This window comes from Melospiza georgiana, chromosome 10 (genome assembly GCF_028018845.1).
Source record: "Melospiza georgiana isolate bMelGeo1 chromosome 10, bMelGeo1.pri, whole genome shotgun sequence".
NCBI classification, from domain to species: domain Eukaryota; kingdom Metazoa; phylum Chordata; class Aves; order Passeriformes; family Passerellidae; genus Melospiza; species Melospiza georgiana.
The window spans coordinates 14061131-14304923 of record NC_080439.1 but is presented as its reverse complement, the minus strand read 5'-3'; the positions used below and the strand labels follow the sequence as shown (position 1 = coordinate 14304923).

General features: G+C 39.4%; 2 protein-coding genes across 2 annotated transcripts; one reads left to right on the top strand and one right to left on the bottom strand.

Annotated features, from left to right (window-relative positions):
• Positions 1-5564: 5564 nt before the first annotated feature.
• SLC9A9 (solute carrier family 9 member A9) lies at positions 5565-177547 on the bottom strand. Its single transcript, XM_058031120.1, has 16 exons — positions 177275-177547; positions 171445-171647; positions 168538-168615; positions 167862-167938; positions 138742-138857; positions 129988-130093; positions 107502-107640; positions 106570-106675; positions 97764-97852; positions 79143-79256; positions 77532-77643; positions 72033-72186; positions 48124-48172; positions 42951-43030; positions 6349-6454; positions 5565-5843 (listed from the first exon to the last, which is right to left on the bottom strand). The coding sequence occupies exons 1-16, from the start codon at positions 177444-177446 to the stop codon at positions 5625-5627; spliced, it is 1920 nt and encodes a 639-aa protein (XP_057887103.1). The 5' UTR covers positions 177447-177547; the 3' UTR covers positions 5565-5624.
• Positions 177548-201788: 24241 nt separating this feature from the next.
• DIPK2A (divergent protein kinase domain 2A) lies at positions 201789-220168 on the top strand. Its single transcript, XM_058030981.1, has 3 exons — positions 201789-202453; positions 214037-214340; positions 216815-220168. Exons 1-3 carry the CDS (start codon positions 201800-201802, stop codon positions 217144-217146), a joined length of 1290 nt encoding a protein of 429 aa, XP_057886964.1. The 5' UTR covers positions 201789-201799; the 3' UTR covers positions 217147-220168.
• The last annotated feature ends 23625 nt before the right edge of the window (positions 220169-243793 follow it).

Here is a 243793-nt window from a genome sequence, read left to right as displayed (position 1 = left end):
GTGCTGTTGGAGGATTGGCCTTTCAGCTTTGGTCCCTTTTCTTAATTTTCTTTAAGTTTGGTCAATTTTCAGCTGGTGGCTGTTCCTGCCTTTAAGTCTGTGGAATACCTAAGGTTTGCAATATAGTAGTGTCAGGGCTATCTATGGCTCAGTTTTAGGAGTGTTCTTTGAGATAATCCTTAGTTTCTGCTTAATTTGGGTTTTAGCCTGCAGTTGCTATGAATATCTTTCTGATCTTTTTCAATTTCAGTCTTCTTGGCACTGATTCTTTCCACCCTTACTCCCCTTTTCCTTCCTTCATAATTCATTTTTTTGGTGCAGTTTTCTCTTTATATTTTCATTTCCAGTCAGGCATACATTCTAAAGTTACTTTACCTCTGGTACAAGAAATCTCATTATGCTTATGGGATATTATCCTATTTCAATTCACTTATATACAACTTGTCCTAGACTTACATGATATCTAATATCATGGCAGAAGATTTTCTTTCAGTGTTCAGCTTGTTTGGGTGCAGGCTCCATCTAGTCTCATGTCCTTATTCAGTAAAGTACCCATACTTTTTTAATGTCCATCTGCTTTTGCTGTAGCACACCAGAAGCAGACAGCTTTGTGGTAAATAATGGTGTAGAACAGTAGCTGGAAAATGCTCCTGGATATTGTCTACTGCTTCCTGCACCAGAGTTTCAAGCTCTGCTGGGTTCTCAGAAGGATGGTGTTAATTTGATGTGCTCAGATTTGGGAGCCTCTGAGGCCTGAAACAATATTTGTTCTTCCATACCTCAGATATGATATTTGTAGGGTAATAATGTTGACCAGTAACACCGAATTAGTTGGGGGAAAATGCAGCTTCTGCTCTGACACTGGTGGGGGGAAAAAGAGGTTTATTTGTAAGCAGAATCATTCCTGTTGCACATTGTGCAGCAGAGTTCCTGCAGCCCTTGCAGCCTCCCCTGGGCTGTGGAGGGAGCAGTGCCCAGAGCCAGGGGGCTGCTGTGGGAAGGAGCCAGTGTGATTGTGTACAGTGGGAAAGCTGGAAGGATTGCAATCCCAGTTTTCTACTTGGAAACATGAAGCCTGGGGGTTTTTCCTGTGTAATTCCATGGAAGTGTGAGGTGGTCTTGGCTAGTGGCTGCTCTAGCACTGCTGGGCCCATGCAGAGCCAAAGCTGGAGATGGACACCTGACACAGCATGGGGTAACTACAGGAAAGTCCCTGTTTCACAGAGGAAAGGCAAACCTGGGCCATAGATTGGCACCATGGGGCTGACTGAAATAGTTTTGCATTTTTAAAGATGTGCCAGGTCGTTTAGCAGGCAATTTTAAGACTGGAAGTGTGACTTGCACCACGAGGACTTTGATCCCCTGGCTGATGCCCATCATTGCACTAGGCTCTCCTACTAGTTTAATCACTTAAAAGGCATGAATAAAGGGAGGGGTAATTACTATAGTGGCAAAGTTTTCTTTTGTGTTGTTCATAAACTTGCACTCTGCTATGTATGATCATGATGTAAAATTGTATAGGTTACCAAGAGCAAAAACCCCAAAACACCAAAAAACCAGTATTCAAGGAAGCATGTGTTGTCTAACTCTCCTGAACAGTAATATCTACCACAAAAACTAAGTGCTGAGCCCAAGGAAGGGTGAGGTTTCATCATCTGAAAATGGATAGGTTATGGGACCAAGGCTGTGAGATAAATTAATATTTGCTTAGAAAATTTGGGTCAACTGGAGACTTTTCAAGTTCTGAAATATAGTTTCTAAAATAAAATTTTGACAAGTCCTTTACAGTTCACTAAGCAGAACTCATGTCTGCTGGGATTATATTGCCCGAGATGAGCTTCCTTGTATTAAGTTATTTAAAATGCTCAGAAGTGCTTTGCTTTAAGATGCCAATAAAGGCTATTTTCTACTTTGCTAGAAGGAAGTAGGGGAAAACCAATTTTGTCTTTACAAGTATAGAATCACAAAACATACTGAGTTGGAAGTAGTATTTTCCAATCTCTGCAGTGGTTTTCAGGATGTTGTCTTGGTTCTCTTTAGTTTATAGTCAATATTTGTATCCTAGGAATTCCCAATCTCTGTGAAAACAAAGAATTTCAAAAGCACACTTGCAGTGCTCATGTGCCTCTAAAATACAGATCTGAATATTGCTGCATTTGTGTTGTATCCAAACAGACACAGCACTCAGGGTGTTACGTGGCTCACATTTCTGGATGGCTGATAGCAAAATACAGAGGAAGAAAAGAAAGAGACCAGTTCAGCAAGGCACTTGAATAAGTTGCCAGGTGAAAAAGTTGTGAGCTGCTCTCGGGGCTGCAATTAGTTTTCTGGCTGAGGTTATATGCAGGATTCATCAGTTTGGAGATAGCCTTTATGTCCTTACTATTGGGAAGTTTAAGTTTTTAACACAGTAACATGAGTGTTGACTTCCAGTGGTCCCTGTTTCCAGTGAGGTTACCAAATATTGCACTTCTCTGTGAAAGTTATCATAGTGATCTGATATTTTCAGTAGAGTGTCTTTTTGGACTGGCTTTGCTGTGTAGCCAGGATTTTTTCCACTGCTTTCAAACTTAGCAAAATGCTCCTCACAGTTCTGTATAAAATGCTAGTTATTACTTTTGAAGCTTGAAAGGTTTAGTAGTATTCCAGATTTCCACCTTGCCTCACATTTTGGCGTTCATTCTGAATATGTAGTCACTACATTTTTGACAATATATATTATGTTTCATTTTCCAGGCAGTGTTTTATTAGATTAAGTCAGATAGAAGGAATAGCTTCACATTTATGAGTGACTTGCACATTCAGTCAAACACTGTGTGATATTGAGTAGTTTAAATCTCCAGTGTATAAACTGTAAATTACATTAAAGACCTCTCTTAACATTCTGTTTAAACAGTCATGCAGAATTACTAGTTGTCAGTAATTTTTTCTTGAATACAAATATGTCATTTATTCTAATGTTGTAACTCTCTTGAGCTGTGTGTCACGAAAAGAGTATCTTAAAATAGGGAAATGGTGAGTGTAATGGACAATTGAGATTCTTATTGCCATTCAGCAGAAGCTTCAGGTTTGCTTGCAGCTCATATTGCTAATTTTCCTAAAAGCCAATGATACTTTGGTTGCTGAGCATGATCCCAGATGATAAATGCCCTTCCTGCTGGGACCACTGATTCAGCCTCTTTGGTAGTCTTAGCATAAAAATCTGACCTGTGACATGTGAAGTATGGCTTGTCTGTCATAAGGGATGACTTTCTCTACCAAGTAAAGTAGCCCTTGAAGGCATAGGGCTGGAACAGTGTGAAAAGTATTTGTTGCAGACTTTTTTTATAAACAGAGAATTTCAGACCCCAGAGCTCTCCATTTATCATTGTACAAATGTGAGAAACCTGGACATAGGCACAATAAATAAATCCATCAGTAAGCCCTTGTACAGTATGCTGCAGGATGCATTTCAGAGTAGAATCTAAGAGCAGAACTATTGAAGAACTTGTCATTTCCAGTTCATTTCAGATGCAGTTGTGAAAAACAGCTTTGCATCTTCATTATGCTACAGCACTTTATTGATTTCCAGTATAATCTAAGGACTGGAATCCAAGAAGCTTGGTAAGCCTGGTGGCACACCTCAGTACTTCCAGAGGCTGAAACCAGAAACTGGCTGCTGAAGTCAGGGTGGTGTTAGCACCTACCCCAAGAGCTTCTTGCTGGGTTGCCACATTTTCACCTCACTCCAGTGTGTGCCTGCTTCTCCTTCCTCTGTTCTCTGCTGTCTCCCAGTACCTGGTGACAGAACCTTCCCTCCTTACCCACTCTCCATCCCTTCTTGCAAGCTGCTGCATGTCTTTTCCCAGCCCGGGCAGCTAAACAAAGGAAAGCATGGAGTTGGAAATTCAATAGTTCTTCTAAGAACTTATCTTGAATAAGTTAAGTGAATAAGTTAATGCTTGAATATTATTTGTTTTAAACCGCATGAGGATTAAGGCCCTTTGAAGATCCTTGATTAGAATTTAGGAAAAATGAAATGCCAGTTTAAGCTTCTGATTTTTGTAACAGTACACACAACTCCATTGTGTTCCTATTTATGATTTAACTGGTTGTTCTAGAGTCACATATAGCCAGAAACTAACTACACTGGAAAAGAATGACTAAAAATTGATTATATTTGTATTTTAGATTTTATTTGTGGCAAAATTAAGACCTATTCATCTTTAGGATTTACCAATAGAGACAGTTTGATTTTTATTTTTCTAGATAAATTTCTTCTTGCCTGGTATGTTTGTATACTAAGGATGATCTTCCTTAAAAACTCTTGATGATTTGACTTTCTTAGTAGGAACATCATCATGCATAGTTGAAACTTGTGCTGTGACAAAAGGCACATGCTCTGACAACAGAAGCCTGGCTCTGTCCCTGGTTTTGCACTGCTTAGCTCTGCTGTGTGCCAAAGCTCTCTGTACTAATGCCTTACAGTGTTTGACAGCCAGCTGTATGTATGGCTGAGAATTGGTTATCCATTACTGTCTTTATGCAGAACAATGAACACTTTGATACATGTCTCTTGTGTGGTGTGTGGCTTTTTCCCTCCCCTCTTTTGTTTCTAACCGCCACAGTCCTCATTTCTAGCATAACATTGAGTGCCCAGCATAAGAAGAGAGACAGACAAATTTATCCTTGGAGCAGACAGTCTGAAGATATAATTGTTTTGCAGAAATATTTGATTAGAAACAACTCTCCTTAAACAGTAAAAACCAGAAACATTTTGGTTCTTAAATCAAAGTGTATGTTTAGAATTATCTTTCAAAACAAAAAACCCTTTTCCCCCATTTAAGCTTTGCATGTTGCCAAGCTGTAAGGACAAATACCTTTTGGAATTACTGCTGGCTTTAAACAGTGGTTGTGCCGATTCAGTGCTGCCATGAAGGGTGTTGGTTGCTGATTTCATACACCTCCATGTCTCCTACTATCAGTGTTCAGTTTGTGGCAGCGTAGAGAAACCCTCTGTGGACCAGGCTATAAAGTGCATTTAGAAAGAAAATATTTGGCTGGATGTCAGGACAAGTCTATACCATGGGCATGAGGCTTTATCTATGAAGACTGAGGTGCTGCAAAGCATGTTTTAAGCATTTTCACATCATGCACTCCTTGGACAAGGAATCTTCTGCTTTTTCCTTATAAATGTAATAGCTACTGAGTAGTTATGTGTGGATCTTGTCAGGACCAGCTGTAGAAAAGAGCTGTCATCATGTGAGCATGAATGTTAGGAAGCTGCTTCTCTCCATTCCAGCTTACTGAAGACTCCAAGCAATATTCCAAGGCCTGTGCACATGTAAGTGGCAGATACAGCCAAGTGCTGAGACAAAACATTACTGCAGTGGATTTACAGTGGGCTGGTACTGCCCAATGCCTTTATCCTAAAACCTGATACAGTCATAAAACCTGCATATGGTTGTAAATATATGGATATGATAGCAAACTCCTTTCCTGGGAGGAGCAGGCAGTTAGTTGCTGAAATCTAATTTTTTTTGATTTTTGTGCTTAGTATACTTTTTTTCTGACTTCTTGTTTACATAACAGGATCTCTTGTTTCATTGTTTTCATCTTCTTTCTTGTGATTAACATTACACTGCTCATGCCAATGAATTCTGGGGTTGACCTGCAGTGTGTTGAAGCTGGAGTTTGTATCCTCCTAATCCTAGGTCTCCTTCCTGAATATCTTCCTTGCCTGTAGCCTGGGTGGAGGGTGTGCTGTCCTGTGCTGGCACTGCTATGTGAGCAGATGATTCATAGTTTTCAGTCAATTCATCATTATTGATGATATAAACTGTGTCTCCATCCTTCAGGTGGTCCTGTATTGAAACAAAGAAAAAGATCTGTGGAAGAGAGGCTCTTGAGAGAGAGTTTTGTTAAAGCTTAAATGAACAAGAACTCTGATGCAATTTCACTTTCATTTTGTTTCATTACATGCTTATTTTCTCAGGTGTTCATTTACCATCTTATTGATTAAAGCCAATAGTTGCTTACCATGTTCTGCTCTCAAGCAGTGTTGAGAAACATAACCTACCCTTCAGATGTGTTAGATAATTTCAGTGCTTAAACATTGCTGATGGGTAGCCAATACTTTCAGCATCTGGATGAATTATTTAGAATATATCACTCACATTTGAAGCTCACAGTATTTAGTGGCCATCCATGAAAATGTACCTTGTTGTCTTCTTCACAGCTGAAGAAATGGTGTAGTGCTTAGCATTAAAAGTGAAAAGTTTTAGAGAGGGGACTGTACTGAAGTGATCAATGCAAAGTGGCAGGTTTTGGCCAACACCTTGAAGACAATGAACCAAGCTGGGTACTTACCCCATATGCCCTGGGGCTGGTCAGAATCCTGGCCACAGGGTTGCACCATTCAGGCAAGGTCGATGTGAGAGGCGGCCCGGCGTGGGTTAGGAGAGGCTTTAGATATCTGTGAGGTTTGTTAAAGGATATTTGCAATAGGCACACTGGTGGCAACATGCTGCTCTATTACACTAAGAAATTTAATTGTAAAGCACAAAAAAATCATCTAACTAAACAGTAGTATATAAAATACTATCTCTTTATGTCCCCCCACCTCCCCTATTACTGCATACGTTCACCTGTCATCAGTCTTGTTGAATGTTTTTCAGTAACAGGAAAAAAACAACCTGAAAACTCCCCCCAAACCCAAACCATCTGATGCTCAAAACCTGTCTTGAAAGGGTATCAGAATGTCTGAAGGGAACATCATGGCATACATAATGCAGCAGGAGCTGAAACACAGGAAGTGTACACTAGATTGTCTCCTGATCAAATTGCATAAAAAAAAATCACACTTGGAGCAAGACACAGAAGAGTAAACAGGATAATTTAAGATGCCATTTTATCAGCTAATTTATGTCAGAACAGTAGCAAATGTTTTCTTAAACACGTATCTTTAGACTTTTGTAAAATAAATATATTTCTTCAACAGACAAAATGTATTTCATCAAATATTAAATTCCTTTATCACTGGGAGTGTAAGTAAGTTGTTCTCTGTAATACCTGATCTTCAGCATTCAATGCATTTCTTTTCCACTTCATACATCAACTCTTCTCTACATAAAATTATGTAAGTTAGGAAGAGGCTTTATGCTGTTGTCTCATACCTGCCTTTCCAATCTTTTTTCCAGAAGTGCTTTATTGAGATAAAAGAAAAACCTGCTCATCTTGAGCAATTACATCATCTGCATGTCTGTCAATAGCAGCTCTCCCATGAGTCCTTCAAGTTGCCTTATCTTCTCTGCCACTTTTACTCACAAAGTAATTTTCAGTGTTCTTTGGGAAGCAGATCTGTCAGCTATTTTTGCTGCTAGGGAAAATTTACTTTATTGATTTGTCGTCCCACTTTCTCTCCCCTGCTCCTTCTCTTGTTTTCTGGCTTGTGCCATCTTCCCCAATCTTTCTCCCTGCCTCCTTAAACAGGAAAGGAACAAATGTAATAATAGTGATTCAGGTTCTACAGCAATATTGTAGAAATACTGAGGAAGGAACACTGAGTCTTGTGCCTATCCACACCAGTGCCTCTTTTTCTTTCATTGTTGGCTGTTTATGGTATCACTGCTTTACACACAAAGCACAAATTCTTTATCCTGAAGAGATGTAAAATATGCTTTTGATCTCAGTTAAAAATTGCAAGGCTAAATAATTTTATATGTCCTACATGTTGCAGATATGGAAATTGTTTTATAGTGGTGCTTTTACGTGCACATTTGTATTTATTTTTAAAAGTTAAGCTGCTTTCCATTTATTTTTTAAATTTAAGTCAGAAGATTGGGTGGTTTTTTCACCCAAGGTCATATACCGAGTTTGTGTGAAAAATTAATTAAGTCTACTTCAGAAAAGATGGTGAGATCTTAATATAAATTCTTATCAGAACCATGATCAAGGTGAGAATCTCATGAGATCTAATTGTGTAGGGAAAGTTTAGATTTGTCTCACTTCTGTTAGAGTAAAATCAAGCCAAACAGTCTTTTCTGATCCATTCCCAATTTGATCTGAAACCTCCAAACTGCCAGGCTGTTAAGAGCTATTATTAAAAAGCAAAGTATGAAAGCCATTAATTAGAGTTGCTCTGTTTTCAGCACTTCAGAAAAACCTAATTAAAAGGCCAAAAATGGAAATACAAGCCTCATTCTAGGTTTTTAATCTTTGGAAATATTTGCTTTGTTATTACAAACAACCTGAATTGTTTGAACTGAGTTGTCAGACTGAGTGTAAGAAGTGCAGGCTTGTATAGGAAGTTATTTGATTGTACTGAGTTCTGTCTGCTCTGTCCTTTCATTCTTTTCCAGAATAAGTAATTGAAGATGAGTATTACTCTACATTTCTTAATCCAGTGATGTCTGAGCTAGGCCTTACTTGTAAGCAGCCTTATAATTTCCTAATGAGCATTTGTCCCACTCTGTAAAAATGAGTCCTGTTCTGCCCATGGTAGCACAGAGCCTTGACCCCACGGAGCAGGAGGGGCTGTGTGCTGAGGCAGACCTGCCCAGCCACCACAGCAATCTGCAGTCCCTTCAGCCACTACTACTTTTAGCATAAACTTTTGTCTGGTGTGTTTCACTGGCTGGCGTTTCTGTATGTGGATATTCTGAAGTTGAGTGATTACTCCATTTTACAACAGGTTCTCTAAATCCCCTTCATTTTGCATTTGCTCTGACACATTCATTGTGTGCTGTCCGTGCTTCTGCTCTGAAGCCTCTTGAGATGCAGTTTAAAGTGAATGCAATTTTCTTGTGCTTGTGTTGATTCTGTAATAAATTATTTATCTTTGTTCCTTATTTAACTAGTTATTATTCAGCCCACTCAAGGAACTTAAATTGCACTGGCCTATTTTTCATTGTTTTAATAACCTATGCCATAAATGTTTCCTCTTTATAGTTGACACAGTTGCTTTATAGTATTACAGACATAATCACATCGTTTAGGGCAGCATAAAAGAGGAAGAAAAATCTGTGTGTGCAGTGCTGGCATTTCAAAAGCATATCAGATGTGGGTCCTACAGCATTTTAAGGCTGGCAAGAAGCCTTATCACACTCCAGCTGCTCTGGTTGCATCTCCAGGGAGATGTAATTTAAATAGTGTAATAGGAAAAGGTAGATGTTGCACTAAGGCTGCTTTAAAAATTTGGAAAAATGAAGTGCAAACCTCCTGGCATAACTGGGAAATTACAGTCAGACCAAATTTGTGCCTGCTCCATTCAGGGGTGGGAGAAGAGAGCAGGGCAGAGCTGCTTTGCACTCCATGGGCACACAGTCCACCCCAGGGCTGTGCCACAGCGCTGCCTGAATTAAAGAATGACATCAATATTGGAAAGGTGGCAACTGCTGAGCTCTGAAACTGGATTGAGGGTGCCAGTGTAGGCATGTGCAGAGGATTTTAATCCATGTGTAATGCAGGAATGTTACCATGCCCTGCTTTTATCATCAAATACCCATTTTCCCATTGATCTTTGGCTTCCACTCTCAGTTCACATACCCAGAAATGTTTACCCTGGTTTGCCTCATTGCTGTTTGAAACTGCCCAGGCAGTTTCAGTCTTGCCAGGCGCAGTTCTCCCTTTCTGTCTCACAGAAACCAGGCTCAATATCTAAATCTGTTTCCGCAGTCCTGGTTCAGCTTCTGTCTATTCTGAATTTGACTGATCTGATGTCCTCTTTACTCGAAGTGCAATGTATTTAAAAATAATCTCATGAAGATTTATCAGGAATCAGACCATGGAATTGTGCTTTTTTTTTTTTTTTTTAGCATTGTCTGAAACAAATATCTATTATTGAAATCTTCCTCCTGTGTAGCTCCTGCTTCACAAAGACACAGGTAACCTGAAAGAACATTTTAAAGTGAGAAGTCCCAGGTAAATTTGAGTAGAAATGCTACTGCCATCGGCCATATTGCGGAATGTTTAGCTTTTCCATCATACAGAAAAACTGAAGGTGTAAAGAGAAGTTGTGACTTCTTATTAGGATGCACAATCAGAACTTAAAAATTTCTGTGGCCACACTTTGTTTAATTGACATGTTCTGTCAGATTTTGAGGATGCTATTTTTGATAAAAAAGGATTACCGTGTTCAAATAGAGAAAGATATTCTGCCAGAAATGTTGTGGCTGTTCAGACTTGGACTTCAGAGTTCACTTTTCTTTTGTTGGAGGAGCAGAATCCTGGCCCAGTCCTAATCCTAGCTCTGCTGTGAAAAATATCCTAGTAAGAGAGAAATAACTTGCTAGGGGGGACACCTGCCCCCCAATAAACCAAACACAACCACACAGAATATCAAACCCAAGCACCCCACCCATCCCCTCAGCAAAGCAGCAGCTGTGGTCCGGGTGGAAATACATGTGGCAGCTCTGGAAAATCCTGCATTTGGCCCCAAAGGTGGTTTGCCTTTTGCCTCATCACATAATGGGGGCTCTGTAACTGAAGGCAGACCCATCTTCCTCAAAGGAAAATATGCTCACACTTTATTTACTATTAAAAAGCACCAAAGTATAGGAATTCTGGTGCTACTAATCAAAACTACATAGAATATTTTTTCAGAGGATGTTTTCCTATATCAGACTGCTATAAGTGCACAATTGTTGCATATGTTGTTTGGTATTCTTCTGCTAGGTGCTATATTTCTGCTGCAGGCATGAATCTCTAGAAGTCAATGTCACCACACCCCAAATTCATCCTTTGTGCGATGTTTTTAAGATTTCTTGAGCTTTTTGTTTTAGTGTCCTTTTGGTGAATATTTTGGAGTCTCAATTTGTAGATTACTTATGAGTTTTTAATACTACTTTTTGTTGTGTTTATGAAGAAATATAATTAAGAAAAGTATGAAAGTAAAGATGTCACTTCCAGTTTTTCAATCTATTTTCTGTAATAAAGAGAAATCACATTTTGCTCTTTGTTAGAGTTCAGTTTGTGCGTGGGGTTTTTTTAAAGGATGATTTGGTATAAATTACATGTTAGCCTAAAGAGCAAACGTTTCCATTTTGGTGGTGTTTGACAGGGAGCAGGCAAACCATGGAACTTTTCTCTGGCTGAGCTGTGCACGTGGCTGGCTCCTGCCAGCAGCTGACTGAGATTGTTGGGGTGCTGCAGAGCACAGCCTGTGTGCAGGACTGAGCTGGGGAGGCACAGAGACATCACCAGCTCTGCAGGGCATGTGCAGCAGATGAAAAATCTGCCCCAGAGAAGGAGAGGGGTTTTAGGGGAGCTCTCCTCCTGGCTCTTGCCAGACAGGATGCTCTACATGCTCTTGTGTACCATGGCAGTTGTAGAGGATGGGGATGGTTGGACAATTGAGTAACGGTGGATGTAATTGTTAGAATAACAGATGTGTGTTTGAAAAACCCGTGAGATCTGTGGTGATTTAACATGTAAAGATAAATTAATCTGCACTGTGGAGAAAGCTGAGGAGGAATCACTGAATCTGGTATAAATTACATTTTAATTTTAACTTATAGCTGTTACTAGCAAATTCTGTTTTAGTTCTTTGTAACTTTTTAAAATCTGTTCAAGGAGTGGTTAAAAAAATTTAAAAGTCTGCTACTGTTGTAACCTAAAATACTAAACAATTGAGAATAAAAGGAATAATACTGTAACTCTTCAAAGTCAAATCATCAGGTCTCTCTTTTTTTTTTTTAAAGATTCATTCTTTCTGTCTTTGTCTTTCTCATGTCTGAAAACAGGGAGAGGAATGAAAATCAGTATTAATCGGATCTGGTTCAGTCTGTATTTATGGGAAAGTCTGTCTGACTTAAATTCCAGATCCAGATATAATGTCAGACCTTAAGAATTAACTCTGGCTTTTTTGCAGAAGAGGGCTAAAAATTTGCTGCTTTCAACTTTGAAACTGGAAGCATTGCAGAGATGTGGGCAACATGGAGGAAGTCAGTGGAACTGATCTTAGTCACATCTTTTTATCTATAAGTAGCTGCAGACTGAGAAGTGGCTTGTTCTCTTATTTGTGCTGAGTAAAGTGTTTGGGGTATTTGCAGACCACAGTCTCAGCTGACAGCTCCCTGAGGCAGAGCAGAAAATCAAGACATCTTACTCAAGTTATTTGAAGTCTATTATATCCTGAATATAACGCCTCCACGTAAGTAAAAATCAGAGACCTAAATGGAAACCTGCTTATATAACTGATGAGTGGTAATGCAGCTACTCTTGAAAGTGGAAGGATAGAGCATACAAAGGGTGGAAGAATACTCATATAAGATTAAAAAAAGAATATATGAAGAGACAAATTAACATTAGAAGGAAGTTTGGAAAATGCAGGCTATGCAAGGCAGATAAAGAATAGAAGAAAGACTTTCCCTGGCACCAGTTGTATAGTAACAAGAAAATGTTATTTGTCTTTTTTTGTCTTCTTCTGACCAAAAACTAGCAACTGCCCCTCAAAATAGCCTTCCATCCCTCCCCAAACAAAACAAGGACTACCACCCCCACCACAAAAAATCAAAACCCCAAACAAATTAAAAATACCAAAAAACTTACAACCATCTAAACAGCACCACCAGAGATGCATAAGAGTCAGCTCCACACAGCGAATAGGCGAGGCTGCTGTGCAAATCACACTGGTGTTCAGGATATGCACAGGACTTTTCTGAAAAATGTGTGTGATGTTAAGTTGGCATCATTGGTATCCCCCTATTTTCAGACATCTTTTAGCAGGTTATCAGGCAGACATCTAACCTGCCAGTCTTACTTTTTCATCAGCAAAGAGAAACGGCCAAATCCAAGATTTAACTCCAGCACTGAAAGGAGTCATTCATAATTGGAATGAATTGAGATTAGGATGAGTTTCTTTCCCTTTCTGGACTGTAAACAGTTTAAACAATTCAATTAGATGTAGATGCCCAATAATTAAGTAAGTAAAACTTGGTGAAATGAATCTCACTTCAGAACATGAGGATATAGAATTCCTAAGGCAAAATATAAGAAATCAAACACAATGTTCTCCATACCAAGGAAACTAGGAGTGTATAAAAGGCATTCATTTTCATAATAAGAAAGCACTACATTAAATACATCTAGAAGAAAAAGATAAAAACCATATAAATTCTGTGTAATAAGTATGGCACCAAACCCAGCAAAACTGTAAATGTTTAGCTAGTGAGAACCTGAGCGAACATGGGATTCATAAAAAGAAATTTGACCTCGGAAAATTTAAAAGGATTTCCTGGCATGTTTTAAGGCATAGAAATTTCTCAAGACATTCCAAAACTCCTCTGCCTGTAGCTTGGAAATAGGGTTTATTTTCCTACAGAAGAGGAACTTCTGCATTTGGTACATTTAACATGATTACAGAATGGGAGATACCATTGGTATGAGTAAGAATAATTACTGCATTAGAAAGGATGAACTCTGTTGTGACCTGGCTGTGCACAGGCCCTTAAAGCCTTAGGAAGTCTCTGGTGCCAGCTGCCTCAGGTGAGATCACTTTGAAGCTCTTCACTTGAAGTGCTGCTTTTGTATAAAGCACTTGAACCCTGGTGCTGGCAGAGGGAACTAATTTAGGAGCACAGGCAAGTTAGCAGGGCTTTCTGCACTCTGTGTGGAAGATTGCTTCATGAGATTGTCCTTGGCATCACCATCTGGCAGAGAAGTATTCCAGAAAGCAGATGTGTGAAGAATGTGAACTGGCAGTGGTTACACCCCTTGCTAATGACAGTTTAATACCAGTGGCACCACAAATCCAATCATTTGCAGACTGCAGAGAGAATAAACCTTAAAAATTAAATGCAGTGAAGTATAAGTACAAATTGTTTTTGATCAAGTAAATTGCTTCAATATCACAGAGGAGAAGAGAGAAAGTCTGATTTAAATAAAGTGAAAGCTTTCAGAAACCTTTCATCAATAAATTATGTCAGGTAAAATGAATCTGCACCAAGACAGCTCCTGAGGAGATAGCAGTGGTTGTAGTGTCTCTACCCTGTAAAAGGAGAACCTTGGGAGCAGGAGGATGATGGAAGTAGAGGGTAACAAGAGAATAATCTGAGCAAGAGTTTCCAAACCAATGGGCAGCATTCTGCTCAAAATAAAACACTGCAGTGAAAGCAAAGCAAGGAAATGGCTGCTAGAAGTCTGTGAGTACAGCTGGACTAATAGCCTTGCTATGGGCCTCTGGTGATGGAGAGCTAAAGCCAATGCACCAAAATTATGTGTAAAGTAGAAAAAGAAATTATTTGGCATTTTTCAGGAAGTCAGATGAGATATTTAATCAAATACATGAGATATAGCAGCATTATAACAGTTAAAATAGTTCACAGATCTGTGGAGAGGGTTTTTGAGAAATCTCCAGCTTCTGCATTGCCACAAGTCAAAGAATGCTCTCAGAGTTTAAAAGGTACAACTTGAAAGGAAAATACAATCCCTTGTGAGAAAAATCCTGTAAAGAACTTCTTTTCTTGCAGAATTTAATAGAAGGACAAGCAACAAATGTGAAAGAAGGCTTGGAGGAACAATATCTCCTTTATTCTGATGCTTGCTTGTTTTTGTAAAGATAAAAAAAAAATAGAAACAAAAGTGACCGTTCACTATATATTTTAGAAAAGAAAATCTGTATAAAGATAATAGAATCTCTCTTTCTTTGTCAGAAGACTGGTATAAAGAATAAAAAGTGAGATTGGTGTCATGTCTGAGGGGAACAGTAGATCCAAGGAAAATGAAAATTCTGAGAAAGTCTCCAAAAAGCTGTTTGGTACAGTGGTGAGGAGTGAGGATAGACTGGAGTGCTACTCTCTTAGTCCAGTGTGAGTGTACAAACAGAACTTGTAGTCAGGGCTGTGTGTGCCCCTGTGGAGTGCAAAAGCAGCATCCCAACATGAGCTGTGCTGGATGAAGCCCTTGAGAGAGCTGACAGCACCCGCACAACTTACAGTGTGCTCATGGAAATGTAGCATTGCTTGTTGTGGGACTGTGAGAAACCAGGCTCGTTCCAGACATGGAAGTAGATTCAAAAGCTGTGTGGCAAGATCAGGACATGGTTAGCATTTTGCAAAGTGTATTTTACTCAGTAGCTTGCTATACCTCTGGGCAGATTGGTAATGACTAAGAAGTGCTGGGACTGGCTTAAAATAAGCAGTCCTTACATCTCCCTGTGCTGAGAGCAGAAAAACTTTTGTAAAGTCCTGCTAATACAAGACTTTATTTTAATACATCCTCTGAAAATCTCTACTCCTGTGAGCAGATTGGTCCAAGGGCTGCATTCAGATTCTCCAGCAGATTTTTCCAATGTGTAACCCCTGTTATAGGCACAAGTAGCTGGTTGGGTGAAGCTGGAACTCTCCAATAGGCTTCTGAAGAAAGCACATTAAGAAGGGGAGGGCTCTGTGTTGAAGATGTGAAGACACATTGCCCAGGAATAGGTTTTGCTGTGATCCAAAGAAAGCAGCCTTCTGGCAAGCCAGAACTTTGCTGTTGTAAGGATATTTTAATACAGAGAAAGACCCACTAGAAAGCCCTCACAAAATAATGTTCTCTAAGAGATATGGAAATTCTAGTGCAAAGAACAAATGAGGATAATTAATTATGGCTCATATCTAAGAATAAAATAGGTTAGTGACCATGGAAAGAAATATGAGGTATTTATTCTAATATTAGTTTAAAATTCTGAATACATAAACCAGAATACTTTATGAACAGTGCCAGATTAAAATAACAGAACAGAGGATACATATTAAGAGATCAAATTACCTTTTGATCAGCAGTGATCAATATAAATCAGAAATAGGAAAAGCCAGATCTTCAGCCAGGGTGGTTCATCTCCCTGCTCCTGTCCCTCATCAGTCTTGGAGCAGGACAATTGTCTTGAGAGGGCCTGAGGTTTCCTGTGAGCCTGTGAATGCTGGCACACTGTGAGTGGGGACAGTGGCATGTGATGGGCAAAGCTGGACAAACGTGGGGCAGGATGTGGCTGGGGACAAGACAGATTTCTGCAAGTGTGAAAAGTGACTTCTGTGGTTGGCATCAGTCCCTTGTGTTGATTGCCAGTACACTGCACACACACACACTGGTGCTGCCCCGACAAATACAGACTGTGACAGAGGTGGGGAAAAGTACAGTACAGCGTGAATGAGCATGAGGTTTTCTCATTCTGTGTTTGATCACAGGGAGGAAGTCACTTGTCAGGGTTTCAGTCATGAGCTGCTCCTAATACAAAAGCCACCAATATCATGCATGAGCAGGTGTAGCTATTCTATGAACATGATTTGGTTAAGAAAGACATTTATTGAGATCACTGTTTTTCTTTCCCATCTTTGACAAGTCCTGTGCTAACTCCTAATCTAGAGTGGATACCAAAACTTTGAGTTTGCCACTCAGATTTCACTCTTGTAACTTGTTTTGGTTCCAGACTCCTTCATAGTAGTTCTTGGTCCACTCTCAGGTAAGCTGATTAGTGAGGGATTTGAACTAAATTTCTGCAAGACGTTAGATTATGATTTATAATAGAAATATCTTTGATTTCTCAGTAGGAAATAATTCAGGGTTTAGATGCCAGACACTTCAATGAAAAGTCAAAATTTTTCCAAGGGCTTTTTCATTCAGTTGAAAGCTGAGTTTTCAATTGAAAAAAAATTTGACCATCACATTTAATACAGCTTTGTCTGACTTATGGTAGTAGTCAAGGACAGAGATTTGTAAATATTTTGGATTGAGGATGGCTGTGTATGTCTGACCTCAGTACCAAACAAAGTCTTTGAACCACTTTTGAAGGAAAAGGGTAGTTCAAGGACATGGAGTTACATGGAAAATTGGATAAAATGCAATGTGTTTTTAACAAAAGCCAATTGTGTCAGATTAGACCAGTATCTGTCTTCGATAAGAACTGTTTGGCTGGACAAGGTTGAAGTAGCAAATCAAGTCTATATGTGTAGTTCTGAGTAAGGCACATAAGGTACCCTGCCTCACGGGATATTACTGTTTGAGAGAGACAAAAGGGAATAGTGTGCATTTGAAGACAGATAAGAAATTAATTTCCTGTTTAGCCAGCTTGGGTCATCTTAGAAAGGACCTGTAGAAAGGTAAGGGAGAGCATAAGGGGTGTGCCTCAGGCCCCAGTCTTGGCAACAGAGGACTTTGAATCTGGTGGTGTTGCATGGCTGTCCTTTGCTGTGTTTGTGAATATCAGTTACTATAAAATATGTTATGCCCTCTCTGTATCATTCCCTCCTTGATTTTCTTATTTCTAGTTGTTTTTCTCAGTATCACGCTGATTGTCACTTACAGTAAAGCACTCTGACACATGAGAAGTGCCTGAGACGTGCAGGTTTCCTCTCCTGTCACTCTGGGGCACCGAGGCATTGTCCTGTAAACCTTCTCAGGTGAGCAAACTGAAAGGAGCTTGTGACACATGAAGTGGAAGGAATTTAAGATGCAGAAAGGTTTATTAGCAGAGCACTCTTTTGACCTCACAGTTTTGACAAAGAAACACTTAAAACATCATATTGAGAGGCAAGCAGAAGACTTTTTAACCTGAAAGAAAAGATGACAGCAGATTATCTTTTATGGCTCCAGTAACATTGTCTGAATGGTTAAATCAGCCTTCTGTGCTTGTGTAAAGATGAGATGGAACTTAGAACAGACCTATCATCATTTTGAGATTGTGTGTGTCAGGTTGTTTTATTGGCCTGCATCTCAGCTCTGTCACCGAGGAGCCTGAGAGAATTCATTCAGTCTTTGGCCATGACCTGCTGAGCTACATCCACGTCATGTTCTGTGCCTCACTTCAGCAATGCACAGAAAATACTCTGCAGTTTCCTTCAGGAATTGAGACTGGCAGGTCCCAGCTCCCAGGTAGCCTCTGTGCCTCTGCTGTATCAACTCATTCTGGTTTACTCAATATTGCATGGTCTGTACCTGCAGGGTTTGACTTTCAGTTAAGGCATGGTTGATCCCTGTGTGTGTGTGAGATAACATTATGGGGCAGCCTAGCAAAGGGCAGAAAATTCAAATACACAATACCAGTACTAATAGAAGCCTGATTTTTCTTATTGGCAGTGTAATGCTTTATATGAGTTCAAATAGCTAAAAGCTATTTGAACTCATATAAACATTTCCATTTTGAATGTTTTTTGGTAACCAAGTGATGATTATTTTGGAATACACTTGTGATTCACTTTCTTCCCTCCTCCAGTTCTAAACCTGCCCTACTGATCCTTGTCTTTTAGATGCCAAGATAAACTATTGTACATGTGCATTTGTGCTTATACCATGAAAATTAATGTGAACTTGGAGGAGTTGGGAGGTGATAACAAGGGACAAGGAACAGCATAATTGGATGAATTTTGCAACTGGAAGATTCTGGCCCTCTGTTAAGCAAGCTCTAGATGAAGGGGTTAGGAGAGGAGGCTCATCAGCTTGTCATATTGTACTGACTCCTGACGTTTGGCTGGAGAGTTGGCAGCTGAACAAAACCCTCAGTGGGCAGGTGGATAGAAAAAGTAGTATCATGTGCACTGATCACTCAAACCTGAGCAAAATTGTTTTAAAGGAAAAAATAGCCTTTGTGGATAAACATTGGTTTGTACCATTGTGTACACTGCATGCCGAATGAAAATAGTAGAGATATTTTCTGACTTTTGGAGCTGAAATGCTGCAGCTTTAGAAGAGCAAAGCCTTTAGGTGTGCTGGTGTTACTAAGAGTGGGTCCTGCTAAGGGGTTGTTTCCTTATGCCCTAGATTTGAGACTTGGTGATGATTTGTCATTCTTAATCCCTGGGGGTTCATGTACACAGTTTGTCCTCCCTTTTTGTTTCTTCTTTCTTTTCACTCTTTGTCTTTTTCCCTGGCTTTTCTGCTTGACATAACTTTCACAGTAACTCCCACCCCATCATTCCTCTCTTACTCAGGATTAAGAATTGTCCCTCTACCTCTGCATCATCTTAGCACATGTTATCTACATATTACATTTTCCAGATAGCATGTTCTTTGTGTTGTCCCTCTCACTTCCACTGAGTTTTCTTAGACAAATGCTTCAGAAAAGCTTTAACTAGTTTGAGTTCCTTAAAGTGTTATAATATTATATTAAAAATATACTATGTAATAGAGAGAAGTATAGAAAGAAATTATCTGTATCTCTGTATGGTGTTATGTCTTGCAGGTTGCTGTCCTGTAGGGTGTGGGAAAACTTTGGTTTTTGTGCAGTGTTGAGCGCAGCAGAGCCTATAGTTTGTTACTGATTGTTCTGAGAACAAAGAGTATAGTAGTAATAATAAAACAATAAGCTGATGATTTTTCATTAATATCGTGCAGGAGTTTTCTGTCCTGTTTATACACACATTCACTGTCATACCTCACCCCAAATGTTAAGCATAAAAAGAGATTTACAATTAAAATGGTGCCTACTCACCATTAAAGATCAAAATTAAAGCTAGAAAAAGTAAAAACTCAAACCCTAAGAAATAACTAACAATTTGGGGTTTTTTTCGTTTGTTTGTTTTCATTCTGTTTTCTCAGTACCCTTTTACCCAGTGCAGGAGTGATTTCCTCAAAATTAGTTTCTCTTTGACTTTTGGGCATTAATGTGCCAATTTTCTTTCTGCTGCTGAATATTATCTGATCTTGAAGCTGGCTACAGTTGAATTAATGTTGCTGTCAATCACAGCTGCTTATCTGAGTCTTATTGGGGCTGAAATTGAAAATTCCTTAATAGTGTGGTGTCAGAGCTTAGGTGTTTTCTCACCATGGCCAAATGGTGTTGTTCCCTCCCTCCTTGCCCTCTGCCTGCCCCATTCTGTGCCAGCTGCAGTGGGTGCAGCCTCTGCCAGGCCTGGGGTCAAACCTGTGCGTTTCCCCTGCGAGGAGTGAGGGATGCAGGAAGGAGGAGTCAGCTGAGGGCAGGAGCCAGCCAAGCTCTTCAGCTCTCGTCCTGCACTGCAGCAACGCTGTTGGAGCAGCAGCTGCTGGGAGGTGAGGCTGCCCTGGCACACATGAAGGACGATCCTGACCCAGCCTCTTTCCCTAGGTTTTGCAGGATGCAGCTTCCTTCTCCTCTACTGCACAGCTCCTAGGAGGTGTTAGAATCACATAATGTCCAGATATCTGTCCCCAAACGAACAACTCATATTAATAATTAATTTGCTAGTAGGGGTTGTGTTTATAAGACACTATAGTTTACATTGTGAGCAAAATTTGATGAAAATCATGCTGGGGAAAAAATGAAAAGAAAGCATTAAAGGGTGTTTATAAAAAGTTGTAGTGGGAAGTAGTTCTAGAAAAGAAATTAAACCAACATGCAATTTTGAAGTATTGAGAAAGAATTCAACACTCTAAACCCACCATCTTCCTTATCTTTAAAATGGAGCTGTGTAAAGGCAAGATTAATTTTAATAGTTTTAAGATTTAAACAGTGTTTATGCATAGCATAATATTGAGTCTAATATCTACCCAGCTAAAGCATTGATTTCTGCTCCTTCAGAGAAATCATAAAACAAAGATAAAAGATCCTTTTTGCAGCTTGTTTCATGCCTCTTTTCTTTTATATTTGATATAACTAGGTTGTGTCACATAGTCTATGGAAAGTTTGGTTTAAATTGGTGAAGCATAGCATAAGCCAAAGCAGACACATGACTTCTGGCACAGGACAGTTTTGGTGTTTATGAAGTCTTGGGAATCTATCAAATGCCCAAGATTCAAAAATTGGAACCAAGGGGAAACAGTTTCTCTCAGACGGTTTTTCAGACTCCTTTATCTCTTTACAGTTCTGAGTAAATATCCTCAGGTTTTGATTTGATGGGATTAATGTAACGATTCATATGAAAAAGTTTGCAAAGTAGGTATAAGTTATTTGGCTTGTTTCTTGGAATCCCATCCACGTTAGAGTTTTTGATGAAGACAAAGCATGCTGGTGGGTACTGGAGCACACTGAATCCCATTAGCCCACTTGTATGCGTGCACAGATGAATCTATTCACACCAGGAGCTGGTGCAGAACAGATGTTACCTTTGAAAAATTGATTTGTTCATAGAGTTTATTTATTCTGTTTGTGCTATTAAACTTTGGCATCTCTCCAAAGAACTGCTAGACTGCTCAGACTTTTTGCTGTGTTTTGCTATTTAATTTGTTAGCTTTGGGCACATTTATATTCAGGGCTGTACCGCTGAAACTTTAAATCAGGTAATTCAATCATAAATTAGGTACATTGAGTGTCTAGTGCACTAAAGGTGTCCACTCAAGGTTTTGCCTGACTTTAAGTCAGTTTTAAAATATCTCTATGGAACCAGCGTGACTTTGAATAAAGATTGGGTGGAAATTCTCCCCCTGCTTAATGGGGTAATGCTGAGAACAGGGGAAGAGAGACATTTCACAAGAAACATTACAGAGCAGCAGTCTCATAAACCAAACTGCCAGATGAAAATAGCAAGCCCATGCAACACAGTCCTGCAAAGATGGTTTGTTCCCTTTCCCCTTATCCTGTCTAGCCAGTGTGACTGGGCAGGACTTTGTTCTGAAACAGGGATGCCCTGTGCCACTGCCCAGGCTGCAGACACCTCTTTTAAAAACAGAAAAGGAAGTAACTAATTTTTGCAATCAGCGATGAACCAAGTGTGGTGGTAGTTACATAATAATGTAGAAAAGGTAATGGACACCCTCATGTAGTTATGATATTATTTTGTTACAATTGGTCAAGGGGTGCAGTTCTATGGTCCTTGTTGATAAACCATTTTCTCAGCAAGCTCCTGAGCTTCTAATTTTTTGTGTAGGTGCTATGTAGTGTGCACAGCAGTTATGGAACTCCATCTGCTGAGGTTCTATAAAGTCTTTATGAAATATGTTTGTGAAACTGATTCTTTGGGATATTTGGGTGTTGTCACAGTCAGCACTGCATCACCTACATGCCAGACCCCAAAGTGCCTGTGGGACAGCTTTGAGTTCTGTAGTAACAAGGCTTAGTCATAGAGAGACTTTAGAATCCTGATGAGTGAAAATTCCCTGAAGCTACATAAAAATGAGTTGCTTAGAGAGGGTGCGAAGCAAAAGTTCCTCTCCCTGTTTAGCTCTCTGCTCTGGGGGGCACTCATCAGTGGATCTGCCTTGGGTTTTGGACTAGAGTCTGGTGTTAGATATTCTCTGTGGAAAGCACTGCTGCCTCCCAGAACTCCAGACGCCTCTGGCCCAGGGGAACAGAGCACATTCCAAAGCCTTGTTTCAGATTTCCTTTGCCTCATCCAGAGTTGCAAGGTTAACCACAGTGAGGGCTCCATGGCATTTGGTGATATCCTCTGAGGGTCCCATCTGTGATAGTAGTGGTGATACTATTTACCTATTTAGATGTGAGCCTCAATTTTCCTCATGAAGCAAAGACAGGCTTCCGTGCATTCATCTCTCTGCCTCAGGGACTGTTTAATCATTTAGACAAGGTAAAGTTCTATTGTGAGAAACCAAGAGAACTCTGTACCTGAAGGGGTTTTCTAAAAATTTGGATTCATTCTCTGATGCAAACATGTGGCTCTTTATGCCTTAAATAGCCAGTGGGCTCTGCTGGGGTGGGGAAAAGCTGCCCTCAAAGGGTCCTGTCCTCTTGTGAGCACATCTGTGGAACAGCAGCAGTGGCAGCTGGCAGGGCATGCCAGCCTGCAGGCATGCTCCAGGATGGCAGCTGGGTTAAAGGCTTTGCCTGCTGGTGGCAATACAGACATCTGGGCCAGGAATTTACCATCACAGAATGTAGGTGCTTCTGGAAACAGTTCACAAATAAAGACTAGCATGTCTGCCATTTAGATTGATAACCATCACCATTTGTAAAGGCTGGGAAGCTTTTAAATTATTTTGGACATTTTCCTGGAAATTATATAACTCTGGTATACTGCTGCTCATGCCCTTGTATAATTTTACTTGGGTACACTGAAAGTGTGTTCTTGAATCCAAGTTTTGTTCCTTTGAGTTTATCCTAAGAATCATGCTATAGCTCTATGAAACAAGCTTACAGCCCTAAATATATCAGGAGCATAATGTATATAAATATTATTTTAGCTCAGCACTGCAACCATTTTAGAGAATTATTTACACAGAGAAGCACAATAATATAAGAAATACATCATGTGAGATGTCTATGCAAATCAAGTCAGTATATACTAAAAACCAAGAAGTAATTGATGCCCTTGGGTGACAGACTAAAGAGGAAATAGAAAAGTGAGAAATAGCATAGTAAATCTAAGTATTATCAGAATTAGGAAATCTGTTTAGGATATCTGCCTGCAAAATGGAAGAGTATTCTATGGAATTTTATTTACATTCGTTAGCCAAGAAGGCTATTTACTGTGCAAAAATGGCAGTTATTCTTTAACTTTGATTTGGTCTTCTCTGTTTTCAAATGCAGCATGGTCCAGTGCTGAGTGCACTGATTTCTGCAGGCTTAGATGCTTATCCAGAAGATTATTGTCAAGTCACGCTAAGGATTTCCTGTACTGAAAAAGCCAGGTGTGTGGGGCATGGTATTTTGTAATAAAGTGGGCCCTTTCCCAAGGTGTTATCTGCTTTTTTCTTCTTAGTATCCAGATACACCTATCCTTTTTGTGTTTGAAACTGGATACTAAGAAAAGAGGCTGTTAGAGTCAGTAAGAAAGCAAATACATACAGAAAAAAACCCTCTGTAGCTAAATGAGTATTTTGGGGAAAAAAAAGTAGCCTAACAACTCACTTTTGCCCACGTGAGATTGTTCTGCTGTAGGAATATTTTTTAGTCATCTCAGTGTCGCTTTAAAACATTTGGCAGGAGGAGTAGTGCTCTGCTAATTAATCAGAAGTAGATGGACCTGTCCTCTCAACATGTTGTGTCTTTAGGAGCCTTCTCAGAGCCTTCCTTCACCGGCCAAAGGTCTGCCTGCTCTGTTCAGAGCCTGCTCCCCAGCAGCCAGACTGTGGAAAGGAAATATCCTACATGGGTCAAGCTGCTGAGGAAAGCAGAGGCAGCTGCTAGCACTGGAGACTTTCAGTGGGAACACACAGAGAAGGGGGAGGGCTGATTTCCTTCCCTGCCCCCTGTGGTCAGGTCAGCATTCTGGTCAGTCACAGATAAAACAAACATCCTGTCTGTAGCTTTTCCCTGCTAGTTTTTGGCCTTTTTCTGGCTTCTGTTCCAGGCACTTTTCTCTTTCCCCATAACTCACTTTTTAAATGCACAGGTAATAGCTTTTTTTTTTTTGACATTCAGAATTACATTCAAAATTTCTGCATTTGATATACTACATTGTAACTGAGGACTAGTAATGTGTTTTACTCTTTTTTTTTCTTTGTATCTAAATGCACAAATACTTTAAAAATATGTTGACCTTTGTGATTACTAAACCTGAAATTTGTTTTGGATGTTTTTGCATCTTGCTTTTCTCTGTCAGCTGAATATTGTTATGATTGAATTAGGTTTGTGTGTTGCATTTCAAATGTCTTGTATTGTTTTGAATACTCTTTGGCTTTGTGGATTAGTTATAACTTACTCTAGCTTTTAGAAACACAAGAACTGATGCCCCTGCTTGATATCTGTCCAAGGAACACCAGAAAACATGCAAGTTTCTACTCTTGAATCAAAACATCTTTTTTAATTGTAACCAGAAATATGTTTACAAATCTCCTTCTTTGCTGAAAGCATATTCTTCATTGAGAAAAAAATCCTTAGTGTTGTTTGACAGTTACTACAGTATGAGTAAACACAAAGATCTATTTTATTTTTCATTATAGCTTGGATTTACTACCAGGCATCAGATTTAATAGTAGGGACTTAACAGCTTGTGCATTAGGCAGCATAAAATTTTTATCTAGCATTGCGGATTTATCAAATAATTCAATTATATTTGAGACAAATTTTGTCTCTCCTATGAGAAACCCTCAGATGCCTCTACTCAGGACAGAAATTAAATTAGTACTGTGGTTTTATATCTTAATTTTAAAAAAGTGCTTAAAATTGAAAATAATTGCTTGATCTCTCATATGTGAAGATAGTACTTATCTGTCCTCTATTCTGAAGTTCATGAGATGTCTTTCACACCTGCCAAAGCAACAGGACCTAATTCTTCATATGGCAGATATCACTGCAGGTACAGACAGGCCATTGTGCTGTGGTGAGAGGGAACAGTGTCCTTGAGAAACTTAAAAGAAAAGAAAGTCTGTCTTCCAGAAGGTCTTGATCTGGTAGATAAATGTTACTGGATCAACATTGATGATGGCAGCATAAAAGAAATTACAGAATATTCTGTGTTAGAAGGGACCCATCAGGATCACTGAGTGCAGCTCCTGGCCCTGTACAGGACAGCCCAGCATCCCACCCTGTGCCTGAGAACCTTGTCCAAAACCAGTTCTGAGCTCTGCCAGGTGCTGTGAGCGCTCCCACGGAGAGCCTGTTCCAGTGCCCAACCACCCTCTGGAGGAAGAACCTTTTTTCTAATGCCCAACCTAAAGCGCCCCTGACACAACTTGAGGCCATTCCCTCAGTCCTGTCACTGGTCAGCACAGGGCAGAGATCAGAGTCTGCCTTTCCTCTTTTCCTCATGAGGAAGCTGTAACTGCAGTGAGGCGTCCCCTCAATCTCCTCTTCTCCTGGCTGAACGTAAAAAAGTGACCTCAGCTGCTCCTCACATGGCTACGTATGTCTGGTTTGTTTTAGATTGGCAGACAGTACTGGCTTCTTCACAGAAAAATGACAAATGAAAGGGCAGATGGGGAAGACATTGCTCTGGGATTCTTATCATGATATTAGATAAAATTCAGAGCTCCACCATGAAGTTCAAGATAAGGGAAATAAATCTAGAATAGAGTAAAGATACCTGAAGGTCACATAAGTATGTCAGCCTACTGTAAACATAGAGCTTTTGAGATGAGACTCAAAGATAGCAAAACAGAGAAAGTGTCATAAAATGCAGATTAATAGGAGCAGAATATAAGGCTGTGCCAAACTTTTTAGAATTTCTTCTAGATCTAGGGATGCTAGTTAAGAACCAAGGCTTGGATCTATTTAGTTAATCTATGAACACTCTATCTGGCTAGATAAATCAGGTTCTCAAAGACCAGAATTTTACATAAGCTTCGCTTTGTTCAAAAAGTTGCCAGTTAATACTTAATATTTTATTTATCTGAGTAGTGAAAGCAGGTGCATTTTACTCCCTTTCTTACTACCTGTGGTACTTTAAAGGGTTTTCCCCAAATTAGATTACTGCAAAGAAAATAAAAACCTGGTGAGAGCTGAAGTGAAAGAAATGCACAGCACCTCTCGAGTATCAACAAGTGCTTACCTGGCTTTTCCAGGACTGACCAAGGCTGACATTCCAGCTGCAGAAACCAGTTAATCATTCTCTTAGAAAACATATACATAATTTTCCCTCCCTTACTTGGAAAGAAGAGTGAGAAGAAAAATGTACGGTAATCCATGGAAAGGGGAAAAGTCTAACATGAATTTTCAAACAGCTAATGAAATCATATTAACTTTTGGGAACTGATATATTTTTAGTTATTGTAAGGTGTTTGTAGAATATTAAAATATACTTTGTGTTTGTCATGAGCAGGAAAATAACTCAAATCTTCTAATGCTGGCAAGTGTGTGCAGTTTGGGAAGGACAGCTGCTATTAATTTTTTTTTCCCAGTAGGAAATACTCTGAAGTCATCAGGCTTCCACACATAAGTAGGTCAAGAAAGACTTCTTCCAAAATTTTTACTTTTTAGCTGCAAACAGGAAACTATTCCTCATTTTTATGTCCAAAAGGCCATACTAAACCTGACCTGGAGCTTGTGTACAGTTTTACTTGACCTTTATTTAGAATCCCTTCTGCTAGAAAATTGCCTTTTGTTGTCACTAAAAATACACTTCACTGTCACACTGAGTCAGTACTCAAAGAGAAAAGCTTTCTATCCAGTATAGAGATGCAGTAGAATCCTGATTTCAGTGATGTCAGTGGAAATGTTTTCAACTGTTCTGATACCACTAATATTTTCTTCCACCTACTTTATTATGTCAATTGCTTTCCTTACACTTTTTTCCCTTTCTTTTCCTCTGGATCACAAAAAACTCCCATTTTTTTAATGGAGTAGCATATGTGTTTGTAGATATAGAAGCATTCAGTTCTGCATTTATGGAGTGGCAGATTGTGTAACTGGCATTCTTCATCACTCCCATCTTTATGAAAGCAATGGTATTACTTTTGCCTCTCCTCAATTGTTTAACATGTGCACAAAAGCAGAAATCACAAACTTGCTTCTCATTCTGTTATTTCTTCTAAATATCACCCTATTTATTTTTGCTGCCTGCAGGCAGCACACTTGATAGCATAAGAAATGCTCACTGGCCAGTTTTGTGTCTTGCTTCTCTCATGACAGCGAATCTGATGAGAAAGTTTTGATAAGAGCTGGAACAGTAGCAAAATAGAGACCTATGAAGTCAATGTTTTCTTTCTTTCTAACAGTTTAAAACAGTCTAGGTAATTTTTTTCCTCCAGACTGTCTTCCATACCATGAACACTTTTCCTTTCTATTGGCAAGTACTTTTATAACTACTACTTGTGGAGAGAAAATAATCCTTATAAAAAGTGTGAATCATCTTTGAAAGCGAAGTTGCAGGTGCTATTTACTGTTACTGCATCTGCAGAAATGAATATCTGGTACTTAAAGGCTCTGTACTGTGGGTTATTCAGCTACAAAAATGGAACAGGAATATTTATATCATACACACTTTTGAAAGAATAAATATTGTAGGGTCATTTGAGACTTGTGCTGACAGACTTTTCTTACACATGCATTAAAGGCCTTTGGTTTGAAAATTTCACCCAAAGAGGCCCAAATCTGTGTGTATTGAGAGATAAAAAGCTTCCCTTGACTTCACTAGTGCTGATCATGTTCCCTGCATCTTTGGCAAGTTACACAGTGAAACTGCTGAGATTCTGGGCACAGAAGACCAAGGTCCTTTACCGTGCAAATCTCTGTCATATGCTAAAATTTGTGGTAAGTAGAAATTTCCTGAAGATTCTTCTCAAAAGTTCAAGGTATTTCTAATTCAGCAGTTCTCAAATATTTAGTGTATTTTGTGAAATTTGACTCTTAAAATTAGAGCCATTTTTAAAGGGGAGAAAAAAAAATCATACAAGTTGGGCAATATTCTTGCTTTTTATGTCCAAGCAGTATTAACAAATTAAGACATATAGCAGCAGCATGAAAACAAACTTGCATAGTGTTTTGACATGTGCATCTCATGGAAGGATTGCTAATTGGTGAAAATGCCAATCATTACAGAAAGTGATTCATGCTCAGGGGTGGATGATATCTACTGGTGCCACATGGCATAGAATCAATGCTGTGGGAACCAGTCATGACCAATATTTGAAATATTTGGGAGAGATTTCAGCATTCAAAATTTTCCATAGAAATAAAAAGCACAGAAAAGGGGGAGTTGGTTTTTAGGGGAACATTGGTGTAAAGAAGAACAAGAAATTGCTGAAAGAAAAAAAAAATTGATGTATCCATATTTTAATTTTCTTAAAAAGGAAAAATGATGCCAATTGCCCACTGTAGGCAGTGGTGTTGAAGAATCACTACAGAGAGTCACCATGGGAGTGGTGTGGTGTGAGTGCCCAGCTGTTTGATGGCAGCTGGGGTTCCCTAAAGCCCTGCCTGGGGAGAGGGTGATGCTGCCTCTGGGACACCCAGGCTGGGCAAGGCTGCTGGGGTTCAGTGGCTGTGCTGTGCTGGGAGAGTGTGGAAAAGGCACTGGGTGAGCCAGAGCTCTGCTCTTCCCCAGATATTCCCCTGTGCCCTCAGCACTCAGAAATATTGCTGTGCATCTTATTAAAAAAATAATAAAATAGCACATAATCTTTGCCCATCCTTGCTTCCCAAGACTGGAGACAAAGCTTACCTCAGCGTCTGAGGAGCTGTCAGCCCGGTGAGGCAGGACAGTGTTTGGTTGTTATGCCAAAGTTCATCCTGACTTGTCCCTTACCCTGTAGCTGCAGTGCTGTCCTGGGTGCAGCATCCCCAGGGCTCACAGGGGAGCATCCCTGGGAGCTGCCCCGGCTGCCAGAACAGCCCTGCACTGCTGGGAGCACACAGGCCAGCCTTGGCACAGCCATTACATCCAGGAAAATACAGAACTTGCTCTCCTCTGTCAGGGATAAAGAGCAACCGAAGTTTCATTAACGGGGCATTATCAAGTGCTTGTGAACATCGTGAAATAGGCTTCCATTCACTCGAGGTTAACAATTTGCCTTCTCCACTGGCTCTTAGTCACAGCCTGTTGGTGTTAGAGCTTACAATTTGCTAAGCAGGGGCTGTGCTGGGGTATATTTAACTGAAGAATGAGAAACCTTGAGAGATGTGCACTTGAATTGTAAGGATCAACATTTTAAAGTCTCTAAATGAAATATAAGTTAAAATATGTCATAGGAACAAAGTGCTGATTTTCAATTGGAGGACAACAGTGCTCTTGGGGGTTGGGATAGGGAAGAAATTCAGCTACTTTCAGTGTTTCACAGATTACCAAGACAATTTTGATAATGGGGTAGTGGGCAGAACCTTTTCTTCCTGCATCCTTTGCAGAGAATTCTTTGCCTTGGAGATTTCTCCAGGTACTAGAGAAAATACCTCAGTGAGCTTTTCTGAATTGCAAGTTTGCTAGCTTGTAATTTTCAGGCTGGAGGAGGAGAGCTGTGTTTAAATATGTGATCCTGTATTTCTCCCCTTATAGATCAGTTCAAAGTACTGTGATTTGTCCTAGTGAGGAAGAGAGGAGATAATTACGCTGGTGGGAGGCTTTGTGTGTAATTATGGAAGTTGCCTTCCACATAAATAGAGAGGTTTTGAATGCCTCATTTTGGAATTGTACTGTATTATATGTGACTTAACAAATATTTGTGAAAAGGGTTGTTCTAAGTTTTCACATATATCTAATTCATGCCATTTAACATCTATGAAACTTAAAAAAAAAATGTACTGCATGCATATGTATAGTAAAATCTGCTTGTAGCACTTCAAACCAGTCATGAGGCAACATTAAAATCTGAAAATGCTGTAATAATACTGAGAAAATGGATGATTCCAACAAAGATAATTAATCTATGAAAAGAATACCTGTTGATTTATGGAGATCTTTTAACTTACAGATTAGGGCTGATCAAAGTCTTGTTTCTTCTATGCAGATGGTGTTAGTAATTAATGGATGACATGCCATAGTTTAGATCAGTCCAGTAAAGCCATGTAGGATGATCAAAAGGATGAGATCTCACTGATTATTTTCTTTTTGGGGAAGATTTTACATCACTCTTACCACCCAAACGAAACAACTGGAAGGAGTCACCAAGGAAAATTCTGCCCTCAGAGCAATTCTAAGGCAGAGTAACAAACTCCATCTGTGCTGGGTTCAGCACTTGGAGCAAGAGCTAAGTTATGTCAGGAGTCATTCAATTCCATTCATTCCAAAGAGCTTATTTTGGATTTACTTTTTTGTTGGGCCATTTGTTATTTTATTGATGCTAATACAAGATGACAGTGAATTGTGTGCTATTTTTGCATGAAATGAATCTATATACTTTTCCTGTATGCTGTTTTCACAACAATTTTTGTAACTGTAGGGTTTTTTTTTAAACAGATCAGAACAGTTACCTGTGTGGTCTAATGCCAAGCCTTTTACAAGTGTGGTTGATGCACAGTCTAAGGGGACTAGCTGAAACTCTTTGTGGAATCACTATACCTCCTGACCTTCCAAGCTCTTTATCATTTACTGTGATTTTTTTTTTTTTCTGGAAGACTTAACTCACCTCTTTTGTTTCCCTTCCCTGAAATTTGTGCACTCTAGCAGCAGTCATCAAAACTGCAGGTATTAAGGCACAGGGTACAGAATCACAGGAATCCAATAATCTCCTGACTGTGATAGATCGTGGCTCATGAGAATTAGTCTTGAGCATTGTTTGATAGTTACAGTTTTGCACACAGGAGCTCTCAAAAATGCTCATTGCTGAGGAACTTACACCCACCCCTGCAAGCAAGAAGAATTCAAATGAATGGTAATGAGAATTGTTCATGCATCAGAAGGGGGAAAGAATGCAAGAAAAGTCATTTCTCTCCTGGAGCAGCCTGTCTCCTTGACTGTCAGGAGAAGGAATGCATACCTTAGGAAATCAGTCTTCTCTTGTTAATTCCAGCTGAAATGGCTCAAAAAGGTTTCTTCCAAGTGTTTTGACAGAAAGTACAGAGAAGGATAAGAGATCTATTCCTCTGGTACTTCAGCTGGAACTAACACAGGAAGGCTTTTAAAAAAGAATATAGTGAGGGGGCTCCATAGTCAAAATGGGAGCTTATGCATTATTATCCAAGTTAAAATAAAACTTCTACATCTGAAAAATTCAAAACAAAATAAAAAGAAGGAAAATTTTGCTGAAAAATAGAGGCCTCTTAAGAAGTGGAAGTAAGAACTTCATCCTCTTGTCCAGTGCCTGGAACAACCAGGGCTCACAAAGGTTGGTGCTGACGGCATGTCTTAGGAGAGGAAGTCAGGAAGATCCTCATGCATCAAATGCAAAGCAAATAAGCATTTTAATTCAATCTGTCAAAATTAATTAGAAACAAGATTAAAAAAGCTCCTCACAATCAGATGAAGCATTAGCTTGTTAACGTTAATTCCCATTCTGTTGTTGTGATAAACTGAGTCATAGCTATTTGCTTTGCAGCTGATCAGCTGCTCTGCAGAAATTTTGAGTAGAAAATATCTATCTGTAGTGACAAGCATGGAGAGGGAGGCAAGGTCTGGCTGCAGCTTCTGCTGCAGGAACTCCCTCCCCACACTGGAGAGCAGCACACCTTTCAGGGAAGGGGATGGGAGAGGGTCCCCAGTGCATCTTCTGAGGAACTCCTGAGAAAGCCCTTGTGGTGCATTTGCCCTGAGCTCCCCAGGCTGATCAGTTCCCCAGCTTTTTGCTTGCAGCTGTGTTTCACAGCTGGACTCCCTGACCTGTTCCTGGCTGTGCATGCAGGAGGCAGCAGCTCCAGCCTGGCACAGCTCTCAGGGTGGTTCAGGTACCAATTCCCTGGCACAGGGAGACAGAACTGGCTTGGGAGTGTTTGGCTCATTTGTGTGGAGTGGGGCTGCCCCTGTGTGCATGAAATCATACTCCAGACTTACTTCAGGCCTTGTGTCAGGTTTATCTGAGCAGCTCTGCAGGCATGTCCCTGGACACCCTCTGTGTGCACTCTCAGATCTGCTGTGTGCCCAAGCTCAGTGCAGTGAGCTTTGGTCCAGGAGATGTCCATTGTCATCAGACCTGTCTAATACTAGGAAAATATTTTAAGTGTATCATTACTGAAATAGGTAGCAGATTACAATTCTGTGCTGCACAGATGATAGATATGTTAATAGAGGAAGTCTGAGAAAAAGCAATCCAGGGCATAATGTTCATTTTGCAGTTGTACCATAATGGAAGCATCCATGTACTTATGCTTAAAAAATAGATCTAGCTTTTCTATGTGCAAAAGTAAAGCTATCACCATAAATTCATGGCTGTTTTGTTAAAACTGTAGCAACAGAGCCTAAAGCAAAAACATAGAGAAGGAGGTGTATTTATTGCTATGTAATAGGTTAAAGTAGCAATGTAATTTTCAGCTGTACTTTGTGTGCTTGGAAAAATTGGTGAACGTGCATAAAAGGAGCACAGTTGGCATTTTACCCTGTTAAGAATAAACCACAAGTCACCTGCATTATTAGCCACTAATCTCCTTAGGCTCCTAATCATATCCCTGGGCTGGGAAGAGACGTATCAAAGTGGAGGATGCCTTAGTGTCCCTGTAACTTGGAAAGGGTTCTGAAGATATTTCATTTCTGCCTTATTTCCTAAAGTGACATGCTAAGTTAGTTGTCCTTGTACAATCCCTAACTCATTGAGACAGCAGTGAGTTCAACCAAAAAACCCCTCATGCTGCCAGGTGAGTTACTGGCCACTTTTTTTACATAATAGCCTAGGTGTTAAAGCACTGATCTGTGAAGGGAAAGATCAGGATTTTTGATTCCTCTTAGCCCAAGAGGGTTTAAAACTGCTGTTTCTGTTTCCTAAAAATATCCTAGCAGGCATGATAGAGATCAGCCTGTGTGGAGGCTCTGCTTTCTCTCTTCAGTCCTGCTGCTGAGGTTGTACTGTTGTGTGAGTGAGAATGCAAGTTGGGGAAATGACAGAAGAAAAATATTATATTCATTGTGGACTGCATATGTGTTATATTTTAATACTATTCTTTCCTTATATTTTAAAATCTAAGATATTATTGAATTGACAATCAAAGATTACTAAGCATAATACTGTTTTTATATTGCCTCTTTAAATTTGTGTGGCAACTTATGGAACAATCTGGTGTAGAGTTGTTTTATCTACATTTTCATGGATCATTAGCAAACAGAATTTTCTGCATCACACAAATTGTAAGTCTCCAGTTTAGCTGGGAGGACCAAGCCCTAGTGACCAATCACAATCTTAATTCACTCCTTTTCCATCTGATACTTGCCATGATACAAAACATCAATAGCAATTTAACTGTGTCATAGCAGCCTGTATGGATGTATTTTTTACCACTGAATTTTAACTAAGTGGGAATAAGCCTCATATGCAGTCATTTGTGCAGCAAGTGTAACCATATTTTATGCATTTGAAACTTTTGGATGCCTGCATTACATGAAAAGCACTCTATGGGTTCTTGCATTATTGCATATTTCATTATAATGTAACTCTGTATTAGATATTCTATTTATGCAGAATCCAAAAATAGTTCATGCTGTGTAGCAATGCAAATTTTGGTGAATAATCCACAAAGAATTTCAAAGCCTTAACCATTTGTGACATGCACTGTTCTGTATCTTTAATGAGGACTCAACCTTTGAACAAATTATACTGGCCTTTTTATGAGTAAAAACCATTTCTGTGCTTCCCTGTTAAAGAACAATCTATCACTTCTTAGCTTAATGATATCAGAAATGTTAGGGGTTATCGTTACTGCTGAAAATTCTTAGAACTGGTTTTAGATGTTCTATCAACAGTAGAACAGTAAATCAGGTCTCTGCACCTGAGGGCTGTCCCCCTTCCCACCTGAGAGCTGATCCCCAGAGAAGGGAACAACACCAGCAAGGCCAAGGCTGTGCAGGACAGTGCAATGGCTGAGGAAAAATCCACTTTCCTCACACTTCACCTCAAGGAACCCAGCTTAAACCAAGGCAGAATGAAGGGAATTTCCCACAGTGTGGGGAAATGATGGATGTGAGTAGGGATGGTTTTTTTCACGTGGAGAATCTAAGGCTGAGGACACTGTAGCCCCAGATGTGCAGCGAAGGGCCTGCAGTGTGCACTGCCAGCTCCCCTGCACTGCAGGGCTGTGCCACCGGCGCTCTGCTGCTGGCGGGATAGCAGCTGAGATGAGACCACGCATCCTTAGTGGAACAAGCATCAAAATGAAACGAGGGAGACTTCCTCTTGAACTATTTAAGACATGTTGGAAAGCTGGGGCTTTCTACTGTTTAAAATAGATAGCACTGATCAGAAATTTGTCTATTGAGGATATAATAAATAACAATTTACAGAATCAGTTCAGAAAAGCATCAGCTTGCTTTCAGCAAATTGAGTAAAACATTTCTTATAAGCTCCTAATGAACAAATAGCAAAGCACTCCAAGTCCATCAGCACTTGGAATTTTTTAAAATTTCAATGAGATTTTACTATTCAAAGCACAACTGTGTTCAGTACATAATTACATGGAAGAGCAAAATAAAAAAATCTGTAGAGCTGCCTGCCTAAATAAGACATCCTTTGCAATATTTTAAAATAAGTATTTAAGAGATTAAACCTGTTTTCTCTGGGAATATTAGCAAAAATTAAAAATTTGAAGAAAATAATCAGATCAAAATACTTATTCCATTCCTTCATGCATTTAAGCATGCATTTCAAGAAGCTCGTATTATAGTGTAAGCTGTAAGACAGCCTTTGTCTTGGGACTTGCACATCCTCTGACAAAAGTTAAAGTGAGCTAGTCAGATGTGAAGGTCTGCTGCAATACCTCATCCAGACTTGTAGTCAGCCCTGTATCAGTTTATTCATTCCTCTGATCTGTCCTTTCCACCTTTCCTTGGCATCCCCTTGAGAAGAGCTGAATTAAGAGCTGGTACTAAGATTGGTTGATTCACAGTCTGTCTGAATGCAGGATGATGTTCATGTTCCAGTGAATCATGTGCCTATTTCAATATCAGAAATAGAAAATGGCTCTTGAGTTTTTCTGCTGCCAGAAATTGCTTCATTTTGAATTGCTGATTGCCTGAGTGTTCTTAAAAATAGAGGCAAAAAAAGTTTTTTCCTCTCACATTTGCACATTTGCCTCAGCCTTATTGGTGCTGCTGTGTTAGGGTGTTAAAGTAGTTTAACTAAACTTGAAACTATCATAGCCAACACAAACCAAGGGGACCAGTGGTGCTTTTTCTAGAGCAACCACTTAAAATGGGGAGGATGTGCCAATAATACAGAGCAATCTTCCAAATAAGAATTGTGTGGAAGGTCTTGTTCACACCTACTCAAAGGAACTGGAACATATCATTGACTTAATAAGGAGTTTGCATCCAGATATTAACTTTCTGTAAAAGAGTTCAATTCAACACTATTTTCTGATGGAAGATCATTAATGTGCTCTTTGCCATTCCTGCTTGATAAAATTAATCATCCTGATCCCTTTAGTCTCCCAGCTTTTACCGGAATCCCACTGTAATTTAACATTAATAACAGCCCCTTACTAGGAAGTATTACCAATTTCTTGCCTAGGTGAGGTTATAATTAGCAGTATCTTGCTGTGACAATTGCTGCTGTGAAAGAAGTGCCATTTATAGATGGTATTACAGATGCAGATGTGCTGTGTGCACATCCAGGCATTCCAATACACATGAAATGTCTGGAAACACAACAGTGGAAGACATACATGCCGAAGAACACTTTAAAACACTTTAGATGTACTGCAAAGTAACTTTTTGCATATATAGAGGTGTAAATGAAATAATAGGAGACTTGAAAGAGAATTTTAAGTTATGCTTGATTAAATCTGTGCTATAAGCTTCTGGTACTCTGATATCATACTTGGGTCTCTTGGGTGCTATTAAGTATTGTCAGTCAACAAACTATAATTTCATGCTTGAGTGGACTGATACAAGCCTAGGCTTCTACTTCTTTGTGCAGTCAGCCTTCAGTTTGCTGTGATAATAAAGTGAGAAGGGGAGGGAAAGAATGAATTGTCAGACAGAATGATAATACTTATCAGAAAAATCAGATACTATGATGGTTTAAGCTATAATTTGTTCAGGTCAATAGACTGTGAGTCCATTTACTTCACTAAGCTTTAGATCAACTCCTTCAAGTTCTGTATTTTCATTTGACAGGTACTGTAACAGGCAGCTGTGCAGGTAGAAGTAAACTGCAGAACTGGAAGGTGTTTTCTGTTTGGTTTGGGGTTGTTTTTGTTTTTTTGCTTGGTTTTTTTGGAGTGGTTTTGTACTGGAAAGACTAAAGTGTATTTCCTCTATGAACAATTTTATTTTTAAATTATAAAACTCTATATGAGATTAGTGTTTGTGATTTCTATCTATTGCAGGTTCTAATAGTTTTAATATATTACATGAAAGAAAGTCATATAATTGCATAAAGAGCCAAGTGCTTATATTGGGCCACCTAGAATCTGTGAGAAGTCTCTGTATTCAGCTGAGGTCCTTGTTATCAGAAATTCAGAGAACAGCACACACAAAAGGTATAATATGTCATGTGAGCCAGGATGTTCAATAGAAAAGCTGGTAATTCTAAGCAACTGTCCACAATAAGCTCCAGGTCAGGTTCTGCCTTTGATGCTGTGCAAAACTTTTATAAAACTCAATGAGCATTTGATGCAAAGAAATGAAAACCTGGCCCAGCACCTCTGATAGATGACAACAAGGATTTAGTAACAGTTCCAGGAAAGCATTCCCTGCTCCTCAGACTGCAACAATAATGACATGTTCTCTTGCACTTGTCCCATCCCTGCATTGTTTAACCATTACTTTGAACATTGATTTATTTTTTTAATCCCATAAAGCTTTCCCCATGTGACTATTTCTTCCTTTAAAGGCAAAAGCAATGCATAGTGTTTTGAAGGCTTTAAAGAAATCAAGAAGTTTGATTATAATGGCTTTGTTACCAATAAAGTAACACCTTTGGCAAGAAAAAGTCCTACTCCAGAATGACTTAGTGTTTGTATTGTTTTATGTAACTTTAAGAGTTAAGATTAGACTATGAAAAAGCATCTGATTTTTCTATAGTTTCCCCTTGTCTGTTCCTTTACCCCCTAATTTAATTTTTTGCTTTTGTTTTAAACATGTAAACAGGCCTTTCTGCAATGTACTGAATCTTAGTGTCAGGATGAAAGATCTAAATAGTAAAAATTCAAGCTTTATTTCCTTTTGATAATATTTTGTGGAAACAAAATACCTGAATACCTTATTCCAGGATTGTGATGAGGAGAGGGTGGGCTGAAAGATTTGCATTTTTTGATAAAAACATCAAGAAATGATAACGAATAATTATGTGTCTCCATGTAATGTAACTGTGAAAAGGATCATATGTCAAATATTGTAAAAAACCCAAAGATTTTTCATTTAATACTTTGTACTTAATTTTGCATTCATACTTGTTATTTAAGTCATGCTTAGTCATTTTTCACTGTAAAAAAATATCTGGACATGAATGAGACTTTCAAAGAATTCACATAAGTGAAACATTTTAAATGAAAAGGATTTTACTGGCTTATTCAATGTGGAATTGTTTCAGAATTATTTATCTAGGTTTCTTTCTGTGAATGGAGGACAAATTGAGGTCACTTATTATTCTGGTTAATTATTAGCCATGTTTATTTATTAGGTTAATTTGCAGAGTTTCAACAATTCTGTGTCCTTGAAAGGGTCAGGAAACAGCACCAAATCAGCTATACTGATTATCTGTGCTGCAGAAAGAACAATGAGCTTTTCTAGATCATGTTCTTGAAAATATATTTTGGGAATGAGCTTTGAACCAAGTCCAGGCAATTGTTTCTAATGATAAAATCCCTTCTGGGACCCTCCCAGTGCTGTTTAAGTTTGCACTGTTTGAGGAAGCCTTATGATACAGGCAGCTGCTTTTGCTGAGCTCATGTTCTGAGATCCACTCTAACTCATTTACTGGTTTGTGCTTTCCTCTCAGCTTTTAGGATCTGCTTTTAACAGCTGCAAAGCTGATTCTTGGGCTCTCTTGGCATTTCTATGCTATGCTGGCCACCTTTCCTGCCAGCCCTTCCTGCAGCAGTGCTTCTGTGGTACTGGCTTGGCTTGGGCTGTGTTATCTAATGCTGCTTTGGTTCATGATTGGACTGAATTGTCTCTCAGATAAGATTCTTTTCTGTTTGAAAACTGCGTATCAATGAGTTTCTGGGCCAAAACCAGGGCCCTATGTGCAATTTTGTTGTTTTCACTGAAGTGCTAAAAGAAGAATAAATCAAAATATCGATTTATATTGATAAACTTTTAGTTCTCCAGCAGGTAAAAGAAAACAGCATGCATGTGCATGCTTTCAGGCTCTTCCTTGCTTTTTTCTTCCAAAGATGTCTGTCTCTGATAGGAGAGTGACAAGCCAGCCCAGAAGGAAAATTCAGCTGAAAGGACCACAAAATGCTGAGTTTGTCTTTGATTGTCAGTTCACCCCAGAATGCACTTTTGCTTTTAGTAGGTTTTCCATTTTCTCCCAGGCACAGAATAGTACTTATCTTGCTCAATAGTCAGCCATTATGTCTGTTTTATCCACGTACAAAGCACAGGAGAAATAAAATGATAGGTGCCCTGATAAGGAGGATAAACTTTTGAAGTCTACGAAGAATGCAATTCTTTTTGGCTGATGGATTTCAGGCAAGTGCAAAGGACATAAACAGTTTTTTTTTTTTTTTCTTTTTTCTTTTAACCAAACTTAAAGGCATGAATTTCAATGGTGGACAACTGCAGTTTAAGCAGAAACACTTTAAGGAGTTACTTTATGGAGAATTGTCTCACTCTGCCCCAGACACCTGCTTCTATTCAGTGTAACTTAGTGTTAGTTCCTCACATTGAAAATAAATCTGTATAGAAGGAGAAAGCTCTCCTCCCTCTGCTTTCCAGGGATCAGTGTGTGAACCACTCAAAAAGCAGAGTTTTGTGCAAAGTTAGACAGCTGCATTGTTCTTTGGGGGCTTGGAGCAGTACCAGGGGTGCAGTAGTCTGTCATTGCAAAGCTCCTGTCCAGCCAGCTGACAGCAACCACAATCCCTGTCCTGCCTCCCCCTCACTCATGCCAAGGACAGGCAGCCCTGGTGCTCTGCTCGGGTTACTCTTGGAGGGCCACACCTTGTGCGGTGCCATCCTCATCCCTTTGCCACAAAAACAGGATTACACTTTTCTGCCAGTGGGACTAAAACTTCTCTTGTAATTTAACACAAAGTATTTAAAGAAACTTACTGTGCATTTGATGCCCTTGTCTCCCTTCCCTTCTTGCTTTTTGTCTGTTTCATCTTGCTCTGCCCATACACACACACAGGCTCTTGCCCTTGCAGGATGAAATTCCCACCTACTCATTCATTTGTTAGCTAAACTTGCCTACATCTGCTTTGAAAAAAACACAACATTTTAAAGATGTATATAAAATGCTGGATTGTAAATCTGTGGTGTCACTTTCTCCCGATAAATTCTTGAAACCTTTTTGATGCCCTTGCTTTCCCACTAGCCTTCAGTAGGATATTATGGCTTCAAATGGTGTAATGCACTGTAGGCTGTAAAAACAAAACTTGACTCACTGGAAGTGACCCCCTGCCAGATGCAACTATTTTATTTTGCATTTTTCTTGTTTAAATTATTGAGATGGAAATCCAAGAGGATAACTCTACCTACTAAAATTGATCTATTCTTCATTTTTGTTATTTCAATGTTATGATTTCTTAGCCTAGATTTTAGAGAAAAATTATTTTTCCAAGGTGTCAATACCTGATTCAAAGAAACTTTTGCTGAAAGAATACAATCTTCATTGAACCCATTTGGCTCTAGATCAGGCTCCTGATGTTTCTTTCAGAATAAAAATAAAATGTGCTTCTCAAACAGAATTGCAGGGATTTTTTGCATAGTTCTACCCCAGCATGGCATTTTGCTATTGCCTAAGATCACTGAACTAATTGGGAATCATTCATAAAGACAGCAAAGAACAGCAAAACTTTTTGATTTCCTTAGTGATATTTCCTCCTTCTTGCTTTCCTCCTGTGAAATAAATATAGGCATGAGAGATGTCATTGCCAGAAGAGTGGGTAGATTTGTGTTAATGCCTAAGAGCAAATGTCAAGCTATAGAAATGTCACAGTCTTGTGTGCTTTTGAAGTATATGAACAGATATGTAGGCACACAGTTTGTGGTGATTGGGGTGGGCTGAGCCCCATCCCCAGTTGGTTTCAGCTGTGAGCAGCAGGTGAGCAGCATTGAAGGTAACGAGCCATGGAGTGCCCAGGGGCACTGACCAACCACCCAAGGGAGCAGAGGGCACACAGGTGCAGGGCATCAACAGGAGGGGATAAAAGGCTGGGCTACAGCACAAGAAGGGCAGATGCTTGCAGCCTTCTGAGGTGATGTTACTCTGTGTGGGCAGACACCTGAAGCCTTCTGATGAGGTAAGGTGTTACTGTGTATGGAGAATGCTTAAAGCCTTCTGGAATTGTATGATAATACTTTGTATATCCTGGCTGTCTCAGCTGTGACACAGTTTATTAGTTTGCTGTATAATTTCTTTGAAAACTTTGTCATAATCCTCTCTGCAGTCTTGTACTGGGCACAAATACTATGCTACGTGGCAATTTCTTCTAAATCTAGCAACATGGCTTTGTAATATTAGGCAAGGCAAAAGAAAGTTTGGGTGAATAATTTTTCTTTCCTTGAAAAGAATGTTTTTCAGAAGTATTCTTACCAAAGAAAAGCTTAGAGCTGTGAGTCACAGCATTAGTGGGTTGAACTATGATTCCATGCAGGAATATGGGCACACACTTTCAGGATTAGTGAAATGTAGATGTATTATTTGTAATAAATATATATTTTAGGGTAATGGCACAGCTATAATCTCTGAACATCTGAATTCTAAAGAAAGATTACGGCTTGACTGGTAGCGAGACTGACATGAATAAATGTGTTCTTTAAAAAATTCTATTTTTTAAAATCACTTAAAATATTTTCTTGAAACGCAAAGGACATAGAAACTAGAATTTATAGAATAAAGCATCAGGCACCCATATTCAAGATCTCTAGCACACAGATCATCTCTGAGAAGTGATGCTTCTGGTGCCTTCTACAGACTTTTCATTTTGCATGTACTGCTGTCTGACTTTTTCACATTGATTTCTCGTTCCCTCTTCTGCCTCTGTCCCTTGTTTTCTATCTCTGCCCTTGTTCTCTTTCATGTCTTTAATTCATGCTTCTGTCCTGCTCCTGCCTTCCACATTTTTTGCTTGCTCTTTTTTGTTTTTTATCTTCAGAGGAAAAATTCCCCCTTCCCCTCACCCTGTTGATCTGTTCCTTCTGACTTACAGTTTCTAGGATATACCACCACCACAGGCTATTTCTTCTGAAAAAGGGGTGGTTAAAGCCAGTTGTGTTGGTACTCAACATTAACATTTAAACATATTTTCTCACTTCATATAACATTTACCTACTATTTCTATGTATTCTTGGAGAATTATCCAAGGGAAAAATTTTAATGCTAAGTGCTTTTTGGCCTTTAAAACTGCTCGAGTAGATGAATTAAGGAAAAAACATCCATTTCTAACCAAAAAGTTGTTTTTCTATCAAAAGTCTCTTTGAAGGATAACTTCAGTTGAACTCTCCAAGGAAGCTGTATTCCCAAAGAATTACATTTTATCAGCTGAAATGTTTCATTCTGGTTTGCTGCAGCTGGTATCAGGAAGAACACACATGCAGCCTGAGCATTAATTTCTGCTCAGTGGTGCAGGGTGACTGACCAATAGATATGCTGCTGGATAATGGGGACAGCATTGGCAGGGCTTTGCCTGCTCAGCTCCTGAGCCAGGATGCACAGAAATCACCAGGTGGGCTTCTCCTGCATTCACTGTGTGCCTGCTAAAGGCTTGGGGGGATTGTTGCTGTGGGATCTCACTGGCAGCTCTGCAAAGCCTGTGCAGAGTCAGTTTCAAATGACAACAAATCAGAATGGTTGTGTTTACAGGTTTTGCACAGGCATTAGTGTCAGACTGTATGTTCTGCCTTGGCTTAGGGAGGATGTTCTTTTATCACTTAAACTATTTTCCTGAAATGCAAAGACATGGAAACCAGACTTCCTGGAGTAAAGCAGCAGACACCCATACTCAGGGTCTGTACTGCACATGCCTCAGAAGGAATGTGAATAAAAGCACAAAGGCTTAGGAATCCAGGGATTAGGAAGCATGAGCTTCAGAATTTCCTGAGAGCTTTTCACAGTGGATGCCTCTTTGTCTGTTTTCTTAGAAGTGTGGGTAAACCAGTGTTGTCTTATTTTCTCCTTAGGTAGCTACCTTTCTCAGTATATGGTCAGGCAGCAGGCATTTGGCTGCTTCTGGCTCCAACCTCCTGGCTCCCCAAACACAGGATCTACAGCCTATCTAAATAACGATAGGATTGGTTTTATACAGCAATTTAAGAAGATTCATTAATTTAAATGTATTGTCTATATGCTGCTGTAGCTCAGACCTCCTTACCTCCTTGTAGCCTCAGCCATGGCTGGACCTTCTGCTACCTTGGATTTACAAGATTTCTTCTCCTTAGTAACACATTAAAATAGATTACACTTTTGTTTTGGTTTATAAAAGTATAATAATTTTTGGTTCTTAAACATTTTGAAGGTGAATTGTAGTGCAGCTCTCATTCATAGTTTATAACAGAAAAGGATACTTGTGGTCAAAGCCATACCATATTCTGAACAGCCATGCACTCTCAGCTTTGGTTGTATTTTTATCCAAGTTAGGTGCACTCTGCAAAATAAACAAATGAATGAAGTGAGAAGCATTTTTATAAAATAAGTAAAACATGGAGTTCTGATATTAAGAATACATGTCAGACCAAATGACAATTAAATGTACTTTAATTTAAAAAAAGCTTTTTTTTTGTTGCACAAATGTCATCCCTGTGAATCAGTTCAGGAGAAAATTGGCTCATACAGCACATTTCTCATTGCTGCACTCATTGCAAGAATGTAGCATTTATTCTTATGAATGATTCCAATTTTTTAAGCAGCTGAGAAGTGCTATACTCTGAGATCAATAAAATGATATTTTGATTTAATTGCCGTTGTGGGATTACTTCAGTTTACTCCTACAAGATCAGAGGCTGTTTGTGTATGTCTAACAAAATGCCTTTCCCAAAGGGACTGAGATGTTGTAATAACTAGAAGAGTTCTTTCTACTTCCTTCCAAGGGGAGGGGGACATGAGTTGAGTTGAAAAGGCTCAAAATACCCTTTCCATACTGCAAGGGTATTAATTCTGTAACATGCTGCACAGCTAGAGAGGTGGACTATCCTTTTACTCAGGGTCCTAATTCGGAATAATAAATTAGGAACAGTTATCTGTACAAAGACAGGTAGTTTGGTCATACTCTAGGTATCACATCAGTACTAGTGGAAGAATTGCTATCAGGATGAAATTAGGAATAGGGTGGCCAGTTCTCTAACAATATTAAACTGTCTTGGTTTTGTTTTGTGGCAAGTTAGGTTAGTTTAAATGAGAATATTTTTCTTTATGCACTTTTAAACCAATTAATCTGTTAATTTTCATGTTTTATTTTTATGTTTTTTTTTATTTTCATGTTAATTTTCATCTAATAACATATTAAAATAGAATACTTTATAATAGATTAATATACATGTAAATTGGTGATGATAATGTCAATGGTCTGACCCTCAAAAGTGTAAGGTCTAGTTCCCAGGCAACCTGTTCATGGGAACTTTGGAACAATGGGAGCATTGATGTAATTGAGTTTTGAATAAGGTTAGACAGAATCCATGCTGTAACTGTTATGATTTTGGTAATGTGGTCACACTGAACATGCAAATGCACCAAATAGAACACTTGGGATCTGTTTCCTGGTTAACTGATTGGAGTATTTTAGCAACCCCTCCCAGTAACTGGGGGAAGCTGTGGGGGGGAGAGGGAAGAAGATGATACTAATCCCTAACCAAGCAGCAGAACACTCTTCCAAGCTCTAAACATCTTAAAGTGCATTTTGGCAAGGTAAAGATTGGGTTGAAACATTTAAGCAGGAATTGATTGTAAGCAAAATCTGTGTTGGGTCAGAAGAACAAGAACACTGAATAAAGGAGAGGGAAGGACTTGAGCTCACAGGGGTAGAGATGAGGAAGAGAAGGACAGGCATGGAAATAAACATATTGTCCTCATGTGTGGGGCAGAGGACAGCTTGTTAAAAGCACAGTGAGCTCTGTAAATGGCTTGTGTCCTTTGTTTGCATTGTCTTGTTGTTGTTGGTTAATTCCTCTTTCCAAACTCATTGTACCTCTAGCTTCCTCTTAAGGAAGAAGGTTTCCTCATTGAGGAAAATGAATTGTTGAAAGCAGTGGACAAAGAGATCTACACAAGAGTATAACCCCCCAGGGGCTTTCTGGTCCTGACCTGGGCCTTCTTTTATTTCTAGTTTGACATGTGGCACCTTCCTCCTTTTGTCTATGAAACCTGTGTTGTGTTATCAGCTCTTGCAGCAGTGGGGATCTGGGTGGTTATCTGGAGTGCAGCTCCTGCAGAAACAGCGCAAGGGAGGACAGGAGATGTTGGTGTGAATGTTTCAGGGCTCTTGCAGATCCTTGGATCCTATTTTGGATCTTAAGATTTTAAAGAGTAACTTTTCACTTTCCCTACAGTTCAGAGAGGTAAAAGTAGTTCTCTCTGGGAGGGGAAAATGCCAAAGTTTTTCACATCTCTTCTTCCATATGGGAATTGCCCATATGGAGATTACTCTCATTAGTCCTTGCAATAAATTCACCAACCAGCTGGCAGATGAAACTGATGAGAACAGTGTAACTAAATTCCTTATTATACTTAAAAAGATGTAGGGACAGTTAAATAAACTATGGAGATTAGTTTGACAGAGATGATATTGATAAGCATTTTGCATGCTATTTAGTTTTTTCCTGAGATCAATAGCCTATCTATGACTTTTTTTCTGAAGTGCTTGTAGAAAATAATTTCTTACCCTCTCTCAACTGAAGTTAACATAGCAGAATTTGAGATACATAAGCCATCTGAATGAACTATCCTATTGACTATGTTTTTTAATGGGAATTTAGTTAAATAGCTCACTTCCACAAAGCTTTTGCCTTTTTAAAATAGACCCACTTTATAACTATGCTTTAGTGATTGTGTCCCTGCATTGTGCTTTTCAGAGTTAGCTTTTTGGTATTTGTACACTGAATGTACATGATATGCAGCAAAGTGGTTTGTTTTACATACTGTTTTCTATACAATAATATATATTATTTTAGTATGTATTCTGTAGTTTCTTCAGAACTAAGTTATGACAGTCCATCAATAAGCAAATGTCTATGAATATGTGGCTACTTCCTTTTGTTAATGCTCATGCTGTAATAATGATTTAATGATAAATTTAAGGGTGGCAAGACAGAATTGAAACTGAGATATGCTTCTGATGGATGATGATATGGTGTAGTACAGATGTTAATTATACATGAAAAGGGTCTGCACCTTTTCTAGGGAAGGAACTCTGGGTTCCAGGTCTTACAGTTTGAACTGGAATTTGCTGCCAGCTGACTGCCAAAATTATTGGTTCAGGTATCCCAAAATAGAACATAATCAGAAGTGTAGAAATAACTGTGTACATAGATTTATTCAAGAAATCAGATCTCTTCACAGAAAATTGAATTTTTGGGAGGCAAAGGAAGGAAAGAAGGGAGAAAAAGATGATGAGGTAAGGAAGGAAAAGGGTTTTGCACTCATATAGCTGGTGTTGCATCTGACATAGTACCCATGAGGTGGAAGGTCTTTAAGGCTTCTTCTGCCCCTAAAAAAAAAAAATCTAGGTATGGTTACAGACATGGATTGAGAGGCTCCCACAAGGTACCCATGTCCTGGTAGTTAGAGTGGTCACAGAGGAGCTAAATTCAAATCTTGGTAACAGACCTTGCAGCTTTCCCATTCTGGCTGAGTACTCTGACTGAGCAGAGAGAGGCCTAGAGGTTTCTTTTCCATTAATTTTTGCTCTCCTTTAAACATCTTGTTCTTGAAGATATTTTGTTCTTATTTCTGATACAATCTCCCCTGAGGCTTCAATTAACAGCACTGAGAGTGGGCATGTGGTTTAAAGTTCATCTGGGCAACAACTTTAACTGGCAGTGGGAGGTACTGGCACCTGACCCAATATTTGTGCAGGGATGGATGTGCAGGAAAATCAACTGCTTCCACTGTGAAAACTCAGTAACATAGGAAGAAAATAAGTTATGAAAGGTAAACTAAGTAAAAACATCATTTTAGAAATAAAGTGAAAGCAAAGAGAAACACAGGGGAAGAAGAGAAAATTACAAGAAACAACCTGACTTGAATAACTATGATAGGTACTGAGCTAAAACAGTGAGGACTACAGAGAATGCAGCAAAAGTCTGAATTACTCAAATGTTGAGATGTCAAATATAAAAAAAATTCAGACAAAAGAAAATAAAATACTATGGGAGGAGGGAAGAATAATCAGAACAGCAAAACTTTTTTCTGAGGTATAATATACTACTATAAGGAATGCTGAACTGGACATGATAGGGCATGAAAAGTGTTATATTTATTTACACCTTCTGTGTTGTATTGCTCAGTTTTGTCAGAAGGGATAGGTGTTAATTCACAGAGCACAGTTGGGACACTGGATGTGTTACTGTTGTAAATAAAAATTATTATTTTCATTTTCAGTAAAAAAAATGAGAAAATTAGATGCCTAGCAGCTTCTGAAGAAATCAGGTTTTTGCAAAACATGCATTCACTCAATTTTATGCTGCATTCCCTGATCTTTGATAATTCATGAGTGCTGAAAAGGTGAAAATTGCTGCAATTCTGTGTCTCTGTACTCCAGTCAAGAATAGACTATGGTTCTGTGTCCTGCTCTTGTTCAGAATTTGGGCAGAGGCATTGCTGGAATTCCTACCAAGATGCTTAGGAAAGTGAATTCAGCATGAGGCCCCTCAGACTCAGAAGAAAACGGTGCCTTGCTATGGTGCAGTGAAGGGTTATGCTAAACCTTATCATTAGTGACTGGGTTGTAGAATGAAAGATGTGGTCAGTGTAAACAATGTTGTTTTCCTTCTTTTAAAAGAAACATTAGGGTAATTAGGCACCTGAGTTCTACTTGTTACAATGAAAATTGACATTCACCTTATGTGCCTTCAGAAATGTGCAAATGTTAGGAATACTCAGCACATAGGAGATATTAAAGTTTTGCCTAATGGTATTGCTAATGTATTTTGAAATGAAAAAAAGTATCTTACATCTTCCTCAGCTTATTTTCTACATTTTTGTTCTTGTTGGACGATTTCAATTTCAGTTCCAGTTGTGTTGTCTGAAAGGGTGCATGGGATGGTATGACCAGCATCAGGCACTTGTTGGCCTTTTGCTTTGTCACCTTGTCAGCTGTAGTGAGGCTTCTCCTCAGTCCCGCTGCTGTTGCACTCACTGTGCTGAGCCACGGGTCCTGTCTCTGTGCATCGACTGTACAGATTCCTCCTGCTGCTGCAGGCAGTGCTGCACTTGAAACTGCACCGCATATATAATATTGATATATATATGACAAAAAAGGGAAGGGCACAGATGAACAGCTGCAGCCTGTTCAGGAGCCCCCTTCAGAGGCTTCAAGTTCACAATGTACTCAGGCTTCCATGTGAAAAATAACTGAAAATATTTTCATACACCTGACCTACTGGAGTTGAGAATTAAAAATTCTGCTTTTTAATTCTGAGGGATTAAAGGTTGGTCTGAGATGTCTCATTTCCACAGATGCAGGCATGATCTGCCAAACACTGAACATTTTAAAATGCAGCATGTATGTCCAAAAGCCTGACATACCTGGCTCGCAGCTCTAGCTTTCAGATCTTCATCTGGATCTACGCCAACTCTGTAAAAAAACCCAAAAAACCAAACCTGAGGACATATGGTAATGATCTGGTGTATATTAGACAGCTTTGAGTGTAAAAATGCTTCTTGTGTCACTCATTTCCTACTAGGTGAGAAATGAGGAGAAGAGCTGGGAAAACATCAGGATCACTTTTTAAATTAAGCAAGTTCTGAAGTTTTTAGAGAACTTAGGTTTCCATGTAGCTGCCACTCCTAACACCTGAGACTAGATCTTTCTCCTGGCTCTGATCCATCTCTGGGGAGAGACCATCAAGCTGTTACCCTGTGCTAGGAAATGCTTAATTGCTGTCAGAGGAGCAGGGCTGAGCAACTGCAGTTGGAAGTGGGGGCTGGGATTGCAGAACTCCAGTCTGTCTTGCCTGGGCTGCATTATGGATCTCTTGAGGCACTTGGAAAAGGCTTTACTTGGCACACCAGGTACAGGGAAGCAACTCAGAAGGGAGGGGAGACTGCAGGGAATGATGCACAACATGGTGATAACCTGGGTGGCACTTTCCCATCCCATATGGGAAAAAAATAAAATTGGCTCTTTAAAGGGATGTGGTTTAAAGGAAAAATTGACATTTTGATTATGGCTGATACTCAGAGCTGAGGAGAAATGCAATTGAAAAATGTTTTAAGTTGAACAACAGAGGCTTGTGCTGATGAAAGACACAAGAAAGCATGGAAAGCAATGAGTGATGATAAATAATGCACCTTATCACCCAAATCTGAAGTCTACAGCTAAGGTGACCAACAACCCCCTTATGTGGGAGCATGCACCTTGCAAGCTCCCACATAAGTAGTAGGTGCAACCAGAATTTTCTGATGCAAAGAAAATGTAGTCTTTCACTGGATATTAATTTAAGGCCACTATACTGGTTTTCTGATAGTCCTAATTTTGAGTATAGATTTGCTTTTGGTAATAACACATCACATTATATTTTAAAATAATATTTATTATTAACAATTGCATACCTCAACATTCTTTCCTGTGAATGTTATGCATACACTCTTATTGGACTGGAGACAATGACAGGAACTATATGCAAAGTAGATGCTTTTTATATGTAAATACTGAATGGACAAAAAAAAAGACATTTCTTTCTATCATAGCTCTAGAGCTTCAACAAACCTGAGTCCTTCAGGCATAAATATTTCCATCTTTTTATTAAAAATAACCATCCTGGAGGTGATGCAACAAAGACACAGAATGAATAGCAGATTCTCATTCTTTTATTTTCTTTTGTTTTTGTCCTCTTGGCCCTTAAATTGCAAGGAAAAGCTTCTGATGACACTAACCCTATTCATTAGTTTGGAATAAAGCAAGTAAGGTATTTCCATTTCATTAAAATGGAAACATTTACATATGAAAAGGAAAAGAATCATTACCCAGAGGTTTAAGCATCTATCTGGCAGTGGGTTTGCCATTGCCATGTGCAGAACAGAAGTGTCCAGGGCCTTATCTGTGCTCAGCCCTGTAAAGCAGAGCAGTGTGAGAGCCCTGCCCTGCCCAGGCTGCAGGGTAAGGACAGTGCCTGCAGTGAAAGATGCAGCAGTGGTGCAAATGTGGGTGCTGTGGTCCCAAACTCATAACCCAGGTCAGAATCACAAAGCCAATCTGTTTCCTGAGCACAGGCACTGTTTATTAGACTGTGCTGATTCATTAGATGTGTGCACCAGCACCAGGCCAAGATAAACGCACCAGCAGCACATCAGCTGGAGACTGCAGAGCTCTGGAAGTAAAAAAATCCAACATATTTACATGTGATTGTGCTGCAGCCCTGCCTTTCAGCTGCACCTGACTTCCCAACACTCCTCTTAATGAGCTTAACTTGATCTCAAAAAAGGTCACTTCTGGGACAGAGGTAATTTAGCCTTCATGCAGCTCTCACCTCACTGGAGCTGAGAAACCTCCACTCCTGGCTGTGTGTGAGTGTTGGAGTTGTGATGTGTTATTAGAGACTGAGCTAAGACAACAGAAAACATTTCACCCAGGACTCAAAGGACTGTAATAGCAAATGGAAAAAGGGAGAAGCTGTGGGGATGGTAGGAGCAGAGTTTCTGGCTGTGATATTGATTCAGTAGCAGGCTATAACTAATAGCTAATTCCGCTGACAGCAGGAATTAACTGGTATTGTAAATGCTAATTTTTTTTCCTGAGTTCTGCAGAATCTGTGGTGTGCTGAAGCTTCTCTGCATCTATAATTTCTCATCCTTATAGCTACAGTGACAGCTAGACATTTTGCTTTATTTATTTTGCAGACAACAGATTATTATAATACAGCACAAATGAAGATTATCACATATCATCCTAACAGGAGTATTACATTTAAGGCTGGAAAAAAACCAACCATAAATATGGAGTTCAACCTTAGGTTGTTAATGTATGAAAATGAAAAGAAGGCTTCTATGCCACATGAATTCACAGAGCCTGAGCTGACACTTTATTTGGTCTGTTCTTTGCCCTCATTTAAAATACATGGTCAGATTTAATTGCTGTTTTTCTCATGGAATCGTATCTCACTACTGGGAGTTAGTCTGGATACCAGAATATTACCAGGTGATTTAAAGTCCTGTGGGAGAAGAACCAAATTATTCTTTGCATTATATGGGAGAGTTCTTTAATGCATTAAAACAGCAATGTGTTTCTGTAATTTAATGAAGTATGAACTACGTTAACTCAGTCTAATCAGTTCTGAAATTGTGGCTAATTATTTCATATCCAGCCATAGGCTTGGGGGCCTAATACCATGCCCCTAGGATTAAAAGTCATGGTCTTCTAGAATTAGCTCTGATACACTTGACATGAAGTAGAATTTAATATTTCTAAATATTAAATATTGAAAAAACAAACTATACCAAATTATATGCAACTGAAATTAATCATAGCTATGCACTTGGAGTTTACAACCTTGAATTCTTCAAAAGGCCTGCTAGATCAAATGCTATTGCCAGTAGAATTTGCAAGCTTAAAATACGTGTGAATTACTGTAACTGCCTCTAAGAGATATCCTGAAAATATTTGTACAAACATCTTTCCTCCTTTAACAGTCTCAGATTTCTATTCCTGTGAGAAAATCTAATGCATGCTCAGAAAAAATATTTTCTTAGTATTTTTCTCTTTTCTTTCTATCAACTTTTGTCTCTATTCTCCTGTTGTTTTTACTTCCTGCAGCCTCTCTTCTGCCTTTCTGTCCCACTTTCCCTGGCTGCTCTCTGTTCCTTGTTTGTCTTCTAAATATTGTATGCTTTTATTTCTGCATCTTATTCTATACATTAAACATTAGGATGATTTCTCTTCCATGAAGACAAATTCAAAGACTTCTTAATCAGTTCTACCCTGCAGTGAAGTTTACTTTATGTATTTAGATAGGCTTTGGTAATACCTCAGGTCCAAATGCCCTAGATAGGGAGGAAATCAAACCCCTGGCAGCTTCTCTGTATTGTCCTTTTCAGGATTTTGGGGTGTGGTAGGGCATGTGCCATTTTTTTTTGTCTTTAAATAAGGACTGGATCAAAACCTGGGTTCAGAGAATGCTTCCAGTTGCTCTGCTCAAAATGTGGAAGGGAAGTTTTGACTTCAGGCAGCCTCTAGCAATTAGGCCTAAGAATTGCTGGGAACTGTGCATTAATCTGCACAAGTACCCCTTGCAGTGGATGGATTTAAATCCCTGTGTGCTATCAAGTGCATCATTTTTTTAGCAAAAGTCAGAATGTGCTTGGTAATAAGAGAAGGAATTTGTCACTGAATACAAAGCAGTTGATAACATCTTTCCTTATGTGGTTTGAAAAGAAAATGGATCAAAAGATAAATCCCAAATTGCCAGGGGAATAAGTAGTAAAAAATGCACCACCAATCCCTAGGAATACTGAGTAGTAAATCACTATTCAGGCATTGTAAACTTTTAATTCCCTTAAATCACCACAAAAACAACAGTGTAGGATAAAATCTCTGCTTTCTACAGTGGAGTCACACAAAACCTTATATAGACTCACATCTTCATGAGGATCTAGGCACACAGAGAAGAACTGTTGGTGTCTGTACTTACAAGTGTGATCTCAGCCCTCCCTCACTTTAAGTGCTGGGAAACCTGCAAATAGAGACATTTCTCTGAAATCTGAATTCTAATTACTGAAATTGTCCTTCTGGGCCTGCACAGGCTTTTTGTACTGGCACAGCAGGGCCTGGTTCATGCAAGTTAAATCTTGCTTGCAGTTCTACCTAGTCTGGTTTGCAATTGCCATGGGCTCACAGGGGTTAGGCATGCCCCAGCTGAGGCAGCCAGGACTGCTTTCATTTGAAACCTTGTCCTGAGAGCATGTAATTAATTCTGTCTAGTCGAAGCCCCTAGAAAAGTTGTTTATATCTATTATTTAATGCAGCTAATGATTTAATGAACAAAAGATCAAGCCTGGGAAAGAGAACTCTCTCCTAATGCAAGTAGCAATCTTTCCCTGCTCAATGTGTATGGTGGTAAATGTGTACCTGGTGGAACAGGACATCACTGAGCTGTCACATGAGGGTCAGGATCAGCCAAGTGTCCTCTGTGTCCTTTTCTACACCAGTGGGGAAACAAAGGCAGTGCAAGAGGTGTGACGAGTCTGGCATCTCAATCCTTTTCTGGCCTGCTACTATGAAATGGGGTTAACAACACTTCCTTCACCCTATCACTCATCTGTTTTGTGTATTTAGCTTGTAAGTACACATCCTTTATTATGTTTGTAGAAAATCTAGCACAGCTGTGTTTTTGTTTAGAGCTCCAAGAATGCTGCTGCAAGTTAATTAATAACTATATTGGCTTCTTTGCTTGTCAAAGGTTTCACTGGAAGAAGTCACTTTGTCAGTGCAATGGCCTCAGCCTTCCACTGGCTGTCTCACTGTAACTAAACCAGTCCTTAAGCCTCAGCTTGCATCTCAAAAGCTACACATCCCAGAAAGGTTTTTTGAGTAAGTGATTTAGAACTCAATTTTCCAAGATGGCCATTAAACAGCATTTGCAACAGGAGTCTTGAATATTTTTGCATGAATAAATCTCAAGCTTGTAGCTATCCATCATCAGCATATTGCATTCAGTACAGAATTATTAACTGTAAAGAATAGAAACATGAGTAAAATCCAAAAAAAGGTTGTTTCATGATCTCTAATAAATCATTGTAATTGAAATTAAAAAACCTTCAGGATAAATAATGATTTCTCAGGACATTATTCTTGTCCATGTGGCAGTAAGTGTGATGGGTATTCCTGGCAAACTGATACCTAAAATTTGCTTCTAGATTGCTCTATTGCTGCTACATGCTGCTTTTTCTGTGGACTGATGCTGTCAAAAACATCTGCTTTTTTATAGCACAGTATTTCATTGACAAACCCATGAGGAATTATGGCATGAGTATAGATCTTCAGAGTTCTGCTGATTTTCTTAATAAATGAAAACACTTCAGTTTAAGGCAAGAGTAATCACTAGCATCTCACATCAGAAAGAACAAATCAGTTTAATTTCATGCTGAGGAAGGTTAAAAGAAATTAGCAGGTAAATGATGCTTCCTAAATGGTTATGATAGCTGTTTGTCATGCAGCTAATGCTTTCTATATGCAACATGTTGCAATGGAATGAAAAGTGTAATTTTAAACTTGTTGAATCATGTAAGAGGTAAAAGTGATATAGTTTGACTTTTGAACTTAGAATTTCATAAAACTGGTAAGATAATTTTTAAAAAATGCTAAACATTTGTTCTGTGGTCCAAAGTCCATGCCCCATTTTAGGTGGACATATGGAGACCTACTTTGTTGCAGAATTGACAGTTAAATTAAGACACCTGTATAAATGTGTCCAAATAAAAGGGGGGTGAAATGCATGAAGATAATGGGTAAATGCAAATAGAAGATAAGACTGAAGAAAGAACTGTAGTGCTCTACAAGAGATCCACAAGTTATAGTTTCTAGATGTGACCTTAATCAAAAAGATTGTGAAATTAAGAGTAATGTCACTGCATAAAATGTTACCACTTTCTTATAGCTGTGTGAAGAAAATGCTAAAGTTTAAAAACAGATGATGGTTTGCATTTACATGATGAACTTATTTGCAGAGCAGCCAGAATTATGAACTGGATCTGTAGATAGCTGGTATCCTCCATTCTGATAATCCTATTTTATCCTAATGCTGGGACAGGGGCACTAAAATGGTAAGGCCACTCTGGAGTCACAGGGTGCATCTGCACAGCAGAATGCAAGCTCAGATGTCTTGCAGTCAGGGGAGCAGTGCAGCATCCTGAGCAGCAGGGATTTACATCCCTGCAGTGCTTCTGGCACACACGGTAGATTATCAATGTTATTGTGCTGTGTGAATATCCCTGTAGATAAATCAGTCCTCTTGCTTAAAAATATGAACCTAAGTTGAGTCAAATTAACATGATTTAACTTCTGTAGAATTTTTAGAAATCGTTTGTAGTAGTATTAATGCATGTGAATAGAATTGGAAAAGATCAGCATGAAAGTTGGCAGTGACCAAAATAACATAAACTTCTGGTGAAACTGTCAGAACTGGGATGAGTTTTCAGGTTTAAGGAAAGATTATTGTTACAGATTCTATGATAGAATAAAAGGTGTTATTATTTATTATGATTCTCAAGCTTGTTATATCAAAGATCATCAAATCTAGGTGGATGTGAAGTACAAGTTGTACATTTATGTCCACAGACACAATAATTATACAGATTACACCAAATTTCATGTCAAATTGGAAACATAGCAGCTACTGACTATGCCAAACCACTCTGCCCCAGCATCATGCTATTCACAGTGAGCCATATGTACATGTGTCTTTAGGGACCCAAACCCACAGTTGTTTCCTGCCTCTGATACAAAGGGAATGTGTGGGAAATTTGATTTCTGTGCTTTCTCTAGAACTGTTGGATTTCAGAAGAATTGTACAATTAGATATATTCAGTATGTGATTCACAGCCAACTGGTGAAACCATAGACCCTTGGCAGCAATGCTAAATATCCCCTTGGGACATAGCTGATCAGCACTATTTTTCTTGTTTTGCTTCCCCCTGCCTTCCTCCTGCCCCCCTTTTGATTTTGGTGTTCCTATTTATGTATACTTATATCCTATGTTGTTCCTGAACATTTCATTGCACTGCGGTGGGTGATCCAGCTCTCACCTTCTACTTTGTGTATACAGCTCCCTTTGCTCAGTAACAACTCACTTGCATGTTGTATTTTTTAAATTCAGCATTAGGGAGAAGAAAAATCTGTTGTAAAATGATATTTTTAGTAATCCACATTAAGATTAATAAACTTTCTATACTGAAGTATGTGGAAAACACCACCCTTTCCCCCTCTTTTTTATATTCTTATTTGGAAAATGTTTCTCAGATGCAATTGTTTTTCTGGGAACTTTGCAATGTTCAGATCCCTCTGACAGTTTGGCAAATCCTTGTTCTGTTCCCCCCTCCTCACTAAGGACTGGCATGTGCTTGTATGTGAGCCATTCCACTCTCCCTGCACCAGAAGAGCAGGTTTTTTACAATCTGTTCTTATCCTAAAATGCCCCTCCTGGTTTTTGAGCAGGCTCTGGTTGCAGTGGTGCGGGGAGGTTTCCCAGGGCTGGGCACAGCTCTCAGCTCCCAGTCAAGCATTGTCCCTGGTGTCATTGACTGCACAGGGAGCACACTGACACCAGTGCTGTGTCTTTCCTGAGAATGTTTCCCTGAGACTTTTGCCAGCTTCTCAGCATTTCTGAGTTATACTGGGGTGTGGTGGTCACTTTAACTTTCCACTTATGATTGTGCTGGCATCACTCATCAGCCTGGGTTTCATTAACATCACCTGCAGGCTGGCACTCACTGCCATTGCTGTCATTTACTCACTGAAAGAAAGAGATGGTTTTATGCAGCTCATTTGTGTAAAACCTGAGCTCTGCAGAACAAGGTAAGCACTTTGCTGCCTGCTTTTCAAGCATTTAGATTCTGTCTATAATCTCCCTCTTGTTTTGAAGTGCAGGAAGGGCAGGAATTCCAGAGCAGGGTTATGAGGAGGCTCAGCCACAGTGAGTTAATGGGCACTGCCCCTCACAGCAACACTGCACTCACTGAGCAGGGAGGTGATTACTTGTAGGCAATCAGACATAGATTTATGGGCACAGGATGGGAAAGCTTGAAAGGACTGTAATCCTCCTGAATTTTTATTTTTAATCATAGCTACTGAAAAAAGCCAAACCCTCAGTAAATCTAAAATTTAGGATAACTGCTATCAGAAGTCTTCTAAAACGAAACTCTCACACTAACAGTAGATTATTTGATATCAAAATGTTATAAAATTAATAAAAATTTGCTTTGATTTTGATTGGAAAAAAGATCTGTTCAGTCTTAGTTGAGATGGAGAAACCTCTGGAGAAAAATGTGGTTACAAGGGTCACATCACTCAGGAATACTGTGCTCCAATCAAAGAAACTGAAAAATAATAACACATGAAAAATAATGTGACTTGAATAATTTTATAAAACTGCAGGAGAAGTTCAGATACGAGGAGTGTGCATGGTGGTAGCTGAGATATACAGGGCAATTATCACTTTCTCAGCAAGGTGTAATTTTGCAATTCAGTTTTCACCTGAGTTTTATATCTCAGATGAGAACTGGGACTCAGAGAATAAGAGATTCCCTAGATATCATATTATAGTGTTGATGCAGTATTGACTTTGAAGGAAGGATGGAATTGGGTCCCTTTTTTGGCAGTAGTGATGTTACTTCTTTTGAGTGCCAACCCAGTTAATCCTGACAAAGGTGAGCTTTTGAGATACTGAATCACAGCACAGTGTGGGAAGGTTGTCATGAGGTGACTGTGATGCCTCCCATCCAAAATCTTTATTGTTTTGAGGGAATAAAAAAAAGGGGGGCATATATATTTTGATTTCCTTTACTTTAAGTCAAAGATATTGTATTTTCAATAACACCAAGCTACATGTCTTAAGGAGCTACTGGTGATGGCAGGTGCTTTTTTTGCTTTAATTTGAGATGTTGCAAAAGAAGAGATTTAGACATACACATGCATGTATCATATTTTCAATAAGAGGCAGTAAAAAACCACAATATTGATTAGACTCCATGTGCTTTAAGAATTTCATTATTACTACCATGCCTCTCCCCATGCTGTGAGGAAGTCTACAGATGAAATGCTCTGTACACAATATTGGAAATGTATTAATAAAAAATCCCTGGCATATTATTAAAAATAAATTTTCAGTTAATGCAGAAAGACAGAAACACCATTGCATTACCAAAAGTATCATTTTTGCTCATAGTAAAGATCTTAACTGCTACTTTTATGAACTCTGTGGAGATGATTAGAGCTTTCAAAAAAAATTAATGAATTAGGCTGTTTTGTTGGTGTCTTACTCAGGTTACTAATAAGCTTTGTCAGCTAGGAAAAATGAGAACTGGTTTTACAGAAGATCTGTATGGGGAAAGGAAACTGTGTGCAGATGTATTTTGACAAAATCCTATAGATGAGATTAGTCAATTTCTGCCTCGGAAATAACAGTTTCCTCCAGTGAATTATGTCAGTGAATTTTAGAGCAGTAAAATGTTTGTTCTCTGAATTACTTTAGGTGTCTGTTCCTTTATTTTCCTTGCACATAAACAGCACAGTGTTGGAAAGAAGCCCAGGCCATGGTAGATGCATTATATTATTGCTAATGTGATTAACCCAAAGTAAAACATTAAATCCTCCTGAGGCATTAGTCTAAATAATGAGATGACCAACACTAAGTTCCCTGGGCTCATGGCATGGGGAAAAATACATCATGCACTTCATCTCTTGCAATGACGTTTGAAATTTATCATTTGAAGCTGGTGCAGGGAGCAACTGTGCACAGAGCCATTGGAAGGGCAGAGTAATGCTGGTCAAGCCTGATGCATGTTACAACCAAAGCATGCTGAGGAAAATGCCTCTGCTGCTAGAGTCTGCTGCCATGAAAGCCATCACCCCTCTGCCCATTCAGGCTACTCCTTTCACAGGAAGCTTGTAAATCAGCTGCATTGTTTAAGATCATATTTAATTCCTGCTTTGAAATTTGTTCACCTAAGTTCTGTCTGAAGTGCTCAGAACAGCCAGGAATTACAGTACAGACTTGTATGGACTGATTGACCCAAGGCTGTACAAAGCAGGTTGAAGGTATATTTTCTCCCATATACCATATAAGATATGCTGTACTGTTTTTTTAATCAAAGATTAAATCAAAATGTGATTTCTGAATTCTCAACACCACGCAGCACAAGGTTGTGTAGAGCTGAGGTCACTGCTCATAGGCAGAGATGCTGCAGTGATAATCTGAGCAAGCACTGATAGGATCTTTCCATCTTTCCTTATGTATGAAAAAGACTCAGACTCAGGAAAATGTTAGGCACTTATACAGAAAAGTTTTGCCTAAATTTTCATTGTCTGATGTACACAGTGCCAATAATTATTATTCTTTTGTTTAAATGGCAGAATGACACCTGTGCACATTTGTGTCAAAACACACTTTAAAGTCACTTTAAATGCAGCAGGATGAACAGTAGTGTCTTTTCTGAAGGCAAGGTTCTAATACACTTCTTAATGGAAAAGTGAAGTTTTCATTTCTTTTCCACCACTTTGCTTCTCAGCAACATGGAATAAAATAATGACTCAAAGACACCCATTTTATTTAATTTTCTACTATACCATTTAAAACCCCAAACCTACATAGATTATATCCTCCCGATATAGCAAATATCAATTAATGCATAATGGTCTTTTTGACAGAGTGACTACAGAATTGCTGGAAAAGTGTGCTTCCCTTTATCTGGTATTTATGCTGTTCAATGTTGTTTTTATTTAATGAGTTTTTTGATAATTGCACTGTTTAGTTTAGGCAGTGCAGATTTCTGTTGACATTAAAGTTGTTTTTGCAATATAATCCTTCCTTAAGAAACTTGGCCATCCTTACCAGTTTCAAGCAATACATTTAGATCTTCTGTGATTGTTCAAAATAATATTTAGGCCATTCATACAAAAATTTACTGTATCTAAAATAGATATGGATCTATTTATGATCTATGTGTTTGCACTGTTTGTAATGTGAGGGAATGCAAAGCTGTTACTGACATAATTGTGCGTGTGCATGCTCACAGACACCCTCCAACCCCTTGAGCTGAAGAGGTTTCAGAGAGGAGAGGTATTTTCTGGTGCAGTTGGCAAATTTGGACCAGATGTCATCCAAAACTGTGAGACCTGCCAGTGGCACAGGGCTCATGGAGCAGCAGATGTGGCTTTGGGCAGAGCTGTTCAGGGAGGGTTTGTTTCCTTCTCACTTTGCAGATGACTTTACTTGTACAGCAACACCAATGAAGGCGGACACTTGTAAGTTATTGTAGTTATCAAGAACTATAGGAAATGCCCTTATTTCACCGTGTGCAAAGGCCCTTTGTAGAGTTCAGAAAGGGCACTAAATACAAATGTTAGACTTGGGGTTGTTCTGAGTTGTTTTTACTCACATTTTTCTTGAATTGTTTTTACTCACATTTCTAAATATGCATGACTTGGGAAAATTTTGTTTATTTGGAGAGAATAAGAGCTTAAATGGAATGTAAATGATCCAGAAGCTTGGGTCTGGTGCCCTAACAGAGATGAAATGAAACCTGTGTATGTGCATTTGTGTTGTGTTACATTGTACTCAGGAGAATGGAGGAACTATCAGGCATTTGTTCTTTGCATTTGAGCTTTCTTATTCTGGCAAAGCAAAGGTTTCAGATGTCAATGTTGGCTTTTTCCTTTTGTGTCAACAACTCAGCTATGGCTGCAAACCTCTCTATTCTGCTCATTCTATTGATCTCAAGTCAAAAATTTCCTAATTTTCTTTTGGTAATGAACAAAATGGGCATTTTTGCCTTATTTTCTGGGTGCTAGCTTGAAAACATGTGTTTTGAGATTTTATTTATACTGCCTGCACCAGTCCTTGCAAACTTTTCATGAGCAGCCAGGAGGAGGGTTAATTACCTTTGTTGAACAGTTCTTATTAATTGGGAAACACTGGTAAAACAATTTTGTTTTAATTAAATAAAGTCTCTTTTCTCACAAGTGCATTTGAAGACAGTCCTCAAAGTTTCTAGTGTTTGGGTTTTTTTTAATTTAAATTTTATTTTGTCTTCTCTCTATGGCCGTACACAGCTTGAGCAATAAACCTGAAGCACCCAGCTGAAGTTTGAAATGAGTGCAGGGGAAAAGAAGTTCTGGAAGGAAGAGATAGGGATTGTGCTATAAAGTTTCATAGTTTTATTTAAGCTTCTTGTGTTTCTCTGTAGTGTGTTTGGAGGTGTTTGCTGCATCATTGTTAAGAAAAGGACTCCATTCCCATTGCCTTCTTGTAAAAATAAACTGAAGGATAAAGTGCTGTATGTAGCAAGTATGAGTTATCTGAATTCTAACTGTGATGACAAGGAAGGCAATAGCTTGCATGAGATTAAGAAGAGACAAAGTGAGAAAGTGGGGTGAGAAATTGCCTTGATCAGGGATTCTGAAAGCATAGTCTACTTCTGCCTACAGGCCAAGAAAATAAATGAATGTCATTATGACATCCTGCACCAGCTAAGGATCTGTCCCCATTTCTCCACTGCCACTCAACTTCCCTGGGGCTCCAATACTTCTTTGTGGCCAGTGACTTCAGGCAATGTGATATTTCTGTCTGTGTATTCATAAATATGTGATGGTTTGGTATTGGCTTCAGGTTCCTGCCTTAGTGAGCGGAGCAGTAAACTTCAGAGCTGAAGGGCAAGTCTAATGCCTAAAACAAGTCTAATGCCTAAAACTCCCCATAGATTCACAGAATCATTTAGGCTGGAAAAGACCTTTAAGGCTGTAGAGTTGAACCATCAGCCCAGTACTGCCAAGTCCACAACTAAAGCCTGGGCCACATCTACATCTGCAAAGGCAAGAGCCTTCTTCCCTTCTTTTGTGAAACAAAGAGAAGATTAATTAATTTTACTTTTAAAAAAGTGCATCATTACTCCTTTCTGGGACATGTAAGTTGAGATGCTTGTAATAAATTGTATCAACATGTGCTTGATCTAACTTGGAGAGCTTGTCACTTTATAATTCTGTTTTTCAATGTAAGTGATAGGAAAGTGGCACACATCCATTATGACTTAGATTTCAAAGTCACAAGGTGATACAAAGAAATGCTCTGATGGAGAATTCAATGTCTCTTTTCCCAGAATTGCATTGAGCATAAATAAGAAAATACATTGACTGCAGACTGGAATTAAGCTGAGAAAATAGCATTCAAATTCAAGTATATGCATATGTAAGGGCTACTAGATCAGAAAGCATGTGAGCAGTCATTTCTTCTGTAGACTAATGAACTGGAAGACCTGGATTCTGAACTTTACTCTGCCAAAGATGAATATATTTTAGCTGATAACTCATTTAAAATGGAACAGAAATACTTGCTTGGACCGAAGCTGACACCTCCTTAGTGAACACATTAGCCACCAGTCTACATAATAATTTTGTCTCATTTTCTGGAGAATTAAAATTATGTTCTAACTTCTCTATTTTCCTCATCTCATGATGCATATGCAGCCAGATGAAGAACTGATGAGGTCTGGGCTAGAATTCTTCCAGGAGGGTAGAAGACATTGAATGAGGCAGAGGAAGCAAACCATCAAAGCCAGGGAGGGAGAGTGGGGCTGTGGCTGCTGTGTCCAGGTGGGAAACAGGCCGCCATGGCATTTACAGGGATTCTTTGGGGTGGGGATAAGAAAAGCTCAGGGATTGATTAAGACTCAGATCAAGATGCAGGCAGTCTCCCTGAACCCACTCTGTAATTCCTGACCAGGCTTAGTGCTCATGAATAAATGAATAGCAAAAGCAACTGGGTAGTTCCAAGATCGCCCTATACCCCTTGTCTACTTGTACAATAAGAGCAGCAAAGAGTCACTTTTTAGGATTCCTGTTTGGATATTTTACATACATTTCTACATAAACTTTTGTACAAACATCTTTTCTGTATATTTATTTGCATAGAAAACATTTCGGATTTATAAACCCATAATTTTATGTCTATTTTGAATATCCCTTTATATATTATTAGTCACTATAACAAAATGGTGTATATTTGAAGAACTGAAAAAATGCAGAAGCAGAATATAATTTTAAGGGCATTGAAACCAAGTACTTCTTGCTGAGATAGGAGGAGATTTTCTCATTTAAAGCTCATCAGTGTACTGACCAGCCAGTCACTGTTGGGCTGTTTCTGATAACTCCCTATACAAAAGTCTCTATTACATTGTAATTATCTGTTTATTAAAAGCTAAAAGCCCAGACTGCCATACAGAGCCTCGATTACTTAATATCTGCTTTAATTAACTTTTCACATTCAACTAATTCTGGAACAATTAGATAGGCTTGTTATCAAGCATGCCAGACCTCTCTTTCCACTCTACATTTTCAAAAAGAACACAAAGTTCAGGATTTCCAGAGGAATGTTTCATGAAAGTTGAAGTCACAGTTCTCTCCTGCCACAAAGTTCCTCTGCAAACCCAGATGTACCCAGTAATGTTTTTATTTTTTAGGTTCACTATTGTTTCGTTAGAATATTTGTCATGGTCCATATGTTGCATAAGACCCTTAGAGACTGTAAGACCCCAAATCTTCCCAGTTATTCTATAGCTTTATTCTTGTTGGAAGACACAAGGTCTGTTTGGGTTTGTTTTTTTTTTTTTTTTTAATGTAGAGTTAAAAATTGGAACGAAATGTTTTTTGTACTTTGTGGAATATTTGATAACAGAAAACCACAGGAAAACTTAAAAAAGCTGAGAAAGTTTGAAAACTTTTGGGTTTTTTCATATTGAAGTGATATTTTAGGTCATGCTGAAAACTTTTATCCCTTCTAAATGAAGCATTCATTTCATTTTTATTGCTGAAAAAATTCTAGTATTCTTAATTGAGCAAAATAGGAGAAGGATGGACGTACGCACTTTGGAAATTATGCAGACTAACAAATGGTGAAAACCATTACTTCCATGCTCTATTTTTAGTCCCTCTGACAGCATCACACAGTTCTTAAAATATCAAAGTTCAGTGAGTTTTGAGACCACTTATTTTGCAGAAAGCATAATTTTCTGAGCAATAATAGAAAGAATGAAGCAGTATCTTGTTCAATGCTTACAGACCAGGAATATAAGATTTATCTTAGTAAATATGATCCTTATTTTTTCTAGACTCCAGTTTGATACCACATATTTATCTCAAACTTTTAAAGGCTCAAACTATTTTTCTGTACCTTTTGCTTACCTTCAAATGACACAGTTTTGACAAATGCTTGAAATAAGCTGGGTTTATGCTTGCTCCAATTTAATTCTGGCAGAGTCTTTAGAGTTTCAGATTAATTTGGGATATTTTGGTAGAGAGCAATAAATCATCAGTCTCATTCCCATGTTCCAAATAATTAATTTGCTTCCTAGCACTATTTCAAGATAGGTTTATTTGGTTCTTTGTAATTTGAAGAACTTCATTATGTTGACTGCTGCATAGCAGTTATCTTTTGTATGACATGGAGAAAAGTTTTAATGGGAGAATAAAGTTACTGCATTGGATGGAAGAAAACTTTTTTAGCATACTCAGACATATCAAAGCACCAGTATTTTAAAATAGGATAAACTAAATAGTTTAATTGACACAAATCCAGCTGGATAGTTTCTATTTGAAATTATAGATTTATTTATAGCTTTCTGGAACTATTCAGGGTTTTTGGCCTGTGGAAAGTTAATCTTACCATTTGGTGCTAGTAAACTGAAAGGCATGAATCTTTTATTGTTGTGTAATATTCCTTCCCTCTTGTACCAAATAGTCTAGCAATAAAAGTGTATCTTTCATATCTTTTTCTGTTTTCAATAGCCATGTGGAGCTAGAAATACAAGCTGTGTGAGGTGGGATTTAAATGTCTGCCCTGTTAGGAGACTGTGCTCAAAATTAGACCACTCTGGCCAATAAAGACCAACAGAGTTGATGGCTGGAGTCGTGTACAAGTCATGCACCAGTCACAATTGCCATCCAAAATCTCCCATTTAACATCTTCCCTGGACTGCCTCCACAGTTGCAGTCAGAAAGCCAAGTCCTCTGTATTTTAGTCTTTTTTTTTTTTTGTTATCAAGCACAAATGTTTATAAATCTTGTTTAGTGCCATTCAGGCAAAATGCTGTGGTGAATAACTGTGAGAGATCAAATGCACACCTTATCTTTGCAGAGAAGTACCTTGCAAATAAATGACAGGCATTTCAGGAGATCACTGAGATTCATTACCTGGATGATTTCTCATTTTCAGATAGAAATGAAAGGAAATTATCCAATTTCTTTTTCTTATAATAACATCCAATACATTTAATGTCCAATTTTATAGTGCTTCTTGATTTATAGCATTTCCCAGGCTCATCGTGCTCTAGCTACCACTGCAAAAGCAGTTCCCATCTTAACCCTTTCAGTGTGGCTGTCCCCCAAGAAATGTTTCCTTTGCTCAAAGGTAATTTCATGTGTGATGTTGAGCTCCTCTGGGTCTGAAGCAGAATGCCCTTCTAATATGGCTTCAGTCAGGAACTCCAGACCATTTGCTCTTTTTTGTAATTACTGCATACACATGAAATGCTTACATACCTGCAAATCCAGAACTGGTGGAAAAAAACAAAGAAAAAGTAACAAATCTAGCAATATTTTTGTATTAAAAAAAGGTCCTTGACTCAGTTCTAACCCAGTATTTTAGCCTGTGCTAATACAGGGGATCAAGGGGAACAAAGTGATAAACCAGCATCTGATCATCTGCTCTCTGTGACCCATGTGACAACTAATCAATACATTGCCATGCAAATTATACAAATGCTGAATGACAATGATCTCTTGGCTAAACCTTTCTGCCTTTTCCACTGTCTTCCTGGTCCAGTTGTTCCCCAGCCTGCTGGGGAGGTGAGTTACTGGGTGCACAGAGGGACTGGCAGCCATGCAGTTTCCTAAGTGAATCACAAATTGCTATTTTTCTGTTGCACCCAGAATATTGTGTGCAAACAATGATGGAGCCCATCAGCAAAACAGTGTGTCTTGAAGATAATACTCCTGCAATAACTCTGGGACAGCATTTCCTCTGAGCCTTTATTGGGCTGTCCATGAACACATGAAAGCTTCCTTGTTAGTTTAATTTTACTTGAATAATTTTCAAGGTGTTCTTCAAAATTGTGAAAATCCCTTTTTAAACAGCAATGTAGATCTTGTGACCTGAGAATCTGCACATTGATCAGTAACATCCTAAGGCTGAGGAGAGCCTGGGGTCAGCAATGTGTTTTCTCATGTATATGCCTTTAGTGATAATGCAGGAATATTCAAACTATCATCAGTACAAAAGGTGCCAGGCAAAGGTTGTCCTGTAGATGTTCACAGGAACAGACAGTTGGCCAGCTAGGGACAGTATACTAAAAATAGTTGCAGCATTTATGGTTAGACTTGTTACATTTAAATTACAGCTGTTTCTGGATTTCAGAGGGTTTTTTTTTAGGATTAAATGCTTCCCCAAGCAAAGATAGTGTGATCTTTTTTGAAGGTCTGTCTGGGTGAAAAAATTCTCAGTGAGCTGAAGAGACCTGGCTGAAATTGGCCTCCCAAGAAGAGTGTTTATTGCAGTGGGATTTAAATACATACTGTACCATGGCTAAAGAGCAATATGACCCTGCAAACCAGATCAAACTTTGTTTATTGGAGCTATATTTGTTACTGAGAGGGAACACCAGTTAGGCTGATTATGACTGTTCTAAACACAAAACAAAATAATAACCAGTACAAAGGGCACAGAAATACAACCATGCTTGAAAATAGCTTGCCTTTAATTGTACTGTTCATCTCTGTGTTGTGGTCACTAAAAATTACAGTTGAACATTCTGTTTCCAACTGTAAATAACAGCTTCACTTCACCTAAACTGTTTTCTAGAACTCTAGAGGAAATATGACCCAAAGGAATATGGGTCAGAACCTGCCAAGGCCAGGAAAAAACATTTAGCTAAACCTTCTTTCTAAACTGACTTTCCTTCTTATTGACAAATGAGGACAGGAAAATGTGTTACAAGGAATACAAGCAAAATAATTAACAAGGTTCATAATAGTTTCTAAGTATTGCATTATGGATCATCTGAAGATATGTACACACAATCTTGGCTGGTAGAGTTAGTGTCTCATGGACCAGCCATGTTTCAGGAAGGATAATCCTTGTGTGCCCATGTGAGGGAGACAGGAAAGCCAAGATATGTGTCCTTAGTTTAGGAATAAATGAGAGGCACTAGAGATCAAACTCCAGTTTGGCTCCAGTTGATAAGGAATGGCTGTGAGGAGATGTACTGTCTCATGCTCCCCATGAGCAGAGCAGCACTCAGTGATGCAGCACAATATTCTGATCAGGCAAAAGGATCAGTCCTCCTTGCCTCAGCTGACTGCAGCCCAGATCACCTGTCAGGAGGCCATTCTGTCCAGTACCTTTCTTGAACACAGCTGGACACAGGGAATGCTACTGCAGAGTTTGGGAATAATGAAAAGAATAATTTTGTTACTGAAGCAGTAATGCTATAATCCTGGCCAAGATCATGTTACTGTGGTTGCTCTGTCATGAAGTTCTGTCTTGCAGCAGTCTATAAGTAGCTGCTAAAGGGCTGAGATAAACACAAAATCAGGTTTTTGGGTTGTTTTGTGGTAGATAAAAACAGCCATACACAGTCATGGCACAGCATTTCACCCCACTGCCCATCTACATCCCTAATGAGCCATCCTGCTAAACATAGGCACTGCCTTAGCCTTTGGTGTTGAAACAAGCTATTGGATACTGAAGGACCCTAAATGTTGGCTCCTTCTGTTGAGTGAGATGCTTTTGCTGAGAATGTGACTTTAGTCAGCCTTGGTCATTTCCCAAAATGGGGTATGCCAGGCCTCAGTGCTTAGAGAAAGTTGGATGTTTGGAACTGAAGGTGAATTAGAAATGGTGTGATCTTAAGGGCAGCCAGGCACACAGACGGCTCTTTTCTAAAGTACATTTATCAACAGCAATGGCCAGATAGGCACAGTAGTAAAAGCTACTGTTCAAAGATGCTCAGTATTTATTTAGATTATGGAATAAAGTTCTTTCTATTAACTGGAGAACAGCTGCAAAGAGATGCACAAGGAATCTGGAAATCTCTTGACAAACATTTACACAGAAGGCGATGATAAACAAACAAGACCTAATACCTAGCACAATGCTTTTATAGGACATGTTTTATTAACAGCTTTGAATTTTTGCTCTGCCTGTCAGGAGAATCCTTTATCCTCAAACCTCTCAGTGCAGATTTACTGTAAAATGTAGCTCTCTATTTTTAATCAGAGTATGGGGAATGAAGGAAATCATATATCCAAAAGCATTAGCAAGTAATGCTCAGCATCTCTGAAGGCACATTTATTGAATAGTTCAATTTGACTGGGAACTTAAATGGCTCTCTCTGTTTTGGTGTTGATGTATTATGGAATTATTCTCACATGCTGATCCAGGTTTATTCATTGTCTGCCAAGGACTGAATATTTTTGTCCTTTCACATGGGGAGTAAAAGCAATTCTTTTTCCTGTTACAACTGTAAGACATTGTCAAAGGACAATGTATTACTTAGGGAGGTGGTGCAGCCAGTTCTGCTCTCAGTGTGGCTGCTGATAGTGCTGTAAACACCTGCACCACCTCTGTGCTGGGAAGTGCTGGGTTACTGCACCAGGCAACTGGGAACTTGTAAATACAAGCTCATCTTCAGAAAGGGAACACCCAACCCTCCCTGAAACTCAGAGTTTCAGGTGTTTACAAAGGAGACAGCTAAAATAAATAAGACATTTCCAAAAGTGTAGGTTTCATTCTTTTAGAATAAAGTGAGGAAATACTCAGTCTTTGCCAAGAATTTTAAGACTCATTTTGAAAGGTGTTGTGTATGAGTAAATGCAGTAGTAAAATGAGAATTATTGGTATGGATTTCTGTTAAAACTGTGTTTGGACATATAGACATATTTAGCCATAAATTCTGTTATTAGCAGGTCATATTTCCAAGGCTTTAAGAACTTAGATTCAAGATAGAGTTTAAGTAGGAATATATGTTTTAATATAATTTATTTGTTAAATAAAGGGAGCGAGAATTATTATTAATAAATTTAGTGGATTCCTGGGATACATTTAAGATTTTTTTTTTTTACAAAAGCCCTTAGCTGGTTTCTTGTGACACAGCTGATTGATGTTGCTGCATTACATGGGAGGTGGAAGTTGAGCCTTTTTAGGTAGCACACGGTTATTTTTGATAGTGTATCCTACTATATGTTTTAGCAACAATTTGCAAATGTTGTATAAGCCACACATATTCCTGGAATAAATCAACTGGTAGTTATCTCTGAGGACAAATATTTTCTCTAAAAATAGAGTGACAGATTATATTTACATTATGTTAAATTTTATCTGAAAAAGAAAAGCACAGATCTGATGGTATTGCTGCGAGGAGAGGGGGAAAATTATGGGAATCCAGTTATTATGGAGACAAAGACTGATTTTTTCAGAAGAAGTTTCATTCCTACTTTCATTTCAAAGTTGTCATTGTAAGGGAATTAAGTTGTAAGGGAATTGTTATTCCCTTATACACCAAGTGTCTTGATCACTGTTAAGAGAACTTCCCAATGTAAATTATGGAGAGAGCAATAAATAATTGAAACGTGGTATAATATGTGGCAATGATATACAGCAAGAAGGCTGTAGAGATCTGAGTAATGTCTTCTGCCCTAGCACTAATGCATTATGGCACACAAATGTAAATATATGGTGTGAGCTCTTTCCGATTTATGTCATTTTTATGTATCTTGAACTGAATGGATGATAGATTTATTTATCTTTTGAATCCAAACTGTGGGTAAGTTGGTCTGTACCATATAAACCCAAGAATTTATCTCTAGGATAAGACAGTGCTGATTGACCTTGAGGAGTTTAGAGTTGCCTCTCCTGAACTAATGATAGGAGCTGGACCCTATTTCACAGAGGGAGAGGGGACACAAAGCAGTGCTGTGAATGAGATTCAGTCCATCCAAACAGATTGAGAAATCTCATTCTCTTTTCTATTAGTCTCTGAATGCCTCCAGATGAATTAAATGCATTATTTGCTGGATAATCATTTTATGATGAAAAATTGGCAAAAGAAGCACACTTGGCTTGTCGCTGTTACTTACTTGCTTGTGCTGTTTTTGACATTCTCTCCTGAGAAGGTTTACCTATACAGCAACTTGTAGTTTCTGTAGGGAAACCAGTGTAGTCACTGTGACCATTCATGTATTTTTAATTTCCCATAAGCACTATTTTGATAAGGTGAATACCTTTAGTTGTTTGGATTAACTGAGCTGGCACTGTGCCTTGCATTTGAGTGTCAGTGGTAGATGTGGTTCCCTGGAGCTCTGGGGAATCTCACAGAGGAGTTTCAAGCTGCCCTGGGAAGGTGCCTGAGCAATGTTTGTCACAAAGGGCTGCTGTGAGACCAGAGCCCCTCTTCTGTGCTCATAGCCATGCTTGCTCATTTCCCTGGCTCCAGCCCTTTCTCTCTGTAATTGATGGCACACAAACCCTTTCCAATAAATCTCTTCAGACACAATCATGCCATTTTTCTACTTGTACTGCAGTTTCCTTGGTTTTGTGAGCTGAACCCTCCAAACTAGCTTGAAAAATACCATCTTTTTCTTCTAAAGAACCATGGGGATAGCTGCAGCTCAGAGTTGCTGTTCAGGCACAGATGCCAGCATGCTGGAGGATTGCACCAAGCAAGCTGGGGTCATTTGCCACAGCTCCATAACTTTCCTCAGCAAACTCCTCTGCCAGAATCCATACAAGTGTCAATTGTCATGAATTACCACCACCTTTGAATACAATTACTTAGCAAAATTAATTAAGACTAAAAAGATATATGCTGGAAGCTAAGGACAAAAGTCCACACTGAGATGTAATAAATTATAAATACAATTAAATATCTTCACTAGAAGGAGAAATCAGAGCCTCAATATAAATTTGTAATTAAAGATGTCTATTTAAAATTTTATCTCTGACCTCCTCATAATTTATGAAGATTTATGTTCCAATGTCAAGAAATTAAGTGAAAATTATGAACCTAATAGCTTTATAGTAAGAAAATCGATATCCTGATTACAAACTCAATTTATATTATTGATAAAAATGTCTGGCAGATCTGATGGGATTCGGAGGAAATCCTTAGAGATAAGCATTTCAAATCAGTAATGATTGTCTACTTTCAGTGTCTTTGGTGAAATCTATTGTATAAGAGTCTAGAGAAAGAAGCATGTGCATTGAACAGTATAAACAGTCAATATGAGAGTCAGCCCCTCACTTGTGCTCTTGGGGGGCTTTGCACCTCTGGGTAGCACTAAGGAGCAGAAGAAATGCCCTTGCATCCAATTCATTTTCTTGTTAGTGAAAGCACTTCACAATCTTAATTTAAAAATTCCCTTGAGAGCTAAACCACGAGGGGCATCTAGTGACCCAAGCTCTCAGGCTGCACATTGACTACTCAGACTGCACATTGCTCCCAGCCTTTTCCCCTTACTGTGTTCTCAGCATTGTCTCTTATCTCCTGTTATAGAAACCCAGACTGACTTGCTCCCCAAGATCTACTGAGAAAGCCCTTCCTCACCCACGTTTCCATTGCCACACAGAAAAACACTTGCTGACTGACAGTGAAGAAGTGGCAAATCTCAGAAAGATGACTGATAGTGCCAGAGTGTATCCAAACTGTAATGGCCTTGATTGACATTATGGGACATGAGACATGTCATAAAGAAGAATCAAGCTGTCACAGAAATAGAAAACCTCCCCACTGTACATGGATGCCTGCATCTGTGTTTATCCAGTGCACTTGTACGCTAGTCCTTATTTTGTCTGCAGTTTTATGTGTGCTCTTTGTAAAAGCCCCAATTTGGTTATCTTCAGCTGCTATTTCATAGCAAGAGTCTGACATGAAGGCTTGTAATCAGACATCATTTTGTAAACAAGGAAAACATGCTATATATAGAATAAATGATAAGGAATTGTGAATTGCAGGCCTATCTCGATACTGAGGATTTCTGTGGTGATCTTGCAAATCACAGCAGGGAGTTCTGAATGGATTGTGAAGTAACCAGAATCAATGACCAGCATGAGTACACTCATTATTAAAAGTTGGGTTTCAAAAAAGCTTGGAAGGACACTGCATTTAAATTAGATCCTTTTTACTCCAGTTTTCTATGTCCCTCTCTTGTAATTTAACCTCCCTTGTCATTCGTTGCTCTCTGTGAATACAAGTGACTAAGAAGTAATTAAAAAAATAATATAGTGAAGAAAAAGATATAAAACAATGCATAATAAATTAATGCCTGAATGAGGCAGCAGTGGAGGAAGATTTTTGCAGCATATTCTCATTAGAATCAGAAATACACCATTTATTAGATGTTTGTGTAATAACTACAGATTTTAGGATGAGGGCAAAGTCTGCCTGTGTAGCTCTTTCCTCAGCAGCAAGGAGGATGCCATTAGGATGTATTCATGATGTTTGAAAGGAGCAGTAGTGAAACAAACTTTCAGGAAACAAGGATGTGTCTGACCTACATCTAAGCCCATAACAAACTTAGGAAGGACCCGTTCCTTGTGGTCTGGAGCCTCTCACAGGTGCATAACCCCTCCCTTTGTGCTAAAGCTCATACAAAGCACACCTATAAGATTAGGAAGTTGTAAGGATGTAGTGGTGGATCCATAGGGATCCTGTTCTGCTGGTGCTGCACAGACAGTACTGACCTGATCTGCAGCCAGGTGAGCATTGGTGTGGTGCCTCCCCCACACACCCAGACTGTGAAGAACACCACCAGCAGGGCTGTGGTGAACATCATCTGCTTGGGCTGCGAGTCCGTGTCGCGAATGGCCAACGCAAACGCGATCGCACCCCGCAAACCTGAAACCAGACAAGGAGGAGGAACTTAATGAGACAGAGAAACAGAATTTTAATCGTTTCAGTCCAAACCCAGTTCCAAGGGCAGAGGAAATGTTCTGATCATAATCCTGCTTATAAAGTGCTGAATCATGCTAACTGAAATGGTGGGATTTAATGCAGCCAATTGCAAAAGTGAACAATGAAAATGCTCTCATATTCACATAATAATCACACTTTTGCTTTATGTCCACTGAATTCTTTGTCTTGAATAATTGCAAATTAAGTAGTGATCCGAACTTAATGCAGGTTGAAAAAGAAATCTATATTCTGTTTAAGTGGGACTACTCATGAAGTCAGGAGCAAGTGAAAAAGAGGGTTGGCTTTAAAATCTGTACCTAAATATGCTACTCATTGCTTCCCTGAAAATATGGACTATATTCCTTTAAAATAATTTAATGTTCTAAGACTAGTCATAAAAACATGACTTAAAAACAATGGATAGTTTTTCAAAGATGATTTTAAATACCTAAAAGGGGATGCAGAATAAATTAATGTACTTGAAATGTTATAATAGTTGTAGAATTATGCACCCACAGAGACTGAATAAACAAGAAATTACAAAGGTGGTGAAAACAGCTAAATGAGTTTTAAAAAAAAAGCTCCATAGGTAGTAATAAAGGGACTAAATAGGTCTTGACAAAATGCCATGTTTAAAAATTGAGGGGGAAAAAACCTAGTGCCTGCAGCCCTCAGGATGCATAATACAAATAATACTCCATATTTTCTAATGCCTTTCATTTATCTATTTAAATGTACTTTATTGTTTTCCAAAAAACTTTCACAAAATAATTCTAGAGAGCAAAATCATTACATGTACACAATACATGCTGAGTCCAAAAAGTACCTTGCAAAGTATTGAGAGATTAAATCTAGTAATCAAACGTCTTGTAAGGCGCTGATGACATATGCAGAATCATTTAATTAACTGCTAAATGCAGCTATTTTTGGCCTAGAACTCAAAAGCTCTTTAAGATTACATAGCTAGAATGTGAATTATTTGGTATAGAAGCTGGGCTTCCAATTATTTGGAATAGAAGTTTATGCAGGGAACAGCACAAAGCCATTTCTGCTAGGAAGGAGCAGACTGGGGTTGCACTATCTGAAAATACTCAGTGGCAGCAGGTTCAAAACCCGGCAGGCAGACACTGGGCTTGTCCTTGGCTTTGCTTTTGTGTAAGAGACATCTCTGAGGATGCAGTGCTTTACTATTTTCTAACAGGGAAAGACTATAATCTCATTTTAAGCTGGGGAGGGAATGAATAACTATTGAAATGGTCTTTATTTCAGTGGTTATAGTGGTAATGTGGATGATTGGAACAGCTACATTTCACTGGAAAACAATATTGCTTCCCACAGTTGCAGCACACCTTTAATTTTAGATCTAGAACACCTCTTTTTGTAAGAGGGGAAATATATATATATATACAAACACACATATATATACATACATATAAAAGTTAATTAGTATGTCTTCTTGAGCAGTGGACTGGCTGATTCCTCAGTTCAGAAAAATAGTGAGTGACTTCTCTGTATTTTTCATTTATAAAGGACTAACATGGTCTATAAGAGATAATTCAGTTTCAACTAAAGAAAAATAAATAATCAAAGTAAACAACTCAAGTGGTGAGAAGCAGATGAATACACTTAAAATGTAAAGACAATGAGAAGCAAGGAACACTGCTATATGTGTGTGTATATATATATATATATGTACGTATATATCTCTCAAAATACTTTCCAGGTAATAATACAAGTGAAGGAAGGGAATTTTAAGAACCTCAGATAATGTTGAGCTACTGAAATGGTCTGAAGTTAAGGAAGATTAAATTTTCTGTAGAACTTCAGGTAGAACTGCCACCAAAGCCCAGTGGGATGATCGGATGCAGTGGATGTTGGTAGCTCAGCTACCCCTGGACAGAGTGGGGCAGCAGAAGGACCAGCTCTGATGAACCATTAGCAGAGATTCTCTCCCCTCATCCTTCAGAGGTGAATTGTTGGCAGCTCCACATCTGTGTTAATCCATTCATCCTTGGGCTGAAACACAGATTTCCTAACAGATATTTTTTTGTGCCAGCCACTAGGGATTCATCTTTAAGCAATACCCTTTAATGTGTCAGAGCCCTTCAAAGCAGAGCCGCCCAGGGTTAAGCCCCAGAGTCCCCAGAACAGAACCTGTGTGCCCTGTAGGGCTGTTAGCCATCCTCTGCCCACACCCCACACAAACACCTCTCCAAACCCAGCCCTCTGAAGAGCCCAGGAGGGCTGCAGTGTTGGCTGTTGGTGGGAAAAGGATCTGCCAGGAAAGACTTCCTGTGGGCAGCCCTGGTGTTTTGGTTTCAGCCATAGTTGTCTGTTCTTTCCTTCCTTGCTTTCTTTTCTATTTAGCGGATTTCTTCACGTTGCCACTTGCCACCTCTGTGTCTGCATGAGTGTGTAGATGTAAATGCCTGCACAACAGCTGTCTGTACATGGGCCTCTTTTGGCTTCATTCTGCAGTTGTGTTCATCCTTTCAGGCTCCACTGATGCTGTAATGCTTATATTAACACAACCGCCCCTGTAGCACTGTGTCCCACAAGCCTCTCTGTTGCCTATTTATGTGTTGTAGAGAAGAGGAAAACAGAGTAAAAAGTAAATAAAGATGCTGGGAGAAGAGTGGAAGATGTTATAAAGTCTAAGACTTTAAAATGTTTCTTTTTCACATGAGGAGAGACTGCTGGACTGCTCACTTTAGCTGATGTTCAACTTAATTTGAGAAGCCTGGGCTTAATTAGTCCTTGTATAAAGGACTAATCAATTTTTCATTTCCAATGGAATGTTATCAGGAATCATGATTAAAAACAGTTGTGAGAAGTGAATCCACCCTCTGTAATGTATTTTTAGAGGAGTGGTAAAAGCAGACAAAGAATATGATAAATCAAAATACTCCAGCATAATCCACCTCCAAACCAAACTTTTCCACCTTTTCTCAACTGTATTGATATGCATCAAAAAGCAGAACTTAGTGACTTCAGGAGAGTTCTTTGCAGAGTAAGGTTTAATCAAAGGCTAATCAACAGTGTACTTGCCTGACCTTAATTGCTTTTCTCAGCAATTTTTCTCAGCAATCACTTTGGTGATTGTGGCAGTAAAACAAGCAGTAAATGTTTGGTGGATTTGGTAATAAGACAGAAAACAAAACTAACCCCAAATTCATTGTTTTCCACACCTGGATGTGTGATGCTGTGGTGAATGAAGGCCATTTTCCCCTGTGATCAACAAGAACCTGATGCTATGCCAGAACAATGAAGATGGTAAAACCCACACTGAAGTGGTGCATGCCCCATCCTTGGAGACACTTGAGGTCAGGCTGGATGGGGCTCTGAGCAACCTGATCTGGTTGAAGATACCCCTGCTCATTGCAGAGGGTTGGACCAGATAACATTTAAAAGTCCCCTCCAGCCCAAATTGTTCTATGACTGCTGCTAAAGATCTTTGTAGATAATTTCCTTCAAACTCAAATTCCATGTCTTGTTTGCTCATCAGAAATGTGTCTCTCTCCTGGCAGCCATTGTCCCCTCTGTTTATCACTATATGCAATTTTATCAGTTTATAGCACTATGAATGTTACTGATAACTAAGCACAAATCTTGGTGCATCTTAAAAAAAATAGAATTACACAGAAAATCTGTGTATCCTGTGAAGTGTGCAGCTGCTGGCAGCATGAGAGACAGTCTTTATTATTATAGCTGCAGATTACGCCATTACTTTATTCTAATGTAAACACATTTTTCTCTCCAAAATAGAGGGGGTTTTATCTTTGGAAATAGATAAAAATTACTTTTCTGAGAATTTTAGAAGCCTGCAATACTACTGTTTCAGTTCTCAGCTGCCAGATTGTCCTGGAAAGCTAATGTGTGTGTGAGTTCTCACGTTCAGCTGCAGGCTGCTTTCTGCTCCTGTTCCGTGGAGAATGAAATTTGACTGCAGAAAACGAGGACAGAAAAGTTAAAGAATAAGAGAGATTTCAGAAGGTTTTCTATCCTGTACTTTAGCTGATGCCAACCAAAATCCAAAATGGAGCCCAGGAAGTAGATACCAAATGACATGAAGCTATTTTTCATGCTGCTGTCTAGCTGGCCACCTGCTAGGCTTACCAGAGACCTCCAGCTCCAGGTTCCCCATGGAACAATGGCAGGGGAGCAGTTGGGCTGAAAGGCAGCTCCTGCTGGATGTGTCATCATCCCTCACCCCGCTCTCGCTGGAATTAGTGACATTTTCAGTGGCAGCTTTTAGCAGAAGGATTGAATGGGTATAGAAATGAACTGCTGTGTTGCTCTCCGGAGGGTTGGAATTACATAGGCACAAATGAGGCCCCCTGATGTGGAGTGCTCCTGATGAGGGAGCTTGAAATGCAGCACATTGTATTTCTCTAGTTATCTGGCTAAATGGATCTCTGTACATCAAGGCTGTCAATCAAGAACTTTTATCCACACAAATGTGGAATAAATTTTTGCATAAAAACCAGGAAAATGAAGCAAAAAAATGTGCTGATTTTCTAATTTTAGAAAATTATATCATCAATAGCGTAGGGGTATCTGTATTTCTGTCTTTTACTGAACAGATATTCTTGGCTTATAAGTGAGTTTTTCCTAACTAGCATTAGAAAGTCAAGTGGAATTATTTCTAGCTTGTACAAGTAAAAAAATACGTAATCCAGATGAGCCTTAACAGTTCTGGGGTTGATGTGCAAATCAGACTAGAACATGGCTCCCTCTTCTGGATTTTATTTTTTTTTTTATTATTCTACAAGGTTAACAAAATCAACAAAATTAAATATCAAGCTGGAATACATATGAAAAGGTCTGTGGAATTGAAATTATCTCCTCTCAGGTTTAAAAGTAAAATTGTTCCAGAAGTTTAATGAATTGCCAAAGACCATGTTTGATCTGAGTGTCAGCACTAACACTGTCCAGGTTGGGTATTTATTTGCTGATATGTAAAATACTCTGAGGTATAATACAGGTGCCTCTAAAACAGCACAGCTTAAAAACATGGTATTCCCAAATTGTCATGGAAGTGTAGACAGATGGGGGACAATGGATTGAAAGATAATGGTTTCCAAAACGTTAATTAAAATAGGGCAAGAGCACAGTGAGGTTGATCAGAAGGCATCCACTTGCTTCTGTAGCTTTGGAGAGATGACCTTGAGTTTTAAGATAACACATTCTTTGTGATAGATGTGGCCTTTTCTAGTGATAGATGACTATTTTTGTCATTCATTAAATGTGGACAGGAGAAATATCAAAAAAGCCAAAATAGCTCTTACCTGAAAACATCATCATGTGCTGAAAGGTCCTGGGAATCTTTTGTTTTCGTCCCAAATTCAAAAGGAAAGAAAGTGGGTATATGTTGGAAGCTCTTGCTACAAAAACTGCCACCTAAAATGTAAGATGTTGAGGAAAATAGTGGACAAGCTACTGACAAAACAAGAATTAACCCAAATATTTCTCTAAAATTATTTTTAAGGTGTAACTAAACAAATACGACATTATCTTTTTAAGTTTTACATGCCATGTTCTAATGCTCCCTGTGCAGTGGCAGAGATCTGCCTTCCCCAGACATCCTGGTTTTATATTCATCATTATATATCTCACTTCAATCACTCTACTTCTACTCATCACATTTGTGTCACATGTGACTTCAGCTCTTCAGGAAAATGCCCATCATCAATTGCAGAGAGAGCATTATGTCCTTGAGCAGCAATTTTCAGGGAATAAATGTACTTTTGGACCTGATTATTACTTCCTTATTTCCTGGTGATTCATATTGTCTATACCCAGCACTTTTTGCTTTTTCTTCCCCTTCTCTGCTGAGATTCTTCTGATGAAGGTCCTTAATACTCCTCTGTGGAACTATCCCAAAAGTTGCCTTAATTGGAGCCATGAGGCCATTATCAGGTTTAGAGAAGCCAGTCTGAGCTCCCTGTATATGCTTTTTGCACGTTTTGCACGTTTTTTGCCCTCCCCTTGTCTTGCAGCTCAGTTATGGCACTCCCAGTCTGAGCAGCCTGGACTGGAGAGCAGGTGAAGAGTTTGGGAGTTGATGTCTGAGTCCCAGCAGCTGCCTGCAGCTCTGGTGCAGTCCTGATTATTCACTTAGAAATTACATATAACAATTACTGCACATCAACACTGTGCTCCCAACTTTCAAAGCTATTACAGTTCATTTAAAAGTGATAAGAAGAGGGCTGCTGCTCTGAGCCAAAAAAAAAAAATCATTGAATAAATTGTCAGTGTGAAAAGAATCTATACTGCTCTATGAGTAAGATTTATTGAGAAACCATGGCAGAATTAAAGACACAGAGCTTTTCTTACCTCTTAGGCACATGATGGTGAAAATAATTCCATGTATGCTAGAGATACCAAGAATAAAGAAGGAAAGATTTGAGCAAAGCAGCACTGTGTGATTTTTAAGGGCTTCATATAATTTAAGGAATTTTGGGGAATTCCTGCTTATGGCACACATCTGTCTGGAGGCAGCTCTCCAGTTTGTGGATCTGCACTGGATCCAGACAGGAAGAAAGGTTCTGTGTTGCACCTGTCCCCACAGATGTGTCCCAATACTTATCCTGATTTCCCACCCCACTTGTAAACCACTGGCAAACGTTCCCCAGCTGGCTTAAAGCTATTTGCCTGTAGCAGAGCAGCAAAACAGCAACTGTCCAAAGAACATGTGCTTACATGCACTGGGGCAGTTATTAGCACATAGGTAATAGATGATTGTGTTTGGAATTGACAATTTACTGGTCTTTAGTATTCAAGGAACTGATTGGTTTCCTTATTGACTTCTTTTTTCACATGGAACATGCATTCTTTTTATATAAAAATATATATACACACACACACACAGATATGTACTTCTTTAAAGCAAAGGATACAAGAGCACCAAATATGAAAAGAGGATTGAAGATGTGATTTTGAAATGTAAATAGTGCGAGTCCCATGTAACAGAAGATGACATTCTCAGCCAAAAAATTCATGAACTCGAACAACTTAAATGAGAGAGAAAGAACATAATTATGACTCATGTCTACAGCAAACTACTGATTATCCCAGGTTCCCTTGGAATACAGAACTGTTTAGATGAAAGGAACAGAAATTGCTGCTGCTTCAAGGGTGGATTTTAAACCCACCTAATTTGCTGACAAATTAGACACAAGGTGTCTTTTAGCTTTAAAAATCATAGTTGCTTGCAGGTTTTTCTCTGATTTGTATATGAAAGCTTGACATAGACAACTGGTAAAATACATAAACAGCAAGTAAGTTATATGAGCTTCAATGCAAACTGCAGGGAAGCTGAGGGAAATGAGCTTCACTCATGTTTACAGGGGGAGCCTGGGAAGTGGCTCCTGGTAACACCAGTGGCTGTGCATAATGCAGTCCTGGGTATGGGTACACCAAGGCCTAGAGAGAAAAATAATCCTAAATGGACTTTTAAGAACTTATTCCTTTTAAAATATAGCGCAGCCTTTCTTATTGCTATGAATATTGTCTTGCAGGTGGAAATTCTTATTGCACTGTATGGACATCAATATCAATACTAATTTCAAACCAAACTATTTAAAATGTCATTTAAAGGTATTATAAAATAAGCTTAAAATGCTTGAGTAGGGTAGAATTTCTTGTGGGAAAAATCAAGCAAAGCCAAAATATTCGTTTGCCTAGAGGGGATGTTTTTGATTATATTTGCAACTGATTATATTAAAACTAATAAAATAAATTTTCCTATTTAACCACATCTGGAAAAAATCAATCATTGCTGCCAAATAACCACAGAGAGGAAAAAGGGGCATTTCATTTCTGAAGTCACTTTTGAGCTCAGGATTCTATGCTAACAAATCCTGATGCAGAGCTAGGACTGAAGTTTGTCAGTCTGTCTGCAACCAGCCATGCATCACTATCCACAATGTTACTGTGGAGATGTTTTATTTGTCCTCAGTGGGCTTATGTATTTTTTGTAATATGTTTGTGCTTCTAAAAATAAATTTCCAGTAACAGTCACTAAGATTTAACAAAGGAAAAATGAGAGCTGTCAAAATCATTAAAACAGATTTCAGAGGCAAAATGGCATAAAACCCATTAGTATATGGGAGGATATTTTGGACCCTATGGCAGCATCATCAATTATCCCAAGAACACATTCCATAGCCCTCATTTTGTGCTGCAATATTGAACAACATTAAAACACACACAAAAATTATTTGCAGTTTAGCAGTCTTAAATTATTTGAATTAAATTTAGATGAGAGGAACCAGTCATCAAAAACTTCTAAGTCTGAGATCTTGTGACTCATAGAAATTATGATAAGTTCTTTCATTTCCACTTGGGAGCAAACATGATCCCATGTCTTTGTGGGAATATCATCTGATGCATTGTTTGAAACAACAGAAAAATGTATCAGGAGTGCCATGACAGGATCTACATCTCTATAAAATAGATATCTGTGAATATATGAAAATATTTTGAGGGAAGGATACTGCTATGAGGAGCCACAACTGCATACTTTAGTTATTGGGATGAGATAAAGTACTCCATAGGTTTTAAAGCTGAATGATATTTTCATTTAGAAAATCTTATTCAAGACTCAAAAAAGATTGAAGTAGATGTTCTATTGGCACATTTTAGAAACACAAATTCTTAAACTAAATTCCCTTTCTTGTATTTTCAAAACTTCTGTTAATATACTTTTTTTGAGGAAAAGAGATTTTTTTTCTATATCATTGCCTTTGCTCTATACTTTTTCTCAGCAATCTTACTAAATTCAAGCTTTTACTCTTGCCTCGAGTGCTTTCTTGGTGTAGCTGATTTTAAACTTCTCACCCCTTGTCTCCCAACAATCCCATCAAGATAGAATCTTTATGGACTTCTTGCAAATCCAGTTTAGTGCATCTTTTTCATTTCCCCACAACCTTACCTCCTTTTACTCATTACATGCCTCCTGCTTCTTCCTACTTCAAACTTCCAGGCTGATTTCAGTAAATTATTGTTTAAAGAGAAAAAAAAATTCCCTCATCCTTGTCTGGGTGTTTGCACTCAACATGAGCAGCACATTTTTCCTTTGCTCTCTGGATGAACGTGTCGTGTCCCACAGCACAGCCCTGCTGCTTTCCTTGGCCTCTGTTCACAGTGGGTGTAACATTTGCAGCCACAGCATCTCTGTCAGATGCCTCCAACAGTGGAATTGAATTGCTGGACATAAATCTTTTTTCTACCCCCTGAGCAAATATAACCTAAATTTTTTTTTTGTTTCTGTGAGCTTTTTTTTTTATTTATATGTGAGCTTTTTATATTAATATGTATCTTTGCTGAACTGTGCTGTTTTGTTTTTCCTCTTTAGTTTCTCTGTATTTTGATCTTTCGCTATCACTGCTTGCTTGCTAGAAATCCAGACTACTTTTCTTCCTTTGTGTTGCAAAAATCCAGGTGTTATTTCAATAGCTAAATTAGAGCAGGCTCCACTCCTTCCTATTCCAGGCACAACCATGATATGGTCTATTATCAAAGCTTCAGCTCCTTAAAATGGTAAAAGGAGCTTGTTAGCTTAATTCAGAATCTTCTGCGTTCCCTACATAGTTTGCTCTCTTTTTTAAAAATCTATCACTCACTCATATGACATATTTATTCACTGACTGCAACTTAGTCAAATTTCTCATAAGTTAGAAAGAATTAAATAAAACAACTCCTTCAGAACTAGTTATTGTCATAAAAGGAGTGATATCTGAATGCAGTTTCCTGGAACATGACATTTGCTGATATAGCATAAAAATGACCCACTGTTCTCTTGGCTTTACTTTTATTAGTGTATTTAAGAGTAGTGTTTTATTTAGTGCTCAGCTTCTGTGTTTTGTTCAACAGTGATACAGAGCCCATGGAGAGATTCCATTTAGCACTTTACTGTCAGTGCTGTGCAGCACGAACCCCTTCAGAGCAAAACAATTTGTTGTAAAGAGATCTTCTGAAAACCGCGTTAAGAAACAGCTTCCATTTTTTTCCCCCAAATTTCAGTCAGATGCCTCACAGTCAGATGTTTCTGGAGTTATTTTAAAGAGGAGATGTCAAGACCTTTGGATGAGAAGTAGAAAAATAGGAGCAATAGATTTCAGCTGGAATTTAAAAACCCCTGGGTGCCCCAAGGAGTGGCACCATACACAGTAGGATGTGGGTGACATCCTCTCCTGTCTGAGGGGCCACGAGCCAGGGCCATGCTGTGGCCCAGGGGCTGCTTAAATGCCACTCAAAAATTCTCAATATTTTGAATATATGTACTTGCAAGTGGGATTACTTTTGTGGGAAGGAAAATTTAGGATTAAAGTCCTGGATTCCGAGTGTTTGGAAGTATTTTCTCCATAACCATAAATTTCCTTCCCTTGTCACCCACAGACTACCAACCTCTTTCTACTCAAAATTAAATTGCCATAAAGTGCTTATACACCACTATTAGTTTTCCCAGGGCTACCAGAAAACCATTTTAACATAGCAATAAGACATTTTTTTGTTATAAAACTAAACCCCCTCATTTGTAATGTGGCATTTCTAACTCTCCACAAAGTCTATAAATCTGGTTATACTTTTAATGTAATAAATCACCTGTAATAAATCACCAATGCCAGCACATTGCAGAGTAGAGCATTAATTACAAGAACACAGTTCAGAACTAATCCAGGCACTTGGTTTAGGTGTTTAGCTCAGTGAATTACTGAGAATAGCATTTGCTTTGCATTGGTAATTTCCTCTGTAAGTAGTGGTTATTACTAAAGATTTATAGTAAAATTGACATAATATTTATGTATTTAAAAACACATCATTCATGAAATATGCTTTGCTTTTCTATTACTCTCAGCTGTTGAAAGTTCTAAGGGAGATTAAAAATTAGAAAATTCTTTTTCAACCTGGGACATCATTCTAGAAAATGCCCCTTGCAGTTCAGTTCTCATTGGCAGAGGAAGGAAGCAACCTGTATGTTAAGCCTTGCTGTAGCCACTGAGTTTATCTTAGATCAATGTTTTACTTTAACTCAAGTGAAAAAAATTGATATGATATAAAGACTGCATTAGTTTTAACTTTTCAGTGAAATAAGGAGAGCATGATCTTTTTTCCTCTCCATCCTTTCCTCCTCCTCCACAGTTAAGTTCCAGCCAATTAGAGGTATAATCTATGCCAGAGTGGCTTTTGGTACTCAATTTATTTTCTAGAACCACTTATATTTTCACTGAGTGTTAGAGAGATTTTCTAGGTAAGTAACTAATGCACCTGGAAGATGGAACACACAAAGTACCAATCTTACCTGCAATGAAAATAGAATTCCTTAAAGGAGCATCAAAAGGAGAAAATGAACATAATCATTGCCACAGTCCTCTTGTGGCTGGGGAGATGGAAAATGTAAGATTTTTCAAATACTGATATTTTAAGGAACACTTCTCATCTCAAGAGAATAAAGTTAGTATGACAGGACTGGGTAAAAGCAGAATGGCAAACAGTATTCCTTCCTCATGAGGGAACAACATTAGTACAGAGGTATTGGGTAGAGGCTGAATTACATCCTCAAATTCCTTCCAGCAAAATTGACTGAATTTTAATCAGTGATGGCAATATTGCATTCGTTCACTTGATTTAATATCTGCTGAAGGAATGTCATCCACCTCTTGCAGGTACCTGCAGGCCTTCTGCAGCTGCACTGATTTAGCCAAAAACATGGGAAATGCCACCTCTCTGGGGGATGCACCCTACAGGGATATATTCCTGCATCAAAACAGGGAGTTTCCATACTCCAACACCAGCTAGGAAGCTAGGATGTAAAATTGAATATAGCTTTAAGAGAGATCTAAGGGTGGCAGAGCTGCTAAAACCCCAAGAATTCAGTGTTAAGTGATGGTTGTAAAATTTATTATCTTTGAATAATTTAAAATTTATTATCTATTTAAATATATCACAGATTTCAAAATACTCCATGAAGTCAAGGATATTGATAAATTAATAATTGATGAAAATTACTTTTCCTTAACTCTTTTGAATTAAAATGCAGTGAGAATTCAAGCTACTATAATTTTCCTGAGATCATAGAAACCTTTATTATAGCATAATTGCTTTATTTTATTTCTCTTCAGATTAGAAGTTTCAAAATTGGGAAAAGATCTGAAAAAAACCAGTAGCACCAAGGCCAGCAATATTTTGCATTTCCGTGGTATGGCTTACTCTTTCTGGCATAATCTACTCACCATCACCAAAGTTCAGCTTGGGAGAAGCTGGACAAACTACTGGCACAGAATACACTTCTGACCACCAACAGCAAAGCAAAACTGTTGGCCTCAGATATAAAGGCAAATCCTACTGTTCAAATTATCATAGGTCTTGAATGGCTTTGCTTAAAAAAAGAAGTTTAAAGCAAAAATGTTGAAAATTAGGCAGCCAATAAGAATTTGGTATTTAAATTAAATGCTGTCTTCAATCAAATTTGGATCTAGCTCTGGATCATTAGTCTTGTTAAGTTGCTTAGAAAAGGGGATTTCTGCAAAGTTGTTGTTTTTTTTTTTTTTTCCCCAAACGTGTTCCAGTATCTCCTTTTCAGGCAGCACAACCAACTTTTGCTACTGTACAGCACCTTAAATGGTACCTAAAATAACCCCAGAATGACCCCTGAATGGAAGCTGCCACCAAAAGAGAGAGGTGATGGGCCTGTTCCTACAGCTTCTCAGCCAAGTTCTTCTTTGGTTCACAAACTAGAAACAACCATTTCCAAAGTGCTTATTTATCTTAAATTCCTGGACTGAGATGTTGCAGGCACAAAGGAAGGAGTGGCCCAGTGCTCTGTTGTCTCAAGATTATGTGCTCAGGGATTCCTGCAGTTCAAACTCGCTGAGTTTATTTTAGCAGGACTGGTTTCTGCAGGGATTAAGGAAGGGTTCTGCTCCAGATGGGGCATAATAGAGTGCAGCTGGAAAATTGTTTGATGGGATATAAAGAACTTTTCACTGGCCAGAAAATAGTGGTAGTACTGGAATCACTGTGTTCAGGATGAATTTGGACATTTTTGTGAACCTTGATGCCTCTTCCATTCCCTGGTAGAGGTAATGATGGTAATGGAAAATGAAGAGACTGTTAACAGCTTGTGCTGTCCAGGATTAAATAAGTACTCTTATGAAGCTGAAATCAGACTCTGTGTAGAAGAAAAAGAATAAAAAAACGCCAGATAATAATAACATCACTGAAAATGAAGCTCAAGGATATATTCTGAACAGTTCAAATGATACTTTCTTGGAATGTTCTTCCTGGGATGGCAAATCCATGATCGTGTGGAAGTGGGGACATAAACAGAGCATTAAGAGCTATGTGGAATAATGGTTAAAAAAATAAGCAAAAGAAAGAAACAAGTGGTGGCTTTGAGAAAGAAAACTTCCAGTAGCAAAGGAGACTTAGCTGCTTTAAGACATGACTCTTCTTCTTCTGATCAAAGAAAAATAGGAAGGTTGTCAATTTAATATAGTTGTCTTTAAAATGGCAATGACCTAATAGATCATTTGCATCTCTGCTTTTTTATTAGAATTAGAGGAACTGCTGCTGCTATTTCAAAATTAAAGCACAAAATCAATCTTATCTTCCCCTTTCATTCCTCTCAAGTGTGCTTTTATTTTTTCTGTGATCTGCCACCAGAGTCCTAACCTCTTGCAAGCAATTCAATTTCTAACAAGGGAAAATGCAATTTATTCTATTTCAATTTACTGAGAGGAAATATACTCTAATACTAATTATTGAAGTGTGTCCTTAAAACAGTTTCCTTTCTTTCCAAGTTTTGGATGTTGGAAAGAAATTCAGTTAGTCTTTGACATATTAGGAATTAGTGACTTATATGGGGGCCTTTAACCTGTCAGGACTAAAAGCAAAAGGTTCTTATAAAGTCTTTGGGGTCTTTTCTTCATGACTATGAGATTTCACTGCCAATCTGACACTACAGAACAAATACTTGCTCTCTTTGCATCTGTTCTATTGACATGATATTGCAGTTCCTACCTACCAACAGTAATGTTTCCCTTCCAAGTTTGTAAACCTAATAATGTGGAACAATAAAGCTGTAGAACTATAAAATAGGAATTACTCTATTTTACCTAAACCAGACAGCAATATCAGTGTTCACATGTAATTTTCTGATGCTGTGTTGTTGTTTTCTTTATTCGGGGCCTAATCTAAGAGAAAAGAGTTTTTACTAAATAACTTGTCGAGTTTCTGTGCAACATTTACTTGTTCAGGGTTTCCCATATTTACACTGCTTTGTTTATAGAAGCTGAGAATGGACACAAGGCATTACCAGTTTCTAACCCAGGCAGAGCATCCTCATGCTGAGAATTGCTCTTGATCTGAACAGTGTTGAATAGTATGATTTCCTCATGATATTAAGCTCCTTTTACTTTTCTTTAAGACCTATTATTGATGAGTCACCTTTTAACTACATTACCTTGGCAGAATGCCACTCTGGAGTTACATTGGGCAGAATTATTTGCAATTAGTCTGCAATTCTAATATCAGTATCTGAAGCAGGATACTGAATTAGTATGTTCACTGATCTGCTCTTATATGTCTGTATGTGGGAATTTGGGGAATTCTTTTGTTTCATTTCTAGAGTCGTCTTTAAACAGCTTGCCTGCCTTCTGTTGTAGGCTGCTATTCAGGAATTGAGATGCATTTGAACAAGAAGTCTGAGAAATGTGAATAGCAGCTATGCTCTGTGTGTCACACTTTTCCCCTAAGTATTAGAGTACGTGGCTTTTCTCATCTAACACTCCTTTACACTTAAAGCTGTAATCTAGAGTGCTCCATGGAGATGTGATAAATGAGACATAATTTGACTTCAGCTGAAACAGAATAGAAGATGCTGAACTGTTGGAAAAAGTATTGCAAAGATTTCCAGTGTTTTCAGGTCTACTAAATTACTTATGGTCTCACTGGTGATGTTTTACTGACATGAACAAAGGGGAAAAGAAAAATAGTAAAACAAGCAGAAATTAAAATTGCTACACTATGATACATCTTCAACTATACTTAAATCTGAGAGCTCAGGTGACTATTTTACATAAAATTAAGAATGTGCAGTGAAATGATTAAAATACCTTCTGTAAGATTCTGTGGGAAAGGTGGTGAGTGTACTAGGGACATATCATTGGGCAGCTCAGAAAAATGCTTTTACAAGAAAAATTGTAATTACTACATGAGTGTGTGCTTCTGAGGGTGCTGATTGTCTGTTTGGAATTTTCAAACACTCCTTACTCTTCTCAGGTTCTCTGGAGCCATAAAATGGTCAATCGCTCCTTTAATTTGTGTGACTGAAGCTGAATTAAAAGTCAAAAGCTTGAAAAAGATCCTCCAACTTGTACCCCAGTTCATTATTGTAGGTTAATGAAAGTATATAGGTACCAAAATATGTGCAAAGATAGGGACTTATTTGAATCCTAGTCATGATTTAGACATTTAGTCTGAAAACTTTTGACAAAGGGCATTTTAGCCCTTAATTATGTGCACAGCCAGTGCCATGAGGAAGAGATGAGCTATTGTCAGCTGTTGGGTATGTCTTGCACTGTGCTACCATTTGGTGCAAACGTCTCTTTGGAAGGTAGGAACGCCATTAATTGTGCAATGGAAACACAGCTGTGCAGTCACTAAAAAGACAGGATGCTGGCAAGGCCTTTAGACTATTATAATGCCTTATTTACATGTATTTATTTTCTTCTTGCAGCTTATTGTGTGAGAATTCTATTGTTACCAACATACTTGTAAAAGTTTTGACCAAAGCCTTTGTGAAGTTCTTACAGCTGATAGGGAACTTTGCAGATAACAATCCTTGAAAGAAAACTGTGAGGAATCAGCATTCATGTAAAAATCATGTAAGTTAAAAAGGAGAAACAGACTGCAAGAATGGATCTTTGCCAGCAGCAGTTTGGTGCTGTTAGGAATCACACAACAGCTCAGATTCCTTAAGGGCTCCATTGCCCCAGGGCTTCTGGGCAGGAAAAGCATTGCTGTTTAAAAAAATATCAAGCAAAAAGTAGCAAAGCTCCCAAAGCCCTCAGACTAATTTGGGTGAAGTCAGCTCCATCTGCAGCAGAACTCTGGATGCTCTGCAGAGATCCCAGGGCTGGATGCTCTGCAGAGATCCCAGTGTAGCCTCCCCAGCCAGGCCAGAAATAGCATCTTAATTGTGTTTCCAAACACAGCCCTCTCAGGAAGAGCAATTATGAACCTGGTGACACATACTCATGCAAGTGTAAGGCAACACAGGGTTCTAATTCAAGTACCTATTATGAATACCCTCAACATTAAAACCTATTTTGACCTATGTGCTGAACAATTTTACTATATTCCAATTTAGCAGTATAATGTACTATGCACAGAAATACATACCAGACAGATTTTTTCCTAGAGATTTGTTCCATAACTGAAGAATTTAGTTATAAATCTTGTATTAAAATCATCTAACACAAAACATGAAGTGTCAGTGTCTCCAAACTAGAGAAAATCAATCCCATTGGGACATAAGTATATTTTAAGTAAGAGGCTGAGTGTTTCTAACTCTGTTGTCATTAGATATATTTAGAACTTGCTCATTTATAGCATAAGCCAAATGTCATTGAAATCAAAGGAATTTGGTTCATTATATAAAATTCTACTAAATTAGTTTTCCTGTATGAAAAATTAAGGAAGACTTAAAAGAAGAATCCTACCTCTATTTTTTATCCTCATCACAAATTCTCAGACGAGGGAGTTCTGACTGATTATGTTTGAGGGAATTGTTGTAAATATTATCTTTTACAAAACATGAGATTGCAGAAGTTATTCTTCAAACTAAAGTTAACCATATTTGTTCTAAGTATGAGATGTAAAAGTGCTCCCTGCTCTGTTTCAGCAGTACATATTGATGATGTGAGAATGTGCTCCTAACCCAGGACTAGATTCATTCTGGTTTGCTTTTTCTCTTTCTGCATTCCACAGTTGCTGTTATCAGTGGCAATAATTAGGATGGGCTTGATTTCACAGGCTACATACATAGAGAGGATTCTCTTCACAAAACTAGATGTGCTTCACACAAGTGGGGCACAAGGCTGGGATTTTTTCATAGCTGAAGACTTAAAAACTTGGGATAAGTGTTAACTGCCCAAAGTAGGGAGAAGTGTCTCAGAGGTTGCTCTTCAAAGCTCTGGTGAGTTCTGTAAAGCTGTGTTGGTTCTGCAGGAGCTCTCACAGCCCCAAGCAGTCTGACTCCACTGCACAGAGCAGGACACATGAGAGCCTCATTTGTGACCCAGGGCAGTTCCAGAGCAGCCAGGACACAGGTCTCACTTTGCAAGTTCCTTACACCTTTCTCCACATGCCAGTGTGATTTTGGCCTATCTGTTATAATTCCAATTGGTATATGTTAGCTAACTGCTGGCATCTGATACTGTGCTGGAAGAGTAAACTACAACCTTAACAATCTAAGATCTTTATTAATATTTAAAGAAAATGTTTAATGTTTAAACAGATTGTAAAAACTTTAATGAAACCATTTGGAAACTAGTTTGCATATGGTATTATGTTCCTTAGCCTACCAGCATCAAAAATGACATAATTTTTCAACAAGATGAGTTTTTCTGTAGAAATACTGCTTCATTACAGTTCTGGGTTACTTCAGGGTATGAATTACATTTCAGTGTGTTATTTTCCAGTTTCTGTGCTTAAGCAAAATTAAGGAAAATATTTATTTCTTTGTTTATCAAGAGAATTTCTCTTCCTCATAGGTTCAAAGTACTTTTCTTTATTCTCTGTGTGTGTATGTGTTTAAGACACTAGAATATGATATTCTTCATAAAATGCTGATGACAAAGGGGCACATGTCTTATGGGAGCTAATGAGGCCAGAGCACATCTGCACATTCTCACTTAAGGAATCTCTAATGTAGGTGTACAAAAAGAGGGATAATGGAAACTACAGAATGAAGTATAGAAGTGAATATTCTAACAAGATTTGTGTATATGGACACCCAGGGTTTTCAGCATTATGGGTAGGAAAGCAGCTAATTTATTATATAAACCATAAATGATGCAGGTAATTACTGATGCACCAGAGTTATGAAGTCTGCTGTTATTGGTTACTCATAGCAATGATTTCTAGCTGTTTACCATCCATCATGTAGCTCACAGCTGAAAGAGAGGAAACAATTACAGCATTTTCACATAAATTTAAGGGGAGTCACATGTAAAGAGACTGCAGATTAACATTCTTTTAGCATGGTGAAGTAATCAGGAACATCAGTCAGATAATGAGGGATTTTGTTAAGAAATTCAGATTGAAAGACATGGTAGTATAATTTCTTCTGCAGAAATCAAGATTTTCTTGTGTTGTTATGATTCTTCTTGTTAAACCCATACAGTAAGCAGCTTCAGATTTCTTTATAGCATTACACTGTTCTACAGGGTTCCATAAGATCTTATGGTACATCTGGTCAAACAATGCACCTGGCATGTCTCCAGCATTCATCTTTTTCTGCTAAACACAGAAAATAGCTGTGCAGAGGACTGGAATTCATTGTACACTTCCTGTCAATTGCAATCCATTTAAAGGTAACAATTATTCCAAGCACTCTGCATGTGGTGCATATTCAATTAGAGAGGAGAAGGCAATTGCTGAACGAGGGCAGGCTGTTTGTGCCAGAGCCAGGGGCTCTGCAGAGATGCTCTGGCTCTGCAGTCAGGAGCACAGGGCTCAGCCAGCACATCTGACACTGCTGGAGCTCAGGAGGGAGAGCACAGGGCAAGAATGAGGGGCTGCTGCTCCATGGGTACAAAGGCTTAAGCTGTAATGCTAGCCAGTGTCTAGAGACCTCAGCTTTGGACTTTTAGAAGGGTAGAAGACTCTGGCCTGTGTTGTTTCCAATATAGGTTAGCTACAGGAAAATTAGAAATAGATTTTACCTACAGTTTCAGGTATCTGATCCTAATAGCCATAAGATAAATGCTGCATAAACCATTATTTTTTAAACCACGCTTACAACCCTTTTATGTATGTGTCATTTCCTTCTCTCAAAAAGAAAAAAAATACAAAGGCATTTCTATGTTCTCCCTGATTGTTTTCAACAGCTGCAAAATTAAGATTTTTGCTATAGGCCTTGTCTCAAAAAAAAAAGAAAAAAAAATCTGGGTGAAATATCAGAAAACAAGATCAAGGTTTTTCCTTAATATTACTAATTTCTGAAATATTTCAGCAAAACTGTCTAAAACATGGGCAAAACTATACTAATGCTATTCCAGCACAACAAAATCTTTCCAAATGCTATTTTCAGACTCTTGTTATCAAAAGGAGTATCTTCTCCAGACCTTTCTGTTGAGCCCTGTTAGTTGGTCACCTGTGCTGTTTCCTGGGCAGCACTGCCTGAAGCCTCAGTCTTTATCACTTTTGAGTCTGAACTTGCAGGAGTTCAAGGAGGTTGGAAATCAGAGAACTTTCTTTTGTTCAGCTGCAGAAAGGGAACCATGAGACAGTGGCCATCAGAGCTAACTTTTATGCTCAGTCTCCACTTAAACGGAAAAATGTGTTTCATGCATGCAACCTATTTAATGCTCACCAAGAATTTGGACTTTACTGGATTCCTTAGGCAAAGACCTCTCGTGCATTATTGAAGAGTGCCAGACCTGAATGCCATGCATTAGCCAAAAAGGATTTCCAGTTTGCTCTCAGGGGACTGTCAGACAGCCAGCTCTATACCTTGGAAGATAATAAATCCCCATTCTGGTATGAAATTTTCCTGTAGGCACTGTGGTTGAGGCGTGCTGGGAAAACAGATTCCCCCAGCACAGCACAGACACAAAGGCAGATTAGAATCTGGTACTGGTGGTAACCTTTCTGAGAGATAACTTTTCTTTCAGTCTTTCTCTTTGCCAATCATTTGTGTTGGAAATACTGACCTCTTGCAGTGCCTTAAAGGTCATTTGTCTCTAAGAAGAGGGAACAAATCACAACAGCTGTCAATTAGGCTGCTCATTTCAAAAGGATGAGAATTATCCTTGTGGTAGTTCTGCCTTGCTAATAATCTAGGGCATTTAGGGTTTTCCTCTGCCTGGAAATACTCTCTTTTTTTTATAAATTGAATTTGAATCATAAGAGCCATTATAACCTGACATTTGCGCATGTACTTTTCTTCCTAGAAGTATAAACTCATTATCTATAAACAGTCCAATTTTTGATAACAGAAAATAGTAGGCATTAACCAGAGATAAATTAATACAGGCTGTGTAATATAGCAGCAAGCCCAGCTCTCTTGGTTTGATCTCTTAAATGTTCACACAAATAGCAGAGCCAAAGCCCCAGGGCACACACATGTCCAGTGTGACTGTGGAGGGTTTAAGATAAAAGTACCAAACCATTTCATTTTGTGCTGCAGCTCCCTGTGAAATGAAAGGGCTGCTTCTGCCAGGGATGGGTGCTGGATATCTGGAGTGGGACCCTCACAAAGCAGATGCGGTTTGGGTGTTGGTAGTGCAGCCACCTCTCCCCAGCTGCTCTCCTCCTCTCACAGAAAGGTAACAGCAGTAGCTGCAGCTCCTGGCATGCACTTTTAACAACAAACTCAGAGACATCATTCTGCTACTAAAGCAGAATTTTCAGTGCATTATTTATTTTCTTCTCTAAAGACAGCTGATGGGAAACTCCTATAAGACAGAATTATGTATCTGAAGAAAGGAGGTTTGTTGTTGCACTGCTGGCTGTAGGTCTGCTTATGACTGGTTTACAAGATCCATTGGCCAGCAGGAAAGCAGGAGAATTTTGAGATCCCAGTGATGGTGCTTGATTGGGATACAGTGACTTCAGTCACCTCTCTGCCTTTAGTCCTGCAATGCTCTTTTTAGTAAACATTGTCTGTTGGCATTCAGGTAACATTCCTTTGATTAATTGATTTTTTCCCCTTTCAGTTGATTTGAATACCTCTATTGTCATACTTTACTTTTGCTCTACTGTTTTACTTTGCTTCTGAAGTGAGTCCATAATCATGGATGGAACAGCTCCCCAGGGAAGTGGTGGAAATGCCATCCTTGGAAGTGTTCAAAAAATTAGTAGATGTGGCATGGTAGTATTTGGTTGATGATTGAACTTCATAGTCTTGGAGATCTTTTCCTACCTCAATGATTCTGTTATTCTAAGTCTAAAGTCTGTATTGAGACTAGACTATAACATATTAGGGTCAAGGGACTATAAAGATTTGATTTGCAGTTTTTGAGAAACTACAAAAAGTTTTATGATTGTTTTTTCCACGTTTGGATTAATGTGATTAATTAGAATTAAATTAATATGCTTAAAACCACAGTCCTTTTACAATAAAGTGTCTTTGGCATGCAGCTTAATTTCTGATCCAGAAATCAGCTGATTGATCCCTAGCCAGTGTCCTTGTTGGAAGACATATACTAGGAACCTTTTGAAAGCTTCATGTATTTTTCAGGGATTTCCAGGAAATATAAGCTTCTCCCCTGCAAAGTGATGGCTTTTATTAATCAGAGATAATCATGTCTGTTTTATAGTGCAGAGATTAAAATTTGAAGCAATCAGTACTATGTCCATCAGTGAGCAAAGCCCCAGAGTAGGGGCTGAACTTTGAGCCCTGCAGTGCAAACTGATCTGCTCAAGCCTCTGAGTGAGACTGCATCTTGGTAGAGTTACTCCCAAGTTAAGCAGCAGTGATGTTTATCTCATTCTCCTGCCTGTGTTAAACCTTGGAGGTGAAGGGCCACTGAAATCTTAACTTGGAATCTTGTGCACACAGCACGCCCAGTGCAGCTGAACAATCAGGGCAGGAGCTCCTGTCTCTGAGGCAGCTTGTTCCCTTAATGGGCTTGCTATCAGGAACAGCAGCACAGGTGAGTAACTGTTTAACTCCTCATGTGATTAGAAAGGCTACTGCACCTCATTGGAGAAAGCAACCTTCACCAGAAGTTAGACACACCTGTTTCAGAGGTGACCATGAGAACAAGGCTTAGCTTGGGGAATGAATGGAGACAGGCAGGGCAGTGTGTGACATGCTCCCTTGTTGGCTGGACATGTTTTCCTCTGTCTTCTTGTAATTCCCTGGCTCTTCTTCCTTAGGTGATACATTTCAGAATTCCCTTTCCAGAATTTGTAACTTGCTGACACTATTTTGTCTACAAAGAGAATTCTTGATACTCTTGCACGCTTAACCAAAGAGAGGTATTGCCCTGCCCCACTCTCATTGTTGGAAGTTGTTCCCCAGAGTTAAAGGAGCATGACCAGAAAAGGTACAACTCAGAAGTATATTTATGGCCATTAGTCAGTACTCCACCACCAGGAAAATGTGCTGGTCTTAGCTTGGCGTTTGAGTGAAAGTGATAAAGGGTAGAGAGAAAAACAGAGCCAGGAATCTTATCTTCCTGTAGAAAACACAATCTTATCCATGAATCCTTTTCTAGAGGTGACCTGTAGGGATTTACACTCTGCCCACTTTAAACAAACCAGGGATTTCTGTTTATCTCACTACACCCTGCCCAGCCTCTGACTTTCTTGTAGCAGAGCAAATCAGCCCAGCCCAGCTGTACATCCAAAGCCTAAAGTAAAATTGGAGCTGTGATGTCCCGAGATTTAGAAGCAGCTCTCTGGCTGCAGCATAACGTGAGGGGAGATAGCAGCTGTAAATAATTCTGGAGAAAGCTGCTCAGAATCAAATACCTTTCAATCACATCCCAGCAGTTTCATCTTCTCCTTCACTAAAGATACATTGGATAAATTAAACTTTAAGTGCCTGAAATTCAGGAGCACTCGTGTTAGAGCTAACCTTGCTGCCATGGAGGGCAGGGTCAATCTCACTGTGAAAATCATGATGGCTGTTGTCAGGTCAGTGATGATGACTTAAAATGACTTCCATAAAACATCACCCATCTTAAAAAATGACAGTAAAACCACACAGAATGTTTATAAATACATAATGAAAATTGGGATAATTGAATTGAATGAAAACTAGCTAAAGCCTCCATTTTCACTAATTTTTTTAAATCTACTTTTCTTATGAGAGTGTTAAAATAATTCATTTATTTGTGAAAAGATTAGTGTTGCTTTATAGTTTCAGATTCTGTAAGTTTCAGATGCTTGAAATCTAATATTTCTCTTTCATGAAATCTTAAACAGTGATTGACAGAATAATAAAGGATACATGGGGACTAATAATTACATGGCATCTTTTAACAGATCTTTTTAATAGACATTCTTAAATTCTCATTTAAGAAATGTAGATAAGTTCTCATTTTACATCAGTGACTGAAGAGAAACTTTTTACTTCTTAGAGCAAAGGATGATGTATTATGGGAAATGCAGAACTTGGCATCAGGGTCAAAAATACCTCTATAACTCTATACCAGATTTTACCATCAAGCTATAAAAATTTAAAAGCAAGTAAAAAATGTAAAGAAAATTATGCAAAGCAGTAAAGAAAAAGTGTTTGTTTAAAAACAGCTAACACAATTTTGCAATCTGATTTACAGTTTTAAATCTAATTTCCATAGTTTTTATAAGCTTCAGCTTCAGCCTTAACTCACTGTTTTGTCAGTGTGTATTGCAGTTCAGCACTCCTTTCTGAAAGATCTGTCATATTGTAACAAAAGAGAGAGACTGCTTTGGAATAATTCTATAAAAGAACTGAAAAGCCCTTGATTTTGGCCAGTAATGAGTAATAAAAATGACTTAGATTGGGAGCAAAGCCAAGTGTCTGAGCAACAATATTCATTGAAGATGCACTGAAGTTATATATGATTAGGAGAATGCCAAGTGTGTGGCTCGTTAAATTTGCTTGAAGAGAATTCTTGGGAAGAGAGAAGGAAAAAGGCAGTGCAGGTCTCACTGAATCAGCTGCATATAAAAGGGTAATATTTGGATTAGAAAATAAATTAGAAGAATTCAAAGGCATTCAACAACAATGTTTGACCATATCATAAAGGAGGCTGAGGATTAAGGGCTTATGGGCAAGAGAAAAACAGAATAGGAGAGTGTGCATAAAACTCATAGCTCCATAGAGAAACACATAATCCCTTTTCTGTGTCTTCAAGGGTAAATTTGGTTTATTTTCACTATTTTGTTTTGCACTTGTTGAATAGAAGGGAATAATAGAGTAAACCTGAACAAAACTAGGATGCATTTAAACAAGATATTAGTTGATTCTGCTGCTGAAAAGCTTCATTGATAATTAAAAATACCACCAACCTTGGCTTTTTCTATCTCTCTCTGAAGCTGTGCATCATTAAAACATGCAGATGAATCCCTGAAAAAACTTCTATTCAAATTATAAGTTATATGCAAGGGGAGTAATGGCATATGTAATGCAGTCTTTCTGCAGAACAGAAACAATTCTGTTGTAGATTTCCATGTCATTCCCTTTCAATGCAGGTATCAGAGAAAGGTTGGTTCTCTGCTGGAATACTTTCTGAAAGCATCAGACTCTCCTGCTATGAAGAAATGCAATTGAAAAGACTTATACTGTTCAATAGCTAACACTTTATTATGGGAATAGTGACCAGAAACTTTTTTGTGATCTAAAATCTGTGATACTCTAGCAGTTGAGCTGATACTGTGGTCAGTACTTTTTTCTATCAAGCTGTTTTTGATAGAAAATTGGATTTTTGATTAAATTGAGATGTGCAAGAAGCGATGAATTTTTCTATGTAAAATTTCAAATGCTTAAAAGAAAGGAATTGCTGAAAAAGGTATGAGATTGCATCATGAAAATTATAGTATTGGGCCATAAGTTTCCATTTTATTCTAGGAGATAGATTTCCTACAGCCTGGGGGTTTTGGGACATATGAGTCAGTGTTAAAAGGGAAGAAAACTGCATTTAAATTACTTCTACCAGGCTCTAGGTAGTGGCAGGGTTGTCTAAAATTACTCATGCTGAAAAGTATTTTGAACACTGCAATGCCATAGACCTGAGAACAGCCTCATGTTTTAAAAAGAATTACAATTGTACTAGTCACTTCTTCAAAAAAACCCCAGATGATCGAATTTCACATTTCTAAACTCTAAACAACACAATGGAAAGAAAAAAAATCTTTATCTTTCTAATTATGACAATTTTCAATGAAACAGAAATTAAACAATGTCATTGCTTAAATGTGTGGGCCAGACTGCAGTTTATACAATCCCTTTGCAAAAAACTACAGGGATCCAATCTTTCAGACCACTTCTATTTTTCTTACTGGAGCTCTTTGATTTCCTTAATTTTGAAGCATTTTTGCATGGAAGTTGGTGCAAGCTGTTATCTCCACACCTGTCTGGCATTTCAGGTCTCTTGGGAAGAACTGATTCTTATATTCTTATTTTTTTTGCTTATCCTGATAATTGTTACTGTTTTCTGGCAAAATCTCCAGTCCTTCCCCTGATGAAGACATAAGTCTCTTGCTTTACATTGATGAAATCCCATCCAGCTGTATTGCAGTGACTGTTACTCCTTACACCAGAGTAAAACATGATGTAATTTATTTCCATGTCCTACCTGTTTAGTTCTCATTTTGGAATCTGCTGACAGGTTGTTGTAGGTGTAATGGGCCTGTGTGACTCCACAGAAAAGGACAGCAACAATACCTGGAATTAAAAAAAAAAAAAGAGTTAGCTGCTTCTGTTTTCTTACTTAGGCTTGCAAAAGGCTGCATAAAAAACCAAATTAGTCTGTTAATAGCTTTTTATAACAAAAGAAATTTGAGATATATGTTCTAAGGCCAATCATGCTTTCATAGCATTTCCACTGTAGTATATTTGGAAATTCAAAGGCTGTAGAATTTTTTTTTCAATTAATACATGGTATGATCCAATCATAATCTGACAGTAATTGTAAGTGTAGGACTAACATAATTGTAACATGTAGGAATTTGGACTATTTGAAAGAATTTGGCAGGGACTGAATGGGGAAGGGAAAAAAAGGTTACTTTTAAATGGTTTGGGATCACTTGGTAGGGAATGACTGCAACAGGGTAAAAACATTCCAGTCTGTGCCTGATTGTATCTTATCACAAGCAGTGTGTAACAATGTCAAGGTGAACAACAACACACTGCTTTAAAGGGATGCTCTGGCAGGTGCAAGCTGTGCTGCCCAGAACAAGCAGGTCAGTGACTGGGGACACAGTTATACTTACAGCTTGTGGAAGGTCTGCAGGGGAAGCAGGATTGTCAGGAATAATAGTAACAAATTTGTTTTATAGGGATATTTTTCAGTACTGCCTTGGTCCTGGTTGTAACTCACTGGAATCACAGAGTAACATCATTGTGTGCAGTAGTGTAATCACAGAAGCTGATAAGGTTGTGAGGTCTGGACACAGATAATGCAGGAGGAACACACATAGGGAGAAAACAGAAATCCAAAACCAGTGTCCACCAGTAGCCATATGTAAATGGCCATGGAGGAAGAATGCTCTGTCTTTTTCTTAGACTTGGGGCATGTCTGCGCAGATAATTATTTACACAACAGCTCAGGGCTTCCTTGTGTCCACTCTGATCATTGTTCCCTGCAGACATTTTGTTTGCTTCTGAGTTCTCTTTCTATTTTAAATTTACCTGTACTGTTTCTGCAGAACACTGACTCTTTAGCCAAGAGAAATTCCACTGAACTTTTAGTGTGTCTTTGTTTCTTGTATTTATTTTAAGTCTGTTTTGATTTTTTTTTCCTAGCTACGCTAAGCCTTTTCTTCATGGTAAATATTGTGGGGTATGGTGAGATTGTCGCTGCTGAAATACATTCCAGGAAGTTTATATTTTGTGAGGTCTAATTGCTCTCATGAACGTGTCTAATTCTTTTTTCTCAGTAACTGGATTTGATTGTGCAGAACTGATCTGAAGAGTTTAAAAATTCTCAAGGCATTAATAATATGCACTGGGATGCTCAAATAATGACATTTCGGTTAAAAATACAGGCAAACAGTAATGTTGCTAAGTATCACTAGCTCCAGGCTCAGTAACTGAAATGGAGATAAGAGTTTCTGATGCAGTTTATTCTCTATTAATCATCAGGATGTCAAGTCTTGCATTTTAAAAATTGACTATTAAATTCAGCTGTGATTATAAACTGATCTTGACTGTTAATTATGGGTAGTGAGGAAAACCAAGAGAGTGTCATGAAGAATAAAATGGCTTAAATCTGATTTTGCAATAAGAATAAATGAACTGAACCATGCAATTATGCAAGTGTAGAAACCAGATACCCTGTTTCCAGGGAAGACTGGGGGAATGCAGTGGAATATTCCAATTGCTGCAATTGAAAGCTTAATATGTACCAGCCATGACTCTCACAATGAATAGTTCATTAAAAGACTTGGAGAAAATTGTTTGTAATGAATATCCATAAAAATGATTACTTAAGAGTAATGATCAATTACATGCTAACTGAAAAGGAAAGAGAAGTACCTGAAGAGGCAAACACAGAACTCTTTAGTTACAAGGAAAAGGCAATCTGGATTTCTTTGTAGCACTATAAAAGCTGGAATTGAAGTTAGCTTGGTAGAAAAGTACTGTATGAGCAGAGTGTGGCACAGAATGAGGCTGTTTTTGTGGGCTTGCTTTCACAGAGAAGCAGCTAAGAGCAGAGATGGCAATACTGGGGTTGAAAACAGACAATATCCATTAGATGCAGGAGGCAGATAAAGCAAGGTGGACCTTTTACTTGTCCTCAGTTTCAGGCTGTTGGAGACAGCTCAGTCACTCTTTACTTAGTGGAAAAATCAGCAATTACTGAGACAGTACTACAATTGCAGAACAAAATGCTAACTTAAAGTAAGCAGGGAATGTTTTCAGTTGAAACAAGTGGTAAGTTAAGTGCAATACAGCTCATTGTGTTTATTAACAGATTACTGACATTTTTCTCTTAATATAAAAGATGAGACATTTCACAGAAAAATGCTTTTATCACTAGTAAACTTTCAGCTTCAGATCAACCTCTTTTTTTTTAGAAATAAAAGCCTTACCATTTTATTTGATTTTTTAACAGAGAAATTGAGACAATTTGTTAACTGTTAATACAGCTAGAGAACTTATTCTTACATTACTTTTTACAATTATATGTAGTTGAAGTGGTTGTTGAGTCAAAAGCTAGTAATATAAAAAATATAGCAACTATATAGGAACTTGTACATTTAATAGTATTTTCCTGATAGTGGGAACCTTAAAATTATAGTGTGGGAATTAATTTACAAGTGCTAATCTGAAAATAGCTCCCATATTAGCTCTCACTAATAGACAAAATCTTTTTACACCATTTCACAAACATGCAAAAAGGAATATCAGAGAAGAGCAGCAGGTGCAATGTTCTTTTGATGCAAAACTTGAAGTGAGTGGCCACAATCAAAACCTCAGAATTTGCTAATTTGAGAGATTAAACCAGACATTTTTCTCCAGCTGTCAGGTCTTTTGGTGGTAAAAAAGGGAATTTAGAAAAAGAAAACCCCCAAGCTGCTACTTTCTGGGGGAGTAAAGGAATAGGTATAAAGTGTACCTTCATTTCAAAAGACCTGTGAGCAAACCAGTTTTCATCCCAACTTAAAATCTTTCCAGAACTTCTGGGATGCCTCTCTAAAGATGCACAACATCCTGAAATCTCTCAGTAAAGCAGCAGGAACTGGTCTTTCATCAGAAGTGGGGAAATGCATGGAAAAAGGAACAATGAGGATTGGGTAAAAAAGAAATTATTTAAATCAGATAACATTTACTTTGGAGTCATGCTTATGTCAAAATCTCCACAGCATCTCCTGGGCTGCAGCTGAATGTGTGTGGCAGGAAATGAGACTCTGAGTGCCTCCAGTTGCTGCAGTAATGGGGCCACACACCCAGGGGCAACAACCTCCCTATCCAGGCTGTTTGAGGGTATGGAGTGTAACTAATCATTTTCTTGATACTAAAGAAAATATTTAAAGTTTCTTACACCAGACCTGCACCAATGCAAACCAAAGCTTGTGCTTTGTTCATGAGGCTTTTATCTCTGGAGTTATCTGAGGCTGATTTTATTTTGAAGTGACACATAGCAACAAAAGATGGAACTGAGGGGATTTTTTAGGCCCTTATCTGAGGACTGTTCATTGGTGTTGTACCTGGCTGCTTCAAGTGAGACCTGGGCTTCAGTGTTGTACTTTTGTAACCCCAAATGAATTGCTGAATTCAATTTCCACTGGAACTCCTATGGTGACATAGAACAGCATTTATTCTGGCCATGCTAAGAGTGCTTGCCCTGTTTATGCTGAACCTCTGCACTAGCAATAAGACTCCACTATCCACATTTTATGCAACTGATCTTTGGTCTCAGCTTAATGCTTTGCTAGAATGTGATTTTCTCCAAAACATACACATTTCTCTTTTTTTCTTACTGCCTTAGAAGACTGTGCCTACAGCAGCCTCTAAATTAGCCAGACCCAAGCCCTGACTCCAGTAAGGGATTGGCAGCAGACCAGCTCAGTTGTCATCTGTCTCTGCACAGCTGGGCAAATGCCATTTTCTTATCTCTTGTTTTCCTAATTAGGCTTAGATTCCATCCTGTGCTCCTGGGAGTGGCAGACCTTGAGCTTACAAGAGTTGTGGTCTCTTTGCTTTTGACCTGGAAGCCAAATTATCCCCTTTCCCTCGTCCCTGGCAGGAGTCTGCCTACTCTGCATGTCACAGCATGGCACATTAGTAATGAATACAGAAAAGAAAGCCACAAAGTTTAGAACTGAAAGCCCAGAATATCTTCCTTGTATAGAATAACGTCAGCTCAGTGAACTGAAGCCCAAACTGCCTTGGGCTCACAGTGCTCACAACTGCAGAGAGAAATGTTTTGGTAGATCCCTTCTGAGAGTGTGCACAAGACCTGCTCACAGCATTTTAAAAAAGCAATGAGGTAGATAACAGATTTTAGACAAATCACAGAAAACAGATAGGAGAAGTGAACAGCATGAGGATAAATGCACTTTGTCAGCAGTATTAAAGAAAATGAAGTTGGTGACATTCATGCTTGCTATGTTCTAAATAGAAAAGTAGCACAAAATTGCCCCAGGGAGAAACCAATCTTTGGACTCATCCTGGGCACCTCATTCATAATATGCTGCTTATTTATTTTTGGAGGAAAAGGAGGAAGAGCTTTCCTGATAGATGAACTCTGCTCTCCTGTGAGCCCCTGAATAGGAAGGCAGGTGTCGCAAAGGCAGAAACATCACAAAATGTCCAGACAAGAATTGCTGAAGGTGAGGAAGCAGCAGTAATTTATTATCACAAGTTTTTTGCTTTATAATGATCAGGGCTCTGAAAACTAGTAAAGGAACAAAAATTACACTCTGCAACAATTTTTTCCTTCAAGGTCTATTGTCTTTTTTGCCTTCATAATGCAGGTCTTTACTGTGTAAAAATCAGAGAGCTTGGCTGCAATTTTGATGCCTTTACACTGAGTCACTGTGTGACTTTGAAGCATGCACCAAATGAACACATACATACAGGTCAATTCCCATGTGCTTAAATGTATTTCTGCAGGTAAATTAATCTCCTTTTATTTGAGTATCTGGTCATTTCAAACAGCTGTAGATAGAGAAGGTCTAAGTGAGATGACCATTAAATGCCCATGTACATCATGAAACCTTTCTCAGACTGAGTGATCATTCAAAATTTAGAAAATGTTGTTAATTATAAAATAAGATAAAAAGCAATTAATAAATGCAAGATATACTTTCTTGATTTATTTCAACAAGTGTTTAATTTAAATTATTTGTGATTTTTTTTCATAGCCTACTAGTAAATACTATGTAATGAACTTTGCAAATGAAAACATCTCTATTAGCACTGACCTTACTCTAGTATTCTGCTATTACAGCTTTGCTCAGCAGTCAGGAATGATATACTCCAGGGCAAATGAGAAAATGCACAAATTAGATTCTACTGTATAAGAATCAATTTATCATGCATGTGTCACAGCTTGATGATATAGCTATAAGATTAATAACCATAACATTAATTTATAATTTCCAGTTCCCAGTATAACAATGATTGTGTAGTCATCCCAGATTTTTATTTTGATTTGCTGGTTCGATCACATCCATTTTTCAACCAGGGTCAGGCCCATGTATTGTGTGTTATATATCATGGGATATCTTGAGGCAGAGAAATGAAATATTTTCTAAAATATTGACCTGTACTACTCTCCATTAAATTTTATTTTAGAAATCTGCAAGCTAAACAAGTGAACACTACCACCTACTTTACCCACTAAAAAACAGTATAGCCCATTATTTATAAATTATGAAATACTTCAATATTACACTTCAAAAAGCTCAGAATGATTGAATGACTGCTGTGGAAAGCATTATAAGAATAAAATTATTTTGCAATTACATTACTTCATAGCTACAGGGAAGTACTAGTCTAGTGTTAATCCTTTGAAGTTCATTTAGAAGGAATGAACAGAGAAAGCACAATGTCCAAGGAAAAGGAAGATGAATAGAGGCATAAATGTCTGATGGAACCAGTTGATTTTTGAAGCATGTCAGCACTAGCAGTGTGGTGCATTGAATGCAGTGGTGCAGCTGTGCCATTGCTGGGCTGAGGCTCTCTGCATTCTCACAGCTGCTGGTAAGGACAGGCACAGGGCTGTAAAACCAGGACCTGCACCCACTGAGACAAAGGGCAAAGCAAGAAATTAGAGTGTGGAGTGAGAGCTGAGTGTGTCCTGGAGCATGAGTGCCCTTTGCTGGGCTCCCCCTGCAGCAGGTGCTTTGTGTGCACACATCTGCATTTTGCACACATTTCCTCAGCATGGCTATGAGAGATCAGGGATGAACCAAAGTCTGGTGAAAATCTCTTAACCAACAGAATATTTCTGCTGCTGAACTTGGGGTTTAAAATAGTATTTTGAAAGGAGGAGAGTTAGAACTATTTCAGAGGAAAGACAAAAGCAACATCAAAACTGGTTAAGCCAGGCAACTAAAGGGTAATGTCAGCACAGTACTAATAAAGTAAATGCAGTTATAAAACACAGCTTTGAGCTTCTGAAGCCACAAGAAAGGCCCCATGATTTTTTTCCATAATAACAGCTTCTGACAAAAGCCTTTTACAGAAATTAAGTGACAAAGATTTAAGTGATAAAAGTTTCAAGATTAAACTTTGCCTTCTGACAACAGTGTAATTAAACAATTTCCACATGAAACTCAGAAACCATGAAGAATACCCATGAAAAAATGCTAGTGACAGAACTAAAAATGCTTGATACTTTTCATTGGAATATAGGTGTTGGTGAATTATCTCTCCTCTTTCAGTTCCTATTTTGTTAAGAATTAGTTAAATTTCCCAACAGTTTTTTATTTTTCCCTTAAATTGAAACTTTACTTTGGTTCCACTCTCTTCCTCCTTCTCTGCCTGTGTCCATTTAAAATTCCATACCATGGCTTCCACCACCATCTGTGGCGTTCAATAATTAAGTCTTTTATTTCAGGTATTTTATATATTACAGCAGAAAAGAGCAATGAAACACTCTTCAGGGTAACTACCAGGAGAGACTCTGCTGTCCATCATCACGTTTGCAGCATGCAAAAAGGACACATGCCAATTATTTTTGTCTGGACATAGAGTCTGTTCCTATGCCTGAGAAATGGAAATTACCTTTGGTGCAGCACCTGAGGCTCTGAAAGATATGAGTGTTTCCTTTACAAATCTACTTTTTGTGTGCAATGTATAATCAATTGTTCAGTTGCTGAAACACAGCATCCTTGTGCTCTGTGAGGAATGCATTTTAAAACAGTCTTTACTTGGAAGTCACTGGTTTAGGAAATCTGTACCTCCAGTAAAAGGAAAGTGATCAACAATCCTCCTCCTCTGCTTGCATTTTTCTGCAGTATTCATGCCACATTTTTAAGAGCTTGTTGAGTGTAACCCCAGGCAGCAGCTCAGATTCTCACAGCTGCTTGCTGCCTCTCTCCCTTCTCCTTGGTGGGATGGGGAGAGAATGAGGCAAGAGCAAGAGTGAGAAACCTTCCTGCAGCTTCTCCTGCTCTGGGGTCAGCTGTCCTGGCACCCTCAGCCCCTCTGCTGCTGGGCTGAGCAGCAGAAAACCCCTTGGCTCTGTCTAAGAGCTTCTCAGGGACCCCTGAAATATCCCAGCACCACATTAGCTACTGTGAAGAAAATTAATGCTACCCTTGCCCAAACCAGTACAGAGCTGTTAAGAGACAAAATGGACTTTCATTCCACCTGGTATCTGATTTTCTTGATGAAATTAATTACCACCCTTTTGTTCAGTTCACGTACCACTGTTTTTATTCATTGGCCTGAAAAATTTGGCAGTAAACAGGATGCAAAGTTGTATAATTAGTGAGACAAAGATGCAGATATTAATACCCATTCAGAAATGGTTTGATTGTGTGGCTGATATTAAAAAAGTAACATGCTGGCTCCAGAGAACTCAGTAAAAACATAACTGTTGCCTTCAAAAGGCTTTGAATGATTTTGCGAACAAAGCAGCATGGGCTGCATTACACTCCATTAAGCATTTTTCTTCTCCTGATTTTCCCTGACATTAATTAGAGCACTGGAGTTCAGAGGTGACAACCTCAAGAGCATTAAAACAATCAAGGCCATAGAAACTTTGTTCTTTTGAGTCACACTATACAATAGATTGCTGTGGAGGTAAACTATATCCATTTACAAATTTTGCCTAAACTTCTGTGTGGACTTTAATGGAGGCCCTGGGTACATAATTGACTGTGATTGTACAATTTGTTTCCTGGCATAAATGAAAAAACTATTGGATCTCACATCTTTCTGCCTGTCATTGGGACATGGCTGTGCCAAAATGTACATGTAGGTGCACTGAACAAGATGACTTTTTTTTTTGTAAGTATAAAGGTGGATGCAACCCACCCTTAGCCCTGTTCTTGGTTTACTATTGATAATTGGTCTCAATTATTGATGATTGAGAAAAACAAGAAAGGCCCAGGATATGGAGTGTGTGCAGAGGAGCACAGGCTGGTAATCACAGGGCACTGCCTCCTTCCTTCCTTGCCTTACTGTTATCTTTGGTCTCCTAGCTGGCCAGAAAATAGGGGGATTAATAGAGAGACATTAATAGGGATGGGATAATGCAGCGAGGAGAGACTGAGGACTTGAGCCTGATCTATTATGTCTTTGTCTGGAAGAATTATTCACTGGCACTACAGAATTGTTCTTAAAGATTAAACAATCTCCAATATAGCAACAGGCTTTTAGGAGCTTTAGATATAATGTCATGCCTAAAATAAACCATGCATTTTACCCACACTAGAGGCACAATACAAAATTGCTTTTATTTCATTAAATGCAATACTTACCTGTAAGCCCAGCAGCTTCTGCTGATAAGAAGGCACTCCAGGATAGGAGGAAAAACAGACCTGTCTCCAACATAGGAAACTCACACAGCTTTGTGAATTTGGTCAAGTGCTAAAAGATTACTAAGGAAAAATAAAAACCCAACTGTTTTATGAGCTAAAATCACCCCCATCTGAGAAAGGATGAAAGAAAGAAAGCAAGCTCCCCCACCATATTCATCTAAACATTGAATTTGGGAAGAACTGCACAGCTTCTGACTTATCTCAAGGAGCAAAATCCAGAACAGATTTTAAAGTCAGCTATTTTAAGTACTTTTGTAGAGTTTGAATTAATACCCAGTTGGTTGCATTTGATATTCTTTTTCCTAGAAAAAAAGGAAAAGGAAGTAATTTTGCCCAGTTTTATAAACAAACTGGCATTTGTTTACATTTGTGTGAATGCAAAAAGATCAAAATCACTGATCTTTCTACAGTAGCATTCTATATGAGCTGCAAAACACAAGAAAAAAAATGCAGGGCAACAGAAAGACCTTTAATTTCCAGCTTAGTTAAACTGATGGGCTTGTTGGTCACACTGACACGGTGTAATGTTTCCCTTGTAGTTATGTATAATTTTTGCTAGCCTGGAGTTCATAAATAAGTTCTTGTTCTTAAAAAATTAATGTTTGAGCCTCAATATACTTCAAAACACTTTCCTTAAAATACAAGTCTTTGCAAATAGGGTGATAAAGGCCAGAGTCCTACCTAATGAAGAAATTTGTAGATTCTGATAAACGACATTTCCTGTCAATTTATGATTTTATCTGTTTGTTTACAAACACTTGAGCCTTGAGTGAAAAGCTTCAGGCTCAAACTAAAGATGGTCACTCTCAGATATGGCATATTTTTTCCAATATATATAGATTTGCTCCCTGAAAACAAACCATAAAGGATATTAAAGCTGTGACAACAGCATAAGAAGATCCCATGGCAAATGATCCAGCAAAGATCCCCAGAAAATTTCCCACTGACTGGAAGAAAGCTGCAGCATCAAAAGCATTAGGATTCTCCTTGGGACTGTAAATGGATATAGAGCTGAAAAGAAAACAAAGGGGTGGGGGAGAGGGAGAGAAAAAGAAACAACAAATTCAATCACATTGTAACAATTTTGGAATCAATAATTGCAAATGAACAGTATTAAGCACTCAAAATGCAAACCAAGACTTCTCTGGGCTAACAGCAGATGAGAGCAAAGCAGATGGAGACTGGGGAGAACCAATTTGTTTTCAAGGTATCACACTGGAAATAGTCTACTGCCAGTCAGCAACACTTTTATACTCGAAGTGCCATAAACAATATTGTTTCCAGGCCAACAAAACATTAAAAGGTGGTAGGTGGATAAGAAAACTGCAGGGAAGATAGATAACTCTGAATTATTTATTGGCCATATGTCCTCAGAGCAGTTACATATTCGCAAATATCCTTGATAAAAACTGCAGCTTTGTGGCTGAGGTTCAAATGGGTGACACAAATCACAGCAGGTACCACACATGCAGCAGCAATTTTGTCTCAAACCACTGAGCACTTTCCTTCCTGGTGTAACCCTTCATAGCCAGGGCTGGAGATGTGGCAGGAGCTCAGCAGTAGGAAACTTGTGGACAGAATGAAAATTGTCCCACAGAAAGAAACTGCTGCAGTTGGCCAAGGTCATCTCCTGTTTCCCACCCCTGAGTGCAGCCACCACAGGTGTTTTGGGATGAGAAATGATGCCACCAAAGCAAAGGGACTGTGCACTAAATAATTTGAGTGTCTCAGAGTTATTAGCCAGCAGTCATACACCAGAACACCAGTAACTCCACGTTTGTATGTCCTTTTGCTTGTTGAAATGTTATATTGAACAGATACAAAATAGCTCTAAGCCTCACAAACTAAGAAACATTTTCCATCTTTGTGTTCTGTTGCTTTGAGTACTGTTTTGAGTACTTTTATGATCCTTGCCAAAGAAAACGTGCTGAGCTTGGCTTTGGATTCCAGAATGTGCCTTGGATAGATGGAAAATGACTAGTATTTTAAGAATTGGAATTTTAGAATTTTTAAAAAGTTGTAAATATTTTAAGCTTTTGGATATTAAGAATGCAATCCTTGTAGTCTGATGATTTTCATTTGGAAATAAGGCTTAGGGTTGAAATTCTGTATAAAGGATTTTCTAAACAGATGCATTGAAATAACATGTAGATGTGAAAACAGTTCTTGTGCTTTCAGTCTGCAGAAATGGCACAAGGTTCTCAAGGCATATGGGGGAGCACCACAAATATGAGGGGGGAATGCTCAGGTACTACAACAGAAGTAACTAAGCACTAAAATCTCTTATCTCCAGTTATGCTGATTAGCACCACCACCAATCATTGAGATGGTTTCTGCTGGAAGGTGCTGTTGATACAAGGACACAGAACCCTGGCAGCACAGGAACTGGTGATCAGCAGCATGTTGCCATCTAAATTTTCTGTCCTTTCTCAGCTGTGGCTTTCTTAGACCAGGGGATCAGTTATAGTTCTTTGTTCCTCTTGCCTAGAAACTCGTAGGTGTGTCTTGACAGCAAAGCAGCCACTTGGTGCTTTGATGTTTGTCCCAGCCAAGTACAAAGCCTGCAGCTGCTGCTCTGTTTTGCTTAGTGAATTATAAATCAGGAAATGATCTTTTGTGCCACTGGTGCTCTGGTCTGCATTGAGTGGTGAATTCAGAGGTCCTAGAATAAAGGAAAATGGTTCTGTTAGAATGATGGGCTCTGACCATGACAGGAACGCTCAGTAACAAAACAGGTCATGGCATGGAGTGAGAATTTATTAGTCAAATGTATGCCATAGGCAGTAAATGGTTTTTTTAAAGTATATTAATCTTAGGGCAAGAAAAATTGGCTTTATTAAGACTGGTTAGGGTTACAGTTTGCCCTTCCTCCAATCTACCAACAGATTTCAGGGATGAAGAAAACTAGAAGAAAGCATCCAATTCATAATGTAGTTATTTCAGGAACAAGTATGGAGTGACTCATTCTGACTGATAAGTTTTTTTACTCAGTGTGCCCCCCATGATTTTTAAAAGCACCATAACATGACATATGCTCATTATACTACTGTGATTTCTGGTCTAAATCTTTCCAGAGCTCCTGTTTCCCTGCAGCTCGGAGAATGTCTACTTCTATTCTTCATTCCACATTATTCTCTACTAGAGCTATTTATTTTTCTGGATATGTTTCTTTTTAGCACTAACTTTTAATCCTTTCAAGCATCCAAAATACACAGTAATTTACCTGAGGTTTTCTATATAAGATGCAACTTAACAGAACAGGATCTTATTCTGTTTATTCCACTACTTTCTGCCAAACCAATTATCTGACCTAAAAACAAAATGGCAAAGTTTAACACTGGAGAGAACCATCATTAAAGTTATAGTGCCTCTACTCTTCTTCCTTTTCCTTGGAGAGCAATTTGAGGTCTGCTGGCATGACTTGCCCTCTCTGCTATCTGCTCTCTGTGCTCTTTGTACAAAGGGAATGATTGCAGTTCATTAATAAGCAGTGTGGGTTTGATACTAAATTTCAAACTGTTTTCAGGTTTTAGAGGCTTTCTAAACGCTGAACGAGTTTAAGAAAAAAAAAGAGTTTATTTCTGTAAATTTGTATCAGAGGTGGATTAAGGGAGTCCTCAAAGTAAATTCAGCAGAAAACTGTTTCAGAGACTGATAAATGAACAGATTTAATGGCAAAGGCCTGCTTTATCTGCCAGCCAGAATGAGAAAGAGTGCAGGGGTAGGAGTGAGAGATTTTTGTTGGCTCATCACTGAATACTCAATATATGTGTCTCACCTGTCCCAGTCCCTGCTGTCTGTGTGTGTGAGCTTGGTAAGCTCTGCCTCTCCTTCTGGTGGGGATAATACTTCACCTCCTGGCTGGGTTCATTAGGATTAGCCAGCACTTTCTAGATTAGACAGCTATTTAACAGATCTCTTTTTATTTTCAGTTTTTCTGTGTTTCCTTGAGCCAACAACATTGGACAGGCTCAAGTGCTTTCACAGCTTTCAAAAAAGGAAATACAGGCAATATTTATTTATGCAATATATTGCAAGCTGGGGTGGTAGTTTTTCTTGAAGCAGATAGAAAGATTAACAGTTTGTGTCAGTTGTACCACGCTAAGCTTTCCACTTCCCTCCCCTCATATGCTGAGATCACTTTAGGATGAAAGCTCAGCATGACAAACACTTTCATTCTACACACGTTATAGAGATCTAATAATAAAAGTCTGCATTACAGATGGGCTTTTGCAATAGAAAGCATCCAGTCACATCTCCTGTTGCATCTTAATTGATTACTTTTTACATCTTCATTTATTCAAGAGATCTTTTTCTTCCTGTTAGTTTTCCCAGCCTGTAAGTACAGCACAATGTATTTTCCTCGGAAAAAAGAATAAAATAGAAAGCATTGCAGCAAAATTTTTCCAGTAATTCATGCAAGTTTTTTGAGGAAAAATCTGTTGTTGAGGTTAAATCTTGTATCTTACTTTTGTTTCTGTCCAAACCTGCATCAAATAAAGAGATGCTAATCAGCCTTAACTAGCAGAACAGCACAAAGATTCTTTGTTTTGATATAAGCCAAAGTGAAGCAACACCTGTATCAGATGAATTTTAGAAAAATGCATTATGCTGAGGAAGATACACTCAAGCATCAGAAGCAAAGTGTGTGCAAACAGCAGAAAATTTCCAACAGAATTATGTAGAGTCAGTTATTCGAAATAACCAGTAAACAGACTGGTTTATTCCTGTCTTTTTGACCAACATGAAAATAATAATTTGATAGGAACATTTCTTTGCACTTGCTAAGCCACAGGGCTTTCTTTAGCCAAGTGCCCTTCCTCCTCCTTGCCCTCCATCACGTGCCATGTAACACTGCACAATGTGAGAAAAGAAAAAAATACCTGAAAATACAGGAAGGTCAGATGTTCCCTAAAATACCTTCATTGAATATACAGTGGGATGTCCCTCAGGTGATAAATAATTATAGAACTACATGGTGATTTCATCAGCTGCTAATTAAGAAAAATAAAGCAGGCCAGAAAAATGTATTCTAGAGCTCAAGGTTGGTTTTTAGAGGGAAAGAAGGTTATTTTTCCTGAAATTATAATTACGCAGAAAAAGGCAGGTCAGTACAGCATGTTGGAAAATTTGGATCTTTCAGAGAAGTGGATGGAATCAAACAGTTTCTGTTCCCACACAACTTTTTTGCTATATACTTTTCCTAAAAGTGTTGGAAGGAAGCCAAAACATCAGAGCTGTAATTTACCCCCAATATGTGTTTGAACTAGAAGTGAAGGTCCATTCATAGCACCAGACACCCACACCTTCTCTTGGCAAGCTGGCAGAGTCTGCTTAGGCGTCCTCACCAAAGATCTCCTCCCACATGAGGAACAAGCAGATGAACTATAAAGGTAAAAACAACTGGGGAAGTTTGGGATGTTACTGTGCCAAGCCAATAAATCACATATGAAACAGGGGTTTGCAGGCAGGTAAGGCAAAGCAAAGACACACCAGAGCAGGAAGGCTTAAGGACTAGCAGAGGCAGCCAATTTTAACAGTTTTGAAACAAATACGCAAAGATCTAGATAAAAATTTCAAACAACAAACAAATGCATTTTTCAGATGTGTTAAAAGAGTGATCAGTACATTGAAAGAACACAGAGGAGTCTTTTGTACATCCCTCTGTATAAATGAATCTGTCTCCATGGAATTTATTCCTGACAATATTTGCAAATTTTTAGACATTTAAGGTTCCTGAAGCAGAGACTTCGCTGAAATATAGATACTAAGCTTTCTATTTATGTAGAGCTTTATGTGACAGATAAAAAAATAAAAGGAATGAAAAAAGAAAGGTGCTGGTAGTTGAATCACTGCCCAAGTGGCCAGTGTCTGAACCTTCATTATGGATACCCAAAATTTTATTCTCCTTGGCAATACAGCAGGTCATTGTTTTTATTCCACTTATAGCCTGGTTTCATCACTGCTATTATTAGAACTACTATTATTGTTTTTAATTCTAGAAAAAGATCTGGCAGTTGTTTTTAGAAACTATTTTCTATCTGGGCTTACACTCTGTTTCTTTTTCTCTATGCCATGACTTATTTTCTTCCTCTGTTTTCTGACCTTACTTTGCTCCTTTGTAGACTTTTCCAGAATGTCTAAAATACCAGAGAACATTTTATCTTGATTACTTTAAACCAAGATAACACTTACTGTTGTTGTATATGAGCTTTTATTGCTTTTACACTGGTAACTATTTTCTGTTTTCTTCTGTGTCCAAGCCTGAGCTGACACACAGCAGCAGTTTGTCAGAGAAAACAAAAAATAGTTTGTGTTGTTCCAGGTGGACTTTCCCTAATGCAGATCTCACTTGTCAGCTAGCCCCAAACACCAGGGACTGCAGAAAATCTGCCATCCTCCCTCCTTCTTCTCTGTCTCCCAGCCCATGAACCTTAGGAATTCTGCTCTACCTCCCATGGGAGCCTTGGAAGCCATCTATCCTGCTGATCCCATTCTTGCCCTCAAATCCCACACCTGGGCCATACAGGACCTGTTATCTCACCCACCTGGATGGGGCTGATCTCAGCTTCAGGTGAGCTGGGACAGCTCTGGTGCCCAGGGACAGCTCTGCCAGTCCCTGCTGCTGGACACCTGCATCCTTCTGAGCCTGCTCAGAGCTTGCTCACTACAGGGCTGCAGTCACTTTGCCTCACAGCAAGGAGATTGAGATGAGAGTTGTGACAATGATTAAGGACCTAATGGGCCTGCAGGCAGAGCAATTTCAAGTCTAACATCATCTCTGATCTGGTGTGGAGCTTCTCTGCCCCAGTGCACCTGAGCAAGGGTGTGCACTGTCATCTGTACAAGTATCTCAGCTTCTCATTACCTTGTTCTAACATGGTTTTATCTTTGACAGAAAGAAATCCTGATGAACAGCAACATGGGCTTAAAATCTATGCAAAAGAAAATTAAGGCTTTAACAGTAAAATTTGTTCACATATCTCTGAGGCTTGGCATAGGAATATTTCATTCTCAAATGACTGCTATTGCTTCTAAATGCCTAATTTTCATAAATCTATTTGGAAATATCACAGTCATAGTGACAACTCTTTCCTGTCCCATATCTTTGAGAGGAATGAAGCACATCAGCAGAAAACAGATGGCTGATAGTGGGCTGTCTGTGACAGCATGTGTTGCATTCTGTGTTATCCCTCTGACTGTCCTTATTTATGAGCTGATCATATCCAAAGGCACATAATTTACACATTTCTGTGCCTACAAATATGATGCCTTCTCATTTGGATATCAGAACTGTAATCCAACTCACTGTTTAATTTTCATTCTTTTTAAGCCTTGCATGGCCTGTGTCTGTCTAGAGCAGCTTGAAGTCTGTCCCCCCAGTTAGGGAGCTTTCAGTGGCTTCAGCAACTGGGAAGGTGCACATAGTGCTGAGAAAGTAGAAACAAAGAATCAACACCAAGGAAGAGATAAATGTATTTATGGTATTAATGCAAAGATCCTGACTTCTCCCCTGCCTGGCATCTCTCTGTAATCACTTATGCTTTTGCAAAATAGAACAAGGTAAAACAGTGCTCTAAAAATTATGCATTTTTTCTGCAAAGAAAACATGACTGTGAAAGTTACAACCCATCAACCCTCTGAGTTAACAAGAAATAATGAACAAGTTAAAAATTCTTCAGTCAATATCTAGAAGGAAAAATGAAATAGTCTTCTATGCTATTTGAACCAAATCTGCTGCATGATGCTAATTGTGCTATAAGGGGAGTTAGATGTGCTGTGTGTGTTAAGACTCCTGCTAATGTTGGTTCATGAGCCTGAGCAATCTTTTTGCCTCCCTACCCCTGACACCTGAGTTGGGAGCTATTGTCCTCTCCCAGCTCTTGCACTACTAAATTTACATTCTTCCTCATTATTCACCTTTGTTATCTTTCAATGTTTTACTTGTGAGCCATTCATCTCCAAAGTTACTTAAAGAGCTGAAAAATATTGATCAGAAACATTTACACAACCTTCCCCTTATGTGACAGTTCTTCCCATTAGTGCAGGGTGAATGAGACTCTGGAATAAGGATTTGCTGTGAAAATTATATATCTCTCTTGAAATCCAAAAATTGACTTAATGTGCAATTGCAAGTATTCTGTGAGCATAACAAGAGTTTAATGTGTTCCTGGAGGCCTAATTCAATCCACACGTCAGGTTTGCTTGTACAAAAGTGGCAGAATGTGATACTATGGAACTAGGGAAGGTGATTACTGGAAGAATTGGGTAATCTTAATTAACCCCCCCTTTTTCTACTAAAATTTTTGAGATGACTCAAGGATGAGGTAAGAAAGCCTTCCAACTACACTAGTCTTTCACAGTGCCTTTGTTCCTGCAAACAAATGTTACATTTATCTGTGTCAATTGAACTCCACCTGCCTGTTGACAAAATGCTGTGGGCTGCTGGCTGCCTGCACGGAGCAGAGCGTTGGGATGCTGCAGCAGATTACCAGAAATCACTGTGATTGACTGTCATCCTGCTCCAGAGGAGAAACTGCCTCAAATTACCCTTACAGTGATGAGTGTCTGAGTAACTCCACTGATTCTGTGCAGTTGGTATAAATGCGCATTGGCCTTACAAAAAAAGCAGGATATGACCCAAACACTTTAAGGAAGGTTTTAAGCAGTTGGGTTAGCCATGAAAAATCCTTTCTCTTATGGGCAACTAGCAGAGATTGAATGGAAAGAGTTTCCACTAAATCTTTATTAAATAGTAATTTTCTTATAATCAAAGAGCCCGTGATTTTGTTCAGGAGCAGTTTAAGACTGAAACAACAGAAAATGATGTATAGTTTATGCCAGACAATATTCTCCCTTCATTTGGGCTTTGACTCATCCTCCTAACACTGCAGGAGAACCCACTAGACCTGTGAGCACTGTGAGATACCCAGGGATGAAAGCAGCATTTCCTTTGTGGTAACAGCTGCTTCTTATCCTTCACAAATGCGCAGTCCTACCCATCTCACCCTCCTCCAGGCTTTAAACCAACTTGTCCCCGAGATTGAGCTGGTTAAACAGTACCACAAATACTCTGTAATCCCTGAAATCCCCTTGAATGAATGGGGACAAAGGAGTGAGGGGCAGTATCACATTACTTAGCTGATCAATGGAAGAACATATACAGCAGGTTCTTGTTTAATATTTAAAGGACTTTTTTCTTCTGTGACCTCTGCTTATGAAAATCTGATGTGTTCAAGGCTATTGTACCCCCTGTCTTTTCACAGAGAACATTTCAGATTCCTGTTTGTGCTCAGCTCAGTACTCCCAGAGACAGGGAGAGGAGGCTCAAAGTGCCCAGTCCTGCTCACCTTGAGAAAAGCAGGCTGTCCTCTCCCTGCTCCTCTCCTCTTGTCAGTGGGACAGCAAAGGACCCCATTGTCACCACTGCCCTGCCAAGCCTCAGCTGCCCCAGGTCACTGCCTGAAGTGTAACAGGGGGGTAAAGCCTACCTAGGAATGGTAAAAAGGAGGGAGAGAATTGGGAGCATGCTGCTGGGAATGTGCTATAAAGAATTGAAAGGTTAAGTGAGAGAGCAGCGGAAAGAAAACTATCTTTGTGATTTCTACCAGATGTCAGTTTTATATTCTACCAGCCATATATTCTACCAGATCTCATTATAAAAATATAATGTGTCAATTATATGCTTTCATAGATTTTACTCAGGCACGAGGTGTAATTTTGTTTTTTCTTCTATTTTTTCCTGTTATCACCCTAAAATAAACTCTCTGTGACCCAAAAGTAATCTAGTGAAGTCAGACCATATAATAGTCTACGTTTGCAACAAACCTAGAGCTTAGTAAGCATGGGTACTCTTTGTCTTGTAAGAGATTTTTATGCTACTGTTTGTGTTGAAATTATTGCATCCTAGACACAGCGGAGTGTGCTGCTAGAGGATGCAGGCAGTCCCTAGAGCAGCTGGATAAGCCACTGCCATACTATGGGGCTGTGCCAAGTTTCTGGCCTATCAGCAGCCTTGGGCTTTTTCACTTGCAGAATGTTTTCTGTCAGAGATTTAGAAAGGAGCCCTTGCTCTACTGCCTTCACTGAACTTCAGCATCTTTAGGAACTTCTGAACAGTGCAGGACACTGGGCAGCCTGATGCTGAATGTAATTGATAAAGATAAGGTACACAGAATCCCACAAAAATTAGGGTGGAAGGAGAAGGAAAGTATGTCTAAAGTTTTTTCTATTTCAGTGTTTTCCCTCACTCTGCCTAAGACACTCTAACGTGTAATAAATAGGAAGAAATGTGGTCTTTGGTATGTGGTATATCATCCTTGTATAGCCAGTGCATGCAAAACAGATCCTTTCATAGTCAGAAGGGGATGAAATGAGAAAAATCTGCAGTTCATGTAGCTTTTTAATATCTGGAGTACAATTTGTCTATCTCCTACCCAGATTCTTAGAGAGATTTAAAAAAACCAAATTACTGCTCCAAGAAATATTGTCAATAGATGCAAACAAAATGGCCCACATGATTTCTAATGTGCCCAGACCATGCATTGGATGACCCCACCCCAGTCCTGACCTGGAACAGCCTAACCTTGATGTTGTGCCAACCATCCCTTTTTCTTTAGCCCCATTTCACTCAGGAAAAGTTCCCTTCTCTCAGGTGACACAGTGCAGGGGGTGTGAAGGGCAGGACAGCTCACTTGGAGCTGCTCTGTGTGAGCACTGGCAACTGCCTGTGCAGTTTTCCTTTGCATTCCCCATTAGCACTCCTCAAGGAGGGCTCACATGGTTTTTCCCCCTGTGAAGACACACCCTGTGCTGCAGTTGAGAGCAGAGCTGCTGTGGGAATGGGATTTTCAGAGCTCCATAGCCCTATCGATTCTTCCATGTGCCCACCAAACAGCTGATAATTTCTGCCTCTTGCTAATCTGGATTTGAGATGAGCCAGTAATCTAAAGAAGAAAATCTTTTTAATCTCCTGAGCTGTTCAATCCCACCTACATTTTGTTATTGAAAATATTTTCTATATTTTTCTTTTAAAAAATGGAATAGCTAGGGAAAAATGACTCAGGCATTGTCTGAATGAAATGCTATCCTGCATGATAACACAGCTTCTCTCACAAATATTAGTTCCACTTCTATTGCTTTATAATAAATGGTTGCAGCTGTTGCCATGGCAATTTTAATTTTTAAAAATGTATCCAACCGAAGACAAGAAATGCAGCTGTTGTTATGAGAAAGTCTAAAATAAATCCAGATGTGAATTGTATGATCTAGTGTTGGCAGTAATAACGTCAGAAACAAAACATGTTACATGTTTTGTTTTCTTGATATACTGGAGCTGAGGATGGGGATTTAGGGATATTCTGAATTGTAAGTCTCAGTTTCTGATCCAAATATAGCAAATAAACAGAATGAAATTTCACCTTAGGGAAAGGCACTTGCTAGAAAAGCTGGTCAGCCTTGCATAGAGAATGGCAGTAATATTCCTGTAGGAGAAAGGTGAGCCTCAAGCTCTCCTCTACCTTTCTGCTAATATGCTAACATTTTATGTTTTACAGCTTATAAAAAGAAAAATCCTAGCCATGCTAGAACTCGTAGGATTGCAATATTGCCTATTGTTTACTACCTTATCACTCTATAGCCTGAAGTTCTTTAACCTCTTAGACCTTTAATGTGAGAACATGAAAACAAATTACTGGACAGTGCTTTACAAAGAAACACAATCCAACAAGTCCCAGTACATGCACTAATAGTCATCCACTGGAGAAACCCACTGGGCTGGGCAGGTAAATAGTCCATGTAAATCTCTTCTGGGAAAAAAATATTTAAAGATAGAATTTCTGAGAAGGTGATAGAAGAATAGGTCCAGGCTTATTTGAAAGTGAAGTTTACCTCTGGTGAGTGCTGGCTGAAGAGCAGTAGCTCCCACAGGAGCAGAGAGGTTTTGAGGGCAGCCTGTGAGTGTGACAGCAAGCGGGACCCGGGCAGGGCAGCACACGGGCTGAAAGGCGGCTTCACATCCATCCTGGACCTGTTCTCCTTGCCTTGGAACTGCAAAGGCTGCTCTGCCCGGAGCCCTTTGAAGCTGTGGCTGGCTCTCCACAGCCTGGGGGGTTCATTTCAGCAGCTTGGGGCTGCTGAGAGCAGAGACAGGGCTGCTGAACCTTGTGGAAATTGGTTTGCTCAAGCGTGAAGTCAGCGCTGATTACGGCACCTGCCAATAGCTCTTGGCAATCTGCAGCATTGCTGAACTTCACTCGTGGTAAAATTAAACAAAGAGAGGGAATCACCACTTAAGCAGGGAAGCTGATGTGGATAGAAATTCAGTCCCAAATTCTAAGGCAATTAAAACAGCAAAACCTTCTTTTTATCTGTAAGGATTACAGGAAGAAGAGAAAAAAAAGAAAACACACAAAAATATACACTCATTCTGTTTCTCTGACTTCCATCCTTGGGGATATTTTACTCAAAATAACTGGAAGTCTGTATTTCTTTATCCTTTTTACAGGAATTTCGAATGATAAGTCACCTTTAAGCCTTGCTACTTAAAAATATTCTACTTGAAGGAAATCTAAAAGTTAATGGGAATCTTGAAAATAATCTGGATAATAAAATCCTACCATCCCAATTTCCTCAATATAAATCACTTGATCAAAGTGACCTAATGCCAAACATACTGGATGAGAGGTTTTGCTTTGATAAGAATGAATTATTTGTAAGTACACATGCTAAGGCTTTGGGAGGCACAGCTGCCAGCCGATTGTGAATTATTCCTCAGTGCTGAGACTGAAAGAATTAAGGAACATCTTTTGTTAAAATGAAGGTATATGCTATTGGCCTTTCCAATGCGCTGTGAAAAACCTCACAGAAATGACAGGCAGCCAAACAGATAATTTTTCTTTCTGGCTTTGTAAAGACTCCATTGATTTACGGATAAACATGTAGTATAACACATTCATTTCCACCACTTAGTTTAAAAATAAATACTTTCCCCAGACAGGAAGTTCTATGAGGCTTAAACACAGCTATTAATAAGAGGAAAATTATTCTGCCTAGCTTCATTACCCTCATAATTACTAGAATGTAGGAGTCTTGCCTCAGAAACTTTTGCATTCACTTCACTCTAACAATGCTCAGGGAAAACACTCTCCAAGCTATGGACTAAGTCCTTCTAATGCTAGAAATAAAATGTAAAACTGTGAACATCCTATAATGAGAGTTTAGAAATACCTTTCACCTTACTCTCTTGGAATAAAAACACTGTAATAAAGAAGATGTACACTGTTAAATGGTTCGGGAGGCTGTTATATTTCTTCAGAAATATTTTCATCTAGCTGTAACCTTTTCCCAGTGTGTCTGAGGCAGGAACAGCAGCCTGCTAGGCACTCCATTTCTCTCATTATTGCTTCTGGCTGTGCTTGCTACAGATCAGCTGAACAATGTGGAAAGAAAAACAGGTTGATTTCTTTTAAGTGAAAATAAAGTAAACTTTCAGTGAATGGGGATACAAAATTAAAATGCTTTAAAGTCTAAAACTATATTACTTTTGTGAGATTTTGCAATGGAGAAATTACTAAGGGAAAAATGTGAATATCAGTTTATTCAATGTATTGTTGGGATACTACTTTGTTCAAAGTTTTAATAATATTTAAACCTTCCTTTTCAAAATCCAAATTCTAGCATCACTATGTCTCCCCAGAAACATGCTGAAATTTCATTAGAAATCCAAATAACACATCCAAATACACACATGCACATTACTTTCAGAATATGTAGATCATTATAATTAGCAATTAGTTAGGGAACATCAACGTTCCAAATGCATTAAGAGCAAACTGACAAAAAGAGTGGCTGTCTTTCCTTGGTATCATGGCCTTCACAGGGAATGTTCCCAAGTCCCATTGCCCTGAACACGGCAGAACTGCACCAGCTCTGTCACACAGAGCTCTCTCAGGGCCACTTGCACAACTGCTGCCCTGAGTCTTTTCTGTCTCTGTCACAGCTTGTGACTTTGCCAAAATGTCACCATTGAGACTACATTGCCACGTTGTATTTGAAATTGCCATGAAGAGTTTTTTCTCTCTCTTTTTTTTTCCCTCTTTAAATTGGCATTCTGCAGAGCCATTATAGAGAGACTACCTCTATGCTTATCTTGGACAGAAACCTTACAACCACATAATTACACAGCTTTCTCACTGAACCACTTTGAAATGCAGACTTGAATTTCATTTCCAAGGGGAGGAAAGAGGAAATTATCCATCTGTTTCCTACATAGCTTTCACCCTTGTGAAAATGTGACAAAATTATGCAAATTTTTAAAGGTTTCCAAAATGTTTAGTTGACAAATCTCAGTGGAGATCTGATAAACTTCATCAACTAAAAATCTACCAAGATCTCATTTTTTAGGCATGTACCATCTAAAACTTAAATACGTGACTTTTCCCTCTGCAGCTGCTGATCCCCAGACTCAGCCAGCTGCTGTCCCCAGTGCCGTGACTGTCACATCACCCCTCCTGTCCTCATTACCTCCTCTGTTTGTCACAACATAATAAGGATAGTGAAGAGGTGCTTGCACCAGGAATGATGGCAGGGTCTCTCTTGACTTTAGGGTATGAAGGAGGTTGGGGTTTACAGTCCTAGATTATCTCTAGAAATAATTTCTTTTTATCTCAAGTGGGAGACCTAGGGACTGGAGAGTGCCAGGGAAGTGGTAGAGCAGGTCATGCAGCTCAGGGCAAAGGGCAGAGTGAGATGGAGATGCTGGCCATTGTCTTCTGGAAAGACAAGGGAGAGAAAGACTGAGACCAACAGAAAAGCAAGTGGAAACAAGGAGAGAGTGCAGTTTTGTTACCATTGGAATAAATCCCAAGAACAGAAATTTGCTGAGTCTCATCATTGAAGCAGCTGTGAAGTGCAGTAACTGGAGGTTTGCACTCACTCCTGCTGTGCCTGGCACTGAAGGAGGCAGCTGATGCTGCTGTTATCAATTATTCTCTTTGCTCAAGTGACAGAAGTATATCCTGAAACCATTAAAGTTCCTACTCCAAAAGGTGAAACATGCACACTGAAATGATGTCTTGGGTATGGAGAGAGGGGGGTTTCTGTGTATGAAAAAATGAACTTAAAATAACATTTAATTAAAATTTTTACAAAAGGTACCTCTCCTTTGTAAGATATGAAAATTTTTGGGCATTATGTAACTAGTGAGTGTCTGATAACATTTGCATTATTTTTATGTGCTTTATGGACAGTTCCTCATGCATATATATATAAATATGCACATGCAAAAGAATTTCATGAAGACTTGTGTCAGTTCTAACAGCCTCAGTAGTTCAAGGATTTGAGCCTTAAAAGATCAAGGCTTGCAGGAGGAAGCAGTTTACCAGATATTGTTGGTAAAAAAAAATATGCTTAGAGCAGGTCAGAATGATGAAATTCAAATTGAACTGTAGCACAGAGGTTCTGGAGTGGTTCACAGAGGGATCACAAGAGACATCAGTCTTTCCTAGTGTTCCTGGGTAGCCACTGGAAATAGTCCATTCTCCCACAGTAGGAATGGGTTCTTTGTTCATGTAATCATAACCTGATATCCAAGGAATAACAGCATTTTTATGGAGTATCCTGTTGTGACAAACTCTCTGTCTCTCTGAGATAGCTGTGCTCTCCAGGACTGTATTTCTGGGAAGGATTTGGGCATGAATAGGAATTGGTGGCTACCTTGCAAATGAAATGGCAGAAAGGACTCCCACACCTTTCTGACACACACTCCTCCTCTATCTGCCAGGAGACAAGATATGTATGTTAATTTATTGCAAGAGCCAGACAGACTCTTACATACAGTATTTCATCCAGAGAGGATGAAATCAGCTTTCTTTTGGAACACTTCAAGGGAAATAATATCAATACTATACTTTTAAAATAAAAGAGGTTGTCTCTGTAAGTAGAATTAGACTCTATGAGTTGTCTCTGTAAATAGAATGAGACTTTGTACGTAATTATCTTACTCTCAGGAAAAATCTGTCTTATTCCCTAGAAAAAGGTTATTTGGACAAGAAAAACCATCTGAAGAGCTCAAAACCCAGGCTGACTGGTACCATGATGTACTCCAGTTCTGAAGAGCTCCCAACAGAAATCTTTGAAATGAAGCTTTGATGCCAGTTTGGTCATTTGCAGGGAAAGTGTAGCTAAATAAGTACCACTTAGGTGTGATTTGCAAGGACTGCAAGCAGCACTCTTAATTCTGTACTTAAAACTTATCTGTCTGTTTGTGTACAAGTGGATGGAGATACCTGCAGCTCCTCTGGTTTGATTTGGTCTGACAAGTACAGACATTCCCAGCTGATTTGAGCTAAGCTCCATCTTCATACACCCCTCAGGGCAATCTCCATAACGTTGCTCACTGCAATCTACTCTCGCTTAGCAGTCTGCAACTGAGGGCTGCCTGTTCAAACAAACTGCACAGACCAAGCAGTGCCAATTAGAGAACTGGGGTGGGCTGGCCCTGCCTGGGTGACAGGTGCCCACCCGGCCACTCCATCCCTCCCTCCTCTGGAGGATAGGGTGGGAGGAAGAAAATAAGATGGAAAAAAGCTCAGGAGTGAAGATAAAGGCACATTAACAAAGCAAAAGCTGTGTGTGAAAGCAAAGGAAAGCAAAAGTTCTATTCTCTGCTTCCCATTGGTGAGTGATGCCACGTGTGTGGAGCAGTTGCTCTGGAATATGAATGCAGAAACATTTATCTGCCCCTTCCTCCTTTCTTTTAGCTTTAATTGCTGAGCACATCATATGGTACAGAATATCCCTTTGTGTCCTCCCTGTGTCCTCTCCCAAGTGTCTGCCCACCTCCTAGCCCTGGGATGCTGGAGAGACAGAGCTGCTGCTGGGCCAGCCCTGCTCAGCTGCACCAACACTCTGCTGGGCCCTCAGCAGGGCAAAGCACAGCTTCAGCTCACACACACCCAGCAGCACAGAGGGTATGGCCTTTAGCATATATCAACTAGATCCTAAGTAAAATTTTAATATGGCACTAATATAGGAAAAAGTGATATGAAATACTGAAATGTGAAAAAAATTGAGGAGTAAGAACTACTTCCTTAAAATATTCTCTTCTGAGTGTCCATTTTCATACTGAAATTTTGGCTTTAAGAAGCATTACAGAAATTCAACAGCATTTTTTTTCTCTGGTTTAAGTATAACACTGGTCTGTACAGTAAAGCTCATGGAGGAAAAAAGAAAGGAAGTTTTGTTAAGCAGAGATACAAACATTTTATGCGGGATTTCCTCTATTCTGGGAAAGAAGCTCTTTTAAAGTTCCTGCTAATAGCAAGTTTGGTTAGCTTCCCAGTGCTCACATCTCCTGTTCCAGATGGTCAGTGACGTGAAACTCTAATTATCATCAACAAAATAAGCTGGGACTAAACCCTTCCTCAAAGGTAAAAAGAGCAGATGGACAACCAAAATTTCATTATTAGAGAAATAATAGTGGAAAGGACTCCTCATCTACCTTTCAAAATCACTCAGTAACGTGATGCATAATTAACTCCTTGCTCTATTAATATATAAATTACTCTGTTATTTGACTGTATGAATGGCTGCTTGTTATATAAAACTTTCCAACAATATTTGGAATAGCAGCCAAATCCATCTTGTCTAAGGGAACCAGTAAATGAAATGATTGGGCTGAGCTTCCATCCAGCATTTTGTTTGCTTTCAGGTTTTCAGGGGATTCTATTTTATTCTCCTCCACAATGTTACAGACATCTCTCCTCAGGAACATTGGTGGGAATAAAATCACAAATAGCATTTATCTGGAATGAGGCAAGGCCTGTATCCAGTTAGTCATTGGTCCAGAATTGTGTCTCCCAGACACTGAAATCCCTAAATATTTGTCAAGGATTCCAAGCCATGCAGGTCAGGACCATGGAGCACTCTCCCTGTCTGTTGGGTTCCAGTGCTGGTCTCACTTTGAGCTGGGATTTCTGAGTCAGGCTTTGCAAAGGCAGCCCCTCATCTAAACCTGCCCCTGCTCAAACTGAGCTCATAAAGGCCTCAGAACCCCCAGGGCTGCCCAACCAGACAGCTACAAAGAGAGGGTCTGGGAGCACCCTCTGTATTTCTGGCAGAATCTCATTCCTTTTCTGAATTCAGGTTCACTGCCTGATTGCAACATACCACTCTTTAGAATTAGCTGTCCTAATTCCTACTCTGTTGCCAGTTTCCTAAGTTCAGGAGTAGATTTTGATGTACTACTTAAGGATTTCAATATAGATATTCATAACAAAACAATATAAAACTGAAAAATTGCATCAGAGAAAGATAATCAGATTTTACTCTGCATCTTTATGAGTAAACAAGCTTTTCTTTTCTCTAAAGTGTTCTAGCTACAGGTTTATGTATCACTGTCATGATCTGTAGTTACACAATGAGCCTTATCTCCCTTTCTTGCTTCTTTTTCCTAGCCATGCCTTCACAATGTCCATTTGTTGCTTTCACCAGCTCATTTTCTTACATCTTCATTTCACTATCTCTTCTCACCTTAGAAATCTATTTTCTTTAAACAGGAAAATTTTGCATGTTGATACTTTTTACCCTCACCTGTCTGATGGCACAGGTACTTTTATTTCCCTCTTTCCTTCCTGTAAAGGTTCTATGCACACATTGTTCATTAGTTGGCAAGGAGTGAGGCTTTTATCCTTTTGAAAAAGAATTCCTAGGCTGAAGAGTTCTATGTGTAGGTACACTAAAGCTATTAACTATGTGTACATAAGGGCCCACTTGTGGATAGAAGTGTTTTTTTTTACACTGTTTCTCTGTACTGATATGTCTAGAATGTGTGAATAACATCTTAGCACTCAGGTACATGTTGAGAATAAACAGAACTTAAATTTAGTTTCATTTTCACTCCAGTTGCTGAGATAGTATTGTAAGAGACACTAAGGAATTGCTTGAATACATACAGGGTTTAAAAATGGCTAAAAATATAAGGGCCATAGAGAAACCAGCATCCTTTTTCTTCTCTTACGTGATGACTCAATACTATTTGTCATTTGCTAATAGTGCCTAACAAATCTCAGCGTGAGGAAGGGGATTCAGGCTGACAGAATTCCCTGTGTTCTTACATTCAACAAACTTACCTACAGGTGGGGAGGAAGCTGAAACAAAGGGTTAGCTAAGAGAAAAGTCCTTGTTTCTTAATTGATACACATGAAACAAAAGATTTTGACACAGTACATATCGAAACCCACAACATTGCTTTCAAAGGACACTTTCTGAATATAACTGCAGTTTGTGGGAAAATATGATGTGAGAACATTCAGATGTCTTTCCTCTGTAAAATTTGTTATTCAATGTGCTCAGGAATCAAAGTGTGGCAAAAACTATACAGAATAATGCTTCAAAAGTAAAAGGGCAAAGGATCCAAATTAGAGACAGTCCACGACAAAAGAAAAAAAGAAAAATATAATCATAAAGGGAGCTTCACATCTACTGAGATATACATCAAGCAATATGTAGCAATTCAAAGCAAGCAATTCAAAGACAATATTATTCTTGCAACTCCCAGCTCTCAACTTAATTATTCAGCAGCATGGTTGCAATATCTCTTCTTTTCCTTTGCAGAACAGCTGATTTTAACATATAGTACTCAAGGAACAACAATTACAAATTGTGTAAAGTAGGGAAGTAACACTTGCAGATAACAGACAGTTAGATCAGTTGGGCCAATGACCACATGAAATACAGACTGAATTCTTGTGACTGCATTTGATGTTTGTCCAATGTCCGTTTCTCAGTCTCTGATTACACTGCTCTCTTGTGTATGCTACATTCAAGTTCAGTGACATAATAACAGAATTAAACCCATTGAAATAATAACAACAATACAGGTAAACAAGTACTTAGAACCGGAAAGGTTTAAAGATTCTTATTAATTTTCTATTTGTGGTCCATTATATCACAGAAAATGTCTTAACTGCACTAAAATTAGCAATACAATGTCTGTGCCTACCAGTGTGTCAGAACCCACAGTGTGTCAGAAGGGATTCTCTTGTCTGCCTAAGAAAATTATAGGAATCACTGACTGAGAAAAGACAGCCTTAGAGGGTGCTCAGCCCAAACTGAGCTGAACTCCAGCCTCTGAGTTATTTCCCCTGGAAATTGATACTGTTTTTCAATCAACTTTCAATAAATCAGTTACCTTTGCCATGTTATTTCAGAAAGCCTTATACAAGCTTCTCCCAAGAAAGAAGGGTTTGGGCATGACATTAACTTGTATAAGCTTTGTCTAGACTAGAACGAAAGTACTTTTTGAGTGAACATGTACAATGACCTGAGTTGGTATATGTTTATCCAGGAAATATTTCAGAGGAACCACAAAACTACTTTTATCAGGATTTTCCTCAGTCAGTATTCTGGAAAACAAAGTATGTAGGAAATATTTGTGGCATAATTAGTTATATGGGTTTTTCTGGGTAAAAGCAGACATGTTTAATAATCTAATAAGTACTGTCTTGTAAGGGTCTGCTATCAGTTTTCTTAAATACTTGGAATTCTTGATGTTTATTTTCTGTGAGAATTCTCACAAGTTTTTATTAAAAGGAGAATTTTATCCTAATAACAAAAAGTTGTTAGAAACTCTGGAAGTGATTTGATATGAGGAAATCCTTGTTGCATCTCCCATGCCCTTGTTTAGAGAGGCCCTTGTGTGTGTGAGCTCTCCCAGATGCAGAACAGTTTGTCAGCCTTCCTGCAGCCACTGCTGTCAATTCGAGTCACAGTGATCCCTCCTGCACGGATTATCTTAAAATAGCACACTATAAATGAAATCTGCAGTTAGCACAAACACCCAGGTGTTTGGTGGGGCAGGATGGCCTCAGGAGAACTGGTGTCCCTGGTTGGGATTTTCACTGTGTGCACACACTCTTGCAGCAGCACAGCTCCTGTGACTTGCTAAATCCCTAGAAAAATGCAGGGGTGGCTGCTCCTGCTGCTGTCCTTCTTAAACTAAATGATAAACAGGACAAGAAAAATAGAGACTGGAGGGAGAAGCTGAAAGAAAGGAGAGAGATCAATCTAAAGCCTTGTTGGCAGACAGCCACGCTGCCTTCACCTTGCCAAATTGCCACCTCCTGCCATAAGGGCCTCCTCTCTTTTCTCTTCCTGCCTCTCCTGCAGCGAGTCACTCCTGCAGATATTATCTTACTTAGTCTGTTAGATAATGAAAAACAATGTGTATTTTCATATTCTATTTTTCTGGTTATCATTATAGAGTGTACTAAATTACTTACTCTTGCTTTTCCAGATTTGTAAACATTATTCTCACACCTTTTTAAATAGACATCTATTGCTGTAATTATGAACATGTTGTGTTTGCACACAAGAATGGTATGGGTTACAGGAGAAAAAATAGCTGTTCTTTTGCAGTGGCAGAAAAACAATTTTCTTCATTTAAACTCTGGTTGGTTTAGTAGGGTTTTAATGACCTGAAGCTAGCAATATTAACAGTATATCTTTACTTAAATGCTACAGGAAGATTATATTGGGTAGCAGAAGTATTGTATTTGTGCAGAATCTGATTATTTAAGCCAGAGAGTAATGAAATGTGAAACTGATGATGCCATGTATTCTCTTCAGTCTCTGCAAATTACTTTAGAAATCAAAGAATTGGTCACAGTGAATATATTAAAAAATCACAACAACCACAAAAAAATTTTCCAGTGACAAGAGATTCTATACTAAAGATTTGTAATCCGCCATGTAACAGCAAAGAAAACATGAGGAGTAGATAGGCTGAGGTGCATAACCTAGCCTTGAGTACTGGGAAGAGCAGAGCTTAGAAATTCATGAATCATGTACTGGAATACTGATGGAACTGGAATCTGATGGGACTTTTCCTTTTAGATTTGCTCTGCAGTTGAGTTGCTCCTTTGGGAGATCTGTGTGCTTTGGCATCAGGGTGACAGAAAACTAGAGAGATTTCAAACACTCTGGGTTCCTTGAGCTGCTTGGAGCCCCGCTGTTCCTCTGTTGGAACCTTGCACTAACAGAGGAGGAGCCTCAATGAGCTGAAAATGTCTTGGCTGTTATTAAACCACGCCAAGGGAGAGAGATAAAAATCTCAGACATTGCCACCTACACACCTCTTCCCAATTCTAATAGCTGCTTCAGTGCTGTTCTGTGGCTCTCTCACCGAGTTGTCTGGTGTTTGCTTACTTTTCCTTTTGTGCATTTTATTATCTGGTGTACCAGAGCTCTCCAGGTGACACATTCCAGCCCCGGTCCCAGGATGTGACAGCCATGCTGTATCTAACCCTGGGCTGTATCTAACCCTAGGCTGCTGTGCTCAGACACTCAGCAGCACCTGAAAACATTGCTCTTGCTCTGGAAACTCTGGGAGGAGTTCAGTGTGGGTGAAGGTTACTGGACTGATAATTGGAGAGTGATAAACTAAATAGGAATGCTAGTTCTTTTTTGTACTGTGAAACAAGTTTGGGTCTTTTTGCAGCAATTATTATCAGTTGAAACTTCATGGGGTTTCAGACAAAATATTAAGCTCATCTTTTAACTACTGTAAACACTGTAACTCTGAGGGATAGGATAAATCCTTGTTCAAGGAACCATGTTTTAAGGAGAAAGTTGGCACTGAATTGAGGCTTACTGTGAAGCACCTTCAAACATCGTGGAGAAGTGAATTAGACTTTGCAGTTCTGTTACTTTTAAGATTATCTGAGAGGATTATTTGTATTTCTGGCAAAGCTCTGGGAAGCATATAATGCATGTAGAGTGGAGTAAACTTGAGATCCCATTAATCATGTACTTAGCATCTATATTTTTAGGACAGCACATACTTGTGTGATTTTGGCCCATCATTTGTGATCTGTTTGAGGATTCCTGAGAATAAAAAAGCTATATATAAATTTAAGATAATATTATCAGCTGAAGCTCTGCCAGCTTCCACTTTGTGGTTTTAATATTGGGAAATAATAATTGCAAAAAATAAAAAGAACCTGTCTTGAATTTTATAGTTGCTCTATGTCCTAAATGTTCATTTAGCATTTTTTTTTCCAAGATACCTTGTTTAGATGAGGAAGGAAATGGTAATAAATTAAGTTCACATTTTACAGAATGTACTGCTTTCTGGGTTAAAGAACATGAACTAAAATGGCATTCTGGATATGCAGTTGCTATGAGCAGTATTGGAATTCTAGTGTTAACAAACCAAGAAAAATTCTAAAACTACATCTTTGTAACAAAACCTTCAAATGATATAGCTGTACTTGAACAAACCATATCAGTGAGAATGGCACCAGTGAGAAAAGCTTTAATGATCTCCCCAGGTAAAGCATGGAGGTGGGTGTAACTTACTGTGTCAGCACGATAGCCACAGCATCATTTAGGACACTCTCTCCAAACAGGAGTGTGTACAAATCTGTATCCACATTCAGCTCATGGAAAATAGCAAGGACTGTCACTGCATGGAAAGAAAGCAGAGTGAGTTGGTATTTTCATGTTCCTCTGGCAGTTCAAGAAATAAAGCAATGTTAGAATGCAGGTTTGGGAAGCCCAGTCCTATATATTGCCTAAGAGCAATTGCCTAAGTGGATAAAAATGAGTTAAGAAGGATCAACTGGAAAATATGAGATCCTTAAATTAATTATGTCTATGAGTTTTGCTGCTGCAGCTGAGTTAGGAAGAAGCTTTCCCTCTCACACAGAGAATCCTACAGAAATGAAAATGTCACAGCATGGTCACTGTGCATGAAGCACTGCGATCTTGTGACCACAGAGGAATAAGGGTGCTGAAAAGAGTTGGGTTTGCTGTGGATTTTGTGTGTGATCAGTAGTGGTCTACCTGTTTTAAGAAGGATATAATAACAATTACCCATCTGTTACACGTGTCCACTAAGGGATGTGCAGCATGCCCACCCTGTCCTGCCCCACGCTCAGCAAGGATGTGGCTCATGGTACCCAGGAAGCCTCTGACCCAGACCAGGATATTTGACACCTACAACACATTCTAAGGTTCCTTCAGCATACCAGTAGTTTAAGTTCCTTCGTTCTCCCTGACTTATACCCTATATTTGATTTTCAGTTCACCAGTGCAATAGAAAAAATACAGTGTGGTGAATTTAAATTGAAGGTGAGCAAATTATTTAGACACACATCACCAGGAGTATTAGTATTTGGTTCCTATTCAGGTAATTAAATCCTGTAGATATTACCTTAGGCCTTCTCTGTTTTTCCCTCCTCCCTGCAGACAGGGGATCACAGTCCTTCCTATGGTCTATTTTGCATATCAAAAACTCCAGCTGAAGAAGGCGGCGTTCTTTGTATGTCTTATTTGAATTCTTATTATCTTCTCTTTGCATAGACAAAGCAGAACTTTCTAATTTCAAACAGAATTTAATGTAAAGACTCCCAATTACTTGTCTGGTTAAAAATCACATGGTAACTCAGTGCTTCACTGGTGCTCATTCTAGTACATAATTGTGCAATTGACTCAGTCCTTATAGCCCAGGAATCCTAAAGATTAGGAGTGCCTCTGGGATGCCATGTTCACATCTGACATTTTAGAAATAAAAATAATATACTTTTACATTCACATGACTGCTGATAATTCATACAAGAGCATGACCAGCTGATTATGCTTTGTCTTAATGACATTTCTTGGAACTTTCAAAGCATTGCTGCTAAGGTTTTCTAAATGGCACTTAAGTATATATGTAATCTCAAAATCAGTTTATAAACCCAAAATAGATTCTCAGTTCTCCTGTGAGATTTTATGTTAAAGTGATCTCTGTTGATGTGTTATCTCTGAAGAATTTTGGAAGTGTTATTCTACAGAAGACAATTTAGGAGATGTGTGTAGCTGAACATTTGCTGATATAGCTATATTTAAATTAGCTAGTTATATTTAACCATCCTGGTAACCTTACCCATCTACTCCCACTGCAGTTATAATTTAAACTAGGAAAAGAGTTCTTTGCCCAGAATAGCTCAAAGGTGTAGGCAGAAGCTTTATTGACAAAAGATATTTTCTTGGTTCACCAACATCTATATTCAGGTTTTTGCCTGATTAGCAATGCTGACTTAATGTGCTAAATGTGGACTCAGTTTGGTCTCCTGCTCTCTAATGTCACTGGCATAAAAACAGACTTGTTTTCTAAAACTATTTGCCACTTTCAGCTTTTGCTTATTAGCTAATTAGTTTGGGCTCTTGTTAATAGTCCCTGTGATACTGGTAGAAGGCAAAGAAAACAGTAATCAAAGTCAGTGTACTGCTGGGGTGTGTGTGGAGCAGGCCAAGGCAATTAGACGGATGCGTACACATTCCTCTCCTTCCTCCTGCCTCCTAAATAAACAACTTTCTCTTCTTGTTTCTCTTCCAACTCTACCCCAAAAATGTTACTTTAATATTTTCAAATGAAAGCAAAATAATAAATCAAGCAATATGTAGTAATGCATCAGTGCAAGCAATGGCAGTAATGCATCAGTTGCCTCTTCTGGGAGAAACTCCCCAGTTCACCCAGTTCTCAGAAAATATCTTCCATTTCAAATGTTTTCCCATTTCCAGGGGAGGTTATCGGATCTTCTTTACCTATCCCTGATTGAAGGGTCCTGGTCTCTGCTCTGTCCCTCTCTTGTCTGGCCCAAGGCAGAGCAAACTTCAGCCCCACCTCTGCTGACAGACATTTATCTGATTTGTTTTCAAAGAACTGAAATGATGCTGGTTGCATGAAACTCAAGGGAGTCTAACTTGCTCTTCAGTATTCATATCATTTATAAATGCAATTATTCCTGAATCATGTCTAACCCAAATCTCCCCTCCTGCTTTTCAAGTCTGCAATTTCCATTCCTAGCCTAATGAGAGACAAAAATTTGTCATATTTATTCTGATTTTCTTTCAGCAGAATTTGTCTATTCAAAGACTCATTTCAGACATCTCCTCCCTAAATGACTCACTTCATTCAATCTCCTCCTTTAGTAATGTTTTCTTGCCCTCTAATCAGCTCATATCTTCCCTGAAATACAGTGCCTAAAACCATGTCCCAGTAATGCAGTTGACACTCGCTGTCAAGAAATAAAAGGAGAAAATGCTGTAGAACACGTTAATAAATCCTGTTTTCCTTTTTTTTTTGCTATGTATTGGTACTCATGACTCATTTTCATAGGTTGTAAACTTGAAATTGTTTTCAGAAGTGAATGCTCACTTCTGTCTATGCTGTCTATGAAGATGCTTTTTTTTCAAGTAGCGTTTATCCTTGTCTATTTTAAATCATTACAGCAATCATACTGAATTCTAACCATGCCTTTCAAAGTGTTTTCAATCTCCTTTCAGCAGAATATTGTACCATAAAGAAACACCCTCCGCTGCATTAGCCAACTCATTAATGAAAATTAGAAATAGTGTCTGCACAAGAACAGGATCTTTAGGTCTGCAGGATCCTTAGCACATCCACCCTTCTAAGAGCTCCAGGACACATTTTCACCTTGTTTTGACCACCACTGTCTGGGCACTTCCCCATAACCACATTTGCCTTCATTAATTATGAGAATCTCTGGGCATGGGTCAGAATGGCCACATCAAAGGGGATGTGCTGCTCTGCTATGGAAGAAAGTTAATTTAAGTTACCTCTGGACAGAATAATGCTCTAGGAATAGTCATCATGTCCAAGGAAGTCACATCATGTTTTGTCAAACAGATGACTTTAAAACTCAAGGGAAATAATTTAAAAATAATCCTACACCACAGTAACATGTCCAGTCTGTGAGAACTTTGATATCTAAGTCAAGTTTGTAGATGTTGCACTGCAGTCAGCTTGGCCCCTGGCTTTCTGAAGGCACTGCAGAGCAGCAGTGAGTAGGGCTTGGTTTTTGTGTGCTAACTACTTAAAGACTCATATAATTCATTAGATACAACATGTATTACAAGGATACCAACTACTTTTCATTAAAGTACTCAGCATCTCTTGTTTCAGTGTAAGCAAATGAGGACAGAAAAAGAGGTGGGTAAAGAAGTGGCTGGAAGGTCAGGTCATTGGGGGAGCACCAACACCTTTTGTGGCAGTGGAAAACCGACACCAACAGAAATAACATGTGCCAGAGCTGCTGACTCAGAAGGGGTTGTGAACTTCAGTTAAAATTCAGTGATGGGAAGCAGGAAATAGGCATCTAAGATTTTCACAGATTTTATTTATGCCAACAAAAGTCTGATTCACTTCTTCCCTGACTTCATGGGCTGAGGTAACATCTGTCACATGCTAAGCCCAAGATGATTTCAGTTGTACCCAAGTCATAAGAAGTGTTTGTGGAGCTGCTTTGTGAAAGGTGTCTTTGGACAAATGTAGAAACAAACTGGTTTGTTAGAGATGCCTGTAAAAAGTATCTATAACTGAAAAATCACCGAATGACAACAATCCCTATGCTAACTGTATGCAGTGCTACTTTGCTGTTACTTTTAAAAGAATAGGGAAACAAAAAATAAATTACAGCATTATATAAAGTACTGGTATTATTGTACCTCAGTCTTCTGACTAGAGCTATTAATGTCTTTCATAGCTCATGGGCCTAAATTCTTTTAGGAGTGCAGTATCAAATGAGAAGAAAATAAGATTAGAGAAATCTAACTTTTATTTCCTATTGACTTTGTCTAAAAATAAAGTTTTCAATTTGAATTATAGACTCCTTTCCCTATTAGTAAGTCACAGCCCTCACAGATTAGTTCAGTGGTGAAAAAGATGAAAGAGGACATATATTTTAATTTAAAACACATTTATAAACCGTCTTACATAGTGTTTGAAATGCATTACCTTGTTGTATTTATACGTTATGCTTCTTAATGCAAAATCCTTCGATTTTATGAGAAACAGAAACTGCTCTTTCTGATAAATATCCAATTTTATCAATAACAAGAGCAGTGCAACCCACAGCTCCAGTTCAGCTGTAACCATAGTAACTTCAAAAAGGGAAGAGCCTTGTGATTGTCAATGTGACCAAAGGTAAGGGAGTTCATATAGCTCAGAAATAGCTGTGCTTCAGCAAACCCTCTGAAGGTAAATCAGTTTTCTATACTTGAAATGTCAAAAATTCGAAAAGAAAACAAAAGAAAGGGCTAAAGGTATGTCTTTGGATGGGAAGGTGGTTGCCCAGAAGGTGTTACTAGCAGCAGCCCTGGAGGTTGCCCAGAGTTGTGCTGTTTGTGTATTTTTGGTGGCTGGGGCAGAGGTCCTGTCCTACCCCCCTGTGCCAGGTCTGTGCTGTTTATTGTCACATTGGAGCCACAGGGATAGCTTGGCCACCAAGCCCTGTGGCAGTGCCACTGTGAGGTCTCTGAGGGGCAGTGTCACTGTGAGGTCTTTGCTGGGCAGTGTCACTGAGAGGTCTCTGAGGGGCAGTGGCACTGAGGTCTCTGAGGGGCAGTGTCACTGTGGGCTCTCTGAGGGGCAGTGTCACTGTGAGGTCTCTGAGGGGCAGTGGCACTGAGGTCTCTGAGGGGCAGTGCCACTGTGAGGTCTCTGCTGGGCAGTGTCACTGTGAGGTCTCTGAGGGGCAGTGTCACTGTGAGGTCTCTGCTGGGCAGTGTCACTGAGGTCTCTCCTGGGCAGTGGCACTGTGAGGTCTCTGAGGGGCAGTGGCACTGAGGTCTCTGATGGGCAGTAGCACTGTGAGGTCTCTGAGGGGCAGTGGCACTGAGGTCTCTGAGGGGCAGTGGCACTCTGAGCTCTCTGAGGGGCAGTGTCACTGAGGTCTCTGAGGGGCAGTGGCACTGAGGTCTCTGAGGGGCAGTGTCACTGAGGTCTCTCCTGGGCAGTGTCACTGTGAGCTCTCTGAGGGGCAGTGTCACTGAGGTCTCTCCTGGGCAGTGTCACTGTGAGCTCTCTGAGGGGCAGTGGCACTCTGAGTTCTCTGAGGGGCAGTGGCACTGAGGTCTCTGAGGGGCAGTGGCACTGAGCTCTCTGAGGGGCAGTGGCACTGAGGTCTCTGAGGAGCACCCAGAGCTGGGGCTCCCCAGTCCCTTCCCGAGCAGGGACACCTGTGTGAGCACAGAGCACAGCCAGGAACTGCCCCGCCACCTCTGAAGGGAGCCCAAAACCACTCCCAGAGTCAGGGCACATCAGAAACCAAATCCCAGTGCTAACACAAGGCAACTCTTTCAACAGTGAAACAGGGAAATCTGTGCTGGTTTATGCAGATGAAACAATAAGACATGATTTCCTTGACAATGTGATGAATTATGCCTATTGATCAGAATAAAGAAACATGTAAATGCTGGTGTCATGTTTTAAATCAAGAATAATGAAGGAATAATTTGGGAATTTAGAAATTCTATTTCTTAAAATTTAACCTCTCACCTGAAGTCTTAAAATCAGAAACTTTCTCCACTGAAAATGATAAATTATTCGAAGGAGATGTTCTCCTAAGATGAATTATTTGGTCAAGAGTGACCTTGTTTTGTCCCTGAAGTTTCTAACTGTCCTTTCTAGAGACATGAAAGTCTTTTGAAGCATCACAAAGTATTGTTGATATTTAAGGATCACAGTCTATAATGGAAAACACAGGCCCAAGTATATCCAGTCCTAAATTAATTTCTTAATCTTAGTTAAAGTGTTAGTTTTCTATGGAAGAGAACACACAGCACATAAGAGCAATTCTAAATTATTTTTATGCCAAAATACCTAGATTGAAAATCTTCAGATAAACTTCAGAACTAAAACCTGCAGAGTGCTGTGATATTATTTCCTTCTTCTTAGAAATACTAGAAAATTTTACCTGGCATATGTTTGTTTACTACCTTGAGATTAAAAATCTTTGTTTAACATGTAAACACCTACCAGTCATCTTTATTATCACAAATAAGGAGCTCAATCAAACCAACTTCTGTCAAGTCAACAAATCCATTTTTAGCATCTTTTGAGACTTAATTGCTTTCCACAGCCAAGGGAAATTAAGTCTCTTTTTGAAATGAGTTCATAATCCTACACAGTGAAGAATTAAATGAAAAATCATGTAGCAAATCTGACAGAAATTTATTATTTCATCTTAAGACCAATTGATTGTTGATAACACTAACAACATTTTGCTAAAATTTTCTTAAAAAAACCCCAAATGAACCCTAGTTATCACAGATAAAATCTTTATACTGATTATTTTATGCCCTAATATGTATCAGTTCGCTAGGGAGCCATATTTGAACTGATTTTGGAATGCCAGTGAGCTCTTTACACACTTGAGATTATAATTCACTAGCAAATCCTAAACCATAATGAAATATTTTCAGTGGTGTCAACCATTTAATTAATGAAAAACAAAATTCTCTTAAGTCTTTGAGGGGTTGAAATTTATGGACAAGATTAGTGAACACATGAAACAACTTAGAATATTGTGAATTGATAGCAGAGGGAGCAAGACTGAACATTAAAAAAGTCTTGGATGTGCACAGACTATATAAGCAGAGAAGTAATTAGAAACAATATTAATCAATGACAGTTTGTCACAATAAAAATAGTTTTTCAACTGCAGCTTTAGCTTTTTAAGCCAAAGGGAAAAGTAATCCTTGTAAGAGGAGCTTCTGTTTTGTTGATTTTTTTTCCCTCTTGATTGTTCTAGATTAATCAGTGGTGATTTAATACTCTTATAATCAAAATCAGTGCATTTGTCTGATACATTACTCATCATAAGTCAACATTTGTGAAACTAAATACTCTTGGACTGGGAAATGGGAAGAGAAACTAAGCCAGCTGCAAAACTCTATTCATATCACTATCAAGAAATAGACTTGGAAATTGTAAGGATGCTTTTATTCCATAAGCAGTTTATTTTCCTAGGTTTTCCTTGTGCTTCCAACTTCTGTGTTTTTCTCTTGCTCTGAGGATAGGCTTCAATCATGTGCTGAATCTTATTAATATGGCTGGGTGACTGAAGAAGTGGCAGCATATTGGATGTGTGGATTAATTTGAGAACAACAATTTCAAGCAGCTTTTACAGTAACCTTGCAACCAACGGGCTTTGTAGAAACAAACTGTTTTATACTGTATTTTTAAGCTGTCAGAATGATAAATCACAAGCCCAAAATATTTTGTTAAATACTGAGACTTCATTTAAAGACTGGAAAAATGTGTAGAACAATATTGCTTTTTCTCATTTCTTTTAAAAGGCAGGAATTTGAAAACTTTATTCCTAAGTCTCTCAGAGAAGCTGCTCAAGGGTAGTTTTTAAACACTAATGCAGAATTTCACATACATCACAAAATGTTCTGTTCTGTCTCCTATAACAGCTCAGCTGAAAATTTTGCAAAAATCCATTGCACCCTTGCAGTTTTCGTATTTTGTCTTAGCAGATAACCTCGAAAAAATATCTGTTCACCTTCTCCTTTACTGTGTTCCCACAGTTGCAAATAGCAATACTTTTAATATCTGAGTACTCTTATTGACAGTTTCAACATAACAAAACCTGGACAGATCTATGAAAGCTAGGCTAGCTTTGAGATTAGACTGTTTTAATTAGAAGGTAGGACTAGAAGACCTCCAGACATCCCTCCAAATCCTAATGATTCTGTAATTCTTTGATTCCAAAATTGACTGATTCTGCTTCCCAGCCTTTGCTATTTACTGTAACTTTGGGCTTTAAATCTCACATCTGCAAATTCAAGTCAATTTCTTGGTATCTGGTTTTTTGAGTTGTATTTATCCTGAACATTGATATCACATAAACAGTATTTCTATGGCCAAATTGGAATGCTCCATTCCCCATATCTTTAAAGGGGGTTAGGTCACACATGGATGGGAGGTTGTGATATTATCCATGAGGCTCCAGCAGTTCTCATATCAGCAAGCAACAGGTGGTGTCCTGAAGATCAGAGAACATTTTCCCAATCTTTTCAGTAACCTTAATTATAAAGTTTGTGATCTCAACCTAGGAAAACCAGCTACTAAAAACCCACAAGGAATTTCAGGGGCTGACTTGGACTTTTATTGACTTATGATTATCAAAATACCAGGTATTTAACAGCTAAGGGAAGGAAAAAAACCCCAAGAACAGAGACTTAGAACATTTCTATGGCATCTACAGTTCTTATTTACTCTTATGACTTTTAAAAAAGTAATTTATTTGAAATGGTTACCTGGATCTGTGGCAGACATCAGCGATCCAAAAAATAAACAGTCAGTGAAGTGGAATTCCCATTGCTTTAACTGGCCAATGTGTACCATAGCCTTCACAAAGCCATACATTATCAACCTGTCAGGGCAAGGATAAGACTGGTATTCAGAGAGAGAATGTAATATTTATGTTAAATTTAAAGTATTAAACAGGTTCTTATTCTCTTCAGCTTCTTTTCAATAAATGTATCACATGAATACGGAACATAAACTGGTATAATATAAAAATTCTATTTCCTGTTCAGCTGTCAAATATTGTATTGAAATGTCAGAGACAATTCCAAATCAAAGGTTTTCTGGGTAATTTTCATCTGCTGTTAGCAAAGAACAATGGTTTGGGCTGTTTATTTTTCAAAAGGGAAGATAAGGTAAGCTTAGGAAGACATTATTAAGATGAATTTGTCTAATGTAGAACATTCAAACAAAGGCAGTTGTACTATCAGCTCTGTGGCTTGCTCTGTATTTCCAAATGAATTTGTTATTCTATCAGCTTTTAAATGTTAGCAGCACTCAAAGTTCCACATAAGGTCTCTAAGTGGGCATATTTAACAACTAACAGTGACAGTGAGCCAACAAAGTCACATTTCAAAATGCACTGCTACAGCCTCACTAGTTTCACAGGAAATGTTATCTCTGGTTTATGTAACTAGACAGTGCTCTCTGAGATGTGCATTCCAATTAGAATCTTGAAATAACTTGGAAAAAAGAGATTCACTTGTTGTTAGAACCTGTTGCAGATTTTTACAGTTATTATTCATGTTCAGTCTAGTTAATAAGAAACCCCATTGCAATCGATGCCTGTTCCATAAACACACAGATTGACAATTGTGCTCTTCTAACTCCAGGCTCTAAACCAATCATTTAAACAAGTTCCATGCATGCTCATCCTGAGCTAGGCTTTGCCCTCAGCTTTCCTCCTAAGGAGCTCCTGAATTCTCATGAGCACTGACCTGAGGGACAGATAAAGCACAATTAGCAAACAGCCCGAGAGTTAATTACAAATGGCTTTCAGATACTGCACCAAGCTCGCTGCGTTGCACAAGGAGAGAAGCAGAGAGGTCAGCACAGCCTTCCCCAGTGGCCCTGAGTGTTTGTGTCTATATTTACAGAAGTTCTCTAGCAAACAGCTCACCAGCAATCACCCTACACCACTGTTTGCAGCTCTGGGTCTCCTTGATTGATGAGCTCACTTTCTCTCCCTTCCCAAAGAATAATGGCTCAAGACCTTGCAGTGAACTTAGTCTTCTTATCCCCAGAAAATTTTGTCAGCTCTAAGGAATGAGTCCTTCAAAACCTGACTGTGGTGCTGCTCTCCCAGTTTTCAATTGTATCCAAAGCCACAGTAATGGAAGTGAGCACAGCCAGGTCTTTTAGAAATAATTGTCTAAACTTACTTGCAGGTTAGACCAGAGATACTCTTCTCCCTCATTTAAAAATATTTTAAAAATAGTAAATAAAAGGAAGTTCTTACTATTTGGCAAATTTAGTACTGATAATTCTAGATATTGAAAAGATGGATCCCAGTGGATACCTGAGCTCCCAATGGTAATGATGTTACACATCATCCAGTAGTACCCAACAGCTGTTCTTGCTGGAAACACAAGAAGGAAAGCACACCCCAAAGACAGCAAGACATGAATCCCAAGGAAATGTTCTGCACTGATGGTACTACTGCTATTATAAAGTAGAATTGGGGTAAAAAAAAAAAAGTCTTATTGATTTTTAGAGCTGCTGTTATTTAATATGACACATTTAGTATCATTTTAGCAAATTTACACCAAATTTCAGTAAATCAGATTGCTTATTAACCAAATATCCATTTAATATATGTTAAAAAATTTATGAAATTTATATTAGTAAGCTGTAAATAAATCAAAGCATCAGTGACTCTGAATTTCCTATGGAATGTTCCTGTCCCATGGGAATATGTTCCCACCCAGAGCTCACTGCTGACACAGAGCAGGCTATTGACACCAATAGAGTCAACATAAGAAGCTCTGAATCTGTTGAGTAGGATAGCACTTCTATTTCCAATTCCTGTCTGTGAAATCATCTTTTTCACTAATAGAGAATGCTAAATTCTATTTTTCATTGTTTTAGAATTTCAGAACTGAGATCTTCAGGGCAGTGTAAAGGAAACAGAACTTGGGTGGCAAATCAGTGTAACTCCAATTTTCAATGTGGCTTTGAAAATCTTAATTTTAAAATAATACTGCAAAACAATTTTATACACTTTTTGAAAACATTTTTTTAAAAACCTGTATTGCAAATGCCTTGGTAAAATTCTTGCCTCTTAAAATGTGAGATCTTTATATCTGTGTTCTAAATGATCCTTACCTGATAATTTTATAGAGTAAGAGCTACTTTCTGTATAAGCCTGGATTTTGCATTTATACTGTGAACTGTGCATCATTTAGAGCAGTGTATTTACCACAGGAGATAGTGTCCCTTCATTCTCCCCAGATGAAGCAGTGGGGAGGATTCTGTGGAACAAAAATAATGAGGCACAGAGCTGGGCAAGGACTTAGGAGAGGAGACTTCTGTTGAAAATCTGAGTCCTCAGAGCTGCTGCCTCAGGTCCCTGCTGCACTTTGGTCCACAAAGCCTCTCAACTCCCAGGAGGTTTTTGGGGGTTTGTCCAGCACTCTGTGTGTCCAGCATGTCCTGCTTGTCTAGGGATCCTCTGGGATTCACAAACTGATGAATGGCCTGTCTGCAGTGAGAACTGCAGGGACATCCTGACTCTCACAAAGCCCAGAGCTGCAGGGAAAAGAGGTGGTTCCACTTTACAGTCCCTTTCATTCTGTTCTGACTGAGCAGGACATGTGAGCCTCACAGCCAAACCTTGCTTCACCCCACTTATTTTTCCTACACTCAGATGCCAAACAGGGTCCCAGCTCCTACAAGCTACTCCACCTTGCTCATAATGAGCCATTCTTCATTAAATTAGGCAGCTGGAATGTGCATGGATGCGACAGTGGGATGTGGTACCAGGCACCAGGGGTCCTATCCTGGGTGATGGAAATCTGACCTTAAGCCTACACTTTGAAGTCAAATTCTTTTCCCTCTGTCTCTCTAGCTTTGTGTGTCTCAAATTCTGCTAGGTGACAAAGCCAAACAATGCAATTTTTTTTTTTTGCATCTAGGTATTTATGTCTGTTCTAGAAGCTACATAGACTCAATACAGAGCAGGGAGTTGATTTGGAATTGTTCTACTTCCTTATAACTTCTTTTTGTCATGAATAAATCTTCAAATTCAGCAATGTATTTTTGTGATCAGAAAGCAGATTATCAGAAACATTATACTTTAGAAACAAATTGCAGCTAAATTGATCAGTAATTAAAAGTTGCTGAAAACTTCTCACTTGGACTTAGTAATGGTTTGGTTCTTCAGAAAATGTGAATAACTGATTTGTCATAGACTTGGAACTGTCATAAAGAAAACAGAAGAATAAAATGCATATTAGCTTTGCTGCAGGGGCTCTGACATTTTCTACACCCAAACATATTTTTAAAGTCTGGGGAGGAGCCCATCAAGTTAGAGCAAGTATTTTACCACTTCAGCAGGAAAAGAGAAAAACAGTAATGTAATATAATGAAACACATGAGAATTCAGAATTTTCCATATTACACAAGTCTGGCACTCACAAAGTGCCTCATCACGAAAAAATGCTACATAGAATGCTGTCATTACACAGTAGAGGAGACACCATATAAATATTTGACTTGCTGAAGTAAGACTCTTCTGGGAAACTGAACTTTAACCACCACAATTTCCAGTATGAACCAGCAAGTAACCCACACAAACCACACAAAATCTCAGCCCAACAACACAAAACCCCCCTTTAAAAGACAAAACTAACAAAAATAGATCTAAGTAACAGACACTGAAGAACCAGAAAAACTCTTCAAGGCTTTAATTATTCTGAGCATTGGGTTGTCCTTAGATTTTTGAAGCCAGACTGAACTTTGAAGCTCGTTAGTGTAAAAAAGTGAGGGTGAAGAGTCTCCATTTGTGCAGGGTCCTTTTTTTTCACTAGCACAGTTCTGCTATGCTGAGGAAAGGAGTTTGGAAAGCACACTGGCTGTCTGTGTACTGCTGGGAGGTTCCAGTGAGTTTGTTTATAAAGCTGCTCTCCAGGAAGGCTTTTCTGGGACTGGGACATCCCTGGACTAGCTGCAGTTTACATGTAGAGGGGAAAAAAAAGCCATCTCCAAAGGCCTTTAAAGAGTAATTACTACACACAAAACTTTCTAAGTGCTCAGGAAGAGCTTTAGATGCAGCTCAACAGAAGCTTTTTTTTGTTTGTTTTTGTTTTGGGTTTTTTTTTTTTTTTTGTTTGCAAGTGTTTCCTTTAGTAGCATCTGTTTTAAGGGATCTGAAAAGAGAGCAAAATTGCTTTGGGGGTTTTTGGGAAGCTCTTGTCAGAAAGCTCTCAATAGCAAAACCTCTTCAGCAAACTGCCAGTGGAGGAGAGATAATTGGTAGTTTTGGAGCAGAGGAGGTGGGGTATGTCTGATGCAGAATGGGGAGGCTGCAGGAAAGATGCGAAGGACAGAAGCATTGCAAGCAGTCATAAACAGGATCACAGCACACTGCGAAGGGAAAAGATACCAGAGTCTTCAAGACAGGGAGGCTGAAAGGCTGGCAGGAGTTTTGGTCCTCTGGGAGGCCGAGAAAGGCCATGTGAGTAACAGGCAGTGAGCACAGCACACCCAACAGGCAGGCACACAGCAGGGGCTGGGCTGTTCCCAAGGCAGAGCCTGGGAGCAGCACCCCTGGCATGTGAGACTGCAGGGGTATCTAAAAGAACTGCTGGGAGCAGCTCTGAACAGTGCACGAAGGGGACAAGATGACAGTGCAGAAGGTACCTTGGGTACATGTGAGATGAGACAGATGCAAATTGAAAAAAATCCTTTAAATCCCTTGTGGTAAAAAATATGCCTCACTGGTGTAGTCAGGCAAGAAATCTGTGCTGAGCTTTGCCTCCTAAAAATCCCAGCCACACCTGCAGCTTGCAGGACCTGGCATCACAGCACCTATCCCTCTGCAATGGAGCAAAATGAAAAAATTATGGCAATAAATACATATTGGCAGGTTAGTTTATAGGCTACTGCTTCTTTGAAAACTAACTGCATCCTCTCATGCAAACTAACATGGGGAAACCTACCAGTTTGAAAAGAATCTCCTCCTAATTTAAAGCTCTAGGGGACATAAATAGAATGTAACAGAACCTGCTAAGTGAAGATATACAGCACACACACATCCCCTGTATCCTCAATACAGATAGCCCCATCTGCCTGATGATTTTATCAGCAGTTGCATTTTCTTCAGCTTTGTTATTCATTGCATTATCACTGCTGAATCTCACCATGGGTCTTTATTGTGTTAAACGTTTTAAAAACATAATTCCAGATTTAAAGTGTTTGTGCAATTATGCTGTGTAGCATGGAAGAGACTTGTAATTTACATCCTTCTTACCAAATATGTTTTCTAGCCTGCAGAGAATTTTTTATCTCATAGTCTAACTCCCTAAGGAATTTTGCCCTATCTAGACATGATTATCTTGTAGCTTGAAGCCAGCTGAACATAGCTACAGATTGTAATCATGCAAGTAAAGGATGAAAAAAAAAATTCTTCCTTCACATTTCTTCTTTTTCACAAGTAGTGATATTAATAAACTAACAATAGGAAAAGGGGATGATTTTATTCTCACTTGTATCTGAAGTATCATAGTGATTGACTGATACCACAGTAGAAATAAAAAGTAATTTTTCAGAACTTGAAATATATGCTGAAAAACACAAATAGTAGAGATGAAAATTAAAAATCTGTTTCTTTGTTTTGCTCTTTCTGTTTCTAACATACCAATATATTTCTATAACTTTTCCCACATAATAGAATTCTTCATATCGAATGCTCTGGCTGCAGTGATCCATTATTTCAAATTGCTCTATGTGCTACTACTTCCTTCTTTTAGTTCTCTTTTAAATCAGTTTTGTCACTAGAAAGGGTAGTATCATGGGCTTTTCTCCAAAAAATCATTTTCTCACTAATCAAAGCATGAGAAAACCTCACTGAAGTGTGTCAGGTAACAATAAAGCAATAGTAACATTACCTAAAGTTATTCTGTATAAATCACACAAGAAGAAAACCCCTCTGGCTATAGAAATAACAGAGATCAGAAAAGAGCCTGGCTTTACAAATCACTGCATCCCCAGTTACCTGGGGCACAGGGACTGTCCAAGAGCTGAGCATTAGAGCTACAGAGCTGCAGCTCTCACAGAGCTTCAGCAGATCTGACACAGCTCCAGGTACCCTGCTGTGCTCAGGGAGCCTCGGCTTGGCTTTTCCCAATGGCACTGCCAAAGATCTATCACAGAGATTTTGGAGGCAGTCACAGATCATCTTCTGTGTGCTTCTTACATCACAAGTTGGGATGGGAAGGCTAAATGGAGAGAAACACACTTTACACCTCAGAGGCAGGGAAAGAAAGGCTGTGTTCCAGTAACCTTGGGTCCACAGGGAGCTCCTCAGTCCTGTGTCACTGGAATTTTGGAAAGTGAGGCTGCTCAGAGTTACTCAATCAAGCAAACAGGTTGTAATGTAAATAAAAAAATGCAGCCCAGGTTTCTATATCAGTCAATTTGGGGGCCACTGGTAATAGAAAAAGTGAAGAGATCTGAAAGAGGCTTCAAAATGGCAGGGCTGTCATGCCCTGCTGTTTCACTTAAGAGATGACCAACCATATTTGTGTTCAAGGCTTTAGGACTGGCTTGAACAAGATTATGCAGAAGGCCCGAGCGCTCAGAAAGCCTCAGTGCCTGAGCCTTTGCTTAACTAAAAATATCTTCCTATGGATTTGTCCTCATGAAAGTAAAGAATAGCTAAATGTCAGTATGAATTTTATTTTGGTTTGTCTTCTGTAGTACGTTCTACCATGGGTTGAATTACTGAAATACAAAGATGCTTTCCTTTAAAATGGAAAAAAACCCCATTTTGCCCATGTTCAAAATTTCAAGATACAGTTGTAGATTTTGCTGATAAATGCTAACAGTGTAGCAAAAGTGAGGAGTGAATAAAAAGGGGATAAGGCATGAACACACATGAGATGAAAGTTAGTTGAGGTCACCAATCTTCACTGGAAACTGTCAATAAATGGTCTTGCATGGTTTGGTTTTTTAAAATTTCTTATCTCTATTTTCAGCTGACTTTGAAATAGCCCTTACTCTATTAGAGGTTTACAACAGTGTGCACCACAGACATACAAAGCAATTCACCACCACTCACGACGGCACGCTATAATTTAATGTATTTTTAATACTTCTCTAATGAATATAACACAGCTTCAGGATCCTGTGTTCCTGAGTTCCACTTAAATTAGAGCCATTATGCATTATATGCATAACAACCTGAACCTCTGCAATGAAAAACCTGCACTTGATCTCAGAGTGCTGAGTAGAATTTAATAATTACTTGGGTAAATGAGCCATGAAACACTGTCAACTGTACTGTGTCCCAATCATAGTGCCACTTAATATTTTATTGCACTACACAAATTTAAACATTACCTCAAGATTTATTTTACTCAGTGTCATAAATTCAGAGAACCTTTGAAAAAGGGATGAATTACTGACAGTGTTACATACATACTTTGAGACAGATATCCTCATGACAGTAAAAATTAAATCTAGAAAAAGCAGACATAAGATCTTCCAGGTACAGTAATGTAAATTATTTTAGAAATTCCTAATTCACTGTTTTGCAGAAGGTGGTGGCATTCTAAAAAAATATTAGTGACACCAAGAGACTTTCATTAGGAAAAAAGGACTGAAGATAGCTAGTTTACAGAGAGAAAAAAAGGCAGTGATTGTATTATCTACTATCTAAATGTAATTAAATGTCAATAACTTGGAGTTCTCAGATGACACAACTGTTGTCACATCCTGAGCTAACACACAAAGTCACTCAGGGCTGGGTAAATTGGGTTCACTGGTTAATTGGCTCCTTCAGTCAGCAATGAATTCACCAATGACATACTCCAATGATTACCATAATTCTGGCAATCAGAACATGCAAGGTTTTGCTTTACCTACAAGAAGTCAACATTCTGAAGAATTTAGTCTGGTCTAAACATTTAGGGGTTTTTTAAGTTCAAGAAAACCTGTTGCAGCTCAGAAAATTGCCTCCAATACGAGAAGTTTCTCTGTAGTTCTCAGCTGAGTGGGTGCTTTGTATTCTGAAATGTTAAGACCCCTAATCCCATCCCATTATCAACATAAATGTCTGACTTCAATATTAAAGACTCTGCTAAATCCATGGCTTTAACCACATCTGATAGCACTAAGTGTCTCAGATTAGCTGTGGACCCAGAACAAAACTTTGTATCTGTTTTCTTCACCTTTCAAGCTTCAAATGCGCCAACATTTAATATCACTGTATATCACCTTATTATTATATTGACAGAGGGATATATGAGGATAATTTTATCTTTTCAACCTCGGGAATATTGTATGTGTGAAGAAAACTCTATGAGCTTTCTTCAGAACATCACATGACAGAAAAATCCTACTTTCAGAAATAGTTTTCAGGACAGTCAAGAATGTAATATAAAGACCTGTCTATGGAAAGTCCTCAAACCTTTGAGATCTGAGTGATTAAAGGAAAAAAACAAGTCTGATCCAGGAGAAATTCACAAGAAAACTATTTTGGTTCAAGAAAGTGAGAGCCAATAATGTTTTGAACTCCCTCTCCAAGTATATAAACATTGCTGCATCCTAACTGCTATCAATCTATGATAAAGGCAGACTCATGCTTCTGGTTGTTATTCATGCTGAACTAATTAATGAATAATTCAGCTATTCTATAAATTTCAGAATTAACTCCTCCAAAGATTCTGAAACAGCAACACTTCTGCCCCACATTTGAAACTACAGTGTAAGTATTGAATTTTACACATAAAACAAGAAAATATTTTCATTTAATATTTCATATCAAAATACATAAACCCCATGGTCTCATTTGCAAGGAACTTCTACAATAGGTTTTCACTGCAGCACCTGATGTTTCCTGTAAATTAGCTTGTATTATCATTAAAAGGTAATTAGGAGCAGTTTGTGATTTCAGAATAATGTAAATTGGATTAGAGAATAGCCTGCTGTAAAATAGGGCATGAAATGAACTATAAAGAAAAATGTTTGAAACAGTTTTAGCATTTTTATTGGATTAGCTCAGTCAAACAGTGGTACAAGTAGCTCAAGAACAAAGAAAAGAGGAATTCATACCTGCATTATAAATGAAGATTGCCAGGTACCCTTGGCAGGCATTTAAGTTAGTGCAGTTTTCAAATGTAAAATTTATTGTTTGATGAAAAAGTTAAATATGTTTAGGACAGAAAGGGATATTGCCAAGGCTTGACAGTTTCCAGGTGCCTACCTGGGCTTGGTTCTGTCTCCCTTAGAAATAGGGAACACTTTGGAATATCAACCAACTTTAAAACACTAAAGTTCTGCATTTCTAAATTAGGGTGTGGTTACATCTTGGGATTTGGATCTTGTGCCTCAGTAATTGAAATCTAAAATTGAGACCTCTGAAAGTGTGAGAATTTCTGTAACTGTATAGACAGGAAAATAAACACATCCAACTTTTAACAAACATTTCAAGTTTGGGTTTATTTTTAAGCAGAATCCTTGCTCTGATGAACAAAGATGGAGGTGAATGATAAAATTTCCTGTACCCAGGCTAGCTGCTGTTTCTAGGGATGTAAGAGTATTGATGTGCAACAATGGTCATTGCTCAATGAAAACAGGTTTTTCTGGCTGGGAAAGAAAAATGAACTGATGCACAGGCTTGCAGGTAGGCCTAAAGTGACATGAAACTACTGTGATGAACTTTCAGAAACAGAAACCTTCCAAGCCAATAAATAACTTCTTGGGGTGGAAGTATTTGTGGTGATATGATTCAGAATGAGTCAGCAGCACATGAGCTTCAAAACATTTACCCTGTGGCAAGCAGGTTATCTCCTGCTTATACAGTTATCTTTAACTGGTGTGCCAGACAGAAATGGTTTTTAATACAGTAAGAGTGGGAGCAGGGTCCCCCAGAAGCCTACTATTGTGCTACTGTATTTTTATTTTAAACAGTTTTACTAATAGGTTTGTGGCTTCTGAAGCTGTAATAATGAGTTTGACAAGTATCAGTGCCCTACAGAGGAGTCTGCTGTCTTGTGGGAGCCCCCACCAGACTGAATCACATGGATTCAGTGCCAGTAGAACACAAATATTTCAGTCAGCTCCTTCACACAGTGGTGTTGGTTCTTCTCCATAGCACACAGTTGTTTCTTCATTCTAGTTTTGTTATTTTTATATCAAAGTGCATCAAATATGTATCTGTTCTTTAATTATGGCTAATTATGATAATGAGAATGATGTGCAGAAGATTTGACATTTTTATCTGATGCCTCAAAATGTGTATGGCAAAGACCTGGGCAGCTCTGGGAATGGAGGAAGAGTGAATTTGGATAACAAGAGGGAAGAAAGACAAGTTTACATTTCTATGTTCCTTGTCCATTCTAGTGCCTCGGGGTTTATGCCAGTGACTGGCCTAAAAGGTCCCAAAAATTTCTGCCATGTTGGTTGCCAAAAATATCCACCTTCAGCTTCAAAAGGTGCAGCATTTTCATGGTAAATCCCTTGCGGCAAAGACTCATAATAACCAAACACGTGGAACATCAGGCATTGCTGTTTGTGGAGTGTGAAGAGTGGGACGAGAAAAGTAATTCCCTAATCCTCTGCTTTTAAATGTGTTGTGAGCAATTGGACAAGCTCAAAGTAGTGATGAAAATGCCAAGGAAACATCCTGTCCCCACTCCCAAGAAGGTTCTAGATATTCAGAGTACAAGATGCTTTCTGTCAGACCTGGACATACCAGGGAGATCCTCACATGCTTTAAGCACATAAAAAGCCCTTTGTAGAATTCTTTTTTCCCTTCTTTTACTATAGCTGACACTGCACAAAGCCCACCCACACAGCAGTAAGTGTATGCTCTGTGGCTCTATCCTGAATCCATGCTCCTCACTGACAGCAGCCAAGGACAGACCCCATTTAAGCTTAGGAATTGCCAAAACATTTGGTTAGTTATTGCTAGCAGAAGGCAGTAGGTGGAAGTTATTTCTTATTCCTTCTGAGATTTAGGATATAAACCTATAGGATCCAGTAGGATATATGATTGAACCTCTAGCATAAATCTACAGATGTGTCAAGATCTACTTCACTCCCTGTCCAGGTTTTCATTTCCTTTCCCCTGAAGGCAGAAAAACCTTCTAAATAAATATATTTTAGTTTTCTAGTACTGGGGTGTGATAAGGAGACTTACACAGGCAAAAGGTGGATGTATAAAAGAAAGTTTTACCACAGCATTCCTGACCAGTTTGTGGCAGTGACATCTGTAGGACAGACTGATTTGGTGCATCTCATGGAGGTCACTTCTCTAACCAAGGAATGCCCATGCCCAGTTACAGGACACACTGTTCCCAGTACAGGATCTGTCATGATTGTTGTGTCTCATTTAACAAAGTTTCCCATTCTACAGGATGAGGTTTGATAATCCTTAAAATCCCAAGCTACTGCTGTAGCTTTTAGTGGAAATGATTAAATGGAAAATTGCCTTAAATGCTTCCTGGGCGAGGCGAATGAATGATAATTAAATTCATTAAATGGAAATGCAGTTGTGATGCGCTGGCTGCTTTCTCATGGAAAAATTTACTTTGTAAATACATGAAAAATGGATTCTTTTGATGAGAAAAGATAGAGATATTAGATTAAATGATTTTGACTTTGGAACAGGGCTAACAGTGACAGTGGATTACAGGAGATAAAATTCTTAAATATGTGTGTAAAACATCATGGGACAAATGATTTTTGTCTGAGTGACGTACATTACATACCAAATTAAATACAAGTGTAAATAAGACAAATATATGGGATTTGGCCAAATTACAACACTTATGTGCTGGGTGATTGAAACCAAGCAGCTTTATCAGTCCTGAGAACTGTATACTAAGCTTAAACTGTCCTTAAATTTCCAGGGTTTGTGAAGGCAGAACAAAACTGCTGATTAGTAAAAAAGCAGGTGCAACTCATTGGGATTCAGGGTAAATCTACAAGTATGTGTCACACTGTGCAGCATCAGGATGTAGCAGTGGCTTGATAGTGCTTATCACTCTGATAAAGCATGCAGAACAGGGAATGAAAAACAGCCTGAAGTCAAAAACTGCTGGGCAAGTCTGGGTGAGGAAAATGCAATGTGATTATTAAGCTAAGGCCAGCATGGATTCTGGGGTAAATATTACTATTCCTGCAAAGGTGTGTAAGGGGATCTTTCCACACCCATTATTTAGGGTTTTACAGTTCTAGAAACCCAAACAACTTTGCATGTTACACTGGGCAGGATTCTGTTAGAGCTCCAGTTGCTGAAGCACTGACAGACACTGCTGTATTATTTCCTACCCACCAGCACTGCCTTCAAAAACTCTCCCCCAGCCCTGTGGTGATGTGGACCAGGGCATGGGTGAAGTGGCTTTGCAGTAATGCACTGCAATCAGACAGAGATTTGACAAGAGGCTGGAAAATATTTTTCCAGCAATAGGACTGATTAGGCATTCACAGCTAGAGCTGAAGCACTGTAGAAATGCAAATAGATTTGTTCTCTATAATGGCAGCAATTACTGCTTTGCTTCATCCTATAGCTGGATCAAAGCAGAGAAAAGGACTGACATTTCTGCACAGTAGAATTGCCCCTTCATTCTTCCCATGCTCCCAGGGTTTTAGGTATACTGGACAAAGCAGCCAAGAATGAACTGCAAAGTAGCCTTTTAGGGGTGGAATAATGAGCTCTACAGTCTAATAGCTCTTTTACTGCTCTAATTTCTATGCCTCCATGATCTACTCCTTCATTTCATCACTTCAAAGATCAGAGAAAGATTATATTCTTAAATGAGCAAGACTGAAGTGCATTCCCTCATTGGGAGGACACAGACAAATTAACTGATACTACATCACTGAGCATGGCTTACCATGAACTACAGTAACTTCTGGGACTGGTTTTATACAGCAGCTGCAGCCAAATTTCTTTAACACTGTACTGGCTTTGTGTGGTGGGATTTTGGTGGTGAGAGGGACTAAAGGGTGGCTTAAAGGGGTGGTTGCTGTGAGAAGCTGCTGGAAGCTTCTCCTATCTCTGGTGGAGCCAATGACTGTAGGCTCCAGGACAGAGCTGCCCAAGGCTGAGCCCACTGGCACTGGGGGCAGCACCTCTGTGATGAGGTGTTTCAGAAGGGGCACAAACCCTGCACAGATGGAGAAAGGAGTGAGGGTATGGAGAGAAACAGCCCTGCAGACACCAGGGTCAATGAAAAGGGCCAGGAGGTGCTTCAGGCACTGGAGCTGAGATTCCTCCTGAAGCCCAAGGAGAGGCAGCTGTGCCCCTGCAGCACCTGGAGGTCCACAGAGAAGCAGAGATCCACCTGCAGGACCCCAGGCAGAGCAGGTAGATGTGCCTGAGGGAGGCTGTGAGCCCATGGGAAGCTGGAGCAGGGGAAGAATGTGAGGAATCCTCCCTCTGAGGGGGAAGGAGCAGCAGAGACAAGGTGGAAATGTATGATGAAGTGACCACCACCCCCATTCCCTGTGCCCCTGTGCAGCCATGGGGAGAAGGGAGTGAATGTGGGACTCATTAAGCTGGGGGAAAAGAGAAGGGTTTTTTAAAGATTTGTATTTATTTCTCATTAACATACTCTGATTTGATTGGTAATAAGTTAAAGTAATTTCCTCAGGTTGTGTCACTTCTGCTGTGACAGTAAGTGGTGAGTGATCTCTCCCTGCCCTTATCTTGACCCAAGAGCTTTTCATTGCATTTTCTCTGCCCTGTCCAGCTGAGGAGGGCAGGGACAGAGCAGCTTTGCTGGGTCAGCAGGGTCAGCCCAGCACAAGAACAGTTTACAGAGGGTCTATTTAGACCTCACTGTAAGCTGTAAGTTGCAGAAATATTTTTGCCCCTTTAATCTCATATGGACAACTGATTACTCAAAATGCTTGCCAGTAGCAGTTTTTCTATAGGTTGAACCTCAGTTCATCAGATACTGCTCAAGTCACATTAGAGAAGTCCTTAAATCAGGCCAGGCCTTCACTCATGGAAAAATATTTGGGACTACTCACAAAACTTAAGAGTGCTTCAGAAATCAGTAAGCATTGTTTTATGCTGCCTGTTGGTATAGCTCCAGGTAATTCAGTTAGTAATTATTTCTGGATTTTCTTGACAAAACTTTAACGCTGGTCTTGAGATCTCCACTTCCTTCAGTTTGGAGTTCTTGCTTTGTTAACTTTATATATGTTTCATACTAGGTGTCAGGTGTTTTTTATGCAGCATTTTTTTTTTTTTGTGGTGGTCTCTTGTGTACACTGGTCTATGGGAGCTGACAGAGATGTTACAGATTTACTCACACCCCCAAACTGGAGACACCACTCCCTTGGGCAGAGCAAGGGGACAGTGATGGCAATGTGTGCTCTGTACCTGAGTGAGCACAGCAGAGCTGGCTGCAGGCAGGCAGTAGCACCAGCAGCCAGAGGTCAGGGGACACATCTGGATCCCACTGAGAAGCCCCAGGGTGGGATCCTGGCCTGGCCATGGAACCCAGGCTGGGGAGCCCCAGCACACCGAGCCTGGATCTGCCTGGAGTGAGGCACAGTGTCCATGGGAAGGCAGGATCCTGCTGGTCCCAGATGCCAGTCTGGCACCACCATGCAATGTATTGTAAAGAGTCCCCTAGGATGGATTATTCCCAATTTTCCTGCTCTTCCCCATCTTGTTGCAACTTGAGTCTGAAGAATACCTGTGCCTTGTTTGTCCTAGAAACACTGTTTGTGCCTGCTTTTGCTGATTGAAAATATCCAATCTGAAATTAATTTCAGAGAGTGTTAAAACTTCTGAAGGATACAAAAACGGATCCAGGGGCTCCATTTACATTCACTGAAGCTTGAGTCTATTCGGTGGCACAGAAAGCAGAACTGCCTGCAACACCTTGCCAGGAGAAAAAGGACAGATGAAAGGAGGAATCACAGAACTAAGGATTTTACATTTCCATTGCACTTTGATGTTCAGCTCTTGCTGCCCTCCCTCCCTGAAGCAAGCTAACACTGCTGTGTGTGACTACTCCCCTCCAAGTGCTTGAATCTGCCTCCAGGCGTTCTCCTCCCAGTCTTCCTCCATACATTTGAAAGATCCTCTGCCTCCCAGCATCTGTTCCTGAGTGATGACGGTCAGTGGGAGAACAAGGGCATCCCAAAGACAATTTTATCAACTGGAAATCATACATGAGGCTTTCAAAACGGGCCAGCAAGAGGAAATTAATAACGGGTTAGAATATAATGATCAAACAGATCAAAGAAGTGTGAGAAAGCAGCTCAGAGATCTTTTTAGAGGCAGAAAACCCTGCAGGAAAAGAAGTTTGAAGGCACAGATACCTCAGCACAGCATCTTGGCACTGCACTGTTACATATTCCCTTGAGATAGCACAGCTTACATAGTATCACTATGGCAAGAAAAAAGTATTCCAGCAGGGATATTTGCTGAATAATACTGCAGTGTTTCCATCCCAAACATATTAAAAACTCAGCAAAAGATAAATATTAAGTCCTTAAACAAGATTTTTATTAAACTACATAGCTTTTATTCTTTGGATTGTTCAGCTTTTAGTTTGCATCTGGATCGTGTTTCCCAGTTTTTTGTCTTAATGTGGCACTAAAAATAATTCAATATGATGCTTTTGTGCACCAAGAATATCCTCAAGAGTGGCAGTATAATTAAAATATCAAAGATAAGGAGGTTTGTAAATAAAGCCAGGTTTGATAGCACAGAGGTGTGGCACTCCTGTGAAATGTGCTGCCGGGCTTCAGCCATCTGTCCTGGCTGTTACCAAAGGTTTTTGTCCTTGTAACACAATGGAGCTGGTTGGTGTTCAAAAAAGACATGTAGGCAGCTGAATAATTCATTTTTTCAAAACAGAAGCCACACAAGGGCCAGTAATGAGAGGAGGAAGAACACAGAGGAGAAAAAGTTTTGAACAGTGTGGCTATGGACACCTTTGTTTAGAGCCCAGGAGGAGCTAACCTCAAGGTGTGGCATTTTCTTCTCCTTGGCACAAAAGCCCTCCTGAGACTCTGTAATCAGGGAGAACATTATCTGAGAAGCTTTGTGGAACTGTTTATCCTTCATGGAGCATTTGTGGGCAATTTTTGGGAAATGTGTTGAACTGCTACCAGTGCTCTACTGACGTGGAAGCAATCTGCTTGGATGCTCTGCAGCTCCCAGATCAGTTTATTGGAAGAACAGCCAGGTTTAAAGAATCTACAAGAAAAACTGAGGCACAGTGGAGAGATAATGATGTTCCTTGACTACATGCATCACCACATGCTGTCAGCCAGACTGTGCTGTGAGGGACACCAAGGGAGTGCTTGGGGACAGCAGTGACAGATGGATTCCTAATTATATGAATTTCTTGTCTTGGTGGAGTACCTGAGCAGGACCCCCTACTGCCTGCCTGAGAACAACTGCTATTGCCCTACAGTAATGTTAGTGCATTCAAGCCAGTCACTGTGCTGCTGATAGATAATTATGATTTTCAATTAAAAAAACCCAAACATATATATATATATGTGTATACATATATATGTGTATGTCATCATTGCATATAGAAGAGTTCCAAATTAACTAGAACATCCACACCACTAATGAGACAGTTTTGTGGGGAAAGGAAGCTATTTTATGTTACTGCATGTGTCTTGGCTCACTGGGAAAATACTCCAAAATTTATGTGCTTACAATTATCATTAGATCCTAATTTTTGGCAGGTTTAACTACTACCTTCTCTTCCCATTTATTTTTAAGTGAGTTGTGAGTTGGTGAATGTGCCAGTTTGATGGCCCCAAAGACACAGAGTGTCTGTTTGCCTATAAAGGCAATATATTTACAACATTCCCTTCCACAAAGTGCTCCCGAAAGAGCGCTTCAGTGGCACACTTGAGGGGCTAACAAGAGGATCAGTAATGTAAAACCCCCGTCACCTTGCCAAGATTACTAATGAGGCTGCAATTTGCCAGTGAGAGGTTGCAACTGTAATGGCTTTTGCAGTCTATTCCTTTTGCTAAGAGGGCATTGTAACAACTCCTGCAGGCTTCTGAGTCACTTCCAGTCTTCCAAGCGTTCCCACAAATGATGTAACTTTGTTAGTGATGTCCTGAAATCGTTGTGTCACAACTCCAGAACTAAATCCCTACTTAGAAAATGACATGAAAACTTTTGAAAATCAGACAGATTATTAACGTTCTGATAATTTTGAAGACTGGACAACGGCTTCAGCTAAGAAACTCTGTTGTATCCCCAAGACATCCATAGTTTTCTAATAACTGTTCATCAGAATTGCTTCATTTATTGAATTATTCAGAACCCCAGGGTAGATCAGTGTTGGAAAACTGACAAGAAAAAGATGACGCTTGTTTAGTAACTTGTAGCACACCCAGTACAAAGTCCCAGAAAAGAGAAGTGGGAGCTACAAGTGATGCTGCTGCAGACTTTTGGGAGCTGCTCTGTCACAAGATAAACAAGAGAGCTGGCGCTGGCTCCTCCTGATCTGCAACAGGAGCACAGCTGGATCGGGATGTCCCAGACCAGGCCCCCGTGTGGCCTGGTGTCCCCAGGACCGGCCTAGAGAAGCCGTGAAGAGGAGCCCCAAGCAGTTCTGAACTGCATTCAAAGCAAGTTAATGCAATTTTGCTGGCAATGAGCTCGGTGGGCTCCCTCGGCTCGGCCCGGCCCGGCTCAGCACAGCCGAACCCGGCCCGGCCCGGCTGGGGCCCGGCCGCACGAGGGCGGAGCGCGGGCGCCGCCCGGTGGCGGCTGCGGGCACTGCGGGCCCCGGCCGCGCTGTTCCGCTGCGGGCACTGCGGCACCGGGCTCGGCCGGCCTCGGCCTGCTCCCCCTCTCGCCGTTTGTTTGGGTTTAAAAGTGATGGGCTTTTTCTCCCCTCTCTGGCGCCTGGGAAGCAAAGCCGACGGCTCGGCTCTGACGGCGGAAGGAGTTAAAACTGTGGAGCCTCAGCCACGCGTTAAACTGCGATCAGCAGCGGAACGGGAGCGCTCAGAGTCTGAAGGGCAGCAGAAGGGAGGCTCCCGCACCGGTCTGCGGGGATCAGACACAAACGAGCCTTTGGCCGCAACTGCGGGTGTTTTGGAAAGGTGCCCAAGTGGGATTAGGGCAGGAAGGCGGATCCTGAGTATCCCAGTACAGCGATAAGGCTTCTGGCTCCGGTGCTGCTGGCCCGTGCCAGCCTCTCTGAGGCTGCGCTCCCTCCGTGATACCCGAGTTTTTGAGCCATCTGAATGTGACGGCGAAAGGCGATTTTCAGATAGCCGCGGTTTCCCGATAGCCGCGCTGAGCTGCGAACGCTGCAGCACAGCCCGGGCAGGGCAGGGCGCTGAGCGTTTCCCCCCGGTCGCTGACACCGCTGAGCGGTCACACCCTGTGCCCTGTCAGCCAGGGCGCTGTGCCACATCTAGAGCGAGATCAATATTCTGCTTCCTAGAAATCAAGCCCAGTTTAAAAGGTATTTTTAACATCTTTGAATGAGTAGCAGCCAGGTTAGGCAGCTATTGTGTTATGCTTTAGCACAAACCATGGATTTCTGTAGGGGCCAGACAACTTTCATAGAAGATTACGAAAAGCTGGTTAAGTCACCCATCTCGGAAGGACTGGGAAGGCGGCACAGCCTCCCCCCTGCTGGGCTCAGAAGGGAATGAGCACTGGTTGGAAAGCAGCTGCACCTGGATAGTAATGCTGCTCCTCAGAGGAACACTGAGGTGCATTCAGAATGTGACCAGCAGGCTCCACATTACCTGCTCCAGCTTTTGCAGTAAGCCTTGTTTTTGTCAGGGGATTGGACCTAAGTTAATTCCATCCTAAATTATTTGTTGAGTGTGACAAAAGAGTGGTGAAGAGCAATCTCACTCTGTTATTCACAGGGCAAGATACTGAAACCAGCTGTATTCACAGCCTGATGAACAGCAGAGGGCACCTGCATGAACCAGATGACATGATCTGCTAGAGAGAACAACTTGAGATACGTTCCCCTCTTTCTTACTTTCATTTTAGGATACTTGTTTTCATTGAGGTGGCATAAACCCTCCCAAAATCAAATAAAAGGCGATCATTCCCAGGGAACGCACCTAATGTTTTCATGTGCAGTCCCACTTGGGTTAAATAAAATAGGCAAACAGAACTCCGAAAATTATTCCGATTCATTGGAAAATCAGCTCTTTCCTTTTTTCACCAATGAGTGGGTAGTAAGGATGGAAGAAAGGAACATGAGCAATTAAAAAAAAATTGTTTTTTTTTTCATTTGAAGTCTTGGCGCAGTCTCTGTGCCTGTACGTGACCTTAAATTCGTGTTGCAGTGGTTTTGCTGTTGCTCATTGTCTTTTTTGCAGATCAAGTGGATTTTTTTTGATGTTTTTTTATCAGTGACATCATCCTGTTCAAAACTTTCAGCGTGCACATATAAGAGATAAAAGCACCCATGCTCTCAATCATGGAGAGGTCAGAAAGGAGTGGCAATTGTGGTCCTTTCACATTTCAATTTTGGTTGCTGCTAAGCTTCAGCTGGAGAGTGGTTAGCTGGGGAGAGGCGGTGTTGCAGAGAGCAAGGAAGTGCCCAGTCAGTGTATTACAGAAAGGAAAGTGACTTTTTTGCTTTCTAAGCTATGGAGCTGACTAAGAATTGAGATTAATTAGCATTTTAAGAGCCATATTCATGCATAAAGTACTTGCTTCAGAAGGAAGTGAAATAATCCTAACTTTTCTTCAGAAAGACCTTTTTATTGCAGATTTCAACAAAAAGTGAGGAGAAAGAAAAACATCCTGCAAGCTAAGTGTTGAGTATGGCGGGATGGAGACCAAGATAATTGAATCAGAAAAAGTGGCAGAAAATTTAAAGTAGAAAAAGTCTGAAAGAAATGGATTAGGGACAGCATATGTTCTGCTGTAAGGTTTGTTATTTACAGCAACATAGAATTTAGAGTAACTTATGTTATAGAAGGGACCAGAGGATGTCTCTAGTCAAAATTCCTACTCAAAGCAAGGTTCAGCTATGAGCTCAAACCAGAGTAGTTAGGGCCTTAGATACTTCGGTTGTGCAAACCTCCAAGGATGGAGATTACACATCCAGCATCTCTGGACAATCTGTTCTGATGCTTGATTGTCTTCATGAAGAAAAATATTTTGCTTATATCAAGTCAAACCTTTTTAAAATACAGTTTATGTCTGTCAACTCACCATGTACTATTCTGAAGAGCCTGGCTTTTCTTTCTTGGTAATCTCCCCTCAAAGCCCCTCTTACTTAGGCTAAATGAGCTCAGTTTCTTCTGTTTCTTCTTTATGGGGCAAATGTCCCAGCCCCTGTCCATCTTGGTGGCCATCCACTGAACTTGCTGCAGGTTATCATCATTGTCAAATGTATGGAATATGGAGTCAAATGTAATGGAGTTCTGAGACAAGCAGTATTTCAAGGAGAGCCAAGGCTAGGGACACACCTTATATGGTTTATTGTCACCTTAGTAATCAGAAGAAAAGTCCTGTGTACTATTTAAATGCCATCTGCCTCTCACTGTGTAGGATCTGGTTACCTGACCAGACCAGCTTTTGTAGGTTTTGTCTCCAGTGAATGCAGCATCTGTCCCAGGGCCATCATGAAAACTGCTGTGTTTACAGAACATTTCAGGCCACAGCCAGTTGTGCTCAGTAAAAGACTTGTCAGATACAAAAGCACCATTTGATCAGCTGGCTCAGAAGTGGGGTATGTAAAATGGTGGTGGGTGGGAGAACAAAGCATCCTTTGAGCTGGTGTATTATGAATTTTTCAAGGTAACAGGCAGGAGATCTCAGTCACCCCCTCTCTGCCTGCTCCAATGAGCTACTTGCTGCCTGTACACTTCTAATGTTGCTCAGCCTTTGATCTGAGAGCAAACCTGTCAATTTGAAGAGATGCAGGTTGCAGGTAGCTCCATGCTACTGTAGTGGAATAGGTTTTTCCTCCTCTGTTTTCAATTTCTGTTGCACCTTTAACCACAAGGCAGCTCAAAGCACTTTGCAACCAACTCACAAGTCCAAGTGCTCCTGACAGAGGGCACACAGTAGTTGCCTGTTTTGATTCAGAAGGAAACGTGGCCTGGCTCACTACCTAGCAAAGCCATACAGGTGTTTATGGCCTGGAGCAGTGCACAGCCAGGGCTGGAGATGCCTTCCCCAGTTACAGGCTTGGTGTGCAGGTTTCTCATGCAGTATGGAAAAATATCTGTAAGAGGTGGAAAATGAACTAACATTGACATCAAAGTCAATGCAGCTTTCATCTGCTTTCATCTCCTCTGTAGCCTGGAATTGTTCTGGAAAGAAAGGATGTACTGAGAAAGGCAGTGGATTTCAGGATAAGGAGCCATAAGGGATGCATATTTTCCATTTCACCTGGTCTGTAAAGATGTTTCCCCTGAAAGTCATTGTGGAGACTGCAACAGCAGATTTGCAAACTTGAGACTGCAAATGATGCTTCAGCCAAGGAAGCTTTTTTTCTCACAGGTGTATGGATGATCTATTGCCAGAGAAAGAGGAGACTGGCAGTCTTTGGAAGCCACTCTGCATGTTAATTCTTAAAGGATGCATGAACATCAGGGAAGAAGACATGAGGAGTTCTATTCAAGAGTATTCATTCCTGCAGTTAAAGCTTTGACATTTAAGGCAATTGGGAAGACATTTAAAAAAAAAAAAAACCAAAACCCAAACAAAAACTACACAAACAAACTCTTCCTTCCAGGATAGGGTTTCTTATTGGGAAATATCTGGACTTGAGTGTTTAGCCTGTTTTGCAACAAATGGCATTTGCATGTTTTTCAGAAGAGCACATGATTTAAATTCTTTGATGGATTCCTGGAGAACCTGCTGGCTCTATCAAATACCAATTAAACATACTTTTAATTTTAGATTAATCTCCTGCTATTCCAGGTTTTATTTGTCTCTGCAGTCCCACACCTTTGGTGTTCCCTATCATACATTTATTTCCTTTGTATGCTGAGGGGTTCTTCTGGATGATACAAATAATTACTTCCTGCTGCTTAGCACATCTGTTTATGAGAAGAAAAACAGGTTTTTGCATGATCAGCTCTGCTGCAGTAAACAATGTCAGATGCTTATTGCGAAATAGCGACAAATGCTGGCTGAACTTGCAGCAACACATGCTTGGAGGCATCAAAGTACTCTTGGAAGAACTTTCCACTCTGTGTGGGTGTCAGTGGTCTGGGAGACACTACTTTATATCAGTGCCTTGATTTAATCCAGCTTCTTATCCATAATTTCATATGTCATACAAATAGGAGGTGCTTTGTAAAATACTTATAACTTTTAGTCCTGCCAGAACTCTCTGAGTTATGGCTATGAGGAAGCCTCTTCCTTCTCTACTCCCTGTGCAGAATTCCCCCACACAAGTATCACAGTGTATATTTTCAAGCTTCTCTAAATTTACACTTTACAAACCCATTTTGGATTTACCACACACCTTTGAACAAAGGTGAGAATCAGCAACTGCCCCTTGTAACTGCAGCTCTGAGCTGCAGGTGGCAACTCCACAGACTGCAATGGAATTACCTCAGATTTGGGCTGACCAAAGAATCAAAGCTACTGCTTTGGGCAACTGAGCTGCACATTAACATGTGCAGCGTGCATGCAGCATGTTCATCTGCCTTTGGAGAAATCTGGAGAGACTTAGTTTGATTTTTCAGCTGAATAATCTCTGTTGAGTTTCCTCAAGTCAATGCTAAACTGGGGCAATACTGTCTGGTGAGTGAAAAAAATGCCTGCATTCACTCCAAGATGGGACATGGAAGCAGCCATAACCTCCAAAAGGGGTACCAGCACAGGCACTGTACTCTTATAACAGCTATACTACATTCATTTCATGTTTTCTTACTAGTTTTGTCTTTATTTCCACTCATAGGCTGAATATCTGGCCTCAAAATATTGTTAGACATTATTGAAGTCAGACATCTGATGTTCAGGGGCTTTTAACACTGAGGAGGGTATGTGGTTTATATATAATTTTTCCCTCTTTCTCCTTCAGTTAATTTCTACAGCACTAAGATACTTTAACACTTCCCCTCAGCAGTTTCTGTTTATACCAAAAAGAAAGCTGTTTTTCTTGCTTGTGGGGAGGTTAAGCATTTGCTATTTACAAGTGGAGTGTGGAGGAAAGATGGACCTGGGGGTTTTTTATGTGTCATTTGATGACATGCAGTACAAAAGAGTATTTTATTAAGGAAAAAAAAATACTTGTACATGAGTTGAGCCTAAATTAATACAAAAGTTATCACCTGGGAGGCAAGAGCTTAGCTGGTAGAGAGCAGATAATCCTTGTAAAGGTATTTGCTTAGTTTATGTAGAGCTCTGTAACAGAGATTTTGGTTTTTGTTACCCTTAACCTGGCCCCATTTTCCCTTGCAGAAACAGTTCCAAAATCCAGAAGAATCCCACAGCACCGCACAGTAAATTCAAGCCAAACAGCATTTGGCTTTGCTCTGCTGGAGCACATAGGTACAAGTGTTTCATTTCCAAGCTGTAAAGTCTATCCATAGCCCTCCAGTGAGAAAGAGCACCAGATTATAGGGCCACTACTGCTCCCTGTCAGCAGACCCCATTTGGATATTCCATTAGGCTTCTGGCAGAAAGCAATAAACACATCCAAAACCTCCCTAAACTCCCCTCTAGCCCAAAGTACTTATGGAAATGAAAAATATCCCCAGTCTTGCAGAGCTCAGTAACCACAACTCCTGCCTGCTGAGGCTTTTGGGTACGTGTCTCCTCACCTTCAGAATAATGTTTGGGCAGGTGTGACAGTGACAGAATTGAATCTCTGACTGGACAGTTATGTCAGGATGCATCTCACCCAGGTAAACTGTGGAAAGGAAAGTTGAACTTTTCTTGTTAGTGCTGCATTTGAGCAACAGTGTTATTAATTCAGCCCAAGCCATCCTTCTCTAGAAGGCACAGAGGGACTGCTGTAACAGTACAGTTAACAGTGAAGAAAAAAAATTCCATGTGATGGTGGAATATTTATATCATAGACATTTGAATGGAAAATGTCTACTTTCATAGAAAGTTATGATGGAAATTCTAATCATGATCCACAAAAATATTTCTATTGGTATTTGATATTTTTGATACTCCTTTCTTTCTCTCTTAAAAAATTTTACTTATATATGTATATGTCTATGTACAAAGACAAAAAAATTGCTCTGGTTTTCAAGTAAAAACCATCTAGGATTCAGATTTTAAAAGAGAGAATTTTAAAAGTGTATGTATATTATATTATATTATATTATATTATATTATATTATATTATATTATATTATATTATATTATATTATATTATATTATATTATATTATATTATATTATATCACATATATAATTTCATTTCATATTTATTATATTTATTATGTTGTATTATTATAGTCTCAGCGTTTAGTAACCATATGTGGACAGCATTTGAATATTCATTTGTAGAATGGTGAGGAATGGCAGAGGAAAGGATTCTTGATTGCCTGCGAGAATCAATTATGACTTATTCCTCACATTTGAATTTAAATGTCAGAAGAGACTTTGTCCAAACTGTTAGTCACTCCAGTTAAACACAGATATAAAAAAGAAATACTTTGATTCTATGAGGGTTTTTAATTAGAACTTGAATTTTGAGCACTGGTTGCCACGAAGTGATCTGACATGGTTACTGCAATCCAGCATCCATGTGTTCACAGACATACTGGAATGAATCAAGCCAAACTAACCACCTGTGGCTCCAGCTGAAATAAGGAGAAGTCCTGTCTCCCCAGCCAGAGAAGGTTGTGCAAACTGAGCAGCTAATAAAAACACCAACATCCTTCCTCCTAAAACAGGGATCATCCTGGCATGATTTTTCCTAACACCCCTATTATCCGTTATTTGCATTTCATAGCTTCCCTCAAAACAACAATTACTCTACTTTTTCTGATCCAAACCCCAATTTTATCTCAGCTTTATTTAAGCAAAATTCTGCCTGCAGCCACAAAGACAGATCAAACTTGGCCTACGCTTTCTGTAAATACATTTGTTATTTGAGTTGCACACTCAGAGAGCTTTAAATTCAAGAAAAATCAGGCCTTGCCAAACGTAGTAGACAGGCTGGAAAAAATATGAGTGAGTGGCTGCAAACATGCTGCATTCTGAATATCGAAAATGTGGCTTTGGCATTGCAATTCGAGAGAAACCAAATGAAACCAAATAAAAAATCACAGATAAGACCAACTTAATGATCTCAGTGCTCACATGCATAGGCATCTTGGCCCTGGCTGCCACTGAGAATGCTGAGCAAAGAAGTCCAAAGGATTTCAAGAGGGGGAAAAATGCAAATGGTTCTACACCCTCTGCCACTCAATATGTTGCTCTGATAGGTTGTTATCACAGTGTCAAGATTTTTCCAAATACTTAAGCACTCTTCCATTATCAAAATAGAAAATTTCTATTACAGACATCAATTCTGGAAGATGCACCCCAGCACAGTTTATTAAAAATAGAATCTAAGGGAAGAGAACACTGTTCCTTGCAGAAGTTAAGATTAGGTCCTTTTCCCTGCTTCTTCCTAAGATGTAAAAGTAAAAAAAAGGCAAGAGGGAGTAGATGTTGATTTAATACACCAGCTGCCCAGTTTTCATGCACTCACTGGGTAGCATCAGCTCAGTGGTGCTTCAGCTTACTGTGGTCATAATACACAGCTAATAATGAGGTACCTATGGAAAAATACAGCAACCCTATGCAGCAGCCCCACAGAAACAGGGCTGGCTACACAAGTATGTGCAGAAAGCCCCTGGAGTCCTGGGGGATATCAAATGGAGCACAAATCACAATGGGACTTCACAGGAGCAGCTGTGACTGCAAACCACATTGTGTTCATGGAAGCACAGTGAGCAAACCAGGAGAAGCCATTAAGTCTTTTGTTGGCACCTGGAGGTGACGTGGAATAGAGTGTTTCAGTTTGGACTGCAGGACAGGGAAGACAGAGATGGGACAGAACCACCAAGATAATTTGAGGGCTGTGGCACCTGAGAAGAGACAGAAGCTGAGCTCCCTCATGTAGATGGGAGTGGAGCTAAGCTCAGGTGGGTACAGAGAACATGAAGCCCCTTCTGAAGGCTGCAATGGGAAAGGATGGGAGGCAAAACTTTCAAGGTGAAGCAAGGGAAATTGCAACTGGATAAACACTTTGAAAGGCACTTTGTAGTGAGAGTGGTTAAGACTGGAACAGATATCTCAGAGCTCTGGATGACTGCAGACATCCAGACATTGTTTCCAACCAAAGTTATTCTCTGAGTCCATGAAACTCAAGGAATCTCCTACAGCAGAAGACTGCCTGCCCTGTGTCAGGCTGAGCCTCACAGAGACTTGGCCTGGATGGTTTTTCTCAGGAAGAAAGAGCAGTCTCAGTGGTTATCCCACACTGCTCTTCAGAAGATAGGAAGCTGGAACCACTGAGAGAGAAAAGATCTATTGAAAGACTGGATCTTCTATGATCTTACGTCATGCAGACCCAGGGACAGCAAACTGTTCACTGTGAAGGGGACCACTTCAGCTATTCTGCAGTTAAAACAGGGCCTGGAGAGGGGGAAATTCCCCTTTCCCTCATGGGATCTCTCTGCATGGATCTTTGCTTGTCAGATTTGGTGTGAAGGGCATAATTTGTGCACTTTGCTTGGAAAGCTTTCTATCTTTCCTGTGAGTCAAGTGGCTGAGGACAGTCTTACAGCAAATATGGGCAGGCACTCGTTAGAGCAGTACTTAGCTGAAAGCAAGAAGGTTTTGGCACAATCTTCTCTAAAAGAAAATCAATCTCTCTTACTCCTCCTTCCCCCAGCCTCAGTGGGAATATCTGATTATAGCCTTTTCACTCAAATTCCACACAGCTCCTCTTTCTTGAGGCCTTTCACACAAAAGCAAAGACTCACAAAGAGCAGACAGGCACCATTGTATCCCTGTGTTCCATGGCAACGTTTTAGCACTCCAAGAGTTTGCAGCAAATCCAAATGATGTTTCTGTTCTTTATTAATGATATTTCCCAGCTGTTTCTGGTTGACAAAGAGAGGTCTGGTCATTCTTTGTTACAGGCTGTGCCCTGCCACTTCAGGGAGCCCCAGAGGGGCTCACACAGAGCTCTGTAATTCAGGCAGCCAGAGCACAGCCCCAGTGAGAGGCTGCAGACAACAAAGCTTGAGCCTGGGGATATCGAGGTACTGCCTGTGCTTGTGCTGTGCTCATATGATGAGAAGAAAGCACAAGTTTAATCATACCTATGCACAATATATTTGTCTACAGTGATGATACCTAGAAGTACCTCAGGGTTTTGTCTTTTTTTTTTTTTTTTTTTTTTTTTTTTGTAACAGAACTAGTTCTTCACCCTTTCTCTTTTAGGACATAGTTTTCTTTTAGGGCTTACTTTTCATTCCCTTCAGTAAAGTTTTCATGTCATCTTTCTTCTTCATGCAGTCATTATCTCCTCCTTATCCTGACATGCACATTATGCAAACATGCTTCACATTCACACAAGCCCTGCTCTGAATAGATATATTGCTGCCTTCTCTGCAGTGGTTCCAGTGGGGGCTGTGGGTTTGTACAAGAACACAGTGCAAGGCCCAGTGCTCACCACTCTCTACCCTAAGGTTTCCTTTGGATCTTTATCCCTGACTTTGGGCTTGAACTTTGAACTGCTATAGGAATTGTTTCTAGTAGGAACTTTTTGTAGTAGATTCTATCTGCATTTATTCTGTTTTAGATAAAATGGCATGGATCTAGGAATGAAAGTATTGGGAATAAAGGCTGAATTCAATATATTATGTTTATTTTAACAAACTTATCCAAGCTGCTCTGGCACTTTCCATTTACAAGGGGCAATGTCAGAGTCCTAAACCAAATGCATTTTTAAAGGCATTACTGGCTGGACCACCCTAATGCTTTCCTGCAGTCTCACAGATCCACTGGCTTTGGTTTATGTTCATAGCTGAGACAAGAGAGTGGAAGCACAGGAAGAGTCCAACTGAGATCCAGAACCATTGTTACCTCAGAAATGTGCTACCATTTGGCTCAAACTGTTGTTTGGATGTAGATTTTCTTACTGAATTTATAATTTCAGTCTTAGGGGTGCTCTCTGCCACAGATGGGTATGAACAGAAAAAAGAGCAAGGGTCATAGATAGAATACAAATAAAGACAGGGGGAAAATATGAGTGATAGAGCTGCCCAAGCTGTGAACTTCAAGAAGTGATGAGGTGCCATTTTTTGAGAAAAGCAAAATTTCAGAAAGCAAAGTGAGGTTGAGCTTTTCCTCCCCAATAAATGGGACACAGCACAATGCCTCTGGGTCTGAAACTGAAGGCATCCTTTTTCCTGAGCCCAAAGATTTCAGTGGTTTTTCTTTACATGAAGGGGAGACAGCTGTGTTGAGAGTTTACACTCCTCTGTATTGCAGCACAGATGATGATCATACTTTGATTGCAGAGTCTAAGTTTTCCTGGCACTTGGAGCACCCATGGCTTACAGGACATTTAATACCACAATGCCTCTGGTGCATTATGCTTACTAAGCTTGATGATTAGAAATCTAGGATTTCAAGATAGATATAATGACATACCCATAAAAGAATGGTTTTAAAATCATTGAACTCAAAGTTATAGGTCATTCATGTATTTTACTATTATTAAAATGACATTAAAGGAGAAACCTCCATCGCATATTAATGCCAGTAAGAGCTTTATACCTTTTCCATCTCAGCACTCCTTGAGAAGGAATTACTGTATCTGCTACACCAGCTGCTAAGTATATGGACCATGCAGGCTCTGCAATTCTTTTTAAAGTTTAGTTTTTAATTGAAACAAATACCAAGCATGTGATAATAGCAGAAGGCACTCACTTACCCTATGACAATGCAGGAGATGGCAGTTCCCAAAAAGGCGTAGGTTAAAATTGATCCTAAGTTACGGAAAAAATGTCTCTAGGGAGGAAAGTTTGAAGGAAAGTCCTTTGTTATATAGTAAATAAAAAAGCATTCAGACCAAGTAGAAGCACATCTAGAACTGTCATTTGTTACAACACATTTCTCATCTAGAAGATGGAGCAATATTGGCTACCTCAGTTATTTTGGAAATTACAACTTAAAGGTGTTCAGTTTTTTTCCCCCAGGTGGAATGCTATCAAAATTACCTCTTTTTTATGTATCTGGCCAAATGTTTCAGGATCATGGCAGATTGGAAGTACCTGATGCAAATGGTATCATGACCCCATCCCTTGAACAAAGTCCTGATCAGGCAGGATATGGAACACAGGCTGTTCCTGCCTGCAGTTCAGAGCACTCAGAGTGGTCTCCTCTGAAAACAGGGAGGCCTGAGTGTTTTGAACTGCACAATCAGATCTTTGCACAGGGACAGAAAGAGAGCAGAATGAGGGCCATGAATCATTCATTTTAATCCATTCCTGCCAAGTCCTTCCCAGGCAATGAAATTGTTAGCTGACTGTCCTTTGTCACTGGCCTGTTGGGTCTAGAGAGCAGCAGCCACACTCAGACCCTTCTGTCACAAAAAGAAAGACACATACCTTCTTCAAACTATATCCAGCATGAAATATAATGGGTGGCAGCAGAATATTGAAGAAGATGGAAGGATCAAAGGTCATCTGCTAGGAAGGACAAAAGAGAGGGTAAGGAAAAATAAAGTAGCATTTAATTTGATATGATAGTTTTTTAATTGTGTCTTCTTATCAGGACTGATCTCAGGCTCACCTCCACTGTCTGTGAGATTATTCTGAGGTGGTTTTTTGCAAGTATAAATGTGTAGTTCCTTACAGCTTGTAGATGCAGACTACTACCTGAAAAGTATTCCTTCAGGAAGGAAATCAGTTGTGCTACATTACAAGGAACACATAAAAGCAGCTTAACCTGTGACAGCAGCTGCCCTACCAGACATCCAACTTGCCAGTCCCATGACATAACTCCTGGTTCAGACATGATCTCCTGGTCACTTTCAGGAAAGACACATCAGCAGTGTTGTGCCTCAGTTCCCCATGTACAGAAGGGTGATAAAAGGCCTACATCACCAAAACATTTCGTTTGAAGGAAATAATTTATAAAATAGCCATTAAAAGTTTTAAAGCAATGCTAGAATGAGGAAGTGCACTGATCATACTGGCCTTCAACTTCTGGCACAGAGAAAGACCAAGGACATTGCTCAGCCATTGCAATTCAATAGAATAGAACAGAATTATCTTTAAAATTACAGCATTGCTGGAGAAAAAAAACCTAAAAAAGCCAACTTAAATAAGCCTGTGTACTGCTCAGTGTTCTGTCAGTGGGCTGTATTGTACCAATACTTTTAAGAGACAGGAGGTAATTAGTGCAAAGGCTTGCAGCTCCTTTGTTCAGATGAAGTGATATTTTAAGGCTATAGTATTATAGATTATTTTCCTTCAAAAGAGTAAGACCTGCCTACAGAATTACTTCTGCCTTCTTACTAACAGACAGCTTGATTCAATAAACAGGAAGTGAGAGCTGAGACTTTTTTCCATCCTGCCCACTTTGAATTAAAAAGCTAAAAATTCTAGCTAAATTACCTGCCAGCAACATTAGCTGTGCTGACACCACCATTGAAAACCTAATGAAAAAAGGATTTTGTTCATTTATGAACTAACATTCTCAAATGTTAATTTTGGAATTAATTCAGCAGATATGTTGAAATATCTTTTCTGTGGGCATCAGAAATCCTGACTGCATGTTTTATTATTCAAAACATGTTCTGAAGAATACATGTTTGTAAGTCATGGCACAATCTATTCTCTCTGATAAAAGGCACTAAGTAAACACTTTTAGTGCAGTCAAAAGGGAATTACAGTTGTACAAAACCCAGAGCATGATGTGATCATGCTTTCTGGTTTTTACATTAGTGCTTTTGCCAGTCAGGAAGGCTGCCAGGCATTGTTATTGTCTCGTCTCCTAAATACAGCTGAACTCATCCCCCTTTACTTTTTTATTTATTTTCTTTTCAAGAGGGCATCTGCCAGGTAATTTTAAAGGAAAAAGAAGTGAAAATCCAGGCAGACTGAGGTCTGTGCAATAATTTGGAAGAACTACAATTCACAGCTGAGACCTTCAAGAGCCTTCCAGCAACCTGAGACTATAGAAACAAGATTGGGCAGTTCCCTGTAGGGGCAAGAGAAATTTCTGTGCAAGTCATTGCTCCTCCTCTCTCCTAAGTCAGCTCCAGAGCCAGGTCTGGGGAAGAGGATCAAATGTAATGGATTAGTACATGTGCCCTGGAAATGAAACACACTTTGGCTGAGACAGAGCTGCAACTGCAACCAACTAGCAGGAAAAAGAATGGAGATTCAGCAAAAGCTGATTAGTCTGACTGCCACAGTATTTTCCTGTCTCCACCCACCACAACTCTAATGGTCCTTGACAGTCTGGTTCTTTCTGAGAAGGGCAAGTCTGGCAGTAACAGCAGACAGGCACACAATGCTGCTGCATCAGCAAGAAATTTGAGCAGATGGTTAAATGCAAATTCTGCTGAGCTCCACAGTGTACATTCTAAGCATAACTTAAAAGTTTTCCCAATGATAACTGTATAATACACAGGTCATGCATTACTGTGCTAGACAAACAATAATACTTGGAAAAAAGCTAAATAATACATTGCACTATTGTAAAAAGCCATTGGTAGGGGCTTTGGAGCTTCATGTGAATATACAATGTTTTTTAGCACAAAATGCAGGTTTACAAAGTGCTTCTGCACTCCAGTGTTCTTCAAATGGCTGCCATTTAAAAAAAAAAGTGAACATTATAAGAAGCAAATATTATTTGACCAGGGAAACATATACTAAAAAAGTGAATTTTTTTTATATACTGGAAAAAGAAAGGGCCATGGCATTGTGAAAGACTCCTACACTTCCCTTTTTGCATCCAGCCTGAATTGCCCCAGTGCTGTCTCCCTACTGAGGACCGCTGCAGGAGTGGAAGAATGTATGAGAATGCTGTGATGAATTTAAGTGTACATTAAGTACATATTTATAAGTTTGTGTTTTGAAAAACGTTCAGAGTTTGCAGTTTCCTGTGCTATCCACAGGAGGTAACCTCCCCTTGCATTATCCTCCCAGAGCAAATCACTTTGAAGGCAGAGGAAAAGTAAAGATATCAGTGGGGTTTATAAAGGTTTAGTGCAATGAATCCAAGTTAACAGCTGTGTCTGCAGTGAACTCAGTGTCTGCAGGAGCTGGGACTGCCATTTGAAACAGCTCAGGAAACCATTCTGTGAGTGCACAGTCAGCCTGGAGCTAAATGATGGTCAGGGCTCTACCACACTTCCTTTCCTTTACTGTTCTTCTTCCCCACCCTAAATTCAGAACAGACTCTCTCTCTGTCTCATTTTAACTTGAAGCTTGTTTTCCTCTCTCAAGCCTGAAAATAAAAACAGAGTTTAGAGCAAAAATAAGATAAAATAAGATAGCTTTTACCTTTTGAAGTATTGTATTGCCCTGGTGACCATTGACATTGTGGTGGCTGATCTCTCTTTTGTATTGATATTCATAAACCTGATTAGTTATATTAATAAGCAGAGTGGATGGCCCAGATTTCAGTTTTTCACATTCATAAACAGTACCACTTTCAACATCTGATGAATTTGTCACATATCGTATAATTAATCCCATTACAAGGCCTGAAGAGTAAAGAAAAAAAGAAAAATTAGATATTCAAGTACTTTTAAGTATTTGATGACACACATTTAGAGAAAAAATTAGCTCTGCCAAAACTAGGATACCTTTTCAGTGTTTCTACATTTACAGAACCTCTCTCAACACTTCATAGATGACCACAAAATATTCTTCCAAAATGGTAATTTCATTAGAATGCAGATGTTGGTTTGACATATGCACAGTCATACTCCTATTTTTGTGATCCAGTTGCTGGCATAATAATTAACTGAGTTTCTCATCCACTGCATTTTCAATAGTTATTGAGAGCAGGGAGATGTCTGCACAACTCATGTGCTGAACTGAGCATATAAACATCAGCTGTGCTGTTGGGTATTTTACACACTTCATTTGTGGGGACAAAACTCTGACACATCCTCAGGCACATTCTGCTTTCTGTAGAAGATTGCATTTTTGAGACTGCAAAAACATAGAAAAATAAAATCAGGAAGAAGGGAAGGAATTATAAGACTATCTACAATGTAGGGGTCTTACAGATCTTACAGATATTTTGTTTCCCGTTACATTTAACAGAAAGGAAAATGTATTTCTGCAGCCATCCTCTGGACAGTATGACTCTTTCTGTGGGCTCTACTGGGAGGCTGCATGTTTATTTTAGGAGAGGTAATATTTAGCTAGATAATATTACTGAGATTATTTCCACCCTCAGGGACTTCGATTTGGTTTCAAATTTAATTTCCATATTTCTTTTATGTCATGTATGCTTTCAGTCCCATGTATAGATTGAACAACTTTACAGCTACTAATTATTAGCATAACCACGAAATGCTAAGAATGCTTAGATGAAATATTGATGGAAGACACCTAAAAATCTAGCTAGATAATACTTACTATTAAAAGACAAGAAAGAAATTAAATTACATGAAATATCAGAGAAGTATCTGCAGAATATGATGTAACAGTTTCAGTTTGATCTCATAATCAGAAGGGGAATACAAGTGATCACAAGGACCTCAAGAATCCTTGTTTTTGTCACATCTCCTGCTAACAGGGACTCTTGGAACTGCAGATTCCTGGCACAGCTGTAAGTCAGGTTTGTTGCTTCTTGTGGGGATGCTGAGTAACAGCTGTAGTGTCTGTTTTAGTGTGTGGAGGCATTTCTGCTTGTTTAGAATCTATTGTTTAGTGTGGTTGCTTTCTAAAATGATGGAGGATTTCAATAAGCTGTAGAAAATCCCAAGACCTCTCTCTTAAGTTACACAGCATTCATGCAATAAATCAGATAATAAATCTAGCTGTAGTAAAGGACAGAACTCCTCAAAATGTTAGGAGAAGGTATGTGTATGTAAAGGGAAGCAAGCACTGCATGTGCCACTATGAAATATGACTTCCACAGTGCTCAGCCCAGATGTCCAAATTCATGAGTCAGAAACCAGGAAACCATTCATTAGTTAAAACTGTCAGGGTTTTCAGCTTTTTTAAATTAGATTTCCTCCAGAAGAACCACATAATTAATTTTTAAATTCAATTTCAAATATGTTAAAAATTCAGTTTAATTTGATAAACTTGATATTTTTCATTCTCTGGAGCATAAAATGTACAGGTTTTCCTTTACCATTTTTGTCCTTATGACTCAATGTTTTAAACTACTACTACTTCTATTACCAGGAATTACATAATCTTCTCAGGTAACAGAAATATTTTGTAGACATTCACCAAGGCCTGTCTGAGGACACTGGCAGAAAAAGACTATTAAAAAGTGTTTTAAGCACATTTATTTAAATGCAGCATTGAAACAGAAAAGGCTGTCACTAATGTTTCAGATTTCTTTTAAAAAGTCTCAACTCCTTCCCTCCTTTGAAGTGGGATCTTGCAGCAAAATCTCACTCTAGCTACACCTCAATCATGTTTCAACTGAAGGCAATGCAGGTTCTCCAGGGTCTTAAGTGGAAGCAGGAAAAAATGTTTAATTACAGATGTGACCATTGGTGGTATTTTCAGTCACTGTGTCAAACTCCTGAGCTAAACAGGACTGTGCTTTCCCCAGGATTTCATCTAGTTAGCTGTTAAATGCTTTTTCTAGTAATAACACTCAGGGAGGCAGTTTTAGTAATTATTTGATTTTTCTAAATATTTAAGGTTTTCTTTCAAATTTCTTTGTCTCAAGAATGATGTTCCTCTCTTCACCTCACCACTACAAAATTTCTGCCTTAATTGTGATTTTCCTATGTCTCTTCTGAGTCTCAACAACCTTTCTTCATCGTGAATGTTGTAATCAGGAAGACAATTAAATACTGTTTTATGGAGGTTCAGAGATTTCTCCTTCTGGCACCTGTTCCATCCATTTCTGCCTGTGAGGTATGGGGATACTCAGAACACACCATCAGAAGGCAAACAGAATTATTTCACACAAGAGGCTTACTGGATTTAGAAGGTATAAGAATGAGAGTGTTCATCATTAGACACCTCCAGCAACGCTGAATCCAGAACTGATTGTCCCTCACTCCCAAATAATTGGGATGCTCAGGAGGGGCTGCAGAGGGTTTCTGTGAGTCAGCTTTCCCTCTGCACACCTGTCAAATCCTGTCCCCTCCAAACCTGCTGAAACACCTCTAGTCACAGTAACCCAAAGCCATTTCATGTGAGCACCACAATGGCTCTTCTATCATTCAGCCTTTTTGTGTTTTCATTCCAGTCTCATCAGCTAATGCCATGGAGCACAGCATTCAAGGCTGGTACACCTGCAACCAGCCCCACCTTCACCTGGGGGGCACCACCCACTCCCTAGGGGTGACAGTTACTCAAGCTGAGAACAATTTCCATTTAAATCTGGTAATTAACCTCCCATATAAAAGGCACAGCTTAAGTTGCTGCTGGTTTGGGGTTTTTGTTGAAGTTCAATTCTTGCTGCCTACTTGCCAGAGTGTTTTAGTCTCTTAGAGCTGTGGTGGTACCTCTGTGTGAGCCTGACACCTGAGCTGTGGGGAGAATGAGCAGTTTGGATGCTTGCACTCAGTTTGTCACTGCACAGCTCTGGGTTATTGCTGCACCAAGGTGAAGGGCCCTGACTTGCATCTTACATGGGGGATTTGGTGCCTAATGGTTTATGGCTGAGGCATTTAAAGCTGTGTGGCCTGGCAGGAGGTGGCTGCAGGCACTTTGGTGTTCTCTTGGCTCCTTGTGGCTTCTCCAGCACCAAGAGGCCACATCCTGGGGCTGGTGTTCTGAGAGGGCTCACCTGCTCTGACCCCAGGCAAGGGGCTTTGTTTTATCAGTGCTGCTGTAGATCATCCCCACACTATTCCTGAGTGTGCTCTTGTACAGGAAACTCTCTCATACCCACCTGTCTCCCTGGTATACAGAAATCAGGAATTAAGTTTACTATTAGTGGTCTGTTTATCAAACCCAACTGCAATGTGAAGGGAAACTTGCCCTCCGAGACTCAGGAAAACCAAGGAATGAATGAATGAAGGTAAGTCTGTATTCTTCCTTGTTTTTTGTGAGTGATTTTTCAGTTTGGTCTCAAAACAGACAAAATAATTTGAGTCTTTAAATACTTTCAAGCTAAATGCCTTGCTATATATATGTATATATATACACACACATATATGCACTTTGTGAAATAATGTTGAATTAATTCTGCATTATTCAAAATGCCTTTTTTTTTTTTTACTTTGTGGAAAGATTTTAAAATTAAATATAGCTGTACTTATTGTTGAATCATGGCTTTGGTTAAAAAAAATTAATGCACCTCAGTTATTTAGGTTTCTAAATAGATACTATGGTTGTGTTTTTTTTCTAGTTGGAACTATTCAGCCTAAAACTGAATTCTGCTACTAAGCCTATAAAATAAAAAAACCTAACCCCAACCCCCCCTTTCATTTGTTCTCTACTTTAAATAGCTCTTTCTATCAGGCTGTGTTCCGTTTGTGGCTGTTCAGCATTTTACAGTAACTGTAAAACTTCCTGGTTTTGTCTTTCTATGTTTGTTTTTTTTTTCCCTGGTGTTCCTCACACTTTGCATTCATTCCCTGTCCTCCCCACTGCTCCTCCCCTGAGGGCACAGTCGAGGAACGGGGCCCACCTGCCATCCTGTGGGACACACTCTGCAATAAGTGCCCATGTCCTATCACTTGAAGGCAGTTTCTCAGTTCATTGGATTGCTATTCACATATCTAATAAATAGCTCAATGGGCTGGAGCAAAGCAAACTGGCAGGACTGAGACCTCTTTTTGTGCAGAAAAGGTAGAAATTAGAATTGTTTGGAATGGGAAGGTGAAATTAAGTAAGGGCAGGACTTGTCCCACTGTCAGTGCTTGCTTGGTGCCATGAAGATTTTCTCCCAAAGGTGCTGCCAGCTGATCTGACAACCTCTCTTATGACCTCTGAAATTTCACTCTTTTTAATGTTGCCATTCCATGGTGTTAAAGATAACTATACCCATATCCAAAATTTTGAAGGATAAGAAGGGCAGTATTAGCTTTTTAGATCCTACAGATAAGCTTTTTCCTGTTTGAAGACTGCCATCAATAATGCAAGACTAAAGAGATAGTTTATTTGCAATAATGAGGAATGTCTTAATAATTCAAAAGCTTTGTCCTGCTGGAGCACTCGTCTCTTAACCAATCCAAAGAATATGAGCAGGTTATCCTCATGATGTGCAAAGTATGTTCTGGGCAGGCAGCAAAACAGAATCAAATGATGAATAAAACCCTAATTCCACACTTATTTATTTTTGTTTTGTTGTATTCTCCCATATTTCATTTCTGTTTTGGCTTTTGTCTAAATCTTGAGAAAATGCCATCAACTGCACATGGCAAACAGCACAACAGTGAGAAGGAAGCTCCTGCAGTAGAGGCACCCATCTTAACAAAAGCAGCTTTGGGTATTGCACTGCTAGAGGATGTGGTGCGCACAGAATGTGTCAGGCTGGTACTCAGGTAATGGCTGAGCTGTTGATTTCTATCTTCCATTTTGACACTTTGTCTTCCTGTATGTATCTTATGGCAGCAGAGTCTCTCAGTGAAACAGCACTAAGAGTGCCAAAAGTCATTCCACATGTAAGTGTGAGCCATTAAAGCACAGAGTACTTGGGGAACAATGCAGAAAGTTCTGTGTGAGAGTGAAATGCAACATGGCAAAACTTCATCAAAGATTAGAACTAGGCAGGCAAGCTAGAGTTACCCTACAATGACAGCATTGAGAGCAAACTTGAGACACATTCTTCAGTGTGCTTTTCAAAGGCACAGAGCAAAGCCAAAAGAAAGCTCTCAAGATTTCAACTTTATTAGACAGCTTGTCTGTATCCACAAGGCTCCTTAGACTAACAGCTCTGAACATTGGACAAACCCAAGCAGGCTGTTGTTGTAAACAGTGGAGTCCCCAGCTCTGCTGCCTGGGCACAGGATGCACATGCTGGGGACAACCAGCTCCTCACAGCTGCTCCCCTACCCAGGCAGCCTCTGGCTACCTCAGGAGAGATGCTGTCACATCATTATTTTACCCCACACTTAGGGAGCTGATGACATTTAATTCAGCACATTTCTGAGCTTTGTCAGCACTTGAGATCAAGTGCCTCATCATAAATATGCAACTAGTCCAGTGTTATGCTGGCACTTGAATTTATACTCACCATAAAGCATAGCTCCTCCAGTTTCATGCAGAAAGCGGAATCGATGGTTTTTAAACAACCAAATTGTTAATATTGTAAGAATGAGTAGAAAGTTAAAGATTAGCAGCTCCACAGCTCCCTGATGATAAAAGTGATCTTCTTTCACTGATACATATTCCTTCAACTTCTCCATTTCATTCCCTTTATAGAAAGTTTGTGAAAAATAGAAGGAAAAAAAATCCCAGGAAGGAAAGTGTTGTCACCTTCAGTACAAAAACTCCAGACACTAGAGAAATTCACAGCAAGCACATCTGTTTCATTTGCAGCCTCATGGTGAAGTGCCCCAGCTCAGAATTCAGCTGGATTCTGGTTACAGCTTCCTGTTTCTCTCTTAAAGCTGCCCTGTCTCATTTCTAACAGTGTGATTGTGTTGCTGGACTGCGCTTGCTCTGGCTGTGGATGCACAAATTGCCTCCAAGGCTCAGACTCTCCATCTCTCAAATTCTGATGCAAAACTCAGCGTGCGTTCATCATGTTTTCTTCCTGTAGTTTGCAGCCCAGTCTGAATCCTAGGAGTCCTATTTTGTCTTCACAGTTTAAGGTGGGAAAAATTATGTTAAAAAATGGCATAAAAACTATCACTGCACTTTGTAAGTTTAAGCACCTTTCCTCTTTCCCACTTCCCCACGTTTAGATGTAAATCACATAGAAAAAAGGTGGCACTTCTATGGTGCAAAGACAGAAGAAGAAAACAAATCAGGAATAAGGATTTCAAGATTTAGGCACTTGTATTGATCCTGCCAGAAGACAGATCTCTATAAAAGCAAGGGTCCAATTACCTGGAATTAGAAGAACTTAAAACCCCCCTATTGAACAGAATAAAATGTTTGCACTTTTTGATTTATTAAGTTCATTATCCCATTATGCCAGAAAAACAGTAAAAAAACTCTATGGATAGCAAATACTCCTGGGCTTTTGTCTCTGGTCAAGGATGCTATGCATTTACATACAGAGAATTTCAAACAAGCTCTAATCTTCATCAGAAAACCAGCAATTTTTATGCTCGTTATAAAAGATGATTTTCTCATTGTTTGATGTTAAATTCTCATAGCTTTTTTTTTTTTTAAAAACATTTTGGAGCTAACTAATCTGTACAAAATCCACTCCAAGTCAGGTAGGTGTCAAAGGGGAATAACCCAGGAATACCCAGCTGTCCATACTTTCAGTGGTTTCAGGACTGTAGCTCATAATAGAGTGTTCCCAGGGAGGCACTGGTTCTTCAATCAGTCAAAATATTTTGTTCTCAATAATCAATCAGTTTTGTCCTCTGCATAAGCAGATTTCAGCCCCTTTTTTCTTTCACTTTGTAAGAATTATTTTCCCCCTAATTTTTTTTCATCAGTGCTTTTTCTTTGCTTACCAGATATTTTTTCAATCTCTGTCTTGTTCTCTACATGTTTCACTATTTTCTCTCCTTTGTGTTTCCCTCATTTTCTCTTTCTTTCTGTAGGTTTACCTTACAATTTGCAAACGTGATCAGGGTTAAGTCAAAACTGTATTTCTCAACTAATTTTCAAGGGACCCTCTGTGAGATGCAAAGCTGGCAGAAACCAGAGGACACCTCCCAAACTAATGAACTGCAACTCAATTTTAAGCAAGAGTAACAATTCTAACTGGTATTTTTTGAGAATTATTCAATACTGAATTTTGAATTAAAAAATAATGTAAGGGAATTGGGTGTAGCAATTTCATATACAACTAATGCAACTGTTTAAAAAATGTTAGTCAATAGCCAAGGCTTATAGCTTTCACAGAGGAGAAAAAAAAAATAAAGGTTTGATATGGTTTTCATAGTCACAATTTGGAAATGACAATGACCTCAATTTTGTGGGTCTGATCATTCATCTCCAATGTGGAAGTATCAAAAGCAAGTAAAAAAAAAAAACAATTTAAAAGAATCACATTCAGTTTCTTTTGCAATAAACCCCAAAGATTTATTTATTATGAAAACCAGTTCTTTTCCACCCTGTGAAATAAGTAATTTGCAGGCTCTTATAATAAAATCAATAGAGAAGCAGCGGAAAACAGTGAAAGAAGGTAATTTTATTCTGAAAATCCCAGTGATTGGACTATTCACTTCAGATTTGGGAGACCAAGCTCAGGTTTTTATTTTAATTTACCCAAACTCGTATTTTTCACTAAGTAACAAGGAGTTCCTTAGTCTTACTGCTAGAGCAGGTGTGGTATGAAATATTTGAAACACATAGGTGTCAATTTCCAAAGCTGCCTTTTCTCTTTTGCAAAATAGGGCAGATTTATAATCCTATCTCACAAGATAATGTGATACAAATTTGTGAAGCAATCACACGTTACAGCAATTTGCAGCAGATCAGAGCTTAAATGAGAACAGCATTTCAGGTTTTGCATCAGGCTTGCAGGTGTTGGACTTGGGGCTTAAACTCTGCCAAAGCTCCTTCTATAATTTTGGGAAGGTGTGGTTCTAAACAGCACTCACCATGTCACAGGACTGGGGTTTCAGGTGTTGCTTTCCTCTCAGAGGTGTGAGACAGTTTCAAATCAGCTTTCCAGACCCAGCCACTCAAAGCTGCAGCTTCTGAGGAATCCAGAATTGACATCTAAAAACTATTGATTTTCTTTGCATTCTCAACCATTGTATTCATCATTACTATACACTATACTATCTGAAATATGCCAAGATATGATGATTAAGGCAGAATAACTGTTGCAAGATGTTTGTAAGTGATAATTTTATACATGCATTGTTGGGGGAAATGTATTGGCATGAATTAGTGCAGGATCTTAGGAATGCTTTTTGCTTTTAATAATCTGGTGTCATTTGGTACCTATAGACTGCTTAGAGAGATGCCTCAAATATTCAGTCATACATGGAGAACAGCTAATGTGAAAGCTGTGGGTCATAGAAGAGCCTGCATGAAATGTTTCAGTCCTGTTAGTTTTGTTACACCCTGTCCTGACTGGTATGGCTGTATTATTGTTCTCTGTATGCCATGTGATTTTATTAGAGGTACACAGAGTCAGAAACCTCTTGAGCTAAATTAAGCCATATCACCTCTCCAGTGTTTCTTAAGCAAATTTTTGTTATGTACAGTTTTGTAAAGAATGATGAGTCTGAGTAGATTAGGAGCAGCTCTATAGAGAAAAGAGAGCTACCCATGGAAAATACACAGAAAACCAATATGGAGTCAGAAAACCTTTACCTGGGTTTCCAGTAAGGTCTCACTTGAAAAACTGTTGGCAATGTGACCAGTTAATGGGTTTTTTTTTGTGCTCAGGTCTTTCTACATTATTTCAGATAAACCTGCTTTTAGGGATATTGAGGCCCTGCAGAAATTTCTCTTCCTAAAAATGGAATAACTTCTTTCCAAGTTCTGGTTAGTTTGCAGGTTAATTAAGAAAACTGTCTGTTGCAACAGCTGCATCATATTTCCAATACTGATAACAGATGATAAATTAAGAAGGAAGGGAACTTTACAAAACAGAAAGGTACATTTTGGCTTTTAAACAGTCTACCGGGTGAATAAAGAAAGTTTTCATGGGGAAGATATTTTCAATATCACTTAACAGGTGAAAGAGACAAACAAGATTTTGTGGAAGGCAGTATGTCAAGTAATTCTCATAATACTCTGTTCTTACTACAAATAGTATTTGCTTCATCTCCTCTGGCATGTAATTTTAATGAACAAGAGGCAGTCTAATTTTCTGTGTCCACCTTATCAACTCTATGGATTTCACAGAATAATAATCCTTAGCTTGGCAGATGTAGAAGTCTGCTGTAATAGGAACTCTCAAGATGGAATGAAAAGCAAGAGGAGTCTTGTAAATCAGTAGAGGGATTCTCACCTTGGAAGATATGAAGTGAGAAAAGGAGCATAATGTAAAAATGGTAATGAATTATAGTTAGTGGGAATTCCAAGCAAAGATACTGTGCTTTAGCACCACTGGCAGCTCTGCCAGCATAGGAAAAATACAGACAAGAGTAAAAGCAAACATTGAAAACAAGTGCACCTGTATGTATAATTAAAAGACCAAGCCAAACCAACTCTGAAGCTGAGAAATCAATCACTTTGTGAGTACACAGATAAAAAGTGTTCTGTCACAGCTCGCTTGCCTGAAATCCCCAGAGAGACTGGAACAGGATTAGTGGGATCACAAGTGGTTATCCTTCTCTAATCCATTCCAGCCAAGAAGATCTGCCTTGCTGGCTCCTGCTCTGATACAACTGCCCAGGAAGCACTGTGGGCTAAGGCCACTTAAGGCCACTAAGTCCACAGTGGTGGGCTGAGCATCATTTATAACTGCCAGGCCTCTGTGCATTTTAAAATCTCTTCTACTGCTTAGAATAGTCCTCCTATGAAACCAGTTTATTTGCTGGTTGCTTGTTCTCTTTTTTTTATGAGATCAGACTCTGGTTTTTCTTATTGCTGGTATTCAATCTACATGGGTCACAGAGCCTCTAGAGACAGAAATAAACCCACATAATCTATGTATCTTTATGTTGCAGCTATTACACTTAGCTGAAAAATAGCTTTAAGAATAATTTCTGCTCTTGCAATACAGCTTTCTATCCAGAAGGTAAAATCTGGTTTGTGTTTTTTTTTCCCTCTTTGGTTCAGAGACTGTTTTACTGATTTATTAAAATACTGTACTAATTATGATGAATACACATTGAATTGAGTGGAACTGGACTTTTAATCTCCCTAGACTTGTGATCCTTCTGCTCATCTGTCACTGTCCAGAGGCATTGTATCAACACAGGAAAATCTTTTCTCCCCTTAGAGCATGAGTAAATTTGATGCACCCTGTGATGTAACAACCAGCTCTTGCTGGAATCTGCCTTCTGAGACCAAATTCAGTTTAGACAGACCTGAAATGCTCATGTGTGCTTTTGTCACTGATAAGACAGAAATGCTAGCATGTCTGAAGAAATAAAAGCTTCAAAAGACAGGAAGCACTTTGGTTCTATGACTTACAGGAGAGTTAATCTGTTCCAGTTTAGACAGTTTCAGCCAACAGGTTCAGAACTAAATAACTTCTTACAAAATTGAGGAAAACTGATATTACCAGTTTATGCAGTTAAAATTAATCCACACAATTGAATGTCAGGATTATGAAGGAATTATTTCCAAGTTTACTTCTGTGAGTTTAATGCTCATTTTCAGCTTGAACTGCTGCCCTGTAGTATTATTTTTAATTTTTAATAAATGGAAAGAAAAATCTAGATAATTTGTATCATTTTATCAATTGTGTAAATTACAGTTTCCTGGTGGTAGACTATTTTGGGGAGCTGACTCATGTTCAACTCTTAGAACTGTGGACTTACACATATATGCTGATTTAAGAGTAGTTTCCTATAAAAGCAGGCAATCCATCAGTCACAGACTGTGCTACAAGCTGGAATGTGTGTGCTAAAATCTGGGGCCAAAAGGTCATTGAATTCCTTTGTCTTTGCTGTGTCCTTTGTCAGTATTTCTCTGCCCCACTGGGCCTGGGTGTACACTTGCAGGAGCCACTTTTGCTGCCCTTTTCCTTCCATCCCTGCTCTGTGTGCTCAGGCAGGGTCTCTGGACTCCTGCTGGGTCACCTGTATCTGCTTCATTTCTCTACTTCCTTTTCCTGTTTGAGCTCAGCCAGGTGTTCCTTCATCCAGGAACTTCTGCCAGGTTTGCTTGACTTTCTGCATGTTGGGAGGTCCTCGTGGTTTGAAGCAGCTCTCACAGAGATCAATCTCTCCTGGGCTGATGATATTTATACCCCACACTTCCATATTGATGGTGATACCACATCACTGATTCAATTGTGTTGAGTAAAGAGCAACTACAACAAAACTGCTGAATTCAGGATGGCCACACCACAGCAGCAAACATCCTGACTATCATTGCCATTTAAGGCTTAAACCCTCCTCAAAAAACCCACAAAATCCCTGCCAAACTCAACCCCCCCTCCCCCCAAACCTCCAAATGCTGCTTGAAAAACTATTTTTGTACAGTTCTTTTTGTTTTACTCGGGTTCTCTATTCATCAGTGTATCATTTGGTGACTTCTGTTTCAGATAAAAATTGTCTTGTGTTGTAAGAAAATGCTAGTAAGGAATGCAGGAACACACACCTGGTTTGCCTTGCATGACAAGGGCTGCTCTTTTGCATCACTCGAATCTGAGAGCACGTCCCACTAGAGGGCTCTCGATACACGTGAAATGGAAATCTGACTCGAGCACTGCTCGGTCTTTTATCAGTTTTCCAGGTTAAAGATAGGTTTTGGTTTATTTAAACAAAGCATTGCAGTGCATCAGTGTACTGGACTGGATCCCATTTGGAATTCGTAATTACTTTTGGACTTTATTTTCAGAGAAAGCATGCTGATCCCACTGAAGTACTTTTAGTTTATGAACATGAACATTTTTAATAATTCCTAATTAAACTAAACATCATGCCCCAGTTCTTATTTCCATTAGAGCAGTAGGAATCAGATAAGTCTAAAGTTATTATTTTATAGGCTCTGCCAATATCACTAAACTATTTTTTGTGGGGATTTAGGTTTACATATGCTGGCCTTTCTTATGTGCAGATAACCCTGCTGCCTACCTCAGAGCCTAAAAGCTCTGTATTTTACAGAAATAGACCTGTAATTAACACTGTTGTTTTCATCTATATTAGTATCCAAACAGCAGCTGTTCCTTTTTTCATTTCAACACTGTTTAAAAACTTGTAAATAAGTAACATTAAGAGCAGTTATCATCATTTCTATATAATTCTACTGTGCTATCTGCAGCCACGTTTCAAGAGAACAGATTGTGTTCTTCCATTGTGAAGACAAACAGGGCTATGTTTGTAAAGGAATGTGGGCACAAGAAATGCAAGCAGGTGCTTTTGAAAATCCTGGTGGACTGTAACTCCTATTGCAGACCAAGTCTGGCTTTGGACTCTTTTGTAGTAACCAGTTTTTCTTTAAAAGAATTATTTCTGAAACATAACTAATTTAGATCTGGGAGTGTCTCTTTGGAGTGCCACATTGCATTCCTTACCCAGCGGAAGCTCTCTCTCATCTCCAGTTACCTCCTGGCCTGTGCTGGCTCTTCCTTTGCCATTCCCGGTGTATGTTTGGGACAACATACATCTTTACTCCCAGCCATGTTTTACCCTAATGTTGCCCTTGCTTCCAACCTCTTAATTCACAAACCTCTTTTCTTCCAACTGACAGTTTTCAAATATTTTCCCCTTGTTCTCTGGAAACTCTAGTTGCTATAGAGACACCTGATGATTAGAGAGACAGTGACTACCTTTGTTAGAACCTCAGTTGCTATAGCAATGACTGTTGGCTGTGGGTTCAATGAAATCTGCTGCATGGTTCATGCCCTTTTACACAGCAATACAGCTTGTAAAAGCTTCTTTTAATTGTTATGCTCAGTAATGATACTGTGAGCCAAATTCTGTTCTAATTGAAGTCAGTGGGAGTTTTGCCATTAACTTGGACCACAGTTTGATCCTAAACTCCCCTGTCCATAAATAACAAAAGGAATCCACTTTCAGCACTGTGGCCAACAGGGTATGGCTTCATTCAGTTAGTAACAGCTGAACCTGGGAACAAAGCTTTGATGTCTGTGACTGTATTTCAGTAAAGTCTGTCTTAAATGGTAATCTTTTTCTTTTGAATATTATAGAAACTCTGTGACTAAATAGTCAATTCTCAGATCAAACATATAGTCCTTGTGAGGATCTATGTGTATTCTTTTAAACAAAAGAACTGTGAAACAAAAATGTAATCTTTAAAGTACTTAGACTATTTCTTGTTCTTCTAGGAGAAATGTTTCCCTTTTGTTGCTTTGTGGGAAAAGTGACAAGAAAGTAAACATTTTCAAGGAGATATCATCACTTCACAGAAGAGGTATCCCTACTGAAAAGGTAGATATAATGCTATTCTTCCAAAGGATGTAATTTCTTGGCAGTATCCCTGAATTTTTTTTTTTTGACACTATGGGAATGACCTCCGAAGAATGTCTGCAAGTCAACTTTGTCCTTGAGCTATTTCTGTTCTATTTAAGGTATCCTGGAGATACTTTCTAAGTCACAGGAATCTCATTCAAGTAGAAGCTGAGGCTGGAAATCACTGTATTTGCTGTGTCCATCCACAAGTGTTTGTTTCATTTGGGTATACCTGAATTATCACATACTATGACTGTTGTAGTCATTTGTGCTTTTATCTGGCAGCCTCTTCAGGAAGTCATTATTCTCTTCTTTCTCCTCTCTCCTTCATTGTTTCTGTGAAATTATGGGGAAATTTGCTGTGAGTTTGTGTCAGAACAGTTCTTATCCTTGATCCCATCTGTAAGGGTTAAATTGCAGGCAAGATTACAAAATGTCTCATTTTCAGCATGCCCAGAATAACAAATCTGACATGCCCACTTCAACAGCTGCTGCAAAATTAAAAACCTAAGAAGTCCTCTTACAGACTTGTACCATGCATATTTTGTGTGACAATCTGCTCATTTTAAGCAGTCATGACTAGATGAAAGAAAAGTACCTGAAATAAATGCCATTGATCTCTTTAGGAAGAGCTAGGCCAGAATGAACAGAGTAGAGATTTTCATTTGCTAAGGGAAAAGCAAGAAATGCAGAAACATTGCCATTACAGCTGAAAAACTCAAGTGACACCTTGTATAAGCACATATTGTGTGTAAATCTCTACAAGAGTCACTCCTCAGGTACTGTCAGATGCCTGCAGAACATCAGGACTCTCTGGCACTCCCATGCTTTTGGTGTGCTCACTGCTCTGTAGCATTTTTTTGTACCCAGACCAAGATACAGAAGGAATCCAGACTCACCCATCTCTCCTTTCCCTTCATATAATTCCCTCAAAACCTGGCATTTTTTTTCTTGCTGCAGCAGCCATTTTTATTTCTCTTTCTTCTGTGCTCCAAAGATGAGCTGTGCAAGACTCCTACAAAAATAATGAAAAAAAAAAATCCTTTCTTATGAGTTCTGCTGTCCTCTGGTGATCAGTTTCATCTGCTGGTCAAAGAGCTTTTAGGCGCTCCTTTGTTTGTACACAACCCTTTGGTCAAAGTGCTTGTTCTTACTGTTTATGAATGCCAGGCTTTCTGTGAGCAGAGGCTCATGAATTGTAAACAATGATCTCTTGTGAATCCTGTGCAATTATCTTATTGAATTTCTGATTAATTTAGCACTAAAAAATCAGAATGAAAGAATAATTTAGATTTGAAGGGACTTCAAGGGTCATCTCATCCAAAGTCTGAGCCAGCTAAGACTGGGCTCCAAGATGCTTAGTGTCTCTCTGTGTTTTTTTATTTTTCTGGGTATTTAATTTGCAGGTATAAGAGAGAGGAAGCAAAAGTACTGCATTCAGTAGTGTTAGAATTTTGAAAAATTTATAATGTAGAGATGAAATTCAAAAGTCATACATAAACTCCATTTTACTCAAAGCATCCTCTGCTGACTCCAGCATTTTCATTCCTCTGTCAGTTTGGACATGGAATAACATTAGAACTGCTGCTTTTCTTGCCCAAGTTTCACTTTCTCAGGCTTTACATGAACATTTTCCACCAGTCTGTTATGGAAGACACAGGAGACTGAAATACTAAAAATTCTTGGGAACCATTAATTTTTGTGAGATTTTCTGCTTTGCTAGGAAAAGCTTTATGAATTTTGTTCTGTGTAATCTGTTCTATTTCTGAGCCATATGAGGAATTTTGTCCTGTCTTCTAACATGCATACACAATGTATTTCAGAGTAGTCACACAGTCTGCTTGGATGTCTAGTGAGTTCTTGTATGATTTACAGACAAACTGTGTTCTGGTATTTGAAAGAGAAATATTATTTTCTGTGCCCTTCTAGTAAAAGTACATTATCTGACATGAGCAACAAACCAACCCAAGGCTGTGTTTGTTGCTGTCAGAGGGCAAAGAGAAACTTATTCCCTGCTTGAGGCTTTTCTTTCCATCCAGGCCCCACATTAAAGCTTGCAGCAGTTCTCTGGCCTGGCAGGGAGAGGAACTGCTGGGGCTCACCATCCCAAGGTACTAAAGCCTTGGAACAAGCCAGATTTGTGAGTCTTCAAATCACACCTGTTTTCTGACAAGTGCTCCCTAATAAATGCTCAACTGATTAAACAGTGCACTGCCAGGACACTGAGACTGCTGTGCATGTTCTTGTCTTTCACAGGTTAGACACTGGTTAGGAGGAAACAGCATATCTGCCCAACATCCTTGAGAGTACAAGAAAAGAATTTTAGGATAAATCAGCGAAGTATCCCAGACAGAAAATGGTAGGAAGTTATTTAAGCTGAGCCACCACTCATGGCTTTCCTGCTTTGTTCTCAGATTTGCTGTTAACAGTGCTCTTTATCCACCTTGTCCTTTCCCTTGCCAGTCTCCTGCCTCCATTGCAGGTCAGGAGAAACAGTTGTTCCTAATAAAGCAGCTCTAGCAAGAAAAAAAAGGAAAAAGGGTGTTGGACTTAGATTTACATCTGTTGGTGCTTGACATGGCTTCTCTGGAGCCCAGCTTCAGCTCTGGCATTAATGTTCTCTCCACCATGGCTGACGGTCCAAACCTGGCAACACTGCCTGCTGAGCACAGCCCTGCAGGTGTGCAGAGACTGCAGGGCAGGGCCTCACCCACCAGGAACAAGGGGCTCTGAAATGGAAAGATCCATAAGTAAGGGATTATTAGATTAATGTCTCACAGCAGTCCTTTTGAAATTTGTTTTGCTAGCAGCAAACCCCAGATCTTTTGTGCATCCACATATTCTGGCACTTCAAAGAGGAGTCAACTGAACTGGTCTTGGAAACGAGGAGAAATTGGAACTTGCTGACCAGTCACCTTTTACTGGATGTGAAGGCAGAACAGTCGTAAAGATTGAGCATTCCTCTTATTGCTTGGAGCTTCTTCCCACCTTCTAAATGTATAGAGAAATAGCCTTTAAATGCACTTCTTCCTATATTTCACAATATTCCCCAAGGAAAAAAAAAACAAAAACAAAACCAAAAAAACCACCAGGGTACTTCTGGGGTGTTAAATGGGATATATTACATCATAAAACAAGCTTCCCACATTCCTCTGCAATCTTAAAGGTTCTCTTTGTCACTCTGGAAGACTCTGCCAGCAGAACACAGGCCATTATGTTTATCTGCTCTCTGGTTTTGAATATGGCCTTTTGTTGAAAGATCCATTTCAACATGGGTGAGCAAATGGTCACTTATTGCCTTTGAAAGAAAGCAATTCCTTGAGTTTCATTTACATTTTGCATATTGATTCAATTTTAGGGGCTTTAAACAAAAGTAAAACTTAAAATACCATTATCTGGCTATGGGAGCTGTTCCTCTATCTAGGAATTATGATTTAAAAAATATTATTACTAACAACATTTGAAATGTGGCTATAACAATATTTTGTAACAATAAAACATTATTTTTCCCATGTTACAATAGTAGTAAAAAACCAGTATGTTGATATTCTGATAATACAATGGGCTGCATTTTCCCAATGAAAGTTCAGATTTCAAAATCTCCTTCTGAATTCTCCACAGAAAACAATTCCATGGAATTTAATAATGACCCTCTCATATAAGAGCTAGACTTCTCAGGAAAAAAAGTTAGCAAAAGTGTTTTAATATATTATTTAAAGTTACTAAAACATCATTCAGCATATCCTCAAAATGAAATATTATATGCTGAGACAAACCTCTTACTATATTCCTTTTTTAAATGAAAGTGTATCATAGAAGTTTTCATGTAATATTTCAACAGATATACAGCATTTTAAAAGGTAGGTTAAGATATAATTTTTAAACTGAATTGCAGTCATGGTAGACAAATAGAGGAATATTTGGATATCAAATGGGAATTGGCAAATTTTTATGTCCTTCCTTAACAATTTTATAATTCATATTAAAATTACAATTTTGTAAAGGAAAATAGGACAAATTTTGAGACAATCCTCAAATTTATCACTCATTTGCAGTGGATGGGAAGGAACATAAGAACAGCTAGCCAGGTAAACAATGTATTTTAAACAGAACTTTGGCTCTGGAACTAAATCTAGAGTTAGCTTGATTTGCCATCTGCTCAGCCATAAATTATTGTTGTTTTCAGCTTGGCTTTTTCTTTCTGTGCAATCTAAATCTAAACCAGACACATTTTTTTTGCAGTTCACAGAGGTGATATTGCCATGAAAACAAACAATCACTACTTGTTACTTGTGTTCTGTCATTCTATCCGAATTCATTATAAAAATAAATCCCATTTGATATTTTTACATCTGAATTTAGGCACTTAAGGCCACCTTTTTTTTTTAATACCACATACTGTTGTTATATAGAATGTTCTTTGTCCTAAGGAAGCAGTAAAATGACTTTAAATAGTCCAAACGTCTTCCTGTAAGTGAGGTAATATTTTCAAAAGTACTGTAAATAATGGATTTTGTTTCCAGCATTCATATCTGTAAGCAAAAGTTGCTTTTTGAATAGAAGTCAATACAGTGTGAGTTAGTGGGGAAAAAGATATTTATTTCTTAAATAACAGTAAAAACTTGGGGCTTTATAAATAGAATCTTTTCCTCCTACTCCTTTTCACATGACGGATTTTCTTACAAAACCCCAACCAAACAACAAACAACAAAAACGAGACAGTGATTACAAAATCTTGAAGGAAAATGTAAAAGGGCTTTTGGAATTAAACTACCATTCACAAGAAATCACCACGTATTTTTCCACCTTGCTTTTCTTGAAACATTGGACAAATGTTACAGCTCATGGAAGTACATCTACAGAGAAAGTGGGAATTGGTCCCATTTCTCTTTCTTGAAGAGGCAGAAACCATTTCCTATGGGACAGTCACATCATATTGTAAGAAAACTCATACAGGAAGGACAGGGAAATTCAGCTAATTTGTAGAGTCAGGGAAAAAATCTGATCCCTCAATACTGAGACTAGTGTAGAGATGGGACTGGAAGCAGGCAGCATCACTCAAAATATGGATCCCGTAAACCAGGGGAAAACCTGTCTCAAAAACACAGAGGTGTTAGGAAGCCACTTCCCAATAACTGAATGGTTTTGTTTTTACTTTGAAACTAGCATGACTATTTGGGACCTATGGCACTTATTTTTCAGAAATTGATGCTTTTGGTAAGACAAACTCAGAGTGAAAATTGCTAATAATAAATGTAGAACTAATGATGTTAACTTCTTCCAAAGTCCAGATTTGAGAGAGCTGAGACATCTGAATTCCTTTCCTGACTTGGCACATATTTTAATGGTAGTTATAATTTATGACTTGTAGGGTATAATTTATTTCTGTTTGTAAATGATTTTGGGATTCCTGAGTAGTTACAGGCCAAGTGTTCAGAAGTGTAAAGAATTGCCAAGCAATTCAACATCTTTCTAAAGTAACATATCCAGCTATAGAGGGGCTTCATATTTGGCTGTCACCATGCCCAACCCTTTATTTGGAAGAAATGCTTTGGAAGAAGCAATGTACAGCCAATAGCTGTACAGAGGACTTTCCCTCCCACTGCCCTCTGCTTCAGTCCCATTTGCAGTAATCGAAGATGTCTTTTCTCTTTAAGCACTGAACTATGGAGTGTCATTCAGAAACCTCCATTTTTAAGTTACTTCCACAGTGTACAAAGGTTTACATGGAAGAATGGCATTTCTAAAACTGCAGAATCACAGAAAGCTGGAACCTCGCCTGCAGGAGTACAAAATTATGGTTGTCAAAAGTGAGCATGCCCAATTTCTTTGTGTACCTGTAAGTGTGAGATGTATATTAACTTGACTGAACAATATTGTATCATAAATGGGTTGAAGGAGCACCTTCTGTTCCCTTGAATACTAAATAATATACGGAGGAAGAGGAAATCAACACCAGTCAGTGCCATACATAAATAAGTGTGGGGGAAAACTGGCATGGAATCTATGTATTAAAAGGTATTTTTTAGAACAGCAGACCTCAATGTTTAGCATGTCTTCATACATGATGCTTTTACTATAAACTCTGCAATGTTTTTTTCCTTGCACCATTAATGTCTAGGAAGCAAGATTTTCATCTTCAACAGCAGCATTTGGACAGATATTTAAAAAATTTAATTGAAAGAGAAAAAGCTGTTGCAGTGAGTTGGTTTTCTGTCCTGTCCCTGCTGGAGACACAAGGTTGGACTCTGAGTTGAGTCACAAATGAAAGAGTAATTTTCTGCCAGTCACCATCTGTGCAGCATCCCAGCACTGCCACACATCCGAGCATGGTTCTGTCTCCTCTGAAACCCAAGGCACAAGGACACACATCCTTGCCTCAGTAGTGAGAGGCACTGACAGAGCTGCTTGGGAGCACTTAGGCAGTGACTGCATGATGGTTCATTGTGGTACTGCTTCACTTATTAAAAGCAGATCCACATCTCTCTCATGTCAGAGGAAAGCAAGATCACAATTTGGCACCATAGCAGTGAAATAACTCATCTGCTGCCTAATGCATTATTCTTTTAAGCACCAATACACCAACCAGTCCCAGATATAATCCCCTACTTTTTGCTTTAATCCTCCTGCACTTTCAAATGTACTTCTAATGTTGGAGATTTTTTTTCTGCTTGGAAATAGAATTACATCTTTAAGTTTGGGCAATGAAACGTTTGCATCTGGCATGAGTGACTTTGATACCTACAGATAGATTGCATTAAGCTGACTTTGCTGCTGAAAACTGACAGGGCTTACAATTATGCCGTCACTGGAACTGCAGAAGCAGAGCAGGGAAGCAGCATTTGTGAGGCTGCTCTGTGCCAGATGGCACACCATGGCAGAAAAATCTATTTGAGCCCTTGTGTTCTTGCATTATAACCAGCAGATTGTCAGCTGGAGTAAAGTACAGAAAGTATGTAATTTAACTGACCTTGTCTCTGTAGGAATTTTCAGATCAGAGGATGAAGCTCTTGATGTTTTTCCTTGGTGAGGCAGTTTCATTTTTTCTTCTCTCCCTTGTATGAGATGTATCAGTAGTAGATAAGGACTGCTGCAAAACTTGCTCTGAAATGTGAGTTTTTGAACTTGAAAGACATGCCATTTTAATAAAATGGCACTCTTTAATACTGCTGCTCAATCCTATGACCTCAGATCCCTAAAAGTAAGTTTCTTTGTACTGCAAATTACAAAGTACAGCTCTATTCATTTTCATGAGTGCATGCTAGAAATTGTGTAATTTCATGTTGTGATCTTTAAGTCAAACTTCAGACACAAAATCAGGCTGCTTTGTAATTTATCTGCAACTTGCCTGGATAAACCACTTCAGTGTGAAGACACCTTGTGATGTAACACAGAGTGGCCAGCAGGTACCAACCTTTGAGCTGAATTTGCTGTGGTTGTGATCTACCTAAACCCACTTGTGTGGATGCAACTCCCTTTCAGTGAAGCCTGAGGCATGAGTAACCAGGATCTCCTTATTCTATCATCCTTGTCACAAGGTCTGCAAACATGTAGGCCTTGTTACCATGTCCATCTGCAAAGCTGGGTAAGCACTATATGTTTTTCCATATGTGAAACTGTTGGCTGAAGACAAAACCAGCTAGAACTGGCTTTCAAGTTACACAACTTGACAGCAATTTGTTATTTATTTCTCAGCAAAGCCTCAGCAGAGTGTTAAGCAGATGACTACATATATCAGATTCATTTTTCTCCTTCCGGTATATTTGCTATTGATGGGTTTTCATGAGCTTCACATTTCCTAGACCAGAAAGGACACAGACAGCATGCCTTACATACTGCATGCAATTAAATTTAAGAAAGCTACCTCTTGATTAAGTTAAATCCATTGCTTAACTGACCAACAGTTTATTCTGCAAGTGTGAGTTGGAAAAATCACAGAATCACAGATTAATTTAGAATGCAAAGGCAGTCAGAAGATCATGTAGCCCATTTCCCTGATGAATGTGTGCCCAGCGTGGGTTGATTTGAGCTGATTCCATGAAACCTTAGTAGGCTTTTTATCAACTTGTTCTGATCCTGTGGGACAGCAGTGGAATGGCTCTGTGGGACTTTGCAGGTAGATGGAAGTGAAATGTGCCTCCATGGTGAGCATGGTGTCAGCTCTGACCCAACAGGCACTGGCTGCAGTAGGTGCTGACTGACACACTGGATTCCACCTCTCAGCAAAAATTTATTTTCCAAACTTGTAAACCAGCCTGCAACACTGAAAGAAAATTCTGCCTCCAATAGACCTTGGTTGTTTTGTTGAATTTTTAAGAATCCTCAGTGGTTGCTTGACTAAGAAAAGGATAAATCTGCCTGCATAAGTCAAGGTAAAATTGTTCTAGATAGTTATTTCCTTGCTGCAGATAAATTTCTCTTTTATTAGACAAACACTTCAGAAATTTTTTTTTCCTAGACTGAACTAATTCATCTCATGAGACAATGTGGAACTTTTCATAGTTCCTATATAGTAATAGTGCCGATTCCGCACTAAATAACATTTTTAATGGTTAAGAAAAAAATTAAATTATTTTTGAATTGTATTTTTGGGGAAGAGGTGTACTAATTTCTTATGTGGTCAGACTTTTCTTTGAAAGCATAGCCCTTACAATTTTTTAAAATCTGTCTGTCCTGGTGTGGTTTATTATTCTCCAGGTTGCTTCTCTGTGTTCTGCATCAGACAAGAGTAACAAAACTAGTTTGGTTTTATCCACTACTGTAAGATGTAAAAGCCTCATTTCACCTTTTGTGGATTTTCTCCATTCCACAGAAATTAGAGCTTTATCCAACACTTAGCATTAAAGCAGAAATACCTTAATTCCCTTTAGCAGTGCTGTTTTCAGTGACTCAGTCTTCCATGCCTTTTCAAAACCCCTCTGCTGTTTGCTGCTTTGACACATACTTCCTTGGTGCTCTCACTTCTCAGATATAATTGTGTTTAAAATGAGTGCTTCATTTATCAGTGACACTTGAACCTGTAAGGAATTAGCACTGGTACCTCCAGAACACTGCAGCAGTGCTGACAGCTGAGATGTCTGTGACTGCAGTTATGGCCTACACAGGAGAAAACAACTTGGGAAGAGTCCTCACAGGAAAAAAGAGGAGCCTTAGTTAAGGAAGGACATGTAGGCCGTTAGTGGATCTTGGTAACACTTTCACAGTTTAAACCTTTACTTTGGAAATGTGATCTTGACTGCAACATCTTCCAATTAGAAACTAGTTTCAGATCTTCCTTTCCTAAGCAAATATTCTTAAAATGGTGCAGTCCCTTGACTATTATTATTATCAATACTTTGCAGTGTTTTCAGAAGCTCTGCTTAAAGACACAGTTATATTGGTAGCCCTATTCTAAAACTTGAATTTATGTACCAACTCCTACCTGTGCTCTATCTTTTCTACATCAAATCTTAATTTTTAAACATGTTTATCAGCATGTAGTATGTTGTTTTCATTCTTTGTATTTAACCCTCCTTACAAAAACTTAACTCCTATTATTATAGTTTAAAATTTAGCTTTCTATTTCTCATTACTATTATTCTCATTATCTGTCATAACTTATTTAGCACATACTTCATACCACAGTAAAGCTGATTTAATTTCTCTTTTACTTTAGGTAATTTTTTATCTTCTAGGTGAAGTTTTAAGATTGTTTGGCAAGTATAGCATATTCAAATACTTAATTTTCTCAATGATTTCTGTATAGGGTTTATGTGGTGAGATTTTTCTCGCAGGGGCATGATGTGTGAGCTGCAGGGCTGGTATGAATGTACCTTAAGTGATAGTGATAAAGGAATAGGAAAAACCCTCAGCTATTAAAAAAGTAGCATCCTTTGTGGCAGCTATTTCTAAGTCAAGGTCTGTGTTTCATGACTGTGGTAAATACTTTCAGAGTCACCTACTGTTTCTTTGTTTCTTCCAGTATGACTTAATTTTAATGAGCTCCTTGATTTCACATTGTTCCCTCTCCTAGAAGTTATCAAAATGCAGTTAAGAGAACTTCTACATCCTTTAGAAGATGCATCCCCGTGGCAGCAAACTTTCAATTAGGTTTTAAAAAATATATCAATAAATGGACATGAAAGCAAGTGTTTTAGGCCTTCAGTTTACACTGAAGTTGAAGCGTTTGAAGATGCAATGTTTTATAAACAGAATAATAATGGACCTACTGTCAAACAGTTGATCTGCCTACAATGTTCAAATATTTGCATTTGTTTCATGTGTGAAAAACAAATACAGTAAAACTAAATATCTTATGGTTGTTTTATACTTTGAAAGGTGATACTGTTTGCAGAGTATGGACCCCTAGGGACAAGCTACTGGGCCAAAGCAGATGTCCCTGCAGACCAGCAGGCTGTCATGAAGCACATCCAGGGACTAGGGATGTCTAGGAAGCAGCAGGAATAGGGTGTACATGTACTGCTGCCTAATCCTTCTGCAGACTTTTTGCACCTGAGCAATCCTTTCCAGCTCAGGGAATTCCAAAGTCAGCTTCCATGTACTTGGTTAGCACCAGTGTGCTTCTCTTTTGTGAACTGTCCATTCTTCCTTGGAACCAACAGGAACTCTGGCCTTTTGCAATGCCTGGAGTTCCACAGCTCTGTCACCCAGTGCAGCCCTCATTGCTCTGAAACAGGATCCTACAAGCTTAATTTGGGGGAGCAAGGTTAACTGGTTCTTGTAGTTCTGGTGGTAGAAAAAGTGAAGAACAACTGAGACATACCCAGCCTTTCCACTTTGTACTTTATCATACCCTTCCATGATATCTTTTTCTCAAAACCAATAGTCCTAGTTTACTTCATGGCTTCTAGGAAGGAAGTTGTAATTTTGGTCAACCTTTAGCTCTTCTCTGAATCTTTTCCAGTCCTAGTTTATTTTTTTAACAGGACCAGCACAACAAACAGTAAGCTCAGATCTTAATTATTTCAACCCTTTTCTATGCCACATAATACTCTACAACTAATACTAGAGATTTCAATCTGACTTGTAATCTCTCTGTGTTATATTATCCTCATCTTTAAGGAAGGGATAACATAAAATACTTCTCTGACAAGATTTTTAAGAAGATGAATGTGATTATTTCACTCTGACTGACATAAGGAACACATTTCATATTTCCTCTGCCCACTGGACCAAAAGACACTCTGTTTAGGAGGTGTCTCAATGGCACAGCACAATGGCATTGCTTAGATCTCAAGGCATCTCTGAAATGTAAAACCAAACAGAGCACAGAGCTGGAGGCCATCTGACTGAATTTTAGTTCTTAGAGTATGGGACATTAAAAAATGGAACAGAAGCCCCAGTTATAGATTCCTCCCAGAAGGGCTGGCAAGGGACAAAAACTTCTTCATAACTATTGACTATAATTGCTATAACAATCAATAAATATGGATAGCAAAGGCATTTTCTGAAACTGAATTGCTGGAAAATCTTCTAATGTTTTGAATGACAAAACAGTATAGAAGAGTAACTTCTCATGGCACAAAACCATGCTAAAGCTAAGGTTCTATCTATTTTTCAACAACTCTAAGACTGAAACCAAAAAACTAAATAAACCTAACTCACAGATTGGCTGCATTTGACATCAGATGTGTAGCTTTTGAAATGCTGATGTCTTTTTTCAGGCTACACATGTTAAAACTCAATGAAGAGGCATTGTCAGCTTTAATGTATATATGCAACAGCAATGAAGAGCAAGCAGCTGCTGTTGTGGATCCCAGTTACCATAGCAATGCATTCCCATAGACATTTTCAAACTCATTTATAATAACAGTGCCTTTAGTAAACAAGAATGCAAAGTTGCTGATAGTATTCATGTGGTTTCCTGTATTATGGATTTTAGATGTTTACAATAAAACAACTTCATTACCGATGCACAGTCCCCACTGAAGGAACTTGATGAAGTAAATTATTAATTGAATCAGTTACTTCAGACACAGGACCACTCCATAGAAGTCCAAGCCAATATCCAAACAAAAATATATTACATTTGGTGCAGTTTTATCAGGTTCATACTTATACAAAATAATACAAAAAGAAGAAAGTTCACAGGCCCATAATTTCCATGCGATGAAAATTCTGATTAGTATAATATAAAACAGTCTGATCATAGAGTGGTATACAGGAAGAAAGAAATAATCCAGCCTAAACCCTCCCAGCAGACAAACCTGAAAATCCATGTTAAGCAATGATACTTCTAAATGAACAGATGTCAGATGCTGTATAATAAACGTAGAGCTAATTGAACAAAAAAAGTTGCACATAAAAGCAGCAAAATTCTCTACTGAAAGTAAAGATGCTATGTGTTTATGGTAAAATTATTGTGTAAAGTTCGAAAATGAAAACAAATTATTTTACTGAGAATCTCAAAATTTCCATCAGAAACAAAATAATTAGACCTTACCCAAGGACATAAGCACCGTCTCTCTGTTCTTACACCAACATAAAGGATATACTGCACGAAATCAGGATAAAAATAGATGTTGACTTTAAAGGACAAAGACCATCCTTAATCTGTACTTGAAGATGTGAGGAAAGAGAAAGGAGAACTTGAAAATACTTTGGCAGCTTTTGATATTCAATTTAAGTGCAGTAACCAGGCACTGTCCGATTCATGATGATAAAGCATATTTGCTAGGATGTTTATTCAGCTAAATAATCTGTAATGTTGTTCAGCTGCTCAAAGGCTGTAAGAGGCACCATTAAAAGGAAGTAGAAATTGAGGAAAAATGTCAGATTACTAAAAGCAAAAATTCTACAGAACCAGTATTTCTGTTACACTGCACCAAATACAGTATGTTATGTGCATAAAATTCAACACAATTAGAAATTTTATGATAATTTATGAAATTATAATTTTGTTGCTTTTTTTTTCATTTTTGCTTTCATTCTAAGCAAGAATTAGTATTGTACACAGAAAAATAAAACCCTAATTTACTGCAATTTTTTATTGGTTAAAGAAAGACACTCCCTTCCACTAGTAAGATTAACAGACTTTTAGGTGTTATTTTTCCAGAAGCACAATACTAATTTCATTTTGCCATCAGTAAGTGGCACAACATAACAAATGAGATTTTCAATTTGAAGAAGGTAGAGTGGAGAACAGAAGTTGTGCTACAGATCCTCAGAGAAGTGCTAACAGTGTCCCTCTGAGTGTGATGCATGGTTGGTTGGACAGATCCTTTACACAGCCCAGCCACAGACCCAGATTCCTTCAGATATGTTCTACTTTCTCCACAAGGATCAAATCTGGAAGATGTCTGAGGATATTGAGTGTTTGTCCCAACCTGTGGCTGTCCCCCAAACATAAAAAGGGAAAATATTCTGAAATCTCAGGCATACCCATGTCCCTTGCTGGGACACAGGTTTCTGAACTATGTGTATGCACTTAGTCTGATGTGTGTGAACATAAAAATGTAAAGTCTGCGTTATAAAGGTGCAGAACTTGGAACTGTTCTTCCAGCACATCTTTCAGACCTGCCTAGCTAAAGGGACAAAGATCCCTATTTTGAAAGTGGCAAGGTGGATTTGGTGATTGAGTGTGGGAATGTCTAGACAATTAAGAAAAACAGATACTCCAAACTCTTTTGCAGTATCTGCAAGGATTTTGAGATAGCTGCCGTTTCAAACAGCTGCTTATTCCATAGTTTGGAACAAGAGCTCAGAGTGAAGTGCCCTAGTAAGGCAGAGCCTGTTATCAGACATTTCAATAGAGCTGCTGGATTATCTTTTCTTTCTAAACTGTTTAAATTCTGAGTGGCTGTTTGCTTTCTCATTATGGAGGCCTGGATCTATTCAAGTCTTCTTTCAAATCAATATACTGGATAATTTAACGTTGTGTAGGAGGTCTCTGCAGCTGTGGAGTCTGTGATCACCATGAGGCCTCTCCATGTCTCTGAAAACACTGGGAATATATTTTGTCTTTTGTATAAAAGGTCTGTGCACAAGCCACTGTTATGGGAGATGTCAAAAATCCCCAGATGGAGGCAGCAATATTAGGTAATTGTTGGAACAGCCCTTCCTACCACACAGCAAACTGAGACCCTGGTGCTGTGCTGTGGGCCAGCCCTTTGTGAGAAGCTGCTGTACCCCAGAGAACATCATGCACTGGCACTCCATGGCTGGCCTGTTTGCATCCCAGTGACTGCAGGCTTCGATGGTTTACACTGCCAGATATAATGAAGTCTTCACAGGAAAACTACTGCAGTTGATTTTGAAGGCTAGTCAGAAGGTGGCAACTCTAGAAAGACAGGAAATGCATGCATTATAATGCATTATCTAGTTTATTTTGCATTCACCTGCTCTTTGAAATGGATCATTCACAAATCAGGCCTTTGAACACTACAAGATATACCTGTCATCCTTTCAGAATTAACCATTTTTTACTCAGTTGGTCCCCCTCCTTTGCTTTTTCTTTCCAACTCTGCCTTGACCTTTTCTTTCCACACATTTTAGTCTTCCAAATGGTTGTATTTCCCCTTCATTCTCCTTTCTTTCGTTACCCAAAACTTGTAAATCTGTGAAACCAAGTTAAAGAGACATTGAAAGACAGCCTCCACCTTTTCCCTTATCTCTCACAAACAATCCCCGTGGTCTCCAGTGAATGCCAGGGAAACCAGAAATAGCTAGAGAACAAGTTTTCTGATCTGTTTAGAAACAGCTTTAGAAACAGATTTATTTGTTTATGAATTTGCAATGTCAAATGCATTAAGAACACTACATTGTTGTTGAAAGAATGTATTAAACTATTTAAATGATTCTTGGTACTTTAAAATGTTTTCATCTAGTAAAGATTAAAATATTCTGTTTGCATTCAGAAGGATCAAGCTGTTTCCCTATAAATGAGCAAATGAGAAAGCTTGAGAAATAAGCAATGCAGAAAATAAACATTAATTCAGTATATTTGGGTATATTTGGATTTGTTAGTGATTTAATAACATACAGATTAGATACTGTTATATGAAAAAAACTACTATCAACATGTAAAGACCAAACATGTTTAGCTAGTGAGTTTGGAATTTCCATGCAGGAAAAAAATCAGTTCATCTTTCAAGATCAATTATGATTATTTGAGATATAGCATCAAGCAGTGCATCCCCTAATGAAGACTTGAAATAAGGAAATTATATATATTTATGTATATACTTAATTTGTCAGAAACCCACTGCTTTGTAGACTGCAGAATTTGCTGATGGAATGTTTTGACCCTAGGAGCAGCATTTAACAAGGCATATTGAAACAGATCCCGTCAGTGACAAAATCTCAGTAAAAGAAATACTTTAGACTAGACAGAGAAATGTCAAAACACAGCATATAGACATATCAGTACATGCCAATATGAAAAGACAAATGTATGTCCAATATTCTAGATACTAAGCACTCAAAGTTTTGTATACTGCATTTAAAATAACTGGAAATTAAGCAGTCTGCTACACTTCTTTCTCAACAACCATATCCCTACTGCACTTTTGGGACTGGACAGGTAATAGAGTTACTTCTCCCAATGTGAAGGTTGTCTTTAACTTGTGAGAGCATAGTGTAGACGAGATTAAGACTTTCACCCTTATTCTTAATCTCTGTTGCTCTGTTGTGTGTTAGTTTTATAGAACGGCTCTTAGCCTGCGGCAGTGCCGGAGCCAGCACTCCCGGGGACGCTGTGGGGGCTGCCTCACAGCACGGAACGTTCCTCACACGGGGACCGCCCCTCAGCACTGACTGTTCCCCCGGCGTGGGGACAGGCTGAACACACTGCACAGGATCAGGTGTAGCGCGTCCCGCGGCACCACCAAACCAGGCGGGGACGCGCCGGGACCCGTGAGGGCGCTGCGCTGCGGGGCTGCGGCGGGCGCGAGGGGCAGGCAGGGACACGGCGGGTGGCGGACACTGCTTGGGCAGCGCGGCCGTCCCGGGCCGGCCTCGGGCAGGGCGCTTTCCGCGGGCACCGGGAGAGCGCTGCTGCCCCGGACGGGGCGGGGGCGGACACGGCGACCAGACACGGACACAGAGAGGCGCAGGCAACATGGCGGCAGCCAGCGCCAGCCCCGAGCCCCCTCCCCCGGCGGGCCGAGAGTCCGGCGGGGCCGGGGGCTGAGGGGCGGGAAGGGCACCGCGCCCCGCCTCCCGCGCGCGTGGCGGCCCCGCCCCCGAGATGGGGCGGGAAGGGGGCGGGGCCGCACGCGACCGCGCCGCGTCACGCGCAGCCAACCGCTGGCGGCCGGCGGCTCTCGCGCTAGGCCCCGCCCCCGAGGGCGTGTCCAGCGGTGGGCGGGGGAGGAGCCCCCCGGGGCGGGGGGGGCTCGGCGGCGGCGGGAGCGGCGGCGGCGGCGGAGCCCGAGCCCCTCCCCGGGGGCGGGTCCGCCCGGGCCCGCGCGCTGCAGGCGCCGCCCCCCCTCCCCTGCCCTCCCCCTCCCCGCCGGCCCCTCAGTAACTTGGCCGCCTTTTATCGGGCGGGCGGCGAGGCGGGGAGTTTATTGGAGCCGGAGCCGCGGCGCGGCCGGGGCGGGCAGCGAGCTCGGCGGAGGGCGGGGGGCCCGGCGCGGCCCGGGACGATGCTGCGGCTGGTGTCGCTGAAGTTGGGGCGGCTGTACCGCTACGTGAAGCTGGCGGTGCTGGGCAGCCTGGCGGCGGCGCTGGTGCTGAACACGCACTCGCTGCTGGCCTCGCTGCAGCGCAACGAGCTGTCGGAGCGGCGCTTCCTGCAGCTCAATAAGTGCCCGGCCTGCTGGGGCACCAGCTGGTGCCGCAAGTTCCTCAACGGGCAGCTGCGGCTGGAGAGCTGGGGCCGCCTGCGCCTGCTGGACTTCTTCAACGTGAAGAACGTGTACTTCGCGCGGTACGGGGAGCCCCGCGAGGGCTCCCGCCGCGTCGTGCTGAAGCGCCTGGGCTCGGCGCAGGAGCTCGCCGACATCGACACCAAGATCTGCCGCCGCGCCACCGGCAGGGGCCGCTGCGACCTGCTGCAGGCGCTGCCCGCCACCGAGTTCGCCAGCCTGAACGGCGACGTGCGGCTGCTCACCCCCGGCGCCGTGGAGGGCTGGTCCGACCTGGTGCACTGCCCCTCGCAGCGCCTGCTCGACCGCCTGGTGCGCCGCTACGCCGAGACCAAGGACTCGGGCAGCTTCCTGCTGCGCAACCTGAAGGACTCGGAGCGCATGCAGCTGCTCATCACCCTCGCCTTCAACCCCGAGCCGCTGGTGCTGCAGGTAAGCGCGGCCGGCGGTGCCCGTCCCGGCGGGACCCTCGCAGGAATGGCCCTTCCTGCCCTCGCCGTGTCTGCGAGCGGGGACGAGGGCTCCCGGGCCGCGGCCCCAAACCCCGGCGGATCGCGGGGCCGCCACCGGCTCTGTGCCGTGACTGACTCTCCTGCGGAGGTGCCGGCAGGGCGGGCTGAGCAGAGGCTCCCCAGTCCGTGCCTCGGCCAGGAGGCGTTTCTTTAGCTCACTTAGCCTGATCAGCTCTCCTCTCTCCTTCCGCCCTCAAAGACTGCGTGTTTTCCCGGTTTGCGGTCCTCCTCAGGGTTTAACTCCATCCCCATCCCGCTGTGCCGCCGGTCCCGAGCGGCTCGGTGCCGGGGGCTGATGCTCCCTGTGACTCGTGCCTTTGGCACGGTCCGGTGTCAGCGTGTTCCGCTGCTCACACATTGCCGGGCAGCAGTGCGTGCCCGTGATTCATTTCTTAGGGTCTAGTTTGGGAGGCAGTGCGTAGAGACTGTGCTGCGATGCTGTTGTGCTTTCCTTGTCAGAAACTGACTCATGTGCTATGTCATGTTCTTAATGTGAACTAAATATAGTTAGTGCTGGTAGAAATTAGAGATTGGTATTTGTAGCCTGAAAATAGACCGACAGATAAATGAACAGTGTTCTCTTTTCAGCAATTACATGTTCTGTAGTCTTTAATTAGGGGGATGGGTTATGTGCACACACCTGAAAGTTGTGCTTTAAGATGTTATAGAAATTTTTAGGTGAAAAATGCTTAGGAAACTTCTATTCTGTCGCACCACTCTGTTGTTTCTGTTCTATATCTGTTTAGATGAGGAGCTTTGCATTTTGGTTTTAATATTACCAAGGGAACTCACAAGTGTGCTTTTAGCATGTAGGTTTGGAATCAGAACTGTTTTGTCTAACTACTGAACTGTCCTTGCCTTTATCCAATGTATGATTAAAATGATATTTGCAAATATGTTTTGGAAACATTACCTCATGATTACTATTAACATCTGCTGTTTCTCTAGTGAGAGGCCAAGAACTGCTCAAAAAGCAGTGCTGCAGGCTTTACCCTCCAGAAAGTTTGCCTACTGACTAATTTCTAGAAAATCAATTTATGAACTTAATTACAAACATGTTTTTCAGTAGTGTGCCTTCTGCCCTTCAGTCTCTCCATGTACAGCTCTTTAGGTTTGTTTTCAGAGTGTGTTTCCAGTTAAGCTTCTCAGCAGACTTGAGGGTACATTGTCTCCCATTTTGCTGTGAAGTTCCTCCTGAGCACAGTGAGTAAGGAAACTCCACTTAAGTAAGAAAATCAAAACTGCTTTGCTCCGCTGAGTATATCCAGGAAATTCTTTGAGAGGTGATTTGTTTTGGCTGTGTTTCATACAACTTACTTTTTCGGTTTTCACCAGTGGTTCCAACATCCAGTGTAGACCTCGATGGCCAGAGAACAACTGTGTTTCTTCATAATTCTCTACAGGCAAAGGCTGTGGCACACTTGTGGCATTGACTCTAATGGGCTGGATCGTGGATGGAGGGCAGTGGGTTTGATAAGAAGCCTTGATTCCTCTCAGCTTCTTGAGGGACTGTAGATGAGTCCTGAGACTGTCAAGCAAATCTTTTGAAGAGAAAAAAACCTTGAGTGGACTTGAGCTCTCTGTTCAACATTTATCTTAACAAGGGTGCAGCTGAGAGCAGAGCAGGTCAAATTTGTGGGAAGTGAGGCAGCCTTTAGCAGTTCAGGGAGAAGTAAAGCAAGTCTGTTGCCTTTTAACAGATCAAAAGTGTTTCATAGAGTCTTGTGAATTTTGATGTTTTGGCATGTCTTGGTGGGGAGGTTCAGGCCAGCTTTGTGTGCCTAAACACTCCTAATGGTTTCTCCAGAAAAATGTTAATTAACTTTGGTACTGAGTACTTGACGTTTGAAGATCTTCCCTCAATCAGGAATAAAATATGTGAAGTATATCAATCTGTATGATCCCTTCCCCATTCCATAGTGCTCCAGGTTTAGTCTCCATCTGAGAAATATTTAAGCAATGGGTAATTCTGTGTTCTGCAGCTCTTGCAACAGCAACATGCCAGACACTCTGAGAGGTGGTTACTTTCTAGAATTTATAATTGACTACTGAGAAGGTTGTTTGTGTTTGTATATAACATTTGTAAGACATTTTATGGTGTAGTTTCTGCAGTATTGATGAGGGCAGGTAGTGCTGTTGGAATGAAACTTGTAGGCTTGTTTTAAAAATCAGCTGCTTGCAAGAAAAGAAACCTTCATGATGTTGTATGAAGAATCAGATTTTAAATTAAAGTAAAGCAATCAATAAATTGATGCATTTAACTCATGCTGTCTGTCACCAAGAGGGCATAGGGGAAAATACTGCTTGTTTTTGCCTTGAGTCTTTCATGGAACACTACAGTGACTGAGCACTGTCATTCATAACAGCAGAGATGTCTGAACTCTTGGTGTACAGTGCATGCAAGTTCTGTTTTGCTTAATTGTGCTACAGACAAATGTAAATAGACAATTTAGTAGCAACTTAAAGCTTGGTCTTTCATTTATAGTAGAAAATTCTCTGTAGTTGTCTACAAGAGCCAGCAGTTCATGGATTGTGAGGTTTTTCATCAGAGACTGGGATTTTAGCTTGAAGCCTGTGAGAGTATGGATTATTCCTGAAGTGGTGTTGCTCGTGAACTGCATCATCACAAGTGATTTACAGCCTCTGCTGGGGGAATTTCTCAGGTGGGGCTTTAACCCATAGCATGATTTTACTGTTCAGGGATTTGTATCAAAAGCATAACACTGCACATTTAGTACACATTACATGTTGTAATCCTAACTCATTATTTGTATTTTTTCATAACTTTCTTGTTAACCTTCTTTGTTTGCACTTATTTATTGTGTAGGTGTACTCAGGGAAGAATTCAGCCCCTTTTGCCATTTGACTTTGTTAAACAAATGGAATGACAGCTGCAGTATTGTTCAAGTACACTTAAGATTTTTTTTTTGGATATTAAAATGCTAATTTTTCTTCTGTAGAATCTTGCTAAACTTCTCACTAATTAAATCCTCTCACAATTTTCATCTGAATTCACATTTGAACTAAAGAATTTATGTGCTAAAGATTTAATTTCTGACAGGTTTGCGGTTTTTTCATCTCCCCTCCTAATAGTTGTTTTCTTCAAAAAAGATGAATACTTTTTAGTAAAATAAGGTCAGATTTGTAATCAAAATGCTACATCTAAACCAGTGTTTCATATAGGCATGAACAGCTTATTTGGACAAATGCAAGAACAAAACTTGCTGCTGTTTCAACTCATTGAATGATAAACAGTGTTTTAAATGGGAATCACCTGGAGGATAGGATTGAAGCATAGCATCCTATTTCTCACTGAATATGATGATGGTGTGCATCAAACACTTGCAAAGATAGGTCAGCTGAAGTTGCCTTAGGAAGAAATAGAAAAATTGAAAAAATAACTTGGATTAGAGACTGAGTGTAGTGTGACTGTTCAGAGAACCATTCTGGATGTAAGCAAGTTTATCCTTGTCCTTTGACTTTCTATAAACCACCAGCTTCTAGTTTGTCTTGTAAAATAGATGTAGTGGAGAAACATTTTGAAATATTTTCAACATTTTAAATAGTGGATGTTATTCAACTTTATCAAGTAACTTGGTTAATTTTTATCTTCACTTGTAAGTTGGAACATAAACTTACTGTTAATAGAACTGAAATGTGTGATAGCTCATTTTTCACAGAGCTTTTGCACTGATGGTGTCAGGCTCCAGATTTCCTCTTTGGAGGTGCTGTGGCCGTGTCCTGGCAGCTTGGGTGCTGTTCCTGAGCTGTGGCTGTGCTGTGAGCCCTGATGTGCAGCCACGCTGTGTCTGACTCCTTCTGCAGTGGCCCGGTGCTGTGTTCTCTGCTGAAACATGAACAAACAGTGCCCCAAATCCTTGTTCTTGGTGTTAGGGGTAGTACAATGGGACTTGACTGCTGAAATGAGAAGTTGTTTCTTGGTAAGAACGTTGTTTTTCAGTAAGGTGGTTGTGTTTTTCCTAAGATCTTATGCTTACCTGAAAAGACAGTTTACATCTGTACTGGCAAAACTGAAATACAGGATTTAGAAGTTGTTTTGGCAAAGGGCATCTAGAGCTGGTCTTGCAACCCTCAGTCTTGCCTTTGTGTTGGCTGTGCTGTTGGTTTACAGTATTGCCAGGTGCCATATGGAAATGTCAGTCGTGTTTGCTTTGTTTTCAGTGCTGTGGTTTAACCCCAGCTGGGAACTCAGCCCCACGCAGCTCCCTCCCCTCACACTGGGATGGGGGAGAGGAGAAGTGAGAAAACTTGTGGGTTGTGAGACCAAGACAGTTCAGTAAGGAGAACAAAGCCAAAGAAGGGATTCATTCAGCCATCCCCATGGGCAGGCAGGTGCTGAGCCATTGCAGGGCTCCATCACACGGAATGGTGACTTGGGAAGACAAATGCTCTCACTCTGGATGTGTCCCCCTCCCTCATCCTCCTTCCCCCAGCCTCACGTGCTGGTCACCATGCCGAATGGAATGGAATGGAATGGAATGTGCCTTGGATCAGTGGGGTCAGCTCTCCTGGCTGTGTCCCCTCCCAGCTCCCTGTGCTCCCCGTTCCCCTGGCAGCTGGGGTGAGGAGCAGGAGAGGCCTTGGCTCTGTGTGATCACTGCTCAGCAATGCCTGGAACATCCCTGAGCTACCAGTGCCATTCCAGCACAAACCCAAAACACAGACCCACACCAGCTGCTGGGGGAAAAATGAGATAGGCACACAAAGTAAACTTGGAATTTGCACATACACTGTGCAATTAAAATAAAATGCTTGCCTGTAATGAAGTTTTTTTCAAACTGTAGAAGGTATCTATCAATTAAATCCAGAGTGCATTAATGCAACTTTGTTTCGAGCTTTAGCTTTTAACAACCTCTTTAAATGAACATTCTTCAAAGAATGATGGTGAACATTTGTGTCTTGTATGTAAATTACAAGTCTCAAGGACTTTTATTTCTCTAAGAGAAATGCCAATCTCTGTGTGCCAAATAGTGGTATTTCTGCATTTTTAATAGACTGTGTAAATCATTGCCCCTCCCTCAGATATGGTTTTAGCTTTCTGAGTGCTTAAGTTTAATGACTTTATTTTTCTCACAACTTCTGATCATTGTTATTCCTTGTGGGGAAAAAGCAAAACAAAACAAACCCAACAGCTGTATCTCTATTCCTGGTATAATTACTCTTCATGAGCAGTCTGTTGCCATATAACCTAAAATTCTTCTGGTTTCTCTACATGTCATTGTTGGGCTTGATGTTTGGTTTTGTTACGGGAAGAGCAATAGTTGACATCTGGTAAACATATATTAAAACTTTAACTGATCAATTTGAAACAATTTCTTGCACAGAATTCACTCAAAGTAGCAATTTAGCCAAATGTTCCACAGAATCTTTTTGCTGATCCATGCATAAGTAAATGAGCAAATTCCTCTTTTCTATTTTTTTCCATACACACTCTTCTAATCATAAGTTATTTTCTGTAGTTCTATTCTAAATACATTGGTAGAGTGGCAAGTCAGTATTAATACTTGTTACCCTTAAAAGTGTCTTCATTACTGAATTTGGTGTTTCTGTTCCATAATTCTGATGCTGTAAACCAAGCAGTGGATTTAAGGTGATATCTGCACTACCTGACATGGCCTTGGCTGGACTTGTGTCATTGAAGTTCTGGCTCTTACAGATACTGGGATTTTAATAGACTGAATTTCCATTGTGAACCTTTCTAAAAGGAATGAAAAATTGGTTCTTTGTTGAATTAAAATTGAGTGGCCTCATGTTACAAGAATATTCCTCTAATGTGGTTCTATTGAGAACTGAAGAATCATTTTTTGCAGTGACATATGACTGTACATATTAGACCAGAACTGGCTTGTACTTGTCATGTTAACTGTCATATTTAATTATGCTCCCTAAGTTATCAAAACTATTTTCATCCTTCTTTCATAGTGAAAGTTCCCTAGAGTAGAAAACATGTAGGGTGAATTATAAGGGATATTTTAAAATTGTCTAGAAATTCTTGAAGTTATTGTGGTGTGTATATTATGATGAATGGCTGTCTGAATGTAAAGGCTGCTGGGAAGTTACTATATAGACTTAAATAGGAATTCTCTTGAGAAATTCTCACTCTTGCAGTTTTCAATAGCAGAAGAAAGTTTGTTACCCCACATTAGAAACCTTCTAATGCCAGTGTTGTTCTGGTATGTCAGATGTATACGGGGAGTTGTGTTTTACTTCTCTGAATTAAATAATTGAAGCTTTGTTTTGGACTCCAATTTTGCAAAGTAACTTTAAAAATAAGGCCATCTCTGCTAGGACTCCTTGGTAGTGACATATTCCAGGCTCATTACTGATAAGAAGTCAATACACAGTGATTATTTGCATCTGTCGCAAATTTAATTGGAAAAAAAAACTTCTATGGACTACAAACCAATTTGAACAGGTGACAACCAATAATGATACTAAATTTTCTTTATTACGGCTCTTGAGTTTAATCATTGTTTATTAATTTATTTGGAAAAGAGGCACGTCTCTGCTGATGTTTTGAAATACAACTTTTACAGCTGAAGGGTTCATCTTACCAACCGAGTGTTTAGAATATTGTGTATTTTTTGTCCTATAGTGTGTCAAGCTTGGTGTGAACCTCTTGTTGGCATGAATTGTATATAGTTGAAACTGGTTGAAATGTAGTCAAACTTGAAGAAGAGTCAAATAAATTTAAAAAACATGGTTTCAATGGGAACACCAGTATCTGTAGCAGTCAGTGAAATCCACTGTTCACACTGTGTCTGTAGGCTATGTGTGTATAACCCCTGTGGGAGTTCCAGGTAAATATCAAATGCTGTGGCATGTAGCTGGAATTACATGGTTTCCATTGTACTCACGAGCATTCATAAAACCATTTTTGAATATATATCTTGCAGATTGCAGATGAGTTCCTGACCAAAGGAGGCACCTGTGTTTAGACTGTGCTTGTAACTCCTTTGATCCAAAAATCATCGTGGTAAATCTGCTCTGCAGCTCTTCATGGCTCCAGAGCTTTTCTCATTTGCCTTGGTGATTAATGCAAGTGTTACTTTTGTTTACACTGTGGAATCAGCAGTACTCTGAGACAGAACTCAATTTCCATTTGAGGAAGAGCATGTTACTGGAATTCAGCTTGTCCTGCCTGCAGTGAAGGTGTCAGGGAGGGGTCATTTTGCCTGAAGTTCCTCAGGGTCCCTTGGAAACAAGTCCCTGCTATGTTTGTGTGTGTAAAATTTCTTCACATAAAAGATGCAGCTCTTTGTTTGGGCAGGTTTTTTGTCTGAGGTGTTTTTTCTGAGCAGGAACTCACTTTATGCAAACACTGGAGGTGACAAATAGAGCACCTTCTGGAATAGTTTGAAAATGAAAAGCATGTTTTTTAGCAACAGAAATGTCAGTTACTTAAACTGGTTTGCCTTTTTGGTCTTGATTATGAGGATAAATTATATGCTTCATTATGATAAACTAATATTCTTTTAAGTGTTTAATTCAAGGGGGATTTGTGTTACTGCAGAATACAATAGGCTTTATCAGCTGCAAGCTGGTGGGTCTTCACTGCCTGATCTAATTCACAGCTCTGAACAAAAAGCACTGGCACATTTGTGTATAATCTCAGGTTTAGACAGATGGAAGTGAGGAAGACAAATGCACTGATAGTGTGTTTTGTGCTTCAGTGAAGTGATAAATTCACTCTGTTAATTCTTAATATTTTTTCTGAGACTACAGTGTATTTTTTAAAGGTATAAATGCAGTATTATTCTTTCAGGAACAGCATGTCCATTGTCCCTTTCACAGAGTTTGTTTAGGTTTCTAAGCCTTGGTTAGAGAGATATCTTGGAGCTACACCTATTAGAGCAAGAAAAATATGTTTTGGGGGTGTGTCACTGGAAATGGAGGTAGCAGAAGTTTTTGGCATCTTTACTGTTTTCCATCTTTCTGTTAGAAGATAGACATATTTCTCTGAATACAGAAAAAAGATAATGTTAATGAGAGGAATGTTACTAAGCTACCTGTTTTAGATTTTCATATGCATTACCTTATTTTAAAACAGATGAAGTTTAATTGTCTATGGTTTCTCTGACATTTGTATGTTCATGGATAAAATGTGAGGGGGTGCATCAGAGTCGAATTCTTTTGTCAAACAGCTGCTTCTTGTTTTGAACAAGAGCTTAGTTTTTAATTTGGTTGTCAAATGCAGGTTTCAAAGTCTGAAAATAGCATATTCAAGAACAAAATTATCTAATTAAATATGCAGACTACTAAAATAAAACATAGTTATGTAGTATTCCCCAGAAATCAGATTTTTGACAGCGATGCAAGAAGCTTTTGGTTTCTTAATGCAACTTGTTCATGGAATACATGTTCATTAATCATATAAATTTGTTTTCAAAATTCTAATGCATGAACCAAAAAATCCTTGTCAAGTTAGCTGCAGTTTCCTCTTAGAAAACAGCTTTCAAAATAGAACAGTACAAAAAGTTACAAACTGCTGCTTGCAAAGACAAGAGATCTGCACTTCAATTAATATTCTTGTCAAATTCACCAAGTGAATATAAAAACTACTGAATGAGGCACTTGTACATATTTTTATCCCCTTCTTCCGCTACTGACTTGGGTAATGAAGTGTAGATGTGGCTGTTACATGCCAGTTGGAGGGGAGCCAAAGCAGAGATGTTGTTTGTACATGTGCAGACCTTGGCAGGATTCCCTGCACTCCTGTTGTCAAAAGATGTTTTTATTGCCACAGCGTTATAAATATATCTGTTACAGCATGGCATGCAGATATTCTGCTGGTAACATGAAGGTGAGCACTTCTGAATAAACCAGACTGCTCCTAGAATTTCTTGTCTGCAATGAAATTCAGTGTACACAGCGCAGGAAGCATAATAGATATGTTTGGAAGATCAGTCAGTGACTAACACTGCACTTTGAAAATCAGTTTAATCCATTCCATAAATCCCTGCTGCTTCTGGAAAGGAAATGTCCTCTTAGGTCTTTCCCTTTTCTGCACCCAGCTGGGGAGGCTTTCTGTTTTCCTCCCAGCAGAGCATCCTGGCACAGGTGGGGATGTGGAATGGATCAGGCTGATCCCAGGGAGCACCAGCCCAGCAAAACGAGCCTTGCTTTGCTCATGGTGTGCAGGGGATGGAAATGAGAGTGCTTGGTGGGCTGTGAGGGAGGGACGCCTGTGCTTCCAATTCCCTGCCAGGTTCTACTGTTTGTGGTTGCCTTTTTGTTTGCAAAGGGAGGCAAAGTCATAAACAGGGCAAGATTGGGACATAGAAAAGGACAACTGTGGAAAACAAAAGGTGTGGGATGGTCTAAAGTAATATTTAAATAAAAATATTTAAGCATCATCGAACTGAGTGCTCATAAAATGCAGCAATATGACAATGTCATGCAGTTGGTGGAATTAGTTAAACTTGTGTTTATCAGGAAATGTAATCAGATAATTTTTCCCCAGTTTAAAGAGAAGTTTGTATGATGTAGGTTAAATAAGTAATTTCATTTGATGGACAACAGCTGTTTACTTCTTGTTTTGTTTTGGTTCAGGACTGAATACAGTCACGATAAATGCACGTGAAATCCCTCTTTGGTGACATCTACTGATGCCACAGCCATGTTTCTGTTAGATAGTCTGTTCAGAATAAGTAAGGAAGACTGAATTACCACATGCTTCAGTTGTTGGAAGGTTATTTTGTTGAACACAAAACAGGTGACAAAAAAAAATCCCAAAACTCTCTTAACTGTGGAATGTGACACTTGACATGAGCTGAACTGGTGGCTCTTTGGCTGTACTTCTTCCTTCATTAATTGCCCTGAATCCTGCAGGCAAATAAGCCTGGAGGCTGGATAATGTCTTCACTATTGCATGGTAGATTTAGTTACTGAGAGAGATTTAGTTCTGCTGAGTTACATGGTTTCACAGCTTGAAAATACCATACTGCTCTCAAACCTGTCAAATTAGTTTGTATTATTCTCAGGATTTATCACAACCTGTTCTGCTTATGTGAGTAGAACATGTGATAAAAATAGAATTGAAGTTCAGACATGCAGACATGTTAAAAACTTTCTACCTATTCTGTTACCAATGTGGCTCTGATGTCCTTTTTGCCCAGCCAAGAAAGGAGGTTCTCTGTAGTGGTAAACAATGGTTACTTACCCAGAAATTGTCTTCTGAAGTTTGCCACCTGAGAGAGCAACTTCACGGCTTTTGCCATTAAAATAGCAAACATTGTCAGTTATGTATATTAGTTAAAATTTTGGTTTCTTCAGGTGTACCACATAGACAAAGTTGGTTATGTTAGGCCCCTCTTCCCTGCATTGTCTTGTAGTTCAGTTCTACATGGTATGTTTCCTTCCAGTCTATTTTCCTGGGTGACAGTAAATATTTTCTGCCATTGTAGATTCCAGAAGGTCCAAGGCTTTCATTCATCCTGAACCCACCATGCTGGTGGTAAAAATCCCCAGCTGTGGTGAAACCTTGGCTACATCATTGCTGCAGAATGGATCCTGGGTGGTGTCTGGTGACACCATAGCGAGGCAGAGCAGGAGGAAGGAGCATGGGTGGTATCTCCCAACAGTTAAAAGCGGTGTACATCGTATTCTTAGAGTGCTAACTTCTCTAAATTTGGGGTTTCTTAAATCACTGCTTTTGTAGTTTCTTCCTGTTGCATTCCTCTCCAGCATTCCTCTGGAGTTTGGAGGGTACCTTTCAAGTGCCTGTCTGTCCACACTGAAATCCTAGAGCACATTCAGCACAACTGAATTAGGAAAACCATGCTGGTGTGTTTTGTGCTTTTTTTTGTAATTTTTTGTAGTGTGTCGTTTCTACTTAGTCTCTTATGTTAGCTTTGAAGAAAGGTACTGTTGGAGACAGATTTTACTGTTGATAAAAATGTTATGTGGCTGTGTGTAATAAACATACAGTATATATATAGCAATTAATCAAGAGATAAACTGTTAAGGTATACAAGAAAATTAAGAAACCTCAAAGGAATCCCATCAACTGGGAAAGTGGAAGGGGTGGTGGTGGAGAGAAGGAGGTGCCACTTTGTAGAGTTTTTTTTTTTTCTTTAGGTTGTTAAAAGAACTGATTTTAATTAAAAGATCAAATGCAGAAATATTTTGATGGGAAATATACTTGCATTACTACAACAGATGTGTAATAAAACACCAAGAGAAAAAGATGGCTGGTGAAATTGTGTGTGTAAATATGTGAGTATGTGTGTATGGGTGGAAAGCTAGATATGGGCTATGTATTGTTTCAGGTCATCCAACTTCTTTCCTGCATTAATCCAGCAAGGTCTCTTGGTCACAGAAATACATTTTGTATTGTTTTTCCTTTCTCTTCAAAACTCAGAAACATATGGATTATTGTGTTGATGGATATTTGCAGCTTTCTCGTCTAAGTTTTATTTAAAAGCCTTTTAAAATCTAAGCTGTTTTGTATTAATTAAAAATTTAAATTTTTTATATACAGAGCTTTCCATCTGATGAGGGTTGGCCATTTGCAAAGTACCTGGGAGCATGTGGAAGGATGGTGGCTGTCAACTACGTGGGAGAGGAGCTGTGGAGTTACTTCAATGCACCGTGGGAGAAACGAGTGGATCTGGCCTGGCAATTAATGGAAATAGCTGAGCAGCTGACAAATAATGACTTTGAATTTGCACTCTACCTCCTTGATGTCAGCTTTGACAACTTTGCAGTGGGACCAAGAGATGGGAAAGTTATCATTGTAGATGCAGAAAACGTTCTGGTGGCAGACAAAAGGTTGATCAGACAGAGTAAGTGTCTCCTTTCACTCCCCTCACCCTGTGTCTCTCACTTCTTTCTCTGCAATATTTAAAGTATGAGTGGTTGCTAAATACATATTTGGTTTGCTTTACAACTAGACTGCTAATTAACAAATGAATTAGCTTTCTTCTGTAATGAGACTAATTAGCTTGACCAATTTGTCAATTTCATGAGCTGTTGAGCATACCTGGACACTAAGTACTGTAGATGTGCATAAAGGAAGAGGCGGGGATGGGAAGAGAGGATGTTGGTGCTGAGGGTGGATGGACAGATAGACAGATAAGCAGCCTGGCTTTCTTGTCCTCCTTAGCTAAGAGAGAGAGGCTTTTTTTGTCTTTTCCAAGCACCTATGTAACAATGGGAGTCTTGGAACTCTACTTTCTGTGAGTGACAAACAGCATTAGTGCCTGCTTTGCCTCAGTCCCATAGCCTGACTTCGCTTCCTGTTGGTTTTCTGTAATAGTGTATGGGTAATTCTAGTGCTGCTTACAAATTAATTTTCTTTCTGTCACCTGTAAAAGCTCAAAGCAGTGGCAGCAGGAGAGGTGTTTGACAAAGTGGCATCACACAGGTTTATATTCTTTTTGAGCTTATAAGGAAAACTTACAGACCTGAGGGCTGGAGACATTGAACATGAAACTGGATTCTGCAGAAATTCATGGCAACAGGCCAAGTGATTCCTCTTTGCTTTGGGTGAATGGATTATTTTAAGCTTTGCAAATAGGCTTCTTATGTTGTGCTGTGGAATTAACTTTTAGACTGGCTTTTTCTATCCACACACTTTTCTGCAAGGAAGTGTGTTTTGGGGTTGTTTGGTTGGGTTTTTTTATTAGATTTATTATATGCTCTCAAGCAGCTTAGATTAAAACTATATGAACCTACCAAGGAAACCTTTTAATTTATTGAATATCCAGTACATTTACTGTAGAACCCTTTCCTTTCCTTCTATTCATTTCCCTCCCTCTTAAAATAATATTACTGAAGGCTTTCATTTTTGGAGCCTGTCTGAATTGCTCAGGCAGAAGGATGTTCAGATGAGCTCTGAAAACGTTGATATGTACCTGGAATATAGGAGTGAGTAGTACCTTGCAGAACCTGAATGTTGAAAGTGTCACATCTGTTGTCTCAACCAGGGTTTTGGTGTGATTTATGATCTAACAATCAAGAACGCAGACAACAAAAGAGGACATGAGAAAATTCTTAGTCTTTGTATAAACTTGTTGTGGTTGACATTTACTACTGTTTTCATGGATCTTTGGGGAGGTTCCATGAGCCAGTCTCTGTCCAGAGTGATCAGTGTGCCTGATATTTATAGTTCAGATATTTCAGTGTGTACCTTCTGTCCAGTTGCACTGCACAGTAACACCTGTTTGTGCTCTGTGTGGGATGTCATATTTGAATTTGCTGAAGCCCTTTTTTCCCATTCTCCATTGCTGGCTTTTTTTTCCACATTGACTTTGCTGTTAATTCTGCAGATCTTACATCATGTTTTAATAGATTTTTACCATCCTTCAGTACTCTTTCTTTTCCTAAAGTGTCTTTCAGTGTGCTGTGAATGAGAAGACCAATAGTCAGCTCAGAGGCTGCCAAGCACACATGAATTTTTCTTTGTACCTCACACTGCTAAGAGACATCTGCAAAACTCTGAGACTCCATGATAAGGACCTCTTCTCACAGCTGGCAGTAGTCTGGAAACTTAAGATCAAAGTTTTATAACAAAAAGTAGTAAGAACTCAGGAGAGCTCACACTTAGTAACCTTTTCAGAATTATTACTGCATGAGGTATTTTATGTAAATCAGGTTTTAAGTTGAAGAAAGCTGTGAGAAGAAGGGTTTGTACATGTACATAAATGCCATTTGCCTTGTTGAATTTTACTTTTTTCAAAGACTATAAGTAATGTATCTGCTTTTTTTATATTCTTTCTGGTTACTGCTGTGTTGAAAGTAAGATGGAAGATAAAGTTTCAAAAGTTTATAGCAATTACTTTGCAATGTTTTTTTAGTCATTGGTAGACCACTTGCTAGCAGTAGTTTCCAGGGCAACTGGAGAGCCCAAATCTATGTTGCTAAAATAAATCATGTTGCTTGTTTGTTTTTCTCTGAGCTTTGGCTCTGGCTTGTTCTCTTGTACTTGCTCATGCTACATTTTTTCCTCTGGGTATGTGTTAATGTAGATTTCATGTGTTTACTGTGCTGCTTTTTTTCCTGCCTTCTCTTTGCTATTTTTCCCTCTTTCTTTCTTTTCCTTTTTTTTTGTTTTGCTGGGAACATTTCAGCAGAAGGATGTATCAGACTGTGAGATGCATTCTTAGGCTCCAGCATTTCTGAGTTTGTCTAAACAAAACTGATTTTTAATTTAAATATTACCAGTTTGCTGTGCATTGAGCTTCTGATTGCATTCAGACGCACACATGCACTCTGCTCCCCTCCCTCACTTGTTTCACTGTCTCCCTGCATTCCACAGACAAACCTGAGAACTGGGACGTGTGGTACGAGAGCAAGTTTGACGACTGCGATAAGGAAGCGTGTCTGTCCTTCTCCAAGGAGATCCTGTGTGCTCGCGTCACTGTGGACCACAACTATTATGCCATTTGTCAGAACCTTTTGTCCAGACACGCCACGTGGAGGGGCACCTCGGGGGGGCTCCTGCACCACCCCCCAGCTGAGATTGCCAAAGAGGGGCGCCTGGAGGCCCTGCTGGATGAGTGTGCCAACCCAAAGAAGAGGTACGGGCGGTTCCAGGCCGCCAAGGAGCTGCGCGAGTACCTGGCACAGCTCAGTAACAACGTCAGGTAGTGCTCAGTGAGCGTCCTTGGCAGCACTGGCTAAACACTATTGCAAAGACACGCAGAAAACACAAGTTTTGGACTCCTCTGTTAAAAAGAGAGAATAAAAAACTCTAGTTTATCAGTTTTCTAAATACTGTAAAAATAGAATTTTATGGTGTTATAATGTTCCTTTGCAAACAAACAAGGTACTTACTGAATTAAAACTTGAGCTACTATTGACTGTCCTCCCTAGCTGTTTAAAAGGGAGTAGGTCACAAAAGACTGTGATAGCTTAATTGACAGCTTGTGTGTCAAAGGGTACTTTACCTAAAACTGCATTAGTGTCACAGTTTTGTGAAACTGATGTTCTTACTTGGAAAGTCAAGTTAAACTGGTGGCCTGTTTTAAAGGCCTTTTTTCTGACATCATTGTCTCATTTTTGTGTTTATTTAAACACCTTGAAGTGGCATTTACATCCAGGTAAACCTAGCTGTCTGCATTGTTTCAAACTGAACAGGCTTTCATGTTAATGCTGTGCAGAACATTCCTACTGTGAGTGCAGAATTCCTGAGTTTACTGTCTGATTTTAGGGGGTTTTACACTGTATTTTATTATGCTTAGACATTGTGGTTTGCTTTTTTAAGATCATCATAAGCTCAAATCTCACTTGAACTAACATTCATTTAATGTCTTCTGTGGTTCTACCATTGGAAATATCACTTAATGTAACTATTGTACAAAACTTACCCTTCATGCCAGTATATACACATGGCTGTTTAACAGGAAATCATGACTTTTAACAGAGATAATTTGGAAATTGGAAGGACACTACAATAAAAAGATTTGTGTTAATTTAAATCGGGGATAGAAGATTGACTAAAAAAAAAAATCACTAATCTGGTGTAGTTTAAGTACAAGCCAAAGAAAATGGTTTTGTTTACTAGTTTTTTGAACATACAGTAAACAAAGAATGCTATACTCTAGTGAAACTAATAATTTTCAAAATTCAGATTTTGATGGTCCTTGGTTACTTTCTGAAGAACTTCTGGAATTCTATACTTAAGCTAGAGAAAACCCTAATTTGAATCATGTCAAGTAAGTTAGCAGTTTGTTTTACATCCTTCCTAAATGTGTTGAATGGAATTTTCTGAATATTCATCTTCTGGTTTACCAGTAAGCTGTACTCACTCTAGGTACCTTTTCTTGAACTAAGTTTGGCTATTCCCAGTACAGTTGAAATCAAACCTTGTTGAGGTTTGTGTAAATATGGAGTTGTTCTCATAAATCACAGTTTTTATAAAAGCCTCAGTTACTGCTACAAGAACTCACTTGAAAGCTTGCTCCTCAGTTTTTGGTTTTGCCTTTTTTTTTTTTTTTTTATTTTTACAACTACTATGCTTAATTTTCCTCAAATTTTGTTCCTACAAAGATGCTCTTAGGAAATGTGTGCATATTACTTCTGCTAACAGTAATGAAGGAGACTAATATTTCTTAAATGCCTGTATATTTTGTACAAGCTAAACTTAATTCTGAGCAAGGTAACGTGTGTTGCTTCCAAGAGCAGAGCTGCTCTGCCTCCTGTACTGCATGGAGCCTGGTGGAAATTGTTGTGCAGGTGAGGAAAATGGCAAACTCACTGACTTGCTGTCCTTTCTCAAAGCTCAGTGTGGAGGCACACAGAGATGCAGAGTGCTCTTTGATTTCTTAGGTCACTGTATTTTGAGGACATGCTTTAATGGTGAACATGGTGGTGGTGCTGGGTTGCTGGTTGGACTTGATGATCTTAAAGGTCTTTTCCAACTTTAAAGATTCTATGATTAAGGATATTTTGGAATTGGAAATTCTCACTCATGTGATTGTTGCCTCTGTAGTCTTAATTTGTTCCCAGTCCCTTTTCTTGTTTTTTGAAGTTAGAATGCCCAGTGCAGCTTTTAATTTGAATTTCTCCCCTCATTTGAACAGTTTTATGTGCTTGTTCTGGCACAAGCTGTTGTTCATAAAATCCACTTATTTGAAGAAAGTAGACTAACCCTCAGACTAGGTACTACTGATGCCTTAAGTTTTAGCTTTCATTTTCCAGATTCTGTACTGCATTAGTATGTAACTCTGAACTTCATATAAAGTTGTTAGCAAGTTCTCTTCACAGTTTATTTAGACAAAACAATCCTTTTGCAGCCTGAGAACCAAGGACACTGTTGTAGCTTTGGGCTCAAAAAAGTGTAAACAGGGAGTTGAGGAGAGCAGTCTGGGAGGATGGGACTGCATAACCTAAAGCTGTAATTGGACAATTAACCCCAATATGGAAATGGACCAAAACTTAGAAAAGTGTGAAAACTCTTGGCCTGGTGTCCATGTTGGGTGGAGCCCCTTGTACTGCCCAGGGTGAATCCTTTGAAGGCCTTTTAATAAATCCCTGCTTTATTCCTTTAACGCTGTCTGGCCTCTGTTCTAGGTAGCCTCTCAAGGCATCACTACCATCCTACCCTAAAGCCTTGACTTACCACTACAGTTGATTTTGAAACATCTGCCACATTTCCCAAAGAGAGAGTGGACTGTGATTGTTAAAGTTGTGAAAGAAACAAACACTGCCAGTTTTGGTTACTACTTGAGTCAGTTCTGTGACTGTCAGAATGTTCTCTTAAATTTTGTTTGGGGTTTAGTCCCTCCAGAAACAAGTTACTAAAGCCACTTGTAAAAGGAACTTGGAAGTGAAAGGAAAATAAACCCCAAACCCCCCACTAGAGCAAAAACACTACAGGGAAAACATTGTGGAGAGCAATAAATCTTGTTCCATTTGCACCTGTCAGATATTTATTGTACAATAACAATTTATATTTTTAGTCATTGCCCATTATTATTGATGAACATGGTGAAATATTTTTGAATGAGATGTTTGGGGTTTGTATGTGCATTAAAATTGTCCTTTTGTACTGTAAGTTACTGTTTGTTTGGAATACTTTATCAAAACTGTCTCCCTGTGCCTTTATATTACAAGAAAGTTGTTTCTGCAACTTCTAATGATATTAATAAAGAATACTTTAAGAACCTCATCTCAGCTATTCATTTTCAGATCAGTAAGTCTTTCAGGATTGTTTTAGTCTAGGATGCTTTAAAATACACACAGAACTACTTTTGGTAGTGTTGCAGAATGCTTCATCATCAGAAGTGACAGATAGGAACCTTTTTCCCATCCTCTCTAGTTTGATCTGCAGTATGAACGGTCTGTGAGGACTCTTGGTGTCACTGTCCTTGCAGGCAGAGCCTTTGGTGGCTCCTGCTGTCCTGCCCTGCGGAGCCTTGGCTGGGTGCAGAGGGGCCCTGTGCCTCTGGGGTGTCTGCAGAGGGACAGCAGGTGAGTCTGGTTCTCCTGCTGAAGGTAAGAGAAGGTACCTGTTTGTGTGCCTGGAAATCAAGGCACATTTTAAGGGTGTTACTAATGGACATTGCATGTTCAGGTCAGCAGGAAAGTTCTGACTTTAAAAGGAAAACTGTCTAAGGCTGTATTTTATGTTTGAGTTAACTCCAGTGTTCTGAGAACAGCACAGTGAAAGCAGAATATGCTTCAAAGCAAAACAGGCTATTTCATAAACAGCTTCTGTTCAGAGAGGAAGAGCTTTTTTGGGTGAGGGGAGTATTAGTACAATATAGTACACATCATTCTATTCTGAACATGATGCTTATGTATAAGTTTGACTACAAATTCTATCTTTTGGTATTAATGGAGGCTTGGTGCCTCCATTTAATGTGCCCTTAGTATAACAACACATTCCCAAATAGATACCCTGAATAATTTTAAAGAAATGGGATTTTCATAATGTAGTGCCTTTTTATTTTGTCTGATCAAATAAAAAAAATCAAATTATAGGAAATCATACTGATCTGCTCTACTCCACCTGAGCAGGGTTAATGTAAACCCGGACTGAGGGCTGAATGTTTTCTTCACCAGGCAGAAGGAGGACCCTGCATTTTGACTGAGCTTCCTTACAGTTAAGTTTGTGTATTATTTATCTTTGTTTTTGCTGATGTCATATTCAGATTTTATCTGTACATATAAATGTACACATATGGGTGTATTTAGCATAAGCTGCTATTGCAGAATTCAGATTGGACTGCAGGCTCACAACTAATGATGCCTCAATTAATTGTTTTACTTGTGGAAAGTCTGATAACCTAATTTCCCTGCCTTCTTGTCTTTATGTGACTTTGTTCATCAGATCTAGTGTGTTAAGGACCTAAAAACTGATCTGAAACCAACTATTTGGAGCAAACTAAGGATCTTCCTGTTCTTCCTTTTAAGTTATTTTCAAGTTTAAGTTTTTGATTTGCAATGTGATAACTGAGTTTACGTGGCACTGTTGTATTTACATTTTGGTGCTTTACAGAAAAGGAACTGTGATTTCTGATTGTTTTGGTAGTTACAAAGATATTTTGATTTGGAATACTACTCTTGCAGACTTGCAGATGTTTTGTTAGTATTGTGAGAGAAGGATTGCAGCTCTGGTTTTAGATGGCCAGCATTCCTCACCTGGGTCCATTGTAGGAATTGTGAAATGCTCCCACCAGGACCACATCTCCTGTAATTCACTAGATGTACAACTGAGGCAGAGTGTTTCCTTTGATGCCTGGATTTTTGAGACATGAGAAACTGTAACCCATCTCCCTTGAGGCAAAAGTATTTTGAAAAGAAGATATATTCTTATAGGTGATTTTTGGTTTGTTTGTTTCCTTGTTTTTTCAGTATTTGTTACTTCTCTGGAGTTCAACTGATGATATTTTGTGAGATCAATATAATTATGCTGCCTTCATAATGTTAAAATCTTGCAAAAGTCACTTTTTAGCAACTTTTGTTAGTGCCTTTTAAGTAGAATTTTTAAATTTTGCTGTGATATATTTCCATAAATAAGCAGTAATTACAAACATGTTTGCAAAGTGTAACGAATTTTTTTTATATTATGATTTCTATGTGCTCTTTTCTGTGTGTGGGCTAGCAGTTCATTCTGTACACTGAATTTTGGCTGCCCACATCACTAAAATTGATGTGCGGTAAGGACCCAATTGCAGTTACACATGGAGTAGTGTGTGTTTCTGGCCTTTAGCACAGCTGTTCAGTGGTAGATTACCAGAACTTCTCTATTCTACAAACAAATAAGCAATGTGCTTCATTTGTATATTATTTATGGGTGTTTGGGTACCAATACATGAGCCGCAGTCTGGTGTGTGTTGGTGTGAACTGAAAGGAGCTGGTGAAGTTAGAGAAAGTGGATTAATGAACAATATACAAAAGCAATGGGTTTGAAGTTAAGCTTTCACTTCACATGCATTGCAGGCAGAGTGAACCATGTTTGAATAACCCACACATTGGAAAGTCATCCAGAGAGAAGAGCTTTTGTTCCCATGAGGAACACATGGTAATTTGCATGTGGTATACAATGCTATCAGCATATGAATTGCAGGAAAAGCAGGTATTGGGGGGTCAGGGTCTGTTTTTAAGATTTGTTTTTGTGCTTAATATTTAGCAATAAGAAAAGAAGTATAATTAGAAGACCATGAACCAGGATAAGAGTTTTTTCTTCCAAAGCAGAAACAATGAAGGGAGGATGTTTGCTGAAATAGCACCTCGGTGCAGGCAGCTGTCACATCTGCAGAAGGAAATCTGTTCAGCAGCCCGTGATCATCCTGTGTTCCACGTAGATGTTGATTTTTTTTGTTCTGTTGATTTCATTTTGGTAGCTGTTTTCTGCTTTGCATTCAAGAGCCAGAATAAATTTGACTTCTGCTTTTCCTTACCCAGTGGCAAAGGAGCCTCAGGCCAGGCGCTGGTGGTGGCTCTGGGAGCAGCATCCTGCAGGGAGGGCCAGGGGCTTCACCTCCACAGCCCCCCAGACTGCAAAGGCCTTGGGGAATCATTTCCTAGTTCAGGCTGGTGACAAGTGCAGCTTGCCAAAGGAACTTTGGGGCAGCTGATCAGTGCACCTTGTCAGGTACCAGGTAAAAAGAAAATGCTGTTTAACTGTGGGATAGCAGCGTGTCTTGAAAATTCTTTTGCAATTCCTGTAGCTGGCCAGAGCCCAGTTTCCAGGGAACTTTTTCTCCACCAATGTCTGTTGGGGATGTAATTCACAGTGGCTGAAAGGTATGGTCAGATTCCCCTAAAGGCACACCACTTAATAGTGTGCAGACCATGTGTTTGTAATTCAAATATCTGTATTATTTAGTGTTATGTATTGAAGCCTATTCTTCTCTATGCTTTTTCAAGGCCTCTAGATTCTTGCTAGTTGTCCTACTTAGAGACAGCTAAGTAGCCCTTGATGTCTGTAGCAAGCCACAGGGCAAAACAAGAACAACAGCTCACCCAAGCCTTTTGTAATTTGGATAGATGTCCAAGGTGTTGGAAGGGCTTTGAAGTAATTTGGTCTCTTAAGAAATGTATTTCATGCATTCAGGGGCTTCAAAGCCAAGCTCTGTTTCTAAAATTTATTTATTTTATATGTTGAGTACAGTGTTGGGGTCAAAATGTTCACAGATCCCCTTTATATTCATCCTGGTTGTACATCTGCAGGTATTTTTCCCAGAGTGTTTGGGAATGTTTTAATATGTATCACATTTCAAAGCTGAATAGAATCTGGTAGCATTTACCCTACTTGCTGAATATGCTAAAATCCAGTAATATTTAACTGCTTTGGTACTGTGAATTCTAGACTGTAGCCTCTTAACTGCCAGCTTGTTGTCCTAGTAATAAAAGAGCATGTGCATTAACTGCTTGTTAAATTGTACAAAAGGCTGTGGTAAACCTCTCACTTCTCCTGTTTGCTGTGTAGAATGTCTCTGTGCTACTCTGTACAATACTGTGTGATGGAGAATCTTATCATTGCAGTGAACCCATGTACAGCAGTAAGATTTGCATTAAAAAAAAAAGACTTTGGTATCACCTTGGTTTTCAGTGGAGCAAAACAGTGCTGGAGAAATTAAAAAGGAAAAAAGATAAAAAACAATCTGCTCAAGTTGAGTATTGATGTGGCCGTGGATGGATCAGCAAATGGTGTGGGAGGAGATGGCAGCAAACAAACCTGGTGAGCTCTGGAGGTGCTGCTGTGGGTCCCTGGCTGAGCTCCTGCCCTGCTCTCCTGGCCACAGGCACCCTGGCTGTGGGAATGAGGGAATTTCACACCACCTCACAACTCAGCAAGGAAAGGGTGAGCTCCCAGCAGTGAAGGACACCAAGGAAACCACTGCAGTTGTACAGCGTGGAGATTTTATGCAGACTGTTCTAGGCCAAGTCTTTCCCCAAGGGAACTCCGGGGAGTTGCTGAAGCTGTGGAAGGGTGCTAAGCAATCCTTTAGGGTGAGTAAAGTGCCACATTCATGGCTTTACAGTGGGGCTCAGCTGTGAAAATCTCTCACACAGGACTGAATGTTCAAGGTTTGTGCTACAACATCTATATACTTTATTTTTGAAGAATGAAGCAGGAAGTGTTTTCAAGCCCAGTAGGATTGGCATAATCTCCCATCTGGTTTCCTTTGCACATTCTGGGTTTCACAGAAAGAAAATACAGGTGTGTGGGCTCAGAGCAGCCCAGGAGTCCTCTGAGAGCAGGGCTTGAAAACAGCTTGTGGTTTATTGTAGTAAGGAAGTCGAAGTGCAGGAGAGAGGCTGAGGGGTGGCAAAGAATTGGTTAATCCTGAAATGTAAAGCACATGAAAAATCCAGACTATGATTCTGATTTTCAGATGTTTTGCTTCTTCCCCACCTTTCTCCCTGGTTATGTGTACACAGTTTTCTTTATAGTTTTTCTTCAGCTTTTAAATCCACATGAACAATGCTGTGAAGTGAATGCATTTTTGTGCTATGCCATCATAAGTTAATATTCTCCTGTACAGAGTTTCACAATGCAAACCTCTGTGGAAAAAGGTAACTCCAGCAGGAACTTTTCCTTGTTCTGTGTTGGGAAAAAGATAAACATTTGTGCTCCCAATTCCATTTACTCCAGTGTTGTCCTCTCAGTTTGAGAGGAGTTCTCTCCTATTAGAACTGGTTTTGAAAGATTAAGATTTGAACACTGTGATCTTCCCTGTACCACAGGGCTGAATGGATTCAGCAAAGCACTTAAACAGACACTTTAAATTGAAGTTTAAATGAAGTTGCACAGAATGCAGTTTACATTTGTGTTTGTTTAAAATGCATTTGAGGACCATGAGCATATTCATCCTTTCTGTAAACCTATATTAGACACCAGAGAAAATTGATTACATCTAGTTTTTATGTGGCCTTAACGTGCACTGCAATTGCTGTCCATTAAATTTTGGGTTTAATGATCAGAATAGAAAATGAAAAAGAAGCAAAATATTTAGGAAACTATTATTATGACTACATCAAGCTAATCATGCAGATAGAGCCTTTAATAATAGTGAGAGGATTATTCTCTGTAAATAGTAGAGTCTGTATGTTAGATTTTCAGCTGTTGAATATCCAGACGCTGGTAGTACCATTTGGTTTTGCTTCTTTGCTAACTTAAGTCTATAATCAAACATCCATTTAAAGGAAGATTGATCTCCAACTTCCTCTTACAGTTGGAATAATATTTGACTGAAAGGGGGCAGCAAATTGAGCAGATTGATTTAAAAAAGAATGCATCATCCTTTTTATATTTGTAGCACATTTTCATCAAAGAGCTCCTGTATCTACAGGTAGGTGGTATAGCACTGTTCTTCCTTGGTTTACAAAGGAAACATAATTTTATTGATTCAGTTTTTTGAAACTGTCTTTTGAGTAGTTATGGTAAAACTTTAACCTCAGTGAAAATAAAATTTCTTTTGCCTTGGCATGACAGCATTCATTTTTAAAAATACTGGCTTCATTGAGGGTGCAACTCAATACCACCCCTTAACTAAGTTCTTATACTCTGGTCCTTCCATTCATAATGGATAGGCTCCTTCAGGCAGTAATTGAAAACCTACTTCTAGAAATATGAATTACTCAATATTAACTAAAAAAGAAATAAATTAAAAAATGAAACAATAATATTCAGGAAATTCTGCTAAAGGAATAGCAGCCATATACTATATAAATATAGCAGATAAATATATATAATGTATAAATATAAATTTAGCAGATAAATACAATGCTGCTATATGGATATAAAATTTAATGCCATGGATTCTCTGACATAGGAGATACACATGAATGTGGGATGTGAATGTCATTTAGTATTTCCCAAATGCAATTGAAAAGGTAAAAGTTAAAAGTGATTGTTCTGGTAGTGTGTGCATAGGAGAGCTGGCTAAAATTGAAAAAGGTTCTTTGGTATTTTGAACTTGGAAGATGAATATTTCCTGAAATGTCACAGTTCCACTACATATGGCTCATAACCTTTAAGAGTGGTTACAGTAAACCAAAATGTATTTCAGATTCAACACACTAATCCTTGATGAGAGATGTGCAGAGCTGTCATTTTCTCCAAGCATTCAGATATGGTCACTGGGGTTTCCACAGGCCTGTTCCACAGAGACACTCTGCCTTTTGGCAGGTAAACACAGATTTATTTTTTTTCCTGCAAGGAAACTGAGAAAAATCTGTCCTCATAAAAATGTAGTGCCATACAATCTCCCCTTGTTTCTGTTAAATTTTCAAGAGCTAAGAAACCATTTCTTAGAATGCTGCTGTAAAACTTTGTCTTTATTTGTTTGTGGTTTTCTTAAACATTTTTGGCAAACATTGTCAGTGAAGCTGCATGTTTTCACCCAAGTGCCATCTGGAACTGTCCATCTTTCAACCTGACTGCTTAAAAAAGAGGAGACTTGGTGAGGAAATCTATTTTCTGTTGGTTTGAAAATGCCTGCATAAAATGTGCTAGCCTGCACATCCCCAACCTTTCTCAGTGTTTTGGAAGAGTGGCTTTTCTGTTGAGTTTATTGTTTGCCAAGAGTCCTCTGTGCATATGTAGGTCATTGCATGACATGGCACTGAAGCTCTATTGCTTTGGGGGCATAGAAGCATTTCCAGAAATATTTTTAAAAGAACAAAGACAAATTGTTCTGAGGCGGAAATTTAGCAGCAGTTGGATCCCTCTGCTCCTATGACTCTTATTCTATAAATTGTGATAATTGTTTCTGAGGGAGAAAGGAAGCTGAATGCAGAAACATCTGTGCTAAATGTCCAGTGGCTTTGGCACCTGAGCAGTGAAATCTCATCATGTGAATAGTCTCTGGCTGGTGGAGACAACAGGGAGAGCAAAAGCAAGAAAACTCCTGGGCTGACATAAAGACATTTTAATAGGTGGAGGACAAACCTCAGTGGCACAACGGGAGTCACCCACCACGTCCCACCAGGCAGTCCTGGAGCAGCAGCTGCCTTGGCAGGACAGCCCCAGCTCCTTGCTGTGCCACAGTGGGGCACAGGGGTGTCCCCAGTGTCCCCTCCCCACCTCCTGCACTGCCCTGCTCCTGGGCCACCGTGGGGGCTGCAGAGACCCTTGCCAGGATGGCAGCAGGGCTCGGCAGCAGGGCTCAGCAGCAGCTGGAACACTGGTGCATTATCCAGCCTGGCTCAGTCACAGTCCCAAACCTCACCCTGGTGTGGGCTGCTGTAAAACCTTAACCCAGGCCTGGCCTAAGGCAATGCTAAATTAATCCAGCTGGAACCGTGGAGGGGAGACTCACAAAGGTGGCTGTTATAAGGGAAAATGTGTTTATTTCAACAATTTATGCTTAGTGTAAGTCTCTTGGATTTTGGAGGTGATATTGCCCTGTTAGGAGGGTTGATGAATGAGCTCAGATGATGAGTGATATATTGAACACGACCTAATTATACTGAGGGAAATGGGAAATATTTTCTGACAGGTTCAGAAAAGCTCTGTGGGAAAGAGCTACCCAAGGTTGTCTTGCTGTGGCAGGAGGGGATGAATGGAAATTAACTCGTGAGAGACTGGTTCAGGCATTTGGATGATGGGTGCTACTCAGGAACAGTTCAGCTGTGTCTGAACTCACTGAAGGATTAAATCCCCTTCAGAGCAGCAGCGTGATTTTGAGTTTCTTTGGAGTTCCCTGTGGTGAGTGAGTTTATATCTCTCAAAAACAGACAGATAAATTAGTGCCTGCAGTATTTTTCTCAACTGGATTTGAGTTTGTAGCAGTTGAAATTCCCTCCACAGAAATGAACAATTCCCCGGGGCTGCACAGTTCAGCACTGATTTAATATCCTGAAATGTGCCAGTGATCAGGGGTGGAGGAGGTGATCTTCCACTGAGTCCCACACATGATTCACGTTTCCTACCGGCTGCATGATGGTAAAAATGGTGGCAAATGGCCCCAGAGCTGGACCAAGGGAGGAGTGAAAGGCAGTGGCTGCTCTGGGCTGAGGGTGTGACACGGCTGAGGAGCTGCAGGAACGGAGCATCAGGGACCTTCAGTAAAAGTGTGGCCTGGCTCTTCTGGCCTCTATTGTTTATCAGCTAAAGCTGAAAAACCTATAATTGCCCAAAGGAATTACAGTCTTAGTCTTAAGCTCTCAGGATCTCTTGGTTTAGAAGCTTTTCAACTGATTTCAAGAGTGTGACTGCGAGAAATAATATAATACACACGAGACTCTAATTCTAGAGACATTTGAAGGAGAGAATACAGTGAAATTGGTTGCAAATGTCTCCCTCATTTATTTTTTAAGAATACAGTGTTCATAATACCTTGACTTTTAACCTGTAGAATTGCTATTACTGTAAGCATCGCTATCATGGCAAGCAAATACATTTTTTCTTTTAGTTTTGATTCTATAATAATGATAGAGCTATAACAAAACCAATTTCACAGAATAACTGCAGATTCTGGAAAGAATTTTGGTTACTGTTAATATTTTGAAAAGTAAAAGCTGGAATTTCTGGATAACTGCACTGTAAATTCTCACAAAAGTGTGTTTAATTTATCAATTATGGACATTTTAAAGCTCCTGTAGACCTGTGTCTGAATGCATTTGTGGAAGCTACTGTATTGCCATTATGATTATTATAATATTATTGTGGTGGCTTGATTCCTGTGTCACACAACTTTGGTTTCAATTGTCACCTGTGTAAGATCATATTAAATGGCAATTCAAAATTGATGCTGATAATTTAAAATATGGATTCAGGAAAAGTAAGGCTGGAAGAAGTGCTAAATACAGAATTTCAAAAGCATTCCTGTTGTGGATCACAACATTTTATCTTAGATGAGTGAGTAGGTGATTCTCATGAATGCACTGACGTTTGGCCAGCAGTTCACCTGCTACGTTAATTTTCTTTTTTCTTTTTTAAAATATTTATGGACTGAAAAATATATTTTTTAGCTAAGAGCAAGAAGTTGTTTCTTTAGGTCCTAAGTGAATTAAACATGTTTGCTGTGGACTGTGTCATATCCTAAAGTTGTTTTCCCCTTTTTTCCATTTCACCACACGACAAGAACAGCAATGCTGGGGTTTGGAGGGAAGGCTGCAGACTCTCAAATTGTGCTGATGGGAAAATATCTTTAGTTTTTGATTCTACTAATCTTCCCTCTCAGGATTTACTAATTTGGCTCTCTCTTCTCTACAAACCCAACTTGACCAGAAACCTTGAGAGGTACGGTTAAGTTTGAAGCCGCAGCTCCATTACAAAACAAAAATCACTGTTCTCCCACCAGTGTGGATAGGATGGCTCAGTAATGTATCATTTTGCCTGAGCTTTAGGGATCTTACGGCATGTAGGGAACCAAATGTTATTCTCTGTTATTTTAGTGAACTGACTTAAAATATATCCTTTTAGCCTCATGGGGAGATTAACACTCATTGTGTTTTATAAACTGGACATTATTTCTATGCAAACAGTAGGGAAGCTCAGATATTTTAGTCAGCATTCAAAGTAATATTTTTGGCTTTTCTTGTGGTACTTTAATTTTTTCCCCCATAGATCTGTAAATATTTTCTTTCTCTGAACAGGTAAGTAGTTTTTGGTCATATGTTAGAATAGATTTGCCTCCCCTAGTGCCTAAAATGAGTCCTTCATGATCCTGTATTAGAAGTATTACAGCCTCTCCTCTGCAAAAAGCACATTCAGTAAGAAGTTAATAACAGTAGGAAATTAAGCTAAGAGGCAGGTGCCAAATAACCCAACTGTACTTTTCACAGTAATGAGTAATCTGTGCTTCTTTTCCTAATGCCTTGACTAAAAAGGCTTGTTTAGTGTGTGTGCTTCACGCTGCAATATAGTGCTTCATTTCCCTCATAATTTCTGGAGCTAGGAGCTAAAGTAATGGTTTTCTGGGCCTTAGCACACTGCTTGATCTTGCAAAGTCTATTTCATGGTCTGCTAGATCCTAATGGAGATTGTTGGTAATGAGATAACATTTATTTATATAAAACGAAATTTACTGCCAACTGCCTAAAACTTGCAAGCAATTGAAGTAATGAGTTGTCTTAAGTTTTTAGTTTATTTTATCAGTATGAAAGAGAATATGCAGAGGTCACAGTTTCAACTCCCTAAAGTACCCAAAATATTATATAGGTCAGGGTACCAAGACACAGTGTCTGTGCAAACTTTTGAATGAGGCTGTATATTAATGGTTCTGCTGGAGATACATTTGTGTCTGGGGCTTCTGCTTCCCAAGCAATTAAATAATTTGGCAACAAGTGTTACACCTCACTCGGTAAAATCAGATATTATGTGCATCTGTTAATGGAATCAATCTTAGAGCTGAAGCAGGAGAGAAAAGGTGGGGAGGAACCTGAGCAGCTGCTCTTGAGAGGCTTTGGGGGTGACCTTGGGATCAGCCGTGCTGATGCATTTCCAGCAGAGCCTCTGCAGGAGGCTTTTGCCCAGAGCCACGCTGTGAGCTGTCCCTGCAGTGGAGATGGCATAATTGTTAAGGGAAATGAGGACAAAGTGTCCTCCTGAATTCCCAGGTGAGATCTACAGCACAGCAGTGGAGGCCAGGCTGGTGAATCCAGCCTGGCAATCTCGGCGCTGTGCAAACCAAGGAGAATCAGAGATCATCCCCCCCAAGAGCTCGTGTGCAGTGCTCACCATCTCGGCTTTAACTGATGCAATGTATCTTTCTAGGATACACACAGTACTTTATTTTCCAGTGGTGGTGCTGTGGATGCCACATGTCAGATTGTTGAGGAGGTTTTGTTTAGATGTTTCTCATTTTTGGTTGGTAAATGTTTTCTAATCAGAGAGATTTCTGGTTTGAGAACCATCAAAATTGTATTCCTTCTGCAATCATGAAACAAATGATAAACAATGAAACATTAAAAAGTCTGTCAGCCCCTGCATGCATTTACAGTAGGGGGAAAGAATATTGAGAAACATCTCTGTTGCTCACAAGGTTAGTAACTGGATTATATATTGATTTGAAGTTCAATTCTGTATCTGTAGAACAGAGTAATAATGTAATGAATGCAGAGGTTTCATGAGTTCAAGTCTGAAGTAGTGAAGCCATGGCTTAATTTTGTAGGTCATATCAAATCTGTGCCAATAATTCTTCAGGGGATAGCACATTATGTGTGCACGTACCACTTTTAAAGGCTAGAGACTCTTAAAAATATCTATTAGCTCTGTTTTAATAAAGCTTTCATATCCAAAGTGTTGGAGACACTGATGATTAAGATTTCAAGTGGAGTGGCCTCGGGCACTGTATCTAACTTTCAGAAACCTTTCCAAGTTATCTAAAATAATAGCAATAATAGCAACTTCACTTTTTACTTTCTTGTTAAAAAATTCAGGATCTCAGAGCTTTGTAAGGCTATGAAGTTGGCAGATTTTACTGCACAGGAAAGTTTATTGAGCAGCTCAAGTTTTACAATCAAAGCTTATTAGATGGCTTAAGATATGTGTGTTACTTTTTCATTTGAATTTATACAATGCACAACCAATGGGGAAAATATTTTTAAGAGGTTGCAAGAGAAAGTTGATAGCAGCAAGAGGGTGGGGCAAAACCTGGCAACCTTTGCCAGTGTTATGGGAGGTGAGATTTTAGGTTTTACAGTTTTCAGGTTTTGCTTTGTCTTGTTCTTTGTAAATGGTGTTAGGTTGAAGCTACGGAGTTTTGTTTTATTTTGTTTTTCCTGGAGAGAGCATTTGTTTAGTTTTTTTTTTTTTTTTTTGTTTCTGCTTGGTTAGTTAAGAGAGAGAAAAATTATGCTTTCAGTTATACTGATATGCATCTAGAATAACTAAATATTCATGTATTGTTAGCCTAGACTAGATGGGACACAAAACCAGAACCTAGCTACAGTATTTGTTGATGAGTAGGATAGAGATGAGACTTTAGAGAGGAAGATCTTAATTCCTGTCCAAATACTTCTGATACTACTGATATTAAATTCAGGTTTACGTTGTAGAAAAGATTTAAAATACTGGCTCAGGAAATAAGTGTAAGGAAAAGAATCCTCTTTGATCTGCACATATGCTACTGGGAGAAGAACCTTTTGCTCCTTGCCTGCCTTTGTAGCTGTGAAAAGCCAAGCAGGCACAGAAGAAAGTTTCCAGAAAGCAGCTGAGCCTGCAGGTTCATCTCTCCCCTGTGGCACCCTCAGCTCTGTATCCCTGCCATCGCCCTCACTCAGACACTGGCGAACCTGCAGTTGTTTGGGCAGCTGAACTGAAACTTGTGAGGAAAACCAAGCTCCAGGATTTCTGAATCAGCTCCAGGAACCAGTTCACTTGGCAGTTACATCCTAGGTTTTTTTCCATTGCTGGGAAAAGCCCTGGGAGGGGTTGGGTGGGGCTGGGGTAGGACCCAGGACACTCCTGGAGCTGGCCTGGGTGAGCATGGATGGTCAGCTGGGAGCTGGGCATTATTTATCTCTGCTGGAGAATATGTTAGTGATGGCTAAACCCAGCAGTGTGTGCTCTGTGCCCAGAGGTGCTGGATGCTGAACTGGCGTGGCAGGGGGGCTCTGAAAACGTGGCTGGCACTTGTCCCTGTCCCCAGAATGGCTTCTTCCACTGAGGCTCAGATTTTACACTGAGCATAAAATTTTACTCTGCATCAAGAAAAGCACAATTAAAACTGCACATCAGCAAAGTAGTTCATTTTTTTGAATGTAGGTTAATGCCAGAGCAACTTTATTTTGTGTGAGTTTTTTCTTCTGAATTTATAAAAGGACCAGAACTCTGTTCTCTGGGCATGTCAATCAACCAAATTAAAGCACAGAAAACTGATGAATAAACACTACAACCAGAGCAGAAAGAAAACAAGTAGAGCAGCAATCACCCAATATCTCACCGAGTAACTGTGCAGAGCCAATAATTAACACTAATGACCTGTCCCTGTGGTACAGCTGTCCTTCAGCACTTCTAAAACACAATACCCAAATCCCTCACAGCACATCCTTGGTCAGACAATGGGCTATTTCAAATCAGTAAGGCAGAGACAAAGTAGGGGTACTGAAGTAGCTTCTTATTTTTACAGAGCAGGGCTGGCCTTGGGGATTGGCTGCTTTCAGCTGCCTCAGTGCTTTTGGGGGCCAGAGGGAGCCTCTCAGCAAGGCAGGTGGCATTTCTGACAGGGCTTAGGGCAGAAACTGCACCTTGGAAAAGTGCAGGTCCCTCCTGCTTGCCATGAAACCCCCACTGGGTGTGTTCATGTCACTCGCTCGCTTGCACGCTACAGAAATTCCCTCTGAGCTGCTGTCTCGTCCTATTTCAATCTGAAGATGGATATGAGCCCTGTCTTGAGGCTTGTAGAAGCTGACCAGACACTGTAGAAGGTAATGTCAATAGCAGTTAATAACTCATATGAAGAAAGGTGTCATTTTGTGCACCAAAAATGTGCATGGCATTCTAAGCATATGGGGTCCCCAAGAGAGGAAATGCCTCTGTCCTGCCTTAAATGTAGAGGTGCCACTGGCACCACAAAATCATTTAGGCTGCAGCTGAAACCCATTCTAGCATTGTGACAGCCAAGGCTCTCATCCATGCTTGTGGCTTTTGGAATAAAAAATGACATCTGAGATTCTGAGTTTGTTTTTCAGCATCACCGTGGCAGAGCCATCCTCACCATGACAGCCAGCCCCGAAGAGCAGCACAAACCTGTCCCAGAGCAGAGACTGCACAGGCTCCATTCTGCATGCCTAAAGGGGAGAGCTTCCCAAGGGTTACGTGCAGGACTCCACTCCACTATCAGCCAATGCCCCAGTGTGCATTTAGGGTACTGCACTGACATTAAATTATTGAATTTCCAGCTTCAGCTGGAAAAGTAACCATTTACTTTCTGTCAGAGGTTGCTCTCATTAAATGGTCTTTGTATTCAACGTTATTTCGCAGGCAGCTAACTAATCCATAAAATTTAATTTTTCTTCATGCAGCATATTATAAAATATAAATGATTAATTATTTCTGCTATATCTGGATTTTTTTTAATTTTAACAAAGTGTCTTAAGTTCTTAAAGTGTAAAATCAGTAGCGCAGATCGTACTGAAATGCTAGACTAACAGCTCTAGCAGCTAAGAAGGTGTTGCATTAAAATGTTAAGTATATATTTTGTATCAGAAATGGGGGCTTTTCAAAGTAACAAAAGTTCCTGTTTTAGTTGGAATAGGAAAAAAAGAACTTTATGTGAGAAGAGCATGTTCTAGGAACTACGGTACTTTGATCATTATATCGTTTACTAGAATGCCACATAATAGAAATTTCTATAATAAAAATTACATAATTTTTAAAATAATCACTTTAGGTTGATTTTGAAGTCAGAAAACACACCAATGCTGAGAAAGAGATGAAATAACAAAGCTGTTCTGGAAAAGAACCAGTATGGTAAAATATTAATAACAATTATTTTAATCTACTGTGCTTCGCCAAGAACTGAGATCTTGAGAGAAGGTCGTCACAAAGAAGTGATGTAGCACAAGTGGTAGCTGAAACTGTTAAACAAAAATCTATGCAAACCAGAGCTAAAATGACAATTCTACAATGGTAACCGTGTGTGTGAAACCCAAATTGAAGGTTATGGATGAGCTTCAAACCAACAGTTACACAGAGTGGTGTAATTATTGTGCTGACCTATTATTGCAAGCTCTTCATTCAGCTGAGCCTTCCAGGGTACCACATGTAATGAAGTTTAGAGGCTCTTACTTAATTTAAAGCTGCTCATAGAGGTCGATGCCTCCTGGCAATGCTGCCAAGTCTTGTCAATCTTAAAAGGGAGCAGCAGGCTTTAGGCCGGAGGTGGTAAATGTGGGTAACTCCAGTGGATTCCCATGGGTTCAGAGGTGGTTTTGACACGCTGAAGGAATGCAGAATGTGCTGGTGTCTGCCTGGGGATGTGAGGAGCTGAGGCACACAGCCCCCAGCCGTGCAGGGAAATGTGGGTGTCTGTGCCTCTGAGGGCAGGGCCTGACCAAGGTGCAGCTGTGAATGTCCCTCTGTTGCTACTTGGATTCAGTGCCTGCTGCAATTCCCCGCAGTGCCTAGCATGGAACTCGGAGCATTTGATACATTGGAGATTTTGAGCCTTTTATAATTCTTGTCATATTAAACCTTGACAGAGACAGTGTTAAACTTCAATCTGTTCCATTCCAGTGTCTCCATTATCACCTTATACATTCCCTTTATGATAATTCCTAAATTTGTCAATGGATTTTAAGACCTTCCCACTCAGGAGACTGTACTTCTATCCAGATACTCAGCTTGCAGAGTTGGGCTGTGTTTTAATGATATAATAAATCCCAATTTAGCACTCCCTCTCAGTACTGAAAAAATTGCTATGGGCACATGGCAAAAATGCTGACTCTGTGTAAAATCTGGGCATGTTCTGATAAGTTTTTAAATTATTGACAAGTTAACATTGTACCAGTTCATTTATGCTGAACAGGTATTATTTGTCTTTTGCAGCCAGAGTAATCTGAACAGAGTAATGTTCCATAAAACTGTAAGGCAGACTGAATTTCAGGATTGCTGCTTTGGCTAGCTTGGAAAATGCATCTAGATGGATCCAGGTTCAGATCCAAAGGCTTTGGCACAATGACAGTGACTGTGAGAGAACAGTTCCAGCACCATGTATGACAAGGACTGTAAACACTGCTGTGAACAGTGGATACATTGGAAGCTGAAATGACAATAATTACTGACATATTTTTTGTAAAAATCATTGCAATGAAATTTTGACAGCATTTTAGAAGCCCCTGTTGCTTTCCGCTCAAGTAATATCGGAAATTACAGAACTAAGTTTAAAGTGTTTTCAAGCAGAAACACAAAAAAAGTGTTTCTATTGAAAGGGGAAAAAAAAAAGAGACATTTAGGAATGGCTGGGAAAGCAAAGTTCACCAGTGCACTTTGGTTTAAAAGTTGCTCTTTCGGAGCGCAAGAAGTGGAGTTGGGACGAGTGTTTAGATAAGGTCGTGGTTTATCTCTGAAAATTGTGCTGCTGCATCTGGCTGGAGGTTGGCTTGCTTTGTGTGTCCATGTGTTTTAAATGATAGATACCAACACAAATCTTTAGAGCACTGTGAAATGCTGATGCTTATGGCAAACAGTAATTTCTAGAGGTGTTAGAGGTGTTTTTTCCTCATTACTAATGGACTTGTATAAACCTTACACTTTGCAGAACTGGTTCTGCTCTACTTGCTGTGGTCACATTTTCTTCCCGGGTATAATTCAGCTGTGTAGCCTAGATGCAGTACTGGGGTTTCTGGTTTTTTTTTGTTTGTTTGTTTGTTTGTTTGTTTTTGTTTTTTTGGTTTTTTTTGGTTTTTTTTGTTTTTTTTCTATTTCATGTAAAAGTGTGAATGTCCTCCAAAAATGTGACTGTAGTGACTCCTGGCAGAAAAGAGGAGAGGCCAGGTTACATCCATTTGGAGGAAGAAGTAGTCTGGGCAAACAAAATAAGTTTTTCTAAAGTAAGATCTTGGAAAACAAGACAGAGCAAGTTGTTAGACCTCATGTTTGGCTGCAGTGATGTGAGAGGCCTCTGCAGGGCAGGGGAAGTTCAGGTCTTCCTGCCTTCAGCTCCTCCTAATTGCTGAACTCCCTTGTGTTCATCAGAACTGGCTGGTGGTGAGAGGCTGCCAGATTTGATGGAAATAACCAGAAACCAGAATTGAAGGGTGAGAAGTCTGTAACATGGACTTGCTGTAATGACTAATGTAATCAGAATGAAGGCTGAATGACACCGACTCCTGCATGATAAACACTGATAAACACTATGATTTGGATCAAAATCTAAACACTACTGTACTCTAAGAAAATGCAGTTATATTTAGGAGAAAAAAAAGCCTGAAACATTCCTGTCAAGTCACATTTCTCTTACTTATGTTTACTCTTTCACTGTTGTCTCTTCAGCTTTTCCTTTTTTGTGTCTTTCCTTGTAATCCTTGACAAGATAGGCAATATTGTTACATTGACACATTAGGATAGAATAAGAAATGCAGGAAAGCATTGAGTGAAAATGGTTGTCAGCACAACTTTTCTGGTGTTTTTCTAGACTTTTAGTTAAAATATTACATACTGGAAACTTTCTATCTCTTACCTAATAATTTAATCTTACCCTCTGGGTCACTGCACCAGTTTTCTGTAGCTGTTCCTTTTCTCATTTCCTGACTTCTCTTTCACACTTGGACACCTCCATGAAAGAAAAATCAGTGCCTCTAAGGGTTGTCCTGAAGTGTCCTGCACTTGTCTGCTTTTGATGGCATGTGCTGATGCACCAGGGGCACACAGGGGATGCATAGGGGTCACACTGTGGGGCTGCTGGATGGTTGAGGGGATTTCATGCAAGTTACTTCTTCATGCCACTGCCTGCTCAAGTGCTCAGCTCAGTTTTAGGAAAAGCCAGCTATTCATATTGGCATTCAAGCTCACATTCAGTACTTTACTGGGTCAGAGTTTCAATGATCTGTTTTTTTTCCTAAATTATACCAAATTATGTAAATTACTTACACATGGCTTTGGAACATAAGTCACCTTTTTGAGATGTAAGCCTTGTAAAATAAGCAAAACAAAATCCCAGAGGGAAGAAAACCCACAATCCTTTTCTACATTTTAAGCACAGCAGCCAAACCATCTTCTTCCAATAAGAAGCTCTGTGGGGTTTAAATATATATGTGTATATATTTCAATTTTCCCTAACTTCATCAGGGTCATTTGGAGAACTTGGAATTAAGGCTCCTCATTGGAAAACTTCTAAACCTTGTAGTGGAATGGAACAGGGCTGCAGGCCAGGAGACCTGAACACAGCTCTGTCACCTCCTGTAGGCCAAGGAAATGTGCTTTCAGTTCAGGCTTTTTATCCAGGATGGAAGTGTATTTAAAGCCAAAATGACACTCTTGGGAGTTTGTGTCCTTGCAGCAGGAGGCTCTGTGCTCTCTGGGTGATGAGCTGTGAGTTGCAGCGCACGTGTGAGCACAGCCCTTGTGTTTCACTGAGGGTTTGGGGTTGAGCACACACTCACACTGAACAGTGTTTGCTCCCTTGGCAGTGCTGCCAATCAAGGGTCAGCCCATCCCACAACTTTCCTCTGATGCTAAAAAATTACTACTAAACAATTTCACTTCTGACTTTTCCCCAGTAACCAAAATGAATACTTTAAAATCCTTATCAATATAATGAATCTCATTCTCATATAAAGCAGGCTTTTATTAGAAAACTGTAGTCATATGTATTTTCTTACTCAAGGCTGATGGTTTGCAAGTACAGACAAGATGAATGTGCTTCATTCTCCCTGGGATTCTGTGTGTGCCTTATTTCTCACAGCTCCTTCACTTTTAGGATGGACATTGGTTTAAATCAGGGCAGTCCTGCCAGTCATACTTAGTTATTTCTGGAGATATAACCTTGGCTAGTAATTAATTGTGCTCTGAATTTGTTACTGAATTCAGGTTCAGAACATGGTAATATATATTCTTATATCATACATTGTTCCTATACCCTAATCAAACATACCTAATTGTCTCTAGTGTTCTGATATTCATGGCAGAATTCTTTGAAGATTTCAGGTTAGGATTCTTGGCAGCTCCTGGCCTAATGGCATATTATTTGTTAGAACTGCTCAGCAGCTTATACTATCAATGCTTTTTGTGCTTTTATTCTCATATATTGCATAAGGTAAATATTCTTCTCCTCATCTTTTGGGAGAACAAACAGAAGAACAGCAGCAATGCCATTTTCCAAAAAAGGAGGACTTTTTTGGCTGTCTCAAGCCAGAAAGTCACACTTTGTCCTCGTTTCCCACTTTATTGGTGGAGGAATTCCCTGTGCTGACTGGGCAGTGCTGCAGAAGAGGCAGCACTAACACTGTCCTTGCTTTCTGCTCTCCATTCAGTCAGGGAGGGATTTACCAGTCTGGCAGGAGCTGCTTTCCTTCTAACTGTGCAGCCTTCACAGGAGAGTAAATGCCTTTTTATTCTTCTGTGGGAGTTTATCTCAGTTTCCAACCCATGAATAAAAACATTAGTTGGGAAAATGAAAGATTTTCTTATCGATAAGCCATGAAAATAAGCTCTTCTTTGATCTTTGCTGGAAACCACCATATACCTAGGTTTCTCTGCTCAAAGAAATAGCAGAATTAAGCATTAAACATCTAGAAAATAAAACAAAAGCCATGACCATTTTTTCTGGGAAACAATGGTGTCACGTTATGCTTTATCAGTATAATTTAGCAATGCATTATATAGAACATAAAACCTTTTAAGGGATTTTGTGAGGAATAATTAAATAGATGAAAAGTGGCATTGTTGAAAATAATCAAAAGAGATTTTTGTCAGTGGTGGGTAGATGCAAAACCTGTAGAAGCCAATGAAAGTCCTTTCAGTGATTTAAGCTGTGTCTCCTATCCCCCACAGAACATGAGTGTGCTGCATGGAGGCTGCTGGATTGCTTCTCTCTCCCATGCCAAAGAGGAGGTGAATATTTGTGAGTCAGAGCAAGAAGCAAAGAAGTTTATAAACCAAGTGTCACTGTCAGTTATGACTTAATGCCAGATTTTGGGTATATTTAGCTGCCTTAAGACCAGCTGAGGAACACCCTGGGCTTTCCCAAATCATGCAAATGCTTTCCTGTGTGATCCAGTGGGCAGCAGGTCTGTGCATTGAATACTGGGGGTACAACATTCACAATTGGGCTCCTACATAAATGCCAATTTAATTATAAAAAGGATATGTAGGCCTTAAAATCACTGAGGTGCCATTGCAGATGCTACCAAGGAAAGCAAGTTCACATACTAGAATATTTTTAGATTATCAGTAACTGCAATATGCAAATTTCAGTCAGACCAGGACCCTGTATCAGTTATGAGTGGTCAGCAATCATTCTGGAATATATGAATGTAAAGTAATATGACTTATAAATCATTCCAAGTAGAATTTTTTTCTTCTTTTTTGTTAAATATAATTATTATCCCAAATGAATTTTGCTTTAAGAAGAAGAAAAATATTTTAAATGGTCTTGGAAAAAGACAGCAGAAAATATTAACAAGATGCTAGGGTCATGAGAAAATAAAAAACTTGCTACTTGAAGCAGGATAAATTGTTTTTCCTTACAATAGTTTTGACTCATGATGCTGATGGTAATGGAAATATATCTAAAAAGTGCAACTTAGAAGTTATGTAAATTCAAATTTTAACTTGTCTTGGAAAATGTCCTGGGAAAAGTCTAAATCATGAAATTCTAAATTAAGCAAGCAAAAATTATTATATTTCTGGGGTGGTATTTGAAGGTTTTCAGAAATGCTTTGTTAGCCAAGAGCTGAAAATTTGAAATCTGTGAAGTCAGAGGGTGTAATACAATGCTACCATTTGTGGGAACTCTGTGTGTTATCAGATAGTCCCAAAAGGCTTCTGGCTACAAAATTTAAAGTTAAATCGAGAGTCAATGTAGAAGCAACTTTATGTTTAAAACTGTGGAATAAGGAAGAAAAACTGTCAAATACCCAAGAAAAATGCAGGTCCCTTTTCATAGACATTTTTTGGCATATTCTAAGGCTTTTGGATGCTGTCTTAAACCCATAATTTGAGATGCAGTCTAATTGTCTATTGTCTTTATCTTTCATTGTGGACTTATGCAACAAGAAGATCTTTGCTTCCAGGCAGTGTGTGGAATTTGCTAGTCAAATTAACGACTCAGGGAACATGAAAGACTGTAGAATTAAAATATTCTGTATATCAAGAACACTATTATTAGTAAGCAAAGGTATGTATTTAAACTTTGTGAAATGATTTTATTTTCAAGAGAAACTGCTTTACAGCAGAAGCCTCATTTTCCCGTATCCGGATTTAGCTGTGTCTATTTAGTAATTTAGCATAATTAATGCAATGTAGCTCACAAAGTTGGTGCACTAATAAAATGTCAGGCCTATGGTGAAGGTGTGAAGTTATACACTCATTATATTATTCTGAGATGTCACTGGAAGTACAGCAGTTCACTGATAAAGCTGATCAATGAAGCAGAGGCTCTCTTGCTGCTATCCCAAATACATAATCTGAAAAGGAGCCAGCACTAGGGAAGCACTGCAACCCCCAGCTGTCCATAAAGTGGCAGCTTGTCTGCTTGAAAGGCTAATTAACAGGTTAGGTTCTGTACTGAGTCCTGATGTTACCTGGTAGCATTCCTCTGCAAAAACTGTGTCTAAGCACAGCAGAGTGACTGGGAAAGGGAGGACAAATCACCCCTGCCAGAGAAAACCTGTCTTTGGAGCTCAGAGGTAAGGAATGGAACTCCTTTATGCTCATTTCTCTTTTATCTTCTCTCTTTCCTTTGGGGAAAGGAAAATGAAAGAAGACCACATTCAGCAAATGTGGAACTAAATAAGCAGTGACTGTTTGGCTGTAAAACTCAATCAATTCTGGTCTTACACTGACTGTGTGTACAAGATATTTTATTGTCAACAGCAGAAAAAACTATCTGGTCAAGTTCATTAAAAACAGGTTTAAAGCCTCACATAAACCTTCTGTTTCTCCCATGCAGAATCTTAAATTAATCTTGAAGGATCCTGCTGAAAATTTGATCATTTATTTCTTGTAAGCTGAATAGCCACTGACTAGTGGCTGGAAGCTCTGTGATGAACAGAAAAATGGCTTGGGTTAAGAACTGGTTAAAAAATTACAGGGTGTGGGGAAACACAAACATCCAAGTCTTTATTAACATCAAAGGAAACAGTTCAGAGTGCCCACAGGTAGCTGTGGAGGTTGCCAGAGCCTCACAAAGGTACCAGTAACCTCTGTGGGATTTTCTGCTTGAGGAATGGCAAAGTGGTGCAAAGTTACCCATAGTTTGACAGTATTTTGCCTGTGAAAATGGAAAGGTTTTGCTCACACAGAATCTAAACACCAAATCTCTGATTTAATCTGACATGTATCTGATTTTCATCCATAATCAAACAGTAGAAATATGTGTCCTTTGCCTTTCTGTATCCATTATCCATGAGGAAACTGAGGGCCAATCTGACTATGGAGATGGACTTGTAATTAAAGCATAGTGGTCTCCACTGTCACTTATTCAACACAGGCTGGAGGATACAGGTCCTCCAATGCACCATTTTCTTATCTAGGGCACAAGAACAAACACAATATTTGTCTTTAGCAGTGGCTGGCAGCATTGCACTTTGTGCCTGCACTGCAGATATCTCTAGACTTTGTCGCAGGAATGACCTACCTCATATCCCAGACATCCTTTCCTTAGGGGTAGGGTAGAACTGGATGTCTCTGAAATAAAATAATCATGCCTATTAGCTAATTCTGCAGGCAGCTGGAGGGAGTAAATTTGTACCTTCCAAAATGTTCTTCTCCATGTAAATTGAACAATGTTGACTAAACCACTGAAAGCTGAAATGTGATGCAGTTATTGCTTAGCTGTGTGAAGCAACATCAGAAAAATGCTTTAGAACAGCAAGTGAAACACTTAGCTAGGATTTTAGAAGAAATGCTTACTTCAAATATAATGTACTTAGAGATTTAGCTAAACTTTGCTTTTTCATTGCAAAAAATGTTCCAAAATCTTTAATAACTTCAAAGGTTGAGGGCTTCAGTTTTACAGTAGCGAAGTGCTGACTGAGCCTTTCCTCAGAATGAGTTCAAAAGCAAGAGCACCACTTTCTTTGATCAGAGACATCTCCCTAATTTTATTATGGTTCTAGTGAAGTCTGCATTGCCTTGACAGCTGCAATTGGTAAGTTTTGCCCTTCTGTTCCTCCATCATCCTATACAAAATAATCACGCCACATAAAACTCATGAGCTAATAAATTATCTCCTTCATTGCATGCCCCTGATTTCTGATTAGAAGATCAAGGTTTCCAGAATACTGTTGGAGAGCCTTCAGTCCCACACGTTCTAGCAGAAAACAAGAGAGGAAAACAGCCCTTCCTAGGCAGTGTATGCCTAGGTCAACCACTTCCAGTTTCTGAAACCTGCAAACTAGAGAATGTATTGTCGTTTTATTTAATAACCAACAGCTGTGCTCAAGTCTAGCAGGTCTTGGCCATATTCCCCAACAAAGGGTTACATTGGCAGGAGAAGGGAGAAACTGAACCCTGCTGAGAAAAAGAGAACAGAAGAGTGCTATTATGCAATTTAATGCCCTTACTGGGACTAAATGCCTGCCAAGGGTTGCTTGCTTTTATAATCCTTAAAACCCCACAAAATACTCCACCTTTTATAACTGTGGGTTGGGTAAAAGGAGATGCTAATAAGCTATTGATCTCTTCTTTTCAGCAGATCACTTCCTGAGCACAGTGAACGACTTCAGA

What these genes read in the sequence shown, in the direction of transcription:
- SLC9A9 (XM_058031120.1), bottom strand. Translation starts at nt 177,446, where the DNA reads ATGGAGAAGTTGAAGGAATATGTATCAGTGAAAGAAGATCACTTTTAT. An exon ending in TGGAGGAGCTATGCTTTATG is followed by an intron (nt 171,648 to 177,274) that starts GTGAGTATAAAT and finishes TTTACTCTTCAG; the next exon opens with GCCTTGTAATGGGATTAATT. An exon ending in CCAAAATGAGAACTAAACAG is followed by an intron (nt 79,257 to 97,763) that starts GTAGGACATGGA and finishes CTCTCATTTAAG; the next exon opens with TTGTTCGAGTTCATGAATTT.
- DIPK2A (XM_058030981.1), top strand. Translation starts at nt 201,800, where the DNA reads ATGCTGCGGCTGGTGTCGCTGAAGTTGGGGCGGCTGTACCGCTACGTG. An exon ending in CCGAGCCGCTGGTGCTGCAG is followed by an intron (nt 202,454 to 214,036) that starts GTAAGCGCGGCC and finishes TTTTATATACAG; the next exon opens with AGCTTTCCATCTGATGAGGG. An exon ending in CAAAAGGTTGATCAGACAGA is followed by an intron (nt 214,341 to 216,814) that starts GTAAGTGTCTCC and finishes TGCATTCCACAG; the next exon opens with ACAAACCTGAGAACTGGGAC.